This window comes from Notamacropus eugenii, chromosome 5 (genome assembly GCF_028372415.1).
Source record: "Notamacropus eugenii isolate mMacEug1 chromosome 5, mMacEug1.pri_v2, whole genome shotgun sequence".
In the NCBI taxonomy this organism is placed as follows: Eukaryota; Metazoa; Chordata; class Mammalia; order Diprotodontia; family Macropodidae; genus Notamacropus; species Notamacropus eugenii.
This window is the reverse complement of record NC_092876.1, coordinates 61,252,431-61,529,047: the sequence shown is the minus strand read 5'-3', so window position 1 is coordinate 61,529,047 and position 276,617 is coordinate 61,252,431. Positions and strand designations below refer to the sequence as shown.

The window sequence follows — 276,617 nt, the reverse complement described above, 5'->3', positions numbered from 1 at the left end:
CCGCTTTCAGAAGCCACTGGTGTGTGGGAATGAAGGTAGTTGAATCAAGTCGTGACTCGGCACTAGGCTATCTGTGAGATGAGGGAAAATCAGTTCACCTCGAAATTCTCTAGAATCTCTTGCAGCCCTAAATCACATGATTTGCCCCCCTCCTTACTCTCATCGCCTTTCTGCCCATTAACAACCTCCGATCTATCCTCTCCTCCCAATTCCAATGCCTCCCTCTCAACGATCCTGCTTCCTTCCTCCTTCCTCTCAGCCATTTCCTCCGTCTTTTCTCTTCCCCTTCATTTCATCGGACACAGCACCCTACTTTGGGGAAGTCAAGTTTTGGGGACCTGGAAATCAGGACAATCCCTCCCTCAAACTAAGGCTCTTTCCTCCCTCTGTGGAACCAAGAGAAGAAAATCACAGATTTAGAGCTGGTTAAAGGTCATTGAGTCTAGTTCTCTGATTTTACTGATAAGGTAACTGAGGCCCAGAAAGATCGAATGATTTACCCTGTCACACAGATAGACGGTGACCCAGGAAAAATTCAGACCCAAGTTTTCCTGATTCCAAATACAATACTCTAGTCGCCTACATCAGGTTACCTAGAGTAAGAGTGTGTAGAACGGTAGGGCTGAGTGAGATCTTAGAGCATAGAATGTGTGATGTAGGCACTTTGGAAACGACTCAATTTAATTTTTATTTTATAACCCCAGAAACTGTTCAGAGACACAGTGAATTATCCAAGGTCATGAAATTAGTAACTAATAGGGCATTATGGTATGATACACGTGGACACTGAAGTCAGTATGGGTTGATAATAATAACATTTTTGTATAGCTTTTATGGTTTGGAATTTTGTTGTTCAGTCAGTTCCTGGCTCCTCAAGACCCCATTTGGGGTTTTCTTGAGCAAAGATACTGAAGTGGTTTGCCATGTACTTCTTCAGCTCGTTTTTATAGATGTGGAAACTTAGGCAAACTGGCTTAAGGTTAAATAGCTTCTAAGTGTCTGAAGCTGGATTTGAATTTTGGTCTTTCCAGTCTGGAGTGGAGGGCTTGGCACCGGAGCAGGGGAGTGTGGGGGGTGCTCTATCCACTGCACCATATAGCTTCCCTTATGGTTTTGAAAGCACCTCACAGATACTGTATCCTCACAACAACCATGGAAGGTAGCTGTTCTTTTGTCCCCCATTTTACAGATAAAGAAAGTGAGGCGCTGATAGGTCAAGAGATTTGCTGATAGGTCAAGAGGGTTACACAGCCAGTAAATTCAGACGTAGAGAATTTGGTCCCAAATCCTGACTTGAAGTCCAAATTCTTCCGCGGCACCAAACTGCTTTGTACTATCCTAGGTACTAACCTAGTGCTTTCTTGCACACAATTGATGGTTAATAAATATTTCTCGATTGATTAGTGATAAATAGAAGTTCTCAAACAAAAGTTGAGGGTTCGCTGTTGAGTGATAGGAAGAAACAAAGTTGAATTGATAGTAGCCAGGATAAAGCATCCTATTTTAATGGAGAAAATCACTAAAAGGTCAAAAATCTAACTCCTTGTTCCTGATTTAATTCTCTTTCCATCACAGCAAAGATTTTTTTTTTTAAATCTTAAAATGTCAGAGCTGGGAGGGGCCTTAGAACAGAGAACACCAGCTGGGACAGACCTTAAACAGAACTTTGGAGCTGGAAGTCTTCCTAGACACCACTTAGCTCAATTGATGGTCCACCAGTCCTGGAGTCAAGACCTGAGTTCAAATCCAACCTTTGACACTTATTAGCTGTGTGATCCTAGGCAAGTCAAAACCTCAATTTCCTCATCTGTAAAAATTGAGGATGATAATAGCACCTGCCTCCCAGGGTTTTTAAGATCAAACAAGATAATAGCTATAAGGTCTGTAAATGTATGTAAGTGCCCACAGTAAACATTATATAAATGTTAGCTATTATTATTTGGTGAAGCCTGCTGTGATGTTTACAAAGTTAGAGAGACCTAGTTTCTGGATAATTCATCATTTTATTAATAAAAAGGAATGGTCCTTTCACTATGAACCACTTCTCAGAATGTTACTTTCCTGTAATTGAAATAAATTCTAAGTTTCAGTTTTAGGTTAACAAAAATATTTTCATTTGCATGTTCTCTCCTTATTAGAATATTAGCTCTTTGATGGAAGGGACTGTTTTTTTGCCTTTCTTTGTATCCCCATTGCTTAGCCCAGTACTTGGCACATGGTAAGGGCTTAATAAATGCTTGTTGATTATTTCCCATTTAACTTCATGGACTCCATGGAAATCATGCAAGAACCATTTTTTAAAAAGAAACTCTGATCCTGTCCAATCCAACCTTCTCATTTCAGGTCAAAGCTAGTAAGTCATACTAAGTCAAAGAATGACTAGAAAACCACCCCCTGTACCAATCCTTCGGGTGAGTTTGGTCGAAAGCCAGACAATTGAACTGGCAAAATGATTACATTAATCCCAGCACTTACCCTCAGTTATCCACCTCAGTCAATAAGCATTGATTAAGCACCTGTCAAAGTTCCAGGCACTGTGCTAAGTTCGAGGATGCAAAGAAAGGCAAAAACCAAGGAGATCTTAGTCCAAAGAGAAGGACAATTTGCAAATAATCACGTGCAAACAAGCTATGTACTAACTAGGTAGATAGGAAAAAATCAAGAAAGGGAAGGCACTAGAATTAAGGGGGTCCAGGAAAGGCTTCCTGTAGAAAGTAGGATTTTAACTGGGACTTGGAGGAAGCCAGAGAAAATGCCCAGAGTAGGGAGATAAACTGTTTTGTTCTTGGAACTGCAAAGAGACTTTTGTCACTGGATCATTGAGTATGTGTGGGTGAAAGTGTGGAGGGAGGGATGTAAAGGAACCACTGAAGTTCATTGAGTGGGGAGAGGCAGCAACATGAAGGAACCTGTGCTTTAGGAAAATCCCTTTGGTGGCTGAATGGAGGATGGATTTGTAGAGGCTAAAAAAAATGAATTAGTAGAGGAATGTATTAACCCTCTTGATTTGCTTGAGCCTTGTTACTATTCAGGAGAAAACTCAGAACCAGCCAATTATAACCTGCTCCTACTTGACATACCAGTGATCCTTTACAAGACTGTTGTTGAAATCACAAGACTGAACTTGTTACTAGGTGCCTATACCTAGAAACTGCAAGACTGCTTCTGGAAATCGTTATTTGGAATAAAGTAGCGTTTTAGTTTTTAGCTTTAAATACACTGATGGAAACCTCTTCCAGAGCACTCTGACTAGCTCTGTGCAGTTCCCATTGCAAGCTCTTCTGGAAATTAAACTCTCTATATATTTGGATCACCTTTGACTCTGGACTATTGGCTTTTGGTTCCACACGCAGCTTGAGGCTGGATCTAGTCAGTCACCAGTTGCCAGATAGGATTGGGGAGATACTTGAGGCAAGGAGACACCCTTCCCCAACCCCTCTTCCTGCCCAGCAGCTATTACAATAATCCAGGTGTGAGGTGATGAGAACCTGCATTAGAATAGAGGTAGTGTCAGAGGAGAGAAGGGGACAGAGTTGAGAAATGCTGCAAACGTGTACAGGTCTTGGCCACAGCTAAAAGATGGGGGATGGGAGATAGTGAGAAGTCCAGGATGACTCCTAGGTTGGGAGCCTGTTGTTGTTATGGTTTGTCCCTTGTTCTCAAAGAGAACTATAACACCAGGAAGACAACATCCTGAAGTGAAAGTGAATTGGATTGAAGTGAGGCAGGACTGTGCTCACTTTTTCCTCTGGAGCCATCTGGGTCCAGTGACCAGATATAGATTAGGAAGATTGGAGATGGCCCTGGGGAACAGCCTGAGTGACTGGGAGGATAATGGTGCCCTCTCCAGTAATAGGGAAAGTAAGAGGGGAGGGAGAGCTTAGGGGGAACTCACTACAGATCCTAGATGGGAAACTATGAAGGTGACAATGGGGGAAGGGGCATTCCAGACCATGTGGTTTTTATGTTTCTTAATTTCAGTCCTGCTTTATCACAAGAACCCCCAAGAGTCCTTGGGACCATTTTTGTTTTTGTTTAAATCTCTGCTGAGCCCCTGGTACAGTGGATTTGTAGAACGATGGCCCTGGAATCAGAGGGATTGGATGGATGGCTTTCCTGCTAACTGAAAAGCCAATGAAGGTCCACTTGAAAGATAATCCAACCTATCTCCTTCCTCATGGCAGAAAAATGCGGGCTACTGGGAAAAAAATACTGTATACACTGTCATTGTGGTGAGAATTTTTGCTTGATTGTTAATATCTAACAGAAAGAGAGCAAGCATTTATTAAGTGCCTCCTGTGTTCCAGGCACCTTTATACAGCTATCATCTCATTTGATCTTCACAACAACCCTATGTGGTAGGTACTATCATTATCCCCCCTTTACAGCTGGGGAAACTGAGGCAAACAGAGGGGTTTTTTTAAGTCACTTGCTTTTCATTCCCATAGTTCTGAGCATTTTCTTAAGGATAAAGGAGGTATTTTCTTGATCTACCCTCCAGGCTTCTGATAAAAGGAGAGAGTCAAGGAGGGAGTGGAGAAGGTATCAAGTATGAAAAACTGAGTCAATCACCTTGGTGATGGGAGAATAGAACATAGAATTTCAGTGCTTGGAAGAGACCTTAGAACACAGAATGGTAGAGCTGGATAGCCATTATCCTTCATCCTTGAAGAAAATGACATCAGTATGTCAGGGTCAAGTACAGTGTGTCTGACTGTGGCTGATCAGACCAATATGAGCTTAGAAGACTCTACCACAGGTCAGGCACAAGCAGTCCATATGAATATTTGGAGTAGGGACAGCTCTAAATGTGTGCATCTCACATTTCTTTTGAAGTACTACATTCTTCTTTGCTCATGGAGCACAGGGCTTTCTTTGATGTGGGCATGCCATTCCGGGTGGTCCTTTGCCAGCATCTCCCTTGTCACACAATTCCAAAGATCTTCTAAGAGACCTTGACCTTGAGAATGTCCTTCTATCACTTTTTCTGACCTCTGTGTGAGCATTTGCCTTGTATGAGTTCTCCATAACAGTCTTTTAGGCAAAGTAAGTTTGACACTTGAACAACTTGACTAAGGGCCCTAAGAAAATGTCATCAAGGGAGTGAAGCAGTTATTAAAAATCAAAAACTGAGTCAGTCAACATGGTAGTGAGATTTTAGGTGATCAGTTTATCCTGGAGGAGACTTGGTGTTTTGTGGAGACTAAACCAAGCACAGCTGCTGATGGAAAATGGAATTATCTAAGGTGAGAGATGCTGATCCTGAAGCAGTCATGACATTCAAGTCACAGAATTTCAGAGCTTCAAGAGACCTAAGAACCCAGAATGTCAGAGCTGGGAGGGCTCTTAGAACAAAGAATATTTCCTTGACTATTAGAACATGGGGGTAGAACTGCTGCGAACATCAGTACAGAGGTCTTGAACCTTGTCTATATCCTGGTGCCCTGATCAGTTTGGTGAAGTCAGGCTCCTTCTTCAAAGAATGTTTTTAAAGGCATAGAAGAAAATTCTTTTAATTACATTGAAATATAGCCATCAAACTATTTTTTTAAAGACACTAGTCCAACCCAATCATGTTATAAAGGAAGAAGCTAGTTCCTGGGGAGGAGACACTGGGAAATGACATTATGTCACATAACCAGTAACTAGCAGTGTTTGTTGAGTACACCCAGCACTTTCATAGTAAAGAAGATGACAGAGTCCCCCACCACCCTGGAGCTACTGGATTAGTAAGAGAGAAAATATGACTAGCAGGAAACACTTGGAACAAGACAAGACTGAATAACATGGGAGTGATCTCTTTAAATTACAGAGGAGCCAAAAAAGGCTTCATCATGGAGGAGAGGGGGTCCTGAGTGGTGTTTTGGACTAAGGTAGAAAGAACATTATCCTTGGGGACTGAGTCCTTGAATTTTAATCCCACCTCTCATACTTACTCTCTATGTAAACTTGGGTAAGTCATTGTTCCTTTCTGGGCCTCAGTTTCCTCATCTCCAAAATGGGAAGGTTTGACAAGACGGCCTCTGACAGGGATAGGGAAAAGTTGAGTAGGCAGAGAAAAAGGGGAAGGAATTCTAGGGCATTTCAGGAAAGTGGGGGATGAGGGTGTGGGGAGGGCAGTGAACAACTCCAGAAGAAATAGTTAACTGCTAACGTTTCACAGATGAGATCACCCAGCTGGGTAAGATTTGAACTCAGGTCATTTTGATGGCAAATCTGGCATGATATCAATTGTCTACCCAGATGCTACCCAATGCACACAATGGATTTGGGGGCAATCAATATTAGTCTTTGTCTCTCACCTTCACATGGACTTCTTCCTTGTTCCCTTTCTTTCTCCCTTTCCTCTAGGATCTGTCACAGGCGAGACTTGAACCCAAATCTTCCTGACTCCAAAAGTCAGCCTTTTTTTTGGAGGTCAACAGGGTTTAGTGACTTGCCCAGGGACATATAGCTAGTAAGTGTCTGAGGTCAAATTTGAGTTCAGGTCCTCTTGACTCTAGGACTTAACTCTATCCCCTGCACCACCTAACTGCCCCATCCAAGTTCTAATGACTACCCCTGCAATGTTTTTCTTCCTTGTCTGTTGACAATTCAGGACAGCCATCTTCCCTTCCCCATAACCACCCTCCCACTGCCCCCATAGGAACTCCTTATAGGAACTAGACCAGAAAGGGACCTTAGAGATTGATTATTAAGTCCAATGTGGTAATTTTATAGAGAAGTAAATGAAAGCACAGAGAAAGGAAAAGGCTTGCACAAGGTGATCCAAGAAGTGGCCGAGGCATGTCATAAACCCTAGTCATCTGATCTTTTATGTCCAAGCCCCCAGAATGGATGGGTAGCCTCTAATGTTACAGTAAGGTTACAGGAAGATTACAGGAAGGATTACTTTAGAAGGACATCAATCCTTCTCCTTGACCTCTCTGTAGCCTTTTACATAAAGCTTACTCTCTCCTCCTTGATACTCTCTGCTCTCTTAGGTTTTCAGGATCCCACTCTCATGATTCTGGGGCAGCAAATAGAGGCCAGGTCTGAAGTCAGGAGCAACTGAGTTCAAATTTGATCTCAGAAACATACTAGCTTTGTGACACTGGGCCAGTCACTTAACCCTATTTGCCTCAATTACTCCCTCTGTAAAATGAGCTGGAGAAAAAAATGGTAAATCACTCCATTATCTCTGCCAAGATGACCCAAAATAGGGTCCCAGAGAGTCAGACATGACAGAATGACAAATCCGACCACTCTTCTGCCTCCTTTACTGGATTCTCTTCCAGATCATGCCCTTAATTAATAGATGTCCCTCAGGATTCTATCGGGTTCTCTTCTTTCTCCCTCCATACTACTTCACTTGATGATCTCACTAGCTCCCATGGATTTAATTACCATCTCTATACTGATGAGTCTCAGATCGACCTTTCCTGCCCCAACCTCTTGACTGACCTCCAATCTCACATCTCTAATTACCTTTTAGACATCTTGAAATGGAAGTCCAGTAGACTTCTTAAACTCATTATGTCTAAAAGAACTCATTATCTTTCCCCCAAACACCACCATACCTGTGGGAAGTAAAGTTCTGTTGTCCACATTCCTGGGTGCTAGGGGGTTGTGACCTAGTATGGACAGGTTAGAAGTCAGAAACTAATGCGCAGGCCCAAGGAGCTGTGTGAGGAAGGGCCTATCAAAGAGGAGAATGTGGAGTCACATGGCCAGGGGATGGTGTTGTGGGAGACCTAAAGTTCAGAAAACAGTATAAGAAGTCCCACCTTCCTGCACATGTTACAGTCTTCCTGTAATCTTCCTGTAACCTTACTGTAACATTAGAGGCTACCCATCCATTCAGGGGGCTTGGACATAAAGATTAATAAAGGCCTTCCTGATTTCACAACAGGGATTATTCTTTATTTAAGGTGAGCATGTTTCTCTCTGTTGGGGGCCTGTTAGACTGGTTCACTTCTAACAATTTGGTGGCTCATCCGGGATCCTTAGCATCAGAAAAGTTAGGGTGGAATCTTGTTTGTGGGGAATGGGAGTGTGCCCATTGATTTTTCAGTGGCCCGGACAGCCACAGGCCCGATTCCCCTCTTCTGACTGCTAACTTCTCCAGGACTGTTTGGAATTGTTGTAAACTCATGAACACAGGTAAAACAATGGATTGAATGGCCTGGTGGCAGCATAAGTAAGGAACCTGAGCAACAGCAAGAAAATGGGTGGCTAAGTACTACCTTGTATGCCTCGGTTATCTTAGGCACTACCAGCCTTTTGGGGGGCTTTCAGAGAATTAAGTCCTAAAATGGGGTGTGAGCACTCAGTACTAGGGAGGGGATGAGTGAATATATCCCCTGAGTATTCCTTTGGAAGCTCATATGAAGGAATGCTGGGTATATTCCTTCCTCTGCTCTGGAGAGAGAGAAAGCAGACAGAAAGAGAGAAAAATCTAGATTATCTAGATTCTGGGAAGGATCCTTTTGAAATTGGCTTGAAATCAGTCAGAGTAGATTGACGTGAATAATTGGATTTTGTCCGGTCTAATCTAAAATTAGTTTATTTCCTAAAAAGAGAGGATCTCTATTGCTCTGTCTGTTCTGTGTTTGTGTGTTTGTGAAGTGTTTTGTTAAATTGTAAATGCAGCCTCGGAGAGGAGTGAGTGGGCTGGGGAGAGAGAAAAGGAAAAATTAATAAATCTTTCTTTCTGCATTCTAGAACCCTGGCCAGGTTGTGAATATGAAAAGAAAGATTTTGGGTTTTTTGCAGAGTATTCAACTTAAAAAATATGTGACTCCATTAGTTAAACTGTTCAATTAAATTAAATTGTTAGACTCTTAACCTCTAAGATTTCTTTTTAAGGAACAAAGAAGCTGGAAGAGGTGGTGAGTATTTGGTTCCTTTGAAATATAAAAGGAGGGGAGGAATATGGGTGGGATGGGTGGGATGGCTTGGACCTTCTACTCCCTCCTCCCCTATGCCACTTAAGAAAATGCTTAGCCTGATTGGGAAACCAATAGACAAAGTTATGGAAGGTTATTGGATTTTAAAATTGTTTACTGTGATTTGTAATTATTACTATTAGTTATTAAGCTTCATGTTTGAAAGTCACACTTTGTCAGTATTAAATTATTTAGGCCCTTTTGCCTGGGCAAGGAGGATCTCTTTTTGTAATGGAAATTAGCAGAGTAAAAGACAGACAGTCTGGAGCGAAAAGTTGAATTTGATTTAACGAGATCTCAAAGCTAGAATCTGTACTTTAGGTTTGAATTGGGTCAGTATATCTGATACCAAAAGACTATGTGTGTAAAATTGCTAATTCACTTTAGAATTTCAGTGATTTCTCTTAGAAGCATTAACTGTCCATATGCTCAGACCACGTGGACAAGGGGAAGGTTACCCCCCTCCATATGATTTAAAGGTTGGAATGAGATTGGGAGAGCTGGTCTGCTGGGCATGGGAGGGGGGAGGGGACCTGAAAGAGAGCTTTTCAACTCTTTAAGGAAGTAGGGTAAAAAAGAGATTATTATGGGAAGTTATAAATGAAGTTTTCTTTTAAGTAGCAAGAGTATTTGAAAAGAAAAAAAAAGAGGGCTAAAATGTTTGTCATTGATGATTATAAATCCAGGTTTGATATGATTTCAAGTTAAAATCTGTCCTGAAGGAATACAAAGCAGCATCTGAGAATTCTCGTCCTATCAGGATTAAGCAGAAAGATATTGTTATATGGCATTTATGATTGTAAAGTGCTTACCAGAAGGATGGGTATATGTTAGATGCAACATTAATCTAGTGCAATTGTTACACAATTTTTAAATTTGGAGTTTGTTATATATATAGATTGGGGTTTTAAAAGAATGTGATAGAAATTTGATCATTTGAAACTTATATTTGGTTATAAATAAACAGTGAAAATGCTGATATTTGCTATAAAATGGCAGAGCGGACTTCTTTGCTTTAAGCTGGAAGGGGATTCCAGTGCAGATAGTTATAATTAAAGATGTGAAGGAACTGGATAATCTGAGTAATGGGATTGAAAGACTTGGAAAGATGAACAAGGGTTTTGATTGCAAATATGAAAGGCAGATAAGAAGGTCTGAATAGTTCTCGATGGGTCAGTTTCAGATGGTTTCAGTAAGTAGTGAGGATGTGAGGAAGTATTTTAAGAAGGGAGAAAGAAAAATCATGTAACTTGATTTAACATAGTTAATAGCTCAATCAAATTTGAGATGACTCTGTCTGATCAGGGTAATAAGAGTGTGCCCACGTAGTAGTAAGGTTACTGTGCAAGGTGATGTAGAAATGCATGCAGCTGAATGGATAATGGCTTATTTAAAGTTTTAAGTAAACTTAAATAAGTTTAAATTTTTAAGTAAACCTAAACGTTGTTATATTAGGAATTGCTTTGTTAAATGAATGATGAATTGGTTTAAAAAAAGGCTGTTATGAATTCTGTGGAAGAGTTTCTGTGTGGAGAATTCCTACTGAAAAAATGAGAATCCTTGGGAAAAAATGTATATATATATTTTTATATATAGGTGTGATTTTTCAAGCCCATTCCATCTAAAGATATATTAAGTAATTTAAAAGTTCATTTCTGCTATTAAGAAGGAAGTTCTAACTAAAATTGGGTTTTGCTATGAATCAAGCATTTACAAAAGCATGTAAAAGGAAGCTTATGGCCAAATGTGAAAAGGCCTTGGGTTTTAGATCTTGTAATTTTTGCCAGTTAGGTTCATGAGGGTTTTTTGATAAATTGTAAATTGTTCTTAAAAGGAGAAAATACTTGTTGTATGAAGAAATGTTTTGTAAAATCTTTTGTATGATTTTTGAAAGGCCTACCTACCTACTTATTTGTAAGCTAATTTGCTATAATAACTTCAGGTTTTATGGGGGGGCGGGGGAGGTGGAAGATAAGGGACAAAAAAAGGGAGACCAGGAATTTTATGGCTCCTGGAAGCTTGTGTTAATTTTAAGACAAAATGCCTCGTGGCCCCACCCCCTTTCCCTTTGAAGTCCAGTTATTACTGAAGGACTTCTTAAGATCTAATCTGAACTGGAGATGCTCAGAGGAGAGATGTTAACTCTTCCTATTGGAGAAGGAGAGGAGTGGCCTCATCCCCACCCAGGGGCGGCTAAGATTTGGAGAGCTTAAAATGATCACCCAAGTGGTGTGGCCCTTCACTTTGTTAGTTATAATCTCTATGTAAAGTGTGAGCTGTATATGGAGTTCCTAAACCAGGAGTTCATGTGGGTTATAAACAATCTCTAGTGATTGGTTCTTAGGACAAATTTAAAATTTAAGATGTGAGTCCTGGTAAAATTTTGATTAGTGAAACCTACTATCTAATGTACAAGCTTCAGGGGACAATTGTATTCTCAGCCTGGGATGGAATCCTTCTGGCTTGGTTTCCCTATCATATTCCTTTGAAAAGGAATGTTTTCCCCTTTGGCTATTTATGAGTGGTTGAAAGGTGGAGATGAAACCAAAGTATAAATGTGATGTTGTCTGAAGATAACTGTAATTGTGTCTTACCTACAGAGGGACTGAGGAAGGAGACTGGGGTGGCCCCAGGTGGTCTAGGGGTTCCAGGCATGGTCTTGATGGGAGCAGCCAGTAACCTGGAGAATTGGGTTGATACGACATAGTGATATGCCTTTGTGGGCTTCTATAGAGCCAGTTCAAGTGGAACAAGGTGAGGTTTTCCAGGGCCCTTTTAGACAGATGGGACTAAAACTCTTTGGGGGTAACGGACAAAGGTCCCAACTTGGAATAAAGTCTTTACTTGTTGCAAAGATCAGTTGGGTAAATACTATTGACTGAATCAAGTTACTGAGACTAAATCAAAAACATCTTTAGTTGGGGGAAAAGAATTTGTATATTTTTTTAAAGGCAGGTAACCTCAGGTAATATTTGGCATTGATGGAGAAGTTAAATGTCTCTGTTTTGATATGAATTCATTTCATGAACCTAAGTTGAAGTTAGTGTTTGAACTTATCATATGCGTAACTCATTCTTTTAGATTGAGCATGGTTAGAAACGGACAGAGTAGTTTAAGAAACAGATGTAAATCTATTAGCCAATTTGTTAGGATTTTTATTTAATCAGGAATTAAAAAGAGTATAGAAAGGCATGCAAGCTACTTAAGACTTGCTTCAAAAGATGTTCCTTAGTCAATGTGAAGTTATAGTCATATCTGAAACCTGATTGTTGGAACTTGTTATTAAGATTTTATGGGACTATTAACTGACTGTTCTTCTGAGTCTAACTTCAGGTATGGATAGCAAGAAAGGCTTTCTGAGCCACTGATCCATGATGCCAGCAAGCCTGTGAGATGCTGGTATGAATTGCAAAAAGGTGATCTCATGGGAAGGTTGGGAGAGTGACTGTTCAGCCTGGGCTGAGGTAGGGTTCTCGTGACTCAATTCCCCACTGACACCTGGCAGACTTTAAGCCTGGCTGAATGCCAGTTGACAATCTACTTTTACCTGGAACTGACATGAAGTTGGGGAGATGCTGTTTCCCTGCAATGTCCTACTCTTAATGGCAATTTCGTATAGTCAAAAGTTTTGTAAGCATAACACCATATCTATTAAATTATAGATTGTTGTTAGGGGAACATCTGAGGTTAAGTCTAAAATGAAGCTATTAGACTTGGGATTTCAGACTTAACAGCAATAAGTTAGAGTCCTTTAATTCTTAGTAATAGTGTGGAGACAATCAGGTCAAGGGCTTGTGAGGTGAGCATACATAGTCATTATTATTTTTGTCTCGGTTGGTTAATGTTAAAAGAAAAATGGCTTGTGGTCTATATAGTAAATGCTTTAAAAGAAGCATCACATGACTGGAAGTTTGAATTGTTTTATGATATGATATGTACTGTGTTAAAGATGATTATTTATTGTATTTATGTAAGTACTGGAGCCTGGTATAAACTCAGTGAAATCTCATCTTCCTGATGGGGGAAATGAATAGTGAATTAATGGAAAATGTAAAAACTGGATTCTAATATGAATTTCTTAAACATGACAATTGGTCAAAGTTCTCATTTTGATTTTGTAAGAGTGATAAGTGTATAAGCCTTAGGAATGGTCATCTAAAATGATATTAAAGTCAGTTTTGTAGTAGAGTGGACATCTGGATTTCTGCAAGAACATAAAGGGAAGAAGATGCAGAGATGCTGTGCTGAAGATGGCCTGAAGGAGCATCCAGACCAGAAAACTGCATCAGATGATGTTCCTCCCCAGACTGCTGTATGAGATGGAACCTCTGAATGGACAGCTCATTGATCTACCTGTTCCTTTTGAATCTCTGTATATGTGCTTATAACAAGGGGACTGCCCCCTTGTAATTTGTCAATGCATTGGTCAACTTTGCTCCCTTCCCATAGTCATATAAAGGGAGATAGATGAAGGAAAGAATTCACAGGGGAAAGAATGTGAGGAGGTATTTGTTGATTGGATTTAGTTGTGGAAACAGAAATTTTAATTAAAAAAGAGGGAGGATTTTGTGGGAAGTAAAGTTCTGTTGTCCAAATTCCTGGGTGCTAGGGGGTTGTGACCTAGCATGGACAGGTTAGAGGTAAGAAACTAATCCGCAGGCCCAAGGAGCTGTGTGAGGAAGGGCCTATCAGAAAGGAGAACATGGAGTCACATGGCCAGGGGATGGTGTTGTGGGAGATCCAAAGTTTAGAAAACAGTATAAGAAGTCCCATCTTCCTGCGCATGTTAGTCTTCCTGTAATTTTCCTGTAACCTTATCGAGGAGGCTACCCATCCATTCAGGGGGAATGGACAAAAAGATTAATAAAAGCTTTCCTGATTTCACAACAGGTATCCTTCTTTATTTAAGGTGAGCATGTTTCTCACTGCTAGGGGGCCTGTTAGACTGGCTCACTTCTGACAATTCCCATCCTACCTTTCCTATTACCGAAAAAGACAACACCATCCTTCCTCTCACTGCCTCAGGCTCCCAACCTAGGAGTCATCTTGGATACCTCACTATGTCTCACTCCCCCTCATATCCAAGCTGTTGCCAAGACTTGTCTATCTTACCTTTTCAGGATCTCTCAAATATGCCCCCCTTCTCTCCTCTGACATTGCTACCATCCTAGTGCACACCCTTATCACCTCACACATGCATTATTGTAACAATTGCTGGTGGGTCTGCCTGCCTCCAGCCTCTCACCATTCCATCCATCCTCCATTTAGCCAGCAAGTGATTTTCCTAAGTCACAGCTCCAAACTTGTCACCCTCTACTCAACAAACTCCAGTGGTTTCCTATCACCTCCAAGGACCAAATAGAAAATACTCTTCCTAACCTAGCCTCTGCCCATACCTTGGTCCCCACCACTACTCTTCCATCCAGTGGCACTGATCACTAAGGTATTCTATGAACAAGACACTATCTCTCAGTTTCGGACATTTTCTCTGGCTCTCTCCCATGCTGGGAAGGTCTTCCTCATCCGTTCTGAACGCTGACTTCATTGGATTCCTTTAATTCTCAACTAAATCCTACCTCCCCCAATCTCTCTTAATCACAGTGTTTCCAGAACCGTATTTCCCATGTATCTTGTATATACCCCTGATCTGTGTGTTTGTTCTTTGACGTCAATTATTAAGAAACATTTATTAAATGACTGCTACAGTCCTGGCACTGTGCTAAGTTCTGAGAATGAAACAGTCGCTGCCTTTAGGGCTGCTAGGCATTGTGGATAAAGCCCTGGGTTTGGAGTCAGGAAGACCTGAGTTCAAATCTAGCCTCAGATGCTTACTGGTTGTGTGACCCTGGGCAAGTCACTTAATCTATGTTTGCCTCAGTTTCCTCATCTGTAAAGAATAGGGATACAAATAGCACTTACTTTTCAGGGATGTTGTAAGGATCAAATGAGATAATAATTTGCTGTTCAGTTGTTTCAGTCACGTCCAACTCTTCATGACCCCATTTGGAGTTTTCTTGGCAAGGATACTGGAGTGGTATGCGATTTCCTTCTCTATAATTTTACAGATGAGGAAACCGAGGCAGATTGGGTTAAGTGACTTGCCCAGAGTAACACAGCCAGTAAGTGGCAGACTGGATTTGAATTCAGCTCTTTCTGACTCTAGGCCCAGGGTTCTATCCACTTCACCACCTCATTGCCCAGAAAATAATTTTAAAGCTCGTAGCACAGTACATGGCATATACTAAGCACTATCTAAATGTTATCTATTATTATTATCTAGCCAAGTCATTTTTTTTATTGCTCCCCTGGATTTTCCTCTGGTCTACATCAGTTCATCTGTCTTCCTACATTTCTCAGAATTACTCATAGTCATCATTTCAGCATATGCCTCTATAAATTATATACAGAAAAATAGAGAATGGACACAAAGTGGTTTGAAAAGGGGGGGAACTAACAGTTGGTGGGGTTTGTGAGGGGAAGAGGGAGAAAACACACACTGAGGGTGACTGATTATTATAGCTCTGGGCTGTACCCTGCAGGACTTGAGTCTCTGGGGGAGCAGGAAACTGCTTATCTAAACAGCCTTACTCCAGGGAACTCCCAAACCTCAAAGACCGTGGCCTGAGAGAGAGGCAGCAATAGAATCTCCGGACCCAAGATAACAAGTCATCAAGAGGCCAGGCTAGCCCCAGATGGGTTCCTGGGTGAGAAACTTGAGTACTAGAGAAGGTCCTTCAGAGGAAAGGAGCATCTGGATGGCCCCGGAGCTGAAGGAACAGCATGGCACCTAACCTAATCTAAAGTCTTTATGAGAAGGCCTTTGGTTCAAACCAGGCCCAAGAATGACGTAATAAAAAATTCATTGCAAATTGAGATAATATACAATACAGATGTAAAAATCCTCTCAAAAGGGGTACAGACTGCAAAGCCTCCAAAACTGATTGCAGTCTCTTTCCTTAACAATCTCTAAAGAATACCTAGTAGGAGATTCCTATCCCAATGTCATCTGCTCCTGGTATCTAGGAAGCCTCCTCTGAAGGCAGACTTCATAGATGATGGGTATAGTCAGGAGTATCTAGGGTGTACTGGGGCTACCGTCCAGAGAAGGCCTAAGAACAGTATGACTTTAGGTGAAGGAAATACTGTCTAAGTTTACTGCTGTGTGTCCTTCCTTCTGGAAGAGGACCATGACATCAATGAGGTGATGCCATGATATGCAAGTGAATTGGATTTAAGTGAGGGAGGGCTCTGCAAAGTCACCAGCCTCACTTTTTCCTCCAGAACCATCTGGGTCCAGTGGTGAGATAAAGATCAAGGACAACTGGAGATGGTCCAGAATGCAGTGGGAGACCTTGGCCTTTTTCAGCTAAGGTCTTTAACAGCTCTCAGTCTGACTGAGGCAGCACTCATTCAGTGATTAAGGATAGGTAAAAAATGAGACAGAGAATGGTCTCTATCTAGATAAAAAAAAACCCTTAGGATTTCTGGCCAAAACAGAAACAATTGCTATTTACGTTTACTCTGAGCCAATCAGGATCCAAACAATGACTAGGCGGAGCTTAGCCAGGGACTTATATTTCCTAAGAAGGGTAAACTGGAACTGATTTGGTTTAAGAGTATTTTAAGTGTTTTATATGGCACGTCTACATCTCCCATGTGGCCTCTCCAGAAAAGATCTTTAAACCTGGAGTAAGCCTTCCGCCGCTCAAGGACCACAGCTCATGAATTATATTGACTTTCTCCTAGTCAGTGAAAGGACAAAAATGCATCTGTGAGTTCAAATCTCAGCTGGGTGACCCTGGGCAATTCACTTAACCCTATTTGCCTCAGTTTCCTCATCAGTAAAATGAGAAGGAAATGGCAAACCACTCCAGAACAAGAAAACTCCAGATGGGGTCATGAAGAGTCAGACATGACCGAATGGCAGCAGAGAAGACAATTAAAGATAAGACATTTAATAAAATGTCACAGTGAAAATAAAAAATTCCCTAATAAATCACAGACACACAGATTGTCAGTGAGAACTGAATACAGCTAAGGAACATGTGTAGAGGGACATACAGGTAGGGAATGACTGAACCCCAGCACGGGTCCGATGAAGTCCAATGGCCCCAGTCCTAAACCCAGCTGCCACCTTTAATCTCAGTCCATTTCTCCCAGACTCTCCTTTTAACCCTAGCTCCCGTTCCAATCCTATCTCTAAACCCCAGCCCCACCACCAGATTTAACTCATCCCCATCCCCAGTCCTAAACCCAGCCCCAGTCTCATTCCCATTCCTATCCCCAACACTAAATCCAATTCCATCCCGGGTCCTCACCACGACTATAATTCCCCAATAATAGCCCCATTCTTCACTGGCCCCCATCTCCAAGATCAGCCCAACCACCAGCTCCAATGCAACAACTCCTAGCTCTAGCAGACCCCCGGGGCTGAGGCTCCTCCTACCTCCCAGGCATTCCCTCCGGAGTTCACAAAGCTTGTCACAAAGCTTTAGCTGCCTATTAAAGGAAGTTATTTTTAAAATGCATTGGAGAGCCCTTCCTATAAAACTCCATTGTCCAGGAGAACAATATTCCCATTTTGTCCTGAGAGGAGCTCAGAGCATGGCCAAGACCCATTCTCCCTGCTTCAACCCGGGAGGGAAACATGTTTCTGCCTATCTCCCAGCTCTGGGGAGGGAGCCAGGCAACGGGGAGAAGGTCAAGGACTGTAGGAAGTGGAATCTGGCTGTTCCAAGAGTTATCAGTCTGATGCTGGTTTCCAGGGTTGGGGGAAAACACAAAACAAGAAGGGGGGGCAGGGGGTGGTCATGTGGAAGGAACCCCAGCCATAGCTTCACCAGCCAGAATCAGGTCTGGCTGCCAGTCCTGCTCACCCAGAGGCCTTGACCACCCAGGGAGTTGATTTGGGTTAGGTGCAAATGGCCTTCTTAACTATTTCTAGCTCTCTCCTGAAGAGATTAAGGGGTGATGGGGGACCCCAAAATACCGACAGTCCGGGTCCTGCTGGAATGAATTCGACTCAAGCCTTCTTAAAGCCAAAGAGAACAAAGTTTATTAAGGATTCGCCTAATCGGGTTGCCTCTTAAGGAGCCTGAGCATTTGTAACGCTTGCATCCACAAGCAGGCCAGACACAATCCAGCTAGACAGAGTCTGAGCTGGATTGCATCTGAGCACCTTCATGGAGGCAAGATGGACTTAAATACAGAAAAGAATATAGGAGGGACCTGGGGGGTGGTCTGGTAGTCCAGGGTGATGGGAGGAGGGTCTTGAGGAGAATCAACAAACATCAGACTAGGGGGTGCCTAGGTGGGAAGCAGGTAGGGCAATCAAGAGATAACAGACAATGGTCACAGATTTGAGTATGAAAGGCCAGATTCTGAGAGGAGATGCAAGGAGAGCTCAATCTGAGTATGAAAAGCCAGGTTGAGTGAGGAGATTCCAGGGGAGCTCAAGGAAGTTCCCAGAGTCTGAACCTCATCATTCCCCCCTCAAACAGATTGAACCCAAATTCTTTTGGGGCAAAGGGCGAAGGTCTCAGCTTCTGAAACTTCTTCCTGCTGGCAGGGGGCGTAGAGATGTCCCTGCCTGGATGGGTCCTGTTCAAGGGCTCAGACTTCAGAACCTGGGTGGTGCCAGGTCCAGTGGGCTGGAGACCTTGGATTCAGACGGTGGTTGGTATACAGCATGGGCTGTCATCTGGAAGTTGATGGCTTGCACTCTAGAAAAGACAAACCTGGCAAGGTTAGGCACACACACACCAAACAGGCACAAAAGGAAAATAAATAAAAGACAATTTCCCTGGCATAAAAGATAATTTTTCTGGACAGAATCAAAGAAGACTATGGCAAGGCCAAAACATAGAAGGGCATGATTGATAGGGGAGGTTTTTGCTGTCAGATATCCCCTTTCTTTCCAGATTGCTCCATGGGTAAGTAGAACAAGGAAAACATATTCTGAGTAAATAAAAACATCAGCTGGCCTGGGGTCAGGTCCTAAGGAATGGGCTAAGACTCCCAAAGCCTGTCCTCCCCTTTCATCAATGTACAGAGTGAAAGGTTTTCCCAGACTGGGTAGGTCTAGTGCTGGGGTGGTGATCAAATTAGTTTTCAGAGTCTCAAAAACTTTAGCCTGTTCTGAGTCAGTGCCCTGAGTAGGGCCATAAAGGAGTTTAATAATAAAACCAAAATTAGGAATCCAGAGTCTACAAAATCCAGTCATGCCTAAAAACACTCGAACTTCTTTCTTACTTTCTGGACCAAGGATAGACAGGATTGTCCTTTTTCTCTCAGAGGTTAAGTAGAGAGAGGTGGTAGTGAGTTCATGGCCCAGAGAATTTACGGACTGGTATGATATCTGGACTTGTTCAAAGAGACCCTATAGGCTCGAATGCCGAAGAAAAGAAGGGCTTCTGTGGCAGCAGCCAAAGAAGCCTCCTGGGTGGGGCTACAAATAAGAGTATCATGCACGTACTGAATTAAGCTACAGCCTGCTAGTTTCTGGTGCCTTAAATCCCTTCCCAAAGCCTGGCCAAATAGAAGAGGGTTATCTTGAAAGCTTTGGGGCAAGACTGTCCAAGTTAGCTGATAAGGACTTGATTCCCCAGGAAAAGTACATTCAAAAGCAAAACCAAATTGTGAGTATTCTCCATTAGGCTTTTCTGTGGGAAGGATTGCAGTGTTGCATGGACATAAACAAGGGACAAAGATTTTATACTTAAGGAATTTTTCAGTGAAAGGTTGTACCTTCCCAGGTCTCAAGCTTAATCAGATACTGGCTGAGATGGGGGAGCATTTTAGGGTCTGGGAAACTAACAATGGCCGGGGTGGCAGAAGTAGCCGTCTCTGGAATTCCAGGGTCCCAAATATTTGGCCTGTCTCCCACACTCTCAAGCAAACCCAGGAAGATATACTGAACAGCGGCAAAAGGGAGATGGGGAGGTTTAACTAGAGAAAATTGATTTCCCAATTTCACCATCAGGTCCCTTCCCAACAAGGGGGCAAGGTCAAAGGAGGGCATAAGGAAGGAGTGTTTAAACGACAGATCCTCAAACAGGCTGGGGAGGGGGTATGTTTGGAGATATTCCTTAGTTTCCCCTTCAGTGACCCCGAGGGGGTCAAGGGACAGGGAGGGCCAGAGTGACTGGTTAAAGAAGAGAATTTAGCCATGTTAAAGTGGGTAACCTTACCTTCAGCCTTCGTTTTTGCCCAGAGCTTGGAGGCGAGAGAGGCGGAGAAAGTGGGAGCACTGCCAGCACCCAGGTTTTCCCGATGTTCCAAGTCTTAAGAAGACTGGAGGACAGGGTACTGGGGGGCGGCTCCACCACTTTTCCAACCTGAGGGACAATCTTTCCTCCAATGTCCCTCCTGGTCACATGGGCACAGTTCCACAGGTGTTGGTTCCTGGGGCTCCCTCTGGGGGGGGGCACCCTGGAGGGGCACTCCTTGGACCAGTGAACCTCCTTGTGCCAACGAAAGCAGGTTTCCCCACTGCCCAAGTAGCCAGCCTTCCTCCAAGGGGGTGCCCTGGAGGGGTGCTCCCTGGGTCTTTTCCTGGCCAAGGCAGCAGCCAAGAATTGAGCATGCTCCCTGGCCCTGGCCCTTCTCCTTCGTTCTCTTTCCTCTGCTGCAATGAAGTCTCTGTTGTTAAAGACTCTGAAGGCCATCTCCAGTAACTGGGCCTGAGGTGTTTGGGGTCCCATTGCCAATTTCTGCAGTTTCCTAATATCTGGGGCAGACTGATTAATAAAATACATGCTAAGGATTACTGCCCCTTCTATGGAGTCAGGATCCAAATTTGTATGCTTTTTAATAGCTTCTACTAGCCGGTTTTGAAAAAGGGCTGGGTTTTCCTTTTCTCCCTGAGTAATTCCCCTAATTTTTTGAAAATTTACTTATTTTTGAAATGCAGTTTTTAGGCCTTCTAACAGGCAAATTACCATCAAGTCTCTCTTTTCCCTGTCCTCACTCTTTTGATAGCCCCATCTGGGGTCACTCGTGGGAACAGCAGCTGTTCCTGGGGGGTACTTTATGGGATTATTGCTAGCCATATGATCCCCAAACTTTTGGGCATGTTCCCAAATTCTCCCCTTCTCCTTAAAGGTACAACAGACAGAGAAAAGAATATGCAGATCCTTCCAAGAAAGTTCAAATTGTAGGGATATGTCCCTAAAACCCTCAGTAAACCTAGTGGGGTCTTCCGAGTATCTCCCCAGTTTCTCTTTAATCTGGGTGAGATCCGAAAGGGAGAACAGAACACGGGTCCTGGTTGTCCCACTGGGTGGGGCAGGTACTTCTCTCAAGGGAAACAGCCCAGACAGCCCAGTGGGGACAGGGGCTTGTGGAGGGAGATAGAAGTCCCACTTCTTGTGATGGAGGGCCTGGGGAATGCCTGCTGAACTGGATTAGGCTGCAGAGCCAGGGGATCTGGCTGGCAAGGGGAAAGATCTGCTGGTGCCTGATGAAGAGTAGGGATCAAAGGGGAAGATGCCCCAGAGAGTGCCATGGGAGCAGGGCCTAAGGCCTGAGTGAATGTTGCCCCAGCAAGAGGGGCTGCAGAGGGTGGCACCCCTGCAAGGCCTGTAGTTGGGGCCTGAGGTAATGTCCCCAAGGAGGGGTGGGTTATGGGCAGTGTTACTGCAGAGACTGCCGTGGGGGTGGGGCCTGAGATCTGAGTGAGTGTTGCCCCAGCAAGAGGGGCTGCAGAGGGGGGCACCCCAGCAAACCCAGTGGTTGGGAACTGATTGGGGGTTACCGAGGGGGGGAGGGGCACAGGAAGAGATACAGGATAGGCAAATGAGGCAGCAATTGAGGGGGGTTGGGGTAAAAGAAAGGTTGGGGTAGAAGTGGCTGAGGGGGAGATGGAAGGACTCAAGGGGGGTGGGGGAGAAGTAGGAGGTTGGGGAGCTGGAGGAGGGCTCAGGAGGGATTGGGGAGGGGGAGGAGAGGGGGTTGGGATGGCGGTAACGGAGGTAGAGAAGGAGGTGAGGTCGAGACCCTCGAAGCCGTAAACAGGGGGTCATCCAAAATATCCAATTCACCCCCATTTCCCTTTTGTGGGACGACTCTAGCTACAAGCATCTTACAGTCTGTTCTGAGAATTGGGTCCTGAGAGTTCGACAAAGGCCCTTACGTAAGATATTTCTATCCATTTTCCCTTTTGTAGGCAATATAATTGTAATTGTAAAAGGATGTTACTTTGTAAGGTCCCAAATGTGGGCCACACTTCGTTGTCCTCCAAGTGATACTGAGGTCAAAGTGTGTTGCAAAAGAATACCAAGTTTTTCTTTTTAAGGTCTTTAGAGAAGTTAAATTTTTTCCAATTTTGTAAAAGACAGCCCAAAGGCGAATTCCTTGGAATTGATGAATTTTGACCCCTATTTATTTTTTTTTTTTTTGCATGGGGCTGGAAGTCCCCCCCCTCCTTAAAGGAGGACGTGGAAGTAAGCCTTGAGAAAAAAGAAAAGAGGACAAAAACAACCGAATTTTCCCTGATTTCCTTGTGCCCAGGAAATCCAGAGAATTGGGCACCCACTTAACTGACGTTTCTCTAACCTTCTAGCGCCCAGAAAGTTCAGAGAATTGTGCTTTGGAGGGTATGCCCAGGTCCATGACCTCAAACACAGCCACTGGACCGACAACCTGAGTCTCTCACTCTCTAGCGCCCAGAAAGTTCAGAGACTTAGGCACACACTTAAAAAGTAACCGAGTTTTCCCCGATTTCCTTGCTCCCAAGAAATCCAGAGAATTCCCAGGTCCACTGCCTAACCAATGGACCAACAACCTGAGTCTCTCACTCTCTAGCGCCCAGAAAGTTCAGAGACTTTGCCTTATACTGGGACCTGAAGCCAGGTCCAAAAATCATTTCCAAGGTGCTTGGAGAGCAAGTAGGGGATAGAGAGGGGGATGCTTACATACCTTCCAGTTTGAGCAGAAGAACTTGAGATTAGCAGCTTTTCCCGGTCAGGTCACCATAAAGGAAGAGGTTGAGGGGTGATGGGGGACCCCAAAATATCGACGGTCCGGGTCGTGCTGGAATGAATTCGACTCAAGCCTTCTTAAAGCCAAAGAGAACAAAGTTTATTAAGGATTCGCCTAATCGGGTTGCCTCTTAAGGAGCCTGAGCATTTGTAACGCTTGCATCCACAAGCAGGCCAGACACAATCCAGCTAGACAGAGTCTGAGCTGGATTGCATCTGAGCACCTTCATGGAGGCAAGATGGACTTAAATACAGAAAAGAATATAGGAGGGACCTGGGGGGTGGTCTGGTAGTCCAGGGTGATGGGAGGAGGGTCTTGAGGAGAATCAACAAACATCAGACTAGGGGGTGCCTAGGTGGGAAGCAGGTAGGGCAATCAAGAGATAACAGACAATGGTCACAGATTTGAGTATGAAAGGCCAGATTCTGAGAGGAGATGCAAGGAGAGCTCAATCTGAGTATGAAAAGCCAGGTTTTGAGTGAGGAGATTCCAGGGGAGCTCAAGGAAGTTCCCAGAGTCTGAACCTCATCATCTCCTAGTGAAGAAATACTGAGCTGGAAGAAAGGAGGCAGTCAGGCAAGACACAAACCATAGCTAGGAGTATCTTCTTTTTCTATCCTACGGAAATGGATAAAGAATAATAAAAATAATTATAATTGTAGGGTAGGCTCCCCCTCCCCCCACCTCCCAATTAACAGGGGACTCCTGGGCTGCTTCTGGATAAAAGAGGGAAGAAAAGCCATGGTAGACTCAGACCTACAGAAAAAAGTCCCGTTGATAATAACACCTACTATTTACAAAGCAGGTTAAAGTTTGCAAAACACTTCAGAGATGTTGTATTTTAGACTCTTTTTGGAGTAACTAATCCACCTTCTGCACAAGACCTTTCCCGATCACTGCCAAAGGCAATGATGACTTCCTGCCATCACATCATCTGGCATTTATTTGGTTTATACTTCTATGTGTCTACTTTGTAGAAAGTAAAATCCTAGAGAGCAGGAAATAGGGTCTGTTTGTTTGAACCTTTGTGTCCTCAGTGCTTAGCTGGAGCATAGTAGGTGATTAATAAATACTTAGTGATTAATTAATTGAACTACTTAGCAAGGATAATTTGTTCAGATTGGAAGCTACCAGACGCTACTTCCTTCCCCAGGCAGTTGGATCCTTTTCAACCTTTTTCCTAGCATGGCTCCACCCTTGTCTCCAGTCTAGAACTCTGGGGTCCCTCAACATCCCCAATTCAATGAAATTTAAAAGTTGACTCCAGGGAACATCCTGTGAAACTTGCCCCTGGAACCAAAATTGCTAGCTATGGCCCTATCCTCTCTAGCACTTCAGGGATCAAGTCTGATTTGATGATAGTCAATTGTTGAACTCTTCCCCTTGGGAAGCAAGAGGGGCTTCTCACAGAAGCATCCAGATTCCCACTAACCTAGCTGCCCCAAGACTAGTGGGAATCTAGCCACAAGGGCAGCCAGCCAATACCCCTCCCCCATTCCTCTACACCCACTCAATTCACCAGGAAGTGAAAACAAAGGAAATGGGAGGGGTGGGAGGAGAGACCAGAATTGTGGAGGATACCGGCCCTATGGTTCCTGGTTCCTAGAGAATTCTGAATTTTTGGATCCCCTATGACACTTTGATTCCTCCATGAAGGCAGGGCCCAGAGTCTGACTGAGAAGAAGGAAGAAAAAAAAGTAACTGGCCAAGTATCAAACCACTATCAAATGAAAAGGTCAAGACTTAAAAAAGTGAATCCTTTTTTTCACTGTTAGCACTCAGGCCTAACAAAACTCCATTGAGATGAAGTGACTCTTAGGCGATTTGCTTAAAGCTCTGGCTTCAGTCGTGGAGAAAACCTTTCCCTGGCTACAGAGATGTTGATTCAAGGCCTTCCCTTTCACATCAAGCAATTTAGGATTGATTTGTGGAATTAGGCAAAAATTAAATTAATCTGGAGAAACAAAAGATCAAAAATGTCAAGGGAAATCAGGATAAAAAGTGGGAAGGAAGGGAGCTAGTAATACTAGATCTCCAACTATACCATGAAACAGTGATCTTCAAATGGATTTGGTGCTGGTTAAAAAAAAAAAAAGAGGCTAGACAGTGGAACAAATTAGGCCTAGAACATACAGAAAACAAATAAAGACAGTAGCCTAGTGTTTGATAAACCTAAACTCCGGCTACTGGGCTAAGGACTCACCATTCAACAAAAACTTCTGGGAAAACTAGAAAGCAGTCTGGCAGAAATTAGGTTTAGACCAACACTTTACACAACACACCCAACATGAGCCCCAAACGGATACAATAGATATAAAATGTGATAAACAAATTTGAGGTATAAGAAATAAATTACATTTTGGATTTGTTTGTAGAGAATTTATGACCAAACAGGCGATGGAGAGGAATAGACAATTTTTATTATATAAAATGTAAAGGTTTTTGCACAATCAGATCCAATGAAGTTAAAATTGGAAAAGAAGGTTAACTGAGAAAAAAAATCTTGGTATCAAGCTTCTTTTATAAGTGTCTTGTTTTCAAAATCAATGAACAGATGCAAATGTATAAGAATAAGAGCCATCCACCAGCCGACAAATTATCAAAGGATATCAACAGGCAGTCCTCAACGGGAAAAAAAATCCAACCTATTAAAATTTGTTGTGTTGTTCAATAATTTTGATGAGGTCTGTGAGTGTTGGGAATCCCAAAATTCAAGGGCAAATGATGAAGGTTCCCCCTGGAATGAATTCGATCCAAGCCTTTTTTCAGCCAGAGACAAAATTTTTTAGAATACCTGATGACGTGGGTGAGATTTTTAAGAATCTGAGCGTTTGTTTGTCTGGCTAAGGCAAGCAGACCAGATTCTTAAGGAATCTGAGCAATTTGGGGAGAGGGGCAAAATGAACCTTCTATACAGTAGTGGGTCTAGATGGGATCAAGGAGTAGCAGTCAAGGGTGAGGCCAGGTGCACACGCAAAGGGCAGTTAAAAGGATTATACTGAAATGAACTTCAGGTGAATACCAGGGCCATGTGGGAGAAGGGGAAGTTGTGGGGGAGGGTTTCCAGGTCCTATATCTTGTCATTTTCAGGAGTATCTTTTTGTGACCTCTTTTCAGGTTTTCTTGGCAAAGATACTGGAGAGGAGTGGAGTTCATTTTATAGATGAGGAAACTGAGATAAACAGAGTTAAGTGACTTGCCCAGGGTCATATAGCTAGAAAGGGTCTAAGGCTGGATTTGAGTATGGGTTTTCATAACTCCAGGCTTGGCACTGCATCCACTGCACCAGCTAGCTAGCTATAGTTATATGGGGTAAAAAAGCTTCAAATCTCTAGTATTTAGAGAAATGCAAATTAAAGCAACTCTGATGTTCTAAACTTCACATACTCATCAAATTGGCAGAATTCACACACACACACACACACACACACACACACACACACACACACGTATACCAAAGAAAATTCCAAATGACAAATGTTGGAGGTTCTGTGGGAAAACAGGTACATTACTGCCCAGTTGATGGAGATGTGAACTGGTCCAGCCGTCTTGAAAAGCAATTTGGAACTAAGCCCACTAAACTGAGGATACTCAGCAGTATCACTAGACCTATTCTCCCCAAGGAGTTCAAAGAAAGAGGAAAAGGGCCCTTTTGTACAAAAATGTTTAGGACAGCTCTTTTTGGGATGCCAAGGAATTGAAAACTGAAAGCCATCTGCTTTTCTGTCTTTCTGGAATAAAGGGTCTTTGAATGCAGATGGTCTTTCTTTTCCATTTGTGTCCCTGGCACTTAGTTAGCCTAGTCTCTGGCACACAGTAAGCACTTAAAAAATGTTTTTTAATTTCATTCAATTATTTGATTCTTTTACCTCTCCTTAGTCCAACCTCCACCCTCAGCCCCACTGCTGAAATCCTTCCCTCCTTTTAAGAACGTTCCCCTTCCTCCATTCAGCCTTTTCCTCACTCCCTTCTCATATCTTATCTTCTGTATAGACTCCCTCACCTTGTACACCTAGGTGTACATTCCAATCACCTAGTACATTCCAATTTGTATTAAGCTTATCTATCTATACATCTCATACCCCAACTAAATTGTAAAATTGTCAGGTAGGACTTATCTTATTTCTCTTTCTGTTTTCTCTCACAGCACTCAGGTTGTAGCATACACTTGGGTGTGAACTTCAACTGCAGCACTTTATGAGCCCCCATTAGTGTGGTGCTAGATACCATGATCTGATGAGGCCGCTAGGAAGAGGACAAAGAAAAAACACCCTCCTCCTCAAGGAATAATCTTTTTAAAGGATAGGCTTCTTTGATCTGACAGCAGAACTAGCAACTCAGCCTCTTAAGCACCCTGAAAGATATAACCAATGGGATGACTCAAACTGATTCAATCCCAGAGAGATGATCACACTTTATAAGGGGATCACAAGGTATTAAAACCTTGTTTACCCATTGATACCTAGTGAACTATAATTATATCAACTGAGCTGGGAGTAGGGGAGTAGTTTAGGTGGAACTAAATCTTCTCCCATTTATATTATGTGCTAACTCTCTAAAAATCCATTATTTCATTAGTGTGGGGACTCTTTCAATGAAGAAAAAAACCACAACTCATTTATAACTTAGTAGGTGGTCTTTGAGACGATCACTCTGCAACCAACCTGGTGATAAAGACGAGTTTCTCTGAATTTAGTGGAGTTAATCCTTGGATAAAAACAAAGTCCCTCACTGGGTCCTATCAAGACCTGCCACAGCTAGGAATCGTAGGTGGTAGAGCCACCTCAGTACCACAGGGAGGAATTAGAGAAAGTATGATGAAAAGACTCAGGATTTAGAGCTGAGACAGATGTTAGATTGTCTAGTCTAGGTATTCTTCACCTGAAGTCTGTGAATTTCTTCAAAAAACTTCTTAGAAAGTATTATGAAACTATATTTCAGTAATATTGGTAACCCTCTGTATTTATTTTGTGCATTTGTTGTTGTTCAGTCTTGTTGGACTCTTAATTTGGGGTTTTCTTGGCAGAGATACTGGAGTGATTTGTCATTTCCTTTTCCAGTTCACTTTACATATGAGGAAAATGAGGCAAATAGGGTTAGGTGACTTGCCCAGGGTCACACAGCTGAATAATTGGAGTAACAATGCGTTTTACAAAGAATATTTTACTCATATAGGGTGATTCATATAGGGTGAATCTTTGTAGTAGTCGTTTGTCATTTCAGTCATGTCTGACTCTTTGTAACGCCATTTGAGGTTTCCTTGGCAACAATACTGGAGAGGTTTGCCATTTCCTTTTCCAACTCATTTTACAGATGAGGAAACTAAGGCAAACAGGGTTAAGTGACTGCTCAAAGACATACATCTAGTAAGCATCTGAGGTCAGATTTGAATTCAGGTCTTCCTGACTCCAGGCCAGGGCTCTATATACTCTGCCATTTAGCTGTCTTGTGAATCTTAGTCCATACGCTGCCAAATATCTAATGGCTTTTGAATGGGATTTCTATTTCTAATTCTTCCTTCTGGCTTTTGATGGTTTTATATATAGGAATGTTGATGATCTATATGGATTTATTTTATATCTTGCAACTTTGTCTTTCATCTTGATCATTTCATTCTTGTTCAATTTGCTTGTACCTTCCTCCTTGGTACTTATCCCTCATTATTATTTTTGGATGTCACAACACATATTAAAAATTGTTTTATTGGTATCTTTTGTTTTTTTGCATCACCAGCATCCCTCAGTATACTTTCCTCCTCCAGTGCTTACTTAGCGCATGGCCTCACACATGGTAGGTGTTTAATAAATACTTATTGAATTGAATCTGAGTATCATTTCACATGAAAAATAATATTCTTAAAGAACAGAAAAATCAGTAAAACAACTCTATACAACAACAAAAAGTCTAACGCTACGTGCAATGTGCCACATCAGTAGACTGCCCACCTCAACAGTCATAGTTTGAGGAGCGTCATCTCAAATCCCATCTTTGGTGCCATACTTGTTCTTTGTAATTTTGCACCATTCATTTTGGATTGTCTTGTGGTGTCTGGTTGTCTCTATTGACATTGTTAAGAGTCATTGTGTATGTTATTTTCTTGGCTCTGCTTACTCTCCATTAGTTCCTGTAAGTACAAGGAAGGGGAAGAAGCGAGGGTGTAGTCAGTGCTAGCAGCCAAATGACTGCAAGGGAAAGGCCCTGTTACCCGAAACTAAATATAATCACAAATGGTGGGAGCTTTGTCTGGTTGACTAACCAACTTACTCAGTGAGATGCCAGGACAGAATTTTGTGGTTTACTTGACTGTCTTTGAAACTGATCAATTTATACCCTTTTCACTTCCTCTCGCTACTCTCTTTCATTATTGACTGGCAACCTGTTTTACCCTTAAATATAATTTATTTATTGTATATACTTTTATAATGATTTTTGTCACTAAGTAAAGGGGAGCGGATTTTCATTGTCTTTTTCTGTGTCCCTAGCATTTAGCACAGGGCCTGAAAAATAAAAAGTGCTCAAGAAATCTTTGTGGATTCGCTAACTTTGATCAAGTGTTTGCCATAGAAAAGTCAACCTCCACCAACAATTGGGGAAGGGATTGATTGTACAGGTAGAAGGGCTTGCCTTGGCAAGGAGTAGGGCCACCTCTTCTTGTCAAACAGGTGAAGGAGAAGCTAGTGGTAGAAGGCATCTGAGTGGTATGAGATGAAAAAGAGAAAGAGCGAACTCCTAGAAACTGGCCTCAATTTTTTTGAAAAAATGTGAGGCAAGGTTCTCACCTGAGAGGATGCAAGATGGGGAACCATGGAGGATTTGAGAGGGAATGCTAAACTCAGAGAAAGGAAGAGGAACATTCTGGAGGTACGTAGACAATAGCTATCAGGATTTTGATTGGATGGTAGCTATGAATTGCTTAAACCTCAAAGGAAGAGAGGTTACTGAGTGATGGAGTAGGGGAGAACCTAGTAGCAATGGGGAGCAAGGAGTATTCCTACTCTCCCACCTTGACCTTTGAACTGAGAAATATAAGTGAAAGTCTAGCCAGTACTGATATAGGGAAACTGTATCAAGGGGGCATGGGGTCAGGAGAGATCTTGCTGATTGCCAGAAGATGAAAGGAGTGGAAGAGGAAAAGATTGAACATGAAGACAGTTTTACTGTCTTTGGAGCAGGCATTCCAGAAACAACAGAGGAAGAGGTGGATAGCATTTAATTGAGGGTAGGAGAGCTGAGGAGGATGAGAATAAGGAAACAGATGGTAGGGGACAGAGAATGGGTTTTGAACGATGACCTACAGGGGTTCAGAATCACTGAGAAGTGTAGGTATGAACAAGTATTTCATCATTGAGTAGAAGGCACTGATGGGGTGCTTGGGTGCATGTGCTTGAACCCCAATTCTAAAATCACATTTCTCTTAAAAATCACATTTCTCTCTAACCTCAAAACACTATCTCAGGCAGTCTCTTTCCAGCTCAGGGACAGCCTGCCCCAGCAGGAACCATCATCTCCCTTCCTACCACAGTAGCCAGCTGCACCCATAGAATTTATCACTTAGAGCCAGCTGCATAGTGATTAAACTAGCTGTGCACTGGGTCATAATGACATTTACTAGTCACTGACCAAACATATGTATTCTAGACTTGGACATACCTATACTCCCTTACATTAATCTTGTCTGACAAGACATTGATTTTTTCTGGTCATCCCCGACTGTTGGTTGACTTAGTGATGTTTCAGGCCTAAAGCCACACCTCCAGGTAGCCCCGCCTTGGACTATTTCCTGATGAGTTTTGGGTAAAACTCCTGCGCAGTAGATATCAAAAGTGCATGTTCCTTTAAAAACTGACCACTCCTTAACCACTCCCTAATCACACCCCAAAACACCTAGTGAGCATTTTTGGCACACATCTTACTATAGAATAATCTATATAAACTTTATCTATCACTCTTTTAAATTGCAGATTTCCTAAGAACTCTTGCCCGCTAAAAAGTGTGATAACAATAAACTTTTTTGCCTACTTGACTTAAGATTGCTTGAATCCAGTGAATTCTTTCCAGACTAGGTTGACAGGGATCTCTAGCGGTTCCTGCGCCTTTCTTGACTCTCATCAGCACCACTTGCCTTCTCGAGGAGGCTGAAGAAGATACAAGGTAAAGGATCAGATGGGAGGCCTTTACATCCTATCTCCTTCAACAGATTTCCCTTCTATCATCCACACATTCCAATTATTCTCAGTCTCTCCCTATCTACTGGCTCCTTCCCTACTGGCTACAAACATGCCCCTGTCCCTCCCATCTTCCAGAAAACCTCACTTGATCCTTTCATCCCCACTGTCATCCAGCATCTCTCCTGATCATTGTGACAAATCCTTGGAGGAGAAAGTGAGGCTGGTTACTGCACAACCCTCCCTCACATAAATGCAACTCACTGGCATGTCATGGCATCACATCCCTGATGGCATGGATCTCTTTGAGAGTGAAGGACAAACAGCAACCTCTGTGAGTAGCAGTAGGAGCTGTCCCACTCGGGACACAACTGGAACTGGCCAGTTGGGCAAGATAGATCTATTTTCCTTCCTTCCTTCCCTTCCTTTGTCCACATAGGGCATCATACCTTTATTTGCAGGTGCTCTGCCCAAAGGAATGTAAATTTTGATTGCTAAAACCTAGCAAGATATCTTGGGGTTTACAGATTATATTTCTTTCTTAAGAACCAGGTCTTAAACACAAATCGCTCCAGCTCTCACTGATTGGCCAGCAATGGTTGGTTGGTTGTTGTCTTTCATATTCGAAGAGGACCAAAATTACATCACCATTGTAAACTGAAATTTCAGTGTGTCTGACTGTGGCTGATCAGACCAATATGAGCTCTGAATGCTCTACCACAGGTTGGGCAGATAGTCCATGTGAATATTTGAGGTGGATATCCCAAATTTGCGCATCCTGTGTTTACTTTGTGCTGTCTCAATTCTGCTTTGCTCAAAGAGCACAGCACATTTTCTGATGTGGGCATGCCATGCTGAGTGGTCCTGTGCCAGTGTCTCCCATGCTGCACAGTCAGATCCAAAGTTTTTGAGAGAGACCTTGAGAATATCCTTGAGAATATTGTTTCTTCTGGCCACCATGTGATCACCTGTCCCATGCAAGTTCTCCATAAAATAGTCTTTTTGGCAAGCATACATTTTGCATTTGAACAGTGTGCACTCTCTGAAGCATAGCTGGAATACTTGGCAGTTCAGCTCAAGCAAGGACTTCAGTGTCTGGTACCTTATCGTGTCAGGTGATCCTCAGAATCTTCCTAAGACAGTTCAAGTGGAAACAATTCAGTTTCCTGGCATGGTGCTAGTAGACTGTCCATGTTTCACAAGCATATAACAATGAGGTCAGCACAACGCCTCTGTAGACCTTCGGTTTAGTAGTCAGTCTAATACTTCTTCTCTCTCAAACCTTTCTTAGGAACCTTCCAGACACTGAGCTAGCTCTGACAATGCATGCCTCAACCTCATTGTCAATGTGTACATCCCTGGAAAATAGACTACCAAGGTTAGTGAACTTATTCATAGCATTCAAAACTTCTCCATTTGTTGTATCTGATGGTTCCACGTATGGATGGTGTGGTGGTGGCTGATGGAACACCTGTGTTTTCTTGTTAATTATTAGGCCAAAATTAGCACAGGCAGCAGAGAACTGATCCATACTTTGTTGCATCTCAGCTTCAGAGGCTGCATTGAGTGCACAATCATCTGCAAACAGAAAATTATGCACCAACACTCCTTCCACTTTGGTCTTGGCTTGTAGCCTTTTCAAACTGAAAAACTTATCATGAGTATGGTAGTTGACCTTGATGCCGTGTTCATCCTCATTGAAAGCATTTGTCAACATGACTGAAAACATCATGCTAAAAAGCATAGGAGCAAGCACACAGCCCTGTTTCACTCCACTGGTGACTGGGAAGGCATGAGAGCTTTGTCCATTACCCAGAACCCGGGCAAACATGCCATCATGAAACTGATGTACAATATTGATGAACTTCTCCAGGCAACCAAATTTTGACATAATTTTCCACAAGCCCTCACCACTAACAGTGTCAAAGGCCTTAGTCAGATCCACAGACGTTGTGTACAGGCCTCTGTTCTGCTCTTGGCATTTCTCCTGGAGTTGTTGGGCAGCAAACACCATATCGACTGTTACTTGGCCCTTTCTGAAACCCAGGCCAAGCTCCACTTGATCATTGTTTGGGCTCAGAGTAAATGTAAATAGCAATTGTTTCTGTTTTGGCCAAAAACCCTGAGGGTCTTCCCTTCCCAAATTGATTTTTTTTGACTAGATAAAAGAGGTCATTCTTTGCCTCATTTCTTACCTAGCCTTAATCACTGAATGTGCCTTGCCTCAGTCAAACTGAAACCTGTTAAAGACCTTAACTTAAAAAAGGCCAAGGTCTCCCACTGCTTCCAGGCCCATCTCCAGTTGCTCTGACCTATGTCTTGCCACTGGACTTGGATAGCTCTGAAGGAGAAAGTAAGGCTGGTGGCTTTGCACAGCCCTCCCTCACTTAAATAGGTCCCTCCTCTTCTCTCACTCTCTTCTTAACCACCTTCAGTCCAGCTTCTGACTTTATCTATTCCTCTGAAATTGCTTTCTCCAAAGTTAACAATCTCTTATTGCCAAATCCATGGACCTTTTCTCAATCCCTGTTTCTTCATGATCTCTCTGAAGCCTCTTTTCCTTCACATTTTCTTCTCTCTAGATTTTAAGGACATCACCTTCTCTTGGTTCTCCTATCTTACTGCTCAGTCTCCTTCCTTGGGTCCTCATCCAAGTCACAGGTGTCCTTCTAATCACAGGTGTCCTTCTAATCATAGGTGTCCTTCAGGGTTCTGTCCTGAGCCTCTTCTCCCTCTGTATTACTTCACTTTGTGATTTCATCAGCTCCCATGGATTTAATTATCATGTCTATAATGAGGATTCTAAAATCTACTTATCCTACTCTCTGCTGACCTCCAGTCTCTCCTCTCAACTGACTAGTAGATATCTTGAAACGGATGCTTCATAAGCATCTCAAAACTCAAGGGTGTCCAAAACTGAACTCATTATCCTTCTCCTCAAACCCTCCTCCCTTCCTAATTTCCCTATTAGTGTCAAAGGTACCCCCATCCTCCCAATCCTCCAGGCTCAAAACCAAGGTATCATCCTCAACTCCTCACCCTCTCCCACCCCACTCCCATCATCCTCAACAACTCACCCTCTCTCACCCCCCATATTGCATCATCCTCAACAACTCACTCTCTCCCACTCACTTCCCCCTTCTTGTGTCATCCTCAACTCCTCACCCTCTCTTGCCCCCCATATACAATCTGTTGCAAAGAACTGTCAGTTCCACTGTAGCAACATATCTCTTTCGTTAAAATTAATTTGTTCAAACTTAAACACAAAACTTAAATGCACAATAAGAAAAGAAATATATTATAAACTTAAAATATTAAAACACATACAAAATAAGAAAAGAAAAAAAAGCATTGCCATGTGCACAGCAGATGATTCAAAATATATATCAATAAAGTTCCATTTCAAGACAGCCTATATAATAAATACCATGCATCGTGTTCAGTTGTCCATCTTTTCCTTACTCCCTTGTAAGTTTTCTTTTGTGCTCTGCTGTGCACCTTTTATTTTGTTCTTTTTCGCCTCTTCCTCCCTCCCCTCCCCCAGAATGTACAATTAAGTGCAGCTGTATTTATATACATATATATACGCATATACCTACATATGTATCCATATATGCATACATACATATATACGCATACAAGCACATACACAAAGCTATATATACATACAAATATGTACTTATATACACATGCATATTCTTAGACATCTATAATCATAGTCATATATAGATATATACATTCATATGCATCTATGCAAGACCATACTATTCTTATTTGTTTTTTGTTTCTCTGAGGGTAGACGACCTCTTCCTTCACAAGTCCGAGTCTTTCCAGTTTTTCTAAATCTACCGACTCATCATTTCCTACACCATAGTAATTATTCCTTTCTTGTACTGTCTAGTTATTTTAAATAGTCTAAAACAGTATTGATTAATATGGCTGACATATAGTGTAGTTTCCCTATTTTTCTCTTATGATTAAATCCTTTTTAGCTTTAACTTTGTCTGAGATCATGATTATTGTCCCACTTTTTTTCCCTAATAAATTCTATTCTTGACTTTATTTTGTGTTTGTGCATTTCTCTTATTTGCTATGCGTCCTGAATCCTCTGCTTTATTTCTACCCACTACCTTGCTCTCCTATTACTTAACCTAGCCCCCATGACTCCCTTATCCTCCCATTTCTGTTAATCTAAACACCCTTTTATTACCACCACTCCCCTTATCCTAACCCCTTGTCCTCCCCACTAGAAATCCCTTCCTTATCCTCTCTCCCCTCCCTATCCCCTTAGCCTTTTGTTTCCAAATTTAGAAGACTTTTATACCCTTTCACCCGAAGAAAGTAGGATTCTAGAACTACCAGCCCTCCTCCCCCATCTAATTCCTCTGTGTCTGCTCTTGGATCTCATTTGCATAAAATAATTACTCTTTTTACCTGTTCCTATGTGGTATTACTTTTAAAAATCATACCATACAAGGGTCTATCCCACTCTTTCTTACCAGCTACTCAATTACTAACAAGAATCTTAGACATATGTTTTACATTTCCTCGTATAAAAGATAAACTACCTGTCCTTATTGAGTCTCTTTGTAGTTAATCTTTGATATGTACCTTATATTTCTCATGGATCTTACATGCCAAATCTATTAAGTTCAGGGGGATTTTCTTATTGCTGTTTTTTTTTTTTAACGAAAACCTGAAAGCCTAACAATTCATTAAATATCCCTTTTTTTCCTATTCAGGATTGCGTGTAACTTTTCTGGGTGTGACATTTTCAATCCCAGTTCTTTTGCACTTTGATGTATAGTGTTCAAAGACATTATACTTTTAATGTAGCCACTGCTAGGTCTTGTGTAATTCTAATTGTTGCACCAACATATTTAAATTGTTGTTTTTTCTTGTTGCTTGTAATATTTTATCCTTGATTTCAGAGTCTTGGAATTTGACTATTATATTCCTCCAGATTTTCCTTATAGAATCTCTTTCAAGTAATGATCGATGGATTTTTTCTTTCTCCTTTCCCCTATTGTTCTATTGCTTCAGGATAATTTTCTTTATTTCTTATATTAGTGGATCAAGATTCTATTTTGATCATAGTGAGTGAAATGAGGACATTGTGAAGACTTCTCATAATAAAAATATGGAGAACATTGTATTTTCTTTAGTATGGGATAAATAAAATTTCTTTTCCATAAGGCCTCTCTCTCTGGATCCCTGATTTCCAGGAATCCAGGGCCCCTCCCCTCCCTTCTCTATGTGAGAGTGCTACCTGAGCAGTGGTATTTTTACCAAATAATGACATAATGGATTGTAGCCAAAACTTGGAAGTTAATCAAATCTCTCTTTGTGTGATACTATGGCCACATCAGCTAAGCTCCCTCTCCTCTCCCCACTTTTTACGTTTGTTGTAGGATATCAGCAGTTAGTTAGGTATTAGATAAGGAAGTGTGTTGGGATAGGTGAATATTTCCTGGGGTTTGTCTAGTTTTTCCACACTTAGATTGTAAGCCTGCCTCCCAACCAATGGGGAGGTGGGATAGCGGGGTGGGTGGGTGGGATTCTCTGCGTTAGGATATATGATGGTGTTTTAGCCTCGGTAAGCTGCCTCCTTCCATTAGCTTCATCCTGGTAGAGGGACACCCCTTTGTCACAAGAATTGAATAAAACATTTTCTGTTCTTACCTCGAGAAGCCTCTTAATTTATTTAAAATTTTGGGTAATGGACTTGTAACCTACACAGTAACTTTCATGGAGTCTGGTTATTCTTATATTTTCTCTTCTTGATCTGTTCTCCAGATAAGTTTTTTTTTTTTTATGTTTCACATTCTCTTCTATTTTTTCATTCTTTATATTTTGTTTTATTATTTCTTGTTCTTCAAGAACTTTACTGACTTCCCCTTGCCCAATTCTAATTTTCAAGGAATTGTTTTCTCCCTTGAGATTCTGGATCTCCTTTTCTAGTTGGTTAACTTTTTTTCATAATCTCTTTTTTTTCTTGGATTGTTCTTATCTTTTAAAAAATTTCCTCAATCTCACTCATTTGATTTTTTAGTCTTTTTTAAGTTCTATGAATTCTTTTTTGGCAAATGATTATTTGACATTATTCTTTGGGGTAGGAGAGGTTTTGTTTTGTATTTCAGTATCCTCCTTAGATGATGAGCACCAGCCTTCTTTATTCCCATGTAACTTTCTGTTGTTAGACTCTTTCTCCTTTGCCTGCTCATTTATTTTTTGTTTATAACAGCTTATTTTTTGTAATCACCTCTAGTCCTAGAATATGGGGGATGGTGCTCCTAGCCTCAGATCCTCCTTCAGTTCTCTCCTCTAGCTTGGAACTGAAACCAAGAATTCTGCCCTCCTGTAAATGCTCACAGCCAGTGGTGTGTCTCCCCTCCCTCCCAACACAAACACACTGCTTCCATACTTACAGCAGGGGAGTGCTCATTCCTTCTCACCCAGGGCCACATCTCAGCAGCACAGCTGGGGTTGGCATTCCTTATCAGAAGAGATTCCCTCAATCCTCCCCTACTTAGACACCCCCTGACACCCAGTTCCTCACACTATTCAGAAAGTAAAAGTTCCTGTGGCTAGGGCTGAGGCTGCTGAGGTTCAGGGGTGCTAGGGACCCCAAAATGCCAACATCCTAGGTCCTGCTCCAATGAATTCAATGCAAGCCTTCTAAAAGCCAAATAAAAACAAAGTTTATTAAAGATTCGCCATATTGGGTTGACTCTTAAGGAGCCTAAGCATTTGTAATGCTTGTATTCACAAGCGGGCCAGATAGAATCTCAGCTAGACAGAGTCTGAAATGGATTGAATCTGAGCAACTTCATGGAGATGAGAGGTGGTCTAGTGGTCTGGGAGGAGGGTCGAAGGAGGATCTTGATGGGACTGGGGTAACTAGTGATGTAATCCAGGGTGGGAAACAGCTGGAAGCAATTGGGAGGTATCAGATAATGCAGGGCTTGGGTGGGAAGTAGGTGGGGCAATCAAGAGGTAACAGACAATGGAAGGCCAGGCTAGGCCAAGAGCAACAGATCTGAGTATGAATGGCCAGATTAAGTGGGAAGATTCTAGGGGAGTTCAAGGAAGCTCCCAGAGTCTGAACCCCATAGGCTGGACTTGTGCTTTAGGGAAATCTTTTTGGTGGTAGAATGGATTGGGAGAGATTTGAGGCAAATGGAGAGACCCACTAGCAGACTATTGAAATAGTCTAAGTAAGAGGTAATTAGAGCCTGCCTGAGAGGGTGTTAGGAGAAAAAGGAGTATATTTGAGATATATTACAGGAGAGGATTCTGGGAAAATGGTGGAATAAATCAGAAAATTCCAAGCTCTCCAGATATGAGCATGAGGGAAAACACAGAGGGCTAAAAATAAACAAGAGTTGGGGCAGAATAGTGGTCCTCCTGTTGATGAGGTACAAGCCCAAGCCAAGACCTTTTTCCCTTGGATTGGGAGGGCTTTTATCCCATTTATCCGAAGGGCTCCATGCCACTCCCTACTCAGTGAACTTTGGTGGCTCCCTTTCACCATCAGAATCAAATACAAATTTCTCTGTTTGTCTTTTAAAACCCATAATTACCTGGCATCCTCCTGCTTTTCCAGTCTTATTCATCATATTCCACCTCATTCTCTGTAGCCCAGTGACACTGGCCTCCTGGCTGTTCTATGAACAAGACACTCCCTCTTTTGGCTCCAGGCACCTTCTCTGGCTATTCCAGGTGCCTGGAATCTCCTTCCTCATTTCTGCCTCCTGACTTCCCCGACCTCTGTTAAGTCCCAGTTAAAATCCCATCTTCTACAGGAAGCCTTTCCCAACCTCTTTTAATTCTAGTGACTTCCCTTTGTTGGTTATTTACTATTTATCCTGTATATAGCTTATTTGCATATATTTCTCTTCCCAATTAGGTTGTGAGCTCCTAGAGGAAAGGAATTTGTTGTTCTTGTTGTTTTGCCTCTTTTTTGTGTCCCTAGTGCTTAGCACAGTGCCTTGTACATAGTAGGGGCTTAATAAATGTTTATTTTAGCATTATACTTATCCAGGAGACTTCTGAACAGTTCATTTTCATTATTTCTCTGTCTCTCTCTCCCTCTCTCTCTCTCTCTCGAAATACAAAAGGTTTTATGAAATGCAAATGAAATAATACTTGTAAAAACTGCACATTTGAAAGCACTATATGTATCAGGGACAGCTAGGTGGTTCAGTGGATAGAGCACTAGGCACAGAATCAGGAAGACCTGAGTTCAAATCAGTCTCAGACACTTACTCGCTGTGCAATCTTGGACCAGAGACTTAACAGTTACTTACCCCAGTTTCCTTATTTGTAAAAGAGGGATCATACTAGCACCTACCTCCAATGGTTGTTGTGAGGATCAAGTGAAACAATAATTGTAAAGCATTTAGTACAATAACTTCCACACAGTAATGAGCTAGATCTCTCCCTTCAGGTTGAGAGATACTCCTGAGAACATACATAAATGTTATCTATTATTATCAGATATAAATACCTGCTTGACTGAATTGATATAACTAGGAGGTGGGAACTAATCATGAACCATATTTTAAAAGCCTCCTTTTATAAGAGAAATGAAAATACTAAGAAATAATATTTTTCTCCAAAGTTCTTTCCAAAGTCCTTTTCTAAGGAAAAGGATGGTACCCAAGTTTTTCACAAAAAATAAGTTGCTTATATATTGCCTTCCTTATCCTTGGGAAATTTCTTCTTTGTTTACTCACCATGGCTATCACCTTTATGATAACACTCTTAGAGTGAGAGGAGTGGTTCAGGAGAAAATGGGATCCTTACTCAATAATTCTGCAATGTTTTTCTAAACCCTTCTCTGGACTCTTGGCATGGAAGAGAACCAGTGAAAATGCCTTTCTTCTAATTTCCACCTCCTAGCTTTCTTGTCTTGCTTCAAGTCATAGCTAAATCCAACCATCTGCAAAAAGCCTTTCCCAGTCCTCCTTAATGTGAGTGCCTTCCCTCTGTGTTGCCTTCAATTTATCCCGTCTATATCTTGCATGTACATAGCTGCTTGCCCAACCCTATGGTCTTCCACCATTAGAACAGGAACTCCTTGAAGGCAGGGACTGTTTTGCCTTTCGTTTTTATGCCCTGGGCTTGCTTAGCACAGTGTTGACTTGACTTGATTATATTTTTATATATCGTGATCTTTCCCTTGTTTAAGATTCTTATGAATGTTACCTAAAATTACCTTGGAGCAGAGAGAGACTATGGCAAATTGGACATCTCCAAGCTAGAAATGCTTGAATTTTAGATTAATGTTAAATTAAATAAAAATTGTTTCTGGCAGATCTTAGCCCACAAATGCAGATTACAATATTAATGTTTTCTTTGACATCAGCTATTTCACAAGTGGAGGTAGAACTTAACTATTTAAAAAAAAAATTGATGTCTCTTGTTTTAATATCATCTGAATTTTCCCCTACATCCTGCCCCTTCTCTGCTTTCAGAGATAAAAAATATTCATAATATTTTTTAAAAGAAAAAGAGAACAAAAATCAGGAGAAATAACCAATACTTTGAAAAAAGACTGAAAATACGTGTGATATTCCAAACCCCTAAGCCTTCCACCTCTTCGCACATGTGGGGAAAGATCTCTCGTCATCTTTGGGGCCATGCTTACTTATTATAATTTTGCAGCATTTACTTTATCTTGCTCTGTTTTGATGGCTGTCTTCATTTATACCGATGTAATTATGTATACTGTTTCCTTGTTTCGGTTTACTTCACTCTATCAGTTCATGTAGATATTCTCATACTTCTCTGTATTCATTATATTCTTATTTCAGCACAGTGATATTCCAATCCATTCATGGAATCTAACTTGTTTTGCCATTCTCCCAATCAATGGGCTTCTACTTTGTTTCTAGTTCTTTCTTACTATGAAAAAGACTGCTATAAATATTTAGTGAATATAGGTCCTTTCTTTCTTTTCTTTTTTTTTAATCAACGACCTCCTTGGGGTATAAGTCTCACAGTGGAATTTATGAATCAAAAGGTATGGATATTTTAGAAGCTTAGCTTTTATAATTACAGTGATTTTACTAATTCACAGCTCTACAAACAATGCACCAGTGTATCTATCTTCCCATAACCCTTCCATCACTTTCTATTCCCATATTTTGTCATCTTTGTCAGTTTCCAGGATGTAAGGGGAAGCCTCAGGATCATTTCCATTTGTATTTCTTTTATTATTAGTGATATGGAGCACTTTCCCCTGTGGTTGTTAATAGTTTGCAATTTTTTTTAACTTCATGTCCTTTGACTAATTATCTCTTGAGGAATGGATTTAGTCTTACATAGTCCTTAGCTGTTAAAAAATTATTGACAGTTTCCAATTTGACATTTATATGAAGATTATTTCTGAATCTAGTGAATTTCTCTCCTTTTCTCTCCAGATTTCACATTCAACTTCACTCTCTCATGGTCTAACCATGTTACCCTCTACTCTTTATTACTACTAGGATCAAATATAAGATCTTCTTTCCAGAATTTAGAGCTTTCACAACCTCACCTTCCTACCTTCATAGTACACATTGGAGTGCCTTCTATAGAGGCAACTAGGCGGTGCAGTGGATAGAGCACTGGGTCTGGAGTCAGGAAGACCTGAGTCCACATCTGACTTCAGACACTTACTAATTTCATGACCCTGGGCAAGTCACTTAACCTCAGTTTAGCCCTTCATCTGAAAATGGGGATTACAATAGCACTTTCTTCCCAGGGCTGTTATGAGGTTCAAATGAGATATTAATTGTAAAGCACTTGGCACATAGGAAACACCATATAAATGTTAGTTATCATTACTTGCTACTCCTTCCCCCTAATGCTGCACCACCGCAAGGCTGTCCTTTATGCCTGGGTTGCTCTGCCCTGACTTCTGCAGCTTAGTTCTCCCACTTTCCTTTGGCAACCATATAAGCTCTGAATTATCTTCATCCCTGACTCTATTCCCACTGCTGAGATGGGCTAGATTTTTCCCTTCAGGTTTAGAGATACTCCTGAGAACACTGTACACAGTAACAGCAATGTTGTAAGATGATCAACTGTGAGTTGTAGCTAGCCTCAGAAATACAATGATCCAAGGCATGAATCCTTGGCATAAATGAAGGATTTAAGATGAAAAATGATCTCCATTCCCAGAGAAAGAACTGATGGAGTCTGAATACAGATCAAGGCATACTTCTTTTTAAACTTTATTTTTCTTGGATTTTTATTTTGGTCTCTGTTTTCTTTTATAACACAATTAATAAGGAAATATATACACATGTATGACCTATATTAAATTGCTTTCCTTCTCAATGATGGAGAGAATTCAGTTTTTAAAATGAATGTTGAAAATTGTTTTTAAGTGTAATTAAGGAAAAATAAAATGCTAAATAAAAGTACAATAAAGATACTCTGAGGGACAGGGATTATTATCTCATATCATTGGTTTGACCTCCCAGCCAGTATGTTTCTTCCCAGTGCTATTAGTTAAGAATCAATTTAGTCATTCAATCTCAAATAGCTGTTTTTTGGGGGTTTTTAGCAATATTGTAATACAGAGAGACCTTGGAACAGAGAATGTTAGATCTAGAAGGGACTTTTGAGTTTATCTCATTCAATTCCCTCATTTTACAGATGAAATAATTGAGTAGGGGTAAGGGAGCATCATTCTACTTCCCTTCATTCTCCTTCCTTGTGGACTAGAACCCATCCCACTTCTTTTGCATGGTCTTATCTGCAAGGAATGTAAATAGAAAAGTAGACCACATCTTTGTGTCTGCCAATCAGGAGAATGAAGAACAAACAGCAACCTCTGTGAGTAATAGTAAGTGCTGCCTCACTGAAATCTAAACTGGAACTGGCCAGTTGGGCAACACAGCATTCTTCCTTCCTTCCTTCCTTCCTTCCTTCCTTCCTTCCTTCCTTCCTTCCTTCCTTCCTTCCTTCCTTCCTTCCTCCCTCCCTCCCTCCCTCTCTCCCTCCCTTCCTCCCTACCTACCTTCCTTCCTTCCTTCCTTCCTTCCTTCCTTCCTTCCTTCCTTCCTTCTTTCCTTCCTTCCTTCCTCCCTCAGCTCTGTCCAAAGGAATGTAAATTTAGATTAGGGAAACCTCACAAGATATCTTGGGGTTAACACATTAGATTTTTTTCTTAAGAACCTTGTCTTAAATACAAATCATTCCGGTTCTCTTAGTTTGGGTAACAACAGGTCCAAGGTCAAGGCCCTCTTGGTCATTGTTTGGGCCCAGATTGACTCAGAGGGAATGTAAATAGCAATTATTTGTGTTCTGCCCAGAAACCCTGAGGGACTTCCCCTCCCAGATTGATTTTTTTTTGAATAGGTAAGAGATCATTCTCTGTCACTTTTCTTACCTAGCTTTAATCATTGAAAGGGTGTTGCCTCAGTCAAACCGAAATCAGTTAAAGATCTTAGCTTAAAAAGATTGAGATCTCCCACTACATCCTGGGCCAACTCCAGTTATCCTGATTTGTATCTTGCCACTAGACTCACAAGGCTCCAGGGGAGAAAGTGAGCCTGGTGACTTCACAGCCCTCCTTCATTTAAATCCAATTCATTTGCCTGTCATGATATCACCTTCCTGATATCATGGTCCTCTTCGAAAATGAAGACAAGCAACTGTTATATAGTGGCATATTCACTAAAGTGGTACAATTGGAAGAGTTGGTACAAAAATGTCTATGAAACTAACCCGTAAATCTATACAGAGTCCAGGGGAAATGGGGCTCATGTGAATAGAGAACATTTGTGGCAAAGGGTACCTCACAGATCCTGATTGTTAGAAATCCCTGTTATCTCCTTATTGGGTTTCTCAAAACCTGCCTTCTAGGTGTGATGTAGTTCCTTTGCTGAGTAAATTGTAGAAACTGTTGACCTGAAAACTTTGTTATCCAAAGAAAAGGCAACAGGCTAAATGCATACATTTTATGATTTAATTAATTAATTGATCAATTCCCTATTAAAGAAAACGGTAACATAATGCATTATGGAGCCAGAAATGTTCTGGCTACCCAGTGCAGAAATCTTCTGGCTTATATACATTTTGCCGTGAGAAAGGAACTCTCCTAGTTGAACAAATCATAAATTTAGTAAGACAAGACAATTAACAAAGTAATGTTGGTCAGGCCTTGGGATTCCAGCTGGGTAAACATATGTCTCAGTGATAAAGAAGGAAATCCCACCACTAGTGAGTGGCAGGCTTCCTGCCCTAAACAGATAACTGACATAGGAAAGGGTAAACAAAGTTTAATAGAAATTATGACCTAAGATGTCTATATTTTCTTTACCATTAATATGCCATAACATAGTATATGTCTATAAATATTAAGATATGGAAAACGTCCCATTATTCAATATAGTGTCTTAGGTTAAAGGTCTCTTAAGGAATGTAGAGTCAGCCTTGGCTGGCTTTGTTGACATAGGAAGAGGCATTCTCTGAGTTTGCTTCAGAGAGAACAAAGAGATTATTCCAAAATTTTATATTAAACATTATCAAAACCCATGTCTAATCTGTTCTCACCTTCCAAAGCAGACACCAAAATCAGCAGCTGTCGTCCTAGGGTGGGAGGGATGATGCCAAAACACTGAAAGGAAAATGAAAAGTCCCTAATCTTTCAAACCTTTCAAAAATTGCAACATCTTCCTCCTTAAGGGGCTGGTGGGGAAAGGAAAGCCAAAGTGGAGGTCTTCCCTTCTCGCCACAAGTGAATCCTCCTCAGGGGTGTGCTGGAGGGGCATGTTTGTCCCATTTCTGGAAATCAATCCCATCTTAATTCAACTGATAACTTATATATGCTTTTTGGTCTGAGTACCATTCTTATGCAAAGTCATTCCAGCTAAAAGTGCCTTTGTAGTATTTAGTCTTAAATTGTTAACCTCGGGTCTATGAAAAAAATTTTGATGATTATAAACTATTTCAACATAATGGATTTTCTTCATAATCCTACATATTTTATTATATTCACTTAAAAACTTTATCCTGAGAAGGGGTCCATAGACTTCAGCTGACTGCTAGAGGGCCCTAAAACACACAAAAGATTAAGAATCCCTGGCCTAAGGCTTATCAGTGATTAATTGATGGCGATTTGTGCTCACCTATTTAAGGTATCTAGAGCAGCTAGATGGTGAAATAGAGCACCTGACCTGGAGTCAGGAAGACCTGAGTTCAAATTTGACCTCAGACACTTACTTAGCTATGTGACCCTGGGCAAGTCACTTTACCCTGTTTGCCTCAGTTTCCTCTCTGTACGTTGAGCTGGAGAAGGAAATGACAAACCACTCTAGGACCTTTGCCACAAAAATTCCAAATGGGGTCACTACTGAAAATAATAACAAGAAAATTAAGGGGTCTCGTCTAAAATGGAGTGGAGTGGTTTTGACTCCACCCTTGCACCTTTGAGATTCAGCTCCAATCTCTCTTTATGCAGGAGGTCTTCCCTCATCTCTCTAGCTGCTAGTACCTTCCCCTTTGAGATTAATTTCCATTCACAGTATATTATCCCATAGCTACAAAATTGTCTCCCCCAATAGAGTGTGAGCTCCTAGGGAGCAGGGTCTGTGTTTTTGTCTTTCTTTGCAACCACAGCAGTGGTAAGCATGGTGCTTGGCACATAGTATGTGCTAATAAATTCTTGCTAACTGATTGACAATGCAAGAAGGGTCTTCTTACACAAGGAGACTATAATTTTTCCTCTTCTTTCCCTCTCCTCCCACAACTGTTCTGGCCTTTAAAAAATATGTAAAGTTTCAATAAAGCTAAAAATAAAATAAAACCAGAACTCCCTCTAAGAGATAATAATGCTGGATTGAGGTCCCTTCTGCAAAACCAGGTGGTATATGTCCTTGAGGGCATGGGAAAAGAAATCAGAGAGCAGAAGAGGGAGCAAGGATCACTGGGAGACCCTAAGGAAAGTCAGGTTTGTAGGAGAAGGCAGTTGGTTCAGGAGCTAAAGGAATGTTGTAGCTTACCTGGAGAGTGGGAACCAGTGCTGTGAACCAGCCAAGTCCCACCTCCAGGTGCCTCATGATGCCAGTGGCTACATACACAACCTGAGAAAGGACTCTGGGCTTAATGTTTGATATTCCAAAGATCAGAAGGAAGGGAATGTCCATAATCTTTGATCTCTATTCTAAACTCCAGGGAGCATTGGAGAGACCATAGAAAGACCAAAACACTCCATTTCAGCCTCCTATTTCAGTTTATGCCCAGACGCCAAAAAATGTAGTATATGTGAATAGTGTGAGTACATGTGTATGTATACTTAGAATGAAGATGAATATTCCAGTAGCACATTAAAGTTATAAGGTACCTTGGAATAGAGAAGGTTGGAACTGGAAGTAGACTTAGAACATAGAACATTAGAACAAGGAAAGACTTCAGAACATAGAATGTTAGAATGGGTCTTTGAGTTTATCTAGTTCAATTATCTCATTTTACAGATGAAGAAACTGAATGGGGATCTTCCTTTCTTATGGACTCAAAATTATCACATTCCTTTGTATAGTCTTATCTACAAGGAAAGTAGAAAAATAGGTCACATCTTTTTGTCCACTAATAAGATGTTGTACAAACCATTGCGTACCTTTATCATCAGAAGTAGTACAGTGTAGTTGAAATGGTACTACACATGGAATCAGGAGACCTAAGTTCAAATTCCAGCTTTATCATTTACCAGCTCTAGGGCATCAGACAAGTTACTTAACATGAAAGTCAGTTAAATGATAAAGGGATAGAATAATACTTTTACTTTCCAGAGATAGCTTTCATAACTGTGGCTAGGAGGATAATTCTTTTTTTTTTAAATATATAATTTATTTTTTCAGTTTTCAACATTCACTTCCATAAGAATTTGAATTCAAAATTTTCTCCCCACTTTCTCCACCCCCCCACCCCAAGACAGCATGCATGCCATCCACCCCTTCCTCCAGTCTGTCCTCTTTTCTATTACCCCCTCTTTTTTCATCTTCCTCCTCTCTATTTTCTTGTAGGGCAAAATAGATTTCTATACCCCATTGCCTGTACATTTTCCAGTTGCATGGTAAAAACAATTTTTAACATTCATTATTAAAGTTTTGAGTTCCATATTCTCTCCCTTCCTTCCTCCTCACCCACCTTCATTGAGAAAACAAGCAATTCAATATAGGTCATACATTTGTAACAATGCAAAACATTTCCATAATAGTTATGTTGCAAAAGACTTTTCCCTCTGTCCTATCCTGCCCTTCATTTTTTCCATTCTCTCCCTTGACCTGTCCTCCCACAATAGTGTTTACTTCTGATTATCCCTTTCCACAATTTGCTGTCCCCTCTATTATCTTCCCTCTCCTACCCCCTTCCCCCTTGCCTTCCTGCAGGGTAAAATAGATTTCTACATCCAACTGAGTGTGTGTTATTCCCTCCTTAAGCCGAAGTCCATGAGAGTAAGGCTCAATTATTTCCTTTCATCTCCTCCTTTTCCCCTTCATTGTAAAAGCTCTTTCTTGCCTCTTTTATGTGAAATGATTTGCTACATTCTGCCTCTCCCTTTCTCTTACTCCTAATACATTCCACCCAACAGTAAATTATTAGTTTTTAGGTATTCTCCCTTCATATTCAGCTCACCCTGTGTCCTCTGTCTTTGTGTATATATATATATATGTATGTATATATACACACCCATGCATACATACGCATGTACGCCCATGTACATATACATATCTACACACATAATATACACATATGTACATACCCATATGCACCTACATATATGTATTCCCTCTAACTACCCTAATACTGAAAAAGATTTCATGTGTTACAAATATTATCTTTCCATGTTGGAATGTAAACAGTTCAGCTTTAATGACTTTCTTGGGGCTTCTCTTTTCTGTTTACCTTTTCATGTTTCTCTTTATTCTTGTATTTGAAAGTCAAATTTTCTATTCAGCTCTGGTATTTTCAACAAGAATACTTGGAAGTTCTCTATTTCATTGAAATTCCATTTTTTTCACTGAAGTATTATACTCAGTTTTACTGGGTAGGTGATTCTTGGTTTTAATCCTATGTCCTTTGACCTCTGGAATGTTATATTCCAAGCTCTTCAGTCCCTTAGTATGGATGCTGCTAAATCCTGTGTTATCCTGATTATATTTCCACAATACTTGAATTGCTTCTTTCTGGATGCTTATAATATTTTCTCCTTGACCTAGGAACTCTGGAATTTGACTACAATATTTCTATGAGTTTTCCTTTGGGGATCTCTTTAAGGAGGTGATCTAAATCAGCTAAATCTAAGTCAGCTAAATCTGCTGACTGGAAGTAAAAAACCTGAAGAGCCAAACTGAAAAGAAAAGGATGGATCAGATTATTAGGAAAACTGTTCTTTGGCAGCAGCTTCAGCTTCTTAGCGTCCAATGTAGCTTTCATAATTTTTCATACCACTGAGAGTACACAGCACATCGGTAGCAATCTATGGGAATTTGGAACTAAGTAGAACCTTTCACAGGAAAAGGAAGGATAAAAGAAGGGGGAATGAAACAGGAAGAAAAGGAAGTGTCTGGAGTGGGGGAGAGGGATATTTGTGATGTAACCTACAGAATTTTTTATCAGAACAAGAAAACAGTCTCTATTTCTAGGCAAAAAAAAAGGGGGGGGAGTGTTGCAGGGTGACCAAGTATTTTTATCATTGTTTTTTAAAGTCTATTCCATCTAAGACAGTTAAAGTAACGATTAAGAGACAGCTACAGATACCCTCTAACCAAGGACAAATATTTTTTATAATAATGGGTGAGATCCTCTACTGTATCTTTACATAGTTTATTATATTTGATTTTTCCTTCAAAGGCAGGGGATGTTTCAGCTTTGTCTTTGTATCACCAGAACTTCTACACAGTGCCAGGCACACAGTAAGAACCTATTAAATGCTTGTTGTTGACTTGTCTTGAATCCCTGGTGCTTGGCCTTGTGCTTGGCATGTAATGAAGCCTTGATAAATGCTTATTGATTAATTTCTTGATTGATTTCCCAATGGATAAGTGGGCAAAAGATATGAACAAATATTTCTTTTTTTTCTCAATCAACAAACCTTTACTTTCTCTCCCCATCTTGTCCACTGGGGGAAAAACAAATCCCTTGTAACAAATATGCATGGTCAAGATAAACAACAAATAAGTCTTTTTTAAAAAATATAATCTGGTAATACCTGTATGAAAGAATACTTAAGATCATTATTAACAAGATAAATTCAAATTTAAAAGATTCTCAGGTTTCCCCTCACATCTAGTCAATCAACAATCACCAAGCATTTATTAAATGCTTACTATGTTCAGATATCAGGAAAAAGGGCTTGATAAGATCATCTAAAAATTGGGAGTTAGAGATGATAATTGAATACATGAAAATTGATGAGAATACCTAGCAAGAAGCTGTAGATGGAGAAGAGGACCAAGGACTGACCATTGGGGGATATCCCCAGTTATGAGGTGTGATCTAAAGGAAAATCTAACAAAGGAATCTCAGAAGAAGTGGTCATGTATGTAGGAGAAAAAACAAGAGAAAGCAATGTAACAACAACCTAGAGAGGAGAAAGCATCCAGGAGAAGGTCATGGATACTGTCAAAGACTGCAGAGAAATTAAGAAGGATGAGGACTGAGAGAAGGTCACTAGCCACTAGCTTTGGCAATTGAGAGATCTTTGAAGAGAGCAGTTTCAGTTCAATGATGAAATCTGAAGGAGGACTACAGAGTGTTAAGAAGAGTGAGAAGGATACATTGGTAATCCAGAACATGGGGAATCGCTTCACCCAATTGCCAATCAAGTGAATGTTGCACCAGAAATTGTTGATAACTGGAGCCGGGATACCACTGAACCTGCCCTGTATCAACACCACGATGCTTATCTAAACAACCTCTCTGTGCAAAAGGTCCTACACGTACCTCAATCTGTCCCACACTAGGACATGTGCAACTATGTGGTGAACAGTAACTATCAGTTCTTCTATCAGACATGAATGAGCAATACCTCAAACTTCTCAGTGCCCAGAAATACCACATCCTGATCTACAACTGGGATGTAGACATGACTTGTAACTTCATGGGAGATGAGTAGTTTGTGAATTCCTTTAACCAAACAGTGGCGGTACAGCATTCACCAGGGCTAGCATCTGAGGATATCAGGGAGCAAGTTGCTGGCTTTGTGAAGGAGTTAGCCAACATCGCCTTCCTCACTGTCAAGGGGGCTGGCCACATGGTGCCCACCAACAAACCCTTGGAAGCTTTAACCATGTTCATAAAATTCTCTAACAAGGAGCCCTTCTAAGTCTCATCTTGCCCTCCAGTGTGGGACAGAGGAAAGCTAATCAACCAGTAGCCCCTGCTTCTTGCCTGGGATTGAGGCCTGGTCCTGCTTGGTTGAAGTCTCTCTGCCTGGCCAAAGGGAATCCCTTGGTTGGCAGTATCAGGCCTAGGCCTGCAAGGGTGGGGATTCAAATTACACCCAAAATTCCCATGTGGAATTAGCCAGGGTTTTGAATAGGTGGATTAATTTGAAGGGGTGAGTGGATTCTGGTTCATTCTTTTGAGTAGATCTTTCTGAGGGTGGGGTACTCAAATATCCCCTGCATGCTACCACTCACCATGCACTGTTCCCTATCCAATATTGAGCTCAGGCCTATGCACGTCACTTCCATAGGAACTGGAGTGAGGTGAGAGAGAAAAGAAGGACAGGGCTAACCTGTGATTATGGGAATAAATGGTCCACAGGCCCCCCTCCCTAAAAAAGAAGAGAATGAAGAGAATAGAAATGGAGGCACCCATTATAGACTGTTTTATCGATGAGTGTGGCCATGAAAAAAGAAGAGATATAGAATAGTCAGTGAAGACAGACTGACCAAATGAGGTTTAGGGCATGTTTGTAGGCAATAAAGAAGCTTCCAGTACATGATGAGAGACTGAAGAGTAATGAGAAAGTGGGGATGACAGAGGGTGTGCTGGAGAAGACAGGATGGAATGGGATCAAGAGTATATAGGAGGGTTTGCTTTGGCCAGGAGAAGGGCAACCTCCTCAAGTGAGACAAGATTAAAGAAGGAGATAGTGATCCACAATGAGCAAAAAAGATGGAAATAATCAATGCTACAAAATGAAGACTATTGGTTTGAACTACTATTAGACATCATAGATAGTTGGTTTATTTCACTAAATCTCTTTTTCTTTTAAATTTTTGTTACAAAAATTGCTGAGGGAGTGCATATTTGGAAATAAAGTTGATATAACAATGAAAGGTGTCACTAACAACAGTAATAGAGTTCTATGTTCTAAGCTGCTTTCCAGCCTTAAGCGATCACTTTAGCTCTGAAATTCTGTGTTCTAACATTCTATGTTCTAAGATTTCTCTCAACTCTGATAGGCTAGGTTCCAAGGTCCCGGTCACATCTGACATTCTGTTTTCCAGCATTCCTTCCAAATTCTGACACAAGTTTATTGAAGTATCCACAAATGTAAGATAATTTCACATACTTAATCCATAGAATGTGAAACACTATTGAAAAAAATTCCTTGTACTACGCACACTGGATTATTATGAAGAAAGTGGTTTAGAATTCTTAAAAAAGTACCATGGAGAGCCAGCCCAGTTGCATTTGCTCCCAGGTGTTCCTATCAGGGCTCTGCTCTCTCGCCCATGGCCTCACTTCATATTGGAGCAAGGGGTTAGGAACTGAGGAGGCATAAATTGACCCATATATACCTAGAACATACCCCATAGCTGAGGCAGGGAAGCAGGAAAACAGGGATGGATGAGTTAGAAATCCAGAAGTTCTATTTTAGAGAAGTTATGTCACCTGAGTTCATTCACTGTGGATATAGAGATAGGTACCTTCCTTTGGAGGGGAGAAGGAAGGGGAGGGAGAGGCAGACAGGAGAGGAGGAGGTGAGTTACCCAGCTAGCATTCAGCCAGCTGCATCTACTCACAGGATTGTGCTCATCCTTTGATGCCAAAGAAGACCATGCCATCAGAAAAATGATGACATGACTTGCACTTGACTTTGTTTTGAGTGAGGGAGGGCTGTGCAGGTCACCAGCCTTACTTCTCCTCCAGAGCCATCTGAATCCAGAGACCTGATATTCCTCAGGATGACTGGAGATGACCCAGGATGCACTGAGAGACCTTGGGCCCTTTAGGCCAAGGTCTTTGCAGGCACTCACTTAGGGTGAGGCAACACCCATTCATTAAATAGGCCTGTTTAAAAGTAGCCAGAGCATGGCCCCTTTAATGAGGTCAAGAAAAAGAAAGACATCAGGCTAGGTGGGAAACAGCAACAGTTACTACTGATGATCACTCTCAAGCTAGGAGGGTCCAGAGCAGCTCTCAGGCAGGGTCCCAGTGGAGTCCCAGTTTCAGAGTGCAGTAGGTTTAAGGTTTTGGGAGGGGACCAGATAGGAGAGAGGAGAGGAGAGGGTAGGGGAGGAGAGAAGGAAATAGGAAAGGAGCCAGTAAAACTCAAGTCAACTGGGCATCTTTTGGCCATCCAAGTTTACCTTCCTTTGGAGAGGAGAAGGAAGGGGAGGAGAAGGCAGACAGGAGAGGAGGAGGTGAGTTATCCAGCTAGCATTCAGCCAAAGAAGACCATGCTGTTTACTAAGTTGGAGAAATACTTCTCTGAGACTTGTTTCCTCATCTATTAAATTAAGAGGTCAGACTAGATAACCCATAGGGTCCCTTCCAATTATAAATCTTGGATGGCAAGATCCTTTGAACACAAAAAAATTAAATTAAGGAAAACACAGACTTGATATTTATAACAAATATGAATGGATCAAACTCCCCAATTAAAGGGAAGAGAATGATAAAATAAAGAGAACAAAAAACCAACAAACTGATAGGTGCAAGAAATATGATTAAAACACAAAGATCCATATTGAACGAAAATGAGAGACTGGAACAAAATTTCCTATGCCTTGGGCAGGCATTGCAACAATAAAAATTGACATGTCAAGAGAGAGAAACAGGGAAACTATATTTTGCTTAAAGGTACTATAGACAATGAGACAATATTATTATTAAATATTTCTGTCCCTTCAGGCCCTATGTGTGTGTGTATGTGTTGTGCAAGAGATAGTACATGAATCAAGGCTATGTCCATTTAAGGGTACCAGAGATTGCCAGTTGACACCACAACATGCCCCTTGTCACATTTAATAGCCCCTACCCTAGAGGGGCTCAAGAAACAACTTGCCGTACAAGGCAAGAATGGAATACCTTCTCAGTGCCAACCTCCTGGATTGTGCCCATTGGCCCTTCTGATCACCCCCAGGATGTCACTGAACTTTTCCTAGGCATGTTCCAGGTAGGGTCCCCAGCTGAGCAAAATAGGCTCTCTCAGTTGGGTTAGCAGGAGACCTATGGCCCCTTTTCCCCTCCTAAGACCCTTTGGGGACATGACTTTATTAGTCACTGTGGACCAGAAGATTACAGATTTAAGTACTTTAGAGAGAGTCTAGTCCTAATTTTCTTTGCAAATGTCCTCAACCAGGGCAAGGAAAAAGAAGTAACTTGCCCAAAGTGATACAGTCATGCAGCTGGGATTCAAACCTGATCCTATGATTCCAAGTCCAGGATGCTGTAGTCCATAACACAAGTCTTCTTCTTTCAGAACAAGACCAAGGTTCTGACCCTTGGAATCCTCTTTCAGGAAAGCCCCAAGTTGAGCTGCCAAAGGAAAACTTCAAGGCTTCAGACAGAAGCTGGACCTGTAAGATTTGACTGAACTGTTTAGGAAACAGGGGGAAAGTGAGCCAACAAAGCTTAAAAGGATAATCAAGAACTTTAAGGTTTGACGTAGCTAGGTCACAAAATGGATAAAGAGCTAAACCTGGGATCAGGAAGACCTGTTACAGATACTAGTTATGTGACCATGGGCATATATTATTTCACCTTCTTCAGTCTCAGTTTGCTTATTTATAAAATGACAGGGTTGGACTCTAAGATCCCTTCCACCCCTCCACCTATGATAAGCACATTTGTTCCCACCCCCAACCCTGTGAAGTAAGACATGCAAGTATTATTTAGAGACTGCTACCTAACTAACCGCTGGCCAGCACTAGTCACATCACTTAGGAGCTCTAGGCCTCCATTTCCTCATCTGTAAAATGGGGATGTTAAGTTCACCGATCTCTAAGTTCCCTTGTATCTCTAAATGCTATGATTCTCCGTTTCGGGAGAAAGCAGGCTCTTAAAGGAGAAGTGCCTACATTTACACAGCTCATAAGGTACAAAAATAGGATTTAAACTCAAGCCTGTTGACTGTAAATTCTGATCTCCTTCCACTATAGCAATAACTTTTGCTTCTATAGAGGGTGTAGCCTGTTAAGTTTAGCATGGTTAAAGAATGAAGCCTTTGTTCTGGCTCTGAAAATCTCTTCATACAAGCTGTGGACACCTGGATGACATTGACGTTGAGACTGGGATTATGTTTCCTTCACTGGGGTGTGACGAATGTCCTTTTCCTCTAGGTACTTGTTACCCTCCAGGTACCTTTACATCACACTGAGAATGGCTGATCCAGTCCTGGAAGATATGGATCTAAGCCATATCTTGAATTTACGTTTAGACCGGAGCTGACAGGTACAGATCTATAGAGAACAGAGGTGAAACCTGAGTTGGGAAATCTCCCTGGCACGGGCCAAGGGAGGTTGAGGTGATGATACTCAAGGGTAAGTTGAGGTTGCAGAGCAAAGGTGATTCTATACCAACTCCAAGTGGTTTTCCATCCTACCCCATCCCCAACAGGCATCAGGATTTGTGTAACTCACAGTAGAGAACAAGGTCCAATTTATTCAATTCAATAAACATCCATTAAATCCCTGCTGTATAAGAGGCACCAGAAGTGAAAAAAACCTAGGGAAAAAACAAAGACAAATATGTGACTATCTCTTAATGTTTGTTGAATTAAAGAATGAATCTAGATTGAATCAACTTGTTCTCACTTAACATTTATTCCTGTATATGTTATAGGATATATGTGTTCTATGTTATATATATCATATCTATCTATCTATATATAACACATATAGAAATGTGTTATAGACATATATATTGTTGGTGTTTTTGTACATGTCTATATACATTTTTATGGATATATACACACTTACTATATGTATTATATATGTGTAATGGTATTGCGACACTGGAAACATCATTTCTTCTTTCTGAACTTGTTTCCTTTTTTAAGAAATGTAAATAAAAACTCTTATACTACCTAGTTCACAAGGTCATTAGATGGAAAGTTCTATGAAAGTTATTCCAGAACTGGGAGTCGTGATGATTAAGTGAGTTGGAAGACACTAGCAGTGTCAGCCCTAAAGTGCCAGGCAGGCTACAGAGACGGAACATCCCTACAGGATTCCCTGAGAATGCTCTCAAAATAGCACAGGGGCAATAAATCACCACCACCTTGAATGAATTGAGATTTCAGGTCTCCCACCACAGAGATGGCCATGAGGATGGTAGGGGGCCTTGAGGGAATGCTCTCAAGGTGGGGGACCTCTAGCTGAAGAAACTGGGGATGGTAAACCTGGAAAAGAGACTACTTAGGAAGGCTGTCTTCAAGTATCTGAAAAGCTGTCCAACAGTTTGCTAAAACCAAGGTTAAACCATCAAATTGGCAACGATGATAACCAATAGAAGGAACTAACTTTGGTAGAGATGGAGAGAGTCGGGTACAGGAATAATTTTCTGTTAGTGAAGTTATGAGCTGGTATGATTGTTCTTGAAGTCATTTTGACATTTTGAGAATAATATTCATGCTCTTTGACCAAAAAAATTCCATTCCTGGTCATACACTCCAGAAAAGCAAATGACAGAGAGGAAGTTCAGTTCCCGCAAGCCCTCACCCTCATGTGGGAAGCCTCACTTTTTCCCATCTCCATTTCAATCCCTCTCAAGTGGGATTTTCATTCTAGTCAATCCATCAGCTCAACCCTTCAATGAATCATTGAATCAATCAATCAATCAATCGACAAGTGTTTATTAAATATCTACTGTGTACCAGGCACTGTCCTAGTTTCTGGGGATGTAAATACAAAAATGGTTCTCCTCTCAAACTCTATGGGTAGACAACAGGAAAAGTAAAATTTTTTTTTCTCTCCCTATTCTGGGAAGCTACATAAAATGAATCAATGAATTTATTCAACTCGAGCCCCCAGCCAGGAAAATTGCTCTAACATACACACACAAAATAGATGATAGATATCACATACAATTCTATGTTAATATATAATGTTGTTAACTCATATAGTTGTATCTGACTGATTTCTTGGCAAAGATACTGGAATGATTTGCCATTTCCTTCTCCAGGGTTCCCATTTTACGGTTGAGAAAACAGAGACAAACAAAGGTTACTTGACTTGCCCAGCCTCACATAGCTTGTAAATGTCTGAGGCTGGATTTGAACTCAGGTCCTCCTGACTTCAAGCCTAGCACTCTATCTACTGTACACCCTAACTACCCTAATATATAATGTACACTGACATTTATATACTACGTAATTATAACTATTATGTATAGGTTACATATAAGTTGTAACTATATAGTAGCTAATGATAAAAGAATATATCATTTATAATAATGATGTATAATATAATAAAATTTATTTATAATAATTATTTATAATAATGTGTTATATATAATACAATAATAAAATTACTTATTTTATCATTAATTATTATATAGCAACAATTAAAACATATGCGTATATTACATATAATTATATATGTTTATATACGTACATATATAATAGCTGTGAAATCTCAAGTATTCCTTCTCATGCCCTTTTCTCTGTTGCATTTCAGTAATGAAACCCAAAGATAAGTAGCACAGTGATTAGTCACATTTATCTTAGAGAAATCTGATTTAAAACAAAAGGTGGGGGTGGGGTGAGAAATCATACCACTCCTGGGAAAGGAGCATCAGGAAGAAAAGGGAGGAGTCACTAGTCTTAGCTCTGCCCCCTTGGATAAACTCAGCAAACCCCAGCTGACTCAACGTATCTCATGGCCCCAGAACCCAACACCATCGACTGCATGGCTCCATTTCTGTTCCTATTTTCATGTTTATATCAAGCTGCTGATCCCTGGTGTGACTTGTTTGGATCTAGCCTATAGAATTCATCTATGCTAAGGCTTAATCTACCTAGGACCTAGGATCCAGAGATCTAATGTCTTCCCAGTCTCAGCCACTTTTATGCTGCAGCACAGCAGAGTTAAGGTTCCCGACTCCCTATCCCTCATTCCCCATTCTTTAGTAAGCAATTCAGAGAATATACCCATTTCCACAATCCAAATCACCCCACTGCCTTAACTCACTAGTGACAAGGCAATCTCTTGTGAATGCCAGGTCAAAAATTTGGCTAAAAACTCTATATAGTTTAAGCCCTGAATGGCACTGTATACCTGTGCTATTCCCCACTGGCACCTGTAATCCTCCTGTAACTGCCATCTTTATGTGGTACTGCCACTCTTCCAAAACAGTTCCCTCCCCTTCTGCCCTGAACCAAAGCTTCTGCTCTCCCAGTCCTCCTCACTGCTACTTATCAGGGTTGCTCTTAGGGGTACCCTCCTGTTCTACTACTTTTCTCCTGTTTGATTCTGTGAGCCCACCATGAAGTTTTTAGTAGGGGATTGTGGCAGCCTACCTTCCTCTTGGACCATCAAGTTCCAGATCACCACACAGTCCTTCTAAGTGAAACTATCTAATCACTTCAAAGAATTTGCCCTAACTATCCACATAGGAAAAAACAAGTGGATAAAAAATGACCTTTGCCTAGATTATGATATACAATAGAGTGGAGAACTCATAGCATTAGTTAGCTAATCAGTACACATATCTTAAGCAAGTCTTGCAAATGGGCAATGAGCTGAATCTACAATTTAACAAGGGGAGGAAAAGAGAGGAGTGAGGGCTGGGTTGTATTTAGGAAATTGTGTAGGACCTTTAATGAGCCAAAGATTCTCCCTAAGACAAAGGCCCATCTTTATAACAATTATATTTTATTCCCAATGACTATGAGTAGAGGGCAGTTGGCTGCCTGAACAAGAGGTAGACCACCCAGAGGCCCCACACCTTCTCAGCAAAAACCTTTAACTCACAGTAGACAGAAAAATCATCAGAAATCCAATGAGAAGGGTTGTATATGCTCCTCCCATGGTCTGGCCTCAGTGCCAGTGAGTCAACCCGAGACTCCAGGATGTACTAGACAGACCCAAGCCACCATGAGGGACTGCATGTGGCAAGACTTCAAGTGGGTCCTCATGGACCAGCCACACGCACCCCACCACCAAGAGATCCTGGCCAAGTATTCAAAATTAAAATCTTTGATGAAACCAGATTACAACTTGATATAGATTGCAATTTTGTTGGTCCTTGCACAGTTGGTTGCATTTGATTAGTCAAATTAGTCAAATCTTTTTTTTTGACCTGGAAATGGGTTACATTCTGGACTTATGCCTTTGGAAGCTACATTAGTCATTCAATGACTTTAGCTGTTCAAGAGATCTTGGATAACCTTGCATTAGCAACCACAAGGCTCTATGGAACACATGGTTTGGAATATTTGCAAATCTTCCTTTCCATCTTTCACATTCCTTCAAGATACTAGAGGTGGAAGGGGTAGCTGGGTGACACGGTGGATAGAGCAACCCTTGTGCTTCAGTTTCCTCATCTGCAAAATGAGCCCAAGAAGGAAATGGCAAACTACTCCAATATGCTTGCCAAGAAAACCCCAAATGGGTTCATAACACATACTCAACAACAACGTTCTTCAGACGATCATTTATGCTTTTTGATCAATGTGTATCAGCTACAAGCCAATTTCTTTTTTGGAAGTTATCAATCTGTTCACTCAATTGAGTCTTGACATTTTGATTTATTATTCTTTTGAAATCAAATCTCTTGCCTATGTGTTTGCAGATTTAGTTATAAAAGATATATGCTTATCCCCATCACAATCACCACCACCACCACCACCACCCCTACCACCTCTGAATATCCTATATCGATATTCTCCCTTTTCCCCTTTTAGACAAGGCTCTTTCCTTCTACTCCGCACCCCCACCCCATCCTAATATCTCTCTCCTTAATTGCCTTTATAATATTCTTCTACTGCTTCTATCCTTGTTGAGAATGACATTATTACATTACTGATTTCTTCTGACTGAAGAATAATCACAGATTATTCATACCGATATTGTTTCACATAGCAAGTATTTTTCTCCAGATTGTTTGCAAAATTTGGTATTTGCTAATGAAACTGTGAAATAATCACTACATTCCTTGTCATTTCAAGTGTAGGGTTTTTCTCTGGCAGCAATCTCTGGATTCAGTCAGTTAGTGTTGTGTGTATTTCAAAGTTCTAGTCAATATTCTTCTATTATTTAATACAGTGTGAAATTCAGGTCTTTGGATGTGTCATATTTTTCTGAGTGACTTATAATCCTTGATTTATCTCTGTAAATTGATCAATGAATAAACATTTAACAACCTACCAGGCACCATGCTAAGTACTAGTGAAACAAAAGAAAGGTAAAAGACAGTTCCTGTTCTCAAGGTGCTGATAGTCTAATGAGAAGACAATATGCAAATAATGATGTTCAAACAAGCAATATACGTGATAAATAGTAAATGATCAACAAAGGGAAGGTACTAGAAATAAGTATTGGAAAAAGGTTTTGTTAGAAGATAAGATTTTTATCCAGGACTTGAAGAAAGCCAGGGAAATTGGGAGGTAAAAATGAGGAGGGAGAGCATTCCAGGCATGGGGGGCGGGGTAGGAGTGAGGAAGAGACAGATTGTCTGACTCAGGAAATAGCAGTGGACCTTACTTACTGGGATGGGGAGAGTATGGGGAAGTTTGTTAATCATTGAGGAAAGAGCTTAAATTTATTTCCGAGGTTCATAGGAGTTTGGCTTCAGGGTGGAGTCCTCTCTAGGCTTTAAACAGGAAAAAAGTAGCCTTATTCCCCTTCCTCCAAGGCAGAAGAACAGGTTGGAGACGTGACCCAATGGAATGTTTTTTTTGTTTTTTTGTTTTTGTTTTTTGCCTCCCTTTCTCTCAAAGCCCAGTTGCTTTGACTTATTCAGCACCTGGGCATCCACTTAAAATTTCTATTTCTCTTTTAAATCTCTGAGGAGTTGGCAGAATTCTATTTTTGATAGGGAAGTTTTGGTTCATTTTACTGTGAGATATAATACTTTTCACAATATTCTGTCTTCTCTTTAAGATTTACTCATTCTTTTTTCTGTCTTTTTCACTGGTTTTTGCTCAGGATTTCTCCTTTGACTTTTTGTGCTCCCTATTTCATGTCTCTGGTTCTACTACTCCTCTTTCTTTGGCTCTCACTGCTTTCCACTGCTACACATACTCCAAGACTGGATGTTATGATTATCTTCCCGTCAGGAAGGTTTGGGGCCCATCTAGTGTCTTTTCAGGGGCATTTGAGAACTGGCCTAAGGTAGGTTCCAAGTCCCCTCTCCCTTAGGCATGGAAACTCTTTCCCTCTCTGACTGGCTTTATCCTGATCTTGCCATTCACCTCCAACCTCCTCTACTTCATTCCCTTTTCTTCGAGGTGGTTAGACAGAATCAGTGCCTGCTACTTCTTATAAAGCACAAGGTGATTTAGGCTGAGGTGCTGCTGGGAAAAAAAACTGAGCAAGGATGCTCAGACCCCAGTGCTGAAGCGCAAGTAGACAGGGTGAGTTGGACTCACTGTATCTAACAAACAGAGAGAGTTAGGGGCAGGAAGTTGAAGTTCTGAATATCTAAACTCTGTTATTTAATGATAAAAAAAAAAAAAAAACTTCTGCAGCATTTCTGCCTGATTATCTTGTGTATTCAGCTTTAATTGCTCCTTAACTGGCACATATTTTCTTTCTCAGAGGTTTGGGGGTTGGAGAGGTCTGAAGAAAACAATTGCCATCTTGCCAACCATGTGATGCCACAAGTTTTATTACAGTGGGAAACTGTGGGAGAACAGTCTCCAGATCACCAAAAAGAAAGCTTGGCCTTTGGAGAGGAAGAATCCCCTGGCGATGTCTGCACGCTGGGACAAAACCCCAATGGTCCTACACTAGGTACAATTCTGGGTTTCATTACTCTCCATTTCTTGGATTTTTTCTTCTAGGAATTTTACCAGCACGAATGTGCTGTACTAGTGGCAAGTACTTCCTTTGGCTTTTGGAGCCTTTCCTAGAGGACTGAAGAAAAGGGCATTGCAATAAAAATGTATTTTTGTTGATTTGCTCACCCTGATTTTATTTCATTTTATTTTTCACAACTGTAAATCTAACTAACCTTCCCTCCCTGCTAGCCTTTGGCAGACAAATCGCCCCCTTTTCCCTTTCCATATCATTCTGGATTCCTGATTTTCCTCCTTTTCCCCTTCAAAAAACAATGTAAGCCCTCCATCTGGACTGACAAGGAGAGGCACTGAGAGTAGAGGGCTACTGAGCAGTTTGGTGCCAGGGAACCTCCTATTTTCCTATTCTGAGCCTCAGTGCCTGCCTATGTAAAACTGGGGGCAGGGGAGGAGTGATGGGAAGGGGAACATGAGGATAGAATAAGTCCTCGTTTTTCTTTTAAAAAATCTCTTTTTGTTGTTGATGTCTCTTGTTTCGTGCGTTGCTTTCACTTCCAAATATTTGCCTCCCTCATCCTAGGCAACTCCTTATCCTAGGCAACTATCCCTTGGAACACAATACGAAAGAAAGGAGAAAATAAAATAGTCAAACGAAGCTAGTCAGCACATCCAGTCTGGTAGCATATGCAATATCGGCCATTTTTAATGCCATGGATAAGTTCCATTACCTTGGCAGTATATTTTCCAGGAATGTTCACACTGATAATGAGATTGATGTACCCATTGCCAGGGTCTCCTCTAGTTCTCACGTTCTATACTTTAAAGGACTTGCCAGCACAAATAATCTGTTCTCTCATTTCTTTCCCAGGGATAACATAATGCTGTAAAGTCTTTTTTCTTTTAGCTGAGACCTATTATTCTAAGTCCCCATTCAGCTCTGACTGTCCCTCCCAGCTCTGACATCCTGTGTTCTAAGGGCCCTCCCAGCTCTGACCTCCTGTGTTCTAAGGGCCCTCCCAGTTCTGACGTTCTGTGTTCTAAGGGCCCTCCCAGTTCTAACATTCTATTTTCTAAAGGCCCTCCCAGCTTCGACATTCTCTGTTCCAAGGTGCTTACCAGCTCTAGGAAAAGTCTAAGTCCAGAGATCCCAGGGTAACTTTCTACAAGTTCCTTCCTTTTGTCCCACCCAGACATGCCTGGAAGCAGGCTGATTGCTTTCTTGTGAATATCAGCCTTTGAGTAAACCATCTGTCCTCCTTATTATAATTTCGTCTTTCAGCCATCCCTGCCCACTGGCCCACTCCCTCCCCCCACCTTCTTGTCACTCACTTCCTTGTTTCTGAAAAATGGCAAGCCCCTGTTGTATTTCTCAGGGACCAGGATCCAGCAGCTTTCCATCTGGGTCATTACAGCTGAAAGCCCTGGGGACAAATCCTTTATTCTCTCCTCAGAGAGACTGAGCTTAGTTCTGTCTAGCTATCTATCTGACTATCTTTGGGTCTGTCTAACTGTGTACAGTAATTCTGAACCAGTGTGTGTGTGTGTGTGTGTGTGTGTGTGTGTGTGTGTGTGTGTGTGTGTGTGTGTGTGTGTGTGTGTGCGCGCGTGCACTCATATACAATATATAAACACATATGTCAAGATCAAAATAACTATATAATTATGTCACATATTCATTCTCATCTTGAAAACACCATTAGCATTTCAATATTCAAAGAACAAATAAGCTTCATGGTCTGTGCAAACCAAATCTCTATTAAAGATAATTTGTTTTTAAGGCTATAATAAATTCATCACTCATTTCAAAGTTGCCATAATGGTCCTTACCTTCCTCTAAACTTCCTTCTGTTCTTGTTCATGGATTTAAAATATGCTTCAATGACTATCTCTCCCACCCTCCTTCTCTCTCTCTCTCTCTCTCTCTCTCTCTATCACACACACACACACTCCCTCTCTCTCCCTCCCTCTCCTCTCTCTTTTCCTCCCTCTCCCTCTCCATCTCCTTCCCCCTCCCCCTTTCTCTTTCCCCCCCTCTCCCCCCCTCTCCCCCCCTCTCTCTCCCCTCCATACACCACACACTCCCTCCCTCTCTCCCTCCCTCTCTCCCTCTCCCCCCCTCTCCCTCTCCTTCTCCCTCTCTCTCTCCCCTCCATACACACACACACTCCCTCCCTCTCCCTCTCTCTCTCCCCTCCATACACACACACACTCCCTCCCCCTCTCCCCCCCTCCCCCTCCCTCTCTCTCTCCCCTCCATACACACACACACTCCCTCCCTCTCCCTCTCTCTCTCCCCTCCATACACACACACACTCCCTCCCCTCTCCCCCCCTCTCTCCCCTCCATACACACACACTCCCTCCCCCTCTCCCCCCCTCTCCCCCCCTCTCTCTCCCCTCCATACACACACACACTCCCTCCCTCCTCTCTCCCTCCCTCTCTCCTCCCCCCCTCCCTCTCCCTCTCTCTCCCCTCCATACACACACACACTCACTCCTCTCTCCCTCTCCCCCCCTCTCCCTCTCCTTCTCCCTCTCTCTCTCCCCTCCATACACACACACACTCCCTCCCCCTCTCCCCCCTCTCCCCCCCCTCTCTCTCCCCTCCATACACACACACACTCCCTCCCCCTCCCCCCCCTCCCCCCTCCCTCTCTCTCTCCCCTCCATACACACACACACTCCCTCCCTCTCCCTCTCTCTCTCCCCTCCATACACACACACACTCCCTCCCCCTCTCCCCCCCTCTCTCCCCTCCATACACACACACACTCCCTCCCCCTCTCCCCCCTCTCCCCCCCCTCTCTCTCTCCCCTCCATACACACACACATTCCCTCTCTCTCCCTCCCTCTCCCCCTCTCCCCCCCTCTCCCTCTCCCTCTCTCTCTCCCCTCCATATACACACACATTCCCTCTCTCTCCCTCCCTCTCCCCCTCTCCCCCCCTCTCCCTCTCCCTGTCTCTCTCCCCTCCATACACACACACACTCCCTCCCTCTCTCCCTCCCTCTCTCCCTCCCTCTCTCCCTCTCCCCCCCTCTCCCTCTCCCTCCCTCTCCCCCCCCCCCCACCTTCTTCTTCTTCTCCTCGGTCTCTGTCTCTGTCTCTCTCTACATTACCTTATCCCCTAACCCTTAACCCCTCCCACAATTTTTTTTTAACCTTCCTTTGTAACAAACAAGCATTGTGAGGCAAAAGAAATCCCTACATTGGACGCAGTTCCCAAGAGTATGTCTCATTCTGCATGTCTAGGGGAATTTTGTTTCATTAACAGCTTTGGAGTCACCATTAGTCAATATGTTGATCAGAGCTCTTATTTATTTCAAAATTGCTTTTCTTTATAATGTTGTGGTATATAATTTCTCTTCTGGTTTTGTAACTTGCATCAGTTCATAGAAATATTCCCAGATTTCTCTGAATCCATGCCTTTATTTTTAATGGAGCAGATCATGATATAGGAATGTGATGGAATACTATTGTGCTCTAAGAAAGGAAGAAGGGGCCCTCCATATACTGGTCCCTACTACCACTGGCCCCAACTCTGATTGCTGCTATTATGCTGGCTGCAATGCCCTAGAGGGGGAAGTAGAGGCCACTGGACCCCAAAGAGAGTGGGAATGAGGAGATGGGGAGCCCTACTGGTCCACCTAGCCTCCTGGACCTTCCCCCTTAGCCCATGGGAAGTTTGGTGGCCCTGATGCAGGCTTCCACAGAGACCCTCAGGGCTTAAGGGGATCAGTAATTCCACCACTCCTGAGCTTCCCACGTCCTTTCTGGGGAGGATGCCCAATGAGAGGGGCCCCAGGACCTAGGCCTTGACCATATCTACATAGCCATTGGGCCTATGAGGATCCAGAACCTAGGTGGGGAACAAGCTATGGGGACAATGCCAGGAATGGTCCTTCCAATGGATAAAGAAATCTTGGAGGGGGTAGTAGTCACCATTCGTCTAAGAACATCTCATGGTGTAAGAATGCCCTTCAATCCAAGGATGGAATCCAGGAAGGTGATAAAACAGATAAATCCAACTACCCTGTCTGCAGACATTTCTCAAAGGACCACCGTTGCTATGAGGATCTTTGTGCCTTCTACTACCCAGGGGTGAACGGACTTCCTCTGTAAAACTGTGCCTTCCACCAGTCGGGCTCTGGTGGACCTTTTCTATCCTGGAAGCCCCTTACCCTGTTCTTTGTTGACTTCTCTGAGGTCTTCCACCCAACCCCTCTGGTCAAGGAAGGAGCCTGAGCCTGATCCTCTCCCTCCCCTACCTGGCTCTGGGAGGATGGGGGGGGAGGGGGAGGAGTGTCAGAGGAGGAGTGTTTTTTTAACTAATGTTTTATTGATACTTTTGGTTTTTACACCACTGTCACTTCCCAGTAACACCTTCCCCCAAACCTGTCTCATAACAAAAAAAATCACTTACACAAACTATCAAACAGACCACATCTCACAGTGTATGCAGCATTCTGTATCAGTAGTGGTCTGGGGAGTTGATTGATCTGCATCATCTAACTTTTTCTCTGTTAGAGGTGGGAGTTGGGGGGATTGTAATTTCAATGCTGTTTTCTTTCCCTTCCCTTCCCTTCCCTTCCCTTCCCTTCCCTTCCCTTCCCTTCCCTTCCCTTCCCTTCCCTTCCCTTCCTTTCCTTTTCCTTCCTTTTCCTTCCCTTCCTTTTCCTTTCTCAAAACCTTAAACCTACTGTACTCTGAAGCTCATACATTGGAGGACACTAGGCCCCTGCCTAAGGGCTCTCTTCTGGACCCTCCTGGCTTAAGAGTGATTGTCAACAGCAACTGTTGCTGCAACAGCAGCCTGATGTCCTCTTTTTTTTTTTCTCTATGCCTTATTAAAGGGGCCATCCCCTGGCTACTGCTTAAAGAGGCCTATTCACTGAATGGACATTACCTCACCCTAAGTGAGTTCCTGAATAGACTTTGTCCTAAAGGGGCCAAGGTCTCCCATTGCATCCTCGGTCATCTCCAGTCATCCTAATGAATATCTGGTCACTGGATTCAGATGGCCCTAGAGGAGAAGTGAGGCTGGTGGCCTGCACAGCCCTCCCTCACTCAAAACAAAGTCAAGTGCAAGTCATATCATCATTTCTCCGATGGCATGGTCTTCTTTGGCAATGAAGGACAAACACAACAACAGCTGTATGTCTTTACTTTTCTTTCCCAGTGAGTGACTTTCCCCTGATAAGTTGTAATGGAAACCTTATTGGTATTGTTCACCCACATTTTGCCCCCTTCAGGTATTACTTGTAGTTCTTGTGAGCCCCGGATAGTTTGGAAAAGGACACCATCTTGATTCCATTTTTATCTTAGTGGTGCCCTCCAACCCCTTCCTCACCTTCAGCAATAGGAGAGCTGAGAAATGCCCTATAGCAAGATACCCTGTGGTTCACCTGATCTTCCCTTCTACCCAAGTCATTCTGAGTGTGAAATACTGAGTGGTCTCTTATGTCCACCTTTTGCTTCCCTACCTCCCTTTTCCCTACCTCCTATCAGTTGGATTCTGTGAACCTCCACCCAGTATAGATGTCTGGGCCATGGAATTCCCCTTTCTCATTGGATGGACCTTAGATGATAATACTGCCTTCTACCCTTCTCCTTACCTTTACCTCAGTGTAGGTTTTCTGTGAAAACAGATTAAGTTTTATGAGTATCACAAAAAAAAAAAAAAAGAGAAAGGAGGAAAAAAGGAGAAAGATTAGGGAATATGGAGAAAGGGAGGGACTGGAGCCATGATGGGTTGAAGCGTCTTTGTTTTAGCTTTTTTTTTTTAAGTAATAAACTCAGAGGAAACATTTTATTTCATCCTGATACTCCTGTAGTTTTTGTGTAAGAGGATCATAGTGTATTCTAGAATTAGCTAAAATACAAACTCCTCCATCCCACACTTAAACCTCTGGCTCCAGCCTTTTTTTCTTCAGGCATATTTCCCATGACTTTTTATGTCCTCTTAGGTTTCATCCCCAATTTGCCTATTTTCTGGACTTTACATTTCCTGCTTCTGTACCTTATCCCCATGCCTGGAATGCTTATCCTTCTCACCTTTACCTCTTGGAATCCCTAACTGTTCAAGGCTCAGCTCATATGAAACACCTAAACCTTCTTTTCCTGATCTCCCCAGTTGTTGGATTCCATCCCAATTCCTTTGTATATACTTTATATTCTATATTTATATTGTTGTATTTTTCCTGTTCCCCTGTAATAGAATGTAAACTCAAGGGCAGAGACTTATTTTTGTCCCAGTGTGTCCCTGTTGCCAGGTACAATGCCTTGCACATAGCAGTCACTTAATAAATTCTTGATATGAACTAAAAAAAATAAAGAAATAATGAAGGGGATGGTTTCAGAGATACTTAGGAAGACTTGTATGGACTGAAGTGGAGTGAAGTAAGCAGAACTGAGAGAACAATATATCCTATAGTATCCACATTGCAAAAACAAATAATTCCAAAAGATTTAGGAATTCAGATCAATGCAATGATCAGACATGATTCCAGAGGACTGACAATGAGGAAGTCTACCCATCTCCTGACCATGGTGGCATGGTGGAGAGGTATTGGAGAATATGAAGCACAAGATACATGTTTTTGGTTTTGACCAACGTGGAAATTTGTTTTGCTTGACAAAGCTTATTTCCTACAAGGGTTTTGTATTTCCTTGCCCCCTCCCTACAATGGGGAGATAGTTGAAGTGGGATGCAGGAAAAAAAAGTTTGATAAATGAAAAAATTAAAAATATTTTTCATATAATATTCCATTATATTCCTATATCATAATTTGTTCAGCCATTACCTAATTGCTGGACACCTCCCCCCCAAAGTTTCCAGCTCTTTACTACCTCTCCACCATGCCATGTGTTGTTTTCTTCTGTTTTAATCTCTTTGAGGAATATGCCTAGTAGTGATATTATTGAGTGAAAGGGTATGCACAGTTTAGAGACTTTTTGGAGATAGCTCCAAGTTGCTTTCCAAAATGGATGAACCAATTTACAATTCTACCAATAGAGCATTAGTATTCCTGTCTTCCCATAGCCCTTTGAACAATGATCATTTCCCGTTTTTGTCATTTTTATGAATCAGATGATCGTGAGGTGGAACCGTGAAGTTATATGAACTTGCATTTATCTTGTTCTGAACCATTTGGAATTTGATATTCTTGACCTTATGGGCAGCTATGTGGCAAAATAGATAGAGTACTGAGCTTGAATCAGAAAGACTCATCTTCCTGAGTTCAAATGCAGCCTCAGAAACTTACTAGCTGTGTGACCCTGGGCTTTACCCTGTTTCCCTCTGTAAAAACAAACAAACAAACAAAAAAAACCCTATTTGCCATTGTAAAATGAGATAGAGTAAGAAATGGTAAAACACTCCAGTATCTTTGCCAAGAAAACCCCAAATGGGGTCATGAATTGTTGGAAACAACAGAACAACAACAAATTCTTGACCTTTTTTCCCTGCAAACAAATTTTGATATTATTTTGTCTAATTGTATAAAGTAACCCTTTGATAGTTTGATATGGCACTGAATGAATTAATTTAGCTAATGTTGTCTTTTTTTATTATATTGACACAGCCAAATCATGAGAAATTAATATCTCTACAATTATTTAGGTCTGTCTTTATTTTTTGTAAAAACTGTTTTGTAGTTGTAATCATATTGTTCCTGTGTGTATCTTGATAGGTGGACTCCCAAATATCTTATGCATTCTGTAATTATTTCACATTTAATTTCCTTTTCCATCTCTTCTTTCTGGGTTTTGCTCATAGTATAAAAGCAACCATAGTGTCTTGGTAGATAACTGGTCTCAGAGCCCTGAAGACCTATGTTCAAGGCTGGCTCATTACACATTTTAGTTGTGTGACTCTGCAAAAAAAAAAGTTTGATGAATGAAAAAATTAAAAATATATTTCTTACGGTACAATAATATTCCATCACTGACAAAAAGATCCCACTACTGATCAGTATGGCAACTTTGACCTGCTCCATTTCTGACCTGGCCCGCTGCTCCAAAGAATTCACTATATTGATGCCAGAATTAGTACAGACACCCAATCAACTTTAGCTCTACTATAGTTCAGAACTCTTGAGCTCAAGTGATCCACCAGTCTCAGACTTACCAGAAGTAGTAGTTATAGGTATGTGCTACCATGCACAGCTGTAGCTTCTTTTCTAATATTTATTCAATAACTTTGAGTTGATTTTTATTAGGAATATTAGTTTGTAGTATTCTTTCTCTGCTTTGCCTCTCCTCATTTTAAATACTAAGGTTATATTTATATCAAGGAAGGAACTTGGTAGGATCTCTTCTTATTTTTGCAAAAAATTTAAGTAATATTTGGTTTAATTGACCCTTGAATGTTTCATACAATCACACAACGTTTTATACTTTGTTTCATGTAATGTTTCATATAATGCTTCATATATTAATCCACTTGGACCTAGGGTTTGGTTTTGTTTTGTTTTTTTTCCTTTTGAGGAGTTCATCAATGACTTATTCAATTACTTTTTATGAGGATGGGTTATTTAAATTGTCTTTTTCTTGTTCTGTTCATAGTTCTGTGTTTTACATTTTATATCAGTATTAATCCACTTGATTTTTCAGTTTTTTTGGAATATAATTGACAAAATATTTTCTAATAATTTCCTTTATTTTTTTCCTTATTTGCTCTCAGTTTGCAGCTTTCATTTTTGATATTGGCGATTTGCTTTTCTCCTCTCTTTTAAAATCATATTAGCTGTTAATTTAATTAGTTTCTAAAAGCTGCAAATTCCATTCATCAACTCAGTAAGCTTTTTGCTTTTGTCTTGCTAATCTCTTCCTTGATTTTTCAGAATTTCTATTTTGGTGTTTATTACTCACCACAGAAGCCAATTGTGAAAGACATGAATGTGTTATTAGCTATGTAGGATACCACCATCACCATGGCCACCTCCATTTCAGTTCACACAGACCTGACATTTTCCCCCTCACGTGACATTTTCCTCACAACCTCCTTGAGAAAGAGGTAATATAGGTATTATTATTCCTATTTAACAGATGAAGAAATTGAAACTCAGACATGTGGAGTAATTTTGCCACTATCACACTGATAATAAAGGGTCAGATCCCAAAGCCTATTTTTTTTTTGTTTACATTATACTGCCTTTATGGCTGCTATCTTCTTTAAGCAAACATTAATTAAGTGCCTACAATGTGCAAGGCACTTTGCTGCTGGAAACTGGAGAATAGAACTGCAAAGAATGCAATAATCTCTACTTTCAGGAAACGAATATTCTAATCTCATCATTACCATCACCATCATCCTGCCATACTGCCCACATTACCATCACTGCTATCATGCTCACCACTAACATTATTATACCACCATCACCATCCCTGACTCCATCCCTATCATCTGCATCACAGTCATCATTATCATTACCACTAACAAGATTACGGCCATCAATATCACATGCCCATCCCTGTTACTATCATCATTATCACCATCACTACCATTACTTATCCCCATCGTTGACACCACCACCTCTGTCACTGCTGTCAGTATTAATTACCACCCTAGAACTGCCCTCAGCATTTGGGATTTTCTCCCACTACAACATCCCTTCAACATAACAGCCCCCTTTTCCCACTGGTGAGTACTTTTTGGAGCTTCCATTCTGGGAACAGGACCAGACAAGACCTACTTCATTCGTTTCAGAGCTGTGCCTCTATCACCATGGACTTCACCACTCCCAGTACCTCCTCCTTTTATATGGTTCTTCCCTCATTAGATTGTAAGCTCCTTGTGGATAGGGATTCTCTTTCTTTTTACTACCATTTGTATCCCCAGTGCTTAGCACATTGAAGGGCCTAATAAAAGCTTGTTACTTTACCTTACCATTATCAACAACTTTATTAATACTTTCAATGCCACTAACATCTCTGGGCAGATCACTACACCTCCCAGTGCCCCAACAGTCCTCAAGGTCTATAAATTACAAAGCATCTGCAGACCTACATCAGTGGAGGGAGTTTTCTTCTCAAGCTTTCACTATGGCAGTGAAATCACAAAAATTGGTCATCCCAGACACTATTTTTATTATCTTCATTACCCTCACCATGACCAACAGTATGAGCCTCCATCTATCTCACTGTCACCAACATTACATCCACCACTAAAACGATCCTCACTCTTGTCTCCCCTCCCCCGCATCTCCCCGCTCTCCCACATTATTTCTGTACACAGGCCTTCTATCCACATCTCTTACTAGTAATTTGCCCACTTATGCACATCACGAACCCATGCCAGCTTTCCATTCATATCTGTGGCCTATGGGTAATACAGCAAAGGACCCAAACCCACATTCCTGCAGAGTTAGCAATGTGTGAATTGGGAAATTTTGTGAATTCCAGATGCATGGGCTCCAGATTATGGTCTGAACATTCTGTAAACTTAATAACACAGTAAGCATTCTGTTTACTTTACTCAGGTTCTAAGAATTATCTCATTGTAACATGGGAATGTAAATAGATTCTACAATTATATCTTCTTTCCTCCTCTCCTTCCCATGTTTGTGTTTCCTGGGAGAATGAAAGGAGAATGAGAAAGGCATGTAAGAGACCAAGCACCAGAAACAAAGAAGACTGATAGATTCAAAGGGGCCTGGAACTGAAAAGGACCTTATAATGTAGAATATATGTGGAATATTAAAGTCTTAGGTGGTAGGCACTAAGACTTAGTAAAAGAACACAGAATATTCCAGGCTGAATCTCAGAGTGGAAGGGAATCTTAGAACACAGAATGCGAGAAATACAGAATTCTGTATTTAGAATATAGAACATCAGAGTTCCTTAGAACATCAAAAGGACCGTAGAATATAGAGCTGGAAGGGACCTCAGTATATAGATTGTCAGAACCGACAGGGGCATTAGAACACAGAATGTCAGAGTTGCAGTGCAGAGGGGGAGGGTACTAACACAGAATATCAGACTTTCTTCCCTCATCCCCCAGACTCAGTTAGTTGTCAATGGAATCTGTCACACCTGTTTTTTTGTCTCTACTCCAATGGCCATCATCCAAGTAGCCCTCTGTCTAATGGGTCTCAGAATCTTAATTACAGAACCTTTGAGTTGGATGGGAATCAAAAGCCATCTAGTCCAAACCAGATCCCAGTGAGAGAGAAGACAGCCCATTTCATTTTTGGGCTATTGTTAAGCAGGGTTTCCTGACATCAGTCTAAATCTGACCCTTTGCAGCTTCTATACATTACTCCTGATATTGCCTTGTGGGGCCAAGAGGAACAAATATAATGTGTCCCTCCCTCCCTCCCACGTGGGGCATCATACCCTTACCTGCAGGTGCTCTACCCAAAGGAATATACATTTTGATCCCTGAAACCTTGTAGAATATCTTGAGGTTTGGGGGCTAGATTTTTTTCCTCTTCCCTATTTATTTATGCGATCAATTTACAAAAACTGTGACAATTAACTATTTTGCCCTATGTATTTTCATTTTTGATTTCTTGAAATACAGCTTCAGAAAACCAGGCTTTGATCAAAACCCACTGGGATTAGAATGGAGTTATTTGACCATGCCTTAAACCCAAATCACTCTGGCTCTCACCAATTGGCCCATAATAGGTCCCAGCCCAAGCCTCACTAGGTTTTGATGGCTCAGAGTGAGTGTAAATAGCCATTGTTTCTGTTCTGGTCAGAAAACCTGAGGATCTTCCCCTTCCTAGTTTGATTATTATTTTTTTTTTTGAGTAGACAAACTAGGCCATCTTTTGCCTCATTTCTTACCTACCTGGGAAAGACCTTAGCTTAAAAAGACCAAGGTCTCGTACTTCATCTGAGGTCATCTTCAGCCATCCTGACCTATGGCTTGCCACTGAACTCAGATGACTGTGAAAGAGAGAGTGAGACTGAAGACTTTGTACAGCCCTGCCTCACCTAAATCCAATTCACTTGCAAGTCAAGACATCACCCTCCTGATGTCATTGATCTTTGAGAATGAAGGACAAACATCACTCCTGACACTGCCTTCTGGAACTAAGAGGAATAAATGTAACTTCTCTTTCAGGGGACAGCCCTTCAAATACTTGAATCAAGCCACTATCACGTTCTACACATTCCCTCCCCCTCACCCAAGCTTTGTCTTTTTCAGGCTAAATAATTTCCTTTCCCTTTCTTCAACCCATTCTCCAAACTGCTATAACAACTATCTTCTTGAGACAACAACTATCTTCTAATCATGTCATTCCCCTACTGGAAAATCTTCCATGACCTTTAACCCAGAGATGCTTCTACAAAGTATATCCCCCTAGGAGTTCAAAGACCAAAAGACGTAAATCATTACACTAGAGTATCAATTTAAAATACTCTTATTGTGGCATCGAAGAGCAGGAAACAAAGTAGAGTTCCATTCATTGGGGAATGGCTAAATAAATTGTATACATTAATTCAATGGAATATTGTTGTGCCGTAAGAAATGATTACTATGAGGAGTTTAGAGAGATTCTGGAAGACTTAGATGAACTGATTCAAAGTGAAGTCAGCAAAACCAGGAATATGTATCTATATATAACCTATTATACATGTATGTATATATACATATGTATTTGTATATGTGTGTGACATACAGATACACACATGTATGGAAGTGGAAAGAAAAAATAAAACTAAACTGCATCTGGTATCATCATGATGACCAAGCTTGACTCCAGAGAAGAGTTGAGAAAAATTACCACCCTCCCTTCAATGCAAAGGTGGAGGACGAAGGGTGAGAAATGTTACCTGTACTGTCAGATATAGTTGAGGTATTGACTGGCTTTTCTGAATTTTTTTCTATTTCTTTTCAAGTGTTTTATTATAATGGATATGTTGTTAGGAAAGGGAGCAGGATGAGATTAGGATGTATTTGTGAAATTGATAGGAAATACCTTAAAGATCTCTGGCTCTGTGCTGTTTCACATTACACCCAATGACTTTGGATAAAGGCATAAATGGTGTGTTCATTAAGCTTGCAGATGGCACAAAGCTAAAACACTATCTGTGTGACCCTGGGCAAGTCACTTAACCCTGTTTGCCTCAGATTCCTCATCTGTAAAATGAGCTAGAAAAGGAAATGGTAGATCACTCCAATATCTCTGCCAAGAAATCCCCAAGTGGGGTCATGAGGAGTCAGATACAACTAATTGATTAAACAACAACAAAATGTTACTCATAGGTGAATATAAATATTATACAGATGTATAAGAACAGCATAGATAGGACTGGATTTGTGATTTAACTGGTATAAGGAGTTCTGGGATGGTAAGCTCCCTCCACCAATGCAGGTCTTCACTTTCTCTGAAACTTACACCCTTAGAGAGGTGCCTAAAGCAGGAGTTCTCAAAGTATGGTCCTAGTACCTGGGTAGGTCCCAGAAACCTTTGGGGATGGAGACTATTTTTCATAATAATACTAAGACATTATTTTCCTTATTAAAATAATACTCCTCTATTTTCCACTACCTATCTGTGCCAGGTCAGTTTCTTCACATACTTCAACCAACACATCCTATCACAATAGATTGAATACAGAAGCAGATAGGAGAACCCAGCTGGTTTCTATTAAATTAGACATCAAAGAGATTTGCAAAAATGTATAAAACAGTGCCACTCTTTTTACAAATTTTTTTTGCTTTGGGAAATATTTTCATTTTCATTAAAAATGCTATTTATGTTAACCTGTAATGAGTTTATTATTTTTATTTTTAATTAGTGAATATTTAAAAATTTTGCCAGCTTTAATTTCTAATGTGGTATCTTTCTAATGGGTAATATAAATAGACATAGTTCACGTAGACAAAAGCTCTTGGGGTCCTCAATATTTAAATTTGTAAAGGGATCCTGAGATTAGAAAAAATGTTTGAGAACTTCTGGCCTAGACTATTAACTGGTTAAGTGATTTGCCCAAGATCTAAAAGTCGGTATGTGTTAGAGAAGGGATGTGAATGGTGTGGAATATTATTGTGCACAAATTAAAAATATGTACAAGGATTTCAAAGAAACTTGGAAAAGTTTATATAAACTGATGCACAGTGAAACTGGAAGAACTAAAGGTTATCATGATAAAAATGCAGATTTCTAAAAGAAAACCAGTACTCAGTAATTAGAAAAAAAAACAGTGACGACGGTCCTGGGCAATAGATAATGAAGTTTACCTCTCCCTTTCGATATTGACCTGGGGCTGGAGGTAGAGAGATAGCAGCAGGGAGAAGCAACTCCTCAGATGGAATGTTGGCTACATTACTATACAGGGTAACTGTATGAGTTATTTTTGCTTAATTGTTTTTCTTTGTTAAATTCAAGATGGGGCATATATCCAGAAACGACTGTGCAGTAAAGACCAAAGGCATCAATAAACTTATTAAAAGAAAAAAAATTAACTTTGACATATAATGCATATACATGTGTATGTGTGTATGCATGTATACATGTAGTTATTAGAAAGATAATTTTTAAATTTTGGGAGGAAAATTAATGTGTGTGTGTGTATGTGTGTGTGTGTGTGTGTGTGTGTGTGTGAGTGCACACAAAATGATCTGCCAGAAAACTGCAAACACCAGACTGGTAACAATTTGCTTTTTTTGGTCAAATGCATTAACTTGAACAAAATAATAACAAACCATTCTGTTTTCTCTTGCCTCCCATTGGGATCGCTTTGGCCTGTGTATGTTTTTCTGGATGTTGTTGTCACTATTATATTTTTAGGGGCTTATAAAACATAATTCCTGTTCCAGCAGCTTTGTTTCCTGCTCTGGTTCAGGCCCGGCTTGCCTTGGTAGGAAATCTAACCTGTAGGCTTGCAAAGGGACATTATTTTACAAAGGAAACTACAAGGCTCCTGGGAATGCTCTTGTATTGTCCGTGGCTTGTGTAAACCTACAATTATCTCAGTGGGCCTAAAATTTCATCCTTCTAGGCCTGATTTTTTTTTTCTCATTCTTTTCTCAATGGTCTTTCACCAAAGCTAAGAAACCCACAGTGTCTTGGAGCTGGAAAGGACTGTAGAGATTTTCCTACTCCAATTCCCTCATTTTACAGGTATGGAAACTGAGGCCCAGCAGTAACTTGTCTAAGGCCACCCAGGGAGAGAAAGGCAGACCCAGCACCAGAAATCCCTGAAGTTCCCAAGCTCTAGACCTTAGAGGGCACCTTGTTCATAACCTCTTCATTTTATGGATAAGGAAACTGAGGCCCAGACATATGACATGACTTCCCCAATGTCAATTCAATTCAACAAGCACTTATTGTTGCTCCATTATTTCAGTCCTTTCTGGCTCTCCATGACTTCATTGGGGGGTTTTCTTGGCAGAGATACTGGAATGGTTTGCTGTTTCCTTCTCCAGCTCATTTGACAGATGAGGAAACTGAGGCAAACAGGGTGAAGTGACTTGCCTGGGACCACATTGCTAGTGAGTGTCTGAGGTCAGATTTCAACTCAGGAGGTTGAATCTTCCTGCCTTCAGACCTGGAGCTCTATCAACTACACCAACTACTTGCACTCATTAAATGTGCGCCAGACATTAGATTGGAGATAAAAAGACAAAAATTAAACAGTTCACATTCTATTTGGGGGGCAAGGGGGTTGATGGTGATGGTGACCCTAAACATGTACACAGATAAGTAAATAAATATAAAATGCATATGTAAGGTAGCTTGATCAGGGAATCTTTAATCATAGAAAATAAATGTCAAATAGCTGTATTTCTAACAAATGGAGAAAATGGAGGAGATTTCTTAAAGGAGATGATACTTGAGTTGCACCTGGAAGGAAGCTAAGAACTCATCGGGGCCTAGTACCAGAACTTGAAGAAACCTCAGAGACCCTCTAGTCCTACCCTAGGATTTTGTAGGGCTCTATGGGATATACAGGAGGACCAGCACCTATGTTTTGAGGGCTGCTGAGACCCTTTCAAGGCTGCTCATCCACCTTTGATGTCCACATGATCCACTCAGCTCTCACCTGCAGCTCTTACCTGAAGCTCTAAGAAGCTGTACCATGCTCAGCAGACACACCTCGGTAAAATCGTCTCTGCAGATGGGTTAAACTAGATAGAGAGTAACTGACAGGCCTCAAATCTGTCGGTGAGTTAGGGGGGTGCCTAAGCATGTGAAGACTTCCCCAGTGGAACAGGCAGATGAGAACGATTTGTTCCAGTGGCCACGAAGGTGGCTGACGCCAGCACTGTGGAGCGCTCAGAGCTTGGCCAGACATCAAAGATGCCAGGGTTGTCCCCTGCAATCCCAGCCCATCGAAAGTCATCCTGACTCATCTTGTCACTGGACTTTGATGACTGTGAGAGATGATTCTGTGCCACTCTGTCTCCCTTAAATACAGTTCACACACAAGTCAGGACATCACACCACAAAGTCATCAGTCCTCTTGAGAATGATGAGTAAAATCAAAGCCATCTTATAGATAAAAAAAACTGAAGCCCAGGAGGTCAAATGACTATTCCAGGATCAAATTATGTATCAGAAAAAAGACTTAAACTCAGGCCTATCCCTAATGACAGATGACACTTATTTGGGAAATACTTTCCATAGATGAACATTTTTAATCCTCACAACATCTCTAAAGTGGAGGGTATGGGTATAATTGTCCCCATTTTAAAGATCACAAAACTGAGGAAGATGTGATATGTCCAGGTTCACACAATGAATTGGTGGTAGAGCTTAGACCAGATGCTCTTTAAGGTCTCTTACAAGCCCTAAAATATTCAATTTCTTTATCTCTGGGTCCCCTCCAGGGATGACATGCTGCTTCCCAGCCAAAGAAAGTGGAAGCAGGAGATGAAGGTAAGAAAGTGGAACCCTGTTCACATCCAGGGGTCCCACTAGTCACTCCTCAGGGCCTCTTTTGGACTCTGCCCCTGGTGTCAGGCTGGGGGTGCCAGTGGCAGGCTAAGCATGTAGGAGTCAGCCCTGAGAACTTTCTCTGGCTGCCTTTCAAGAACCTGACTGGGAGGCTGACTTCCGGATCCCTGCTGATCCCCTTCCTTGCCAGGGAAGGGCCACTCCTCTGCCTTCCTCCTTCCTTTCCCTGGTCCTCAGTGAGGCGTCCTGCCACAGTGGGAGGAAAAGCCCCTACTTTCTGGACCCAGAAGACTTGGGTCTCATCTCTGGCTCTGATACTCTATATGAGCATGGAACCCTGGGAAGTCCCTTTACTTCCATTTTCTCATGTGTGAAACAAGGCACTGGGTGGAGATGATCCCTAGGACTCCTGTAAACTAGCAGACTCACAATCCTATTTCCTAGGTCTTGGTCTCTGATGCCATCCTGGCTCCCTCCAAGCTCCAGACTGTAGGCCTTCTGTCTATTTGTCCACAGCAGAGGCTACTCTGAAAGATAGGGTGGGATAGTGGAAAGAAAGCTGGATTTGGATTCAGTGGACTGGAATTGACTCCTGGCTCTGTGACTTTGAACATTTGACTTCATCTCTGTGGGCCTCAGTTTCCTCATCTGTAACATAAAGGGGATTTAGACAAGATTGTGAGTTCTCAACCATTCCCTGTAATTCTTGAGTTTTTGTGTACTTTACCCTGCTCCCTATTCAGTAGAGCTTGTTTACTGCCTAGTCATGCCCACTTCTTCTACCTGGCAACCTTTCTTTCTTATATGACCCTTTATCTGGAACCTCCTATATCTGAAATTTTTTTTTTTGCAAGCCTAGAAGCATCTGGTTTCCTAAGTTAACTGCTGTCTCCCTAGCTGCGTCCTGAGAGGCTAGAAACCTCTGCCTTCTTGATGTTCCTAGGCAACCATGACCTCTAAGATTTACAAGGTACCCTAACCTGGAGCATGAAGTAAAGACCAGACTGGACACTTTCATCCTACCTTATCCCAGAAACCATCATATGCAGACAAATGGCGACATTCCTTGCCTGCTGATTCCATGATAAGGGGATTCATGGCATCAGAGACCTAGCACTAAAAGCTCTTACCTTAAAAGTCATTGGATCCAACTCTCTCATTTTATAGCCCAGCAGAGTTCAGGCCCACAGAGGGAGCAAGGAGAAAGGTCTGAATTTGAAACCAGGTCGTCTGACTTTAAATCACCCTGCCCTTTCCACCAACCCATGTTGTCTTTTATATGTTGGTGGGCTACCATGGTTTGGAGGTGTTGGTGATGGCCCCAGCACAAGGCAGCCCTTCTGTCCCATGGGTATATTACTTGAAGCCTGCCCTTTGGGACCTCCCCTTAAAGTGAACCAATTGAAAACCTGTTACTTTCAAATGAGATTACATCTATAAAATACTTTGGAAACTTAAAAGTACTATAAAAGTGGAGCTGCTGTTATTTCACTATTGTCCAGCTCACACAATTCTTTTTCATTTAAGCTCACAGCTGCTCTATGAAGCTGGTACTATAAACATTATCATCCTTTTTATAGATGGAGAAATTGAGACAAAGAGGGTTAAGCGACTTGTCCAGGGACACACAGCTAATAAGTGTCTGAAGTTAAATTTGAACTCAGGTCTTCCTGACTGCAGGAAGCACCACCTAGCTGCCCTGAAATCCCCTATACTATCCCCTATCCTCTATCAGCAAGTATTTATTTATTAAGTACTCAACAATATGCAGTGTACTGTGCTAGGATCTAAGAACACAAAATCAAAATGAAACAATTTCTGCTTTGTAGAAGTTTATCACCTCCTGGTAGATGTAGCATCTAAACTTCCTGGGTAAGTCACTTAACCTCCATCTAACCCAGTTTCCTCATCTGTAAAATGGGGACAGTATTTGCACCTATCTTCCAGGTTGTGGTGAAGATCCAATCAAACAACAGTTGTAAAGTGCTCAGTAAACCTTAGAGGACTATGTAAATACTGTTATTGTTATGCAAACTGATAAATAGATGCTGCTCTGGTTCATCCTTCATTTTCTGAAAGGACGGATGACATCAAGGATGACGTCTTGACTGGTTCACAATGAGACAGTCATCATACAAAGTCCTCAGCCTAACTGTATTCCTGAGTCACAAAGTCCAGTGGCAAGACAAAAGTGATGATGACTGGCCATGGCCACAGATGCACTGGGTGACCTTAGCATCTTTGAGGTCTGACCAAGCTTCAGCCACCATCATGGCTGTTGGAACAAATTGTTCTCATCCGCCCATTCCACCAGGAGAAGCCTTCACGTACTTGAGGCAGACATCCCCCTAACTCACTGATGGGTTTGAGGCCTTGCAGTTACTCTCAGTCGGGTTTATCCCATCTTCCATATACTTTACATACTACAGCTCCTTGGAGTCACAGGTGAGAGTTGGGTGACAGGTGGATACCAAAGGTGGATGACCAGCCTGCAAAAGGCTTGGTCGTTCTCATACCAGAGGTGCTAGACCTCCAGAACACTCCATACACCCCTGATAAATAGATATAAGATAACCAAAAGCCAGGGATGGCTTACAAAAGAAAATTTTCTTTTTCCCTCCTCTCACACAGCCACCACCTACCACAAGCCCTAATTACCTCATGTCTGGACAACTGAAATTGCCTCCTAATTTGCCTTGATGCTTCTCAAAATAATCTAATAATCTTCCTTAAGCACAGAGATGAGTATGTCACTCTCCTCTGCAAGAAACTTCAATGACTCCCTATTGCCTGCAGGAGAAAATAAAAACTTCTCAGCTTGGCATCACAACCCTCCACAATCTCAGCCCATGACAACGTTCTAGGCTAATTACACAAAATTCTCCCCCTCTTGCACCCTACATTCCAGCCTGACTGTACTAGATGATATTTCCTGAACTTGACATTCTATTTTCCAATTCTATGCCTTTTGTGCAGACTGTCCCCTATTCCTAGAATGTGTTCCTTCCTCCCCTCCACTTTTTAGAACTAGCTTCCTTTAGGAAAGAAGGAAATTAACATTTATTGAGCATCTACTACATGCCAGGCACTGTTAGGCACTTTCTATTTGATCCTTACAACAACCCTGGTCAGTAGGTGCTTTGATTATCCCCATTTTACTGGTGGAGAAACTGAGGCAAATGGAAGTTAAGTGACTTATCTTGAGTCACCCAGGTAGTAAGTGTCTGAGGCTAGATTTGAACTTAGGACTTCCAATTATGGGGTCACATCTTTAACTACAAGTTCAATTCGGGTTTAACTAAAAGACCAATTCAGTATCTTTGCCAAGAAAACTCCAAATGTGGTCATGAAGGGTTGAACATGACTCAAATGGCTAACCAAGTACTATCTCTTGTTTACGTCTTTGTCAGCGCATGTTTATGAATGTTTTATGTTTAGCACTTCTTTTGTCTATAGGAAATAAATACCTGTCCCATACCCGATTTGTAAGATCAGTGGGAGTACCTTTATACTAGCCCATACATTTTGGGGAGATCTTCCTGAGATGAGCCCAGACCTAAGCTTTAGGCAATTTTCCTCTGGGGCAACAGGATGAGAAAGCTTACAGAGCCAAAGAATGTGAGATCTTAATTCTAATTCCTCTCCTAGGGGGTCAGGCTCTCCCAAGGCTGAACCCAGTCCCAGCTATGGAGAAGGAAGGACAAACAGTCCTGACTCCTGGGCCCAGCTGTGGTCCCTTCTATTGTTAAGACCAGTAAGACGTATAGAGGACAGCCAGGTGGAAATCACAAGATCACTGGGGGCTAGAGCAGGAAGGTGCTTCAGAGGCCATCACGGTCAATGCCCTTCCTCCTAACCTTGTGGAAGGACGACCCACAGGTAACACAGGACTGAACCTCAGGAGGGAGGTTAAATACATTTAGGAGTCAGCTTTCAGGATTCCCCTTCCACTTCTTTCCCTCATTTTCAAACTAGTCTTCCTCTGGGCCCCTCTAGCCCTAGCCCTCCCTCCTCCCATTTCTATTGGGCCCAATGCTCCCACTCTCCTGGATGAGTCGCTGCTGCCCCCTGCCATCCAACGCCAATATTCACTACGAGTTTTCCAAACCCAGCTGCTCAGATGAGAAACATCTGTGGCTCATCAGGGTTTTTAATTCCCTTCCACTCAATCTTTTAGGTGAATAAATACTGAATGTGGTTCTTGGCTGTGCCCACAGTACATCAGTCTTTGGAAAGCCTGACAGGAGCCAGAAATGAAGGAGGCTCCTGCCAAGATCCAGTCCATAACACGCCACACACGCTCACTCCTTCCCTGCCTGACACAGTCTCCCAGCGTACAATATAAACATTCATGCACACGCTCCTGGAGTGGGCATACACATTCACACAAAGATGCACAGACGTTCTCACACCTGTCATCCTCACCCCAGCACTCTTAAGCTTTTCATCAAGGCATAATTTGACATAGTTAGAGATACTCAATCCTTCCACAGACACTGTGACACACAATTCACCCCAGATATTTCTCCAGGCATCCTTGCTCATAAGACGCAGAGGGACCAAATCTCCTATTCGCTGAAACCTGGCCCAATGGCATCTCTTCCAAGAAACCTTACCTGAACAAGTAGGCAAAAAGCTGAGAGACCCTGAGTGAGTCCCTGGAGCTGAGTCCTGGGAATAAAGAAAGACAATAATGTCACATTTGTAGGAATTGTTTCATTCTGTGGCACTTATCCCTAGTGCCTTAGAACGGTGCTTGGAATGGAGTAGGTGCTTAATAAATGCTTATTGATTGGTTCTTTAGTGTTTGGGAAGGGAAGAGAAGGAAGGAAGGAGGAAGGAAAGAAGGAAGATGTATTAAGTGCTTACTATGAGTCAGGTACCATTAAGTGCTGGGGATACAAATACTATTTAAAAAAACAACATAGGGATGTCCTTAGAGTCAGAAAGTCCTGGGTTCAAATCCATGTTTAGACCTTGAATGAGTCACTTAACCATTATTTGCCTCAGTTTTCTCAACCATGAAATGGGGATAATAATAGCATCTCCCTCCCAAAGTTGTTGGGGGAAATCGAACAAGAATATGAGATAGATAGTGTATTACTATCCCAATTTTACTCAGAGGGAAAAAGTGATTTACTCTTGCTCATACAGCTACTAAGTAGAAGAAGTAAAATTTGAACCCAGATCTGCTGACTCCAGGTGTGAGATGTCTCACTGAGCCTCTGTTTTCTCATCTATAAAGTGGAAATAATAACATCTGTGGGCCCTGACTCACAGAGCTATTGTGAGACTTAAGGGAGACAGTGTATGCATCTTTGCCAGAGTTACATGGCAGCTATTACTATGTTCTCATCCCATCCCATCTGCTGTAAAGTTCTACCCAGAGTCTATGAAAGCTTCCATCAGAGGGAGATTCATATGGTCAATCAGTCAATCAGTAATTATTTATTAAGTACCTACTATATGCTAGCCAGGGGTAGCTAGATGACACAGTGCATAGACTACTAGGCTTGGCATCAGAAAGACTCATCCTCAAGCATTTATAATGAATAATTATTAATCAGTATAAAATTATTATGAATATTTGTGCAATGATTGCCTAACATCAGTGCTGATCAGCTGATCCTTTTATGGTCTAGGACTCTGATGATGTGTTAGGGAGACACTAAGTCCTCTGCTTGCAGTCTTCTGACTTGGCCAGACCCTCCTCCTTCTGAATCAAAGTGTGAATCAGTATCATTCCTTCTTCTGATTCTCCCACTACCAAGTCATAACACATAAATCTGTATCATATGCAAACATGATGCTTATCCATATACATCCATACCATATATTAACACTCCCCTAAATCTTGACCCACCCCACCTCTGATACCTCATTCTGCCTGTCAATCCCCTTCTCCCATTATGGCAAATTCTACAAAGTACAATCCCAAGGAGATTCCTTTGACATTCCAGCCTGTCCATGTCCTTCCTAATCTCTGTTACCCAGACATGTTCCAGTTAGATCAGGACAGAGACTATAACAGGACCATCATCTCCTACATTCTAAACACTAGCCTATTAAAGCAGTTTGAATTCCAATCCCATCTCCCACCTCCAAGTCTTTGCACAGACTGTCCACCATGAAGGGAATGAGCTCTCTCTTTACCTGTGCTACTTTAAATATACACACACACACATATGTATATATATATGTATACACATACACATACACATATATGTGTATATATACATACATATATACATATGTGTGTGTCTATATATGTATATATACATATATGTATAGTCTTCAATATTCGCTTTTGTAAGATTTTGAGTTCTAAATTTTTGCCCCCTCCCTCCCCATGTCTCTCCCCAAGATGGCATGCAATTTGATATAGGCTATACATGTACAATCATATTAAACATATTTCCACATTAGTCATGTTGTAAAAAGAAGAATCAAAACAAAAAGGGAAAACCACGAGAAAGAAAAAACGACAAAAAGAGAGAAAATTGTATGCTTTGATCTGCATTCAGACTCCATAGCTCTTTCTCTGGATAGCTCTTTCCCTCATAAGTCTTTTGAAATTGACTTAGCTCATTGCATTGCTGAGAAGTTAAGTCTATCAAGGTTGGTCATCACATAATGTTGCTATGTATGATGTTCTCCAGGTTCTGCTCAATTCACTCAGCATCAGTTCATGTAAGGCTTTCTAGGTTTTTCCAAAAGTCTTTCCAGGTTTTTCCAAAATATGCCTGCTCATCATTTCTTATGAAACAATAGTATTCTACTATATTCATATACCACAACTTGTTCAGCTACTCTCCAATTGATGGACATCCCATCAATTTCCAATTCTTGACCACCACAAAAAGAGCTGCTATAAACATTTTTGGACATGAGGGACCTTTTCCTCTTTGTTTTTTTAAAATCTCTTTTAGGATATAGGCCTAGCAGTGGTATTGCTAGGTCAAAAGGTGTGCATGGTTTTAGAGCCCTTTGGGCATAGTTCCAAGTTGCTCTACAGAATGGTTGAATCAGTTCACAATTCTACCAATAGTGCATCAAAGTTTCATTTTCCCCACATCCCCTCCAACACCTGTCATTTACCTTTTCTGTCCTATTAACCAATCTAATAGATATGAGGTAGTACTTCAGAATTGCCTTAATTTGCATTTCTCCACTCAATAATGAGTTAGAGTTGTGTTGTGGTTGTCCTTCATTCTCGAAGAGGACCATGACATCAAGATGATTAAGAGTATTTTTTTCATTTGACTACAGATAGTTTTGATTACTCCATCTGAAAACTGATATTACCTTTGATCATTTATCAATTAGGGAATCGCTCTTATTTTTATAAATTTGACTCAGTTTTATATATATTTGAGAAATGAGGCCTTTATCAGAGAAACTTGTCTCAAAAACTTTTTTTCACAGTGACTATTGCTAACTGAATTTCCCTCCATCCTATTCCCCCCCCATTTATTTTATTCTCTTTGTCCTTTCACCCCATCCCTCCTCAAAAGAGTTTTGCTTCTTATTACCCCTCCCCCAGTCTGCCCTCCCTTCTATCACTCCTCCCCTCTTCTCTTATCCCCTTCTGATAAAAGTAAGATTCACTCATTCCCTCTCACCTCCCCCCTTCCAATGTAAAAGCTTTGTCTTGCCTCTTTTACATGAGATAATTTGCCCCATTCTATCTCTCCCATTCTCCCAGTATATTTCTCTCTCTCATCCCTTAATTTTATTTTTTAGATATTATCCCTTCACATTTAACTCACATTTGGTGGCACAAAATTATTCCAATAAACCTTCATACCAAATGCCTTCCCTAACCCATCTCTGTGAAATCATGCTTAAAAATTTTTACACTTGTATCAATATATTCCTGAATTCTTCATTCCTGAATCCATCTTTCCACTGTCCCTATCCAGACAGCCATCTCTTCAAACAAAAAATTTAAAAAGAGAAAGAGGTAAAAAAGCAATTCAGCAAAATTAACCAATATATCACTGGTGTTTATTGGTATATTCAGTATTATATGCCAACAGTCTTCCATCAGTGCACAGAAGGAGGGGAGGGTATTTTCTCATTTAATCTTAGGGCATAGGCAGCCAATATAATTATGATATATGTTGTATATAATGAAAATATGATCATGTTACATATTATGTAATTATTACATAGTTATTTCTGTGTGTGTGTCTAAGGTAGTCACTTTTTTTTTAATAATAAAAGTTCCTGACTTCTGAAAAGATCAGGTCTGCAGAGGAACCCTCTATGATACTTTTGTATTATTGTAACAATTGCCCCCAGTTTTATAGAATTCCATAGTTGATAGATGCGTGGTGCAGTGGACAGAGTACAGGGCTGGAATATGGAAGATCTGAGTTCAAATCCAGATAGAGTACTAGATGCATGGCCCCTTGAGTGAGTCACTTAACTGCTACCTGCCTCAGTTTCCTCATCTGTAAAATGGAGTTAGTTACATCTACCTTTCTGTGAAGCAATTTTCTATGAAGATCAAATGATAATATTTGTAAAGCAATTTATAGAAATGCTAACTATTATTATTCATAGTTTACAAAGAATATTCCTAATGATGACTCAAGGAAGTAGGAATGTCAATGTCTTCTTTTACAGAGAGAGGAAAAGACTAAATAAGGTGAAGCGATACATCCAAAGTCAAGCAACCAACAAGCATCAGGGTCTGGATTTGAACCAAGGTCTTTTGATTTTTCCCCAATTATTCTTCCCACTCTACCCTAACTCTGCCTCCTGTAAGGACCTAGTTATGACTTTTCTATACGTCTCAACAGGAAACATCGAACTACCTTCCCACATTCCCTCCCCTAAGCCACCCTCAGAAAAAGTCCCTCAACACCTCATCCGCCTGCCCTCACAGCCCTAGATCCTGCCCCTGGCCAAAGGCCTGTGCTCAGGCTTTCCCTTTCTGAAAGCCCTTCCCACTTTGCAGCCTTCTAATTCACTACAAGGGTGTACATCTGTTTCCTCTCCAGGTCCTGTAGCCTGGAAATGGGATTTGAAGCAATGTAGTTATTATGCTGTAACAAAGTTACCGGAGACAATTTAGAGGCTTCGCAGCTTGAATTATGGCTGGATTAGAGCTGTCTTGGACTTCGGAAGGTAGCTAGAGACACACAGACTCCTGTTTTTCGACATTTACATAACCCTTTCTTTATCTTCCTAGTCACTGCTGAGCAGATTAGTTGGGCTGGGGGAGGCCCGACTCCTGGCACAAAGTGCCTCATTTGTAGACAGATGACGATGGAGAGTCAGATGGATAACTGGTGGTTGTGGCTGAGAATGGGATATCGTCTCCCTAGGAGCTATACAGCCCTCTCAGCTCTGACTTTCTGTTTTCTAAGATCCCTCCCAGCTCTGACATCCTGTGTTCTAAGGCCCTCCCAGCTCTGACATCCTGGGTTCTAAGGCCCTCCCAGCTCTGACATCTTCTGTTCTAAGGTCCCTTACAATTGCACCCCTCTGTTGCTCTCTGCCTCTCCACTCCCATAAGTGCTTGTCGATAGAAGGGCAGCCAAGTGAACTGGATGCCTTCAGTTCTCACTACCTCCTTTGAACATTTGCCTAAAATTTAGGGTCAAAAGAATTGGCCGTTCTGGTTCCCCTCACTCAGGTTTCCCTCCCAACCCCTACCTTACTGGATGAGGTCTGTCAAAGCCCAAGGGCCCCAGGACTAAGCCTCCACTCCTCTCAGAATTTCCACAATCCCGCAGAGCACGAGGATTCCGGATCACCTACACAGCAAGTCTCAATGATTTGCCGGTTGTGGTTCTTTAATCATCTCCCTGAGAAGGTTGCTGGGTAGCCCATCACCGAGACAAATTCCAGCCAGTCACAAAAACCTCTGCCCACCAGGGGGCAGCCTTTCTCCATTCTGCTTTCCCCAGCTCCACTCTATTGAGGCTCTCCCTCCAAGGGCTCTGATTGCTGCAACTTGTATTTACTGGGTGTGAGAGCTGTCCAGGACCAATAACTCTCTGTGCTGGACCAAAGTGCCCAGAGCACCAGAGAGGCCAATAGGTGTGGAAGGGCACCTTAGGGCTGTGACCTGGCTGTTCTGGGCTGGGAATCAAGAAAGCTGATTTCAAATCCTGCCCCAAGCACGTGGTGGCTGTGAGACTGAAACAAGCCACTTAACCTTTCTCCACCCCAGTGTCCTCCCCTATGAAATGAGAATCAGACCAGTGTCTCCTTCCCAGGAGTACTGGGAAGAGAAAAGGAGACAGTATGTGTAAAGTGCCCTGTGACCCTTAAAGTGCCATGTAATGATGCCCTAGGAAGAAGAGGAGGAGGAGAATCTCCATAGATCCTTTGGGCAGGTACTTTCCAAGCTTCTCGAATCATAGAATCTTAGAACGTTATACCTGGAGGGGGCTTTAGGTCTTAGAGTATGAGAACTTGAAAGGATCCTAGAATCCAGAAGGTCAGAGCTGGGAGAAGCCTTAGAACACAAGATGTCATAACTGGGAGGGATCTTAGAAAATAGAAAGTCAGAGCTGGGAGTGGGGCCCTTAGAACAGGGAATGTCAGAGCTGGGAGGGCCCTTAGTCTCAGGCTTCAGATCTTTTCATGCTATTATTTTCAGAATTAGTTCTGGGGATCTGTAAGTATTCAGTGCTTTCACGGTGGTGTGATCAGAGGAACACATGGTCACTGCTCTCCTGGTCTGTGCCCTGATCTTTACCCAGGAAGGGCCCCTGTTCCTCTGTAGTGGCACACACAAATGCCCCTCTCTGCCTTGGATCAGGGCCCTTACTCCCTTGGGATGGACCACAAGCATTCCTCTCCACCCTGGAACTATGACCCAGAATTGCGTATGGGTGATAGAGTTGCCAGTCAGTGCCAGCTGTGCCCAGTGCCAGCAAAGAGTTCCCTGTAATCTCTTTCTAATCAGTTGTCCAACCCCTTTACTATTTCTAGACTGGGAGCTTCTGCTGCTGCTGCTCCTGCTACTGCTGCTCCTGCTACTGTCATTCATGTAGCCACCTCCAAGGCCCGCTGCTGGTGCTGAGGCTGGTGCTACCTGCCACCCATGCACTCTGAACTGGCCCTAACCCCAGTGTCACAGACCTCTCCTACCAGCCTCCTAAATTATCTTAGTCTAGAAAGATGTCTCACCCTGACCTTTTGTTGGTTCTGCTAGTCCACAATTTGATTTAAGGTATTATTTTAAAGTTGTGTAGAGGGGAATGTTGGGAGAGTTTGGCTGCATTGATGCCTCTAATCTGCCATCTTGCTCCTACCATCTTAGCTTATGCCAGGGCTCTTTTCACCAGGCCATCAAGTCCAAGGCAACTCTTCTTCCTCCTTTTTTTAATTTAAAAAAATTATGAATTTAACAAATACCAAATTAAACGAGTGTTTCCATGTACACTGTGGAAGAGGAGAGTACAAGCAACTAAGACTTCCACACGTGACTTTTTCTTTTCTGTCTGACACTTCATTTAACAGAGTTTTCAAAGCTGTCCAGCTTTTCGGCACTTCTTTCTCCTGTACAGTCTCTTCCTGCAGCAGACCTCACTTCCCCATTTCATATGCACAGACACCCTCATTTTTCTCTTTTTCCCAGGGGCCATGACGCACAGAGGGCACTGCTGCCTCAATAAGGGGCCTCAGCAGACAGGCTGTACTGTCAGTGATGTCATGTACTCAGGCCTCCCAGGCTTCAGCACCTGCCGTGCAAACAGTGTGAGTCACAGAGCAGGAATGATGGGGGGTGGGAGGGAAGTGGTATGAAATGCACCTGGAAAGGCTCCACCCATTCTGTCAGCCCTAGGAAACAGTCACAGCCAGGACTCACTTAAGGAAGGGCTGGCTATGGCTATCTGGAGAAGCTGGCAGCTGATGGGACACTGGTTGTTTGGACGCCTTCCTGCTGTCCTGCCGGCGCTATAGACTGACCAATGCCAGGGTCTAAAGCAAAAGCTCACTGCTTTATTCTTTATCTTTTACATATATGTGTGTGCTTTACATATACATACATGTACACATATGTATATATAAACTTAAAAATTAGCAAGTATTTATCTTTTCTCCCTCCCATTTCTCCTTCCCTCCCCTGGAAAAAAAATCAACCAATATGCACAGTCATGCAAAATAAGTTCCCACATTCATGTCAACCAATATGTCTCATTCTGCATTGTTAGATCATCATTTCTCTGTCAGGAGGTGGATGACATGCTTCCTCATTGGTTCTGTGCAATCAAGGTTAATCATTGCATTGATCAGGGTTTTTAAAGGTGGAGTATAAAGATGTAAACTGTTCTCTTGATTCTGCCCACTTCATTCTGCATCAGTTCATACAAGTCTTTGCAGGTTTCTCTGGAGACTGTCCATCATTTTTTATAGCACAATAGCTTCCTTGTGTGTGTGTGTGTGTGTGTGTGTGTGTGTGTGTAGTTTATTTTCCCCTGTTACATATAAAAACAATTTTTATCATTCATTTTTAAAACTTTGAGTTCCAAATTCTCTCCCTTCCTCCCTCCCCCCCTCCATTGAGAAAACAAGCAACCCAATATAGGTTATATATGTGCAGTCATGCAAAACATTTCCACAACAGTCATAAGAAGTTTCAAATCACTCCACTTCCTTAGTGCCAGCTGGCCTTAAAATATCATGCCTATGGTAAAGGCTACCTTGGTTCCGGGAACTCTACCCCCTACACACAACACACACAGACACAGACACACACATACACACACACACACAGACACACAGACACACAGACACACAGACACACACACACACACACACACACACACACACACACACACACCTCTCAAATGATACAGGCAATTCATCGTTTCATTATCAATCCCAAATGATTCATCATCTCTCTAGCCCAGCATAGTGAACAGTGGATTAGAAGCTCAAGTCAGGAGACTTGTATTCAAATTCCAGCTTTGTTCTCCAGGTCTCTGTTTACATATTTATCAAAGGGAGGAATTGGACTGCTGGGCTGGGATGATCCCACAGCTTCCTTTCAATTGTTCCAAAGCTGCTTTTAGTGCTAACATTGTATAATCTACAAGGTCCTTTCCAATTCTCATATTGTCTGTGGAAAGTTTCCTTGTAGCATTCATACCTTATATTCTATGACCCCTCTCAGCTCTAACATTGAATTCTAAGGCCTCATCCAACTCTAATATTCTGTTCTAAGGTTCCTTCTAGCTCTGACATTCTATTTTTTAAAGTCCCTTCCAGTACTAACATGCTTTCCTTCTGAGACTACCTCTAATTTACCTTAAATATATCTTATTCGCACAAAGTTATTTATTTATATGTTGTCTCCCATTTTAGAATGGGAGCTCCTTGAGGGCAAAAATTGTTTTTTCCTTTCTTTGTATCCCTAGTACCTAGTACTATGCCTGGCACATAGTAGGCCCTTAACCAATGCTTGGTGAATTGACTTGATGATGACTCAAGGCTCCTGACTCCCAGTTCAGAGCCTTTTCCAACATGCCATATTGACTTGCTTGACCCATCCTACCACCAATCAAAGAAAAACCTTAGGGGAGATTGAGCGACAAAGATCATGCCATCTTTGAGACGGTGGGGACCTCAGAGAGAAAAAAAGAAGATGAGGTGGGGTTGGCAAATGGCCTTAAAAGCATCTCCCCAAATCTGGGCTCAGTCAGGCTGGTTTTATTTGGAGGTGGGGATCCAGTTCCTCCAAATAGATCCAAAGGCCTTTTGTTCCTGTTTGTTGGCCCGTGTACTGGTTAATTGCTGGGTTCCGTTCTTTATTTTCCATTCTCTCATTATTTCCAGCAGTGACTCGCTCGCTCTGTGATGGCAGAAAAGAGAAAAGAGGCCGCACAGATCTGTCCGTTCCTTTGGGCTGTAGCCTCCACACAATTTCTTTTGATTTTATGGGTGCCACACGTTAACTCCCTTCCCATTTCTTCCTCAGTCTCCTGCCCTCCTCCCCCTTCCCTTTTCCAGCTGCAGTGATTGGGGTTGCAGAGAAAAGTCAAGATCATGCAGAAATCCTGGAGCAACACCCCAGACTCCTGCACCTGGCACCCCTAGCACTACTGGCAACTCAAGGAAACCTGACCTCTGGCCCTAGACTTCCTACAGATAGGGCAGAATGGAGCATCAGGAAATTATTTCTATGCCCATTTAGCTGGTTTATGTACCAAATGTGTGCACACAGATCTGAGTCAAAGCTAAATTCCCTTCCTTCTATTTGTGTCCCTGCTCCTATCCCCTCCCACCTCCTTGGAGTGCTTATCCATCCCTCTATCTCATCCTTACTCTTTCTTTCGCTACTAGTACTTCCATTTGTCTCCAAAGATGCAAAACTTTCTCTCCCCCACCTCTCTCTCTCTCTCTCTTCTCTCTCTCTCTCTGTCTCTTTGTTCCTGTGTCTCTGTCTCTACTTCTCTAGCTCTGTCTCCCTTTCTGTCTCTGCCTCTCTCTCACTCTGTTTCTTCCTCTATCTCTGTTTCCAACTGAAAATGCTCCACTAACCAAACCAATGGAGTTAGACAACTCTTTTGCCATTTCTAATCTTAGAGAACTGTCTGAATGACTGGGAGTTTGTGACTTTTCCAGGGTCACATGGCCAGTATATGTCAGAGGTGGGCCTTAAAGCCAGGTCTAACTGGTCTGAAGGTCACCTCTCTGTCCCCTATGTCATGCTGCCTTTTTTGACCCAGTAATTCTTCCCCTTAACTTCCAGACAAGCGTCTCTCTGGCCACTGCCTCTGCTTCCTCACCCTTCATATGCAATCTAGCCCTTCAAGATGTGGCTTTCTATAACAATTCAACTAAGACTGTAACTGATGATGAAAGATCCCTAAGGGCATCTCATGACCTCTCCTTATCCTCTTTGACCTGTCCCCCACAGTAGACGTTTTTTGGGTGCTCCAAACTCCCACCCATACTACAGATGAGGAAATTGGGGACTAGGGAGGTGAAATGACGAATGGTCACAAGATAGTAAGTACAAGACACAGTATTTGAATCCAGTTCCTTGGACTCCAGAAGCAGTCCTCCTTCCATAATACTCTGCTGCCTTCTCTTGGATGCTCTGCCTTCCTTGGGTTTCTATGACATTGTTCCTTCCTGCTTTTCCTCTTATTTCTCTTAATAGCTCAGTCTTCTCTCATAATTTCTCTTCTTTCCCCTACTCACAAGTGTGGATATACCCCACCCTCATCCTAGGCTCTATCTCGCCCTTCTCTTCTGTCTCTCACATTTGACAACTTCATCCACTCATGGCTTCATTGATGAGCATGGGGGAGGAGGGCTTAAGGGAAGATGATTTCTGAGCTGGGCCTTAACAGAAGAGAAGGATTTCAATAGGTGGTGGTGATGAGGAGGAAGTAGGACGCAAGTGAGAGAGATGACTGACCTACAGGAAGAAATGGAAACAGATGGGGTCAAGATGAGATATGCCAGGTGCTAATCTGGTTTGGTTGGAATGCAGAATGTGTGAAGAGAAAGAATGTGAAAGATGCTTGGAAAGGTAGGTTTGGAGATGGATAGTGGAAGGCCTTGAATGCCAAGAGAAGGACTTTTTTCTTTATTCTATAGACAATGGCTGTCTCTCCACAGAGGTGTAATGTGGTGTTGGGAAGATTCTCTTGGTAGCTGTGTTCAGGGTGGATTGGAAAGGGGAAAGAGACAAGAGAAAGACCATGTAGAATTATTGTGACAATTTCTTATTTTTGTCCATTTGAGAAGTAACAGGGATCTAAGCCCCGTGGGGCTATGTAGCTAAAGGGTGTGGACAGGAAAGAGAGCAAGAGAGCATGGAAAGATTTCTCTGTATCATAGCATTGCGACTAGAAATCTGAGAGGCTTTCTTTGCCTATCTATATTCTTGGGGAGAGTGTGTGAGTGTGTGTGTGTGTGTGTGTGTGTGTGTGTGTGTGTGTGTGACTGTGTGTGTGTGTGTGTGTGTATGTGTGTTCCTGAGGACCATCTTGTGCATCAGGCTCTACAGTGTGCTGCCTACAGGCATAAAGAATACCTAAGATTCACCTTCTCTGATCATGCCTTCCCTATTACCTGGGGTGGGCCTGTGTCACAGGTCAGAGGACCCTAGCAAAGAGGAGGAAGGGACAGAGTTAAGAAACATTGCCATGGTAGAGTCAACAGGACCCTGTGAGTGACTGGATATGGAAAATGAGGAAGAAGGAGGGGCCTAAGGTATTTTGAGCCTGGATTACATCAAGTGTAATAGGAAAGCTGGAAGGAAGGGCAAAGTTTTTGTAGAAGATTATTAATAAATTCTGTTTTGGACACCATGAGTTTGAAGTGCTGGTAGAGCTATCTAGTAGGAAATTGGACATGCAGGATTAGATGTTGGGGCAAAGACTGGACCTGGTTGTACAGATCTAGGAGTCACTGGCATAATAATCCAGTCTACTTTTCCATCCATCTTTCACATTCTTACTCTCCTCAAACTCTACATTCCAGCCAGATCAGATTAGCACCTAATCGAGAGGTAGGGAACTGGCAGCCTTGAGGCCACATATGGCCCTCTAGGTCCTCAAGTGCAGCCCTTGATCAAATTTGACCCCTGACCTAGTCTATCTAGTCCTGCCCTCATGTGCTTCTATGTTTTCCTGCAGGTCATCCCTCACACCTGCAACATACTGCCCCTTCCTCATCACTACTAGTGGAAAGATAGAAGTAATCTCTTGCTCCTCAAATTTTCTACGGAGTACTTAGTCTCAGTCTCTCCTAACCCTATCATCCTTGACTTTGTATCATGATTATTTATGTATTCCCCAATCACCAGATTGGAAACTCTTTGAGATATTTTGTTGATTCAGCATATCAACAGCATTTAGGGCTGGCCCGCAGAGAAGGCACAGAGATTTTTTCTTTTACTTGAATTGGATTTTAGAGGCATCTTCCAGAAAAGTTAAGTCATTTATCCAAAGTCACATAGCTATTTATTAACTGAGTTAGGTAATAATGCTATTATGGCACAGCCCTGCCATTTACAAATGGTGTGACCTGGGGCAAGTCTCTGAGTCTCAGTTTCTGAATATATGAAATGAATAGTTTGGACCAAACCATAAAAGGATTTGTTCTGTGAAGTTTGGATTCAGTCAAAGAACCTCATTTGAGAACCTAGATGGCCACAGGTGCCCTCAAGGCTTAGAGGTTGCCCACCCCTGAACTAAACATTTTCTAAATTTCCTTCCGGCTCTAAATCTCTCTGCTCCATGGTCTAGCTCAGACATTTCATGTTCAAAGACCTACTTTCTCTAATATTCTATTTTCCATGGCCTCTCCTAGGGCTGACATGTTTTAAGGTCCCTTCCAGCTCTGACAACCTCTACTCTAAGGTCTGTTTCCATTAATGTTCTATTTCTTATTGTCATTCCTTCCAGTTCTCATATTCCAAGTTTGAATATAGAATCTGCCCAGGTCCTCTGACTCCAAATCTGCTCTTTGCTACTAGACTGCTCTCTGCACTTCCCTCCCTTCTCAAAGATTCTATTTTCCATGGCTCCTTCCACCTCTGAAATTTTATAATCAGGGACTAGCGCAAGGAGTGGGGAAGCCAGGCCCCCAGGAAATCTCTAATGCTCAGCTTTGGGTATCCAGTGGCTCATGTGACTTGGTCATCTTTTGGCATTCAGCATGAAAAGACTTCTCTTTTTGATTATAATTAATGTGCATTCACTACTAGAAGAGGTTGATTATGAGGTGATCCTCTGAGGAGGTGGTCAGCCAATAAATAACCATGTATTAAGTGCCTGTTATATGCCAGGCATTGTGTTAAATGCTAGGGGTACAAAAAAAGGCAAAAGATAGGTCCTGCCCTCAAGGAGCTCACAATTTAATGGGGGAGACAGCATGCAAACAATGATGTACTAGCAAGCTATAGAAAGGATTCATTGGGGATAATCAATAGAGGGAAGGCACTGGAATTAGGAGGGATTGGGAAGGGCTTTTCAAAGCAGGTGGGATTTTAGCTATGGCTTTAAGGAAGCCAGGAGTCAGAGATGAGAAAGGAGAGAATTTCAGCCATGAGGGATAGCCAGGGAAAATGACCAAGGTTGAGAGATGGAGTGTCTTGCTTGAGGAACGGCAGGAGGTCAGCATCACTGGCTCACAGAGGTGGTGTGAATGAATGGTAGACGCATCCCAAAGTGCCAGCTAGATGGCATAGAATTCTGCACTTGTAGTCTGGAAGTTCTGAGTTCAAATCCTACCTCAGACATTTATTATGCCATCTTGGGTAAGTTGGTTAAGCCTTTTCACTTTCCTCATCTGGAAAATGAGTATTTGGCTCAATGGCCTCTAAGGTCCATTCCATTCTAAAGATACGATTCTCTGATTTTTTTTTTCTTCTTTCCCCTTTCCAGACTTGCTGCTTTAGAGGACAGGGCAGGAAGTCATCAGATTAAAAAATCTTTGATTTAAAGTAGGAAGGGACCTCAGGAGTGCTCTCTTTCTCTCCCTGCCAGGTTCTTCCCCCTTCAGTGGGTCTTTCAGGAAGACTGTGCTGCTGCTGGTCAGTCACTAGCCCTATCTGACCAGCCCCACCCCACCCATACAGGTGAACAAATCTATTTCTTCCGGTACATTTCTTATCCATCCTTCAAGGCCCAGATCAAGACCCACTTCCTCCAGGAAGCCACTCCTTACCACTCTAGGCCACTGTCCCATTTTGAACCACAATTTTGAACTGCAAGAAACCTTAGGATTCATTTTATACAACTTTTTTCTTTTACAGATGAGAATTCTTAAGTCCAGAGAGGGAAAATAACTTTTCTAAGCTCACATAACTTGTAAATTATCAGAGCCAGGATTCAACCCCCCTCCTCCCATAATGCTCTCATCCCTCCTCTGAGCTCCTGTAACACCATCCCTCTTATTTGGTACTCTAGACATGCTACTTGGATCCTAAGATCTTAGGATGCTAGAGGTTAGATTGCTGAGAACTTCAGAACATGGAATTTCAGAGCTGGAAAAGACCTTGGACTATGACATTTTAAAGCTGGAAGGGACTTTGTAATATAGAATGTTAGAGCTGAGAAAGGACCACTCAGATATTGTCTAGTCATCTATGAAATGGGGAAATTGGAGACCAGAGAAAGGGTAGGTGATTTACCCAAGGTCACTCACTAATGGGGACAGTTAGGTAAATTTTTACCTTAATGTTCTTTCTTTCCAACTAGATTAAGGAACATGAGAGCCTGGACTATGTATTTTTCCCCCACCATGGTGTCTAACATGGGACCATACCCTACGTGCTCAATTCCTCATTTATTTCTCGAGCATGCCCCCTCCCATACTAACACCTTCCCAAGGAGGGGTTGGAGGAGGGACAGGAAATCTGCCGCTGTAATTTCTGAGGGTAAAAGGCTTCTCCATCTTTGGCACAGGCTGTGCTTCCCTTCCTGCCCTCCCTTCCCCCTTCACTTCCCCATACCTGAGACTCACAGGTGAGCATGGAGGTACAGTAGACAGGTGCTCAGGAAACCACCTGAATTCTAGCTGAAAACTGGCTGATCTTGAAGCTAAGCCTTGCTCTGCCAGCTACTTTAAGGAAGTGATCTGGGTCAAACCACTACCTCTCTGAGCCTCAGTTTCCTAATCTAGTAAATGGGAATAATGATTCATATACTCCCTACCTCACTTGGCTGTTGTGGGGAAATGTTACCTCAGAGGGCTACAATGGTTGCAGATCCAGGCAGCTAGGCAGCGCAGTAGGTGGAGTGCTGGACCTGGAATCAGGAGCTGAATTCAAATTTGGCCTCAGATGCTAGTCATGATCTTGGGCAAGTCACATCATCCTCATCTCCCTCAGTTCTTCTCATCTGTGATAACAGCTCCAACCTCCCAGGGTAGTTGTAAGGATCAAGTGAAGTTAATATCTGAAAAAACCTTTGCAAACCTCAAAGTGCTATGTAAATGCCTCCTAGTGTTGCTGCCACCGCGTTGGCAGGCCACCTATGACACCTTTTGGAGCAGAGGAAAGAGGAGTGGGGCCTTGGCTCCAGTGCCAGCTCTATTACTAACTAGCTATGTGACATGGGAGTATTTTGATCTCTCTGGCCTCCGCTTCCTCCTTTGTAATAGGAGAAAATGAACCAGCTGGTCTCTGAGGCCCTTGCCAACTCAGTCTATACACAAGAGGAAAAGCACCAGTCCTTGGGGTATTTAAGCGGCGTTGGATCCCCTACTAACTTGCTGTGTGACCCTAGGCAAGTCACTTCCCATTTCCAGGTCTCAGTTTCCTTCGTCTGTAAAATGAGGGACTTGGATGAGATGATCCCTAAGGTGCCATTTGGCTCTACCGCTTAGGGCTCCATAAACTCACCCACGTGTGCATCCAGACACACCGCACAAAAGCACACACGGGCCTGGGGGAGCCCTAGACCGCACACTTTCAGCGAGCAGGCGCCAGCCCAGACAAAGGTCACCGAGCTCCCAGGGGCGCCCCTGCGGGACCCACAATCGAGCCCGGGGCTGGCCGGCGGGGCAGTGGGGACCCCCAGCTCCCGGGGCTGGGCCTGGCACACCGAGGTCCCCAGCCTTCGCCACCCCCTCCCTCTCCGACGTCCCCCTCCTCCACGCCTCCTCTCCCCAGAGGTCACCTCGAAAGGGTTAAGGGCTGGGGTGAGGAAGTCCGTCCCACTGACCCGATGATTGGCTGCTCGGCTCCGGCCCGTCCCCCCACCGCTTGGCCATAGGCCCGCTGGCCGGCTCCGCCCCGCTCGGGCTGGCTGCTCCGGGGGAAGCGCGCTGCGGTGCTAAAGGGGGAGGCACAGCGGAGCGCACGGCGCCCCTGCCCCTGCCCCTGCTGCTCCGGCGCCCGCTCCCGCTCCAGCTCAGCTCGCTGGGCTTGCGCTCCCCATCGCGCTCCGGCTCGGCTCCGGCTCCGGCTGCAGCCGGGACCCGGGCTCGCGCTCTTGATCGCCCTCCGACTTCGGTGCCAGCTCCGGCTCCAGCTGCCGCTCCGTGCCCGGCGAGCCATCCCTGAGCCCTCCGGCGGCGGGGAGGCGGAGTAGGGCCAGGGAGAGCTGTCAGGAGCCGAGCTATGGTAAGGGCAGAACTCCCGGGGCTGAGGGCGGGCCTGAGCCCAGCTGGGCAGGTCGGGGTCTGTCGGCTCCGCTCGGGGTGAGTGGCTCTGGTTGGAAAGAGCCGACTTCGAGGTGTTCTAGAGCGGAGATGGAGATCCTGAGCGCGGCGTTCCAGAGCAGCTGCTAAGGGGTTCCATTTCAGCCTTTCGCAGCTGCCGAGTTGGGTTCGATTTCTGCGATCCAGAGTTGTGAGATTAGGTTCGATTTACGCCTTCCAGATTTGCAGGGTTGGGTTCGTTTCTGCGTTCCAGCCGGGCTTGTTTGGGTTCGCTTCCAGACAGTCCGTTAAGGGTTCGATTTTATCATTCTAGAGCCAAAGTGGTTTTGTTCACAGTGGCCCATAACAGCTGCTTCGCACTCAGTTTGAGGGTTCCAGTTCGCAGAGTTGATTTTAGTGCCAAGGGTAGAGTGGTGCTATTGATCTCGGGTTTTTGAGACTTCCAATTGCGTTGGATTTCAGTGTTCTAGAACCTGGGTTGGATTCACTTCAGAGCAAAACACCAGGGTTTGATTCAGAGAATTTCAGAGTGGGTGGTTTGGAGTCGGTTCAAAGGGTTCTGGATCTGGGTTGTCAGAGCCAGTGGAAAAAACAGAGGTGGGTATGGGGGGCAGCCTGCAGTTCAATGGAAGTAGGGTCTCCTCCCACCCCACTTTGGTACTCTAAATTTTTTATTTTCACAGAGGGAGGCAGGTCTTAAGCTGCTGGGGAAAGGTGGTCTTAGAGTGCAACAAAGAAAGGCAAGACCCCTGGGCTGGGGGAAGAGAGGACTCATAATAAAGACAGAGGGGAGGAGGTCCGGTCAGAGAAATCAAAAAGATGGAGCTAGATGGGGAGAGGAGAGAAGAGAGACTTTAAGAGGGGAGGCAAGGAAGGGTTCAGAAGACAAAGGAGGAGGCAGCTGAGGAGGGTGCCCAATTGGGTATTGTGGGAAGGGGAGAGATACCAGAGAGAGGGAGGAAAGGAGTTGAGGACTCACATTCTTCGAGGGAGAGGGAGACAGAGGAGAATGAGACAGAAAGGGAAAAAGAGACAGAGAAAAAAAGTTGGGAGGAAGGGTGAGAACAGAAGGAACCATGTGGATATCCTCCAACAGAATCCTTGGGAGAAGGAGCTAGAGGAGGGGATTTTGAGGGTGCCTCTGCCCCAACCCCACAGTTTCTGGAGAAGGTTCCAGAGTGTCATATAGAGGGAAGGGAGCCAGAGTTGGAGGTTGGTTCTGGCCTCCATTCTTCTTGCCCACTCAGGTTCCTGGTATCTGCCACAATTTGCCCAGGCCTTGGACCTAGGGGAGAAAGGGGACAGACCAAGTTGGGCGTCTTAAGTGTCTGCTTCATAGCCCAAGATGGAGGTTCTGGCACAGCAGACCCCTCAAAGTCCGACACACCGTGGCATCACAGAATGTCCAAGCTGGGAATCCTGCAACATAGAACCATGGAGATGGAAAATGACCTTTGGGGTGATTTTGCCAGTCTTTCATGTTAAAAGATGAACTAATAGTAATAATTGCCATATGTCTATTTAACATTTACAAAGCTCTTGATACCATTATCTCATTGGATCCTCTCAGTCATCTGGTAATGTGGGTACTGCGGCGTTATTATCTCTGTTTGAAAGATAAGGAAACCAAGATTCAGAGAGATTATGTCCACGTAGCTCGCAAGTATCTGAGGTGAGATTTGAAACCCAACCTTCTTGTGTCTAAGACCAGCATTTTATCTATCCTGCTATGCTACCTGGTGGAAAGATGGTCAGAGAAGTTAAATGACTTATCTAATTTCCCTAGGCGAGTAAATTGGGCTGGGACCCCCTGTCTCCAGGCCTTTGTATTACCTCATCCTATTTCTTAGCTATAACCAATCTGAAGCCTCTTGTGCACTGGTGACTGGGTGCCTGGATTGTAGGTTAGGTACTACCATTGTTCTGCTGACCCTAGATTTCTGACCCTCAGTTTTTCTACTCTGTGAAATGGGTACAAGTTCTCAGATTTGTGTGAAAGACAGAGCTCTAACAGAGACATGTTGTGGGTGCTAGATGGTTGAGAGGAATAGGGTCATCAGGCTATGCTGATAATCCAGGACCCAGCCAGCTCGTACTAGTTAGCACTTTGTAGCTGGTCATGAGAAATCTTGATCCATTTACTTGTCTTTGGGCCTCCAGTTTCCTCATCTATGAAATGAAGGGGATAGGACTAGAAGGTTTCTAAGGCCTCTCCCAGTTCTGACATCCTGTGTTCTAAGGTCCCTCCTACCTCTGATGTTCCGTATTCTAAGGGCCCTCATATTTTGATATTCTGGATTTTTTTATTTCTTCCAGGGAAGAGGATCCCTGTATGACTCTGAGATTAAGTGCTGATCCTATAATAGGGGTATTCCCCCAATAGGCTATTTTTTCTTTCCCACCCTCCTTGCCAGCTGATTCCTCCTCATTCCTATAGCATTTGGCGACATATGTGTGTGTGTCTCCCACTCAATTTTCCATTTACAGTGTCTCCCCAGACGTGATATTTTTAGCTGTATTGACTCTCAAAGCTAGAAGGGACCTCCAAGGTCATCTGAGCCAGCCACTCACCCAGTGCAGGCATCCCCTCTGCAGTATCTCTGACAGGTTGTCTCCCAGCCTTAGCTTGAATACCTCCAGGGACAGGGAGCTCCCTCTACATTTTAGCTCACGTTAAGGTACATTGAGGGAAGTGGGGTTTGAAGATGTTATTCCATCTGTGGGATGACCCCTTGCCTCTTTTCAGGTCTAGCTTTAAATTATTCCAGAAAGATAGCCATCTTCTCTTAAAAACAAGAGAGAGAGACTCTCATCTGGTTTCTGATCCCAGCTGTGATGTACCATTATTAGCTGCATGACCATGGACAAGGGGTTTCTTCTACAAGATTCTGGTTGTTGACTTTTTCCTCCCCAGATCTATAAATGGGGTTGCTCTTTGTACTCTCTTCCTCACCATTTTTGTAAAGAAAGACCCCAGTGGAGTTTACAGATAGACAGTTGCCTTTCCTCACCAACAGGATTCTCTTTTACTCATAGCTTACATGGAAAGTCACCGCTAATCCTAGAATTGAGCTTTCTGAATGAGTGAGTGAGTGGATTATCTAGTCCAGACCCCATATTCTACAGATGAGGAAGCTGAGGTCCATGCAGGGAAGCTACTGGCCCAGCCTGACACAGCTGCTAAGGAACAGAGACTAGATTCACACCCGGATCCTCTTCAGGTCTTGTCAGGGAAGGAAATACGGTGACCACAGTGGAAAGAGTGACAGGTTTGGATTCCTGTGTCTTAAATTCAAGTCTAGCTATGTCTTGTGTTACCTTGTGACCTCTGTAAGCCTCATCGGGAAAACAAAGGTGTTTTCTTGGATGACTCCAGGATCCCTTCCAGCTCAGGAGCTGCCGTCTTGGGGCAGCCAGTGGTCCCCAAATCCAGGGGTTGTCCAGGACAAGATGTTGCTGCTGTTATTACGAACATTCATCATTACACGATCCTATTTGTTCTGCTTGGGTCGAAAGATGAGAATGAACAATGGAGGGAGGTGGCCAGAGGCAGATTTAGATTCCACTGAGGAGAAAGCTTCCTTTTGAATTCACAAGTTCACATTCTAATTGAGGGAACGGATTGATTATAGGAGGGTTTAGCAGCAGGGCTGATGGTGAGGCCTGGTGGTGTGGAGGGTTCAGTTTCAGGGCAGATGGTGAGGCCTGGTGGTGTGGAGGGTTCAGCTTCAGGGCAGATGGTGAGGCCTGGTGGTGTGGAGGGTTCAGCAGCAGGGCAGATGGTGAGGCCTGGTGGTGTGGAGGGTTCAGCAGCAGGGCAGATGGTGAGGCCTGGTGTCTGGAGGGTTCAGCAGCAGGGCTGATGGTGAGGCCTGGTGGTGTGGAGGGTTCAGCGGCAGGGCAGATGGTAAGACCTGGTGGTGTGGAGAGTTCAGCGGCAGGGCAGATGGTAAGGCCTGGTGTCTGGAGGGTTCAGCAGCAGGGCTGATGGTGAGGCCTGGTGGTGTGGAGGGTTCAGCGGCAGGGCAGATGGTAAGACCTGGTGGTGTGGAGAGTTCAGCGGCAGGGCAGATGGTAAGGCCTGGTGTCTGGAGGGTTCAGCAAATGGTAAGGCCTGGTAACAATTGGAGATGACCAAAAGTCATATGGGCTACTTCAAGGGAGGTGAGGAGTTTGCCTTCTTTGGAAGTTTCAAACAAGGGTTATTTGACCACTTACTGAGGGTATTCTAGAGGGAATTCTTTTTCAATTACAGGTTGGACTAGCTGGCCTTTGAGGTTGCTTCCCTGAGATTTTGTTAACTTTGAATTCTAACTGGGAAATTCTATTTAACATCAAGCCTTGCTCCTTGATCATTGAATGAAGTTTGAATATCATGAAAAGGGGAAAGATAAAACTTTAAGAACCATTTAACAACCAATCATCTAAGTGCTTTGTATGTATATCTTGAACAAGACACTGAAGAAGGTATAAGCTAGAGGGAAGATAGAAAAGAATGAAACAGTCCTTGCCCCATGGAGCTTACAAGTCTAATAAGAGAGGTTAGATTTTATGTTTTAAAAAAAAAACCCTATTACATAGAGTTAAGTGGTTTAAGGGAATATTATTATCCCACATCACAGAGAAAACTGAGCCTCAGAAAAGGTAAGTGACTTACCCAAGTCCTTACAGCTACTAGTAGATACTTACAGCTAGCAAGTATCCAAGCAGAGACTAGAATCCATTTTTTTCTATCAGTGTTTCCCATCAGTGCTGTGAGTATTAGGAGAGGAAGAAGCTTACTTCTAGGGGGCATATAAGGGCTTCATGGAAAAAGTAGCATTTGAGCTAGGCATTCTGGGATGGGCAAGATTGTGGGACAAAGTAGGTGATCTTCTAGAGGGAATTTTTTTTCAAGTACAGGTTAGATCAGTTAGCCTTTGAGGTCCCTTTCCTGAGATTTTGGGAAGAGATTGGGCTGGCCAGACCTGTTAGAGCTCTTGGAATGCCAGGATGAGGAAGCATGGAAATGAGATTCAGAGAAAAGTGGGTCAGCTAATGGTGTGAATTGTTGACACCCACAAGTGCATAGGGTTCCTGAGCCAGTCCCTGCTCTAGCCCCAGATAAAGAAGTAATCTACCCAAGATCAGGTAACTCTAGGCTGCAGAGAAGCCTGTGTTTTGCCAGACTCTCCTTCTGTGGGAAGGAAGGGAATGGGGGGGCATGTTTGGAGATTTCAACACCATCCAAACAAAGCCATGTTCTTCCCTGCCTGCTCAGCCAAGTTTGCTCTGTCCCCCAGGGTTCTTCTCCATGACTTGTTCCCAAAGAGTTCACATTCAGTTTCCCAGCTACCCTCTGGATAGAGCTAATGATCCCCAGTTCCCCAGACCAGGCCATTAACCCTTCTTAGGGAGATGGAGTTGCCATGAAAGGCCTATAAGATTCTAGGAACCTTTGAGGCCATACAGACCAACATCTTCAATTTCCAGTTGAGGACTGGCTCTAGGGTACATTCCCAGCTCTTTCCTCCATGCCACATGGCCAACTCAGATAGGATGAAATCCCCAATGGAGGATGGCTGGTCTTAACATTCACATGTTCCCTTTTTTGGTGTGATTATGCATCAGCTGTCTTATAAAGCAGCACAGAATGGCTAAGGGACTTGCCTGAGGTCACACATTTTTAAAAATAGACCTAGGTCTAGCATAAGCTTATTAGTAACTCACATTTCTTTAGAGCTTTCAAGTTGAATACTAGCTAAGATTTATACAGCACCTACTGTGTGCCAGCACTGCCCTAAGTGCTTTACAGATTGGATTTGAATTTTCATTTGATCCTCACAGCAACTCGGGGAGGTAGTTGGTATTATTATCTCTATTTTACAGATGAGAAAACAGAGGCACTTGAGGATTTCTTGGCAAAGATCCTGGAGTGGTTTGCCATTTCCTTCTTCATCTCATTTTGCAGATGAGGAGACTGAGGCAGACAGAAGTTAAATGACACAGGGTCACACAGCTAGTACATGCCAGAGGATTTGAACTCAGGTCTTTCTGATCTAAGGCCCAGGACTCTATCCATTGGTCCAACTGGTGTTTCATAGCAAGGTGGCCATGTGCTACAGTGGATAGAGTCTTGGTTCAGGAGTCAAAAGACCTGGTCCTTTGATCTCCTTCTTACTATCTGTGGTACAAGTTACCTCACTTTCCTAGGCCTCAGTTTTCTCAATGATAAAATGAGGTGGATGGGTTAAGGGCTGGTTAATGGTCTCTAGAACTTGGATCCTATAACCCTGCAAGGTTAGGTCTCCACATCGTGCAGAGAGGCTGTGAGCCATCCAGACTCATACAGCTGGGACGGGAGTTTAAAAGTAGGAATTTGAACCCAATAGTATCTGGACTCAAAGTCTGGTGCTCTTCCCATGCTGCCTTCCCTGTACTTATAAACACCTAAAGGTTTACACAGCTAGTCTGTGAGATGCATAGTGGAAGAATTGTTATCCCCATCTCTAAGAGAGCCAGGAGGTCTTGGGTTCAAGTTCTCCACTGGACAAGGCACTTAACTCTCAGTACCTGTGGGCAATTCTTTATAAGTTGCACCTGCTTTGGGAGAGGGAGTTCCTCATTGGCATCTTTCATTACCAATGAAATTGCAAATGCATCCTTATCCCCATTTTACAGATGACAAAACTGAACCTCAGCAAGGTTTAAATGATTTCTCTCCCCACCCACATATACATTAGCAGATCTGGGAAGTGTTGGATCTAGACCCTAAATCCAGGTCCAGTGCTGTTTCTGGTATACTGTCCCACCTCACAGCCAAGCTGTTGCATGCCACAGTCCTCAAAGCAAAGGCCCTGAGGTGAGAGAGTACAGAGTGTATTCAGGAAGGATAGGGCAGAGGAGATGAATTCTACAGTTGACCAGATTATAGAGCGCATGATACAAAATAGTATGATGTAGCTGGAGGCTCATCCTTAATGGCCCCAGCAAATGACCAGTGGGAGACTCAAAACCACAGAGCACAGACGGAAACATAGGTCTGAGCTAGATTATGAATGTCCTCCAATGCCAGGCTTTGGACCTTGCTGCAGAGGCAGTAGGGAGCCATTGAAGGTTCTGCCAGAGCCAGATGTTGTGTAATCTGGCAGCTCTCCCTAGCTTCCCAGGAGTCTCTTCCCACACAGCTTAGCCAAGAGCTAAACTCAGGGCCACCCTGGTAGTGAGATCATCCTAGGGAGCTGGGGTAGGAGGTCTAGAACAGTGAATAAATACAGGGGAGGGACAGAACAGTCTCTAGTGGGGTACATATAAGGCTCCTGGTGCCTGGTGGAAAGCCCCAGGTGGGTGGAAGGGGTAGGAAGGGGAAGGGAGGGACCTGGACCCATAGGCAGGGGGAATCTTGTGCTTGGAGCCTCAACTGTCATCTTAGGCAGGGTCTGCCAAAGGCCAGTTGTTGGCTGTGTGATTTACTCATGTTTCCCTTGCAGAACTGGAGATGGACAAATTGTTCTGTTTGGAAGCTTTATAAATAACATTGATACCTTGTTTCACCAGCAGAATCAGGGCAGCTGCAAAAGGCTGGGGAAGGAGGGACTTCTGACTTGGCTCTGGCTCTCCCTCAGAAACTTCCAATAGCAGAGATCAAGCTCCCCCTCCACTTTCTCTTTCCCCTAGTTCTCATTGTTCATGTTGAACCTTTCCTTGGGAAAGAATATTGACTCAAAGGGCTTGATCCCCAGAAGGCTCTAGGATCAAATCCCTGCACTGCCATTCACTACCTGGGTGATCTTGGACAACCTACTTGCCCTCTGAGGTAAAATAATCGTATAGAGTAGATGGCCTCTGAAGCCCCTTGCAGCACTAAGTCAATGATCCTATGACTCCCCTCCCAAATCTTATTGTTCAAGATCCAGCACACAGAACACATCCTCTGAGCAGCCCTAGGTGATCTGACCCACCCTGATGAAAGAACCACCTCAGATTTCTCCTACCTCCAGTGTCTGGCTATCCCTGGATTTGTATGATATCAACCCCACTAGATGGGAAAAAAAATTACTGATGGATATTCTGCCCATTTTCCAGATAAGGAAATTGAGACTCAGAGACATGTCTCAGGTCACAGTCTGGGATGTAACTTTATGTCCTATGCTTTTTTTTGTTTGTTTGTTTTGTGTTTTGGCTGTAAGTCTCTGCTGCCTGACAAGGTCCCAAGGGAGAAGAAAGAAAGATCTAAGTAAGACATAGTCTCTTTGAAAAAAAAAAAAGAGCTTGAAGTCTGTAGAGAGCAGTGTGGTATAGTGGATAGAGACAGCCTATGAATCAAAGTTCAGGGCAGGAGCCTATGGTACATCTTGTAGCCATGTAACCCTGGACAAGTCACTTAACCTCTCAGGGCTCCAAGCAGCTCTTAAAACTGTCACTTGCAGGGTAGGTACCATCTGACTTTGGTAGAGGGCGTTTCCTCAACTCCTTGGACATTCCTTAGGACAATCTAGCCCCATGCTTGTCTTACAGTCTAATGGGGAATAAGGTATATAAAGATGATGATAACCCAGATACTAGGAAGGGACTGGGCACAGAGGGGTCCTTGCCTGCTGGGAGGCCCCAGCAAAACCTGAGCTGAGGAAGGGGAGGGATTTCTGCAGGGGAAAAGGGGGAGTGGGGGGAGCCGAGGCAGGAAAAGGATGCCTTGGAACCCTTAAGGTTTAATCGATGGGAGGTGCTTTTATCATCCCAGGTCTAGCTGACACAATCAGATGACCAGTGGAAACCTCAAAGCCACAGGATTCTATAGAAACCAAGTCCGGGGGTGGGGAGAGCAGTGTGACCCAGCACCACAGGTTCCTGCAGTCACCCTTGCCTACTTCTCATTTTTCCTTTCATTATTTCCTCTGATCTCATGTTTTCACACAGTGAACAGAAATGGGATGAAAAACTCTACGAATGACCGCTTTCCTGGCAAGACTGGCATAGAGTGTGGAAGGGGGGCGCAGTAGGAACATGGTCACTTTCTTTTTTTTAATAGTATTTTATTTTTTCCAGCTGCATGTAAAGACAAATTTTCACATTAATTTTTTTTAAATTTCAAGTTCTGAATTTCCTCTCCCTCCCTCCCTTCTCCCTAAGACAGTAAGCAATTTGATACAGGTTATATATGTGCACTCATGTAAAACATATTTCCATATTAGTCATGTTGTGAAAGAAGAAAGCAGATCCAAAAAATAAGGTGAAAATAATAGGCTTCAATCTGCATTCAGACTCCATAGGTTTTTCCTCTGGATTTGAATAGCATTTTTCCTCGTGAGTCTTTTGGAATTGTCTTGGATCACTTGTATTGCTGGGGAGAGCTAAGTCGTTCAGCGTTGACCTTTGCGTAATAAATAGTGCTGCTACTGTGTGAATGTTCTGCTCCTGATCATTTGCTTTGCATCAGTTCACATAAGGGCTTCCAGGTTTTTCTGAAATCTACCAGCTTGTCATTTCTTATATCATGAGAGTACTCCATTACGTTCATATACCACAACTTGTTCAGCCATTCACAAATTGATGGGCATCCCCTTAATTTCCACTTGTTTGACACCACAAAAAGAGCTGCTATCAATATTTTTGTAGGAGTATAGGTCCTTTTCTCTCTCTTTTTAAAAACTCTTTGAGTTATAGACCCAGTAATGGTATTGCTGGTTCAAAGGTTATACATAGTTTTATAACCCTTTGGGCATAGTTCCAAATAGCTCTCCAGAATGGTTGGATCAGTTCATAACTCCACCAACCATTCACTAGTGTCCCAATTTTCCCAATTCCCTCTTCCAACATTTATCATTTTCTTTTCCGTCATTTTAGCCAGTTTAGTGGGTGTGAGGTGGTACCTCAGAGTTGTTTTAATTTGCATTTCTCTAATCAATAGTGATTTTAAAATATTTGTTCATATGACTATAGATAGCCTTGATTTTTTCATCTGGAAACTGCCCATTCCTATCCTGGTCACTTTTAAAGAAAGTGCTATTTGCTTGCCCAGAGGGGCCTGTTAGTTGCCACTTGCTTCTCACCACTCATGTTTTAAATCTGGAGTGATGGGGAAGACATGGGGTTTCCTGTGGGACTTTGAGCAAGTCACTGAATTTCCTCACACTCCAATTCCTTCATCTGTAAAATGAGAAAGTTGGGCTGGATGCCCTCAAAGGTTCCTTCCAGTGATCTCAAGCCCTCTTCCATTGTATCCATGGCCCTGAAATACCTCCTCTTCTTTGACACCTTCCTCAACTGGACATAGCAGCTTTCCCCTGTCCTGCTAGGGCAGACTTCAGTCTCTCCTAGATCCCCCATTTGCTATTTATCTTAATTCCTGTTCCCTGCTACCGCATGAGCATTCACTCGCCCACCCCAGCCGGGCCATTCCTGCCTGCCACGTCTGCTGAGCTGGGCCTGCATTTGGCCACATATGTATGTATCTCATCTCAGATGGTTCAGTGGCATGGAGGGTGTCCTGGATGACAGGTGGGAGGGCTCCCTTTGAATCACTGCTCTTGCACGGATGGAGTGACTGACGGGAAATCAATTCTCTTTTTGGAGCTGCAGTTTCCTCATCTGTATAATAGGGACAAGGAGACTTCCAGTCTTGTGAAACAATGATTTTGAAAGGGGTTTGTGAACTTGCAAGTTGCTATGACAATGTGAGCTAATGTCATCATTCTTTAGATCCGGTACGTCAGGGACTCTACCTTTCTGTAAAACTCAAGATTGCAAATTGGCATTTTATAAAGACTGGGTGTTGGTCATGCTAACCTATCTCTTCTTACATAATCTCTGCTCATTGGTGTCAGTTGTGATTGATTCTGAGACCAGGTGAGCTGTGAGCTGGATAGGAAACATTCCACAAAGAAGGAGGTGATTGAAACAGCAGGTACCCCTCCCCCAAATCTCTGAAATGTTGGTAGCTTTTATTACCTCCTAGATTCACAGAATGTCAGAGTTAGGAGAGCCCTTAGAACAGAGAATGTCAGAACTGGAGGGACCTTAGAATACAGAATGTCAGAGCTGGGAGGGGCCTTAGAACAGAGAATGTCAGAGCTGGGGGGGTCCTTAGAACACAGGATGTCAGAGCTGGAAGGGCCTGAGAACACAGAATGTCAGAGCTGGGAGGGCCCTTAGAACACAGAATGTCAGAGCTGGGAGGAACCTTAGAACAGAGAATGTCAGAGCTGGAGGGATCTTAGAATACAGAATGTCAGAGCTGGGAGGGGCCTTAGAACAGAGAATGTCAGAGCTGGGGGGGTCCTTAGAACACAGGATGTCAGAGCTGGAAGGGCCTGAGAACACAGAATGTCAGAGCTGGGAGGGCCCTTAGAACACAGAATGTCAGCTGGGAGGGCCCTTAGAACACAGGATGTCAGAGCTGGGAGGACCCTTAGAACCCAGGATGTCAGAGCTGGGAGTTTACAACAGAGAAAAGCAAATTGAGAAGAAAACCTAGAATAGAGGGTGCCCAAGCTGGGAGGAGGGAGGGGTTCCTTAGAACACAGAATGTTAGAGTTGGAAGGGAACTTACAATATAGAATGTTATTCTTTTTTGTGTGTGTATATATATTAGCACATGGAATGTCAGAGATAGAAGAGATGTCAGTACACAATGTTAGAGCTGGGAGGGAGCTTTAGAAACCATATAGTCTAAGGTTCTTATTTTACAGATGAGGAAACTGAGGCACAGGACTAGGAAATAATTTACCTGTAGTGATGTAATTAGTGGTATAGCCATGACTAGAACCTGGGTCCTAGCTTCAGAAACAGAAGCATTGTGGCAACTACTTCCATGAGAAAACACATGCGTGCAAGCGTGCGCACACGCACGTGCACACACACACACACACACCCTTCTTGGTGGAACATAGGGTCTTCTCCCCTGAGTGAGTCTTCTGGCTTCAGGCCAGTATTGACACTGAAGGTAAACATTGACACTCCAGTGTTTACAGTATAACCTCACTCCTTCTGGCTGCCTCCCTAATACTTGGCAGAGGTGAGGTAGGAGGGAGGGGGTCTGAGGGAGGGATGCTCCCCTGCCTGTTGGGACTAGTTCCCATGCTCACACACACCACAGAAAGATCCTTCCCTAGTCACCCACTCCAAGGCCTGGTGTTTGAGCCCCAGGGCAGGAGGGAATTGAGGGGAGAATGCCCCACAAATCTTGGGCCCCCTCAGGAATGATTGGGGGAGGGGGACTGCCATTGCCTCAGCCAAGCCAAAGCATTGATCCTCCAGTTCCAAATTGGCCACCACCATTTCTGCTCCCCAAGATCCCTCCCAGCTCTGACAGTCATAGTTCCTTAGGTCCCTTTCAGTCCAGTGATACTAGCCTTAGAAGTGGGAGGATTTAGAACTTGGAGATCTTCTCTCCCAACCTCTTTTTTTCCATAGATATTGAGGCTAGAGAGGCTCAATGGCTTGTACTTGGCAGGGCCTGGATATGACCTATGACCCAAATTCACCAGGGGTTCCGGTATTTCCCACTGCCTCTTTGGGATCTCCCACCTTTAAAATTCCATGCTGACATTCTCATGTTCTAAAGGCCCTCCCAACTCCAAAACCTTTGGCTTCTACAACTTTGGCATGTGTTGGTGCTGACAGGAAGTACTTCAGTAGTTCAAAAAAGGGATCAGAGAGGAAGGCATCCAATTTGAGGGTGGTGGTAGAATTAGGATCAGGTAGGTCCATTGTGGGAGGCAGCTAGGTGGCTCAGTGCTGGGCCTGTAGTCAGAAAGCCTGAGTTCAAATCTGGCCTCAGACACTTACTAGCTGTACCACCTTGGGCAAGTTGCTTAATCTGTTTAGGAGGCAGTTAAATGGCTCAGTGGATAGAGCACTAAGCCTGTGGTCAGGAAGACCTGAGTTCATATCTTGCCTCAGATACTAGCTGTATGACCTTGGGCAAGTCACTTAACCTCTGTTTGCTTTAATCCACTGGAGAAGGAAAGAGCAAACCACTCCAGTCTCTTTGGCAAGAAAATCTCATGGACTATGGTCTATGGGGTCATGAAGAGTCGGACATGACCAAACCATAACAAAAACAACAAAGTCCATCTTGGCCTCTGCCCAAGGAAGTTTCTTTTTGAGGTTACCTGAAAGGCTTCTAACATTGTCCACCTCAGGCCCCCTGCTCCCACATCTCTAAGGGGGAGAGCTTGGGCCTTTGTGAAAAAACCTACCCCCCTACCTCCTTTCCCCTTCCAGGAGGTCCTTCCTTAGACAGAGCCACCCAGGGTCTGGCCTTGTGGGAATATCAAGTCCCAGGCTCCCAGGCAAACTCTGCAGAGCTCTGGAGTGGCCAGGCCCCGGGCCGCTGTCCAGCATCCCTGCCTGCATTTCCGTTCTGACTCCAAACACAAATATCCGATTGCACTCATTGCTCCTGGGAGGCCGGCTTCTTGAAGGGAGGGAGAGCTACCCGATATCGAAACAGTAGTGGCCTTGGCACCCTGGTCCTGGCTCTGGAGGGATGGGGAGCTAGGGGAGAGACAGACAACTCAGTGTAGTAGAAATAACAACCACAGCTTTTCCATAGTGCTTTAATGTGTGAGTGGCACTTTATGTTTAATAGGAATGTATATGTAATATCTCATTCAATCTTCACAACCACCCTGATAGGTACGTGTGGTTATTATCCCCATGTTACAGAGGAGGCACATAGTGGGTAAGCCAGTTGTTCAGGGTCATATAGGTAGCAAGTGTATGAGGCTGGATTTGAATTCTGGACTTCAAATCTAGTGCTCTAACCACTGTACCATCTAGTGCATATTATAATCATGGCTCTACCACTGGAGACTTCTTTTGAAAAGTCAAGTTAAACAAAGAGTGTATTAAGCATTTCCTATGCCCCAGACACTATGCTAAATGCTGGGAAGGGGCAGGAGAGGACGTAGGAGTGATGAGCTTTCTAGGGGAAGGAATATGGCCAGAGTGACTTTATTACTGGTCTTACATCTCCTTCCAATTCTCAGTGAAGAAGACAGTTGTGAGGCACAGGGCAGGATGATGCCCTGGGAGCAACTCCTAGCTCCTGGTAGCAGAATATGAGTCCTATGTGGAAGTAGTTCCTAGAATTCAGGCTGTGTCTCTTTCCACTAAATGGCTTCTATATATGTTAAAATAGCCTCACTGGGGGCTTTAGAAATGGTGAGGAAGGCAACCTGTCAGAGTTCATAAAGGCCGTATGGAAAGTGGAGAGAACTGAGGGGCAACAGATCTGGGATCTTGTCTTGGATGGTACAGTGAAGTCAGGACCTGGGTTCAGATTTTCCTGCTGATGACCTTGGGTAAATCATTTACTCTCTCTGACCCTTAGTTTCTTCATCAAGAACACAAAGGGGTTAGACAAGATGGTTTTGAAGTTACCTTCCTGATTCTGGATCCAGGTGAAATAAAGGAATTGGCTGGGCATGGTGGCACATGCCACCAGGAATAACTGATCTGGGGTCTGCACTGAGATCATCATTGGCCTGTGGAGCCCCTGGGATCAATGAGCCACCTGGGGGCCCAAGGAAGAGCAAGTCTGAGCTCTTGGACTCAGCACTAGTGGAATCAGGCCCATGAGGAGCCCCTGATAGGGAGATCTGGTCAAAAGAAAGAAAAAGGGGGAGGAGGGAAGAAGAAAGGAAAGGAAAAGAAAGGGAGGAAGGGATGGAAGGAAGGAGGAAGGAAGGAAGAAAGGAGGGAAGGAAGGAAGAAACGAGAGAGGAAGGAAGGAAGAAAGGAATGACTGGTTGATGAGGGCTTGTGTAATTATAATGACCAAGCTTGGCTAAAAGGAATTGAAAAATTGTTGCCAAGATGGGGGACTCTGGGTGTGAAATACTGTATTTATTCCCAGATGTGGTTAATGTGTTAAGTGAGCTCTTACTCAGCTCTTTTTCTCTTTTTAAATCTTTGGCTCACCAAGTGTGAGAGATGGGGGGAAGGATTAATTCAGTAATGAATGTGAAGCAGAAACAAAAACTTTTGAAAACTTTTTAAATGAGGGGTTAGACTAGGACAATGGTTTATTTTTTTAAAATTTAATTTATTTGTTTTCAGTTTTCAACAATCGCTTCTATAGGTCTTAAATTTTCTCCCCCTTCCTCTCCCCTCCTTCCCTGAGAAGGCATGCAGTCTTGTATGGGCTCTACACATACTTTCTTATTGAACATATTTTCACATTAGTCATGTTGCAAAGAAGAATTAAAATGAATGGGAGAAACCATGATAAAAAAACCAAAACATTGCACAAGAGAAAAGAGTCTGCTTCATTCAACCTTTTGATGCGTTCTATAGTTCTTTCTCTGGATGTGGATGGCATTTTGCCTCAAGAGTCCTTTGGGGATGTTTTAGGTAGGACAGTGATTTCTGAGTTACTAATTGAGTCCTCAGATTGTCTCGGGAAGCACATTATATAACTTCAGAGCTGGGAGAGATTTTAGAAATCATGTATTCAAACACACCCTTTCCCCCCACCCCTTATATTACAGTGTAGGAATCTGAGGCTCAGAGAAGTGACTTTGCCAAGGCCACAAGGATTTGAGCCCAGGTGGTTTCATGCCTAGTCCTGTGCCTTCTTATCTGCCATATTGCCCAGTCTTGAGAACCTGAAGTCACAGAACTGGGAAAAAGACAGAAAGAGGGCACTAGCCCATATTTGCCAGAATCCAGTAAGTTTGTGTGACGGAGTTTCTCCTTCCCCACTGGTCTCCCACCTTTCAAACACCAGGCTCCCAAGCTGACCCTTTTAGATGCCATGACGCTCATGTTCAGCCATGACAGTCCTGTCACAGCTGTACAGAGGCCGTGTGGGTGATGTGGGGGTTGGGAGGGAGAACAGAGCCCTCTGACCTCCAGCTTCTTTCCCCCTAACCTCTCAGCAGGGTCCTGGGGCCCTGTGAGGCCACAGAGCAGTCAGTCCTGCCCTTCTCTCACTTTGAGATATTTCAAAGGAAATATGGAGGAGGAAACAAAGCTGTGTCCCACAATCCTCTGCCCAGACTTGGTTCTTGGTAATAGATCAGTAGTCAGGACTGTTTGTGTTTGTGTTTGTATCTGTGTATGATTGTATGTGTGCGATTGTGTGTGTGTGTACACGTTTGGGAATTTTTTTTTTTGTTATGAACTGTAACATTTGCAAAATTGGGCATTTCCGCACATACAGAACAAAATACAAAAAGATGCTTGATTGTGCATCCATGAATCCCCATCTCATCCATGTCACATGCTGGGTTTTACAAGCCACTGTTCTCTTCAGAGCCCAGTGAGGTAGGTAGCATTGTGAACATTTTTATTCCCATTGTGTAGATGGAGAAATCAAGGCTGAGATGAGGGGAAATGACTTTCCCAGGGTGACCAAACCACTGGGAGTCCTTTGGAAGGCTGCAGTTTGAACCAAGGAATCTCCCACCTCCAGGGCCACTGTGCCCCACAAACTGGAAGGAGGGCAGTGAAGCCGGGAAGACAATACCTCCGGTTTAGACGGTGCTCCAGAGTTTCCAAGGCTCTGGTAGCCAAGCTGCAGGTGATCTCCCAAGATGAAACGTGAGCTCCTTGAGGATAAAGATTGTTGGTTTGTTTGTTGGGGTTTTTTTTTTTGGTAGCATACACGTGCCTGGCACATAATAAACATTTAATTGGTTGATGATGAAAAAGAATGGTAGGAGCCGGACTTGTGATTTCATGATTTTATTGATATAGGGAACTTCTGGGCAAGGAAATTATAATCATGATAGTCAACATTTTGTGTATCTCTAAGGTTTACATTGATTTATATTACATATTGACATATGTTGTCTTAATCCTCATATTACTGTCTCCATTTTATAGATGAGGAAACTGAGACTCAGAAAAGTGACTTACCAGGAGACACATACCTAACTGGGGTCAGAAATAAGATTGAACTTGGGCCTTCCTGGTTCCAGGTCCAAGGCTCTGTCACCATCGTGTCTGGGGGCCACTAACTCCCCTGCTTCTGATAGTCTCAGAGAATTGCCTTCAACATGGACAAGTGAGCTGCCCAGGATCAAGTCAAATATACAAATATATATATACATGTGTATACACACACACACACACACGCACACACACACATATATATGTAGCTATGTGGAGTTAGAATAGGTATCAGGAGGTAAGACCTGGGGTCAAGTCTGCCCTGATAAATATTTTTGTTGTTATCCAGTTGTTTCAGTCTTGTCTGACCTCATTTAAGGTTTTCTTGGCAAAGGTACTGGAGTGGTTTGCCATTTCCTTCTCTAGCTCATTTTACAGATGGGGAAACTGAGGCAAAAGGGTTCAGTGACTTGCTGAGTATCACATAGTATCTATGATGGAATTTGAATTCAGTCTTCCTGAGAACACCGGGAGATAGATCAACGAAGGTCTTATGTAGGAGGTGGCCCCTGAGTCATGCTTTGAAGGAACCAAGAACCACGATAGGCTGTAGAACTAAGAGAGGCATTATAGGCCTTGATGTCCAACTTTTTATAGATAAGGAAACTGAGACCCAGAGAGGTTAAATGACTTACTCAGGATCATATAGCTAATAAGTGTCTGAGGCAGGATTTGAACCCAGGTCTTCCTGATTCCCAGTTCAGTTTCCTCAGTGGGGAGACTATACCACACTTGGGAGAACGAGCTATGCTAAGGGATAGAGCTAGGGGCTAGGGGCTAGGCCATATTAACTGGAATGGGGAGACAGTGAAAGGGAGTGTTATGAGTACTAGAAATGCAGGTAGATGCCTCATTCAATCAAGCAACAAACGTTCATGAAGCATCTTTTGTGGTTCAGGCACTGCACTAAGGGCTGGAAATACAAAATAAAAATGAGATCATCTCTGTTATCAGTGTATCAGAGGGCGATGATGTGGAGGCTTTTAAACGCCACATTGAGGAGTTTGTGTTCCATCCTTGAGGCAGCAGGAGACCACTACAGGGTTTTAAGTGCACGCGCGCGCGCGCGCGCGTGTGTGTGTGTGTGTGTGTGTGTGTGTGTGTGTGTGTGTATAGGGAGGAGTGACATGGTCACATCTGGGTCTTAGGAATGTGAAGTTTGGCAGCTGAATGACAGGAGGATGGAAGAGTGAACAGTATTCAAGGGAAGAGGTGATATGGGCCAAGTAGGGTAGAGGTTTTATGTATGGCGATGCTAGAGAATTTTTGAAGGTGGTAGTCCTTAGATTTTACAGCTGATTGGAGGGAGAGGGTAAAGGAAGGATGGATTGAAGGATGACTCTGATGCTGTGAACTTGGGGTCATTTAGGTAGTGAGTGTCTGCAACAGGATTTAAACCCAGGTTGTCCTGACTTCAAGTTCACTTCCATCAGGGAGGAAACTGTGCCATACTTGGGGGAACCAGCTATGCTAAGGGATTGAGCTGAGATCTCATGGACCATGGATGGTGGTGCTCTCAGACAGAAATGGGGAAGTTTGGAGGAAGGATGGGTTTTGGGGAGAAGTAGGAGGTTCGTTTTAGACAGGTAGAGTTCCTGAGAGGAAGGCAGTACAAGTGTATTATCCTTCCTATATTCCAGATGAATTAGTCTCACTCAGAATCGCAAAGCAAATCATTGGTAGAGCTGGACCTCTAATCCAGCTCTTAACTCCAAGTACCATGTCTTTTGTCTTTTAAAAAATTGTTTATTGATTTATTTTTGTTTTCATATGAATTTTACTTCCAAATTTGCCCCCTTTTCCCTTCCCTAAAGAGCCCTCCCTTGAAACAAAACTATAGGGGGAGAAAGTCAAATTTCATTGTATTTTAGCCCTTTTTATTTCCATTTGCTCTGTTGTACTCATTGAGTGTATTGTTTTCGTGGTTCTGCTGAATTCACTTTGCATCAGTTCTTAACAGTGACGATTCTCTATAGTCTTCAATCATTGTTTCTTACAGCACAGTGTTATTTCCATTATGTTCATAGAACCAAAATTTGTTGAGCTGTTCCCCAGAAGCACAAGACCTGGAGTCAGGAAGACCACAGTTCAAATCCAGGTTCATTAACGTACTAGCTGGGTGACCCTGGCCTGTCACTTAATCTCTCTTTGCCTCAGTTTCCTCAGCTGTAAAATGGGGGTGATAATAGTAGCACCTACCGTGCAGGGTTATTGTGAAGACCAAATAAGAGAATATTTATAAAAAGTGCTTAGCACAGCTCCTGCACATGGTAAGTGCTATATCTTTGCATATTTTCTCCTCCCCCCATGAACATCTATTTCATTTCCAGTTCTTTTCTACTGGGTCCAGTGCCTTTTCTGTTGTATTGTATAGTATGTTACAAGTGTTTCCTTCATGCTGTGTGTTCTTATTTCAAACTCGGCACTTTCCACAGTGCCTGGTATATAGCAGGTGCTTAATAAATGTTGATTGATTGAGTGACTCACCTCATTTCCATCATCTGCCAGAATTGTACTGTGGTTCTTCAAGACAGTCTTCAAGACAGTGACTCAGGGCTTTAATTTCCCTGCTTGGCATTTCAGTCTAACAAAACAGTTTCTGTTGGCTTACAATATTTCAAAAACTTTCAGATCATTTATTTTTATGCAGCCCCCTCTGTCATTTTAGAGATGGGGAATCTGAGGTCCAGAGAGAGAGAGAGGAAGCCTGGAAAGATAATGCCAGTCTGTGCTTGGGAAGTACATTATTAAGTGTCTCCTGTATACAGAGAGCACTCACTGTGCTGGGTGCTGGGGAAGACACATTAGATCCTTAGGAAAGCTCTGTGAAGTAGATGTAAATATGATCCCCATTTTATAGATCAGGAAACTGAGGCTAGAGAGGTTATATGTATTGCTAGTAAGTTTTGAGGAAAAATTCAAACCAAGGTCTTTCTGATCCCAAGTCCAGCTACTTTACTCACTACAAAAACTAAAATTAGAGAAGGAAAGAGACTTTCCCAAGGTCACTCAGTCAGTAGTTGGCAATTTCATGAGTGTGAATCCAGGGGTCCTGATGCCGAATCCAGCTTCTTACCCACTGACCTTTCTGACTGTAGAATGAAGACCTCCCTTTAAACTTGAGCCACATAAATTCAAGACAAAATGAGGGATTGCTTTTTGATGTTCGTATACTGGAGTGGGACAGGATGGTAATAGAAATAGATCAACTCAGGATTTGGACCAGCTTCTGAACCAAACATGGCTGTTGGGTGACATCTCAGATTCTCTTTCCTTTCAGGGTTGAGGCAGATAGTAAAAAGCACACTGAATCTGAACATAGAAGACCTTGGTTCCAGTCTGGTTTCTGCCACTAAATTAGCATTGTCACCTTGGGTCAGTTACCTCCTAGATCTCTTCCTTGGTTTCTACACTGGCAAAATGCACAGGTTGGTCTAGAAATCGGGAGTTCATAATTTTTTTAATGGACCCCGTTGACAGTCTGGTGAACCCTGTAGACCCCTTCTTAGAATAATGTGTTTTTTTTAATTCATAAAATAATATGCATAGACTTGCAAAAGAAATCAATTTTTTAAAAAATGCAGTCATTAATATATTTTAAAAAACAAGCTCATGGGACCCCAGCCTCAGAACTTCAGGAGCAGATGATCTTCAGAGCCCCTCCCACCTCTGCCATTCTCTCAGCTCTTGTCATTCCAAGGTCTAAGGACCCTCTCAGCTCTGTCATTCCTGGTTCTAAGGGCCCTCCCAGATCTGACTTTGCTTAACACAATGCCCAGCATTCAGTAGATGCTTTATAAATGCTTTTCCTCTTCGCTTTCCCTTACGTTCTAAGGGCCCTCCTAGCTTTGGCACTCGAGTTCTGTGACAAGTGAACATTCACATGTTAAACCCCTCCCTCCCCTCCACTGAAGGCATGTTATCCAGGCCCTATTCTCTGTCTCTTTCTCTTTCTCTTTGACTCATCCTTTCTGTCTGAGCTTTGTTTCTTGTCCCTGGGCGGTGGTGAGTCATTGACCGAACTCTTGAGGAGAAGGGGAATTTTTCTCCTTGGGCAGGCATGTTTTGAGTAAGACTATGATGCACTTTAGATGTCCATTATTCAAGAGAAGGGCTCCTCTCTCCCCCAGATTTGTGTAAGCCTATGGGCATCCAGCATTGCAGCCCCTCAGAGACTGGCCAGCCTGAGTAGGAGGTGATGATTTATGAATGAGCCGGTTTCTGGGGTCTGTAGCAGACTAGCCTGTTCTTCCCTTTGGAAGATGAATTATTGTCCTGGAGCTGGGCTGTTTCTCCTTTGTCTTCCCATCTAGGGAGTGAGCGGTCAGGCGAGTGCAGGGCAGCAGCCTCCTCTTCTGCACCCCCCTCCCCAACTCATTCCCTGTGTTTAGAGAAAACTCTGACCACAGGATAAAGTGGGATCATGGAGAAGTGATGAAATAGAAGCAGCTAGTTTCAGGCCTTACTTGATAAACCGCAAATATGAGAGTTATCTGAGAAGGTCTTAATGTACAGACTTAGCTCACATCCATCTACAATTACTGGAGAGAGCTGGGTGGGCTCCCTGGGGTGTTTGGGCTCTCTCCTTCAAGTGTAAGTTACCTTGCCTGTGGGTTTTGTGTAGTAAATTTTAATCTCAGGTTGGCAACCTGGAGCCCACCTAGAGGGCTCAGGGGCTGCAAAGCCATTTTAACGTGTTCCTGAGTGAGGTTGTGCAGTAGGTAGAGCCTTGGGCCTGGAGCCAAGAAGATTCCTCTTCCTGAGTTCAAATCTAGCCTCAGATACTTATTAATTGTGTGACCCTGGGCAAGTTACTTCACCCTATTTGTTTCAGTTTTCTCATTTGTAAAATGAACTGGAGAAGGAAATGGCAAACCACTCCAGTGTCTTTGCCAAGAAAACCCCACATGGGGTCATGAACAGTCAGACATGACTGAAAGGACTCAACAAAAGGAATTCTAAGAGGTGGAAGTAAGGAAGGACAACATTTCGAATGCAGAATTAACGGCCCCTCCATGCTTAAGTAGGTCCCATGGGTTGCATTAGCCAAAAAGGTCCATTCTTTAGTGGCCAGCCCTCTGTGATAAGATTCTTTCCTTTTGGCTTGACTGAGCTTAGACATCAACATGAACATTTTCATGTGCAAAAAGGATTTGGAAAACAAGGATTGTATATGAAACCAGAAATCTATCACACAAAGCTTGGTTTTGCGGACATGCTATGTCCGACTTCTCATAACCCCATGGACCATACTGTCCATGGGGTTTTCTTGGTAAGCAGGTTGGAACGGTTTGCCATTTCTTTCTCCAGTGGATTAAGGCGAACGGAGGTTAAGTGACTTACCTAAAGTCACACAGCTAGTAAGTGTCTGAGGCTGGAATTGAATTCACATCCTTCTCAACTTCAGACCCAGTGCTTTATCCACTGAACCACCTAGCATGCCTCCTTTGGGATATGACTTCCTCTTAATGGCCTCCTGCTGTTCTATGTACTGTATAATGTTTCATGGATGCTCATTTCCCTTTATTTTTTCTTCACTACCCATCCAATCGCTATCTTCTCCCCAAAGAAACAAATAAATACAGTCAAAGAAAACATGCCTGAAAATGTATGTTTTTTGCACCTTTAGTGCATCACTTTTTAGTTAGGAAGTGGGCAGCTTGCCTCATTACCATCCATCTTCTAGGATTGTGATTAATCATTTCTTTGATCAGAGTTCCTAAGGCTTTCAAAATCACTTTCCTTTAAATTACTGGATCACAGGAGATCTTATATGCAAAACCTTAAAACCCCACATGCACAAAGCTATTATTGAGGTAGACACAAAGTTTAAATAAGCCATGGCTTCTGCCCTCATTGACTTGGCACCACAAGAATTCAGAATGTAAGCTCTTTAGGGAATGGACTGGTTTTCATTTTGTCTTTGTATTCCCCAAGGCTTGCACGTAGGAAATGCTTTTGTTTTGGAGGGAGCCTTCAGTGGGGAACGGCAAATCCACAGGGATGGAGAAAAGTATCTGTAATCTGGTGAAAACAGTAACTTGAATCATGCCTCAGTTTACAGTATATGGAATGCTTTTCTCACAGTAGGTGGTGAAAGGATTTCCTTTTCCCTTTTGTATTAAGAAAGCTAAGACTCTGAGAAGTGACTTGCTCAAGGTCACTAAGCTAATGCAGAGTAGGGGAAAATTCTAATCCAGCTCCTCTGACTCAGAGAGCAGAGCTTTTTCTACAGTGTCACTCATGTTACCAAGTTGTCCATTGTGGTTTCTTTCCAGAATGTTACTCCAAGCAATGGAGTAATGAACAGCTGGGCAGAAGGAGCCTTGGGGAGATAGGGTGGGAAGAAGGTATTAGGACCAATGGCAGAGAAGTCTTCTTGCCCCAGCCTGGACCAGTGATTCACAAAATATACACAATGGCTCTCAGATCTAGTTATCCAGCCCTCCATCTCTCTCCTGAGCTGCATCCTCCTATTGGTATTGCCTACCAAGTTAATTCTTCATTTTCCATGAGCAACTCTGGTAGTTTTAGATCCCACAGGAACATCATGCCTCTCCTGAGGGTAAACTGATCATCTGAAATCTCATCGCTATGCTGCCAGAATCTGTTTTTGATTCTCAATACCTTCTCAACTTCCTCCGTTGCTTCTCCCCTTTGATTGGAAGGTTGGACGATGAAGCATTAAACTCCTCCCAAAACCTTCCTTTATAGAGCGTTCAGAATTTTCAGAACTTTCCAGGTAACTCTTTCCATTTGCCATCAGCAGCTCTGCTTGCTTTCGACTCCAGGGAACATCATTCTTCTGGGTACTCCTGCATGTGCCCTCTTCCGCTTTTCAGCTGCATGTTGACTTCCCCCATTAGCTTATAAGCTCCTTGAGAGCCGGAATTATCTTTTTCTTATTTCTATCTTCAGCGCTTAGTACAGGGCTTCAATGAATGTGTATTGAATTGAATCCATTTGCTCTACATCTCCATCTTAACATCCTGTAAGCATTTCTCTTCCTGCCCAGACATAATGGAGAGTTCACCACCGTTCTTCTAGTCATTCCATTTTGTCATAGTTCAGCATCACTCTTGACTCTTCCACTCCAGTCAGATCTTGTCAGTTCTACCTAAGCAATCCCTCTCCCCTTCATCCCTTTTTCTCTACTCACATAGCCAGGGTTCTAACTCTCACCAATTCTTACTTGGCCTGTTGTAGCAGCTTCCTGATTGGACTCCTGCTTTTTGTGCTCCCCTCTTCAATCCTGCCACCTCACAAGACTGCTAAAGCAATCTTCCTAAAGCACAGATCTGACCAGGTCACACCATCACTGAAGAATTTTCGGTGTCTCCCCATTACCTCAAGGATCAAATATAAACTCCATTATTTAGCATTTAAGGTCCCTCACACAGTCTGGCTCCCTTCTACCTTTCTAGAATGATTTCATATTATTCCCTCTTCATGCCCAGACTCTGAATTCCATTTCCCACCTCGATGATTTTGTATAGACTCTTTCCCATGCCTGGAATGTACTTTTTTCCAGTCTGTCTCTTAGAATCCCCAGCCTTATTCAGTATTCAACCCAGATACCATGTCCTTTAGGGGATATTTCCTGATCTTCTAATTTTTAATGCTGTCTTCTTCCTCATATTAGACACACACACACGCACACACACACACCTGTATGTTTGTATTTATTCACCTCCTCCTCCCCACCCTGCAGCAGGGCAAGGACTGTTTTGTTTACTCTTCACATCCCTAGCAGTACCTTATACTTAGATTGTGAGGCAAAGAATAAAGACTTTCTATGTGCTCTCGCATCAGATTAAATATTTCTTTTGGACTGTCTATTCCCCTGCCCACTATCTCCTGCTCACCCCAGGCTGCCCTTCAAATGGTCATTTGGCCACAGGGTAGGTGTTTTCTTTGGCACTGGATCATAAAGAAGGGTCCTTCCCCATCTTCTGATGAGGAATGATTGCATTCAAACTAAGCCCATCAGAGAGCCCATTTTTTCCCCCTTAAATATTTTCAAAACAGAAACTTCACTGTCTTACAGGAGATAACCAGGGTAAATGGGATTCAGGAGTGATTCGGGGTGGGGGAAGTAGAGGCTTTCTGGCAAGTCTGTAAGAGATAAGGAGCTACCTCTGTTCTGATAAAGTCCCACTCTTGGACAAGTCACTTCCTGTCTTGGGTCTCTGTTCCTCATGTATAAAGAGAGGGTTAGACTAGATAATCTCTAAGGGCTGTCCCAGCTCTTACATTCTTTGTTCTAAGGTCCTGTATAGCTTGGGCATTCTGTATCCTCAGGCCCCTTCCCTCTCTGCTATTTTGTATTTTAAGTTCCTTCCAACTCTGACCTTTTATGTTCTAAGGGCCCTCCCAGCACTGACATTCTGTGTTCTAAGGGTCCTCTCAGCTCTGAAATTCTGGATTCTAAGGTCCTTTATAGCTTGGACATTCTGTATCCTTAAGGCCCCTTTCCACTCTAATGTTTCGTATTCTAAGGTCCTTTGTGATTCTGACATTACGTGTTCTCAGGCCCCTTCCAGCTCTGATATTCTGTTTTAAGGGCCCTCCTAATCTTAACACTGTATGTTCTAAGGCCTCTTCCAACTCTGATGTTTTGTGTTCTAAGATCTCGTTCAGCTCTCATGTTCTGTGTTCTAAAGCTCCTGCTAAGTCTGATACAGATCTCTTGACCACTTAATGTAAGCTATATCTGAACTGGAATCCTTCTACCACATTTGCCACCAACTCTTTACCTCTCCGAGCCACTTCTCCCAGTTCTGGACAGCTCTTAGGAGGGTTGGGTTCTCTTTTTCTTGTCTCTGGGGATCTGCCCCTTAGCAGCTTCCAATGACTAGTCCCTGTTTAACCCTCAAGGGCCAAGCAAAACTGAACTAATCCATCTCCCTGTCCTTAAAAACTGCCTGTCATTCTCACAATTCCTCTGTGAGTCTTTTCCAGGCTAAAAAGCCTGTTCCTCCAGCCTCGCATGGGCACAGTTTCCAGTCTCTTCATGGTCATGGTCACCTTCCTATCGACAGGTTCCAGCTTGTCAGTGTTTGTCCTTGGTACTCCTATATAAACATAATGTAACAGGTGTGTTCTGATACAGAGCAGCGTGGGGTCATCACTTCCTTTATTCTGCACCTTATCTTTTTATTATGGTCAGCTAGGTGGCTCAGTGGATAGAGCACTGGACCCGGTGTCAGGAAGACCTGAGTTTAAATTCAGCCCTCAGACACTAACTGTGTGGCTCTGGGCAAGTCACTTCATCCTGTTTGCCTCAGTTTCCTTATCTGTAAAATGAACTGGAGAAGGAAATGACAAACCACTCAACTATCTTTGCCAAGAAAACCTCAAAGAGTTAATTAATGTACCCTGAGATTTCATTCACTAAGTTGATTACTGCGTCATAATGTTCTTGTGCATTGAGCATGGAGCCCACTGAACGCCCAGGTCTCTATCACATGAACCATTGATTACCCACCGTCCTCTAGCCTGTACAGTTGATTTGTTTATACTAAGCACAAAACTTTACACTATCCCTTCCATATCTCAACTTTCCCTATTGCAGTTTTGATATATCTTGAGTTGGTATAATAAATTAAATGGGAATTTGGGGGGGGGGAGTTTTTCAGAAGCCACAAAGGACAAAGGCCAGCAGATGACAAAGAAAAAGTTTAGAAATTCAGAAATGCATAAAATGTAGTATAGTATTGTATAATATCAACATATCTTTTAATACCATAATAATTCAGACTTCTTCTCTTGTATTTTCATACAGGGGAGGGTCAAAAAATTTTACACGGATTTTCCAGATTTCAGGGATGCTGTGCCCCTACCCCTTGTGATGTGGAAGGGATACCTGTATTCCTGTTGGATTTCTCTTATCCCTTAAATACAAGTCACAGATTTTGAGAGTTGGAAACGACCACCATGGCCATCTAATCTAACCCACATCCAAAAGGAACCCCTACTATGTCATACAAGTAATATGAATAACTAATACTTCTGTAGCTCTTTGAAGCTTACAAAACACTTTACATATATTCTCCCACTTGATCCTCACAGTAGGCCTGGGAGGGAGTTGCTGTTATCATCCCCATTTTACAGATGGGGAGACTGGGGCAGATAAAGATTAAATGACTTGCTTAGGATCACACAGCTAGAAAGTGTCTAAGGCTGGATTTGAACTCATATCCTCCTATCTCCAGATCCAGGGTTCTATCTGCAGTGCCACCTTGTGGCCTGGTGGTTGTCTAGACTGAGCCAGGGAGGAGGAGGTCTCTTCTTGTATTTTATATTCTGTAAAGCTGGTGCGATGTAGTTATCACTCAATTGAACTGAGGTTCAAATTCCAACCCCGATACTCATTTACTTGTGTGTCTTTAGATAGATCGCCCTTGGGGCTTGAATTTCCTCAACTGTAAAATTAGGGGGTTGGGCTAGAAGACTTCTAAGCTTCCTTCTGGCTCTAACTCTGCGCCTTTCTGCTTGGATCTTCAGTCCCAAGGTTCCTCTGTGTTCTGAGGGCCCAGCCAATTTTGATAGCCTGTGCTTTTTCTTGTAATATTTGTTCCCTGCAGTTCTTGGTTTGGGGGCTTAAAGTGAGGTGGAGCCTGGAGAGGCAGACTTCAAAATCACAGGATTGAATTTGGGGCCCTCCCTGTCCCCTAAGGAGCATTGCCATTGAACATCTAATTCCTCCCTGAGGCCTTGGATTAAAGAAATTGGCTTGGGCTCCCTCATTTGACCCCCAGAATAGCTGTTTTCCATTCCTGAAGACTTTTCCACTGAAAAAAATGTAGCAGTATTTTCCTCTGACTCTCCTAAGAACAAAGAGGCTGCAGGGGGAGAGGGGGGGCATGGGGGAGGGGACAGGGGACCCCCCCAGCCCTACTTTGGGGTTTGTAATGAGGGGGTTTACGTGGCTTGGAGTGTCATCACTAGGCCAGGAATGGGCCATCAGCTTTGCAGTTTCACAAACTCCCTTGGAACGATTTACTCCCAGATCACTGAGAGACCTTATGGATTTTGTACAAGGCCTCCAGTCCAGCTCTCATTTTGCAAATGAGAAAACGAGAGGGGAAGTCATTTGCCCTGGGTTAGATAGGAGTTCAGAGGCAGAGCTGGGAATTGAACCTCGTCTCCTAAATCCTTAATCCGGGGTTCATTGCACTTTCGTGTCAGTCTGGTGACTCATCCTTCACCCCTCTCAGGATAAGGCTGTTAAACTGACCAGTACATTCCTGGTGGCTTGTCTAGTTGTTGTTCAGTCATTTCGGTCCTGTCTGACTCTCTGTGACCCCATTTGGGGTTTTCTTGGCAAAGATACTGGACTAGTTTGCCATTTCCTTCTCCAGCTCGTTTTACAGATGAGGAAACTGAGGTAAACAGGGTGACGTGACTTGCCCAGGGTCACACTGCTAGTAGATTTCTGGGGCTAGATTACAACTCAGGTCTTCCTGACTCTAGGCCCATCACCCTATCCACTGCACTATCTGCCTTGTATGCCGACTGCTCAGGGCTCTCCTTTAGATCCAATGGATAGAGCTCTGGGACTGAAGTCAGGAAGACTTAAATTCAGATTCCACCCAAGACATCGGCTGTGTGATCATGGTCAAAAAATCCCTGTCAGCCTCAGTTTCCTCGTCTGTAAAAATAGGGATAACAATAGCACCTACTTCCTAGGGTCATTGAAAGGATCAAATGAGAGAATATTTGCTGTGTTTAGCATAGTGCTTGGTACACAGTAGACACTTAATAAATGTACGTTTCCTCCCCTCTCCCTGTGGATAGTGCTGAACATGCTTAGGCAAGTTTTACTTTTCTAAGTATTCTAAAAATGATAGGTTCTTAAAATGTGATGATGATGATGACAACTTTAAGATTTGCCAAGCATTCTAGGCAATAGCCAAGGCAACAAACATTTATTAAGCACTTACTGTGTGCTAGGCACTAGGCTAAACTCTGGGGTACAAATATAAGCCAAAAGAAAGGTGGCCCCGGCCCCTTCCTCCTTATGGGAAAGACACCAGGAAAAGGGAGTTGAGAAGAGTATGGTGTCCATGTCCAGAAAGCCAGAAGGAAAGGGAGGAGGGGATTATATTATCTATCACACTCTACATGTATTATCAGATCGTTCCTTACCATAATTCTTTGAGATCAAGGCTGTTGTTTTCTTCATTTTATAGATAAGGAACTCAAGGCTCAGAGAAGTTTAAGTGACTTACCCAGACTCCCAAAGTTAATTAGGTTCTGAGGCAGGATTTGAACTCCAAGTCTGCTGTTCTAACCAGCATGCCATACTCCCCTTTCTTGGCAACTGGAAAGAATCATAGAACTTCTCTGGTCACAGAATCTCAGGCTTGGAAGAGACCTCATAGACCTCTAGTCTCACCCACACCTAAACGCAGATTTCCTCTACCAACACCATCAGGAACACGTTTGTTTCTGAGGTCCATCCTTTAACTATCTGAAACTTCCATATAATGCCATCCCTTTGTTTTGTGCATGCGGGAGCAGCTTCAGAATGGTGAACTCACCCTAAGTCACATAGGCAAACCCTTCTTGTGTTCCCTTTCTGAAAGGCAGGTTAGTGGAAAAGAGTAGACATAGAATTCACAGCAGCCAATGGCTATAGTAACCTTGTGTTTGACAAGTATAAAGACTTAAGTTGTGGGGAAAGAATTCACTATTTGGCAAAAAACTGTTGGGAAAGCTGGAAAGCAGTCTGGCAGAAATTGGGCATAAACTGTTATCTTGCACCACTTACCAAGATAAGAACACAGTGTATACATGCCCCATTCCAGAATCTGAGCAGAGGTGTCCTTAACTCTTAATTCTCGTGTCTTCCTCTATTCACCATTTCCTATTTATCCTGTATATTGCTTGCTTCGTGTGTATTCGTTTTCATGGTATCTCCCCCTTCAGATTATAAACTCCTTGAGGGCAGGGGCTATCTTTTGCCTCTTTGTATCTCCAGAGTTTAGCAGAGTGCCTGGCACATAGTAGTAAGTGCTTAATAAAAAATTGATTGGTCTGTGTGTGGGTGTTCTGGATGAGGAAAGAGGGAGGACCTCACTTGCGCCCGCCTCTCCCAGTTTCTGGCTGACTGGGTCAAATAGAGGTCCATTTATCTTTGTCGTTTATCTTTGATTGGATGATTCTAAATGGGCATTCATCAATTGTTTGGTACTTCCAGCCATGACTAGGCTTTCTTGGCCTTAGCTAAATAGTATCCATGAGGCAAGAGAAATGGAGAATGAATCTTAGCTAATTAGCACAGTTATTAGCATCTGATCATCAGGGCAAGAGCACGGTTCCATCCTTCCTCTGATCCCTAGACAGCTTTCAGCAGCGGTGAGCTCAATTTCCCATAATCCCTTTGGATCCTGACATTTTTTTCCACTGTTTGATTTTTGGGCAGAACATTATCTGTACCTTGGGAGGAAGGGGAGGGGGAATAGGCACAGGTAGAGGGCAGTACCTGCATGGATTTCTAAGCCCGGTTCTCTAACTTTACCTGCTTCCATGAGTTCTCATTGTTTTGACCCATGATGTTACTGCTGAGTGGGCAGCCTGCCTTTCCCTGGGTCATACCAGGATCAGGGTGTTGCTGAAACTGTCGTCAGAGTTTAATTGGCCTTCTTGCTTTATGCCGTTATCCTAATGACTCATAACTCAGGCTGCCTTCTTCTCGGCAGATTCCCAGCAGCCTCTTGGGTCTCTCTGAAAGTGACTTTTGGGCAGATCCTCAAATCTTGTAAATACCCAGAACTGTGTGGCATGTTGGAGCTGGACGGACCCTTAGAGAGTGTCCAGGCCCATCCCTTTGTTTTCCTGGGGAGGAAGTTAAAGTTCAGATAAGTGATAAAACTAGGGGCAAGTTATTGGCAGAGACCAGAAAAGAATGTGACTCTGGTTTCACTCGCCAGACACTCGATGTTCCAGTTATTCCATTGCGACAGATGTGTTATGACTGAGTTCAAAAGCCTGTTGAGGGAAAGGACCATATGTTGCATTTTAAATCAAAAAACATTTATTAAAGACAGGTTGTGTGTGGAGAGTACTATGCTAGGTTCTCAGAGAGGCTAGAAAAGGTGATCCTTCCCTCATGGAGCTTATAATCTAACAGAGAGATAATACACAAACACATTTAACTGGAGGGGTAAGTTCATTGGGACAGAGAACTCCCAGGTGAGGAAAATCCCTTTACTGCTGCAGATTGACAACTTCTTATGGTCTTAGAGACTTTTCTGGAACATTGAGAGGTCAAGTAACTTGCCCAGAGTCCCAGAACCAGGACATATCTAATAATACATGATAAGTGCTTTAGAAAGGTGCAAAGAAAGTTCTGTGAGGTCTGAAATTATCACTGATAAGGATTAGGGAAGCTTCACGAAGGTTGAAGAGAAGGACATTCAGGCCACAGGAAGCAGAGTTAGCAAAGGCACAGACTCAGGAAGACCCAGACCGTGTTTATTGGCAGAGTCTCAGATCTGGTTAGGAGGATAGTGGCAAGGGGTGGGAAGATGGTAGCTGTTTGAAGGCCATGTCAGTAATTCTTCCTGACCTTTAACGCCCTTCATGTTTGGGGCCAGTGGGGCTGGAAAATAATATGTATGCAAGGGAAGGGACATGAGATTCAATTCTAGTGTCTCTCTCTCTCTCTCTCTCTCTCTCTCTGTTTCTGTCTCTCTGTCTCTCTCTGTCTCTCTCTCTGTCTCTGTCTCTCTGTCTCTCTGTCTCTCTCTCTCTCTCTCTCTCTCTCTCTCTCTCTCTCTCTCTCTCTCTCTCTCTCTGTCTCTCTCTCTCTCTGTCTCTCTCTCTCTCGCTGTCCCCCATGCCTAGAATGCTTTCCCTCCTCAACTCCACCAACTGGCTGCTTTGGTTTCCTGTAAGCCCCAGCTAACACTCCATCATATACAGGGAGCTTTCCCTAGCCCTTCTTGATTTCAGTGCTTTCCCACTGTTAATTATTTACTATCTATCCTGTGTATAACTTTTTTTGTATATATTTGTTTGCATGTTTTCTCCTCTGTTACATTATAAGTTCCTCAAGGACAAGGACTGTCTCATTTTGTATCCCCAGGGCTTGGCACATGCCTGGCACATAGTGGGCACTTAATACATGTAAATTGATTAGAATGTTAATTGTAAATTGATAAATGTAAGCATTCATTAAGTGTCTCCTGTGGGCCAGGCACTGTTCTAGGTGCTGAAGGTACAAAAACAAAAAAGAAAACGCTTGCCTGCCTGCAAGGAGCTTACATTCCAACGATGAGACAGCACATACACATATAAGTAGATAGGAAATAGATACAAAGTAACTTCAGGAGGGAGAGAGAGCTAGCCAGTGGGAGGATCAGGAAAGGCCTGGTGTAGGAAGGAGCACCTGAGCTGGGCTTTGAAGGACACCAGTCACTTTATAAGGTAGAGGAGAGAAAGGAGTAAGTACATTGTGGATATGGGGAACAGCTTGGGCAAAGGTTTGGAGGCCAGAAGTGGACAGGGAAAGGCTAGCAGGTTAGTTTGCCTTGATTATAGAGTAAACAAAGGGATTAATAAGAAATAAACCTGGAATGTCTTGGCAGAGAAGTGATGGAGAGGGGTACCATGCATTTTTAGACATGGCTAATATATGCATTGGGGTTTTTTTAATCAACCAATCAATCAGTCAATATTTATTAAGCACCTGCTGTTTTGTTTTTGGTTTTGCTCAGCCATTCCTATTTGTGCCTCCCCTCTGTTGGTTATCCCTAATTTATCTTCTAGGTAGTTTGTGCAGAGTGGTCTCCCCTTTTAGACTGGGAATTTCATGAGGGGAGGATCTGTCTTTTACCTTTCTTTGTATCCCCAGTGCTTAGCACAGGGCCTGGCAGACAGTATGGGCTTAATAAATGCTTAACAAGGGAGGATTTTCTTGGAGTGAAGGGTCAGGGGTAGGGGGAGTAGTGATCATGAGGCAAAAAAAAAAAAAAAAAAAAGCTAGAAAAGACCGTTAAAGAGAAAAAATTTTAAATACCCAGAAAAGAACAGGAGGTAGTTTAGAAGGGAACATGGATATGCAAGGCAGTATTGGGACTATCATGTTACATTTACTATTTAGGGAGTCCCAAAAGTCTTAGTGCAGTTATAAGCTTTCTCTCAATATACTTAAAAAAAAACTTATTGTATGTAATCAGAATTCATGGCTTCATTTGTATATACAAATTCTCATGTTTGAAGTTTGTTGATTCAATAATAATAATAAAAAAAGAAATAAAACTGGAAAGGTAGCAGGAGGGAGCTGAAATGCGAACTCTCTCACCCTCCCAAAATTCCTGCCTGTTATCTCTGGAGCCTCACCACAGCCTTGTTAAGGTAGGCACCTTCAGGATTATGGCCCTTTTACAGATGAGTGAACTGAGGCTCAGAGAGGCAAATTAACTCATCACAGGATCATAGATTTAGAGCAGGAAGGGACTTTAGAAACCTTCTAAACCAATTCTCTCCTATTTAAAGATAAACCAAGGCAGGCAAAGTGATTTTTACAAGTCACACAGATAATTAGTGACATACCCCATATAAAACCTGAGAGGGATGTTTATTCTTTGGAGTGTTTTCTTTCTAATCTATTTCATATGTTACCACAGCCAAAGGATTCCTCGCTCCATGGCCAGCTATCTGGGCAAGACCATCTCCAGCCTTCGCTAAGCTGGTTCTTGGATAAGATGTGCATGGTACGTGGTCTCTCTTTGAAGCCTTTCAAGCTACATGAAAGCTACCTATGGCAGGCTGTGTGCTTTCCTCTCCCAACCTTGGAGGGCCTTGAGTCCCTATTCCCTAAGAAAACATCAAAGCAGGAATTTGGTAGGTAGGTAGATATATAGATAGATATAGATAGATAAACAGATAGATAGACAGACAGCAGGAATTTGATAGATAGATAGGTAGATAGATAGATAGATAGATAGATAGACAGACAGACAGACAGCAGGAATTTGGTAGTAGGTAGGGTAGGTAGGCAGATAGATAGATATAGATAGAAAAAAAGCAGGAATTTGGTAGAAAGAAAAAAGAAAGAAATATTTTGGTAGATAGATAGATCACCATAGATTTTCCTTTCATGGAAATCTCATTTTAGGGGTGCAGTGTGATACTTTTAAAGATTGCTTCATCAGCATATCCACTGGGCCCGTGAGAAAACAGATCATATTGAGGCCTGATGAAAGGGCAAAGCCCATTCAGGATGGCCAGCCATAAGATAACTGACCATACTGAGGTCTGACAAAAGGGCCTGTAGCTTCTTCCCTACTCAGGATTGTCAGAGTGGAAGGATGAACGTGGGGAAGGGTCTCTACCTTTGCTTTCCTTATGGAGAGTGAAGCCAACGTCTGTACTCCCCCCCGTTCTTTATTGCAGTATTTGTAACCCTTGATGATAGCTGTACACGTGAAAAGGTAGACTTGTGATGCCATAGAAAAGAACAGTAGATTTAGAGTCAGAGAACCTGAAGTTTAAAGCCTGACTCTGCCACTTGTGTGACTTGCAAAAAATCTCTTTTTCTGCCTTGGTTTCCTTATCTTTAACTATGAGGGAGTTGCTCTACAAGACCTCCAAAATCCCTTCCAGTTCTAAATCTATGATCCTGTGATGAGTAAATTTGCTTCTCTGACCCTCAGTTCACTTATCTGTAAAATGGGCATAATCCTGGTGGTATCTACCTCAACAAGGCTGTTGTAAGGATCCAAGGAGATAACAGGCCGGGAAGTGTTTTGCAAACTACTTGGTGCTGTATAAATGTCAACTCCTACTGTTATTTTTAAAAATTTATAACTGAGTTTTGATTCATGTGAGGGAAGACCCAATGTGGAGAGACTATCCGCCCACGCAGATCTGTAACTTTGAAACTTAGAGAGTTGCCTGGGAAACTGAAGTGAATGACTTGCCTAGGTTCACATAGCACTCAGCTCTTCCTGACTCCAAGAGCAGCCCTCTTTCCTTTAGACTGTGATCTCTTTCTCCTATGACTATAATGGTTACTATTGTTGTTGACTTTAGAGCACTTTCTGGTAGGGAGACATGGTACAGTAGAGAGAACTGCAGCCTTTGGAGCCAAAGAACTTGAGTGCAAATTCCTTTTTTTTTTTTGGAGGCAGTTGGGGTTCAGTGTCTTGCTCAGGATCATACAGCTAGTATCTGAGGCTGGATTTGAACTTGGATCCTCCTGATTCCAGGGTCTGTACCCTTATCCACTGTGCTACCTCAGAGTAGAATATGTTACAGGCAAAGGAGAACTATCCAAAATGCTCCAGAGAAACTTAAGGATGGCAAGGTTACTTTCAACTGATAGTGGGGAATTGAGAAAAGGGTAGCCTTTGTGGAGGAAACAGCACTTGGAGCTGGACCTTAAAGAAAGTATCTCTGAAGGTTGAGATGAGACAGGAGTGTATTCCAGTCTTTGGGGGTGGAGTTGGGGGCTGGGGAAGATACCTTGTGCAAATATATAGTTAGGGAAAGGCATGTTGAGATCGAGTAGCTGGTTTGGAATGGAGAATTATGTGAGACAAGGCTGGAAAGCTTAGTTGGTGCTAAGTTGGTGGTAGCCATGAAGGACAGGCAGAAGAGTTTGTAGCTTATCCAAGAGGCAAGGGGGAGCCGCTGAAAGCTTTTGGAACACAGGGAGTGACATATAAGAGCTGCAGCATGGGAAGATTGTTTTGGCAGCTGTGTGAAGGAGAGATTAGAGAGGAGAGAACCTGGAGGCAGAAGGACAGGAGGCTGTGACAGTGGTCCAGGAAGCAGCTTGGTACAGTGGGGAAAGTGTTGGCTTTGGATTCAGAAGCACCAGACTCAAATCCTGGCTCTTAGCAGTTTCACCCTTCTCGCCTCACTTATCCTCAGTTTCCCTTGTCTGTAAAACAAGGAAGTTATGGTAGATGATCTCTTTATTCTATCCAGTTATAAACATAAGATTTTAAGAGTTGATGAAGCTAGGCTGAGCTAGGCTCCTTCCCTTTTATTCCCCCAACTCCTAACCCTTTTCTGTCTGTCCTGCCTGGGCTTATGCCTGCTCATTGTACTTGCTACTAGGGAGGTGAGGGATTGCAGTTAAAAACAAACAGCAAACAAACAAACAAAAAAACCCTCCAGAAGTTCTGTGACTCCAGGGGTTCCAGGTGGCAATAGATGGCGGGATGAGGTCCTCCTACCCCTAGCTCTCTGTTCCCATGGCAACGGAGCCCTTTCTGAGGCCCAGAGGAGATGGTTAGGGAATTCCTCTTTCAGTATTCCTGGACTTGGTATAGGGAAGGGCAGGGGGGTCAGAAGCTGCCCTGAGGTCAGTTCTAGGAAATGAAACCATTTTACAGGTTGGGTGGAGACAAGGGATGGAAAAAACAACTCATTCTTTTCAGTCAGGGCACATCAGTAAAAACAGGGCCTGAGACTGTCCGGTGGGACTTGGGGGTGGAGCTGAGATCAGGTACAGAGCCTCCCCTGCCCTTTTCCATTGGGTTGGGACCCCTGTCAAAGGAAGTCCTGATCTCAACCTCCAGCTCATGGGAAGGTTTCCAGAGCTGACTTTGACAGCTTGTTTTAGCCAGAAAGAAGAGTCACCTCTGAACCTTGGAGGAAGAAATCATTGTGGGAACTGGGTGGAATGACCTCCCTGCCCTTCATCTCCTGTTGAAATTCTGCCCATCCTTAAAACCCAACTAAAATGCCACCTTCTCCAGGAAGCCCACCCAATCCCTCCACTACCTTGCTAATAATGATTTTTCTTCTTGGATCTCACATAACACTTTTCCTTACCAGATTCCTTCCTGCCATGATATTTAACTGCCTCCACATTCTGTTCTATCTCTATGTGTTTGTGTTTCTATCTGTCTCTGTCTTTCTCTGTTTCTTCCTCCCTGTCTCTGTACCTCTGTCTCTCTGTGTCTCTGTATGTCTCTCTGTGTGTCTCTCTATCTCTGTCTCTGTGTGTTTCTATCTCCCTGTGTCTGTCTTTCTCTGTGTCTTTGTCTCTGTCTGTCTCCCTGTCTCTATCTGTATCTGTCTCTCGCTGTCTCTCTGTATCTGTCTGTCACTTTCTCAAAGGTACAATAACTATAGCCAGTCTCTGTGAGAGGGAAGGATTAAGCTGGGATTGCCCAGTTATCTAAGTGTGTGTTATATCTCTCTTCCAGTGGCAAGGAACATATGCTAGGTGAACTTTGAATCTGCATGGATGTGCCTAACACAGTGCTCTGCATGCTGTAAGCACTTAAATGTTTATTGAATTAGAATTTGTGTTAAGTTTGAAGAGATAAGCGATGGAAGTGTTCATATGGAAGGATTTTAAGAGTTGAAATGGATAAGAGAAAAATCTGATTTCTCTCCATTATGCACAGACTCCTCACAATCTTGCCCCAAGATAGCTCTGTCTTTATTTTACATTAGTCCCGTTGGCTCACTTTGCATTCTAACCACCTCATCTTCCACCTTGGTACGTTGCTATAAGCTGTCTCCCATGCCCGAGCTGCAGTCTTTGCATCGCTGCTGCCTCTCCAAATCCTCGTCTTCCTTCAGTGATAACAAAATTATCTGTGATATTTATATAACACTTACAAAGTATGTCAGTTCATTTGAGCCTCGGGCTAACTCTGCAAATTAGGTGCCATTACTGTCCCCATTTTAGAGATGAGGAAACAGATTTTGAGAGTCATGACTTGCCCAGACCCACACAGCTAGTGAGTGGTAGGGTTCAAATCTCAGTCTTCTGACTCTCAGTCCCACATTATGTACACTGTTCCAAGTGATGCCTCCTGCTTGAAGCTTTCCCTGATTGTGCTGCTGCCCCCATCCCCCAAGCTGATTGTGTTTTCTTCTTTCTCAGATTATTCTTCCCTTACTTATCTGGCTACCTGTTAACTCTCCCCCCAAAATGTTGAATTGTCTTTTAGTGACAGTATATTGTATATAGTAGGTGCTTAATAAATGTTGAATTGAATTAGAAGTCATCTAGTCCAGGCCCTTCATTTTATAAATGAGGAAGTTGAGACCCAGACAAGGGCAGTCATTTGCCCAAGGTTTCAAAAGGACAAAATGACAGGGACAGGATTTGAACCCAGATCCTAAAATTCCAAAGCTAGTTCTCTTTACATTTTGCCATGCTTACTAAGAAGAAAATCCCAGAAAGATGAACACAGGTGGATTTTGTTGTTTTACTCCCAGAGCAACACCTCTACTCCCAGACAGATGACCTAAACATATTAGATTATAAGCTTCTCAAGGCCAGGAACCGTTTCTTATTTCCCCACAGAGCCTTATACTTAGAGCTTAGTAAATGTTTCTTGAATGAGTAAGGAAGTGGACCTCTCTCTCCTGGGCACAAAGGAGCCCAGGGACCCAACCCACCCAACTTGGGCCCTCCCTCCTCAGGGCATCTCCTTAAAGGGCAAGTGTTTGAGCAGATTAGAATAAATGCGTCCATATCAGGCACCAACAGTTGGGGAGTCATCAGTGACCCTTTTCCTGATGGAGAATTCCTCTGGGGATTACTCATGAAGATTTCCTGAAAGAGAAGTAGGATCTTTGTTGTTGAAAAGACCCCAAACCGATAGGAATTCCCACATCAACTGGTTAGGCATCCTTTTCCCCTTAGAGACCTTATCTGGAAGGCCGTAGTAAAAACAGAAGCTGAGATTTCCAAAGTACATAACCATGAATCTGTGAGGTATTATTATCCCCATCTCAGTTTCCCCAGGTGACTCACCCTGGATCACCAGCTAGTATCAGAGGAGAAAGTCTATGCAGGCTGGGTGTTCTTGTGGGCCAGTAACGCCTCCTCTTTCCTGGGCAGTGCTGAGGCCAAACTGACACATCTGTACTCCCACCCTCAGGACAGAGACTGAATACAGGCATCCTTCTGTCCTCCTTCATTCCAAAAGATTTGTATAACCGATTTCCCAAAGACCCAAAAACCAGCCCTAAAAGTGAGAGCAGGAGATCACTGCTGACGTCAGGACCTGGGGCACTTGATTCAGTCTCTCAACTTAGGGCTTGTTGGCTGGTCAACTGGTCCCTGATGAACTACTTGTGACTGGGATGATCTGTTTTTCATTCATAAAATGTCAGACCTGGGAGGGCCCCTATAAGAGAGAATGTCAGAGTTGGGAGGCCCTTAGAACACAAGATGTCAGAGCTGGTAGGCCCTTAGAACACAGGATATCAGAACTGGGAGGGTCTTAGAACTCAGAATGTCAGAGATGGGCCTTAGAAATCTTACAACCCAGCCCTTACCTAACACATATGAGGGTAAATGAGTTGGATAAGGTCATAGAGTAAATGACCAGGACAGATCCTGGCTTAGGGCCTAGGGACAGAGATAAAAAGCAAATGAGCCCTGCCCTCAAGGACCTTCCATTCTATCAGGAAGTTATAACATGTACACAGAAAAGCAGATGTATAGTAAGTAATTTCAAGAGGTCTCAGGAGACTCTCTTAATTTAACTCAATATTTCATTAGCCCCTACTGTGTACGTTAAGATGCAATGCATTTCTGTATAGGTAAGAAATAAACTCTAGTCTGTAAAAGTGCTTATTATAGAAAGAAGTACATCAGTGGCTGTGATAAAAATAATAATAGTTAGCACTTCTATTGTACTTAAAAGTTTGCAAAGTACCTTAAATATATTGTCTCAGTTTATCCTCTGAGATTGATATTATTATCCCCATTTTACAAATGAAAAAACTGAGGTTGAAAGAGGTTAAGTGACTTGCAAAGGGTCACATAGTATACATCTGAAGCAAGATTTGAACTCAGATCTTTCCAACATCAGATAAAACATTTTATCTCCTGTATCCACATCGGGGTCATAAAGGAGAGAACTAAAATCCTGCCTTCTAAAATCCCAATCCTTCTTAATTTCTAGTGATTTCTGATTTATCTTGTCTCCAGCTTGCTTTGCATATATTTGTTTGCATGCTTTCTCTTCCATTAACCTGGAAACTCCTTGAGGGCAGGGCCTATCTTTTGCCTCTTTTTGTCTCCCCAGAGGTTAGCCCAGTGCCTGGGACATAGTAGGTGATTAATAATTGCTTATTGACTGACAGTTGGGCAGCTCTGTGGAAAGTGGATTAGACTGAAGTTGGATTTGAGCCTCACTGCGAGACTTCTTAGCTATGTGACACTGGACAAGTCATATCCCATGTGAGAACCTCAACTTCCTTCTCTTTAAAATGGGAATAATATTTATGATAACATCTTGAATTTATTAGGAGCAATGGACTTTATGAATGTTACAATGCTATTTAAATGTGAGTTTTATTATTAGATATGTCTGGAGGGATAGGCTCAAATCAGTTGTACAGACATAGGATGGAGCAGGTCAGAGGACCTGAGTTTTTGCAGTCACAGAACCTCAGTTTCCTTATCTGTAAAATGAGAAGGTTGAGTTAATGACCTCAGAGGGTCCTTTCTAGCTCTCAAGAGGGCCTTGAATACCATAGTTGTGATCCTGTGTTCTGCAGTACTATGGCACAAAGCGTACTTTCCCCTGATGTCCAAACTTTTCATCGGAACTAGACCCAGTTCATGTTCATGATGAATCAGGTCCTTTCTTGCATAGACCCAGGAACTCCTGGGTGAGTTGGAGAGTTAACTTGTTGTTCAGCTATTATATGTTGGGGTTTCTTGGCTCAGAGGCTGCTATGGAGTTTTTGGATTTTTCTTCTTTAATAAATGTATTATTTATTCATTTTTAACATTCATTTTTCATTTAAGTTCCACATTCTCTGTCTCCCTCCAGCCAGCCCCTCCTGTATCCACCGAGAAGGCAGGCAATATAATATCAGTTGTATGTGTGAAATCATGCAGAACAAATTTCCATATTAGCCATGTCACAGAAAAAAGCAAGAAAAGTCAAGAAAGTGAGAAAATTCCATTTCACTTTGCACTGCGAATTCATCCGTTCTCCCTCTGGAGGTAAACAACAGTTTTGGTCATGAGTCCTTAGGAATTGCCTTGGATCATTGTATGGGTCATCATAGCAGAGTCGTTCACATTTGATCTTGCACGGCCCTGCTGTTACTATGTACAGTGATCTCCTGGTTCCCTGGCTGTGGATTTTTCCTAAAAGGGAGAAAAAAAAGACTGCATTCCAGTAATTTACACCAAGTGTTCAGGAGGGCCCAGGGCAGGGGAAGCGGGGGTTGGGGGGGGGGGGTTGTGAGTGGAAGAGGCAGGTGGAGTCCAGGCTGAAGAATTTCATTTTGCTTACAATGAGACTTCCTGCCAGCAGAGCCATGTGGGATTTGGTGATTAGAGCCAGCCTGTCTCTTGATGAGAAACTGTTCCCCTCACTCTGATCTCTGTGACCTTTCCTCAGTCAGATTCCTCTAACCTTAAACAAAATTTTGTGTTGATGGAGTGTCAGAGCTGGGAGCGCCCTTAGAACACAGAATGTCAGGGCTGGAAGGGGTCTTAGAATACAGAAAGTCAGAGCTGGGAGGGCCTTTGGAGCACAGGATGACAGAATCCATTGAATTCACCATTCTTAGTTTACAGGTAGGAACCCTAAGACCCAGGTGGGAGATGTGATTTGCTCCAGTTCCCCTATTTTACTGTTACAGAAATTTAGACTAAGAGAAATAAAGTGGCCAAGGAAGGACAAGAGCCAGGGTCTTCTGCCCCCAGCCCAGGCCCCTTTCTCTTGCTCAGCGGGGCTTCATTGGCCCTCTCATGTCTCAGCCCGTGGAGCATGTTTTTCTTCCAGAAGGTCAGCAACCCCATTGGTGTGCCTGCCCATTGGGTCCTTCCCCTCTGTCCTGCGTCACTCTAGGACATTATCCCGAGGTTCACTGCCTCCCCTGAAAGATCTCGCTTTGGAGCCCAGGAAGCTATTCCAGACGTCTGAGACAGAAAGAAAACAGAGCTGCTGCTCATGCCTTTTAGGCCTCATAGGCCTCTGGGTGGGGGGAAAATAAGGAGCTGACTGTGCATTTAGGCAAAACATCGGTTTGTAGCAGTGCCCTCCCAGAGGTCAGGTGGCACCTCTGACCCAGCCTTAGCCGTCCTGGAGCAGCTGTGTCTGATGCCAGGCAGAACTGGAGGCAGAGTGGTTAGCTGTAAGAGAGGAGGACTGGCTGTGACTCAGTGCCCCAAGGCCACTTACTGACCACCCCTGGAATAGTCTCTGGCCTTTTATAAGCTTTACCTTCCTCCTCTGTAAAATGGGCACGTTAACCTTTGCACTACTCACCTCATGGAATGGTAGTCAGTGCTTAGAAGCTGCTTTGTCAACCTTGAAGTGACAAAGATGGGAGACATTATTATGGAAGCAGACATTTTCTTCTTTCTGAAGTTCCTGGTTTATTTTTGATCATTCAGTCAACTAACAAGTATCTTGTCAGAGCTGGGAGGGTCCTTGGAACACAGAATTTCAGAACTGAGAGGTCCCTTAGAACACAAAATATCAGAGCTGGGAGGGCCCTTAGAACAGGGGATGGCAGAGATGGAAAGGCCCTTAGAACACAGATTAGCAGAGCGGAGAGAATCCTTGGAATACAGAATGGCAAAGCTATGAGAGGCCTTCAAGATCATCTAGTCTGTTGTTTCATTTTATAGATGAAAAAAATGAGGCCCTGACAAGATATATGACTAGCTCAAGGTCATACAGAACATTAGGAGCACAGCAAAGTATGATTTTCCTCCCACTCCATTATCTTGTCCTCCAAGGATCCAACAGGGCTTCGCTGCTGGAGGTGGGACTCAGGCTTTGGGGCAGAATTCAATCCTTGGGGATCAGGATCAGTCTGGTTTAGTATTCAGCACCTTTTCTGTCTCTTTCTACTTCCACAAACAAGTGTTATTGAGAATGAAAACCCACAGCTCTACCAATTCCTAAGTCATCAAACAAAGGTTCAGTGATGCTCAGTGTGGTCTGTGTCTACTGATAGGTTCCAAAGGACTTGCATCAGGAATCAGCGTAAGTTATTTTTAATTTAAAATGGTCAATAAACCATTGCATCTAATTCTTTCAACATTCTAGTTATAATTAAGGTTATAACGATTTGAGGTTATAAAGATATTTGTATTTGTGGCCCTTGGATTTGAATCTGTGTGGTTGGAGACTTATCTGGAGCCATGATCTTAGCTGTGAGGTGAGCAAGTCAGCCATCCTGGGCCTCATTTTCCTCATCTGTAGAATGAAGATGTTGGGTATGCATCAGCTAGGGAAAGGCTGAACCAATTATGCTGTATGGAAGTGATGGAATGTTACTGGAGTGAAGAAAGGCGGTTTTGGAAAAATCTGGGAAGTTGTGTATGAATTAACATCAACATTGTTAAAACGTTAGGTTTTAAAACGTCAGCTAGGTGACTCAGTGGATAGAACTTTGGGCTTGTAGTCAGGAAGACCTGAATTCAAATCCAGGTTCAGACGCTTACTTGTTACATGAGTCTGGGAAAGTTACTTAACCTCTTTCTGCCTCAGTTTCCTCATCTGTAAAATGGGGATAATAAAATCATCTACCTCCCAGGATTGTTGTGAGGATCAAATGAGATGGTATGTGTAAAGTTCTTCCCAAACCTTAAAATGCTTTCTAAAAGCTAGGGGTTATTATTAATGAGCGATTTTGAAAGACCAGAGTTGTGATCAACGCAGTGATGAGTCATGATTCTAGAAGACCAGCGTGAAGCATGCTCCCCATCGCCTGGAAGAGAGATGATGAACTGACATGCAGAATAAGATGCACATTTTTGGACATGACCAATGTAGGAATCTGACTTGATTATGTATATTTGTTACAAGTTTTTGGTTTTTGGTTGTTTTTTTTTTGTAAGATGGGAAGGAGAAAAAAATTGATGTCTGAAAATTGAAAAATAAACTTATAAATAAGTAAGTATAAGTATAAACTTATAAGTATAAACTTATAAATAAGTAAAATAAGAGGCTTGGATTAGATGGCCTCTGATGTCCTTTCGAGCTCTAAATCTGTGAGTTGGAAATGGCATAGTGAATAGCTCATTGGACCATGGAGTCAGGAAGACCAGACTTAGACCCACCAGCTCTGTGACCTTGGGAAAACCACTTTAACTTCACTCAGTCTCAGTTTCCTCTTCTGTAAAATGAGGATTATCATAACACTAAGTTAGAGGGTCGTTGAGAGGATCAAATGGGATAACGTACGAACAAGACTTTTCGAACATGTTTAAAATTTAGCTGCTAGCATGATTGTTATCCTGTGACCTTAAGACGTTGCTCCTACCCTCAGCAGGCCTGTTATCTAAGCACCACACTTTAGTATGCATGGCATCCCAAAAGTCTTTGGGCCACATCTCCTGTCCACTATCCCCAACAAGTGATCAATCAACCAGGCTCCTTGAAAGCCTCTAGGAATGTGTAGCCCCTTATCTCCTGTTCTCCTCCCCAGTCACATAGGCCATTTCTCTTTGGGAGAGCTTTCAGCGCTTACTAAAAAGCTAGGCACTGTGCTAAGCAATGGGGATACCAACAAATGAATGAATGAGTGAGTGGATGAATAAAAGGTGAAAGAAGAGTCCCTGCCCTCACAATCTAATGGAAGAGAAAACATGCCAACAAATGTGTACAAACAAGCCATAGACAGGAGAAATGGGAGATAATTAACAGAGGAAAAGATCTAGAATTAAATTAAATTAAATTAAAAGAAGCTAGCAAAGGCTTAGGAGAATAGGATGGGTTCACTTGGATCCAACAGAAATCAGTCTCTTTATATCTTATATCCATTTCTTCTTATTGTGTCCTCTGGGGCCAAGCAGAAAAAGTCTCTAATTCATCTAAACCATAGGAATCATGGCAGCCCTTCCACATCTCTTTTGTTTTGTCTTGGGGAGGGAGTTGTGGTTAAGTGACTTGCCCAGGGTCACACAGCAAGTAAATGTCTGAGGTCAGATTTGAACTCCGGTCTTCCTTACTTCAGGGCTAGTGCTCTATGCCTTGTGCCACCTAGTTGCCCCCAGCCTTTCCAAATCTTGAGGGCAGCTAAATCAGTCTGTTTAGGTCTGAGGCTCAGCTTTTTTCCCTAACTTACTAAGTGACCTTGGCCTAGTCATTTCCCTCCGAGTCTCAGGTCCTTCCTCAGTAAAATGTGCATTAATAACCCTGGAACCCCTTACCTTGCCTGGTGTTGTGAGGAAAACATTATATAAACTGCAAAAGTCTTACAGTATCAGGAATCCAATAGTGGAAGCCTAGGGAGAGGTGAATAGTATACCCAACCTGAGGTCGTTGAGAGGGGGGCGCTCATTTCTTCCATCCTGGCATCCTAGCTGTCTCTTTGGCCTTACCTCAGTGTTGCCTTACCTCAGTGAGGAGAAAGAGCTTCCTAATGGCTAATTGTGCAATTGGAAATCTTCTCCCAAAGAGAAGGCAAGTTAGCCAGAGAAAGAATTGCAGAGGGATGAAGAAGAAAAGGATGGAAGAGGGGGAGAAGAGAAGGGAAAGAGCAAAGAGGAGGCAGAGAAAAGCCACTAAATACATGTGGCCAGATTCCAGAGCTGAGGTTTTGGGAGTTTGGGGCGGGGGCCGGCGGGACAGGACACAATTGCATTACTCACCATATCACAGAATGTCAGAAACATGCAGGGCTTTTAGGACATAAAATGCCAGAACTGGAAGAGACCCTATTCTTTTGAATAAAAATTGTTTTCAATTAACAAAAATATTTTCTCCCTCCCACCTCTTCTATTGAAATAGAACTAAAATAATTAAATACAATTTTAGTTAATTAGAATTAATTTTTTAAGTGAAAATTTTTATATTTTTTCCCAGTTACATGTAACAACAATTTTTAATATTCATTTTTTTTAAAAATTTGAGTTCCAAATCCTGCCCCTCCCCCTCATTGAGAAGACAAGCAGTTTGATATGGATTCTGTATGTGCAGTCATGCAAAATATATTTCCATAGTAGCCATGTTGCGAAAGAAAACACAGACTGAGAAAAATAAAGTTAAAAAAAGTATCCTTTGATCTGCATTCAGACTCCATTAGTTCTTTTTCTGGAGGGAGATAGCATTTTTCATCCTGAATCTTTTGGAATTGTATTGCTGAGAAGAGCTAAATCGTTCGCAGTTGATCATTGCTCAATATGTATTACTGTATACAAGGGTCTCCTGGTTCTGTTCACTTCACTTTGCATCAGTTTATGTAAGTCTTCTCAGGTTTTTCTGTAGTCTACCTGTTCAGCATTTCTTATGGCACAGTAGTGTTCCATTATAATCACATGCCACAACTTGTTCAGCCATTCCCCAATTGATGGGCATTCCCTTAATTTCCAGGACTTTGCCACCACTAAAAGAGTTGCTGTAAATATTTTTGTATGTATAGGTCCTTTCCCTTTTTCTCTGATGTCTTTGGGATACAAATCTAGCAGTGGTATTGCTGGGTCAAAGGGTATGCACAGTTTTATAGCCTTTTGGGCATAATTCCAAATTGTTGGATAGTTCCAGAATCGTTGAATCACTTCACAACTGTGTATTCATGTCCCAATTTTCTTATTGTGTAAATTGCTTTCCAGATTCTACTCACTTCACTCTCCAGCACTTCATTCAAATCTTTCCAGTTTTCTCTGAAACCATCCCTTTCATTATTTCTTATGGTACAATAGTATTCCATTGCATTCATACATCATAATTTGTTCAGCCCCTCCAAAGCTGAATAGCACTCACTTTGCCTTCTAGTTCTTTACCACAAAAAGAGTTAGAATAAATATTTTTGTACATTTGAGTCCTTTTCTATCTCTTTATACTAGGTGTAGGTCTAGTAGTGGTAAACACGTAGAATGTCAGAGGTAAGAAGGGCCTTAGAACCTAATAGGTCAGTACTGAGCGGGATCTTGGAACCCAGACTGTCAGAGCTAGAAGAGATTCACAGCATAGAATATTAGAGCTGGAGGGACCTCAGAACATACAGTGTTAGAATACAGAACATTAGAGCTAGACAGGATCTTAGATATTCCTCTAGCCTACCCCTATTTTACATATGAAGAAACATTCAGAGAAAGGAAGCCCAAGTTCATATAGCCAGCAAATATGTTCCAGAGCCAGGATTAGAACCTGGACCTTCTAATTCCACATCCAGGATTCTTTATTCTGGACCATTCTGCCTCTCTATGTCCCAGGGGCAAGAATTAGTGGCAGGGAACGCTGCTGCAATCAAGCTAGAATTTTTTCCTCTAGAAAAATCTTCCTCACTAGTCTTATCCCCATCTTCCCTGGTTGTGAGGGGTCTCGGAAAGGCCATTCCATTCTGTCTGAAGAAAGGAGTCCTCTGGTCTCATGACCAGGGTATTGGTAGAAATTCAGTTTGCCATCCAAACCCCACATTCTCCCACAGCTCCTGAAAATAAGTTTGAATAGTACAAAGCTGTTGACCCTCAAAAAATCCTTTCCTTGGGGAGTCAGATCAGTATTCTAGTCCTGGTTCTGGCTGAAGCTTTATGTAACCCTGGACAAGTCATTTCCCTTTTGGGGGACGTTTTCCTTGTGTTTCCTTGTCTACATTTCTTTGTAAAATGAAGAGATTGACTTAAATGACCTCTAAGGTCTCTCCTGGCTCTAATATTCTCTTTCCAAGGTCAGAGTCTTTCAGCTGTGACATTCTTTGTTCTCAGGGTTCTCCCAGCTCTGACACCCTGTGTTCTAAGAGCCCTCCCAGCTCTGACACTCTGTTCTAAGGGCCCTCCCAGCTCTGATATCCTATGTTCTAAGGCCCCTACCAGCTTTGACATCCTGTGTTTTAAGGGTGCCCCCAGCTCCGAGTCTGTGTTCTATGAGCCCTCCCAGCTCTTATACTCTGTGTTCTAAGGCCCCTCCCAGCTCTGACATCCTGTGTTCTAAGGACCCTCCCAGCTCTGACATCCTATGTTCTAAGGGCCCTCCCAGCTCTGACAGTCTCTGTTCTCAGGACCCTCCCAGCTCTGACATCCTATATTCTAAGGACCCTCCCAGCTCTGACATTCCATGTTCTAAGGGCCCTCTGAGCTCTAAAGTTCTGTGATTCTCTATGGATATATCTGGTCTCCTTAGGTCAAGTCAGTCACTATGTAATATCTCCACCACTGTACCCCAAGTTCAGGGACTTCTCTGGGCGTTGGCTCTTGGTGACACGAAATAAGCTTGGCATCCTCTGTTGCAGTCACAGCATTGGTCTCCAGCTGTCAGCCAAGGACCCTGGCCCCATCCTCTTCCAACTAGGCGTTTCCTCACCATGAAACTGCCTGCTGAGCCAAGACACCAGACCCATGGTGACACATGTATTTTTTAAGGAGAAATCATGGAGCAGAAATTCACATGTGGTGTAGAAAGGAGAAAAAACTGAGTATAGCATGGGAGTCATTAACGCTGACATTCCTTGTCATGGCGGCAGCTCCCACTTCATTTCCAGTCCATCCTCTAGCCTGGGCACTTGTCCACTGTGGATGGTGTGGGATGGGAAAGAAATGTTAAAGAGTGGCCCTGTTGGAGAGGCGATGGGGGAGGGAGCTGTTCAACAGCCCCCAAGCAGGGGGAGGAGACCAAGTGAAGCAGGTTGTCTGTGCTGGGGAGGAACACTTTGTACCCAAATGGAATTTCACAGTTCAAGAAGAAGATTACCAAACAAATTCCACCGACCATCTCTAGCCAAGTTGAATGAGAATGAACCTGGGGTGTGTATGGATGGATTCATTCATTTTTTTTTTTTTGGCCAAATACTTATTAAGCACCTTCTGTGTGCAAATATCTGTGCTCATTGATGGGACAGATACAACTTTTTGACCTCAGGAAGCTCCTAGTCCAGTAAAGGATATTAATGCATACATATACAGATAGATATGATGCAGGGTGGGTTATGTGTGACCCTGGGCAAGTCTTGTGGTAGGTTTAAGGGTGAAGAGTCCTTACTGACTGAGCATTCAGGAAAGTGGCTTATAGAGGAGGTATGTTCTGAGTTGGGTTTTAAAGGCTGGGCAGAGAGGAGAAGGAAGGATATGTCAGGCACAGGGAACAAACTGAGCAAAGACAAGGAGATGGGAAAGTACAGGCCATGCTGTGGTAGCAGAATAGTAGTCTGGCTGCTAGGGTGGCTGGATTTTGGAAGGGAAAAGAAAATGTATTCAGTAGAATTATAGAATGTCAGAGCTGGGCGGGCCCTTAGAACACAGGATATCAGAGTTGGGAGGAGCTTTAGAACATATGGTGTCAGGGATGGGAGGGCCCTTAGAACACAGAATGTCAGGGCTGGAAGGGCCCTTAGAACATATGATGTCAGAGCCAGGAGGGCCCTTAGAAAATAGAATATCAGAACAGGAAGGATGATCAGGGTCTCAGTTTCCTCTGACATCTACATACAAGGTGTTTCAACTGCTTTTGCTGGCTTCCTCTGGCTCCACTTTGATGAGGCAACATGGTATCAAATATATTGACATGATCTCAGTAGTCCACAGCACTACTCAGTGCTGACTCCATGAGAGCAGTAAAAGACAACTTTACTAACCACAGGAAGACTTGTGGGCATAGACAAGTCACTGTTTTGCTTCAGTTCAATTTCAGAATCTCTGAAATGAGCATAATAATCTTTCCCAGTTCATCTCCCAGGCAAAGTTTAACCGGCTGGAGAGTCTTGAGGAGGAACTTTGGACTGTGACGATGATAGATAGGTGCTGGTAGGGAGGCAGAGTTGCCATCTGGAGCCTCCTGAATCACATCCATCTCCTTTTCATTATACTCAGCAGGCAGGCAGCCAGGGCATCCTAGTGTGTGGTCCCTTAGAGTGGGATCTTCCTGCCACACTGTGAGCTCCCAGAGGGGTCAGAAGAGTTTTAGAACCGGAAGGGGCCTCACACACCATCGGTTTCAACCCTCTCATGTTTACACAGGGAGAACCTGCTACCTGAAGACAGTGACTTGCCCAGAGCCACGCGACCCGAGAATTGTTATTGCTGGGATTCATGTCTCACTTTCTGACTCCAAAACCAATATTCTTTTCTCTACTCTTAGCTGTCTCCCCACGACCATGTCCTATCTACACTGTACATGTCCCCTGGGAGGTTCCATGTTATAGTAGAAAGAGTGCTGGCTTTGAATTCAAAAAGACTGGGATTCAAGTTCTGCCCTTGATGCTTACATCTTGTGTACAACCTCGGGCAACTTACAGAGCCCCTCCAAGCCTCAGTTTCCTCATCTATAAAAGAAAGGATTGTACAATATGGCTTCTGAGGGCCTTCTCAAGACCTATGCACACTCTGATCATAAGACATTTGACCTTTCTAGGCATTGACTTCCTCCTCTATAATTGGATGGATTGGATGATCGACAAGGGTGTGTGTGTGTGTGTGTCTGTGTGTGAGTGTGTGTGTGTCTGTGTGTGTACACATACATACATACATACATATGCAGCTAAGTGGCACAATGGATAGGATCCTGGGCCTACCTTCAGATAGACCTGACTTCAGATCCAGCCACAGATATTTACTAGCTCTGTGTTCCTAGATAAGTCACTTAACCTCTGTTCACCACAGTCTCCTCAGCTATAAAAGGGGTACAACAAGTAAAGAGTTATGAGGATCAGATGGGATAATACTGGTAAAGGGATTAACACGGTTCCTGGCACATCGTTGTATAGTCATTTCACTTATGTCTGAGTCTTAACCATTTGGGGTTTTCTTGGCAAAGATACTGGAGTGGTCTGCCATTTCCTTCTCTAACTCATTTTACAGATGAGGAAATTGAGGCAAACAGGGTGAAGTGACTTGCCCAGGGTCACACAGCTAGTAAGCATCTGAGGCTGGATTTGAAGTCAGGTCTGCCTGACTCCAGGCCCAGCATTCTATCCACTGCGTTACTTGACTGCCCCAGCACATAGTCGGTGCTATGTAAATACTTATTCCTTCCCCTTGTACACTACATACACAGCAGGTGGTTGGTGATGATAATTATGACAACAACAGTGAAGATAATATTTACATGGTCTTTAAATATTTGTCTAGTGGCTCTTACAGACCATGAGTTCAGTCTTGCTCCAGGCTTGGCTGGGAGTGAGGAGGGCTCTGGGCCCTCTCAGGGGGGTTCCCTGGGTTTGGGGAGGCAAAGCAGATGAGAACTCGTCCAGATTCTGCTCCAGGAGGTAAGAGTGCGCCCTAGCTAAGCTTCCTTCAGAGGATCCTCTGTGATTCTGGCATGGTGACTTAGTGAAAAGAGCCTTGGATTTGGAGACGGGGGATCTGGATTTGAATCTCACCTCCGTCACTTAACTGTATTTGTGACAGTAGAAAAATTCTAACTTCTCGGAACCTGCTTTCTCAGTTTGAAGTAAATAATCTCCATGTTTCCTTCCAGCTTTAAATCTCTTGATCGTATTAATGTCTAGAGGGTTTTTGGAAGGGGAGGGAGAGGGGACTTTTGCCGGGCCAGATCATAAGCCACAAGCAGGGGGGTCTGCAGCTTTAAGAGGCTTTGGCCAGGGTCCCGGGAGCTGGGAGTTCCCAGCCTTCTCCCAGGAGGGAAAGGCCAAGCCAGAGCTGAGTTTGGCTAGGATGGGGATGAGGTGACCTTTGAGGGATCATTGCGGGGTTTTTGTTATTGCCACATCGGGCCCAACGCTCAAACCCAGATCCTCCCCCCAGTGCCTCCTATTCCCAAATTCTAGCCCTCACTCATATGTAAGCCTGAAGCGTTAGAGGAGAGCCAACCACTCATCCCATGGGCTTGTGGGCCAGGCATCAGGAGCCTCTCCAGACCTAAACCCAGAGGGTTTCAAAAGGGGGAGGAATCCGGTCATTTGTCAGGATTATGACAAGCCCTATAGTTGCAGAATTACAGCTGAGGAGCTAATTACTGTCTACTTCAAAGCCCATATTTTCCAAAGGAAACTGAGGCCCAGAGACATTACGTAATGTGCTCAGGGTCTCATAAATAGTCAGAAGCAGAGTGCAGATGCTAATCCAGATCCTTTAACTGCAAATCTAATCTGCTTCTTTGCCATGTGGTATAGTGAAGAGTGATGACTTTGGGTTCAGAGGACCTGAGTTCAGATCTCAGCTCTGCCATTTATGACCTGTGATGGCCTGGAGCAAACTCACTTGACCTCTTTCAGCCACAATTTCTTCATCTGTAAAATGAAGGGATTGAACTAGGTGACCTCTATAAGGCTCTTCCAACCTTCTATCTGTGATGAGATCTCTTCTGAAGACAGAATCCTGCTCAAATTTAAGGCAACCCATTTGAAGGGAGTTTATGGGATCACATACATTTGTAGCTGAAAGGAAGGTAGAGACCATTTGGTTCAGTCTATTTTGCAGATGAGAAAATAGGTCTAGAAAGAGGAAATGGTTGCTCCGTGATCACATAGCAAGTGTCAATGCAAACCCGGGCCAACTAACACTTTGTCCATTGCTTTTTACCAATCCATCTATCTTGGAGTCCAACCAGAGGTTCCTGGGCTGGGAAACATGGGTTACTTACCTGAGCTTTAAGAAATTTTCCTTGGAGATGGGGGTGGTGAGTGGGATGTGAAGTTGTCCAGACTTGTTTCAGTGTCTTGGCTCTCCATCCTGGGAGAAGTTTGCCCTCTTATTGGCTCTTTCCCTTGGGCTCAATGGCATATGCCTGGCAACTCACAGCATTCTTTCCCATCTCTAAATTCATAGCACTAAGTGCCCCTGCCTGTGATTCCTAATCCCAACTGTATCTTGTGGGCTGGCAAGAGAGCTCAACCCTCCAGCTGGTTTTGCTCAAAGGAAAGACTGTCCCATCATGTGACCTCTCTCAAAGATGTGTGTTGTTGGTCACAAAGGAGATGATATGAGTGTGACATGCCCAGAAGTGAGGTATTTGGGTTGAGCACAGGCCAAAGACATTACTTCTGGGAAAGTCATATCTCCTCCCTGGCCTCAGTTTCTTCATCTGTAAAATGAGGGAGTTAGACTGGATGGTCTTTATTCTCCTCTCCAGCTCTGACATTCCTGGATGACGTTAAATGTTCTTATTTCCTCCCGGCTCAGGTGTGCTATATTGAGGGTTCTCCCAGCTCTGACATTCGCTATGCTAAGGTCTCTCCTAGCTCTGACAATCTGTTATTATTAAGATTCTTCTCTCCTTCAATAATCTGTGACCCTGTGACTAACAAGAGGTCCCAGGCCAAGCCCCACTGGGTCATTGTTTGGACCCTCAGAAAGGCCAAGGATCCCTACTACTTCTAGGGCCATCTCCAGTTGTTCTGATTTATATCTGGCCATTGGACCCCGATGGCTCTGGAGGAGAATGTGAGGCTGGTGACTGCACAGCTCTCCCTCACTTAAATCTAGTCCACTTGCGTATCATGGCATTACCTTTCTGATGTCATGGTCCTCTTCCAGAATGAAGGACAAACAATGACACCCTAACCTGTTCTTTGCTGAGTCTTCTGCTGTCTCGATATGTTGATTCTCAGTTACTTGGAAGGAGGAACCAGGAGGCTAAGAGAAAAGAGGGAGCCAGGGCTGGGAGAAACAAAACTCCAAAAGGAAAAGGGGATTAGGAAGAAAGAGAGGAAAGGGAAGAGTCAACTGATTTTCTTTTTCTGTATGTAGACTTTTAGAAGTAAGAATATTTGATAGTCAAAGTTCCGTGAACTGGTAACTTTGGCACGGTCTAATGTCAATTTATGAATGAACAGCAGAACGCTGGCCGATGCTACTCATTTGACCCTTTTCCAACACTGGGCCTACATATACACACACACATACATACATATACATGTATACATGTGTGTATATATATATGTGTGTGTGTATATATATATATGTATATATGCCTTGTTTTCCTAACTGTGTTATAAAGAACCAGAAGGTTAAGTCCCTGAGTTTTCTATTAATGTTCACTTATTTTTCCTCCTATTCAGCAAACATATATTTTGTACCAACTGAATCCAGTGTTAGGCTCTGGAAGAGGTACAGAGATAAATGAGACCCAGACCCCACCTTCAAAAAGATGATCCCAGCATGGGAGACAAGCCATTCTTCCAGAATCTGAAGGGACTTCAGAGGGTCATCAAATTTAAGACCCTTATTTTACCAATGAGGAAATTGAGGCTCAGACATCTTAAGTGTCTGGTTTAGGGTCACACAATTAGTAAGTGACTGAACCACTTGGCCAGATTAGATCACATATGAAATGAATTACTTCCAAGGGTGATAATTAAGGGAAAGAGGAGGTGGTACCGAAAATAAGTCTTGAAAGTTGGGTTAGAATGTCAAGAGGTGAAGATGGGGACACCAGGGTGGGGGTACTCCAGGTTTCAGGACTGGTGTGATTAAAGATGTGGGAGAGCACAGACTGTCCATGGGGCGTTGAATTGCATGGTGCTGTTGGATGGTAGTAGTAAAAGTAGGTAATGCGGTTACTTTCACTCTCCTTCTTACAGATGAGGAAATAACCTCAGAGAGGTCAGGCATTTTGCTTAGAAAGCTTACAAAGTCGGTAAGTGTTGGAGCCAGGATTTCCACCCAGATCTTATTAATATCATTAACATTACAATATATAACAATATCACATACATTATAATGTATTATACTGATATAAGATATACAGTGTAGGATGGAAGGAAAATTGCTTACCGTGTGTGGGGAACTCTTCACAATTATTAATTCTGTGACCCTCATAACCACCGTGGGATGTAGGTGCTGTCCTTATTCCCATTTTATAGTTGAAGAAACTGAGACAGAACTTAAGAGACTTGTCCAGGATCACACAGCTTGTAAATATCTAAGGGCAAATTTGAACTCAAGTCTTTTTGACTCTATCCACTGGGCCACCTAGCCTCATTATGAATTACAAAGCAAAAATTATTGTAAGAAGCTTAGCAGAGTGCCTGGCACATTGGTAAGCACTATATAAATGTTAGCTATTATTGTTATCATATTATATATCATAATATATTACATATATTGAGATAACTGTGATGAATAGTAACCACTTCTGTCTGGATTCTCTCAAAAAGATAATAAGATATTAGTGATTATTATTGTTATTTACATAGGATTTTAAGATTGACGAAGTCCTTTCCTGACAGTACTCATGTGTGATAGATAGTGCAGTGATGATGATGATTTCTCATTTTGCAAACAGAGAAACTGAGAACTAGGAGAAGTGACTTAACCAACCGTAGTTATATAACTAATCAGTATCTGAGGCAAGATTCTACTCCAGCTCTCTGGACTCTAAAGTTGGCATTTTTCCTACTCGTTCCCAGGGTCAAAGTTAGCTTTGTATCTCATGGAACACTGAGTGCTAGACCAGGAACGCAGTCCATCAGCAATGTTTGTTGAGTGAACCAGTGGCTTGTTCAGCTGTCGCAAAGACACTCTGAGCTAGAATCAGAATGTCAGAATCTCAGCCTGGAAGGGAGTTCGGAGGCATTGTAGCCCTGTTTAGGAATCCCCCTACAATGTATGCCAGGCAAGTGGTCTCTGCTTAATGACCTGCAGCAAGGGGAAGTTCGCTACCTCCAGGGTAGCTCATTCTACATGTGGACAGCTCAATCATCCTTTCCAGACACCAAACCTAAATCTGTGTCATTCTTCAACATCTACCCATTGTTCTTAGATAATCTCCAAGGTCACTTCTGGTTTTCAATCTGTGATGGTTTGTATGTATTGGATAGAACACTGGACCTGGAGTCAGGAAGACCTGAGTTCAAATGCAGCCTGAGAAATTTTCTAGAAGCATGGCCCTGGACAAGTCACTTAACCTCTTTCAAGTGACTCTTTTTCCTTATCTGTGAAATGGGTATAATAATAGGATCTACCTCTCAGGACTGTTGTGAGGATCAATGAAATCATATTTGTAAAGCACTGAGCACAGTGCTTTTCACACGCTAGGTGCTATGTAAATACTAACTATTAATGTTGTTACTGTTATTTTTATTTTGTTCTTCAAGGCCAGGAAGGACAAGTCTAATCTCTTCATTGCAAGGCCCTTCAAACATCTGACAAGGGCAATCATAACTTTCCTCTGTCTTCTCTCATTAGTCAGTTAATCACATTTAGCCAAGTGTTCCAGGCACTGTCCAAGGTGCTGAGGATGTAAAGACAGAACTAAAATGACCTTTGCCCTCAAGGTGCTTACCTTCTATCTACACATATAAGTATGTACCAAATAAATATAAGACAATTGGAGGGAGAGGAAGTGCTAGCAGCAGGTGGGAGAGGGACCAGGAAATGCCTCCTGCCCAAGAGAACCTTTGTTATCACATTCTAGATCATAATATATTACACAGATTGAGATAAGATTCGAAGAGGCAGTTTATGAGAAAACATTTCAGATGTGGCTCCCCATGTCTGTCAGTTAGTCAGTAGACATTTATTGTGCCTACTGTGTGCCAGGCATTGCGCTAAGTGCTGAGTATACAAAGGAAGGCAAAAAAACCCAGTCTCATGAGGGAGAGACTATGAAAATAATAATGTGCAGACAAGTTAGAGACAAGATAAATAAAAGATAATCAACAGGAGGAAGGCACTGGCATTAAGGGAGATCAGGAGAGACTCCTTTTGGAAACTAGAGAAACCAGGAGGTGGAAATGAGGAGGAAGAGCCTTTCAGACATGGGACAGCCTTTCTGGCTGTCCTCCACTAGACACTGTCCAGCTTATCATAGGTTCAGAGCTCTAAAGCAGGAAGGGAACCTTCTAGATCATTAGTCCAAGGGTTCTTCACTTTTTCTGTGTCTTTGCCTCCTTCAGGCATCTAGGAAGACCTAGTCCTGAACCCTAAGCCTCTCTTAATGTACCCTAAATCAGCCCTCCCAGATCTTGGGTCCCTGCTGGAATGACAATGAGGTTTGTTGTTTGGAGGCAGTTTCCAGGCACTGGGGTAGCATTGGGTCCACTGGCATGATCATTTAATTAGGTAATTATCATCCCTCCTCACTGCCTTTCCTGCAGATGCTTGGGAGAAGTTAATGTGCCGGTTAGCCTGCTTTCCGCCCCCTCCTGAGGCAGTCACAGAACTGGGTCCATTATTTTTGTTTGCTTTTATTGTGATTAACTAAAAGTGACTTTGATGTTGTGCTTTATAGTCCACAGTTTACTGGGGGGGAGTGCAGCAAGGGGGGAAGGGGAGGAACAGACCTCTGACTTCACTGGGGAAGTCTCAGTAGGGAAACTCCCTCCATCCTCGGGCAGGTTCCTTCCGTACATGAAATCACTGGATCCTCATGGCAGCCCTATGATGTAGATAGTAGGAGTAAGGATACAGCCTGGGCCTGTGATGTCATTAATATAAGGAGCTCCCAGGGGAGAAAATTCCTCTTAGCAAAGCACTGTTATGGATCACTTTAGAGAGCTGCCCAGGTTCAGTGATTCAGAGAGGTTCAGTGACTTGAGCGGGATAACACAGTAGGCGTCAGGGGGGATCTGAATCCAGGTCTTCATGACTCTGAAGTCATTTCCCTATCCATGAGGCCACTGTAAGCCCCTTACCATCTCCATTTGGTTGGTAAGCCATCTGAGACCCAGAGAGGGGAGATGTCTGGTCCAAAGTCACACAACTAGTAAGGGGGTGAGGCAACAAACTAAATCCTAAGTTGTCCCCGTCTTTCTCTATATAATGGAAAGAATAGCAGTAATTCATATTTCTAGATCACTTTGAAAGTTATAAAGCCCATTCTTTGCAGTGACTCTGTGAGGCAGGAAGTAATTATTGGGATGGGGATTAGATCTCTGATTTTACTCATACAGGGAACACCCAAGTGAGGAAACTGGTGTCTATCCTTGGTGTCAGAGAGGTATCCGGTGACCTGTGGTTTTCCTTCCCTGAGCCTTTGTTCCCTGGCTGCCTACAGAGAAGGTGCCATGCAAATAAGGCATAGGGGGAACTGGCTTTAGCATCCACATTAAAATATCCTCAATACCCACGCTCAAGTTTCAAAACCTGAAAGAGGGATAGCTTCCTTTCCAGAGAGGGGAAGTCCTGCCCAAGAAAGGCCATCTGCATGGGGAGGTAGAGGAGGCTTAGGGTTTCTTCTGAGGGCAGCTGCCCTTCCTCTCACCTACCTCCCAAAACATCCGTCATCAATGATACGTGGGTCATTGCTGGTTTCTCCAATAATGGAGGTATGAACTGTCCACATTCCTTTGTTGGGTCAGTTTATATAAGTCATATGGTGGTCAGGGGTTTGGCAGAACAGTCTGCGACCAGGGATCCAAGTGTAGCTAACGGACACATAGAAGGCTCAGCCCTGTAATTTGGACCTCCTCAATTAAATTTTGGAAGCTAGATGTCACATGAGCAAATACAGACCAAAGTATTTTTTTTGAAAGAGCAAAACCCACATTCTCTCTGCACCGCAAATTTGACCAATTTAGTTTGTCTTACATTCCTTAGAGACTCAGCTCAGACTCCAGGAGACCTGCCCTGGGCCCATCAAGCAGCTAGTACAGGGATTCATTGATGAAACCTATGGACCTCTTCTCAGAATGATGTTTTTAAATGCATAAAGTAAAACACATAAGATTACAAAGGAAGCTGACTATCGAAATACAGTTATCAAACTATTAAAAAAAAGTACAAGGTCCCCAGGTTAAGAACCCTTGTGCTCAAGCCTTCCCTGTTAAGGTTACTTTACTTGGTGTATATCTTGCGTATATCGATGTGTGTGCATGACCTACCCTCTTCCTCATTAGGTGAGCTTCCTGAGAGCACGGTGTCTTGTGTTTGTCTTTGTTTCTACAGTGCCTAGTATATAATAGGTACTTAATAAAATCTTTGCTGGTCAGTTGATTGATATCTGTCCTTGGTGCTAGGGATAAAGAAATGAAATATAGAGAATTTTAGAGCTATGAGAGATGCCTCTTCTGGTTGAACCTCCTTATCTTAAAAATGAACTAGCTGAGAAGCTCTCAGAAGGCAGGGACTGGCTCATTGCTTTGTCTCCGTGTCCCCAGCACCAAGGACAGTACCTGGTACCATGTAGGCATGAAGTAAATGTAAATTCAATTGAACTGCTCACAGTCACCTAAGAGAAAGTAATTGTCAGAGACACCCAATTCCTTCTCTCAAAGAGCCTGAAAAAAGAAAAATGTGCAATAGAACATAACACATGATATAACATAACATGATTTGATACATGAGGAATTTACCTCAGGACTAGGTTCCCTCATCTGGAAGAGGGTCACATAGATAGGCTCTATAGTCTTTTCTAGCTCTTTGTTCTTAATTCTTTGAGAGTCAACATGGCTTAGTGAACTGAGCACTAGACTTGGAGTTAAGAAGACCTGAGTTCAAATCCTGCCTTGGAGACTTACTAGCTGTGTGATCTTGAGCAAGTCATTTAACCTCTGTTTGCTTCCGTTTCCTCATCTATAAAATGAGGAGAGTGGATTCATTGGCTTCTAGAGGCCCTTTTAGTTCTAGAGCTGTTATCCTATGATCTTAGGGCAATCTGTGACCTTAACCTTCTGTGTTCTAAGGCATCTTGCGGCTATTCTATTCTGTGAATGTGAGAAAACTCTCCCAGCTCTGACATTCTGTGTTCTGAGGGCCCTCCCTGCTCTGACATCCTGTGTTCTAAGATCCCTCCCAGCTCTGACATTCTGTCCTCTAAGATCCGTTCCACCTCTGACATTTTTACGTTCTAAGGCCTCTTTCAGCTCTGACATCCTGTGTTCTAAGATCCCTCCCTGCTCTGACATCCTGTGTTCTAAGATCCCTCCCAGCTCTGACATCCTGTGTTCTAAGGGCCCTCCCTGCTCTGACATCCTGTGTTCTAAGATGCCTCCCTGCTCTGACATTCTGCCCTCTCTGACATTTTTACGTTCTAAGGCCTCTTTCAGCTCTGACAAGCCATGTTCTGTGACATCTTTCTGCTTGGATGCCAGAAGTTTCAAGGAGGGAGAGAACAATGAGACAACATGAACAAATAGCCAAATACCCCAAGAACAGAGGGTGCTGGGAAGGATGTCTTAGACATAATAAAAGGGAAGTCCCCCGGGGGAGGAGTGGGTTTATCTTAACCACTGCTGGCTACTAGCCAGGGTGACTTATCTGTTCCTTACCATTTCCTTCCCTTGTAAAAGCGACACCCCCGCTCTGGGCATGGGCTTGGTGGCATTGAGCAAGCCTGGTCTTTTCAGGACTCAAAGACTCGTGCTGATTTTTCCAAGTTTTATGTCTGGTAGAGGGTAAGGGTTGTGGTCCATGGTGAAATAAGACCTTCACCTTTCTGCTCCGCTGGGATGTGTCAGATCACTCTGTGTTGTACTCAGCACTGTTCTCAGGGACCTCACAGTCTAGTTTGGGAGACAACACTGGGAGAGGGGGTGGAGATCTGACCTAGGATTTCAGTCAGTGTGTAAGTCCTTTCACCAAAGCAGACCAGCAGCTCTTTTGTAACTTATAACCTTGGAAGGGAGCTTGCGTTGGAGAGGCAGCATATGTAAGACAGAATGTTGGAATCAGAACTGGATAGAATCTTAGGGACCAGCTAGCCCAACCCCTTAGTTTTACAGAAGAGGAAACTGAGGACCAAGGAAGTTGTTTATTACCCAAGGTCCTACAGGTAGAAGGGATGGATATGGGGACTGGGCCTGTGATTTTACTGGGATAGTGAACTCGCAGGGGAGGAAATAGCAAGAAGTTCATGTTTCTAAAGCACTTTAAAGGACTTCAAAGGGCATTTACTCTCTATCTCTCTGTCTCTGTCTCTCTGTGTGTCTTTCCATCTCTCTATGTGTGTGTGTATGTGTGTGTATATATATATACACACACACACATACACATATATATGTATGTATATATTTATGTATGTATGTATATAGAGCAGCTAGGTAGTGTAGTGGATAGAATGCCAAACCTGGAGTCAGGAAGACTCCTCTTCCTGATTTCAAATCCAGCCTTAGACACTAAGTGTGTGACTGGGCAATTCAGCCCTTTTTGCCTCAGTTTCTTAATCTGTAAAGTGGACTGGAGAAGGAAATGGCAAACTACTCCAGTATCTTTGCCAAGAAAGCTCCAAATGGATTCATGAAGAGTTAGGTATAACTGAAAACAACAAATGTACGTATACACAAAACTGGCATTTGTAAAGCACCTACTGTGTGCTAAGTACTTTATAAATATTATCTCATTTGATCTTCACAATAACCTTGGGAGGTAGGAGCTATTATTATACCACTTTACAGATGAGGAAATTGAGGCAGAGGTAAAATGACTTGCTCAAGATCACACAGTAAGTATCTGTGGTTGGATTTGAACTCTTGTCATCTGGACAATAAATCCAGTGCTATATCTACTATGCCATACTTCCTCTCATGATGCTAGGTGGAAGAGTTGAGATTTACATGTACAAAAAGATAGCTAACACTACATACAATGAATGGCAAGGAGCGAGAAGATTTGTGGTCAGAAAACCAGGTTCAAGTCTCAGTTTTACTGCTTGCTACTTCTATGATCTTAGACAAATGGATCTCAGTTATTCCATCTCTAAAATGGGTTGGGTTAGATTGCCTTTTCAATCCCTTCTAATTTTAGTTCTAGAATCATCTAATTCTAAGTTATTTCTCTTATCTAAGCTTTAGTTTTTTATCTGTAAAATAAAGGAGTTAGACTCAATTAACTTTAAAGTCCCTTCTAACTTCAAATCTATGATCCTAATATGATCCCAAGTAGGTGGTATAGAGAGTAAGAGTGATAGGAAATCAAAAGACAGAAACCCATAGGGCAGATGAAACCCGGACTTGTGTGCAAGAATAGGGGTGATTTAGACAGACAGAGGGAAGGGAAAGCTACATCTGTCTGACAGCTTTAAAGTTTCCCAAAGTACATCTCATCAACGAATATTCTGGTTTGGGGTGGGAGCAGTGCCCGTCCACTGTGAGTCAGAAAACCTGTGTTCTACTACCTGCTTTGCCACTAATCAGCTGGGTGACCTTAGACAAATTATATTACCTCTTGAGACCCATTTCCTCAAATGTAAAAGGAGGAAATTGGACTTGATGAGACCTATAGTTCCTCTTGTCTCTGAAATTTTGTGTTCTAAAGGCCCTTCCAGCCCTGATGTTCTTTGTTCTAAGGGCCTCCCAGTTCTGACATTCTGTGTTCTGAGGACCCTCCCAGCTCTGTTATTCTGTGTTCTAAACTTCTTTATGGCACTAATCTATATTCTCAGACCCATCCCAGTTCTGATATTTTATGTACTAACATTTCCTTCCAACTCTGATAGTCTGTGTTCCAAGATCTCTCTCACCTCTCACATTCTCTGTTCTAAGGTTCCTTTCAGTTCAGACATTCTGTGTTCTAAGATCCCTCTACTTCCTGACATTTTTTTTGGAAGGCCCTTTTCCATGCTGGCATCCTATAATGTCTTCATTAATGGACATAGCCCTTGGACCTACTCTCACCTTGTCCTCACACCCTGGAGGCCCAATCACACATCCCCACTGTAATGCCTTCCTGTGACCTGGCTGACTCAGTGTTTATCAGCCTTTAGAACTCTTGGGCGTGCTCCTCATGTGGGCTGAGGCCAGGTGTTGGAAGTACCGATAGAAAGCCTGATTCGAGAGGAAAGAGTGATGATTCAGCAATCTTATGCTGAAATGTTTAAAAGAGGAGGGAGGAGAAATAGGAGGGGCCCGGGGCAGAGAGATGTCTGTTTTGGAAGTTCCTGACTGTGATTGACCTTTGAGAAAAAATAGGGGTGTCAAGAGAAGGAGGATGGATTGAGATCAAAAGCTGATCCTGCCCAGCACTGTGGACTCTAGAGGGAGGGGTTGCTGACCACAGGAAAAAACCCAACATTTGCATCCATAGGCAGCAGCTCTGAATCTGCCTCAGGAAAATCAAAGCAGGTAAACAAATGCTACCTCTGCTGGGGAAGTAAGCCAGCTAACCCAGGGCAGAGGAGCTCTTACTTTGGCTGTGTGTGGAGTCTGACTGCCAGGTCCCCTGCAAGCAGCAGATCCCAAGTTCCCTGTAGAAACAGAGATCCGAGGAAGGCTGGTTCTGAGTCCTAGGAGCCAGTCTAGGCATTCTCTATTCTGGCATTTGGCTGTCCATCCATGCCAGCACACAAAACCATCTCCTCTCTTTAAACTCCTAGAACAGAATGTCAGAACACAGAATATTAGAGCCTACAGTATTGGGGGTGAGGGGGCAGAACATGCAAGGGGGCTGGGGTGGAGAAGGGAATAAATATTTATTAAATGCCTACTATGTGCCAGGTACTGTGCTAAGTGCTTTCATTTGATCCTCACAATAACCATGTAATTTGGGTACTATTACTATCCCCACTTTACAATTGAGGAAACTGAGGCAGATAGAGGTTAACTGACTTGCCCAAGGTCACACAGCTAGGAAGTATCTAAGGTCTTCCTGACTCTCTAGGCCCTGCACACCATCTGCTGAGCTACCTAGTTGCTCCAGAAGATCCTTAGCACATAGAATATCACATCTAGAAGGATCCTTAAAGTATAGTCAATCAACAAACATTTTTAAGTACTCAGTCAAAGAACATTTGATAAGTGCCTATTGAGTTTCAGGAACTGTGCTAAACACTAGAGATATCCAGGCAAAAGCCAAATAGTCTCTTCCCTCAAAGAACTTACCTTGAAATGGCAGAGAGAACATGTATCTCCACAGGTATACAGAAAACCCATACAAAAATCATACAAAGTCCAAGATAGTGGATAAACAGGGACTTGTCTGAGCTCTCCCAAATTCTCCAAATGGAGTAGTAGTACCAACAAAAGGACAAGGTGAAACAGTTTTCCAGCAGAAGACAGTTAGAACAGCTGCAGGAAAGGTCTATCTTACAGAAATGGTTGGAGAGTGGAACATAATCCAGTGTAGACCAAGTCAGCGCAGGCCTTTGGGGTGACTGAACCAGTGGCAATGGCAGCAGGTGCAGTAGCAGCTTCCTGAGCTCTCAGCCTACAGATGGTAAGGGGGTCGGACAGGTGGTTAGAAGGAGATTACAGGAGACCCTTTGCTGGCACTGGGAGCAGGACTCTATTAGGTTGCCCATACACAGTTCCTGGTCTCACAGTCCCAGAATGAAGAGGAGTAGGTGCCCTGGTCACAGTTCAGGGCAGACAAGAGTGCTTGTGGTCAGTCACTGACCAGAGCACAGGCCAGGAGAGCAGTGACCATGCCTCTCCTTAGATCATCCCACCTTGGAAGAAGAAGACCCCCAAAAGTAACTCCAAAAACAGTAGCATGAAAAACCTGAAGTTTGAGACAGTACCCCCTCTACCCAGGGAGCAGAACCCAATTTTAACATGAAGTTAAAAGTCAAGAAATAGACTGAAAAAATGAACAACAAAAAAAAGAACCTGACCATAGAGAGTGACAGGGAAGATCAAAACATAAACTCAAAAGGAGACAACGAAGTCAAAATAGCTACATCCAGATCCTCAAAGGAAAATGTGAATTGATCTCAGGCCCAAAAAAATAACTCCTGGAAGAGCTCAAATAGGATTTTTAAAATCAATTAAGAGAGGTAGAGTAAAAATTAGGAAAAGAAATGACGGTGATGCAAGAAAATCATAGAAAAGAGTCAACAGATCAGAGCCAAATAGAAAATTTGACTTACAAAATGTAAGAGAAGCACCAAAAGGTGAACAGGAAAGAGAAATCGTAAGGGATTCAATAAAGTTAAACTGTTTACATTCCTAGATAGGAAGATGATACTTGTAACTCCTAAGAATTTCTCATTTTTAGGGCAGTTAGGAATATACATAGACAGATGGCATGAGTGCGAGTTGACTATGATAGGATGATACCTAAAAAAAATAAAATTAAAGGATGAAAAAAAGGATTGTACTACGAGTAGAGAGAAGGGTGGCAGAATGTGATAGAAGGGAGGGTGGAATGAGAGAGGCAGTGGTCAGAAGCAAAATACTTTTGAGGAGGGATGAAAGAGAAAGATAAAGAGTGTGTGTGTGTGAAGGATAACCAAAGGAAAAATGGAATGAAAGGAAATACACAGTAATAATAACTGAAAAAATTTTACAGCAGATTTCTCTGATAAAGTCCTTATTTCTCAGATTTAGAGAGAACTGAGTTAAATTTATAAGAATGCAAGTCATTCTCCAATTGATAAATGGTCAAAGGACAGGATCAGGCAATTTTCAGATGAAGAAATCAAAGCTATCTCTAGTCATATTAAAAAATGTTCTAAATCACTGTTGATTAGAAAAATGCAAATTAAAACAACACTAAGGTACCACCTCATACCTATCAGATTGGCTAATATGACAGAAAAGGAAAATGATAAATGTTGGTAGGGATGTGAAAAAATTGGAGCAGTAATGCACTGTTGGTGGAATTGTGAACTGATCCAACCATTCTGAAGAGCAATTTGGATCTATGCCCAAAGGGCTATAAAACTGCACACCATTTAACCCATCAAAACCACTGCTAGGTTTGTATCCCAAAGAGATCAAAGAAAAAGGGAAAGGAGATATATGTACAAAAATATTTATAGGCACTCTTTTTGTAGTAGCAAAGAATTGGAAACTGAGGGGAGAGGCCTTAGGATGCACAATATTACAGCTGGAAGGGCCCTTAGAACATAGAATGTTAGGTCTGAGAGGGGCCTCAGAGGCCATCTAGAACAACTCTTTAATTTTCTTTTTTTCCCCATTGGTATTATCTTGTTTAAAATTTTGTTTTGTTTTTAACCAATTAACAAAAATTTATTTTCTTTCTTTCCTACCTTCCCACATTTTAAAAAGCGGGGAAAGACCCTTGTAACATGTATAGTCAAGTCAATTTTCAAGTTGGCCATAACCCCAAAATATGTTTCAGTCTGCAACGTAAGTTCATCATCTCTCAGTCTGGAGGTGAGAAGCATTCTTTCATTCTAGGTCCTCTGGAATCATCAACCGCATAATTCTACAAATGAGTAAACTTTGATCCAAGTGACGTGTCCAAGGTCACATAGACAAGTGTTTACTGAGTTTAATTGAATGTATGTATATGTGCATATATGTTTATGTGTGTCTGTGTATACACACACATATGCACATATACACACACATATATAGGGAAGGGAATTAGCACTGACATATCCCTATTATTTGTGCTAAACTCTTTACAAATATTATAGCAGTTGATCCTCACAGTAATCCTGAGAGGTAGGTGTATTTATTGTTCCCATTTTACAGTTGAGGAAACTGATAGATAGTAAATGACTCTGTCAAGGTCACATAGCTAGTAAGTGTCTAAGGACAAATTTAGACTCAGGCCTTCCTAACACCAGACCCAGTACACTATTAGCTGCCTCCATCCATATCTATTTCTATTTGTCTGTATCTATATGTGTATCCATATGTACTTCATATGTCTCTGTGCCAGAAATCTATAAGCCTCTGCGAATTCCTTTCTATACAGTTCTTTGACAATATGTAATACTGAGTATAAGATTAATGTACCAAACAAACTCGACATGGGTAAGGACATGTGGCAGCCAGTGTGAGATTGGGATGGGGGAATTCAGAGGAGGCCAAGGGGAGAGTTCCCCACAGGAATGATGACAGTTCTACTCAACATGGCCTTCCTGAGACCTCTTTTGGAAAAATAGACATTCAAGTCTGGGCACATCATCTGGTGACAGAAAGATAGAGACGTGCTTACAGATGTAAAGGGGAACAGCCAACTTCATGAGAGATTGATGGAATGAAAACAGATCTAAGAGCTTGGCAAGTGGGGACAGAAATCTGCTCTTTCCCAAATAGAGGAAACTCTGAGGATCAAGAAGGAGGGTTGTTGAGGCTGATTGAGAATAGGGTGGGGAAAACCCCAAACAAACTAGGAGGAGAGTTTGGGGAAAGTGTAGGATGGGCTAGGTCATGACATCACCCCCTCTTAAGTGCAGAGTCTTAGCAACTCCAGGGGTTGGTAGGTTTGGAAAGAGTACTGGATTTTGGTGACTAATGTTCTGGATTCTGAAAGCCCTCGATTGGCCACTGACTCTGGCGTTAGACAAATCAATTCCTCTAACCGGTTGTCAGCATCCTTATCTAAAATGAAGGAATTGGACTGACTGTTTGTTAAGGGTGCCTCTAACTGACATACTGTGTTCTAAAGTTCTTTCTAGCTCTAGCATTCCATGTTCTAATATCCCTTCCAGCTCTGATGCTGTCTGTTCAAATTCCCTTCCAGCTCTAACATTCTATGTTCTAATTCCATCTATGACATTCTCAGTTCTAATTCCATCCTAGCTCTGACATTCTGTAAAGTCTGTTTCTAGCTATGACTTCTTATGTCGTTATGTTCCACATCCAAAAGCCCCAACTAGCTCTGGTATTAAACTCTGTGCTGCTAAGTGATGGTCAACAGCAGGGGGAGTATTTTGGTCTAATACAGAACAGCAGAGACTAAAGTACAAGTGTCTTGGGTGCTGTGAGGCCCAGGAGAAAGAGGCAGGAACAAAGTCAGGTGAGACAGTTGTTAGCAGCTTCCGAGAGGAAGTGAGCTTTGAAAGAGAAGAAGGGCCTGAGTCGTCCTTGTCAGGGGCTCAGCTTGGAAACATGTCATTTTGTTTGTAGCTTCAGTAACTGCTGAGCCTGGTAGGATCCTTATCAAGAAATGCTTGTTGAGTGTACTTACTTACAGGTCCTATCATTCATTGGAAGTACTGGTAAACCACACTTAACCTCAGGGAAGGGATGTCGATGGTTTGGCTCATACGTCACAGTCATAGAATGTCAGAACTGGGGGTGGGGCTTACTTAGAACAGAAAATGTCAGAGTTTAAAAAGGACTCAGAGCATGGGGTATCAGAGCTGAGAGAGATCTTAGAACATAGGATTTCAGAGCTATGGGGGGACCCTTAATTAGAATATAAAATGTCAGAGGTTAGAAAGGACTTAGAGCATGGGGTGTGAGAAGTGAGAAGGCCCTTAGAAAATACAATGTCAGAGCTTGAAGGAGTCAGAGCTGGGAAGGTCCTTAGAACATAGAATGTCGAGCTGAGAGAGATCTTAGAACACAGGGTTTCAGAGCTGGAAATGCCCTTAGAACATAAAATGTTAAGAGTTGGAAGGGGCCTTAGAATGTAGAATGTTGGAACTGAGAAGACCCTTAGAACATAGGATGTCAGAGCTGGAAGGAGGCTTAGAACACAGAATATGAGACTTGAGAAAATCTTTAGAATATAGCATGTCATGACTACACATGTGTAAACCTACATCAAATTGCTTGCCTTCTCAGTGAGAGGGATGGAAAAGAAGAGAGAGAATTTGGAACTCAAAACTTTAAATGCGAACGTTGAAAATTATTTTTATATGTAATTGCGGGAAAATAAAAACGAAATAAATTTTTTTAAAAAAGAACATAGGATATCAAAGCTAGAAGGGGGCTTAGATCATACATAGGATGTCAGAATAGAAAGGCCCTTAAAACATAGAATATTAGCCCTAGGGAGATCATAGAATATAGAATGTTAGAATTAGAATAGACAACTTACACATGCCCTTAGTCTCACCTTCCTCATTTTACAGAAGAAGAAATTGAGGTCTAGAGAGGCCTTCTGTAGCTTGTTCTAGGCCACACCACTAATAAGTGGCCCAGCTAGGGCTAGAATCCAAGTGTTTTGATAATATGCCACAATGATGACATCGCCCTAACCCCAAGCCAGAAATCAATACTGTGGGCACTGACATCATGGCTGAATTCTGCCCTCTTGCCTCATGTGGATTTCTTCCCAGGATGCCCTTTCCCCACCTCTTATCTCAGCACTTTCCCACCATTGCACATCTTCCCTGCCAAATTTTAGCCAGCTTTAAGGTACCTCAGCCCCTTTTCTTCTTTGGAGAGCCTGAGTGGTCCAAGGGGGGTGCCATGTCATTGACTTCTCCTTGCTTCAGCCTTGCCCTGCAACAATAAAGGTATCCAAGGGGAGTCTTTCCCACCTCGCAAAGATGAAGCCCCTTACACGAAGGGAAAAATGATGGATTTGGAGTCAAGAGAGCTGAGTTTAAATGGCATTTACTTTCAGTTTCCTCATCTGCAGAATGAATATAATTGCCCTTTGTACTACCTAGATCAAAGAGGTGTTGTGAGGCTTAAAGAAATGTATATAGAAGACTTTACAAAGTGAAGGTACTCTGAAGTGCCCCGTGTGTGGGTACCCTCTCCTGGAAAAGGAAGAGTCTTTGGGGGTGATAGCTCCCAGGGCCTTCAGATGGGCCTCAGAGCAACTTCCTGTCCTACCCACTGCCTTCCCCATTGGAGCTAGCCCCAGAAGTGCTGGTTTGTTTTCTAGAAGGGGACCTCTGTGGTAGTTACAGCTAATTACCATGCAAGTATAATAGTGATCATGCTTATCACTAAGTATAGTAATAATTATAATAATAAGTTAAGAGGCAGTATGGCCTAATGGGTAGAGGGCCAGCCTTGGAGTCAAGAATATCTGAGTTCAAGTCTCACCTGTCATGAATACCAGCTGTGTGATTATGGGCATGACAGAATCACAGAATTTGAGAGATGCAAGGGACTTGGTGGCCATCTGACCAACTCAAACCTCATTATAGCATGCCTGACCAGTGTTTATCCAACTTTGCTTGAAAACCTCCAAAGAAAAGGATTCCCTCACTGCTCGAGACAGCTTCTTCCATTTTTGATAACTTTCATTGTTAGGAAGCTTTTCCTGATGTCAGGCCAAGATTTGCCCCTGGTTCTATCCTCTGGTGCCAAGGGAAAGGAATGAGCATTTATATAGTATCTGCTATGTGCCAGGTTCTTCATATATATTAACTTATTTGCTCCTCACAACAACCCTGTGGGAAACTGAGGCAAGCAGAGGTTGAAGGATTTGCCAGGGTCACACAGCTGGTCATTGTCTGTCTGAATTTGAACTTAGGTCTTCTTGACTCCAGATGCAGTATTCTGTCTACTGTTCCACCTAGTTGCCTTCATTCTGCCCAGCAGAATGGATCTAATCCCTCCTCCAAGTGCTTGAATACAGCTAACGTATCCCCCACTCTGCTGTATTCTCTCAGATACATACACCCTCCTTTAACGGCTCCTTACGTAACATGGACTCAAAGCCTTCCTCATCCTGGTTGTCCCCTTCTGGACACCCTCTAGCTATAAACATCCTGTTCAAACCATCATCCCCAGAACTGAATCTGATACTTCAGATGAGGGTTTAAGAAAGGCAGAGCACAGTGGGATTATGATTTCTCAATTTCTGGATGCTAACCCCAAAACGTTTTCAGCTATCACATTACACTGCTGAGCTCACAGGCCACTAAAACCTCGGATCTTTTCCAGAATTACTGCTGTCCACCCATGCCTCCTTCCCTCATCCTTTCTGATGATATTGATTTTTTGTACCTCAGTGTGACTTTTCATTGACCCCCACTGAATTTCATCTTGTTAAATTCATTCTAATGCTCTATACTGACCACATCCCTTTGGATTCCATGGTAGTTCTTCTCAGCTTTGTTATTTACACATTGGATGGCCTGCCATCTATTCCTTCATCCATCATTGATAAAGATGTTGAATACCACTTCAAAGTCAAGCACAGACCTCTGGTGGAGACCTCACGCCACTTTGATACCAACTCATTAACAAAACTCTTCTCTGAGTCTGACTATCCAAGCAGTTCAGAATCATCCAGTTCTACCATCATATCCCTCCATCTCTACCATAAGAATTAATGTGAGATATTTTACCCAAGACTTTGCTCAATTCTAAGTAAACCACAGCTACAGCATTCTGCTCGGCTTTTAATCTTGTAATACTGAGAGAAAAGGAAATGTCTTTGATCTGGCATGACCTATTTTTGACAAGTCCCTGTTGACTCTGCAACAGCTTTTTCATTTTACAGATGTTTGTCAACCATCTCTTTCATGATCTGTTATCCAAGTTTTCTAGGAAGCAAAGTCCTTCTTTAAAAAAAACCAAAAACTGGGGCATTTGTCCTTCTCCAGTAAATGGCCACTTACCATGTGTGCCAGGCACTTAACTAAGTGCTGAAAATACAAACACAAGCAGAAAAATAGTTCTAATTAGGGAAGATAATAGATAAAAGGAAGCTGAAAGGGGGTAGGAGGAAGAGTTAAGGTACACAACTCTGGGATGTGGTAGAGAAAGCTAGAAATATAGCCTGGAGAGGAATGAAGACTGAGTGTCCTCTTTAAAGTGGAGTTTTGAAACCAAGGGGGCTGAGGACACTTTCAATGTGAGAAGTCTCCTCTGAGTGTAGAGAGCTTTCAGGGTGGAAAATTTTCTTTGGCATATTAGAGAAAGTCCAAAGAGTCCAGGGTACAGACTAGGGAGGAGTAACTATATTTCAGTATAACAGGTTTCCTTTGTAATCCTACAGATTTCATTTTAAGCAATTATTCTGAGAAAGTATCCATAATCTTCACCAGACTTTCCAAGGAGCCCATTACATATCTACTAAGTGGCCAAAGTAGAATTTGAACTCAGATCCCCAAAGCCCAAGCCCAGTATTCTTCTTGTTTCTTCTCTATATGTCAGATTAACTTTATTGTACTTTTTATTTTATTAGAACACCAGATTTTGTGGAGAATTCATTGTTTGCTGCCTATTTGATCATCTGTTCACTTCATTTTTTAAAATATATTTTATTTCATTAAATATTTCCCAATTTATATGTAAAAATATTTTTAGCATTCATTTTTGACAGTTCCAAGTCCCAAATCTCTTTCTCTCTTACTCCTCCCCCCTCCTTGAAAAGGCAAGCAATTTGATCTTGATTATAGATGTGAAGTCATGCAATACATTTCCATATTAGCCATGTTGCAAAAGAAAACATAGAGCCAAAAAAAACCAACCCAAGAAAAACAGAGTTGAAAATAAGTACGCTTCAATCTGCATTCAGAGTCCATCATTTTTCTCTGGAGATAAATAGCATTTTTCATCATGGCTGCTTTGGAATTGTTTTGAATCATCATCGTGATCAGAGTAGCTAAATCTTTCGCATTTGATCGTAATTAAAATATTACTATTTCCCTGTGCAATGTTTCTGGTTCTGTTCACTTTACTTTGCATGAATTCATATAAATCTTCCCAGGTGTTACTGAAAGCATCCTGCTCAGCATTTCTTATGTGCTCAAAATTAAAAAAAAAAAAGTTAGGAAGACTATTAGTGGCTAAAGCACAAGCTATATCAAACTCAAATAGAAACCGATCCCAAAATATCTTCCCCTGGTTGATGTGAAAACAAAAGCAATCAGTCAGATGTTTAAAAAAGAAATGAGAATACTGTTACATTTTTCTTTGACTGCATCTCTCTGTTCGACTATTTACCAGTTTGTCATGGAAAGAGCATTCTATTTAAAGTCAGGAGGCCCACCACCTATGTGGGTGGAGTGAGGATCAAATAAAATATTATAAGTAAACAGCTTTTTGGGGCAGCTGGGTGGCACAGTGAATGGTGTGCTGAGCCTGGAGTCAGGAAGACCTGAGTTCAAATGTGACCCCAGAAACTCACTAGCTGTGTGACCCTGGGCAAGTCACTTAACCCTGTTAAGTGGAAAAAGAAATGGGAAACCACTCCAGTATCTTTGCCAAGAAAATCCCAAGTGGGGTCACAGAGAGTGGGGCATGACTGAAAAATGACTCAATGGCAAACAACAAAAAAGTGCTTTGTAGACCTTAGTGTCGCATAAACACTGGCTGTTTTCTAATTGTTGTTGTGATTGTCTAGACTCTGCTGGTTTTGTGACTTTAGACAAGTTATTTCCCTTTTCTGAGCCTCAGTTTCTTTATCTGCAAAATGAGGGGTTGGGTCCGTGAGCCCCCTTCTTGGTTCTGATCCCCACAGGCCTACAAAGTCAGCTAGAGGGGGGCACTGTGAATCCTGGCACAGAGATCATAGCTAGCTACCTTTGCTAAGGATGGGACCAGAGAGAGGCAAGAGGAGGAAGAATAGGCAGGAGAAAGCAGGCAAGTCTCCCCTTCTCACTCAGTCTTTCACAAGTGGTGTTTTGAGTACAGTACGTGCCTTCACACGGTTTGTGTTTCTCATGGTTTGCGTATATAAGAGCTGTTTTTGGTGAAGTCACGGGAATGATCTCACCAGCATTCTTCATGTGCATATGGCTTTCCTCCAGCCCCACGTTGCTTGCCCCTGGCCATCTGGTTAAGTTTACCACCTGGGTAGCCTGCCACATTTAGCTTACTTACTCATTTTGAGTCAAGCATACTTGATAGAGAGCTGGTCTTTAGAGTCAGAAAGACCTGGGTTCAAGTTTCATTTTTGACATACTCTGCCTGTGTGACCTTGGCCAAGTAACTTAACTTCTCCATGCTCTAGGCTACTCTCTAAGACTTAAGATGCAGAGATGCTTTGGAAGAAGGAGTGTAGTACTGAGGAAATCAGGCCCAGTTCCTATCGTTATCCGCTTGTAATAGCTCCCCCTAGTCTTTCAAAGGTCAGTCTGCCCACTTTTGATCTGCAGTATGGAGGGAGAAAGCCACCACGATATGGATGCTGGGTTCCTGTAAACCAAGTCCTCAGACTCTTTGATCCAATGGGAACCATTAACTTAGAGGGGCCTCAGGACCTCTACCTCCATTACCTTGGGCCAGCCATTTAACATCTCAGCTCCCCCTCCCACCTTTCCAGCTTTCTCACACATGACATCCCCCTTCATCCCTGCCCCACACACTGTTCAGTCCATCAACACTGGCCTCTTTGCCCTTCCTCCAGTGAGACATTCCATCATTTTCTCATCTGTCCCCCTAGGCCTGGAATACTCTGCCTCCCGACATCCCTGGCTTTCTTTATTATTGTTGCTGTTGAGTTACTTCAGTTGTGTTTGACTCTTTAGATCTTCTTGGCAAAGATACTGGGGTGGTTTGCCATCTCCTTCCACAGCTCACCTGACAGATAAGGAAACTGGAACAAACAGGGTTCAGTGACTTACCCAGGGTCACGTAGCTAGTAAGTGTGTGAGGCCGGATTTGAACTCAGGAAGATGAATTTCCTTGACTCTAGGCCTAGATTAAGTGACTGGCCCAAGGTCACGCAAGTCAGTTTCTAGCAGAGGCTAATTGCCTACTATGTTGCACCTTGCTGCTTCCCCCAGGTGCTACCGGGGATGCTAGTGAGACCATTGTTGTTATTTTGGTTCTCTGGAAGGGACTGGTATAATGGGCTGTTAGTCATTAGGGTCTGTGAAGACTAGTGAGTGCAAAAGATCATAATGCAAAATAAATGCCAAATTTCCCGAAGGCAAGCACAGTAAGAGAGTAATCAAAGTGGGGCTCATCTGGGAAGGCTTCTAGGAGGAAGTGAGCTTGGAGACAGATCTTTGAGTCTCTGAGTTGTCATATATCTCAGAGGCTCTCCATTCCAACTGGTACTTAAACAGAAATACCCTCTACAACAATCCTAACCAGTGGGTATCCAGTATCCTTTTGAAGACCTACAGTGATGGACGGTTCACTACATACCAAGTCAGTCCCTTCCACTGTTGGACAGCTCCACAGAGTAGGGAGATCAGGAACAAAGGCGCATTTGTTCAGGTGTTCTAGAAGCATAGTGGAGCACCATTAACCCTGAATTTGATGTGGGAGCTGCCTCTGTTAAGGATGACTCTTATTAACTAATATAGTATTTCCCACTCTTTTCAGTTCAACAGATTTTTATCATGAGAGGGGCAGGGTGGTAGAGTGGAAAGTGTTTTGGACTGAGAGTCAAAAGACTGAAGATGGGACCTTAGCTCTGCTACTCCAAACCCCAAGCTCTCTCCACCACTCCATGTTTGTCCTTGTTCTTTGCCCTGCCTACCTCAAAAGATTCTTGTAAAGATCAACACAAGAATGTACACCACACCAGCCCCACCCCTGAATTATAATTTTGGTGAAGGTCTGGACTTGGGTTTGCATCCCCATGTTGACTCCCTCCATCCAGAGAGGTTGTTTGGAAACCCCTTTGTAACTTATGGCCTTAGAATGCTGCCCAAGGCACAGAGAGGTTAAGTGACCCATGTTCACCCAGCCAGTTTCTAGCAGAGGCTAGCTAGCCTTCTAACCAGTTAGCCACACTGCCTTTCATTATTATTTGTGTTTACTTATCTGTTAATATGAGATACCTGCCCCCCAAGTAGAATGTAAGCTTCTTAAGGGACTTTTTTGTTACCTGTTTATCTCCAACACCTGGTACAGTACCTGGCATATGAGTTCAGGGGTGGGGAACCTGCAGCCTGGAGGCCGCATGTGGCCTTCTAGGTCCTCAGGTGTGGCCTTTTGACAAAGTCCAAGTTTCACATAATAAATCCTTTTATTAAGGGGATTTGTTCTATGAAGTTTGTATTCAGTCAAAAGGCTGCATTTGAGGTCCTAGAAGGCCTCATGTGGCCTCAAGCCCACAGGTTCCCCACCCATGCATAAGTGGGTAATAGGGTTAAAAGGATATTAGAGGCAATTGAGGTCAACCCCCTGATTTTACAGATGTGGAAACCCGAGACTTAGGAATGTTCAAAGACTTGCCCAAGGTCACAAAACTATCAAACGTCCAAGTAGGAACTCCTATCAGTCAATCCACAATAATTTATAAAGCTCCAGTGATGTGCAACATTATTTGGTCCTGGGAATTCAAAGACAAGAACTCCTCTTGTCTTTGAGGAGGTTACAGTCTAGCCAGGGCAGAAAATACATACATATACACAAAGAGAGTATATGTACAATATAGATACAAAGTAGCACAGTGGAGATAGAGTGCCTGGCCTGGAGTCAGGAAGACTCATCTTCATGAGTTCAAATCCGGCCTCAGAGACTTAGGTATGTGTTCCCAGGCAAGTAACTTAACCCTGTTTGCCTCAGTTTCCTCATTTATAAAATAAGCTGGAGAAGGAAATGGCAAATCTTTACCAAGAAAACCTCAAATGAGGTCACGAAGAATCAGGCACAACTGAAAAGCAACCAAACAACAATGATAAAGATACAAGATAATTTTTAATGGAAGCAGGCTTTGTATAGAGACTGAAATAAGGAGGGAGTGCATTCCAGGCATAGGGGACGACCAGTGCAAAGATATTATATGAGGAGTCATTTATGACAAAGAAGGTCAGTTTGACCAGACCGTAGCGTGCATAGACAAAAGTTCAATAATTCTGGAGAAGTAGGTTGGGGCCAGACTGCAAAGGGCTTTCAGTACCAAATGGAGGAATTTATGTTTGATCCTAGAGGTTACTAGGGAGCCACCAGAGCTTCTGGAGCAGAGGAGTGACATGGGGCAGGCTGCATTTTAGGAAATCCCTTTGCCATCTGGACAGACTGGATTGGGGAGATACTTGAGACAGGGAGACCACCTCGGAGGCTATTGCAATTTTGATTGTCCAGGCAAGAGTTGGTGAGGGCCCAAACTAGGGTGGGTAGCTATTTGAGTATCTACAATGGAGTGGATGGAAGAGATGCCCTGGAGACAGAAACAAGACTTGACAATTGATTGAATATGTGAGGACTGACTGACTATATTGGACTTGCTAAACCTGGGTGGCTGGTGGAATGGTGGTGTCCTTTATAGTGATGAGGAAGGGGAAAGGCACTGTGTTCTCTTTTGGATGTATTGAGTTTGAGGTACACCTTAAACATGTAGTCAGAGATGTATAAAAGAGAGTCAGTGGTGTGGGACTGGAGCTCAGGAGAGGATGGCTTGATTGTAGATCTGAAATTTATTTGCAGAGAGATGATCATTGAAACTCATGGGAGGTATTAGGAGAAGAGAGAGAGAGAGAGAACAGAAGGCTCAGAGCAAAGCCTTGGAGATAACCACAGTTAAGGAGCATGATTCACATGCAGAGGCAGCAAAGACAGACAAGGAGAGGTCAGATAGATAGTCTTCCCTCTCTGAGTCTCACCCTATTTTCACAATACTATTCAAAGAGGTCTCAGAAGAGTACGGATGATGGTATTTGTATATAAGTGTGCCCAAGATTGGGTAATCCCCAGCTAGTCATGGAAGGGGTGGGGGTGGGAATGGAGGGTTGGGGTGTGTATAAACTGTCTCTGTTCAGGGGCAGGTGAGAACTGAGGTGGGTGAGATTGGCTGGGAGAACAGAGGGCAGGCAAGTGAGTCAGCGAAGAAGGCCTCAGTGAGAGGTGGAGACCTACCTGAACATGCTGAGTCCAGAACTCGTAGCTCCTCTTCCTCCTGGCTGCCCCTGGGCAGTTGAGTCAGAGGGAGGCTAAGTAGATAAACTTTCTCCAACTACCTGCCTGGGTGGGTTGATTCTGAGCAAACGAGTAGTAGGCTTTGGGGCCTGCAGACTCCTATGACAACCCCAAGATTTCTGGCCTAGGTAGCCAGCTGCCTGCTTCGGTCATTCAACAAGTATTTATTAATTACATGTGACCCTGAGCTGGCGCCCTGAGCTTCTGGCTGCTTATTCAGATCTCTTGTGTTTGTTTGTTTTTGTCTTTCATTAATAACCACCTTCTATCCAGGGGCAGCCTGAATTGCCAAGTTTGGTTTCTGGTTTTGAAACACAAATCACTTGTTCTCTGGGGTCTTCTCTTTCCTCTTCTGTGAAATGAGGCAGTTGAGCTAACCAATCTCAGATGCCCCTCAGAGGTCCGAACCCATAAAACTGCATTTTAGGCAGGAAAATGATAAGAATTTGCTGCCCCCACCCCCATCCTCCCTGATTCAGGGATCTCACCCCCACCGCATGCCAGAGGGACAGAAATGGATTACATTCCTCCCCCCAGAAGGGAACAGTGCCTTAAAAATATCCAGCAGGTGCTTTCACGGTTAAACAAAGCCAGGGTTGGCTGGCATGGGGACGGAGAAGGAACATTTTCTGAAATGTGTGGAATATGAAAACAGAAGGCAACAATGAGGCAGAGGGCATTCTTTTAAAAAGAAAAGAAACTTTAGTCCAAGGGCCTTTTTTTTGACATCCTGCATTCATCCCTTTGGCAGTCTAGTGAGGCCTAAGGACTCTCTTCTCAGAATTTTGTTTTAAAATTCGTAGAATTTTAAAACACGTAGGATTACAAAGGAAAACAATTATATTGAAATAGTTTGGGTTGCTTTTTTTTAAAATTCATGGATCCCAGATTAAGAACCTTTATTAAAAATCATATCACCAATTCTCAGTGTCAGAAAGGGCTTTAGCAGCCACCCCCTCCACTGTCTACTGGAACAGTTATCCCTCTCTCAGCCTCTGCTTGAAAACCTCCAGTGAGAGAGAGTCTGCTCCCTTCCTGAGAGCACATTCCTCTTTAGGATGGTGCCAATGGTTATGGAGGTTTTTCCTGACATTAATGGATCTCTTTGTAACTTGCTCCCATGTTGCCTCGTTCTTTCTGCCTATTGGGGCAATGTTAATCCTTCTTTCCTATGACAGCCCTTCAGATACCTGAAGACACATGTCGGTGCTCTAGGCTGAACATTCCTACTTCATTCAGGTGGTTCCCATGGAGTCTGATCACCGTCCTAGTAGACTTCTCCTGGATGTCACCCAGCTCATGATTGTCCTTCTTAAACCATGCCTTCTAGAATCAAATGCCATTCTTCAGGTGTGCTCTAGGCATACCTCTAGGATAAAGGACAGTGACACTTCACCTCCCTAGTCCTGCTCTGATACCTTTAGCTCTCTGTTTTATTAATGTTTTCTTCATTAATTTCTCAGTTTAATTAATTTATAACTCCACTTTTACTTCCTAATAACCTTTTTGACCCAGTTTCTTTCATATCAAAGAAAACAGCTAACCAAAACAAATGAACACAGTGACTGAGTCTTGGCAGCAGATGCAACATTTTGAGTTTGTAGGTCACCATCTTTACAGGAAGGAGGGAATCCTGTGTTTCATCATTAGTTCTCTGGAATCAAGACTGGTCATCAGTCAGGTCTACTCTGAATTCTGCTCTTTTGGGGGGCTGTTTTCACCTACATTATGGTGGCAATTCACAATGGAGCCTAAGATCACAAAGCGTTATAGCACTGCTGACCCGTATTGAGCTTGGGTCCACTAAGACCTTCTGATCCCCTTTGTATGGAGTCAGCCTTTATTGTTTTTAACACCCCTGAAGATTTTTAAATCTTCTCACCCCTCCCTCAGTAAGTTCCCTTGGGTAACCACAAGGGTATTTTCAGATTGGGAGGGGGTGGAGTTGAGGGCACAAAACAGCCCGATTCTTCAGTGACATTTGGGGTCCATTAGAAGTGCACCCTGTTATTATGAATAACAGCCCTTTAAAATATTTAAAAGCTCTCTTCCCCCCTTGGCCTTTGATGTTGGTGATTCCTTTCAGCACCCTTGGTTTCAACACTAGACAGTTCCACGGATGGGCACAGCATTCTGCACACATGGTCTGGATTTAATCAGTTTTCTGGGTAACCAAGGGCCAAAATAGTCTGGAGGAGGAGGGAGCTATTTCTGCTGTGATTTTCCTTGGTCTCCTTTGAGCCTTTTCTTTTCCTTTGAGCACCTACCTCAAATTCAAGGCAGATTTCTCCCTTAGGCATCGGGCCACTTTCACTTCAGAAACAAAGGGGTGGGGGGAGGAGAAGGGAAGAGGGTATAATGTTCTGTCCCAAGGCAGATGGAGCAGCAGAAGCCCTGAACTCAGTCCTGACTGACACTTCTTAGCCATGTGTGACCTTGGGCAAGTCATTCATTCATTCATTCCTGCATCAGATGTTTATCTATGGCTTTCTGCGTGCTAAGGGTGAGGGTGGGGGTGGAGAAGGGAGACAAAGTTTAGATAAAACCCAGGCCTTGCAGCCTTGGGATTTCAGCCCGGTAGAGGGATAGGACACAGACAGTTCACTGTGATATTTGCCAAGACCCATCTGAGAGGTGTAAAACCAAACAGTGAGTATTGAAATAGAATAGTATTCCTGCTTTGAAGAAATCCAGGAGGGCTTCTTGGAGGAGGTGACATTGGAGTAGGTCTTTAAAAGATGGGTAGAAATTCATAGTGCAAAGGAACCAAGGCCATGGGGCACATGGGGGAGACAGAGCAGGCATTTGGGTTTTGCTCACGTAAAGTTCCAGAAGGGAAGTTAGAAAGGTATAGAAGGGTCAGACGATAGAGATTTCTTAAAGAAGAATTTGTCATTTCCCTGCTCAAGGAATTACTGTGGCTCCCTATCACCTCCAGGATCAAGTCAAGTCCAAAAGCAAACCAGCACTTCTTATGTGCCAAATACTGTGCTAAGTGCTGGGATACAAGGAAGGGAGAAAACAGTCCCTGCTCTCAACATCTGTTGAGGAGACAACATGAATAAAACAAGCACATACAAGTGATATACACAATAAATTGGAGGTAATCTGTAAAGGAAGACCCCAGCATTAGGGGAGCTGGCTGGGGAAGGCTTCTTGCAGAAGGTTGGATTTTGGCCAAGACTTGAAGGAAGCCAGAAGGCTGAGGACAAACTTCAGCAATTCTATTTAGCATTAAAAGTCTTCCTTCTGAGAATACCTTTCATTTATACTGTGTAGGTGTCTAGCTATATCTAACTATAGATATTTTATAGGGCTATAGTCATTTTTATGTCCTCTTCCCATTATAGTCTGAGCTTCCTGAGGGCAAGGACTGACTTTTGCTTGTCTTTGTAGCTCTAGCATTTAGCACAGTGCCTGGTATACAGTGGGTGCTTAATAAATACTCTTGACCTGACTGAAATTAACTGGGGAGGTAAGAGGAAGGTTTTCTGAGCAGAGAAGCAATGTGCCCTGAGAATTACTGACAGAGGGAGGATTTGAAACGGGGTCCTCTGAATCCAAACCTGGTATTTTTTCCATTGCAATACTCTCAGTTGCTAAGCTGAGCAGCCCCAGAGTATAGTACAGAACCCCAGAGGAAGAGACAGGTGGGCCAGGGTGGCCCATGGGCCTCCACTTCTAATTATTCTCTGGTCTTGGACAAACCACTTCCTTGGATCTCAGTTTGCTGTAAGAGAAGGGATCAGATTTGAATTTTCCTTTTTTTAATATTTCTAATGCCCCTTCTGGCACTAACATTGTGGGTTGGGTTTTTTTTTAAATTGTAAACAACCAACAGCCAGAACAAATAATCAAATAAATATGCAAAATATGAAATAAAATAATAGTAAACCCACATGTTGCTCTGTGCATTTATAATGAGGTAGAAACAAACAAATTAGCAAACCCGGACATGGCAAGGAAGGGCGTGCTCTCTGGCCCTATCCAAGCCTACCTGACGTTCCTTGGCCTCTCATGTTTTGAGGAGACCAGCTCAGACTTTGTAGGACTTAGAACTGACTGGGACCTCAGAAGAGACCTTTGGAACCCAACCACACATTTTACAGATGAGGAAACTGAGACCCAGAAAAGCAAAGTGGCTTGTGTGAGATATCACAGGCAGTGAGTCATGGAGCAAGGGTTTAAACAATAGGAATGTGACTTTGAGACTGGGCCTCAGTCACAAGTGTCCGGGTAATGTGAAGGCTTTTGTTGTGAGGGTGAGAGAGAACAATGCCTGGGAAGCAAAGCTGACTCGGAAGCGCAGAATTTCTTTTTTTAAAATTTTATTGATAAATATCTTTGATTTTTATTTTTTATTTCTTTTATTTTTTTATTTATTTTTTTTTATTTTGTAATGTTTAACAATCACTGCCATACAATTGTGATTTTATCCCCCCCACCTACCCCCCGCTCCCCCCCTCCCTCCCCAAGACTGCATACAATTCTGTATAGATTCTACATATACTTTCCTATTGAGTATATTTTCACTATAGTCATGCTATGTAGTCAGACTAAAATAAATGAAAGAAATCGTATAACAAATCAGAACATGATACACAAACACATACTTATTTTTTATTTCTAAATATATCCTTCCCCTTCTTCCTACCTAGTGCTTTATAGCAGCAATAGCCAGCATTTATGTATCACTTTAAAAGTGGCAAAACACTTTACAAATATCATCCCATTTCATTTGATCTTGGGAGGTAGGTACTATTATTAATCCCATTTTACAGATGAGGAAATTGAGGCAAACCAAAGTTAAGTGACTTGTCCAGGGTCACACTGCTAGCGTCTGAGGCAGGATTTGAATTCAGGTCTTCCTGACCCCAGGCCCAGGATGAGGCAATTGGGGTTAAGTGACTTGCCCATATACACACCTACAGAATACATTATCATCCCCAGTTAGACTATAAGCTCCTTAAGGGCAGGAGCTGTTTTTGCTTTTGTATCCTGTCTCTGTACCCTTGCACTCAGTGTCCCCATATACTTGTTTTACTCTCCTCCTTACCTCTGCCTTCAAGCTTCCCTGGCTGCCTTCGAGGCTCAGCTCAAATCCTACGCTCTGTAGAAGCATTTCTCGTCATCAACACCCCCAGCTGTCTTCCCTTTCCAGATTATATTCCATCTACTTTCCAGATATCTTTTATGTACTTCATCATTTCCATGTCATTTCCCTCAGACTGAGTACCTTGAGGGCAAGGACTATTTGACCTTCTCTCTCTCCCTCAACTCTTCTCTCCCCCTCTCTCTCCCTCCTCTCTCTCCGTCCTTTCTCACTCTTCTGTCTTTCTCTCTCTTTCTCTGTCTCTCTCCCCTTCTCTTCCTCTCTCTTTCTCTCCCTCCCTCTCTCCTTTTCTCTCTCTCTCTCTCTCTCTCTCTCTCTCTCTCTCTCTCTCTCTTTACCTCTCCTTTCCCCACCCCAGGGGTTTCCACTTTGGTAGTTTCTGTTCCCCGATGACTCCCGCTGGAGCCCTAGCCTTGGTTTCAGTTCACTTGAACCTGTCTGAAGCTGGAGAGCCCCCACCACCACCTACACACACCCACACACACCCACACACACCCACACACACACACCCTCCCCCACTCACCCCCAGCCCTGTATGGTAGAAGGGTAGGGCTACAAAGCCAGACCGGTTGTGGTCTCTACCTCCAGGGAGCTTTCATACTCCTGGGAGGGCCTGACATCTCCACGGGTGAGTGTGAACAAGGCAGGAAGGGAGGGCAGAGGAGAGCTCTGGCTGGGAGAATCACCAGAGGCTTCACAGCAACATCTGAGCTCAGGGTAGAGGGGCACAGAGGAGGGGAGGCAGGAGATGTCGACTGAGTGTGGGGGCGGGGAGGGGGAGTCCACTGTGTCCTGAAACAGAGCTCTTGAAGGGGAATACAGAGAAATAGTGCTGCCACGAGATAGGCTGGAGCTAGATTGTGGAGACTCATAGGATTAGAGATTTGGAGCTGGAAGGGCCCTTTGAGATGCTCTTTGGAAACTAGGGGTCAAAGAAAATGAAGTCTTGAATTCCAGGTTGCTTGTATTTTTTTCCTTAGAAGCATTAGGGTACTATTGAAAATGTGGGGGAGGGTTTGGGGGTGGAAAGCAAGTGATAAGTGGGTTCCTGAAGGCAGTGATTGCTTGACTTTTGTCTTGGAATCCCACTACCTAGCACACAGTAGGCACTTAAATGCTTCTTGATTGATGCTGTGGTCAGACCTGTGCTTTAGGAAAATGCTTTTGGGTTGCCTGTGGAAGATGGATAGGAAAGCAGAGAGAAGAGTGTGGATGCCATTGGGATGGCACTGTGATGACCCTGCCACCTCTATCGGGAAGCAGAGGGGAAGAAGAGAAGGGAGAAAGGGAGAGAGAAAGAAGGAAGGAAAGGGAGGAAGACAGGAGGAAAGAAACAGAAGAAAGGAAGGAGAAAGGGAAAGGGAGGGAGGAAGAGAAGGGAGGAAGGGAGAGAGAATGAGGGAAAGGGAGGAAGAGAGGTGGAAATGAGGGAGAAAGACCCGAGAAAGGGAGAGAGAAAGACAGGGGAGAATGAGGGAAAGCGAGGAGGAAAGGGGGGAGAAAGAGGGAGAAAGTGATGGAAAGACAGGGGGAAGAAAGAGGGAGAGAGAGCAGAAAGGCAGAAGAAGGAGAAAGGGAGGGAGGCACGTACTTCGGGAGTTTTCTGGGACAGTTCGCTAATCCAGAAGCCCACCCCCGGCCTTCCTGCGCCATAGCAAGAGAAAGCTGTGGATTCTGGGCACCTGGAGAGAGGAGCCCCCTAGGCTGTACCTCGTGCCCCTGCCCGGTCCTGCCCGGTCCGGGGGGCCAGCCACGCTCGGGCCCTGTCCGGGCCTCTGGCTGAGCAGGGACGAGGGAGCGCAGCGGGGCAGAGCCAGGCGTGCCAGGCCGGCCTCGTTGGGCTTTCTCTGGGCTGGGGGGGAGGGGGGGGCGGGGTCTCAGCGGGGGGTGGGGGTGGGCAGCGCGGCACCGCCCCTTTCCTGCCCCTGCCCCACCCCCGACCCGCTCTGGCTGGGCTGCCGTGCCCTGCCCTTCCCGGCCCCAGCGGGGCGGGTGGCCTGAGCCCGGGCAGCGACATGCGGAGCCCCTGCCCGGCTGCCGACCCGGTGGCCGCTGCGCTCGCTGCTGCGCTTTCTGCGCTGGGGGTGAGTGAGCCCCGGGCCAGGCAGGCGCTGGGGCTGGGCCGGGCCGTGCGAGTTTGGGGTTTGGGCCCCTACCCCCCGCCTTCGGAGAAGCCATGGAAGTGCTGAGGGATTCGATTCTGCATTTGTTGTTTCAGATGTCGTCCTACAAGCGGGCCACGCTGGATGAGGAAGACCTGGTGGACTCCCTCGGGGAGGGCGAGGTGTACCCCAATGGCATTCAGGTAGGCAGCTCGCCAGTCCCTTTGCCCCTTACCATGCAGCTGCCCCCCACCCCCAACCCCAAGGACTGATCAGTGGATCATAGGAGCATAGATTTCCAGCTGGGGGGCCAGCCCTCTCGTTTGACAACTGAAGAAACTGAGACCCAGAGAAGTTGTAACTTCTCAGTTGTCACACAAGTGTATGAAGCCACCTAGAGAGAAAAACAGAATATGAGGATTAAACGCTGCCCTCCATTCCCTGCACAGATCAACTTCCCTGGACTTGCCTACTGAACCACCCCACCCTTCCCCTTGTGCAGACTCCCTCATTCCTAGGAGTAGTCTATGAAGGGAAAGAGCCCAGACACTTCCCCCCAAAGCCACAACACACATACTCACCAGAGTGTATCTTGAATTTTTTTGCCTCTCTTCTCCCTACTCCATATCCCCTAAACAAGATGCTGGGGATCAGACTAGTGTAGGCAATGACCTGCTGCCCTTTCTCCTATCTGCTATTTCCCTTTGCCTTTGAACTCCCCCACCTCTCCCCTGTCTGTTTTAGGAATGTCTCAGGGACTACACTGTGTCCTGGGTGAGTGGGATGGGACCAGCTACCTCCCTCTCTCTCTCTCTTCCTTATGTCATTAGAGGATTCAGGGATCTGGGATGAGACAGGAGCCTCCTGACCCTCTCTCCTGGCTGTGCCAGTGTGGGTCTCCCTCATCTCCCCTCCTCCTTACTTTACATACTCCCCACCTAGCCTTATTCTGCCTGCTCCACTAGTGGGCGCAGGATCAACCTTGGTGTTTAGGGTGGAATAGTACCAGGGGCCACCCCGGTCTCTCAGATACCTAGCTCAGTACCTGGAATATAGGACATACTTAACAAATACTTGTTATTTATTAGAAACCTGTGCCATGGTCTCTCTCCCTTCCCTTTTTATATCTTCCCATCCCCCACTAGTGCTTCCTTTCTATTCTACTACACTATCCTTTCCACAGAGGTTCAGGGACCAGCCTTGGTGGCTAGGATGAGGTTGGCCCACTGACCTCCCCAATTCTTTTTCTGAGAAATTTTGTCATGGCTTGTCTCTCCCTGCTTTCTGTGCTTCCCACTTATGCTCTGTTTCCCCAAAGATTCAAGGACCAGCCTTGGTGTCTAGAAGGACAGAGGCCATCCGTGCCTGGAGCCACCCTTCCCCCCACCAGGCAGATTGATGCCAACCTGGGTCCCTCTGAGAATGAAGCTGTGTGCCAATTAGGACAGCCTGCAGGAAGTTTCTGTCCCTTGGCTCTTAGGGCAGAATTCCTCCTCAGGGCAAAGATGTGCCTTAGAAATAGAGTAGTTTTTCTTTTTGCTGCTTCTGACTAGCTACATGTGGAGCTGGCTTCTGACAAAACATCTCTGACATCCCACAGGACTGACTTTGGGGACACAGTTTTGTCTCAGGATGTTATAGAATCATAGACTGTTAGAGCTTAGAGTAGTCCTAGGGACTGACTCATTTTACACATAAGGAAACTGAGGCCCCATGAGGGGGAATAACCTACTGAAAGTGACCTAGCAAAAGTGTAACAGGACTCAGAGCCCAGGCCTCCTGACTTCCTATCTAGGGCTCTTTCAGCCTCATCATCACCGTGGAGAAGGCCCAGCCCTTTCCCCCCATTCATTCCATCCTGAAAAGCTGGTCCCTGGGGCTTGTATTTCCTGTGTTGAATGGGGAAAGCCCTTTCTGTATAAAGCCTAAAGTGTGAGAAGCAAGAGCAAGGGACTTGGACTGGACCCAGCTGATCTGATCTTTCCCTTGAATTGACATTCATTAAGTTCTTGCTGTATGCCAGACACAGAGCTAAGCGCTGGGGATACCCCGATGGAGATGAGACACAGAAACTATGGGCAAGTCACTTAATGTCTCTGAGCCTTATTTTTCTTACCTTTAAAATGGGGACAATAAGACCTTGGAACATTGAATGTGAGACCCGGAAGGGACCTTTGAGTTCAACCCCTTCTTTTTACAGTTGAGGAAATTGAGGCTTGTATGGGGAAATGGCTTCCCAAGGTGAAACAGGTAATAAAGGTGGGAGGGGGAAGGGCAGGTCATGAAGGGCTTTGGACAACAAACAGAGGAGGTAATAGGGAGCTCCTAGAGCTTTTGGAGGGGGACAGGTGACATGGTCAACAGCTCACATATGTATATAGCGCTTTAAGGTTTGCAAAACGTATGTGAGTCTCCTAACAAACCTGTGATATGGGTACTGTAGATAGCTGTTATGCCCATTTTACTGATGGGAAGACAGACTGAGAAAATCTAAGTGCTTCAGCTATGAAAGCACAGCCCTTTCTGTCTGCAGACTGTACCAGTGCCAGACCTTGTAGCTGAGAGATGAATTTCATTCCTACTTTGGTTCAGGTGCTTTGTTGGAATTGTCTTTGACCTAGGCTGTCCCAGCCTTCCTCCGTCCTGACCCCACTGATCCCAGAATCCAAGATTTGGAGCTGAAAGAAATCTGAGGAATCTTCTAACCCAATCCCCCCATTTTACAGTGTGGCAAACTAAAACCTGAAAGCTAATGTGACTTGCCTGGATCCAGCACCAGGGTGAGTTGAAGTAGGAAAGAGTTGGTATTTGAGATGTGTCATGACCCTTCAAAGGACCTTTGGACAATATGCATCCTTAGGTCCCCTCTTTGAGCCTCTTTATCTATGTCTATAAAATGAGGGTGAGGATACTTGAATTACTACCCTCCAGGAGAGTTGTGAGGAAATTATTTTGTAAGCTAGAATCTGAGCTGGGCCTCAGATGTCATGTCTGACCGTTTCCTTTAATCTTGAAATATCTTAATTAATCTATTTTATTTACTTACATTACCTTTATTTCCGAAAGAATCCTTGCTCTCTCTCCTAGTCAGTCCATCCTTTGTGTGAACATAAGAATGAAAAGAGGAAAAAACAATCCAGCAAAATTAATCCACACATCCACTGAGTTGGCCAGTGTATTTGAGGTATCACACCCATAGTCCCCTACCTCTGCAGTGAAAGGAGGGAAGTTCATTTTTCCCATCTCTTTTTTGGGTCAAAGCATCGTCATTATAATTACAAAATATTTGGGAGTTTTCGTTGGATTTTCCATTGTTTGATTTGCCCAAACTTCTCATCTGGAAGGTGAGGCCCAACGTACAGTAGGACCAAGTGTTAGAACTCGGGCTATAACCAAGATCTCCTGACTCTATGTCGAGAGTTCTTTCCACCACCCTACGTAGATCCCTAAAGGCCTGTAGGAAATGTCAGTTGTTCTGAACAGCTCAACAGACTAGTAAAATGGGAAGCAAAGTTGCCTTCTAGACTTAAGGAGCTGAAAGAGAATGAATGTATTGAAGTGGGGAGAAGTGTTGAATTCAGAATCAGAGGACCTAGATTGTTATCCTGGCTTTGGATTTTGTGCCAATGTGACCTTGGACAAGTCACCTAACTTGTCTGTACCTCTGCTCCATCCTCTGGAGATTGTGCTCTACCTCAGACCAATCCATAAGCAATCAACCAATATACTTAAATTAAGTGCCTACAATGTACTGGCTCTATGCTAGGCTTGCGGATATAAAGACCATAGTGTGTGCAGTCCCTGCCCTTACATTCTTCTGAAGGAATTGATAGGATCATATGAAAGGACTGCCGTGTAGACCCTTCTAGGCTGCTAAAGGTGGTGAGAATGTTGTTTCCACCCACTTCCCCCTTGCTTTGAAAGCCTTCCCCCCAAGGTCCCCAGAGACGTAGCCTCAACACCATGAGTAGCAGGCCAGGCAAGGAGTCTCTCTCTCTGCATCAGGGGCAGTTCATTGACTAAGGAAGTCTGGTCTGAAAGTCTAGCTTTCTGGCAGGGAACCTGACATGTGCTCAGGATTCCCAGCTGGGAGCCCTCCAGGTAGAAGCTTGAAGCTTTAGCTTTGAAACAGGACTTTAAAAGCTTGGGTAGAAAAGTATCCCGCTGATATTCCACAAAAGGCAGTAGGGAAACACTGATTGCCAAGTCTAACTTGTTGTTGAGTATTTCAGTCATGTCCAACTCTTCCTGACCCCATTTGGACTTTTCTTGGCAAGGAGATCCAAAATGGTTTGCCATTTCCTTCTCTAACTCATTTTACAGATGAGGAAATTGAGGCAAACAGGGTGAAGTGACATACCCAGGGTCACACAGCTAGTAAATGTCTGAGGCAGGATTTGAACTCAGGTCTTCCTGACTCCAGGCCTGTGCACTATGGTGCCTTCTAACTGTCCTGTCTAAGGTGTATTAGACCCATATTACTTGCGATCCATTAGGTTTGTCAGTTGCCAGGCATGTTTGTAACACAGTCAGAGGAGCTGAAGCATGTTGGCATCATGTAAAGAGAAATGGAACTGCTCTGGGAGCCCTGGGTTCAGGCTCCATCTTTGCTATTTACTAACCATGTGACTTAAATTAAGTCACAGAGGTTCCATTTCCTCATCTATAAAATAGAAGGAACAGTGTGGCGGATGGGGAGAAGCCCAACCCACAAGTGAGGAAGTCCTGGATTCAAATTCTGCCTCCAACACTGTCCCTGGCCAAGACATTTAACCTCTCAATATACCAGAAACCTCTCTAAAATTAAAAGTTACAGAGGAGTTGCCCATCTGTATTAGTGGAAGGAATTTCCACACTAGGATTTTTCAATACCAGTGTAACCACAGGTCCAGACTTGAAAGAAAATACTTTAATCACCTCATGAGATTGTTGTGAGAGTCAGTGAGGTGACAATGTGCTTACTAAGCCCCAAGGCTTAAACTAGATAAGAACAGCAGTGATTTCCTTTTAAGTAATAACTCAGTTTTCTAAGGAACTTACAGGTTTACAGGGCACATTCCTCACGTGAACTTCGTAAGATGCGTAACCCAATATAGTGACTTGGCATAGGCTTCTCATCCGTCAAATGGATACAGTGTGAACACGTTGGACTGGACGGCATAGTACTGAGCTGTGAGTCAAGAAGACCTTAGTTCAAATCCAGCCTCAGACCCTTACTAGCTTTGTCCCTTAACTTCTCACAGCCTCAGTTTTCTCTTCTCAAAATGGAGATAATAATAATGTGCCTCACATGGTTGTTGAGAGGAGCCAATGAGATATTTGTAAAGTGCTTTGCAGGCCTAAGGTGCTGTATGAATGTTAGTTATTGTTATCAATTATCATTCTGCCTCTTAGAAGGAACATGAGATCAAAGCCATACCTGAACAATTTCTGTACACCATGCAGACAAGTAGACCTCTGCCCTTCTTTAAAAGCAATAGGCCAAGGATGGGATATCAGACACCGTTCAGGGTTGTTGGGACTTCCTTCCACTTGTGGTACATTTGTCTTTTTTGACTGTAGCTATACTATCATCAGAATAGGGAAGTCCTGGTGAGGAGCTTCCTCTCCCAAAGCAGGTTGGTACTTGCTGTTTCCTTTCTCTTCCTATAGCTTATTGGCCCAGGTGATTGCCCAGAGCACTGAGAGATTAAGTGATTTGACCAGGGGCACCCAACCTCCGTGGATCTGTGGCTGGATTTGAATCCAGATCTTCTTGACTCCAAGACTAGTTCTCTCTTCCACAGAGACATCGAGGTGTTGCCATGGATACGGCACTGGAGTGAGGAATCGAATTTGGCTCAGCTACTTACTGGTTCTGTGACCCTAGACAAGTCACTTAACTTCTCTTTGCCTCAGTTTCCTCATCTGTAAAATGGAGACACTGATGGCCTCCACCTCCCCGGGCTGAAAGCACTCTATAAATGCTGGCTTTATTATTATTAGTCCAGGCGGCCTCCTGATCCGTTTTATCATGGGAAAGCCGAAGTCTAGAGTGGGAGAGGCTCAGTGGAACTCCAGCCTGGTCTCTCAGGCACCCCAGCCAGTGCTTTTCCAGCATCAGTTGTTGTTTCAAAGGCTCATTGGGATGCCTCTCATTTTATCTAAGGTTTATTTTTTAAAAAATAGAGAAAGGAGGAAAAAACTGCTGGGAGAATTTACTTAATATGCAAAGCAGGGCATTTGTCACGAGTGCCCTCAGAGTGCTGCTTCATGTTTATATGATCACTGCCTTTTGCTAACATAGAAGAGATTAGAATTGGTTTGCTTTACCCAGAGGGCAGAACTGGATGGAAGCTGGGAGGAGGGAGAGTTTGGATCCATATAAGGAAATACTAGCAGGACCTGCTCAAAAGCCAACGTCCAAATGGGCAGACTCTTGGAAAGGTAATGAGCTCCCTGCACTGGTAATCTTCAAAGGGGAGCAGGAAATACTTATTAATAATAAGAGCTGTCCTAACCTGGAGTGGAATGGACTACTTTGGAAGGTAGTGAGCTCCCCACCCTGGCGGTCTTTGAAGGGCAGCAGGGAGAATGAAGAAGGAAAGGATTTGCCTCTTCAGCTCTATCACAGCCTAGACTTTTAAGATCTACAATTCAAGAGGCTGTGACTGAGTTGTTTAATAAAGGTTTCTGAAGGCCTTTTCCTTCAGAGGCACCGTATGGTGTAGGGAGTTGCATTACTATGTCATTTCTAAGACCCTTTGACTAATAAGTAGCAGAGCCAGGACTCTGAACCCCAAACTATCAACAGGCTACAAGTGTCAGGGCCCTTTACCTGATTTAAATAAGGAAGGGAGCTCAGAGGTCACTAAAGCCAACTCCCTCATTTTATAGATTGGAAATCGGAGGCCCCCGAAATATCCCTTGCTCAAGGTCACACAGGTAATAAGATCCAAGGGTAGGATTTGAACCCAGAGCCTCTGACTCCAAAGACAGGAATTATTCTTCCGTACCCCTACTGTACAACAGGTTATCCTCATAAATTATTTACATTTCATGGGCAGAGAAAAGAAGGATGGAGAGAGAGTTGTGATCCCATCATCATAGGTTTTAGCCTGTGTCTCAGATAAGTCTCTGGGAGTTGAATGAGAGACAGAGAGGTTAGGTGATTTGATTAGCCTCATACAACACCTCCCAAGTGTCAGAGACAGAATCTGAACCCCGGTCTTGACTGAGCCCGCACCCTCTTACTTGTGTCATGCTGTCTCTATCTACCATGAGTTCTCTTTTTAAAACATTTTATGGTCATTTTTTTGTTTTTATATCTTGTTCATTTTTGAATGGATCCCTCTCTTGTCCTCCTCCCAGAGAGTCCTCCTCCCTTATAGCAAATAAAAGAGAAAAAGAGAAGCAAAACGAATTTAGCAAAAACTAACTCACATATCAACCAAGTCTGATATCATCAGCAACCATAGTCCCCCACCTCTGCAAAGAAGGGAGGGCGCTGTGTGATTATCGTGAAGTTTTTTCTGTGACTCATTTTGAAGTCTGAAAATCAAGGTTTGAATATTAATTCTGCCACTTTCTAGTTGCATTCTTTTGGACCAATCGCTTTCCACCTCTTAGCCTCAACTTTCCTCATATGGAAAACAGGGGGATTCGTGCTTAGATGATTCTTTTCACAGTTGTTGTGGGGAGAGCCCATTGCAAACCTGAAAGTGCTACAGAATTATAAGTTCCTGCTATTGACTATAAGTGGTTGTGTGCATCATGGAAACTTGGGGAGGAGATACTTCCTCACACTTTGAGGGTGGAGACACATTGAGGTAAATGGTCAGGGGCTGCTTCCTCTGAAAGGTAGTCTGTGGCTGGGAGCCAGGCTTATTTGCCCACCTCCATTTGGGGCTGTTGGATGGTGTAGACATATTCTTCGTTACCTTCTGTTCCAATGAGAAAACCAAAGCCCAGAGAGATTGTAACCTTCCCAGGGTCATGTCAATGGTTAATAGCAGAGCTTAGATTCAAACTCAGGATACCAGCTCGAGAACATGGTTTTTGTTCTCCCAATCTTTGGATGCAGTACCCAGAAAGAATCCTTTCCCATTCCTTCACTAACGATCAGAGGTGAATGCAGAGGTGTATTCTAAGGCCTTTCCCAGCTCTGACATTCTATGTTTTAAGGCCCCTCGCAGCCCTGACACCTGTGTTCTAAGGGTCTCCCCAGCCCTACATTCTCTGTTCTAAGACCCACCCCAGCTCTGACATTCTCTGTTCTAAGGGCCCCCCTAGCTGTGACTTTCTCTGTTCTAAAACCCTTCCCAGCTCTGATATCCACTGTTCTAAGATCCCTCCCAGCTCTGACATCCTGTGTTCTCAGCACCCTCCCCCTCTAACTTTCCATGTTCCAACATCCCTTCCAGCACAAGTATTTTGTGCTCTAAAGCCCCTTCCATCTAAGAACTTGTCCAGCCAGATCCTACCTCTGTATAAGGACAGAGTGTATCACTGTGGGCAACATGGTCACATTTCTTGACAAGGTTGTATTTAGCTGATTGATTCCCTAATATGATTTTTAAATATCTATATCAATTTCCCTTCCATTAGCTATCATTTTTTGGTGTCCCAGAAAAATCAGTATTCATCTGACTCTACTGTTTGTAGCATACACACACACACATACACTCTCTCTTTCTCTCTCTCTCTCTCTTCCTCCCTCTCTCCCTCACACCTCTCCCCCTCCCCCCTCTCTCCCCCATATATATGTGTGTGTATATATATATACGTACAAACACAAGCACATATTACTTTATATAAATATACATATACATTATATATAACATTACATGTTTATATATACACATATCTATATAAGGATATATGTAGCTATATATATATATATATATATACACTTTACAGTTAGAGAGTACTTTCTTCCCTTTGACTGTAGGCTCTCTGAGGGAGCTCGGACCTTCCCCAGTGGCTAGCCCAGTGCTCTGCAATCTGTGGGTGCTACATAAGCATCAGTAAGTTAACAAGCATTGATTAATCACTTGTTATGTGTCAGTCACTGTAGTAAGCACTGAGAATACAAAGGAAAGTCCAAAACACGGTCTATGCCCTTAAGGAGGTCACATCCTAGCGGGGCAATCGGCATATACCCAACTAGGTCCCTAGAAGCCATGTGCACAATTGATGGCAGGTAATCTCAGAGGAGAATGAGTTATCAGCTGGGGAGCCTGGGAACGGCTTCCCACAGAATGTGGAACTTGAGCTGAATCCTGAAAAAAGATCTCCTTCTTAGGCGTCTTAGGAAAAAGAAGAGCTAGGATGATGAGGCAGAGGATTCCAGGCAGGGGGAAAAGCCAGTGTACAGACTAAGAGATGAGAGATGGACTATATATGTGAGACCCTCCAGTGCAGCCGGGTATTAGAGTATGCAGAGAGGCCCAAGGCATAATTAAAAGAAGACTGGAACAGTGGGAAGGCACTAGGTTTTGAAGAATGTTCAGTGTTAAACTGAGGACTTTATAGTTGATTCCAAGGGTCATTGGAGCTCATTGAGCAGGGGGTGATGAAGCCAGAACTATGCTTCAGAGAAAAGCTACCTTGGCAGCTGAGTAGAAAATGATTGAGTGGCGTGGTGTTTTTAAAAATATTAATTAACTAGAATCAGAGCTAGATAGGAATTATAACCCCCTTTTTACAGATGAAGAAACTGAGTCACTGGAAAGTTCAATGACTTAGCAGAAGAGGTTAGTTCAGAGACAAGCTGTCTGATTCCAAATCCAGGTCTCTTGCCAGTCTCTTGACCATTGAAACTCAACTTTGATATGGTAGAGTAATCTGAGCCCATGTCGGACCCCAGCATTCACATCTGAGCTACTTAATGCCCAGACAAGCCCTGTCTCTTCCCTGAAACTCAGTTTCCTTATCTCTAAGGATGATTCTTGACTTATCTGCCTCCTGGATCATAATGAGGAAAGTGCTGAGCCCTACGTGCTCTAGAAAGGAAAGGGAGCCCCTGCTATGGTTACTCCCTTGGGGTATCTTACCAGTTCCTCAGCTCCCTCCACATGTCCCTACCTGCAAAACATGTTTGCGCTCCCAGGCCGGCTTAGTCAGGCAGTCACTTCTGTAACTCAATATTTATCCTCTCATTAGGACATTGTTCCAGTGGTCTCTGAAAACCCTGGGAAACCAAAGGTTTGGGGACAGGTTCCCACCCAGGGCCAGGCTGGAAATGAGACTTGCCCAAGGGAGAGTCAGGGAGCAGTTCTTATTCACTGTCTCTGCCCCTTGGTATGGAGTGCTAGCTCACCATTCCCAAAGCGAATCTGGGCAGCCTGCCACTGATCTACCCACTAGATTCCTGAACAGCCACAGAGCGTGTGTCCTGGGATCAAGGCTCCCTTGTTTCTAAAACCTTCTCCTCACAAGGCTCGACTCAGAGTACTTGGATGCTAGAAGTAACCTTGGAATATTGAATAGCAGAGCTTGAAGGGGCCTCAGAACACAGAATGTCAGAACTGGAAGGGACCTTGGAACAGAATATCCGAGCTGGGAGGATCTTTAGAACATAGAGTATAACAGCTTGGTGAGCCCTTAGAACATAGAATGCCAGAACTGGGAGGGACCTATGAACTATTAAGTTCATAAACTATTAAGTTTGTAAGGGACCTCAGAACACAGAATATCAGAACAGGGAGATACCTTAGAACAGAATATCAGAGCTGGAAGGATCCGTAGAACACAGAATGTAAAAACTTAGTGAGAACTTAGAACATAGAATGTCAAAACTGGGAGGGACCTTAGAACATAGACTGTTAGGGCTGAGCCTTTGAACATAGAATGTCAGACCTGGAAGGAACCTTAGAACACAGACTATTAGGGTTAGAAGGAACCCAGAACACAGAATATCAGAACTGGGAGAAGCCTTGGAACAGAATATCAGACCTGAGAGGAACCTTAGAACATGGAGTGTAAGAGCTTGGCTAGATCTTAGAACATAGACTGTTAGGGATAGGAGGGATCACCATGGAACACAACATTATCAGAGCTATAAGAGACTTTTGCACATAGAATGTCAGACCTAGAAGGGACCTTAGAAAGAATGATGGCAGAACTAAGGAACCTCAGAGACCATCAATTCTAAACCCCTTGATTTAGAAAGAAGTGAACACGATCTAAGACCAGTCAATCAACAAGTGTTTATTCAGCACCCACTCTGGGCCAGTCACTCCACTAGGCACTGGGGGATACCAGTACAAAGAGTGAAACAAGCCCTACTCACACAGAGATTACTTTCTAATGAATGTCAAGCAGTCTGCCCCAGGTCACACACTGAGTCACTGGAAGAGCCAGGATGGAGTCTCCTGATTCCCAGGCCAGAGATCTTACCATAATCCCATTCTTTGCTATAGCATCTCCTCCTCCCCTCGTAAAGACTTTGAAATTGGTCCTTCTTAAGGCAGTGGTGAGTTAGAGGAGGTGGGGGCCCAGTTTTTCCCTTGGTATGATCAAGCACAGCCCGCTTCAGCAGCCTTCTTTCTCCATCCCCATGAGGAAAGCCTATATGTCCATCTTAGCACGTGTTCCCTTACTGTAGGGGACCAGCCCAGAAGCCAGCTGGCTCTTAGCCAGGCTGCGTGTGCCAGGAGATGGAGGGATGTTGCCGAGGTTAAAAATTCTATTTTCAAATCCCCTAAGTAACTCTTTTCCTGGAACTCAGAATTTTTAATTTAATTCTGCCTTTTCCTAATTTAATTTCCCTGGGTGTGCCATCTGTTCAGGTTTAAATTTATCCCAGCTCAGTTTAGACAGAGAAGCTCAGCTCCCAGTTAATGCACCCCTAGTGGTAGCACCGTGTAGTTGACCCTGATCGCTCAATGTTGGGGAAAAATAAGATCACCTTGCTCTCAGAAGGTACTTAATAATTTTTTAATAAAAAAAACCTGTTTGTTGAATTTTAATTGAATTTCTGTAGCATCTGAAAGTGTGAAAAGTGCTTTCCTCACAACAAGCCTTGAGGGGATGTAGTTGCAAGTGTTATTTTCTGCATTTTACAGATGAAGAGACTGATGTTGAGAACAGAAATACCGTGCTCAGGGTCACATGGTGTCAGAAGCAGGATTAGAATACAAGTCTCCAAGAACAGTATTAGATCCACTGTACCACAGGACACTAATAGCAATGCCTTGGCTCCCTCACAAAATCTTGGTGGGCAGAGAGAAGGACAGGGGTTGATACCTGGTAGCCTCTAGTGGGGCTGAGCAATACCTACAGGGAGGTCACTGACATCGAGGCTAAGAAGTAGGTGTGGTTGGAGGGAAAAAAAAGGCAATAATTATTTACCTTTCCATGTCACTTGATGATTTATAAAATGTCACCTTCCCGTGAGGTGCTAAGAATGCGTTATAGACCCATTTTACAGACACTGAAACTGAGGCCCAGAGAAGGGAAATGGTCTTACAAGGTATTTAGCCCATGTGCTATGTCTGGTGCTTTTTCCAGTTTGTTTCTGAGACAGTAGGGGAGGGGAAGGGAGAAAAATCAGAGAATGAGCAAAGAGCAAATGGTTGGGATTGGAAGGATGCTAGCTATCCATGACCTCCCTAGAGGTACTGCTCAACGCCACTGGAGTGGCTTGCCATTTCCTTCTCCAGCTTATTTTACAGATGAAGAAACTGAGGCAAACAGGTTTAAGTGACTTTCCCAGGGTCACCCAGCTAGTAAGTGTCTGAGGCTGGATTTGAACTCAGGAAGGTGAGTCTTCTTGACTCCAGGCCCAGAGCTTTGTGTACTGTGGCACCCCTAGCTGTCCCAAGAGGAATAATGATAACTGATATTTAAATACTAGTCTAAACTTTGCAGAGTTCTTTACCTTGACTTACCTTGACCTCAGAACAACCCTGTGAGGGATATATTATCACCTCCCTTTTACAGAAAAGGAAACTGAGGCTCAGAGATCCTCATGGTCCTGTAGACAATAAGCTGAAGAGATAGATTCAATCCCAGATATTTCTGCTCCAGCTCAGAATTCTTTTGCTGTCTCTCACACTAAACTGTTGAATGCACAGATGAGTTTCAGTAGGGAAGAACACAGCACTTAGCACCGTGCATGGCACACAGTAGGTGTTTAATGAATGTCTGTTACGTTGAATTGAAGAACGCACTGTTCCTGGAACCAAGGGCTAAACCTGTTGGAGATTTGCTTGTTTCGAAACAAACCAGTGTCTTTGCTTACTTCTGCTTCTTGACTTAGGTTTTATCAATTCTTCTTTTGGGGTTTTTAGACCTGAGTTTCAATTTGAAGAGAAATTAGTACCTTTCCCTACATTGGGTGAGGTTCTTCATAGCCATTACCAAGAAAAAGCTGGAGGAAAAGGAGAGGCCGTGTGGTATGACAATAAGGAATGGCTGCACTGGGAGCCACGAAGATCTGGATACAAGTTCTGCTCTGAACACCTGACGCTGGCTGTGTGATCCTTTGTTCCATCGTGTCCCAATCTTCAGTTCAGTCCTGTCCCATCCTTCATGACCCCATCTGGGGTTTTCTTGGCCAGGATACTGGAAAGGTTCACCATTTCCTTCTCGAGCCTATTTTACAGATGAGGAAACTGAGGCAAACAAGGTTAAGGGCCTTGCCCAGAGTCACACAGCTAGTAAGTGTCTGAGGTCAGATTTGATGAGTCTTCCAGGAAGTTAACTATGCACTATGGCACCACCTAGCTGCCCTGGTGTGATCCTGGGCAAATCATTTAACTTCCCAGTGCCCCCAAGCTACTCTCTTAAGATGAAAGGCAAGTCAAGTCAAACTAATGAACATTTATTAAGCATCTACGCTATGTCAGGCACCGCACTAAACGCTGGGGATACAAAGAAAGGCAAAAACCCAGTCCCTGTTCTCAGGGAATTCACAATCTAATGGGAGAAACAGCATACAAGATATGGACTGAGAAAATTGGACATAAAAATTGGAAGGGAGCAGCATTAAGGAGAATTGGGCAAGGTGGGATTTTAGTTGGAACTTGAAAGAAGCCAGGAGGTGGAGATGAGGAGGGAAAGGATTCTGGGCATGGGGACAGCTAGAGAAAATGGCTGGATCTGTGAAAGGGAGCTTCTGGCATCTTATCCGAGAAGACATGTTACTGGATAACAGGTGGTGCAAAAAGACAGAAAAGGGAGGCTGGGGGCAGGTTATGATTAGTGTCAAGCATCAAATAGAGGACTTTTTCTTTTATCCTGGAGGTAATGGGGCAGGAGGGCCATTACTTTAGGAAGATCAACCCGATACCTGAGTGGAGGAGGGACTGCAGTCAGGGGGACCTGAGGCAAGGAAGTATCCAGGACATCAGTTATTTCTAGCCTTTGTCTAGGTAGCACCCGCTGGCATCCCCGGTTAGAGAATTCAGAAGACATTTATTGATTGTGGATAAAAGTCTGTGCTAGGCACAAGGAGCTGTTGCTAGGCTTAAATGAGATGTAGTCCCGGTTTTTCAGGAGTTTCCATTCTAGGAGGGTTTGAGAGGAGATCAGACATAAGGGCAGGTAATCATAATATACATTCTGGTTAAGTATGTTTGAAAAGGGCAAGAAAAATTTGTAAGTGAGGTCCCAGACAACAGCTGTCTTATTGAATTGGGGGATTTGGGAAAAGAGTGTAAATTTCCAGTTGAAAGAGACCTCATTTCACAGATGAGGAAGCTGAAGCCTACGGTCATATTGATACGGAGGGGCAGAGAACGGATTTACAACCCTCTATCCCAGTGGTCTTTCCACTACTCCATATGATGGATCCCTTTGATTTACTGGATAAAGAAGGAGGAGGAAGGCATTCTCAGCATATGGGATAGCAGGAGCAAAGGCAGGGAGGCTAGGAGATGCTGGGCATATTCAAGGAATAGGGAGCTGACCAGTTTGGCTTTGGTTGTAGAGTGTGTGAGAAGGAGAAACAGGAGGGAAAGCTTGGAGTGCTACTGGTGCCCAACAGAGGAAGTTGAACTTTTCTCAGTAGTAGTAGGAAGCCAGTGAAGATGGTTGAGCTAAGGAGTTGCCCTCTTGAAATATATGCACAAGAGATTAGTCTGGGCACGTTGGAAGATGGATCGGAAGAGGGGGAGAGTAGAGACAGTTGGACCTGTTAGAGAGTAGCCATTTGGGGTATTCTGGCGACCTCCAGCACAATCACACCTAATCAGGACCCTGTCCAGACTGCCAAGACAAACAGCCATGTTTTATGTGGCTTATGGTCATAACTGGTGACTCTTAAACCATCAGTCATTTTAACAGCCTTGCTCAGGTCTCATAGTGCTGTATACACAGATGTTTCCATATGGTGCTGTGGCCTTATGGTTTTCAGAGAGACTCTGATTCCAGAGGCCCCAGTCTTTACAGGAAACAATGCAGCCACATTAGAAGAGGCCAGAACTCCTTGGGCCTTCCTTCATCCCCAGCCTGGTCCCAGGCTATCTGAAAAGACAGCCCTGAAGTGAACTGGGCTGTTGATCTGTAGTGAGGTTGCCATCATTGGAGATATTCAAGTGGAGAATTGTTGATAACTTTACAAATGCTGCCTTTTACATGGGGCTTCTTATCCTTCCACCTCCCCCACCATACACATTCCACTGTTAGGGCCCTCCCCTAGATTTACTTGGTAATTTTATTTGGACCAGACCTCCTCATTTTACTGTTAAGAAGCTTAAGTGAATTGTCCAAGGTCACCAGAGATGCCCCCATCCGATGGCCTGGTTAGATTGGATGGTGCCTGGGTGTCTCTGGGACGGGGTCCACATATGCATGCGCTGGGGACTCAGCCTTCCAGCCGACTGCCGGCTCTACTTCCCTTAATTGTGAAGCCCTTCCTGTTTAGTTCAGAATCAGTTTGACTGCAAATTCTTGGTGATTTGATTAAAATAGGCTGTTTCCCCCACTCCCCTCCTCTCCTCTCCCTTTTCTGGTTCCTCCCAAGAATCCCGATCAGTGACTCACTGATGGATGAGTTCAGGATTATCTGAAGGCACTGGGGATGGTTAGCCTAGAGAAAAGAAGACACGGAGGGAAGCAAGAGAGCCATCTTCAGGTATCTGAAGGGCAGCCTTGGGGAAGGAGGGGAAGGAGGGGCAGAGCTACTTAATTTTGCTCCAAACAACAGGCCTGGGGTGGGAGGAAGGGGAGTTGCAATGAAGAGGAGCTCAGACTGAGGTAGCTCATAAACAATAATTGACATACCAATAACAGCTGTCCCCAGCGTGGAAGGTGCTACTTGGGAACCCAGCAGCTTCTACTTTCCGTGCCTGCTTATTGGGGGCATTATAAAGGGGAAAAGAACACAGTGGGAGCAGGGTTAAGGGGAGGAAGGTTAGAGGAAAATATATCGCATAGTTGGGTATGCAAGGAGGTGTCTCTACAAATAAGAAAGAAGGCAGAAGAGAGTTTTTGACACTTGAATCAAACTCTCCTCTGAAGAATACACACACACACACACACACACACACACACACTCACAGTTGGATACAGAAGTATATTTCACTCAACAGGGAAATAAAGAAGGGGGAGTTGAGAAAGAGTATTAAGAGGGGGGCAGCTAAGTGGTACAGTGGATAGGCCACTAGGCCTGGAGTCAGGCAGACTCATCTTGCTGAGTTAAAATCTGTCCTCAGACCCTTACTAGCTTTGTGACCCTGGGCAAGTCATTTAATCGCGTTTGCCTCAGTTCCTTATCTGTAAAACTACCTGGAGAAGGAAATGGCAAACCACTCTAATATTTCTGCCAAGAAAACCCTAAATGGGGTCACAAAGAGTTGGACAGTACTGAACAACAACTAAAGATTAAGGGAGGGATTAGCCCTAAGCAAAACAAACTCTAACTAGGATATACAAAAGCATTTATAGCTCTGTTTTCCATGGCAAAGAATTGGAAACTGATAGGTTGTCCATCATTTGAGGAATGGCTGAACTAGTTATGGTATATGAATGGATTGAATGCGATTGTGCAAATGAAGGGGATAGTTCCAGAGAAATCTGGGAAAACTTATATGAACTGATGCAAAGCGAAGTGAGCAAAATTTAGGAGAATTTAGACTGTGACAACAACATCGTAAAGACAGACGATTTCAAAAAACTGATCAATGTCCTAATCAGCCCTGATTCCAGAGGACTAGGGATGAGACGTGCAACCTGCCCACCTTCCTTACAGAGAGGTAAAAGCCTCAGACCGTGGAATCAAACTTTTTTAGGGAGTAGGGAATGTGGCCAGTACAGAAATTTGTTTTGCGTGATTATACATGTTTGTAGCAAGTGTTTTGTTTTTCTTTCTTTTTCAGTGGGGGATAAGGTGGGGTGAAGGTTGGGAGTGGGAATGGGAGATGGGGATCTTTGCTCATGGAAAAAAAAATTTAATTAGAAAAAATCAGTCCAGTCGCCAAAGAACTGGCTACATTCTGATTGATGGGGAAGGCAACATGTACATAAATCAGAATGTGTACAAGTTCCATGGAAGGCAGCCTAGTGGAGTGAGAGCTGGTCTTCAAACCAGAAAGACCTGAGCTTTGTGCTTTCCTGACCCATACTGTCCTCAAGTCCTCAGTGACTCTTTCAACGCTGCAGCTAGCTCACCGAGACTTTCACTTACAGAAAAAGTACATTAGCAGAGGGGTGTGTCTTCCCTCTAGAGTTCCCTGTATTAGTGAAATCACAGGGCCCTGTTTCTATCCCTCTCTCGTCCATTATTGTCATTGTTGTTTAATTATATCCAGCTCTTTGTGACCCCATGGACCACAACATGCCAGACCCTTCTACCCCCCAAGTCTGTCCAAGCTCTTGTTTGTTTTTTCCGTAACACTATCTCCATCTCATCCTCTGCCATCCCCTTTTTCTTTTGCCGTCAGTCTTTCCCAATATCAAGGTCTTTTCCAATGAGTCCCATCCTCTCATTACATAGTCACAATATTTAAGCTTCACCTTCAGTTTTTGACTTTCTAGTGAACAGCCTGAATTAATTTCTTTAAGAATTGACCGATTTGCTGTCCTTATTATCCAAGGGACTCTCAAAACTCTTCTCCCGCAGCACAATTTGAAAGGGTTAATTCATATAGAGTAGATGGAAGATATTCAGTTCCCACTTTGTCTATGTTTTTGTGCTTTAAATTCAGCGCATATTGAGTGCCTACTGTTTGCCCAGCATTGTACTGGACACTGGGAGAAGGACTGAGTTTATTTAAATGATGACCCCTGCCTTCATGGAAATCACAGATAGGCTGGGGTAGGGGGACTGGGGGGAGAGGCACGTCAAGCACAAGTGACTCTAATACAAAACTTACTTGTTTAGTGAGTTAGTTTTGGACCTGTGATTTCAACAGTGTGGAGGAAATCCCTAATGTGGAAACTCCCTCCACTGTGCTGATTGGACAAGTAGTTTGTGACTGAAGTCTTAGGGAGTTTTGTGGGTTATTAAGTTATGTTGAGTTGTTAAGTGACTTTCCCAAGATCCCAAGCTTCTATATCTGGTGTCAGATTTGAACTCATATCTCCCTGGCTTTGACCCATTCTGCCATGGTGTTTCTCATATGAAATAATACACTGAAAATACATAAAGTAGTAAGAAAGCACTTGGCACAGTCAAGAGGGAACATATTCGTTCTAAGAGGTGTCAGGAACAGTAGCACTTTCTGGGATGATGTGGGTAGGGAATAATAGCTGACATTAACTTAATACTTCCCTTACAACCTTTCAGTGTAGGGAGTGCATGTATGATTATTCCCATTTCACGAATGAGAAAACATCATAAGAGGCTGCACAGTATATTGGAAGAGAGTGCTGGATTTGGAATTCAAATCCCACCCCTGGCATTGGCTATCCATCTGACCTTGGGCAAGTCATTATTTAACCTCTCTGGACCTCAGCTTCCTCATCTATAAGATGGAAGAAGAACCAGATTTAAAATCAGAGGTTTTGGGTTCAAATCCTGCCCCTGTTCCCAGTGTGACCCCAGTTGAATCACATAGCCTCCTCAGCCTCAGTTTCCTCATCTGTCAAATGAGAAGGTTGGCTTTGATTGCCCCTAAGGTCCCTTCCAGTTCTCCAACTACAGTCCTCCAAAGATGGATTGTGAAATGAAAGGCCCACAGCCACAGAAGTCTTTGTGGCCCCCTCTAGGACATCGCCCCAGCTCCTCAGACTCCAGTTCTTGGCCTCCACCTCCAGGTTGGGGTGGCGGAGGTCCTACTGGAATGTTCACTCAAGGCCTTCAAAGGTCCAGTGTCCTGCCCTTTCCTGGATGTGGTAATGGAAGAATTAGAGAAAGTTGTCTTTCTCCCCACTCCCTAACCTCCCCCCCATATCAAGTGACACTTTAAAAACACACAGACCCTCCTCATGCTCAGCCCTTGGCATCCCTGATGTTTGAGCAGCAAATCTGAGCTGCCCATCAAGGGCGGGGATTTCTTTACCGGATTAGGGCTAATTCCCTGGGAACCAGACCCACCTGAAGGTGGGAGAGCAGCCCAGATGTCTCCCTGGCATTGTTCCCACTAGGCTGACCGTGTCCTCCAGGGGGATGTTTGGGTGGGGATGCTTTTATTGGTACAGAAGAATCTGGAGTTAATTCTTCTACCTCCTGCAGGTGAATTTCCGAGGCTCCAGGAATGGCCGGAGTTGCTGGGCTGAGAGAACTCATGTCGAGAAACGCCTCTCGGTGGTGATTGTCTTTTTGACACTGGGGCTGTTGGCATCCCTGGCAGTCTTGGCCTTCCAGTACAAAACTAGTAAGTGCCATCTGGGCCAGCCCTTTCACTGCGCTTGCTCCTTTCCTGCTCTTGGCTGAAACAGGCCTTGGGTACAGAGGGTTCAAACCCTGCTTCTGATGCTTACTCTCCATGTGACCTTGGCAAATCCTTTAAGCCCTCTGGAACTTACTTTCCTCTTCTGTAAAATGGAAGCCTTATGTCCTGAACTCCCTATTAACTCTAAGTCTGTGACCCTGCAATGCAAAAGGGATAAAGACTAGACCTTTGATTTTTTTTTGGTATAGGGAACTTCCAGATAAGGAGAATCCCTCTTCAGGTACAGGCTGGCAACTTCTCTGGGAGAGTTACCTACAGTACTGAAAGTTGAAGTGATTTGCTAAGGGTCACTCAATAACAAGCAGGTTTTAAATGTCAAAGGCCTGTGCTGAGTGCTGGGGAGGCAGAGATTAATAAAACATAGGCCTTGCTCTAAGGCCTTGCATCTAGAAGGGGCAGAGAGACCTATCTATGGTAAAGGGTGGCAGAATGGGCGGGTCACTAGATGGGGCATAAGAGATTATGATCCTAGGACTCGAGGGGACCTAACTCGTCTACCTTCCTCATTTTATGGCTGAGGAGACTGAGAAAAGGAAACCAATTTGCCCAAGGTCAATTAAGTGGCAATGGTCAGAGGGAAGATTTGAACTCAGGTCTTCCTGACTCCAGAGTCAGGAAGTCTTTTAAAAATCTGTCTCCTGGATTTAAACCCCAGCTCTACCACTGACTGATGACCAGGATGACTTTGGGCAAATGAATTAATTCTTCTGAGCCTGAATTCTTGGTGAGGGAACTATCTGCCAATCTAGATCATTGTTAACCAGCCCTGCATTTATCTTGAGATTTGCCTGGGACAGAGAGGGTTAAGTGACTTGTCCAGGGTCATTCTGCCAGAGTAAGTCAGTCAGTAAGCATTTATTAAGCACCTACTATGTGCCAGGCATTATGCTAAGCCATAGGGATACAAAAAAAAAAAACAAACCAGACAGTCCCTGCCCTCATGGAGCTTATAGGCTAATGGGGAGATAACCATCAAACAGATATGTACAAACATGCTCTATACAGGATAAATAGAAAATAAATTAACAGGAGGAAGATACTAGACCTAAGAGGGATCAGGAAAGTGGAAAGAAGGTGGGATTTTAGTTGGGACTTGAAGGAAGCTGGGAGGCACAGATGAGGAGGGAGAGCATTCCAGGCATGGGGGACAGTCAGAGACAATGCCCAGAGGCAGGAGGTGGGGTGGCAGAGTTTGCCTCAGAAGCAGAGTGAGTCAGAGGCCAGACCTGACCTTACATCTCCTTGATTTGAGGCCAGCTCCTTCCACCACACCACCTTCTCCTCCTCAGTGTTATTTATCAAGACTCCACTGAGCACAGCACAGCCAGGGGCCGGGCATGGCCCGAGGCAGGCCCATGCTTTCTCGTCAGCTAAGGTGGTAAGAAAGGTAGCCTGGCTCTCCTGGCCAACCAAACTGGTTACCCAGTGAGTGCTGGCACTGGTCATGTCTGAGCAAACATCAAGCCTGTCAGAGCAAATCCCCTGATTAGCCTTGAGATTCATCCCCACCTATGAGCTATGTCTGGGTGCCTCCGTACATATTTGTTCACATTTCAGAAGAATCCTCCCTGGCGTGGACTGCAGGTGCCTTTGCAAACATGAGAAGCAAAATAAAGAGCAGGTTGTTTCCAAAGATTATCTCAAGCTCTCCAGAAAGTGACTGACCAGGTCAGTCTTTGGGAAGGGAGGGAGAGAAAGGGGGGCTGAGGATGAGGATGTCTGGGTCCTCCTGGCTGCGTGCTCCAAGGCCATCTGTGTGTGTCAGCAGGCAAACAAGTGCTTTCTCTGGTAGGAGAACGAATGGATGCCAAGGAGAACAAACAGAGAGAGAGAGAATGAAAGAGGAGGGGGGGAAGGGAGAGAAAGAGGAGACACAGGCATACAAAGAAGATAGGAGAGAAAGGTGAGAATGAGACAGAGAAAGGAGAGAGATTAAAAAAAAGGGAGGGGGGGAAGGGAGAGAAAGAGGAGACACAGGCATACAAAGAAGAGAAGAGAGAGAGATGAAAATGAGACAGAGAGGAGAGAGATTAAAAAAAAGGGAGAGAGAGAGGAGAGAGAGAGCGCATGCACTACAGTGCAGTGAAGACTTGGCTCTGCATTGCACTAATTGTGTGACCTTGGGCAAGTCATTTCCCTTCTGACCCTCATCCCTAAAATGGGTATAAGAAAACCTACACTACCCCCCCCCCCCCCAAGGAATGTTTTGAGGAAAGCACTTTGTAAATTAAAAAGTACTCTAGTAATGGGAGCCATTAGTATTTTTCCCCAGGCTAAGCCTGGTCCTTCAAATCCAAAGCGAGATTCCTGAAATATGGATCTCTTCTGCTGTTACTGTGTTTCTGTCTGGAAATGCCTCCTGTTTGTCATCAGATGTTAATAAGCTCACAGGTCGCTTTCTGGAGCCCTGGGCGGCACTGTGGTTACAAAGGGAGAAGAGGCCAACACCTGCCAGCCCACACCCTCTTTTTCACTCTCAAAGGCCACTTCTAGGGTCAATAGTCCTTATTACTCAAAGAGTTGTTGTCTCCACCCTTCCACTGCCATGCACAAGCAGCCAGCATCTGATGTAGTTAACAAGATATGAGAGCTGCAAGAGATCTCATCAAGTCCAATCTGTACCTTTCATACCCTCTCTAATAAGTAGTCATCCATCCTCTGCTTGAATACATCTAGTGATGGGGAACTCACCACATATCACAGCACTCACCATTCTAACATAGGACACATATCTCTAATTATTAGGAAGCTGTTCCCAGTTTTGAGTTTAAATCAACCTCTCCACCTTTTAGGATTATTATAGGAGCAAAGATTTAGAGCCAAAAGTGATTTTAGAGGTCATCCAACCTCCTCATTTTTGAGATGAAATTAAGTCACTTGTCTAAAGGTTGCTCAAGAAGTAAGTTTAAAAAAGCAGGATTTGAATTCGGTTCTTTGGCCTCACAAATCAACACTTCTTCAGGAGTACCACAGTGCCTTGATCCCTGTTTTACAGGCAGAGAAACTGAGATTTGGAGAAGTTATGTTATTTTCCCCTGGTCACATACCCAAAGAAAAATACATCAAAGTCCCAGTGCTCTTGGAGCGTATAGTCTTCGAGGAACCAGATATGTGAACAGTTAACAACATGGTGGAAGTGTTTGAATCCAGTCTTTTCTGACTCCAAGTCCAGTACCCTATCTGTTATATACCCAGTGCCTCTCAAGAAATCTCTCCACCTCTTCCCTCATAAGTGGTCATCCAGTCTTGAGGACCTCTGTTGGTTGAGGGTGGAGGCATTCTAATCTACTTTTGGGCATCTCCAATTGTTAGGATTTTTTCCTGACATCAAACCTAAATCTTTTCGTCTCCCACTTACTGCTCCCTGATCTGCCCTCCTGGGCAAAGGGACAAGGCTAATTCCTTTTCTTTGTGATAACCCATGAAATAATTGAAGCTAGCTCTCCTATCTATCCTGAGTCCTCTCTCTAGTTCCTTTATTAGATCCTCAAGATTAATGTTATGTCAACATCAGTGACTCACTGCTCTGAATTCTTAAGTGGAAAAACTAAGGAAAGAAAAAAGGATAATAGATAGGAGTGAATGGGAAGCCACGTATGTGCCTCAAAAAAATTGAGAAACAGAGGTTCAGTGATAGTCAGAAGTGGGATTTGAATCCTGATCCCAAGCCTCCAAACAGCCAATTTGAGTTCAGGCACCACTATGGTTGTCCTGTATATTGTACATGGTATGGTGTAAGTCATACTCAGGGCCAAGGCAGGGAGAAAGACAGACAGACCTGTTGGGTTCCAAGCCTCCAGCTTTGAGCAGGCTGTCTCTCCTTTCTAAGTTGTTGTCTGCAACACACTATACAGCTTCTCCCAAGTAATAAACTTAGATTTACCCATGAGACCATATAAGACCTTGGCCCAGTATGCCATAGAACTGAAGTATTATAGCAACAGTGACCTGAATAAGCAGGAGATAAAGGTTTACTGCCTATGTCCATCAACTTTCCTAGATAAGGCCAGCTGATCAGACTCTGTGAGGGTGGGGAAGGGAGAGGGCTGAAATTTCACTGGATTTAGAGCTGGCTAGGACTTTAGCCACTGTTTAATCCAGTCCCCCTTATTTCTACGGACCCGAAAACAGAGACTCAGAAAAGGAAAGTGACTTGTCTGTTTATCAAAAAAAAAAAGAAAAGAAAAGAAAGCCAATATACAGACCCAAGTCTACTGGCTCTCAATTTCAGTAACATGTTCAACTTTACATATACCCTATTAGGTAAGAGTGCTGGGCATGTAGCAGATTTCCAACAGATATTGACATAGATCAATTTAATTCAATAAACTTTGATTATTCTTACTATTTGGCCATAGTATTCCCTTTTCCCAACAATTCTTTTACGTAAGGGGTTATTTTTCCCATTTTACAAATGAGGAAACTGTCTTTTGCCTTTCTTTGTATCTGTAGCACTTACCAGAGTTCCTGGAATAGAATAGCTGTGCAATAAATGCTTGTTGACTGACAGGCAAGATTTGAACTCAGATCTTTCCTATTCCAAGTCCATCACTTTAACTACTCTGCCACCTAGCTGCCTACCATATGATCTGGTGCCTCCATATCTTTGTTCCTTCTATCCACTATGCTAAAAATGCCCCAACTCCTTTTCTCTTCCTTTTTATCTATTATGTTCCTAATCATTCTTTAAAACCCAAGTTTTTATTCATTCCTGCAGTCAATAAGAGAATTCTCATCAGCCTTCAAAGTAGTTTTGTGCCTTTCTAATGTACTTTTTCATAATAGCTCATTATAATAGTATTTAGAAGGCACTTTAATAACACTTTAAGGTTTGTAGAGTGCTTTACAGAAGTGATCTCCTTGGATCCTCACAGCAACTCCGGGATGTAGGTGTAGGTTCTATTATCATCTTTATTTTATAGATGAAGAAACTGAGACAAAGGGGGCAGGGCAACAGCTAGTAGATGTCAAAGGCGGGACTTGAACTCACATCTTCCTTACTCCAAGTCCAGAACTCCAACTGCTGTATCACCTAGCTGTCTATGTAATACCGTGCCCTATTGAGAAGCAGCATGGTTTAATGGACGGAGTACTGGACTCAGCAGCAGTAGCAGTAATAGTAGTAAGTAGCAGCAGCAGAAGCAGCAGCAGCAGTAGTAGTACCAACAGCTGTAGTAGCACGAATAGTAGTAAGTAGTAGTAGCAACAGCAGTACTAGTACTAGTAGTAGTAGCAGCAGCGGCAACAGTAGCAGCAGTAGTATCCTACCGTCCCAGAAAAATAAAGTTTCTGGAGGGCAAGTTCCCCATCTCCTCCATCACCCAGAACAGTTCTCTGCTTACAATCAGTTAATCAATTTGTTAATAAGTGTTGAGGAGTCTTCACTATGTGGCAACAAGAGAGGCCCTGCCTTTGCTGAGCTTACATTGTATCCATATAGTAGATTAGTATCCACATTAATCATCATTTGTCAAATGAAACTGTACCCCGTGCTAGGATGGTGCCTAGGACATAATAGGTACTTAATAGATGTTCATTTATTGGTCAGCATCCTCCACAGCCTCTCACTGACCCCTTGTTGCCTTTCCTACGAGGACCCCCTGCTCTGTGCCTGAGTGAAGCTTGCATCTCGGTGACCAGCTCCATCCTGAACTCCTTGGACCAAACAGTGGACCCCTGCCAAGATTTCTTCAGCTATGCCTGTGGGGGCTGGATAAAGGCCAATCCTGTGCCTGATGGCCACTCCCGATGGGGGACCTTCAACAACCTCTGGGAACATAACCAAGCTATCATGAAGCATCTCTTGGGTGAGTCCCTCCTAGCATTGGGGGAGGGGGAAAGTTAGGATGAAGGGGAAGGGTCAGACTATTGAAAAGGCATAAGAATCTGGGCACTACTGATCTTGAGTCAACTAGTATTTATAAGGCACCTATTCAAGGAAACTAAGTGGGACAGTGGATAGAGCACAGGGCCTGGAGTCTGGAGGACCTGAGTTCAAATCTTCCCTGAGATTAGTTGTATAACCCTAAGTAAGTCCCTTAACCTCTGTCTGCCTCAGTTCTGTAAAATGGGGATAATAATAGCACCTACCTCCCAGGGTTGTTGTAAGGGTAAAATGAGATAGTAATAGTAAAATGCTTAGCCCAGTGCCTGGCACGTAGTAAGTAATGAGAAGGGCTTCCCTTTAGCTTAAGTTCACATAAAAAATAAGGGAAGTGGGTCTTCACTCCTGGTAAAAAAGGGGACATCGGGAAGTCCTGGGAAAACTGGTCTTTACTTCTGAGTTTGGGAGTCCTGATCAATTGTTCCTTCTAATCTTTAAAAAGAAAAAAGTTTTGCACATAGTCTAACCTTTAAATATCTCTAGCAAGGGGGAATCGACCACCTCTTGAGATGGCCCCTTCCACTTTTGAACCACTTTAATTGTTAGGCAGTTATTCCTGACCTGAATCTGCCTCATAGAAAAGTAGAGTGTAATGGGACAGCCCCTGAAACAACAGGCAGCAGACCTGGGTTTGAGCAACTTTTCCACTAACTTGTTGTGTGGCCAACCATGGACAAATCAGCCTCTCTGAGCCCCAGTGTTATCATATATAAATAGGGAGGTGAGACTTTGTCATCCCTTCCCAGTCTCAGATTCAGTGATTCTCTTTTTTATAAGTAGATGACTGTACTATGGGGTCTACATGGTATAAAGACCCAGGGGTATAATTAAATCAAAATCTCCATCTCCTTACCACCCTTCCCTTCTCCGATTGGTTGGGCTGTGACGTCCAAACCTCCATTTGAGAAGAAAGCCCAACCCAGGCATGATTTCTCCCCTGGCCGGACTCCTTTGGTACTTCTCTGCCCAACTTCTCCCTCCACCCTCTGCTCCTCATCTTCCTCTTATAGAAAGCTCCTGGAGGGCAGGGACTCTCTTTGCCTTTTTATATTTGTATCCCCAGAACTTAGCCCGGTACGTGGTGCATAGTAGGTGCTTACTCTGTGTTTATTGCCTATTGCCGAGGAGAACTTGCAGCAGAGTTAACAGGTTGCCCATTGAATGTTTTGCCCAATTTGTTGCTGTGCTGTGTGGGGATGACTCATGGGAGGGAGTTCACATAAAAATACTGTGCCTTGCATTCCTTTTATACAACAAAAAAAGTTTTCCTTCTCTGACTTTGCTCTTCAGTGTCTGGAATCATCATCACTGAGGCATTTTTTCTGATAGAATGGTATACTATTTATTCTCTCTCCTCCTCTCTCCCTCCCTCTTTCTTTTCTCTTTCTCTTTTCCTCTCTCCTCCCCCTCTTCTCTGTCTTGTCTTTCTTTCTCTTTTCCCTCCCTCCCTCCTCTCCTCCTCTCTCCCTCTCCTGTCTCTCCTCTTTCTTTTTTGCTCTTTCCTTCCCTCTTTCTCTCTTCTCTCTTCCTTTCTCTCTTTCCCTCTCTCATTCTCTCACTATTTCTGTCTCCCCTCCATCTCTCCTTCTCTCCCTTCCCATTCCTTCTCAGGTACATTTGTACACATGTACTCTAATTTACATTAAAAGACCAAGATCCTAGATTTCATGCTTCCTCTACCATCAGTTCCCCACCCCACCCCTTTTAGCCCTCCTGGTTTCCCTATGCTACCTCCATCCCCAACCTCTGACCTAAGGCTAGGGCTCACTTGTCCTTTCCACTTTGACATTTCTTTCGGCAGATCCTTCCTCTGTCCCTCCTTTCACATACACCTGAAGGGGCCCTTCAGACCCACGTACAGCAGGTCCCAGCTTCCGCATACCCAAGTGTTCTGGGCTCCAAAGGACTTAATGCAGTAAGCACTGAGCCATGAGCCCACAGATGGTCAACTCAGGGCCAGCTACACAGTTGCCAAGCTGTGAAATGGGATGGAAGAAACCCAAACCAGGGGTATTAGTTCATGGGAAGGGAATTGGATCCAGGATCAACAATGAAGACTGAAGAAGGAAGGAAATAAACCGACTGTGCCCCTGTGCCAAGCACTTTACATTATCTCATTTGGTCCTCACAACAACCCTGGGATGTAGGGGCTTTCATTATCCCCTCTTATAGTTGAGGAAACTGAGGAAGACACAGCTTAAGTGACTTGACCAGGGTCTGAGGCAAGATTTGAATTTAAGTCTTCCTCCAGAGTCCGTCACTATCCATCATGTTGTCTAGCTGCCTCTGAGCAATTTGGTGTTCTAGAAAGACCACTGGATGAAGAGTTAGAGGACCAGGGTTCAAGTCCTGGCTGTACAACTTAATTATCTGGCTGACCTTTACTAGACATTCAGCCTCTCCTGGGCCTCAAGCTTTCTCATCTGTAAAGTCAGGGAGTTGTCCTAGGCGTTCTCTAAGGTCACTTCCAACTCTAACTTCAGGACTTCTCTGACATCTGGATGGGGGTCTAGGGACGGAGAGGAGAGGCTGGTAAATAGGCTTGGTCTGTGCCCAGGAAAGAAAAGTAAACGATTTGGAGCCCAGAGGGTAGTCTGACAGGATGGAGCTGGTTTGGTGGGCTCTGATTCCCAGGCCTGCTGCTCAAAAAACTTTTGTGGCTCCATTTCTCTGAATAAAATACAGACTTCTCAGCCTGGTGTTCAGAGCCCTTCACAATCAGGCTCCCACCTACCTTTGCAACTAGCTGGTCCTCAGAATTGATACTCGATCTCATACCTCCTTACTCACAGAAGGGGGTCCCCATGAAGGAGGAAACTTAAGCTCAGGGAAATTGAGGGACTGGCCCTTGACCCCAGAGTCTCATAGATAGAATCAGAACCAAGCTATAAACTCAGTCTTTGTTCCCTTTCTCAGCACAACAGCTGGCTCATAATGATCACTTAATGAATGATCGTTGATTGAGTACTATGTAACCCAGACAAGTCTCTTTTCCTCCTTCTGGATCTCAGTTTCCTTCTCTCTGAAGAGGAAGCAGTTGGATCAGATGGACCCTGTGATCCCTTCTAACTCGAAATGAGGGTTTCTGAATCTGAAACCTGCAGATGCTGTTTTGGCCTTTTAAAATCTTTTCATCTTCCTCTTGTGTATAGTTTTCCTTCATTAGATTCTAAGTTCCTTGAGGGCAGGAATTGGCTTTCAATATAATTATTTTCTTTTGCAGTTTAATTCTGTGCATTTAAAAGCATTCTTCTGAAGGGGTCCATAGACTTCATCTGTCCCCAGATGGGTCCACAACATAAAAAAGTTTAAGATCCCTTGGGCTAAATTCTAGAATGCTTGAGTCCATGTTCACACCCATTGGCCAGTGAGGTATGTTCATTATGTACCAGTCAAGGGAGAGTGGATATTGAAGTAGAATGGCTTTGTATCACTATTCCTTGAGCCACCCTCCCAGCTTAGGTTTGGCCGAGCAGTGAGAAAGGAGGAGAGCTAAACTGTGAAGAGATGGACAGATGAGTCTTGCGGTTATCCTCAGTTGTACCAGTCACATCCACATACCACCTTCACCCTCTGCTGTCTGTTCTTTCAACCCCACTTGAAAACATTCCCACAGTTCCTTGGGAACTTCTGACCTGGCTGTTCCCTCAGTGGGGGCAAGGAGTGAGCGGGGGTGGAGGGATGAAAGGCAGTCTCCCATCACCTAAAGAGAGGAACCATGTAGGCTTTTGCTAGAGTGGAGCTTGGATATGGGCTCACACAGCCTGGCACCCCTTCCTCCTGTGTGTTTTGGTAAGGATGGATCCTAGGATTTAGAGTTAAAAGGGACTTTCAAAATAATCTCCTCCAATCCTCTCATTTGGCAACAGAGGAAACTAAGACCAGAATGAGGAAGTGACTTGCCCAGGATCACACAAGTCAAAAAGAGAAAGCCAGGATTTAAAAGAAAGGCCCTGTGACCCTAAATGTGATTTTACTCCACCTTGCTTGGGCTGCTTACAATATTGTAGATATAAGGTCTAGGTCCACAAGCCATGTTCTCCAGGGCACCATGCCCTTTATTAACAGTGAAATAAGTAAAACCAGCTATGAAACTTTGTATATCAAGTCAGCTACTTTTAATATATTCATTGGTTTTGTTGAATTTTTTCTTTTTTCGGTTTTGTTGAATTTTTTTCTTTTCTGTTAAAAACTGTTTTTTGTTGCAAGGGGTGGCTGGGGAGAGAATGGGGATAGAAGATAATAGGTGAGATAGAAATGCCTGGAGCCTCTTGGGAGGAATTAGTTCTCTGGGTATGTGAACCGTGTCCATCATGCTGAAAGCAAACATTCCAGACTGCCCTCATGTGAGATGTAGGGCACAAACAAAGCTCCAGTGTTGCTTCTGTTGGCACTAGGGCCTGGCCCCACTAGATAACACTGAGTGGAATTAATAACAGACCCATTCAGGACAGGCCTAGCATGGCAGCTCCTGACCTGGGTGCTTCCCCATGCCCCAGAGACTATTTTATTCCCTTTGAAAGGTCATGGTAAGAGAGAGATTTTGTATTTTTAAAAATTACATTGGGAAAAAAAAGGAAAGTATTTCTCCCTGGACCATAAACTTACTGGAAAGAAAAAGTACTCACTTCAGACTCAGAATTTTATTTAGAGGGAGCCTTAAAATACAGAATGCCAGAGTAGAGAGGACCTTTAGAACCCAAAATGTCAGAGCAGTGTGGACCTTAGGATCTAGGAAGTTAGAACGAAAAACATGAAATCAGGAAAGAGTTTTAGACCATAGGATGTCACAACACAAAATATCCGAGTTAGAAGGGAAGGAACCTTAGAATGTAGAATGTCAGAAATGAAAAGAGCAGAGCTGAAAAAAACCTAGAACGTAAGATGCTGGAGCTGAAAAGAACCTTAGAATATAAGATGCCATAGTGGAAAGAACTTTGAAACTTGGGATATTAGCTCATAGAATGCCATAGCTTTAGAGGGTCACAGAATATAGAATATTAGATGGAACATGAAATATTTAGAGGTAGAAGGAAACCTAAGAAAATAAACTATCAGAATTGGACTGGCCCTTAGAATATAGAATGTCAGAGGGAGGGTCCTTAGAACATAGAATGTCAGGGGTGGGAGGGACCTTAAAACACAGAATGTCAGAGCTGAGAGGGCCCTTAGAACATAGAACATCAGAACATCTGAACAGAGAATGTTGGAGTTCAAAGGAGCCTTGGGGATCATCTCGTCCAGCCTCTACATTCTCTAGTTGAGGAACCTGGAGTGTAGAGAAAGAAAGTAACTTAGCAAAGATCTCAGAGCTGATGGTCGCAGAACCAGGACTAATACCCAGGATTTCTGACTCACCAGTCTGGTGTTCTTTCTGCCTTCCCACTTCCGTTAGACTTTGGAATGTAATCCATGAGCCCTGTTTGGTCAGAAACATGTGGTTGCATGTGAGCACACATGCTCACATATGCCCGCATGCACACACACACACACACACTCACACATACCCGTTTGTGCAGATACCATCTGCAGTTGTCTGAACTCTCCCATCAGGAGCCTGGGACTTGGTTGAGAGAGAACTTGGGAAAGCAGGTTCTCCATGCCACAGACCGATCCTCAGAGGAAATCCCCCATCCCTTGCTAAGCAGGACTCTGACTGAAGCTGTACCCTCTGCTTCCTGTCAGACATAATGTAAATGGCTAAGGAGCCTTCTGAATTGCCCAGAGAGCTGTGCGCATTCGACTGTGAGGACAGCTGCTTTTTGTCACAGCAGTCACACCAGGGTTGCTGGCCAGGTAGTTAGCTACAAGACAGCCCAGATTTGGCAGAAAAACTCCTTCCTGAAGCTGCTTCCTCCCAGAAAGCTTTGGCTCTGCCTTAGTGTAAGAGCCATGGACTTGGGGATCAGGAAATCTCCATTCAAGTCCACCCAAATTGCTGTGTGCCTATAGAGAAACCACTTTCCTGTGTCTGATTCTCAGTCATCTTATCTGCTAAATAAAGAATAATTGTCTGTACCCTATCTAGCTTACAGGGTCATGGTAGGGAAAAAGTGACGATAGCATGGCCTCGTTGTATGGTGATGAGTATTGTGTGTTGGCTGCTGTAACAATCTCAGTTTAAAGCCAGAGTCAGGGTATTTCTCTTCCTTAGCAAATAGGTCATAGAGCACTGGGCTTAGGATTGGAAAGATCTGAGTTCAAATCCTGTCTCAGACATTTACTAACTGTGTGAACCCAGTGCAAGTCACCAAACCTCTGCCTCAGTTTCCTCAATTGTAAAATGGGAGGGCTGAACTCCTTGACCTCTAAAATCACTTCCAACTTGAATCTATGATCCTCTGATTCCCAAGTACTTTTATAAACTGTGAAGCACTTTAAAAGTGGGAGTTTGCTGTTTTTCTCTTAACCTCTGCCTCCATTAGAATCTATCATCCATTGGGAGGCTATCCCAGGGTCCTTCCCATGGGTGTCTCTCTTGCCAGAAAAACAACAAATATATTTGAATGTGATTTATTCCACTTTTGAAGCTGGGGCCAAAGTGGAGTGGTTAGGATGACCTGTCCATGTGGTCTCTGTATTCGGGTGAAAAAGGTGGAATTTTAAGGGAGAAAAAACGCAGCTGTGGATGGAATGGAGTCAGAAAATCTGAGTTTTCCCTACCCTGAGCCTTACTAGCAATTCAGTCCCCCCCATGTGGAGCCTCAGTTTTCTCATACATAAAATGGATATCATCTCTCAAACATGAACTGTTACATGGTTGTTGTAAGGAAGACACTTCAATGATAGTTCATGGGAGAATGATAATCCCTAATTTACAGATAAGGAAATAAGTGCCATTTGACTGTGAGTTCGTTTTTACCAATATTGTCCCCTTCTGAGTAAAATCAGCCCATATTTTGAATGAAAATAGACTTGGAAGACCCTGATACTATCACCAATAGGGGAAGGAAGGGAGAATCTGGAAGTGGAGCCTCTGCTACTTCCTGTCTGTGTGCTGCTAGACAACTAGCCTCCCTTCTCCGGGCCTCAGTTTCCTCATCTGTAAAATGAAGGGATTGGAGGAGAGGCAACTTGGTGTGATGGATAGACTGTTGGACTTGAAGTCAGGAAGACCTGAGTTTGAGTCCTTCCTCAGGTATTCACTAGCTATATGACTTTAGACAGAGCATTTAACTACTTTGAGACCCATTTTTCTTTTCTCTGAAATGAGAATTAGACATGAAAATCTCTTAAGTCCATTTCAGTTCTAAATCTATAATCCTGTGATGAGATAATCCTTAAGGTCTCTTTGAGCTCTGACATTCTGTGTTCCAGGTTCCCCCCTATTTCTGACTTTCTGTGTTCTAAGGTCCCCCTCCTCTTTCTGACTTTCGGTATTATAAGCCCCCTCCTAGGAAAACTTAACAGCAATAATCATATTTTTTTAAAAAAAATTGATCTAGACCTGTGGTTTCATTGGAGTAGGAAACATGAGGTGAGCCCTCGAGCCTCCCGGCTCCAAGCCTACTTCTCTTTCCTCCATCCCTATCTTGAACCCAGGGCTTCTTGACTCAGAGAGCATGTTGCTCATCAGGTTAGCAGCAGGCATAGAGTGCTTCCCTTTATACTGATTCTCTAGTTTGAATCTTACATCAGCTCTTGGGAAGTAAGCATTGCCTTTATCGCCCTTCAACAAGATAAGCAAGCTGAGGTGGAGAGAAGTGACATGATTTTCCAGTGGTTGGTCTCCCTGCCCCTACGTGGCAGTGGCTGGATTAGAACCTCGTGGTCCTTGGCAGTCAAACCCAGATCTGCCTCTGCCTTCCCGGGGCCTCCTGGTGCATCAGGCTCCTCCCCCACCTTTGTTGTGTTGGATACATTTCTGGCTAGCCTGTTGTGGGGAGGAGAGGGAATGGGGGACGGGGGGGGGTCAGTCTCCCAAGCTTGATAATTTACTGGAATTTCAGGAGGCCCAGCCTGGGAGCCGAGCTCACCATTCTTTCTGATGCCTTTGTTTGGATCCCTTATCTCTAGTGACCTTCCTCTGGCCACTGAGGGAGAGGGAGGGCGGACACAACCTGGCTCAGGGCAAGCCCTCCCCTTGCCCCCCACGCAGCGTTGGCATTTCATGGTCTAAACTGGAGCCAGATGTTTGAACTGGGGAAGCTACTGCTTTTTGGGGGCCCTGGTATTTGACCCCAGCCTCTGGATCAGCCCTTCAGCCCTCCTCTCTTGGCAGGAGGGAGGGAAGAGCAGATTCTGGGCTGATGCTGAGGAGGGGTTCCCATAGAAACGCAGGTTTCTCTGTGTGACTCGCCTCTGACATCTCTTTTCCTCCCCCTCCCTTCTCCTAGCTGCTTTCTCACGCAAACAAGAGTGTTGTGTTGGAAAGCCGGCTGCTCTGAGATGAGATGTTCTCTCTGGCAAGGAGCCCTGGGAAGTTCCCCTGTGCCTGTCCCTCCCCAGTCCCCTTGCCAACCCCTCCCCAGTCCCCTTCCCAGCCCTTCCCCAGACCCCTCCCCAGACCCCCTCCCAGCCCCCCTCCCAGATCCCCCTCCCAGATCCTCCTCCCCAGCCCCCTTCCCAGCCCCCCTCCCCAGCCCCCTCCCCAACCCCCTCTGTAGCCCCCTCCCCAGTCCTCTCCCCTTCTGTATCCCACTGCAGCTTCTCTGCTTATTTCTTATACCTCGTCTTCCCTTGTTCTTGCCCCCTTTTCTTTCCTCCATCCTCTCTCTAGTTCATTCTCTCCCTCTCTCTTTTCTACTCCTAACCTTCCCTTTTTCTCCCTTTCCCTTCTCCTTGCCCCTCCCTCATTTCTCATTTTTCTCAGGCATCTCAGGCCTCTTTCCCCTCTCTCCTTCTCTTTCTCCCCTCTGCTGCATTCCTGCTCCTCCATTTTGTACTTTCTCCTTTCTCCTCTCCCTCTGTTCTTTTCCCCCTCCTATATTTCCTGTCTTCTTCTCCTCTTTCCCTTACTTTATGCCCACCCTCCTATTCATCTTCTTTATCTTCTTTCTCTTCTTTTCCCTCTTTCCTCTTTTCTGACCTTTCCTCCTCCCCCTCTCCTCTCCCTCCCTCCCTCCCTCCCTCCTTCTTCTCTCTCTCCTCTCTCCCCTCCTCTCTCTTTATTTCTCTTTCCCTCTCTTCCCCCTCTCCCTCCCTCTCTCTCCCTCCCTCTCCCTCTCCTCTCTCTCAGCCCCTCTCCTTCCTCTTTCTCTCATCTCTGTTTTATCTTTCTTTTTTTCTCATCTTATGGCACAGAAGACCACTGCTTTTCCCAGAAGGCTTCCTGCTCTCCCTTCCTAGATGAAAGCTTTTAAAACATTCTATAAACCTTAAATTAGTTTAGATTTGTAAGTTGCTATTATTTCTACTACACTATACAGCCTCCATTCTTAACTATTCTTCATGGTCAGTTATGGCATGTCTCAGTACCACCGTATGAAATTTATTATTTACAAATACAATTTCAGATGACTAAATAAAGTCAGCATCAATGTAATAGAAGTTGACACATGGCATAGCCTTATTTAATACAAATTAAATATGAATTGTTGAGCTGCTGTGTTCACCATAGCATGCAGGAGCTGGGAGGGCCCTTAGAACACAGGATGTCAAAGCTAGGAATGACTTCAATAAACAGAACCTTTCTAGCATTGACAATCTGTGTTCTAACATTGTGTATTCTAAGGTCCTTTCAAGCTCTGACATCCTATGGTCTAAGTTCTCTGCTAGTTTTAACATTGTGTTGTAAGATGCCTCCTATTCTGACATTCCATATTCTAAAATTCTATGCTCCATGTTCCCTCTGAGCCTAGACATTTCATACCCTAACAGTCCATGGTCTACTCTCTCTTCTAGTTCTCTCTGTGTTCTGAAATTCTAGGTCCTCAGTTCCCTCCCTGCTTGGAAACTCTGTGTTCTAAGGATTCTTGCAGGCCTGACAGTTGGTGTTTTAGCATTCTGTGTTCTAAGAGGTCCCTTACAGCTTAAACATTGATCGTACAACTCTGACCACAGGACAACAACAGGTGCTGTCAGGAAGTCTGCCCTTATCAGAAGATTCCATGTCTCTGATAATTTAGCTGAAAAAAGAGAGTAAAATATAAAGAAATCACCCGGATGTTCAAGGGTAACTAAAAACCTGGAGCAAGGAATGAAATGAGATGCAGTTTATGAGGGAAGGGAAAGAGAAATGAAAAAACAAGTCTTTAAATAGGCTGTGTACCTGGAGGGGAAATTAATAATGAATGAGGCTTTGAGTAGTTTATATGAGCCTTAAGTAGAAAAAAAGATGAGCTGTGATCAGAAAATCAGAACAGATCTACCTATCCTTCCATCCCTTCTCCCTCCCTTCCATCTTCCCCACTCCAAATGGGAGAGTTTTATGGCAGAATGGAAAGCAAAAGGCCTCCTGTGGCTCAAACTTCCCAAGCCTAAAGTTTGGGGAATGAGAGGATAAGCATTTATAGAGCCCCTACTGTGTGTCAGGCACTTGTGCAGGCTTTTATCAATATTATCTCAATTAATCCTCACAATAGGTGAGATAGGTGCTATTCTTATCCCCATTTTACAGTTGAGGGAACTGAGGCAACCAGAGATTGACTTGTCCAGGATCACACACAACTGGTAAATGTCTTGACAGCTGGATTTGAACTCAGGCTTTCCTGATTTGAGGCCCAGGGTTCTATCCTTGGTGCTACCGTCTCTCTTCTTTGGCAGAAGAAGTCCAAAGTACGGAAGAAATTATGGTGGCAACTAAAAAGGCTTGATTCAGCTGTAGTTTGGGGAGAGCGGCCCCCCTTTTCCACCTGAGAGAGCTGCAGGATGATGTTCTGGATTACCAGGGAGTCTGCCTTTTTCAGAGCATTCCAGGTCTCTGAAAATGCAATTGGTAAAATGAGGTGGCGGTCCACCCAGGTTACTAAGGAGGAATACAAAAAGGAAAAAGCATGGATAAAAGCTAAAAAATGAGACAAAAACTAAAAACGAATTATGAATGAGGACACCTGGATCTTCAAATCCTGCCTCTGCCTCTTAAGCACCTATGACCTTGGGAGGTCATTTCCCTCTGCTGGGCAGCACTCTCCTCATCTCTAAAAATCAAGGGGCTGGATTAGGCTTTAATAAATACAAAAAGACTTCGCTTTAAAATTTAGAAACCAGTCTTAGCTCATGGGCTATACAAAAATAGCTAGTGGGCCAGGAGGCCAAATCAGGTGATCTTTTAAGTCCTCATTCTGTTCTGACATTCTATATTCTAAGCTCTGTTTTAGCTCTGAAAGGCTTTATTTTAAGGGACCTCCCAGCTCTGACCTTATGGTCTAAGGTCCACTCTGGACCTGACATTCTGTCAAAGCCCTCTTCCACTCCAACAGCCCAAGTTTGAAGGCAACTTTCAGCCCTGAAAGCCCAAAGCTTTCTGAGAGAGTTTGGTCTAAGAAGGGTAAAATCTCCCTCACTAGCGATCCCACCTTCAACTGCCTCTTGTTTTTTCAGAAAATGCCAGCGCCAGCACCAATGAGGCCGAGCGAAAGGCTCAGCAGTATTACCAGGCCTGCATGAACGAGTCCAAGATTGAGGAGCTGAAGGCCAAGCCCCTGATGCAGCTGATCGAGAAGGTAGGGCTCCCTGCCCTCTGGGCTGGCTTTGCTGCCCCCCTGCTGTCCCCCCATCTCTCACCCCCTGCACTTCCAGTCGGGGGCCTCTCATTAACAGTTATCAACAGACACAAACTTCTCACGTTAAAGTGTATGTGCCTTTTAATAAGGTAGTAACAGAGTAGTCTTGTGTTTACGGAGGATCACCTTCCCAGGCAGGGAGCTCACACTTCTGGGATCCTAGTCTAGAGAGGAGCACAATGACTGGTACACAGTAGGTGTATAATCAGTGCTAGGTGATCTCTAAGGTTGTTTAGCCCAATCTCTTGTTGACAGTTGAGGAAACTAGGCTCAGGGAGGTGAAATCAGTAGTGATTCACACTGTAGCGATCCACACACTGCTTCCACTTCCGACTGCTCTGATGGATGGTAGCATGTTTTCAACAGGAAATTCTCCATGTCACTACTTCCTTTTCCTTGAAGGGTATATGTATGAAAGACAGATGGTCTTGGCCCAAGATGAGAGAGATACCTTCTCTGTGTAGAGGGAGCTCCCAGTAGCCTTTCCCCTCCCCCTCAGGAAATGGGTAGGGGGCCTTTCAGCATTCTTTCTCATCTTCTTCTCTGTGACATCACAGTGAGCAAGCTGAGCTAGGGACCTGTGGGCTGCTAACCAAGGCTCCAGGCATAGGATGAATGACTTTGGACACAGTCCCTCCTAAGTCTGACATCCTGGGTTCTAAGGGCCCTCCCAGCTCTGACTTTCTGCATTCTAAAGACTTCCCAGCCCTAACATTCTGTGTTCTCAGGTCCCTTCAAGCTATGACATTCTGTATTCCAAGGGTCCCTCCCAGCTAAGACATTCTGTGTTCTAAGGACTCTCTCATCTCTGACATCCTGTGTTCTAAGGCCCCTCCCAACCCTGACATTTTGTGTTCCAAGGCCTCTCCCAGCTCTGACATTCTGTGCTCTAAGACCCCTCCTAGCTCTGACATTCAGTGTTCTAAGAGCCCTCCCAGCTCTGACATCCTGTGTTCTAAGAGCCCTCCCAGCTCTGACATCCTGTGTTCTAAGGGCCCTCCCAGCTCTGACATTCTGTGTTCTAAGGGCCCTCCCAGCTCTGACATTCTGTGTGTAACAGTCATTTTTTATTTCTCTAAATCATGACTTGTGACCACTGCACAAAGGTGACCATCACACAAGTCTATCCTAGTGCCTACTCCTGATCTCATTGTCTCTTATTCCCATCTAACTTGAGGGAGACTTTAGTCTTGCAATAAGGAGACAGTTGAATATGAATTCTGGCTTTGACACTTATTAGTTTTGTAGCCCTGGGCAAGTTTCTTTCCCTCTCTGAGCCTCAGTTTCCATATCTGTAAAATGAGAATCCTAATACCCTAACTCCCAGGGTTATGGCATGATGAATCATTATTGTGTCCTCAAGATTCTCACCTCTGTTCTCACTTTTCTCCTGTAGCTTGGTGGCTGGAATATCACCGGCCCATGGGACAAGGATAACTTCCAGGAGACCCTTCAGGTGGTCACCGCTCACTATCGTACTTCTCCTTTCTTCTCTGTCTACGTCAGTGCCGACTCAAAGAACTCCAACAGCAATGTGATTCAGGTGAGTCCCACTCAACGAGCCATTTGGGGCCCCAACCTCTGAAATGTGCGAAGACATGCAGCCCTTGAGCAGCCCTGCCTGGCTGAAAACACCTGGGCAGTTTGCCTGTTATCCGCCCAGCACATTTGTGCCCCTCCCCAGGTCCCAACCTGGGCTAGTCTTCCCTTCCCTAGAAAGAAAATTAAAATGCAAAGAGAAGAGTCTCACTTGAAATCCATATACAATGTTCACCCACCAACATCTTGATTCAGTTGGGCAATGACTTTGATCTATGATTGTTAAAAACATTCTATTATTTATTTTAACATTCATTTACAATTTTGAGTTCCCAGTTCTCTCCCTCCCTCCAGCCCCTACTTCACCCATTGAGAAGCCAAATAATATGATATCAGTTCTACATAAGAAATCATTAAAATATTTTCATGTTAGCCGTTTTGTAAACAACCACATCGAAGAAAAGCAAGAAAAATAAAGTAAACGAAAAGGGTATGCTTCAATCTGTACTCAGAGTTCATCAGTTCTCTCCCTGGAGGTTTCTCATCACAAATCCTTTGGAATTATCTTAAATTATTGTATTGATTAGAGTAGCTAAGTCTTTAAGAATTGATCATCATACAGTATTGCTGTTGCTGGATATACTTTTCTCCTGGTTCTGTTCACTTCACTTTGCATCAGTTAACATGTTTTCTCAGGTTTTTCTGAGACCATCCCCCTTGTCATTTCTTATAGTACATTCCAATAGTATTCTATCACAATCATATACTACAGTTTGTTCAGCCATTCCCCAGTTGATGAACATCCTTTCAATTTCTAATTCTTTACCAGCAATAAAAAGAGCTGTGATAAATATTTTTCTACATGTGGTTCCTTTTCCCTTGTCTTTGATATTCTCGAGATACCAACTAGTAGTGGTAATGCTGGGTCAAAGGATATGCACAGTTTGGTTGACCTTTGGGCATAGTTACAGATTGTTCCCCAGAATGGTTGGACCAGTTCACAACTCCACCAACGGTACATTAGTGTCCCTGTTTTTTCACATCCCAACCAGCATTTGTCGTTTTCCTTTTCTGTCATGTTAGCCCGTCTGAGAGGCAGTAACACAGAGTTGTCTTAATTTTCATTTCTCTAATCAGTGGTGATTTAGAGCATTTTTTTCATGTGACAATTGAGAGTTTTGATTTCTTCTTCTGAAAACTGCCTGTTCATATCCTTTTCCATTTATCAATTGAGGAATGGCTCTTATTTTTATAAATATGGCTCAGTTCCCTATATATTTGAGAAATGAGATACATATGGGGTCTTTTCTTGATAATCACCAGTACTGCTTTTGTTTTCTTCTAGGTGGACCAGTCTGGCTTAGGCTTACCTTCAAGAGATTATTACCTGAATAAGACAGAAAATGAGAAAGTGAGTATCACTGATCAGAAACCCCAGCTTCTCATCATCCCAAGTCACTTTCTCCAGGTGCAAGGACCTCATCTTTGCTCTTCCTTCCCCTCCTACTCCTCTTAATTTTCCTCCTCTCTTCTTGTCTCCCCTCCCTTCTAATAGGCCCATTTTCTGAACTCATTCCCACCAGAGAGTGTTGAAAGCTAGCAAAGAGCAAAGATGCCATTTGGCTGGTGAGAAATCAGCAGTAAACCCCCTGGGCCAAGAAGGACTCTTCCTTGAATAAGTCATATGAGATCCAAAGTAGGAGACAAATGAGTTTCCTTTCTATTTCAATGGGAAATGCCCCTGGGCAGAGCTGTGCTAAGCTTGCCTGCCTAGTATGGGAAAGAAAAATAAATGATTATTTAATGAATAAATGCCTGAGTGTTGAAATTCCTTCTATAAATGTAAGTAGGCTTAAAGCAAGTATAACTTATCTCATCAAAACTTAATGTAAAATGATTAAATTTATAATAAAAAAAAGGCCTGTGGGATTTTAGGAGATTTGTAAGGTCAGCAATGTGAGGTGGTCACCGAAAAAGCCATCTTATGCTGCATTTAGAGAGTCGTAGCTAGAGCTGATCAGGGAGGTGAATGTCTCATTGCCCTTCCCCTTGGTGAGACTAAGATAATGATGTCTGGAGCTCCTCCCTAGGCACCCCACATTTTGGGAAGGACTTGGATAGTTTTGAGAGTATCCAGAGGAGGACAGTATCCAGAATCATGAAGGGCCTAGAGTCCAGGCCATACAAGGATCATTAAAAGCAGAGGTTTTTCATTTAAATATATGTATGTGTGTGTGTGTGTGTGTGTGTGTGTATACACATATATATGTATGTATATACGCACATATGTATATATATATTTGATTACCAAGTTTTAATATAATTGATTTCCTTTGTCATTTTATGCATTTTATGTTATGTATCTAAAAACATTATTCTGAATAGGAACTCTTAGAGGCTTCCCCAGATAGCCCAAGGTGTCCATGACACAAAAAAGGTTAAGGTTATCATTCAGTAGTGTCTGACTCTCTGTGACCTCATTTGGGGTTTTCTTGGCAAAGAAAACTGGAGTGATTTGCCATTTCCTTCTCCAGCTCATTTTACACCTGAGAAAACTGAGGCAAATAGCATTAAGTGACTTGCCCAGGGTCATGCAGTTAGTAAGTGTATGAGACTAGATTTGAGCTCAAGTCTTCCTGATTGTAGGCCTGGCATTCTATCCACTGTGCTACCTATTGCCCCCAAAAAGGTTAAGGACCCAAAAGAGGTTAAAGACCCCTGGATGTTAGACTGGATATTTGCCCTGGAGAGGAAGAGGTGGGGGGGTAGAAGGGTGAGGGGGCGTCTGTCAGCTCTGTTGGACTGTCATGGGACAAGCCCTTAGCTTTTGTTCCACTTGTCCCTAGAAGGCAGAACCAAGGGGACTGTCTGCCAGATGCAGAGAGGCAGATTTAGACTCAAGGCCAGGAGAAACATTCCCAGCAGTCTTCATTTTGAGCAAAGGCAGAGGTGGGCGTGATCCCCTGTCCAATGTGTTGTCCTCTGACTCCCTTTCCAGCTCTGAGGTTCTGGGATTCTGGAAGGAGCAAAGAGTCAAGTGAGGTTCCCTTCCCCAGCCCTGAAGGACATCATTCTTTCCTTCCATGTTCAGCAAACATTAATTGAGTGCCTACTGTGTGTACTTCACTGTTCATGACACTGGGGTGAAAGTAGTTACCAAGACAGGTGAAATACAGTCTAGCAGGAGAAATAAGCCATGTGTACAAATAAATAAAATGTGAAATAGACTAGAATATGATAAATTCATAACAAGAGTACAAAACAACATGCAGTTGGAAAAATGAGCAATCATTTCCAGGTGTGGGGACCAGGGAAGACTTCATAGGCAAGCTGTGGAAAGGGATTCCAGTACTTGGGGTCAAACGAGACATGTATTTTGGGACATGAGCCATTCGAAAATTTGCTTTTTTTTTTAACCATAAATATTTTCTGTAAGGGTTTTGTTTTTCTTTTTCCAGTGGCATGGGAAGTGGGAGGGAGAAGAAAGAGATTTTTATTCATTAGAAAAAGAAAATTTAATTTAAAAAAAAATGGAAATCTTGATTTAGAACTGGAGGCCATCTGGCCTGAGGCCCTTATTTTACAGATGAGGAAATGGGCCCAGACAGGGGAAGTGATTTACTTGCCCAGTCTCCTACAGAGAGTTAGTGGCCAAGGTAGGACTAGAACTCAGGTCCTGGCACTTCCCATCCATTGCCCCTTCACTGTGTCATCTTGGCTCTTCCAGGTCCTGACAGGCTACCTGAACTACATGGTGCAGCTGGGCAAGCTCCTAGGAGGAGGAGATGAGGAGTCTGTTCGTTACCAGATGCAGCAGATCTTGAACTTCGAGACAGCACTGGCCAACATCACCATTCCCCAGGAGAAGCGCCGAGATGAGGAGGTCATTTACCACAAAGTGTCTGCCGGAGATCTGCAGGTAACCAGATCGCCTCTCCTAGCAGAGGGAGGCAGCCGCCTGTTTGGGTTTCTTTTGGACCCACACTCAAATGGGGTTTTTTCCTCTTCTCTCCTCCAAGCTTTCTTTCCTTAAAAAATTGCCTTTCACTAATGTGTTTTTGCTTCACTGCCATTTGAGGATTGATTGAAGGAAACAGGAATGTTTAGCCTAAAGAAGAAAAAGCTCAGAGGGAACATGGTAGGTGACTTCAGAAGTTTGATGAACTGTCCTATGGAAAAGTGATTAGTCTTGTTCTTAGCCCCCAAGGACAAAACGAGGAGCAACAGGGACAAGTTAGAGAGAGGATGATTTAGGTTGTCTAATAATGACTCCATGTTCGGAGCTTCTGTGATTCAGGTTCTAAGATTTTGTAATTCTAGTGATGAGACTCTGATTTTAGTTCTGAGATGACATAATTCCAGTGATTTTGTGATTTTAATTCTGAGATTCTGTGATTCTAATTCTGAACTTAAGTGATTCCAGTTCTGGGCTTATGTGATGTCCGCTCTGAAATTCTTTAATTCCAATTCTAAGATTTTGGGATTCCAGTTAGGATTCCAGTTCTAAGAGTCCGTGGTTAGTTTCACAGTGACTCAAGGCTGCCCCCTAGTGTTTTCTCATTGGTCTTTGTGAAGGCAATTGGACAGCATGAATATTCTCAGATATCTTATTTCGTGCATTGTAGTTTACCAACTGTAAATTTGCAACAGCTTTCTGAGTTCTGTCTAGGTGCATGATCATAAGTAAACCCCTTCCCTTGTTTCAGTTTCCTCCTTTGCAAGATAGGAATAGTAATCTTTGTACAACCATTCCCCACTTTGGGGAAGCAAATATTAAAACACTGTGTAACTTCAAGCTGTTATTATTATTATCATCACTGTTACATGTGAGAATTTGGAAGTATATTCCCTTTCTGGGTCTCAGTTTTCTTATCTGTCAAAAGAGGGAATTGGACGAGATCAGAAGTTCTTAACCTTTTTGTGTGTCATGGACACCTTGAGCAACATCTTGTAAAATCTTTGGGCCTCTTCTCAGAATAAGGTTTTCAAATGAATAAAATTAAATATATGGGATTATAAATGAAATAAATTGTATTGAAATATAGTTAGGGGGCGGAGCCAAGATGGCAGAGTAACAGTACAGTCTTTCTAGAGCACTTCCCCCCAGCCCAGCCAAATACCTATAAAAATAGCTCTAAACAAATTCTGGAGCTTCAGAACCCACAGAATGATAGAGTGATGCAAATCTCCAGCCCAAGACATCCTGGAAGGTTGCCGGGAAGTGTCTATTGCACCACACAAGGGGCAGGGCACAATCCAGCATGGGAACAGACAGGACCTGAGCAGGCCTTGGGGAGACTGAATCTCTCACACCTGTGGCAGTTTCCAGACTTCAGGACCCCAAAACACCGAGGACAAATTGGAAGATCAGTGGAAAAAACCGGTGGGACCAGTGCAGGAGAGTGGAGTGGTCCAGCCCCAGGGTGACAAAGTGGGAAGGGGACCAAGGAACCTCCAGCAGCCACAACAGCAGCAGGGACAGAAGCATGGACTGTTTCTGGAGCTTTAGGCCCACAGATTATGGGGAAATCAAGTGGCTGACAGTACACTTCCCCACCCCTGCTGGAAGCAGAGATCTACTTTAACAAAAAGCTCAGAAGTCAAGTAAATGGCTGGGGAAATGAGCAAAAACCAAAAAAAGAATCAGATTGTAGAATCTTCCTTTGGTGACAAGGAAGACCAAAACATGCAAACAGAAGATGACAAAGCTTCTCCATCTAAAGCCTCCAAGAAAAATATGAGTTGGTCTCAGACCATGGGAGAGCTCAAAAAGGGTTTTGAAAATCAAGTAAGAGAAATAGAATAAAAATCGAGAAATGAGAGTGATGCAAGAAAATTATGAAAAACAAGTCAGCTGCTTGCTAAAGGAGACTCAAAAAATGCTGAAGAAAATAACACTGTAAGAAATAGACTAACCCAAATGACAAAAGAGACCCAAAAAGCCAATGAAGAGAACAATGCCCTTAAAAGCAGAATTGACCGTATGGAAAAGGAGGTCCAAAAGCATGCTGAAGAAACGAATTCCTTAAGGATTAGAATGGAGCAGTTGGAAGCTAAAGACTTTATAAAAAATCAAGAAATTATAAAACAAAACCAAAGGAATGAAAAAAATAGCAGACAATGTGAAATATCTCGTGAGAAAAACAACTGACCTGGAAAATAGATCCAGGAGAGATAATTTAAAAATTATGGGACTACCTGAAAGCCATGATGAGAAAAAGGAGCCTAGACATCATCTTTCAAGAAATTATCGAGAAAAACTGCCCTGATATTCTAGAACCAGAGGGTAAAATAAATATTGAAAGAATCCACTGATCACCTCCTGAAAGAGATCCAAAAAGAGAAACCCCTAGGAAAATTGTAGCCAGATTCCAGAGTTCCCAGGTCAAGGAGAAAATGTTACAAGCAGCCAGAAAGAAACAATTCAAGTATTGTGGAAATACAATCAGGATAACACAAGATCTAGCAGCTTCTACATTAAGACATCGAAGGGCTTGGAATATGATATTCCAAAAGTCCAAAGAACTAGGATTAAAACCAAGAATCACCTACCCAGCAAAACTGAGCATAATACTTCAGGGGGGAAAATGATCATTCAATGAAATAGAGGACTTTCAAGCATTCTTGATGAAAAGACCAGAGCTGAATAGAAAATTTGATTTTCAAACACAAGAATCAAGAGAAGCATGAAAAGGTAAACAGGAAAGAGAAATTATAAGGAACTTACTGAAAGATAATATTTGTAACTCTTGAGACTTTTCTCAGTACTAAGGTAGTTGAAGAGATTATATACATATAGACAGAAGGTACAGGGTGAGTTGAATAGGAAGGGATGATATCTAAAAAATAAAATTAAGGGATAAGAGAGGAATATATTGGGAGGAGAAAGGGAAAAATAGAATGGGGCAAATTATCTTTCATGTAAAAGTGGCAAGAAAAAGCTTTTTCAATGGAAGGGAAGAGAGGGGAAGTGAGAGGGAAAAAGTGAACTTTGCTCTCATCACATTTGGCTTAAGGAGGGAATAACATGCATATTCAATTTGCTATGAAACTCTGTCTTACACTACAGGAAAGCAGGGGAGAAGGGGAGAAGCAGGGGGTGGGGGGATGATAGAAGGGAGGGCTAATGGGAGGAGGGCATAATTAGAAGTAAGTGCTTTTGAGAAGGGATAGGGTCAAAAGAGAGAATAGAATAAATGGGGGGCAGGATAGGATGGAGGGAAATATAGTTAGTCTTCTACAACATGACTTTTAGGGAAGTCTTTTGCATAATTACACATGTATAACATATATCAAATTGCTTGCCTTCTCAGTGGGGATGGGTGGGGAAGGAGGAAGGGAGAAAAGTTGAACTCAGAGTTTTAAAAACAAATGTTAAAAATTGTTTTTATATGCAACTGGGAAATAAAATATACAAACATTGGGGTATGGAAAACTATCTTGTCCTCCAAGAAAATAGAGGGGATGGGGAAAAGAGAAGGGAGGGGTGTGATAGAAAGGAGGGCAGATTGGGCCAAGGGGTAATCAGAATGCATGTTGTCTTGGGGTGGGCAGAGGGGAGAGATGGAGAGAAAATTTGAAACTCAAAATCCTGTGGAAATGAATGTTGAAAACTAAAAATAAATAAATAACTTAGAATTTTTTAAAAAAGAAACATAGTTAGGAAATTAAAAAAAAAAATACTCCAGTTCGCAGACCTCCTAGCATCTGAGTCTGTTGACCTTAAGTGAAGAACCTCTGGCCTAGAGGATCTCTAAGATTCCTTCTAATCTGTGACTACCAGGATTCGATATCAAACAGCATTCAAGGGATACCCAGTCTGTTCATTGCCACATGTGAAGCACTAAGGCCTTATCCAGTTCTAAATTCTCTAGTCCTAGATGGCTTGTACAGGACATCACCCCCGTTTTGTAGTGAAAACTGAGGCTCAGAGAAATTATTGGTACTTCTCATCCATATGGCACTTTAAGGTCATTATGTCAGAAAACTTATTTACTTACATTCCTATAAGGCATGAAGACTTTTAAGAGGCTTTGCAGATATTCGCATTCAGTCCTCACAACTGCCTTCTCTCAGGTAGCTCACATATGCCCATTTTACAGATGAAGATCCATATTGAGATTCTGGGATCCAGTCGAATCTAGGAATGAATGAATGAATGAATGAATGAATGAATGAATGAATGAATGACACGTGGTTAGCCCAGCTGTCCAGACTTCCAGTGATGGGGAACTCTTTGTCTCCCATTCCACTTTGGGAGGCAACTCCGATGGTTAGGAGTTTACATTGCACTAAATCTGCCTTTCTATTACATTCTCTATTCTCTGGGGCCAAGCAGAATAGGAATGACTTACCATTAGATAACCCTTCAGACATATGTTTGTATATCTCACCTTGCCACCAGACCTAGAGGATCCCTTGGTGTCAGGGACCATGTCTTTTACAGACTGTCCCAGAAGTCTTATTGAGGCTTTAACCCTTAAATGCTTTGTTTAGACCATGATAGACAGATCACCCAGGCCCTCTGACTCTAAATCCAGGCCTTTTCCTACTTCCTCACCTCTCCTTTGTAGGGTCAGTAGCCTCCTACATGGAATCACAGAGGTGTTTAGCAGCTCTTATCCTGGGAACCAAAATGTCCAAGAACATACTCTGAATCTGTAAACATTGAGAGGTGGCAGGTGATGCCAGGCAGCAGAGTGGAAACTGTTGACAGAGGGTGGTGGGAGGGAGATCCATGGCCTCTGTTGCCGGGGGAGACATCTGGTACTGTTTTTCTTCTGCAGCCTTAGAAGGTCAAGCTGTTTGTGTCCCCTTCATTAGGCTAGTTCCAGCTGTGAGGCTCCCAGCACACAGACTGAGCCCTCCCACCTTCACAGCACCCCAAGGTTTCTGTCCAGGCAGCTCCTCCCAAGAGCAAGGGAAGGTGCCAGCTCTCCCTGCAAGCCTGCCTCCATCACCACCGTACCTAGTGCCCCATGGCTCCAGGGTTTGCTACAGCTTTTGTTTCACTCTTCCTAAGTGCAGGAGCAGGTAGTTCAATGCAAAACACTCTCTGTTCTAGGTACTGGGAGTGGGGGGGGGGGTGACCTCAGATTTAAATAAGCTTTCTGGGGCCTCAAGAAACTTACTATCTAGTAAGGAGATAAGAGACTATGGTTAGTGGGGAACAAAGCATTAAACTGGAGTCAGCAGACCTGGGATCGAATCCAGCTTTGCTTCTTACTAACTGTGTGACTTTGAACTAGTCTATCAAATGAACAGTTTGGACTCGGTGAGCTGTGAAGTCCTTTCTGGCTCTAGAGCCTGAGATTCTGGGATCCTCCAGATGTGGGTGGGTAGAGAACCTCCTGACACTAGACAGTGGCAGAGGGCTGGCCATGAAGTCATCCAGCGTGGTCCTCAGTAGGGGCAGCTGGGAAGGAAGGGAAAGGAATGAGAGAAGAAGGGGAGGGAAGAGGAGGTGAGGGAAAGGGAAAGGACCTGAGGTTGAATCTTACTTCAGCCCCTTACCCCTTGACTTTTCTAGGTCTCAGTTTCTTTATCTGTAAAATGTGGGTAAAAATTCCTTCCTTTACTATCACCCCAGGGTGGGACTCTCTGTCTTGTCCTTTGGTATTTGAACTGGTGTCCAGATTTCTGAGGAAGTAGGATTTCAGAATCATTGAGGTCATGCCATTTAAGGGAACTTGAAAACCCCTTTTTGGAGCCTGTGAATTTTAGCATCCACAAGGACTGGTACATAGTGAGTGCTTAAAAAATGCTGGTCGATTGATCACTCCACCTTTGTCAATTTCCCCTCCAGTGTCCTGACTTTGCTCACTAAAATGGTTCCCAGACATTCTGATAGTTCACATTTCTCTGGTCCTTTGAGGCATTTACCCAGTGCTTGCCCCCCAGTAACATCAAAGAGCAGGCAAGATAAGGATTACTGGCCCCACTTTACAGATAGGAAAACTGAGGCTCAAAGAGCTAGAATGACTGGGCCAAGGCCAAACAGCTAGTGAGTGTCAGGGAAGATTTGAACCCAGATCTGCCTGTTCCAAATCCTGTGCCCTTTCTGCCTTACCACCCTTTTAGACTTTCTTATTTCCCCAAGTAAAACTATTCCTTCCCTATTTTTCTGACACCATCTCACTCCCTTGTTTCCCAAACTGAAACCAAATGCCAAACATCACACTGATTTTTTCACAGTCACTTCAAGTGATTTTTAACTTTTACTTGTGATGACTTTGGAATCCAATACTGGGATTTTTTTTCCTTCTTTAAAAAATAAAAGTTGCATTAACACCTCCCTTTACCCTATATATGTCTTTTATGTACACAGTTGCTTACATTTTGTCTCCACCACTCAAAAGGGGGCTCCTTGAAACAGGGGCCATGTCCATGCCTTTCTTTGCATCCTTACTTTGCAACGCAGTGCCGGCACACAGAAGGGGCTTTAATAATTGCTTATCAACTGACTGACTATTTACTGAGGTTACACAGCTATTGTCTAAGGGGGGATCTGAACTCAGATCTTTCTGACTCCCAAGTTCAATACTCTATCCATTACACCTCATGCCCATTGTTTTCTTCTCCTTTTGCTCTGCATTTGTCCATATTAAGTTTTCCTGTATTTCTTTAGATTCTTCAAGTATGTTTGCTAGGGTTCAGTAATAATCCGGCACACATTCACATGCCACAATGAGTTCAGCTCTTTCCTAGTTGATGGGTGCCCAGTTTAGGACACCACCAATGTTTACCCGCTATACCAAGGGTGAAGTCTGCCTAACCAAATACACTCTGTCTGGAAGGTTCATACCTAATAGTAGTTGATATTTCTATAAAAGCACTTTATAAAGCTGTAAAGGGCTTTATCCATGTGCTCATATTTCATCCTCACAACCATATTGGGTAGGTAGGTTTTTATTGTCCCCATCTTACAGGAAGTGAAACTGAATCTTGGAGTGATGAAGTCATTCGTCCCTGGGCAATTACAGGAATTCATGATTGGCAGAACCAAGGGATCGCCTCTTCCAGGTCCATGGTGTTCTTGCTTCCAGCCCAGGGTTCTTCCATAGTCCACATGATACCTCTCCTAAGAGATCTCAAAGTGGTTTTTTTTAAATACTCGCCTAATAGGACCCTTTTCCCCAGGAATGGGCAAGAGCCTTAGAGTCCATGTCTTATGGGAAATGGCTGAAAGAACTCATAAAATAGACCACTTAGAGGATATGTGAGAGCTTCAGACATTTGAAGGCCTGTCCTGTGGAGGGGACATTGGCCTTGCTGTGTTCAACCCCAGAAGGCAGAACCTCTGCCATGGGGTATTGCAGAAAGGCCAGTTTTGGCTAGAGGTCAGGAAATCCTTCATATTAATTAGAATTGTCCCAAAATGGGGGCATGACACAGTGGATAGAATGTTGAGCCTGGAGTCTTCCTGAGTTCAAATCTGTCCTCAGACACTTATTGCTGAACAGATCACTTAATCCCTTTGTCTCAGTTTTCTTATCTGTAAAATAAACTGGAGAAGGAAATGGCAAACTGTTTCAATATCTTTGCCCCCAAAAAACCCAAATGGAGTCTTGAAGAGTTGGACACAAGTGAAATGACTGAACTGCAACCTCAAGTGGGATGGATAGCCTATGAGAAAACTAGTGGGTTTTGCCTTCTTGGAGGTCTTGTCAGGTATGTCGTAGTGGGGAAATTCTTTTTTGTGTATATAACAACAGGCCTCAAACCCAGTGGTGAGTTGAGGGGGGTAGTATCTACCCCAAGCATGTGAAGACTTTCCCCCAATGGAATTGGAGGATGAGAATCAATTGTTCCAACAACCATACAAGTGGCTGAAGCGGGCTCTGTGGAGCCGTCAGAGCTTGGTCAGACATGGAAGATGCCAAAGTCATCTATTATATCCCAGCCATCATTCATCTTGACTTTTGTCCTGCCACTGAACTCTGATGACTCTGGAAGAGAGAGTGAGCAACTCTGCCTCACTTAAATCCACCCACAGATCAAGACATCACCTGTGATGTCACTGGTTCTGACAAAAAACAGCATTGGACTAGATGACTGCTTCTTACCAGAATCCCCTTTTTCCAGGTGATGAAACTGAGGCCCACAAAGTTAAAGCAACTACTTCTTAGCATCATCATCATCATTGAGTTAGAGCTTCAGGATTATCTAGTCCAATCCTTCACTTGTAGACACTAAAATTCAGAGTGTAGTTACCTTGCCAAAGTCATATAGATAGTAGGTGACCAGTTAGGATTTGAACCCAATACCTCTCACTCCAAATCTAGCATTCTTCCCACTGTACCATTGGCTGATGGTCACACAGCTAATGAGGGACAAAGAGGATTCCAACTCGGGTCTCTCCTGACGACAGCTTTAGAACCCTCTCTCCTCCACCACACTGCCTCCTGTCTCCCATAATTTTAAGGAGGAACAAATTGACACCAAGAGAAGACTTGTCCAGGTCACTCAGCCAGGCAGAGGCAGAGCCAGAAGTGAAGATTTTTAAAATAGTATAATGGCAACATGGCAGACACAAAACTTGGAAAGACGGAAGAGATTGATGCAATGACCAACTATGGTTCCATAGAACTAATGAGGAGGGGTGCAGCTAGCTCCCTCCTGACAGAATACAGAATGAGATACACATTTTCAGACATGACCAATGTGGGAATTTGTCTTGCAAGGCCATGCATCTCTGTTCCAAGGGTTTTGTTTTTCTTTTCTAGTGGGGTGGGGGAAGTGGGAAGGAGAAAATGGATTTTTTTTAGTTGAAAGACAGTTAAATTTTTAAAAAAGATTTTAAAATAGAGAAATAATTTTCCCAGAGCTTTTTATATTCTACTCTCCTTCCACTTTCTGGCCTCATAGATCCATTGTGAGAATTTCCCTCTCTAAAACATTTGCTTTCCCTAGAGGAGGAGGGCAGCAAAAGATGATGGAGAGATAGAAACATAGCATCTAGTACCTTAGACCAGAGAGTTCTCATCACTTTAGTTTGCTTAACATTTCCTAACCCTGTGTGGGAAGGGAGCATGAGGTGAGTAAACAATGACTTTCTGCAGACTTACTCATTTTTCCAAAGTGGTTAGCAGCTCAGACTGTCTGGCTGCTGTAACCCTACTGGTCCTTATTTTAAGAGATCCAGTGAGCAAAGCATTTGGGTATTGCAGTCATGGGAATACAAAGCATCAGCCACTTGGGTACAGCTCCCACAGATGGGTCTGAAGGTGCCCAAGAATTAGGTCTTTACCCTTCTGAACAGCAGCTTCTGGCTGAGGAGAGAGAACAAGTGGCAGGATAGTAGCTCTCCTTGGGAAAACCTGGTCTTCTGAATGCTCCTGAAGCCTTAATCCCTTCCTTCTCATCATGAATAAGACGGAAGGAGACCTGGGTTGTAGCCTTGGTTCTTCTACTAACTACATCAGGCTAGTCAGGAAGGAGAGAGAGAGAGAGAGACAAGGAGAGAAGGAAGAAGGAAAAGAGAGGGAGGGAGAGAAAAGGGAGGGATGGAAAGAAGGAAGAAAATAGGGAGAGAAGGAAGGAAAAATTATTTTTTAATTTAATAATTTTAAATTTAAAATTATTTAAAATTTACGTTAAAATTTTAAATTTCAGAATTATATTTTAAAATGCTAACTAAAGAAAATACTGGAGATGTAGATATAAGCAAAAAGAAAGACAAGCCCTGTCCTCAAGGAGCTACGTTCTGATGGGTCTTTTGACTTCTGTGGATCCTTTTCCTCCACTAAAATGGTGGAGTTGGACTACGTGCCTCCTAAAGTCCCGTCTGTTTCTTCTCACATTCTGTGTCCTAAGGCCCTTTCAGTCAATCAGCAGGGATGTATTAAGGGCCTACTGTGTCCTGGGCATTGGAGACCCAAAGACAAAGATGACAAAAGACAAAAAAAGGCCCTGCCCCCAAGGAGGGGTTTTGCCCTGGTGTTTGCCCTGCCTCCAGAATTAGTGGTTACGGCTCTGGGAAGTGATGCTCTCAGGAATGAAATTGTGGGTTGATGGAAGCATTCATACATGTATTATCTTTGGCACAGAACAATTAAGATAGTCATTAATTGCATTTAACAAATAGTAAGTACCAGTAGTGTTAAGAAAATTGTGCTTTACTATGAATGAATGAACATTTATTAAGTGCTTCATATGTGCCAGACACTGTATTTACTCCTAAAAAAAACAAGCAAATAAGACAGTCTCTGCCCTTAAGGAGTCTACATTCTATTAGGGGAAGACAGTGCATGAAGGGGAAGTAGATTTGGAAAGTGATGGGTGACAAGGGCCTCTCAGAGTGGTGGCAACATGGTCTGGAAATGGCCAAGAAGTGTCATTGTTATGTAGTGATGTGGTCTCCTATGGGAATAGCGAGGATGTATCACAGTGGCCTGGTGTTAGGCACAATCTCACTTAGGGGCAGACTGTGTCCCAGGGGAAAGAGGAGGAGAATCAGAGTCTAGATGGCATGGCTCTGACCTATGTTCTCCATTTTAACTCCAAAAAAATCTTCATTCTCTTTTACTACAGAAATTGTACCTCAGTTTTCTCATGTATAAAAAGGGAGAGTTGGACTTGATGGCCTTGATGGTTTGGGATCTCTTCCCATGGAGAGCTCTTTGAAGGTGGGAAGGGTTAGAGGGCAATGCCCTTGATACTGGACAGATGGGGCAAACTGTTTCATTCCCTCCCTCCAGGATCTTTGTCCTGCCTGTCCTTCCCATAATTCCCCATCCTCCTCCTTCCACCTGGATTCATCTCTACCAGAATTCACATTTTGATGGGGGTTCATACTAAAGCCAGGGGCATACTGGAAGTGTTTTGAGAATTCCTTGGAGTTTGAGACAGTGCCAATGATCTGGAAGTGAGAAGGGCTGTGGGGATCTGTGATGAGGCCTTCATGGGAGCTTTCGGGGGTATGGACTGACCACCAGACCTTCAGTACAGGGAACAAATGAGAAAGGTCAGGGTTATTGGAGATGTGGAGAGATGCAGCACAGTGTTTTTTCTTTCCTGCTCTTTTCTTTCCTTTCCAGTTTCAGGTGGAGGAGAGGCAGTATGACATAGTGGCAAGATTGGAGCATTTAGAATTATTTACTAAAGGTCCTAGGTTCAAATCCCTAGGTGCACACTTAACTATGTGCCATGAAATAGGATTGACTAAAGGAACTGAGGATGTTTAGCCTGGAGAAGAGAAGACTGAAAGGGGACATGAGAGTGGTCTTCAAGAATCTCAAATACAAGAGGGATGAGACTTGTCCTGCTTGGTCCCCAGAAGCAGAATTGAGGACCAATAAGATAGAAGCCACAGGGAGGCAGGTTTCCACTCAAAGTCAGGGTAAGCTTCCTGCTGGTAAGAGATGGCCCAGCACAGGATGGGCTGGCAGGAGGCGCCCTCCCTTGAGGTGTGATGAGAGTCTAAGAGGCCTCTCATTGGAAGGGCCTTAGATGGGACTTCTTTAGGGATGTTCAAGACTCTGTGATCCTGAAGGGGACGGGAGGAGTCTGCTGCCAGAGTTGAGGTAGACAGTGATGGGGAAATGGAACGTGGTGAATAGAGCATGAAGTGGGCACGGGGTGAATGGAGGAGATGCCAGGTGCCAGACATGTCGCTGAGTTACAACTGATGGATCTTGGCAACTTAAAGACAGAAGAGTCAAAGATCACCCCTAAGGTTTTGCTGCTAGGGGATATTATCTCATCATGGGTAGAGGGGAAAGAGCTCTGGGTTTGGAATAAAGACCCAGGTTCTAATCTTGCCTCGGACACTTAGCCTTGTTGTTCAGTTGTGTCCAATTCACCTGAAAATTCACAGATTAAGAAACTGAGATTTCTTAAAAGAAAGATGAGATGCCTTGACCATGATTCTTCAGGTAATAAGTAGCAGAGTGGAAACCTCTGAGTACAAACTCAGCATTCTTTCCCCTGCCACCACTCCTAAGGACTGTGGTCACATGACCCCCATACTGAATTGCCTTCTGCCCTCCAGAACCACAAAACTAGTCCAGCAATACTAGAATGGGAATTCTGAACCTGGGGTCCTTCAGTTTGGTTTTGGTTTTTAATATTCAGATAACCATCAATATAATTGGTTTCCTTTGTAATCCAATGGATTTTCTTTTATGTATTTAAAAACATTATTCTGAAAAGGGGTCCATGAGGCTTTGCCAGTCTGCCAAAGGGGTCTGTGACACAGAAAGGTTAAGGTTAGAAATATTTGGAGCATAGAATGTCAGAACTAGGAGAGGTCTTAGAACAGAGTGTCAGAGCTGGAAGGGGCCTTAGGACACAGAATATCAGAGCTGGAAGAGGACTTAGAACACAGAATGTCAGAACTGGGAGGGACCTTAGAACACATAACGTCAAAGGTGGAGGGAGGCCTTAAAATAGGTAATGTCAACATAACTATTATGGAAGTGTTTTGCATGACTACACATGTATAACCTATATCAAATTGCTTGCCTTCTCAATGGCAGGTAGTGTGGGGAAGAGAAAGAATTTGGAACTCAAAGTTTTAAAAAGTGAATGTTAAAAATTGTTTTTAAATGTAACTGAAGAAAAATAAAACAGAAAATAAAAATTAAAAAAGAATAGATTATGTCAGGTCTAAGGGAGACCTTAAGAAAAGGGAAAGTTAGACCTGGGAGGACTCTGGAAGCACAGAATGTTAAGGCTGGGAAGGTCCTTAGAACACAGAATGTCAGAGCTGGAAGTGACCTTAGAAAATAGAATCTGAGAGAGCCCTGAGAATACAATGTCCGGGATGGAAGAGATCTCGGGAAGGGTGTCTTAACCTGGGGTCCATGAGCTTTTAAAAAATGTTTTGATAACTATATTTCATTTTCCTTTGTAACTCGGTATATTTTCTTGTATGCATTTAAAAACAGGATTCTGAGAAGAGATCTGTGGGCTTCCCCAAAAGGCCAAGAACTTATGGACTAGACAGATCCTCGGGGTTAAGGCATAGGTCCCAGGGCTCAGGCAGTAAGATGGATGATTTCACTACGTAGTCCTAGAATTGGGGTCTGGAATACTCTGACACTTTTCCTCGCTTTAGGGCAGGACAGGTAACTGATGATGAAAATATACCATCAACATTATCAATCACAAAGAGCCCTGGAATGAAACAATTTTCCAGCAGAGCCATTGAAGTGTGGGGCTGGACAAATTATCCCCAGTCCCGCCTGCCTCCTGTCTCCTCTGCCGCTTGGCTCCAGCTCCAATTAGGTGAGCCTGCCAAGTCCTGATGGTGCCAGGTGTTATTAAAACTACAGAAAGGTCTGCCAACCAGAAATCTCATTGGCAAGGCTTGGGAGGCCACAGTCAAGACTATAGGTCAGGAAAATTTCCTGTAAGCATTCATTCAGTGACAGTTTGCCCCCATGTGTGGTATGACAGGTGATTGGCCTACCAGTTTCACACCCTTGACTTTTCTTCCAGATTTTGGCACCTGCCATCAACTGGATGCCCTTTCTTTCGACCGTGTTCTACCCTGTGGAGATCAATGAATCAGAGCCTGTGGTGGTCTATGCCAAGGAATACTTGGAACAAGTCTCCAACCTTATCAACAACACAGACAAATGGTAAGGTGACTCCTGCCTGGGGATGCCAGGAAGGGGCTCACCCAGACAGCAGGTGACTCCTATCTGGCTGTCTTGTGCCTCTCAGTCTTGGCTAGGTAGGAATGAATCTAGTCTTTTGTAAATTTCACAGCACCATGACTGAATTGTTGTTACTGTAGCAAAGTGTAAGAGAAAGAAGTCTTACTTAGACACAAGAACTGGGTGCAAGTCCCATGTCTGTCAGCTGGGAGATCTTGGGCAAGTTCCTTTCCCTCTTGGTGATTGATCTTCCTTTGTACAGTGAAGGGTTAAGTTAGAGAATCTCTAAGGTCACCGAATCTCATAGGATCATAAAATTAGGGCCATACAGGTCAGCCCCCTCAGTGTACAGATGGCGAAACAGAGGTCTAGAGAGTAGACTTGTCCAGGGCCAGAGAGCCAGGGGATAAAAGAGCAGTAACTACATACTCAGTACTTCTACCGCAGGCCCCTGGAAGGACTTCAGAGCCCATCCAGTCAGTATCCAAATAGAAATCTCCTTCATGATTCCCTGTGAAATAGTTATTTGGCCTTATTTGAAGTGGAGCCTAACACCTCCCAAGGAATCCGATTTCACTCTAATTGTTAGAAAGTTTTTCGTGACATCAGGCTAAGATGTGCCTCTTGTAACTTCCACACGTTTCTTCTTCCATCTTTGACGTTCTGCAATTCTCTGCCATCAGACGGATGTGTGAGTGGCCCTCTAAATGAGGGCTTAGATTATCTTTAGCCAAAATGGTAATGGCTGCAGACAGAGGACCTATGGTCTGGGTGACTGAAGGAAGATCATGGAGTAGCTGGATGGTCAGAATTTCATCCTGATACCCTTCCTTGTGACTGTCTTCCCACTGCTAACCCCCTCATCCTCTACCCCTACTCATCCACTTTGATGTTGTAGAATAGCCATCATCTTCCCTTCCCCTGCCCCTCTGCTCAGGAGTAAGACTGAGCCAAGGATCCAGGATAATATATTGCAGTTATCAGACTATTTGTATCAATCCCACCTTTCCAGTCTTCTCAGACTTCACACCTTTCTGCCCATTCTACTACCTGGCCATACTGGCATTTTTGCTGCCCTCACACACTGTGTACTCCATTTCCCTGTTCAGTGTCTCTGCATGGAACACTCTTCCTTTTTCCTCTAGTTTCCTTGACTTCCTTCCAGACTCTGCTCAAATTAGGGGCAGCTAGGGGCCACAGTAGATAGAGCACTGAGCCTGCAGTCAAGAGAACCTGAGTTCAAATCCCGCCTCAGACACTTGCTAGCTGTGTGATCCTGGACAAGTCACTTAACCCGGATTGCCTCAAAAAAAAAAAGACTGCCCAAATTCCACCTAATGCAGGTACCCTATATCTCTCCCCACTGCTACCAGTGTCTGCCCTCCAAGGTTACCTTCTGTTTACTCTGTGTCTTATGTTTGCCTAGTTACTTGCATACATGCTATGTTCCCCATTAGACAGTGAGCTCCTTGAGGACAGGGACTGTGTTTTTGCTTTTCTTTGTATGCTCAATGATTAGCATAGTGCATGAAGACACATAGTGAAAATGATTAATAAATCGATTGACTGGGTGAGATCTACAGGGACATGGGGGATGAACAGGAGGTTCAAGTACATTAGATCTATAGGGCAACTAGATGGTGCCATATTACATAGAATGCTGGGCCTGGAGTCAGGAAGACTCATCTTCCTGAGTTTGAATCTGGCCTTAGACACTTACTTAACTGTGTGACCCTTGGCAAGTCACTTAACCCTGTCTGCCTCAGTTTTCTCATCTGTCAAATGAATTGGAGAAAGACATGACAAACCACTCCAGTATCTTTGCCAAGAAAACTCCAAATGGGGTCACAAAGAGTCAGACATAACTGAAAAACAACTGAGCAATTACTGTCAAGTATTAAGTGCCTACTATGTGCCAGGCTAGGTATACAAAGACAAAAATGAAATCATCCCAGCCCTCAAGGAGCTAGTTATAATCCTCTCTCTGGGAAGAGGGTTATAACCTAGACACAGATACATAACTACAAAGCAATTGGGGAACGGCAGGACACCTAAAACATTCTGGAAGAACCCTTGAGGAGATAGCATCTGAGCTGAGCCTCCAAGGCAGCTAGGAGTTCCATATAAACCAGTCAGTTGGTAGACATTTATTAAGCACCTAATGTGTGCCAGGCAATGGAGACACAAGGACAAAAAGTGAGACAGCCTCTTCTCTCAAGCATCTTACATTCTAACATACCCCTCACATTCAGAATGAATAAGATTTCATAGAGGCAGGAGCATCTGAAGGCCCTTCTGACTCCCCACATTCTCTCCTCTTTCCAACAGCCTCCTGAACAACTACATGATCTGGAACCTGGTGAAAAAAACTAGTTCTTTCCTGGATCAGCGCTTCCAGGATGCCGAGGAGAAATTCATGGAAGTGATGTATGGGACCAAGAAGGTGAGTGGTGGAGACATCTTCTCTTACGAGGGAGGGAAGTCCTTCAGGCTCAGCTCAGGCTCCAACTGATCCTGCCTCAGTCATCCTGAGGCTGATGATGGAGAAAGCACCCAGGGCTTCCAGCCAGTGGATTTGGGGTCAGATCTTAGCTCTACTGGTTACTATATGAGCCTCATTTTCCTCTTTCAGTCCAATCCAGGAAGCTAAGTACCCTTCATGTGTAAAACAAGGATCAGCCTTCTGTAGAGCATAGAGTCAAGAATGCCTCAGGTCAAGTGCTATCTCTGACACATATTGGTTGCCCAGAAGACTAAGACTAAATCTTAATCATCTAGATTACTCAGTGGATAGGGCACAGGACCTGGAGTGAGGAAGACCTAAGTTCACCGGCCCCAGACAATCAGTAGTTGTGTGACTCTGGACAAGACACGTAATTTCTATCTGCCTCAGTTTCCTCTTCTATAAAATAGGAATAATAATAGTACCTCCTTTTCCAGGATTGTTATGAAGGTAAAATGAGATAATATTTGTAAAGGGCTCTGTAAACTTTATAGCAATTTGTAAGTGCTGGCCATTATTTTTACAATTTATGCTAGCTATTATTTTTTACAAGCATTTATTATCTCTCCCTCCCTTTCTCCTCCTATCCCCCTTCCCAGTTGAACAATAATAAAATAAAATCTTCATAACAAACATTCCTAATCCAGGGAAAAACTAGTCTCCATATTGGCCATGTCCAAAAATAGATACCTCATTCTGTATTTTAAGTTTATCACTTTCTCTGGCAGGAGGTAGGTAGCATGTTTCATCTTCAATCCTCAGGATACAGGGCTTCAATTTGCATTACTCAGAGTTCTAATATCTTTCCAAGTTGTCTTTCTCTGTACGGGCATTGTCATTTTACCAATGGTGCTCCTTTCCCTCTGCATCAGTTCATAGACCTCTTCTCAGTTTTCTCTGTAACTCTCCCTATGGTCATTTGTTGTGATGCAACAATATTCCTTTACATTCGTATACCACAGTTTGTTTAGCTCTTGGTCAGTAAGTGAAAATCCCCATTGTTTCTGGTTTGGGGCTGCTACAAAAAGGGCTGCTATGAGTTTTTTGTGCATGTAGGTCCCTTCTTTCTTGTATCTCTTTGGGAAATAGGCCTAGGAGTGGGTGTTTGACCCTTGATGGGTCAAAGAGTATGCAGACTTTAGAGTGGGGTGTAGTTAGTCCTAAATTCCAAGCACTGAATTTTACATGGAACCTTTCCTATTCTTCCCATCTGCCAGAGCCCTCCCTTCCAGACTATCTTGTACTTAATTATTTTGTCTATATTTTCTGTATATTCTGTATATATTTGTCTATATATTCATTTTCTTCATATTTATTCTGACTGCACTGATACATGTATGTGCTGTCTCACCATCAGAATGTAGTCTCCTTGAGATTAGGGATCAAGTCATTCCTTGGAACCCCAGCCCGCAACAAAGTGCCTGCGACAAAATAGGTGCCTGATAAGTGTTTGTGGAATGATTACATTGCTGGAGAGTCACTGTGGTATGCTGAATAGAGCAAAGGACTTGGAGTCAGGAGACCCCAGTTCAAATCCCACTTCAGACACTATCTCTGTGTGATCATGGACAAGTCTTAATTTCTCAGAGACTCAGTCTTCTTATCTATAAAATGGGCATAACACTTGGAGTTAGGGGTCTGTCGAGGGTCTTGTTCTGCGGAAAGCATTTTCTTTCCACCACCGCTCAATGAGTGTGACTTTCTGTCATTATTTTTTCCTACTCAGGACATAACTCTGCTTCTCTTGTCTCTGTCTGAGTTTTCCTCCTCCAGATTGAGGCTGAGCCTCTCTCTTGAGACAATACAGGCCTGGATAAGAGCAGGCACTGAATGACCGGAAGGGGGTCTCTCAGAGCCAGGCCCTCAAGGGCGGGAAAACTTTCCTCCTCTTCCTCTGATCTCATTGTCTAGCCATTTCTCGACAGGAAAAGGATAATCAAAATAAATAAAATGGCTTCCAAGGTTTCCTGGCGCACTTCTAACAGTCCTGTTCTGTAGCATTTGGGGCTATAAGGAGTGATGAATTAACAATAGGAGCCCACAGAGGCCACAGAGGGTAGAGCAGGCCTGGGAGTCCAGAAGAAAGACTTGGGTTAGAACATACCTCTGATGTGCACTGACTGTGCGACTGTGGGCAGGTGCTTCACCTATGCCTGCCTTGGTTTCCTCATCAGTAAAATGGGGATAACCTCCCAGGGAAGGCTTGAGTGAAATAAGATTTATAAAGTGCTTTGCAAACCTTAAAGCACTGTATTCATGTGAGCTATTATTGTCATTGCTGTTAGTATTTCTGTAGCTTCTTAGAAAGTTTACAAAGTGCTTTCCATTCTCATAGACTGTCTCACTGGGACTTCTCTGTATGCCTGTGACTTCGGCAGTGCAAGTGTTGAGATCCCCATTTTACAAAAGAGCATCTTTGCTCTCCCCCAGCTGGTCCCCTGGCTAGTCTCTGGGTACATCATTCCATCTCCTACTTCTGCCCTGAATGCCTGGAATGCTCTCACTCTCTCCTCATCACCACCCCCGGGACCATTTCCTATGGGTGTGATCCAATCTTGTCTGACTCTCCATGACTGCATTTGGGATTTTTTTGACAAAGATGCTGGAATGGTTCATTATTTCCTTCTGCAACTTGTTTTACATTTGAGAAAACTGAGGCAAACAGGGTTTTTCCCAGAGTCACACAGCTAGTAAGTGTCTGAGGCTGGATTTCAACTCAGGTCTTCCTGACTCGAGATCCAGTGCACCACCTAGCTGCTACCTCCTTAAAGAAGACTTCACCGGTTCCCCAAATGTTCCCCCTGGCTCCCCCTCCCAGCAAAAAATGATCACTGTGCATTTATTTTGCATGTATTCTGTATGTAGTTATCTGTTGAATTGTAGTTATGTAGTTATCCCTGAAGTAAAATATAAGCTCATTGAGGGCATATACTGTCTCACTTTTCCTTTGTATTCCCAGTGCCTAGCACATAGTAGATGCTTAATAAATGCTTATCAGATGGTTACCAGAAGGAATTTATAGTTTAAGAAATGTATTTCCCAACAAGGGCACAAGCAACTGCATTTTTTTTCGAAACTTTTCCCAAACCCAATAAAAACTGATTGTAGGCAGAGGCAACAAATGGCACAAATTCAAGTTAGGAAAAATCTGTCCATGTGAGTTCTTTCGAAGAAGATCTGGACGTCATAGTGGATATGAAACTTACCATGACACTGCCACATATCTCTCCAACTGTAGCCACAGGCATGTGTAGAACAGAATGAAAGAGTCTGGGATGATGCAACCTAGGGAACAGAGAGTAGAAGCAGCCTTCAAGTATAAAAGGAAGTCATCCCAAAAATGGCTTTTCAAGACTAAAAATTTAAAGATGAGTTTAAGAACGTAAAGATGAGAAATGTGAGTTAGCTTAAAAGAAGAATCTCTTGACTGAAATTTGGGGACCATCAACATGGTCACTAAAAAAGACAACGGAGGTCTCTTCAAAAGTACTTTTTTTCCTTTCTTTTCTTTCTCTCTTTCCATTCCTTCCTTCCTTCCTTTCTTTTTGGAAGCAATAGGGATCCACATTTGAATTCAGGGCCTCCTGTGTTCTGTGCTCTATGGTGTCACCCATCTGCCCCCTAAAATACCTTTAATGATATCAGTTCTCATCTATGTGGATTGCTGTCTGTAACCCTGAATGAAATGACCTTGAAGTTTATAATTTAGAATAGATAGAAATCTTAGGGACCAACTAGTTCATTCACCTTATTTCATAAACTGAGCCCCAGAGAAGGGATGCAGTTTGCCCAGTGTCACACAGTTTGTAAATACCAGAGCTCTTTCTACTGTATCCCATTGGTTCAAGGCCCTTTTCCTCTCAAGGATTCTGTGACCATGTATTTCAGATGTCTAAAATGCCCCTTATTGATTCCAAAAGTGTTTTGTTTTGTTTTTTTAATGTTGCCTAAAGAACACATGGTGCGCTAGGGGGACCATAGTGTGCAGAGTACCAGGCCTGATCTCAGGGAGACTCATGTTCCTGAGTTCAAATCCTATCTCAGACACTTCCTAGCTGTGTGTCCCTGGGTAAGTCACTTCACCCTGTTTGCCTTAGTTTCCTCATCTATAAAATGAGCTGGAGAAGGAAATGCAAAAGCTCCTCCAAGTGTCTTCTCCAAATGGAGTCGCAGAGAGTCAGGCAAAACTGAAAATGACCAAACCACAACAAAAAGTGCATAAGAAATGCATGTCCTGTCTGGAGCAGTTTACATTGGGAAGGAGAAATAGAATGAAGAGAAGACCAGAATGACACCGCTGTGTTAGAGTCAAGTCCAGAGAAGATGATTAAACTCAGATCAGACAAGCCCAGGTTCATGGATTGAGAACTTTCAGGGATCCTAGAGGTTATCTTGTCTGATCTCCTCATTTTACAGATGAGGAAACTTGAGGTCATTCAGGTAAGTGGATATCGGCGGTGGGATTTGAACCCAGCTTCTCTGACTCTGTCCAACACTCTTTCCACATCACCACACTTCCTCTAGACTGGAGTTATTTACTGCCTCATTTTGCATTCACAGACATGCCTTCCACGATGGAAGTTTTGTGTGAGCGACACAGACAACAACTTGGGCTTTGCTTTGGGTGCCATGTTTGTGAAAGCCACCTTTGCCGAGGACAGCAAGAATATAGTAAGTCCTGCGCCTGGGGGACAGCTCTCCGCTGTCACTCGTGCAAAGTTCCTCCCCATAGGCTTGAAGCTTCTTCCTCATCCAGTGTGCCCTCATTCTCCTCCTCTCCAGGTTTTTTGACACCTTTTCTGTGCATTCACCAAAATGCTATTTTCCTAAACGTCAAATCAGTTGTGTTGTTTTTCTCTGGAGTCCTTGGCCTTGCATTCCTGCCTCCATGTTCAGCTTTTCCATTGGTACTGCTGAACTTTACAAACTGGGCACTAGTCAGGGATAATCATTGGGTGCCCTGTGGCTCAGCTTAAGCCCAAAATGTGTCTCCTGGACTTTTCATGGAATAGAAAGTATCAGAACTAGAAGATATCTTCAAATAGAGAAGTCCAGACCTGAGAGGTTCCTTAGGACCTAGAAGTTCAGAACTGGGAAGTACCTTGGGACAAGGATGTTAGAAATAGAAGAAACCTGAGAAGATGGAATGTTAGAGAATTCAGAGCAGGTAAAATGTAAGCACCTTGAAGGCAGGCATAGCTTCTTTTTCTGTCCTTGTGTCCTTAGCATCTAGTACAGAACATGCCAAATAAAAGGCACTTGATAAATACATATTGGATTGAATTAAATGAATTTAATTGAATTTTACTGAGTTTTTAATTGAAGCCAAATTAGAAAAGAGGAGGTCAAAGCTGAAAGGGATTTGGCATCATCAATTGCCAGGGATGGGAGTTTTCACAGATAGGAAGGATTTCAGAACACAGAGTCAGAGCTGGAAGGAGCCTGAGAACAGAAAACGTTAGAGTTGAAAGGAACCTTAAAGGTCCTCATTACAGAGGGTCATCACTGTTTTTGTGCCCTGGATCTCTTGGTACTCAGGCTGGTGTAGCCTACATACCCTTTCTCAATAATGCTTTTAAACGCATAAATTAAAAGATAATATATAGGATTCCTTTGTCACATAGGATGACAAAGAAAACCAATTACATTGATATACAATTATCAAAATACTTTTTAAAAGCAAGTTCACAGACCCTGGGTTAAGAACCCCTGATATAATCAAAGTATATGGCTTTCTCATTTTACAAAAGAGGAAACTGTCTCGAGAAATGACTTGCCCAAGGTCCTACCTCTCCGGAGGCAGAGTCTCTCTGCAAAGGTTGAGACTATGCCCAGATGTTAACCTCCCTGCTCATAGAATGTCTTTCCTCCCATTGTGCTGGCTCTGCCGGCCTCCACTAATATCTGTCTGTATTCCCCAGGCCAGTGAAATGATCTTGGAGATCAAGAGAGCGTTTGAAGAAAGCCTGACCACCCTGCAGTGGATGGACGAGGACACACGGAAATCAGCCAAGGAAAAGGTAATTCGTGCCTCAGAAGCCATATCTAACCCATAGGCATCTAGCTGGTAAAGTGGATTAAGCACTGAATGAGTCATGAAGATGAGAATTCAAATCCTACCTCAGACACTTGGCTCTGGACAAGTCATTTAGCATTTGTTTGCCTCAGTTTCCTCATCTATAAAAAGGGAGTAATGATAGCACTTATTTCCCAGAGTTGTTGTAAGGATAAAATGATACAACTTTTGTAAAGCACTTTCGTACATCTTAAAGCCCTGTATAAATGCTAATAATAGTAGTAGCAGTAGTAGAAAGAAGGAATCTTTGTTGCTGCTCAGTCATGTCTGACTCTTCACGTCGCCATTTGACGTTTTCTTGGCAAAGATACTGCAGTGGTTTGCCATGTCCTTCTCCAGGAAGGATTTTGCGTATGGGGAAACTGAGGCAAGTAGTTAAATGACTTGCCCAGGGTCACACAACTAGTAAGTATCTGAGGCTGTATTTGAACTCAAGATGAGTCTTCCCGACTCCAGGCCTAGAGCTCTGTGCGTTATAGTGTATATGAAATTCTAAAGTCTCTATTAGATAAATTCAGCTTTTAAAAATTACATATTAAATTAAACATGGTTTAAAAGGTGGCTCTGTTTGTGGGCCCTTCTGAACACCCTTCTGCTTTCTCCCATGTATATTTAAGTATTTCACAGACATTTTTCTTTCTTCCCTTTTTCAGTCTCTATCACCACCCTTTCTACCTCTCCAACAACCATCTCCTCCATCAAATAATAAGGTTCTCCCTTATTAAAAAAAATATGCAACATTGAGGAAAACAAATTTCCAAATTGGACGTGTCTGAAAACATATCTGCATCTTCATGCTGTCTCTGTCAGGAGGCAGGCTAGCTTATATCATCATGGGTCCTCTGGAGCTATCATCACATTGATCAGAATTCTCAAGTCTGGGTTGTTTTCCTTTATGACATTCTAGTCGTTGTATAAATGGTTGTTCTGGTGCTGCTTGCTTCTCTTTGCACCAGTTCATGAGTCTTCCTGAATTTCTCTGAATCTGTTCCTTTTGACATTTCTTGTGGCACAATAATATTCCACTACATTCACATACATTAATTTGTTTTGTACTTCAGCGTCAAGGCCACAATTTGAACCTGCTTTCTCTGATCCCAGCCCCATTGTTCTGTATGCTAAAACAACAATTTTTCAACTTTTTGGTCCCAAGATGCTTTACGTTCTTAAAAATGATTGAGGACCATCCCCCAAAGAGTTTTTGTTTATGTGGGTTGTATTTATCAACATTTACCATGTCTTAGAATTATTATGAAAAAAGTTTTGACTTCGAAGACCTCTTAATGAGTTCCCTGGACCACATTTTGAGAACAGCTGCCCTCCGCCAAGGTGTCTACAGCTGAGCACTGTTAACACTGAACATGTCCCATTGTTTGCCTCCCAAACCAGGCAGATGCAATCTACAATATGATCGGTTACCCCAACTTCATCATGGATCCCAAGGAGTTGGACAAGGTCTTCAATGATGTGAGTTGGCTTCATGATTCTTCACTGTGTTGGAAACTTTCTTTTGCACTATCCTGTCTGGGGCTGCCTCTCCCAGGGTAGACTAAGGAGGTAGAGATAGGATTGTACCCAAAGGCTGTACATTCAGTAGCTATTCAAAATTGGGGCCATACAATTCAACTTTCCTTTATTCAGAACCTACTGCGTGTAGAATATTATGCCAGGCACTAGAAGAGACAATTTATAACAGTCATTGTCCCTGCTTTCATGGAACTCACATTACGGTAGCAGAGGCAGCTCTAATATACAGCATTACCTGTGTGCATCAGAGACGTGCAAACCTCACCGAGCACAATCCTCTACAAGGTGCAGGGTGGAAGGTCATTACCAGTGGGGTCTCAAGAAAGGATTCCTGGGTGAGGTGACATTTGAGTTGTTCTCCAAAGGATGAGGAAGAACTTGATAAGTGAAGAGGCCACTGGGGAGGGGCAGGAAGGGGCGGACTCTGCATTCCAAGCTTTGGCGCAGCCATTTCTAGACAAATCAACCCGCTTTGGTATTTGAAGACTGAGCAGGCACACAGACCATTCAGAGAGGTGGTGGCCTGTTACTAGAAGTCTCTATGTGGAGTCTGGATGATTTGATGAGGATGTTGCAGAGGAAATTTCTGTTCAGGTACCCAGTGGATGAAATGACCTCTGAGGCTGCTTCTGATTCAGCATCTCAATCCTCACCTCCTCCAATCCACTTGAATAACTCCCTAGAACCATAAGCCTCCTTTAGAGGGGTTGAGCAGGATGAATGAATTCCCATGACTTTATTGTAAGTGATCAGAATTTCCTGAAGGTTTGGGGTGTTTGAAAAAATAGGAACCAGGTCCCCAAAGGGCATTATTGGGATGGCAAGAGTTTGGCTCCAAAGATGCCCAGGACAGAACCATCCCTTTAGTTCCTAGAAACATCTCCCCTCCCAGCCTCTCAGAACTTGAAGTTGGGACTTGAACTTGAAATTTTAAAGGGCCAGAGCAAATCAGGTCCAACTTCTAAAGCACAGTGTCCTTTGAATTTGAGGAACCAGGAGCTATCTGATATATATTTTGTGTTGATCACAAACCACAGTCAGAATATCTGGTAAATCTTCCTTTTAAACTGAACCTTAAGCTGAAATATTTCCCTAGAAGAAATATTTGTATTTCACCTATGCCTTAAATTCTGTGATGACTTACAGTAACCAATTATTGGTTTGATTTTGTAATCATGCTTCCTAAAAATATTATGCAATTTTTAATTTAAATCAAATGTCAAATGCTTTACCAGCACCTGGGTTTATTATGTTGTCCACAGTATCAACTTACTTTTCCTGTCTCACAATCCAACCGAAAATGGAAAATGAACTTTGTCTGGCATGACTTGTTCTTAGTCAACCTAAACTTTTTCCTAGTGATCATCTCATTCTTTTTTAAATGCTCACAAACTATTTACTTACTATAATTCATTCTATCATTTGAGCATAATTTGGAAACTTTTTCCTTTAGAATATTTCAAGGTAGCCTGGGATGTGGCATACAAGACCTGGGAATGCCTGCTTTAGGCTGTCTCCAACTCCTGATATGTTCTCCTTCCTTATTTCCACTTCCTGGCTTTCTTTAATACTCAGCTCAAATCCCATCCTCCACAAGAGACCCTTCCTGGTCTCTGGCACTGTTAGCACCTTCCCTCTTATTTATTTATTTGCTTGTTTGTTTGTTTACCTTCCGTTTATCCTGTGAAGATCTTGTACATGTTGTCTCTCCTGTAAGAATGTGAGTTCCTTGAGGGAAGGAGCTATTTTTGCCTTTCTTTGTAACCCCTGCTTAGCACAGTGCCAAACACATGTGCTTAAGAAATGCTTGGTGACTGACTGAAAGGGAGTGTGCAGTCAGTGAAATGGGAGACTGTACTCTTATTTGCTGAATGTGTCCCAGAAATCTTCTCTCTCTTTTCCAGTACAATGCCATACCAGATCTTTACTTTGAGAATGCCATGCGATTTTTCAACTTCTCATCCAGAGTCACTGCAGACCAGCTCAGGAAAGCTCCCAACAGGGATCAGTAAGTTCTTTGGACCTCCCCCCGCCCCATCCCCACCATCCTCGTGGGCTCATAGGTGAGGAATAGAAGCTGTGACCACAAAACCCCACTGGGAAAGGAAAGTGCTTGAAGCATAATCATTGATCTGCCACTTAGCTCCTGTGCTACCATGGGCAAATCTCGTAACCTCCCCAGGCCTCAGTTTCCCCAACTGTAAAATGACAGGTTTGGACTAGATGCCCTCCACAGTCTCTCCAGCTCTGAAGCCTATAATCATATGAAACCTGAGTGTTTTCTCCCTACTCTGTTTTCCATCTGACTACATGTTGTGTTACCCAGTAGAATATAACCTCACTGAGGACAGGTAGTTTTGTTTTTCCCTTTGTATCTCCAGTCTTTAGTATAGAGTCGATGCTTAATAAATGCTCATTGAACACGGCAGTGCATCTGATAAACATGACATGGATATCATAGGTAGTATGTGAAGCTATAAGATATAAAGGAATGAACACTGAACCTGGAGACAGAAAACCAGGGTTTAACCCTGCTTTACCACTGTAAAAGCTGTGTGAGACCCTAGGCAAGTCATTTGCACAAACCTCAGTTTCTTCATCTGTAAAATGGAAAGAGGCAAGGCAGTATAATGAGAAGAGCACTAGATTTGGAGGCTGAAGGCCTGAGTTCAAATTCTGGCTCTGAAGCTTACTCCCTGTGTCGCCTTGGACAAGCACATTTCTTTCTCTTGATCTCATTTTCCTGTAAAATAAGGAAAACACCCTGGTGATTTCTAAGGGCCGTGGCAGCTGTAAATCCTGTGATCCTACACAGATGGGGCTATTCACTCTATCTACATTGCAGGGCTAGTGTCCAAAAAAGTAGTACTGAATAATAAACAATGAGGATAAGAGCATTTCCATGGTATTTTAAGGTTTGTCATGCACTTTATCAATCAATAAATATCTATTAAATGCCTACTGTGTGTCAGGCTCTGTGCTAGGCACTGGGGATACAAAAAAAAAGGTAGAAGACAGTTCCTGCCCTCAAGGAGCTTACAATATAATGGGGGAGAGCAAACAAAAAGATAAACAAATCCTAAAAATATACAGAGAAGCTGTATTTGGGATAAGTGGGAAATAGTTAACAGAGGAGGGATACTAGAATTAAGAGGGGGTGAAAAGGACTTCCTGCAGAAGTTGGGATTTTTATTGAACCTTAAAGGAAGTCAGAAAGGTCAGTGGTGAGAGCTAAGAGAGACAGAACATTCTAGACAAAGAAAATGACAAGAGATGAGAGATGGAGGGACTTGTTCATGGACCAGCCAGGAGGCCAGTGTCACTGGATCAAAGAGTACCTGGTGGGAGATAAGGTGTAAGGAGACTGGAAAGGTGGGAGGGGGATAGGTTAGGAAGGGCTTTGAAGGCTCAACAGAACATTCTATATTTGCTCCTGGAGGTGATGGGGAACACTAAATTTTATTGAATAGAGTGCAGGGGCAGTTGACATGAAATAAGCTTTTGGAAAAAATCACTTTATTGGCCAAATGGGGGATGGATTGGAGTGGAGGGAGATTTGAGGCAAGCAGACTCGCCAGCAGGTTATTAGGCATGAGGTGATGAGGGTCTGCATTGGAGTGATAGCAGGGTCAGAGGAGAGAAGGGGGCAAGATGTTGCAAGGTGAGATTGACAGGCCTTAGTAACATATTGAGGGTGAGAGATAGGGAGAAACCTAGAATGCCATTTAAGTTGTGAGTCTGAGGGACTGGGAGGATGGTGGCCCACTACAGTAAAAGGGAGATAGGAGGAGGGGAGGGTTTGGGGGAAGGATTATGAGAGGGTGAGTCATGGAGACTCAAAACAATGGGGTGATTCTTGGCTTCCCCCTCTTCCCCATCAACAACCCCTACCACTTTCATTCTTGTTTTTAATTCCACAGATGGAGTATGACTCCTCCCACAGTGAATGCCTACTACTCACCCACCAAGAATGAGATCGTGTTTCCAGCTGGAATCCTGCAGGCGCCATTCTACACCCGCACATCACCCAAGTATGGGGCTTGATTATCTCATTTGCCTATTTTAGCTTTTCACGTCGCCTCCTTCCCTTCAGTTAATCAGTCAAAAAGCCTTTCTTTAATTTAGGCACTGGGCTAAACTAAATAATGCAGATATAAAGGGGAGGGGGGAAGCAAAAACAGGTCCTGCCCACAAGGAGCTTACATTCTGATGAGAGTGAAATTGAGTAGAGATAACATGTATCTAAATAGGGACCTGTAAGTTACTTGCAGCATAGATACAAAGTAACATTAGCAGGATGGGAACTAGCAATTTAAGGGACTGGGGAAGGCTTCCAGCAGGAGGAGACATTGGATCTCTTGAAGGAAACCAGGGAAACTGAGAGTCAGGGGTGATGATGGAGAGCCTTCCTTGATGGAGTTGTAGACTCATCGTCAGAGGGAAGGACTCTAGGTAAAAACAGTTTCTTGGCCCAGTCTTCATACCATGACTGGAAGTTCTACAAAGATGAATCCACTCCGGCAGAAATAGCTCTGAGCATGCAACAGAACACAGAGGGCATAGATAATTAGCATTTCGTTTAGTGGAAAGAGTTGGGTTGGAATCCCAAGTGCTATTTAATCATTGTCTCTCTCTGAGCCTCAGTTTCCTTATTTTTAAAATGGAGACAGTGCCTCACAGGGCTATTGTGAAGAACTGGTTTTGTAAACTCTAGAGAAATGGGAGCTGTTATTATCAGGTGTGGTCACTGGGATTTCTCCTCTTAGAGTCCTGGATTCAGAGCTGAAAGGGTCCTGAATGGCCCACAACAACCCCCTCATTATACAGATGAAAAAATGAAACCGCAGAGAAGTTAAAGTTGACTTGCCCAAGGTCACACAGCTAGTAAAGAGTCTGAGGCAGGATTTGAACTCAGGTTTTCCTAACTTTAAATCTAGCTATCTTTCAGGTGCTTACAATATTTCTCAATCCCTACCCTTCCCCCAGATTTTGATGAAAAGTGAAATATAGGACATTCCTAGAGGGATATGGGGGATCTGATGAGTTTCCCATCTGGAGGAGTTGGGCCAGTGCAAGATCAGTGGCCTCATATATGAAAAATGCCTCAGAAAATGACATATTTGCATGTAAAGTGCTGTGCAAACCTAAAAGTGCTATATAAATGCTAGCTATTGATAATAATCTTAATAATAATGACAATTTCTCTCAGAGAGATCAGGGGAGGGGACATTGTCCAAGGAATTAAATCTGCTCTTTGCAGCAGGAAGGACGAGAGAGGTATGATAGAGGCTTGACTCACTGCCTCCTTCCTCTTCTGAGCTATGTTCACATCAGGTAAAATTATGGATAGGAAGTTCTTGGTCCCACCTGGGCCCCAGGAGTCTGACTTTGTCCACAAGTAGTGGCTCATGCTAGAGTCCTCTGTGGCACACGTAAATGGATGGTGATTCTTCTGCCTTGTTCTCAGATTCACTTACCATCCTTGAATGCATAAGCGAGCTGCAGGGCATTTGAAAGAATCCTAAAACTAGAGGGAGATGACTCGAGTTTCCTTATTATCTGTGTGACCTTGGGCAAGGCTCTCCCCATCTCTGGGCTTCAGCTTCCTCCCCTAAATTGAAGGGGTTCAACTGAATGACCTCTAGGATCATAGAATAAGCAGAGAGGCAGAGAGCTGTTTCTGTAGGTACCAGAGAGGGATGGAATTGTGGACTTGGTGTAAGGAAAGCCTGAATTAGAATCCTGCCTCAGACACTTATGAGTTGTGTGACCCTGGGCAGGACCTTTCACCTCTGTTTCCTTCTATGCAAAGTGGATATAGTAGCATCTAACTCATAGGATTGTTGCAAATATCAAATGAGATAATATTTTTAAAAGTGCTTTGCAAACCTTTAATCACAATATAAATACTAGCTACTATCAGCTCACTGCCCAGCACACAGTTAGTGCTTAATAAATGCTTGTTGACTTACCAGAGGAACTTAAATTCAGAATGAAAAGGAAACTGAGAGACCACATAGTTTTCTTCCCATGTTTAAATCCCATGTCTTATGACTTGAGAGTCATAAGATTAGGAAATTCATGAATGAAGAAGTATTTATTATGCACCTACTGTGTGCTGGAAATTTTTACTTGACTTGCCTATTGACTAATTTGGTGCTGGACATACAGCTACAAAAGAGAAACATTCCCCCTCCTCAACATCTAATATAAGGAGATAACACATGTAGGGTAATGGTGGCCAGGGAAGGGGGTTTTGAGCTAAGCAATCAGAGATTGTGAATATGACCATAGAAAGCAACGGATTGCATTTGGAGCAAGTACTGATTTAATTAACAAAGCAAATATTGATCCAATTATTGTGCACATGCTAGGATGGCAGGGGTGAGTGACTGGATAGGATGTGGTGGTCTGGGACTGGCTTAAAACAGTGGGTGGGCCAGCTAAGTTTTTATTTTTTCAGGAATAAGCTAACACCTCTTCATGTCCTAACCTACCCTTCATATCCACAATGTAACACCTCTTTCCTTACTCTTCAGGTCACTGAATTTTGGTGGAATCGGGGTTGTTGTGGGCCATGAGCTGACTCATGCCTTTGATGATCAAGGTGAGTTAGTCCCAGGAGCCTTCTACTGCCTGAGTCCCCTCATCTTCCTTGCCTATTTCTATTCTGAAGTTTCCAAGACCCAGCATGCCTGACCTTAGATGCAAGGAAGGGATGAGGTTTTGCTTTCAAGTAAACAGACCACCAATTCTTGGTGTCTGAGTTCGCTGTTGCCCAGACATAGGGGGCCCAGAATCAGAGAGACCTTAACCAAGCCTTGAAAATAAGCCCCCAAACTTCCTAGCCCACCATATACTTTCACCAGCTTATGTAAAGTGGCACTCAGGTAGTAAAACACATTGTGCTGCTGATATACTACAAAGAAATCAGGAAAATTGAGTTCAAATTCTACCTCTAATATTAATTAGGTGACCCTAAGACAAGTGGCATTCCTTCCCTGGGAATCAGTTTCCTCACCTTTAAAGGCACTCACTAGTAATAACCACACTCAGGCATAGTAGGGCTTGCCTGTAGGAATCTCTTAAGCTCAAGAGTTCTGAGGTAACAGCCACTAAGCCCAGGACCAGTATGGTGACCCCCAGGGAGCAAGAGCCACCATATCAGCCAATGAGGGCTGAGGTCACAGCACTCAAGCTCATCAGCGGTAGAATCAAGCCAATGATTGGCCCCTGCATGTCTAGCCTGGGCAAGGTAAGGATATACACTATTTAAAAAAAGATCAAAATGATTAGGATTGTTTAGTTGATAATAACCAGTATCTGATGTCTATAATAATTGTACCAAGTCCAATATAGTTACTGTAATAAGTAACTGTTATAAATTATAATTTATGATAATTCTATAGTGAATTATACCCATTATGAGTTATAATAAGCATATTAAACTATTAAATACAAAATAAAATTAACTATAATAATAATTATTATTAATAATAATATTCAACAAATACTTACTAAGCACCTTCTATGTGCAAAGCCCTCTGGTAGGCATTAAGACAGTTCAGATTTACAGAATGTAGACTCTCAGTGAGTACTTTGATAATGCAGAATTAGAGACCTTCAGAGTCCAAAGGGAACTCAGAGGATATCTAGTCCAACCCATACACGAATATGAATCCGTTATAGACAGTGCTTGGCTCTTGGTCATCCAGCCTTTGCCTAAAGACTGAGGGGAATGTGGGGAAACCAGAGGCCTCCAGAGGCAGCCTCTCCTGCTTTGAGATAGTTTGTATTGCCTGCATCAGGCCTAAATCTGCAATTCCCAACCGTTGTTCCTGGTTCAATGCTCTGGAGCCTAGCCGAGTCTCCTCCTTGTTCCATTTTTTAGCCCTTCAAATAGCCCTTGAGGCCAGCAGTCATGCTCCTACTAAATCGTCTGTTCTCCAGGCTAAGCACAACCAGTTCCTTCATTTGTCTCCATGCCTCATTCCCTCAGTTTAGTCAAGGCCCATCATCATCTTAGTTATCCTCTTGTAGACCTTCTCTAGCCTATCGTATCATTTCTAAATTATGGTGCCCAGAACTGGTTGCAGCACTCCAGATATGATCTGACCAGGATGGAGTACAGGGGGATTATCACCTCCAAGGTCCTGGATACTCTGCCTCTCAAAGTGGCAGGAGATCATAATTAGCCTTCTTATCTCCTGTATTCCACAGCTGATTCAAATTCAAAATAAGCCTGCAAATCTTCACAGCCCCTCCCCCATTTTCATTTTTATCATGAACTTGACAAACATTAGTATTTCTGTATTTGTATTTAAGCTATGAAAGCTTAAAATTGCACTAAAATTTTTGGCACCCTCTGTACAAAGAAGACTAGAAATGAGAATTGTGTATCAAAATCCAAACTTTTGTTATTTACAGAGGAGTTTTTTTAACTATATATTGAATTTAGCACAGTAGTAACAAAACTGCCCACCAGATCATTTCTTAAAACAGCTCCTCAGTCACATCTCTTCCATCTTTTTTTGTGAAGTTGATTTTTTGAACTTAAGTATAAAACTTGACATTTATCCATATTAAGTTCCCCACCATTCAGGTCTCTCTTTTAACGTGTCACAAATTCATTTTGAATTCTGACCCCACTATCCCACGGCTATCTCTCCCAGCTTTGTGTTGTCTGTAGATTGGATAAGCCTGCCATCTTTCCCTTTATCCAGATAAAAATCTTAAACAGCTACGATGGGGCCAAACACAAATTCCTCAGTCACTGCTCTGGAGGTCTCTTCCCAAGTAGGTACTGAAGTATTGGCCATTCAGCCAGACAGAATCCACCCAACTGCCTTATTGTCTAGCAAATCAAGCTTTCTGACTGGTCTGCACAGTCAGACTGAGAAGCTTTGCCAGAGGCTTCACTAAAATCTAGCTAAACTAGACTAACAGCATTCCCTGAATCCGCCAGTCTAATAACCCTGTCAAAGAAAGGAAAGAAAGTTAGTCTGGCATGACCTGTTCTTTACGAAGCCATGCTGGGTCTTTGCAGCCACATCTTCCCTTTTCACCATCCCTTAAATAGACATTCCAGAACTTTGCCAGAAATCAAAGCCACTCACTGGCCTACAGTTGGCAGAGGCTTCCCTCCTCCCTTTCTGAAAATTCAAACATCTGCCTTTTTCCAATTCTCTGGTCCCTTTCTTGTTCTCCACAATCTTTCAGCATTGGCTGACAGAGGTTAAGCCATCACATCTGCAAGTTCTTTTTCTTTTCCTAAAGAATGTTTTTATTTTTTCTTCAATTGCATGTAAAAACAATTTTTAACATTCTTTTTTTATAATCTTGAGTTTCAAATTCCCTCCTCATCTCTCCTCTGCTCCCTCCTTGAGAAAGCAAGCACTTTGAACAGATTTTATGTGTGCAGTCAGGCAAAACATATTTCTGTGTTAGCCATGTTGCAGAAGAGAACACAGACAAAAAGAGGGAGAGAAAACAAGAAAAAAGTTTTTAAAAAGCATGCTTCCATTTACATTCAGACTCCATCAGTTCTTTCTCTGAATATGGATAGCGTTTTTCATCCTAAGTCCTTCAGAGGGGTCTTGTATCTTGAGAATAGCTAAGTCATTCACAGTTGATCATCATGTAATAATATCTTCAAGCACTTACCATGTGCCTGAAGATGGAGGCATCCATTATTTTGCCTGGTCCTGGTGACTTGAATCCATCAAGGGCAGCCAGGTGCTTATTATCTCCCTACTTATCTTGAGTTTCAACTCTCACTTAGTCATTTTTGTTCCTCAACTCCCTTTCCAAAGCTTTCTGTCGTCTGCATATCATCATCATCCCATGTCCTCCTAAGAGGAAGCGAGGTTGTTCTTTGATCCTGCTCCTTTCACGGATCTAGCTTGTTTGTAGTGATAGTAACAGAATTGCTGACATTTGCATAGGGCTTCAGGGTTTGAGATACACCTTATAAATATTAACTTAAAAAAACCCAACCTTTTTTATTGTTCATAGCATTACTTGCTTAATGGAGTATAGGGTATGTTCATGGAGGACTAGCACCTCCAGTGTGAGGGCTGATCATCCACCTTTGATGTCCAGCTCATTCACCCAACTCTCGTCTGTGGCTCCAAGAAGATGTGCAGAGGCTACACCGTGGTAAATAATTTCAGCAGATGGGTTAAACCAGGTTGAGGATAACCAAGAGCTCTCAGGCCCATTGGTGCGTTGGAGAAGAGTGAAGACTTTCCCCAGTGGGATGGGCAGATGAGAACAATTTGTACCAATGTCCACAAAGGGAGCCGAAGCAGGCAGTATGGAGCACTTAGAACTTGGTTAGATATCAAAGATGCCAAGCTCATTCACTGCATCCCAAGCCATCACCAGTCTTCTCAACTTTTGTCTTGCCACTGGACTCTTGAAGAGACAGTAAGGCCAACAACTTTAGGCAACTCTACCTCACTTCAATCCAATTTATATGTAACTCAAAAAACATCACCCATATCATTTTACCGTTTTTGCCTACCTCAAAGGTACAAAGGTGGCTCCAGGCAAGTGACAAAGCAGCAGGTGTGAATATGCTGGGAGCTGTAGTCACAATCCTGCACACAGGCAGCTCAGGCCGTAATGTTGTCTTCTCACTGGACTGAAGCAGCAGTGGGATTTGGTAACCTCTGGGTGTCAGAGCTGTCTTTTTGAAGGACTACACAGCTTACCTACTGGAGAGTTTGTGTGGCTTCAGAAAGGGCCAGGAAATGGTCAGTATGGTATTTGCTGCATGAGAACTCCAGGAGAAATGCCAGGAGCTGAACAGAGATCTGTACACAAGGTTCATTGATCTGGCCAAGGCCTTTGATACTCTGTCATGAGAGCATATGGAAAATTATGGCAAATTTGGTTGCCTGGAGAAGTTCATCAGTATTTGTACTCCACTTCCATGATGGCACACTTACATGAGTTCTGGATAACAGAGGATGCACTCACACTTTCCCAGTCACCAGTGGAGTGAAGCAAAGATGGGTGCTTACTCCCATGCATTTTAGCATGGTGTTTTTAGCAGTGTTGTCAGATGCCTTCAGTGAGGACAGACACCATCAAGGTCAGAAATGATGATAAATTCTTCAACTTGAAAAGGCTACAAGCCAAGACTAAAGTTGAGGGAGAGTTGGTGCATGACTTTTTGTTTACAGATGATTCTACACTCAACATAGCCTCTGAAGCTGAAATGCAACAAAGTATGGATCAATGTATTCTCCATTGCTTTACCTAGGGTAGAGCCTTCTGAACTTATATTGGTCTGATCAGCCAGAGTAAGGCATCCTGTACCTTGAATCCAACATAATGATGTCATTTTGGTCCACTTTAAAAAAAAAAAAAGGACAGTAGAGTTTGAGTATTCCTGGCATTCTGTCCTTAAAGTCCTATGCCAGGAATTTGTATCTACTCTCAGTTTCCTGCCCTTGCTCTCATCTTCTCTACTTGATTTTTAGAAATCTAATGTGGTCTAAGTTTCCTGTGCTCCCTCACCAGTCTTTTTATGTAACTCCCCTTTTCTTCCTCATTGGAGTCATTTCTCCTTGCATCCTTAGGATTTGGTTCCTAGGAGCTTTCCAACCCTCCTGGGCTTTTACTTTTTCTCTGCCATTTGTGGTCCATAAGATGCCACCTATATTTTTTCTCTAAACTTTTCAAAAGCTGTTACGGCAAAACTTAGGGTCCATATTAGATGATGCCCAGATTTTCTTTCCTCAGTCAAAAATTTTGAAGCGGAGTGGTCACTTCCCCCCACAAGTTTCCACCCCAGCAACTAGTTCCTCTTTGAAGCCCCCTACCCTCTTGGACCTTACAGTCTGTTCAGGTTGTCATGAGGTAATCACTTTTTAAGTCTGAAAACACTTATATGAATATTAGTGATTATTTCTATTAATGAAAGGCATGATGGATAGAAGATTGCCTTTGGAGTCAGAGTATAGCTGGGTTCAGACCTCACCTCCGACACACACTGGCTGTGTGAACATAATTTGTTTGACCATTCCCCAACAAATGGGCATCCCCTTTGTCTCCACAAAAGGAGCTACTATTAAGATTACTGTGCCTATGGCATCTCTTTTTCTTTCTTTGATTTCGTTGGAGCATGGGCCTAGTAGGTATGTTACTGGATCATAGAGTATGCATAGTTTAGTGATTTGAGGGGAATAGTTCCAAATTGCTTTTCAGAATGGCTGGACCAGTTCACAGCTTCTCCAACAGTGCATTATGTGCCTGCTTTTCTGAAGTCCCTCCAACATCTGTCCCTTTCCCTCTTTGTCATCTTTGCCAAGCTGATGGATATAAAATGAAACCATTGAGATATTTTAATGTCCATTTCTCTAATTATTCGTGATCTGGAACATTTTTTTCCACACTGTTGTTGATAGCTACTGTTATTTCCTTTGAGAAATCACATCCATTGATTATTTATCAATATCCTTTATTTTACATTTGAGGCAGCTGAGTGGCATAGGGGATAGAGCACCAATGGAGTCAGGAAGACATGAGTTTAAATCTCACCTCAGACACTTGCTGTGTGATCCTGGGCAAGTTACTTAATTTCTCTCAGCCTCTGTTTTCTCAACTGTAAAATAGCTAATAGCACTTATTTCCCCAGGGTTGTTGTGAGGGTCAAATGAGATCATATTTGTAAAGCTCTTAACACATAGTAAGTGCTTAGTAAATGCTTATTTCCTTCTTGTACATATAAGAAGACTGAGGCCAAGGAAAATTAAGTGACTTGATCACAGGAAGGACCAAAGTTTGCCTCCTTCCTAGGAAGTTTTTGGCAACCCCACTCCACCCCCAAATTCCCAGTCAATGCAAAGTCAGATTGGGTATAAAGTAAAGGATATAGGTGTGGGTCTTTGGAGGACGGGGGTCTGTGTGAACATGAGGAAGTCATTTTACTTTAGGCTTTCAGAATGGTTATTATAGATATATTCATGACCTCTGTTCTTCAGGAAACATCCCAGCTGCCCTAGGGAAGCCAATGATTGAGTTAACTTTATCAGCCACTTTCTGTGTGCAGAACTTATTAGCAGTGTGACCCTTGGAAACCCTTTAATCTTTCTGTCTCATTTTCCTCATTTGTAAAATGGGGATAACAACATCCACACCACAGGATTGTTGTGAGGATCAAATAGTAGATATAATGTGCTTTTCAGATCTTAAGGACTATATACATGTTAGCTACTATGAATAATTTTTTTAGAAAGGAGACTCAGAGCTTAGATAAGACAAAGCCCCTATCTTCATGGGACGTAGAGTCCAGACCATTGTCCTATGGGATCCTGTGGTACCACAGGTACTGTGATATAGTACCATAGATACCTTATGGTAAGTTGCTTCAAGAACACTTAGGTTCTTTCTGCTGACAGGAGGGGAGAGGAAGATGCAAGGTCCCTGGCCCGGTGGCTTCCCCCTCTCAAGCTTCTTCTCTCCGACCCTAGGTCGGGAGTATGACAAAGATGGCAATCTCCGGCCCTGGTGGAAGAACTCCTCTGTGGAGGCATTCAAGCAGCAGACTGAGTGCATGGTGGAGCAGTACAGCAACTATACAGTCAATGGGGAGGCAGTGAATGGCCGCCATACCCTGGGGGAGAACATCGCTGACAACGGGGGTCTCAAAGCAGCCTATAGGGTAAGAGCTGAGAGGAAGCCTAACAGCCTCAGTGGTTTGGTTTCTTTCTTTGAAATAAGGACAGACCAGACATATTTTGCTGGGATATTGTCTGTTACTGAACAGACGTTCATTAAACATCTATTGTAGGCTATACCTGGTACTGAAGTAGGTACAAATTTAAATTGGGGTTGGGGGCTATTTTTAATTTAATTGTTTTTAATGAATAAAAATCCATTTTCTTTCCCTTCCATTTCTCCCCATCATTAGAACAAAATAAAAAACACACAAAAAAGGAAAAAGCCCTCATAATAATTGGGCATAGTCAAGGAAACAAATACCCACATCGTACATGTCCCAAAAATTTGTCTCTCATTCTGCATAATGAATCTGTCACCTCTCTGTCAGAAGGTGGGTAACATTCTTCATGACTGGTCCTCTAGAATTTCAGTTGATCATTTCGTGGAGCAGAGTTCCTGTGTCTTTCACAGTTAATTATCTTTGCAATATTGTTCCCATATAAACTGTTCTTCCACTTCTGCTCACTTCACCTTGCATCAGTTAATGTAACTCTTCGCAGGTTCTGAAACTATCCCCTTCGTCATTTCTTACAATCCAATAGAATTCCATCACATTCATATATCACAGCTTATTTAGCCATTCCCCACTTAATGGGCACTCAGTCAGTTTCTGATTCTTTGCCATCGCCCAAAAAGCTGTTGTAAATATTTTTGTGGATCCTTTTTTCTTTGATTTCTTTGGGATGTGGCAGCTTCTGCTTTTTTGCAAATTTTCCCGGGAGGGATAAGATAGTCATACCACAGACATCTGCTAGGTTCCTTCATTGTGCTAGGCCCTAAGGAAAATCATTCAGTTAATTTAATTGGAGGTGGAGGCTTTAACTTAATTTTTTTTCAATTTCCAAAAATATTTGCCACCTTCATCCACTCCCGTTCCAGGGGGAAAAGAAACAAATTTCTAGTAACAAATATGCAGAATCAAGCAAAACAAATTCTCACATTGGCCATCTCCAAAATTATATGTCTCGTGCCACATCCTGAGCCCATCAACTCAGGGTGCTTCATTGTGGATCCTCTCTAATCTTGACTGGTCATGGCTTAATCAGAGGCCTTAAATATTTCAAATCAACAGGTGTTTATTAACTGCCTACTATGGGACAGGTTAGACATTAGGGATATAAATACAGGTATGGTTCGTGGCCTCTACTCTTCAGTGAAGGAATGGACAACATACCATTGCAGACAAATATAATACACAGTATTAGACGAGTGCTACATTCAAGAGTTACTGAACCATTTTCTAGGTCAGCCTTGATGAGGAAGTTTATGAGAGGCAGCTTTGTGCAGTGATAAGAGCACTTGGAGCCAGGGAATCCTGGCTTCAGATCCTGCTGCTGACACCTCCTAGCTGTGTGAACATGAGTGACTCACTCTGCCTTTCAAAAAAAGTCTGTCAGCAAGCTCTGATTAAGCTTCTAACACATTATCAGTCACCATACCATGTGCTAAAATTTCAGTGACAAAAATGGAACTGTCCCTGCCTGCCCTCAGAGACCTTCCTTTCTGTCAGAAGCAGCATGTTATATAATCTGTATGATGAGGGCTGGACAGATAGAGGTACAGGTACTCCAAGACTAGAGCTTCCTACGTGGGCCATCTGGAAAAGAAGTCACGGACTCAAGCATTGTTGAGGTCAAGGTAGTAAAGATTTATTATGCTTTTCAGCAGGCAAGAGTTCTTAGGGAACCTGCAACATTAGAAGGGTACAGGTAAAGTATATATAGGATATCTGTAGTAAAGCATGTGCCAAATATGCTAATTAGGTGATTCAGGGCAGGATTAAGGAGTGGTTAAGGAGTGGCTAGTTCTTAAAGGAACATGCATTTTTGGTATCTAATGTGCAGGTATTTTACCCAGAATTCATTGGGAAATAGCCCAAGAGGGGGCTACATAGAGGTGTGGTTTTAGACCTGAAATGGCACTAAGTCAGCTAGTGGTCAGGACTGACTAAGGAATTCTAGGCTGCTGTCATCAATGTCTTGTTAGACAAGATTAGGGAGTATGTGTACGTCCAAGTCTTGGATACAAATGATTGACCAGTGAGTAGTAAACGTTGTTATGACCCAGTACACAGCCCGTTCAGCCAGTACACAGCTGGTTCAGACTAATAAATTCTATAGCTGGTTGCTGTATAAGGAAAAGAGATAAAAGTTTTGCTAGGGCAAGCTGTGTCCTTGGGCTGGGGAGAAACTGCCTGGGATAGTGTTTTGAGGCTAGGGAGAACTGTGATTTTTAGAGAGAAATGTGATTTTAGAATTGGGGTCCAAGCACATGCACTCAAGCACTCTGTCATGTACACTGTAGTGGTTAAGGTTCTTGACTGGTATTTGTCCGTTCTCGAAGAGGACCATGACCTCAGGAAGGTGATGCCATGATGTGCAAATGAATTGGATTTAAGTGAAAGAGGGCTGTGCAAAGTCACCAGCCTCACTTTCTCATCCAGAGCCAACTGGAGGAAATCTGAAGGAGATGATATAGATCAGGACGACTGGAGATGGTCCCCAGGTACTAGATTTGGAGTCATGATGAAAGACCTAGATTCAAATCTCATTTCCAACACCTGCTAGCTGTTGTGACCCCACACAAGTCATTTAACCTCTCTGTGCCTCAGTTTCCTCTTCTAGAGAATGGACTCAGTGGCTTTTAAGATCTCATCCTGCTCTAAAGCCATAATCCTACATACACATATAAGCAATAGGTACATTTTAATTCTCCTAAGGGAAGACCTATTTTGAGGGGCTGGAGCAGATGGGAGCATGGGAAAGGGAAGCAATTTCCACAGTAGAAGTTTTTAGTGTGGAAAAATGAGGGTTCCAGAGAAAGGACAGGGTGAGTAGCATGTCCTTATGAGCCCCAGAAAGGCACAAATAAATAGGTCTGGGGGAATTAAGGTAGGTTAAAAAGTGTAGCATCCATCAGCCCCTTCCTCTGATAGCTGCCCACCTCAGGGAGCAGGATTCTCATTTTCTTTGAACTGCCTTTGGATTGTCTGAGAAAGGCAGGAAAGCTGTGGAGCAGAAGACAGGGGTCCCAATGGGAGTCTCCTCCCTCACTCTCTCCTCAGTTCCTAGGGAACCGAGATTTCCCTGAGGATTTCAGGCAGGTCTAATGAATCACCTGGAGAAGAGGCAGCAAAAGAGTGACAAAGTAGGAAGAAAAGGAGGAGAGAAAAGAAAGTGGAGGAAAGAAAGAGGAAGGAAAAAAACCTTCCTAAGTTACAGGTCTAACAGGGTTTCTCCTCTGCTTGGAACCTTGGATATTTCCTCTAATATCCAATACAATGAAACATACATTTTTAGATGGATTTATTTTGGTTGATTGAGCTCATTTATTATACGAGAAAATTGATTTTTTTTTAATTGGAGGTGGGTGCCCAAAGGCTAGTGGTAATGGTGCCCAAAAAAGAGCATAGGAAAAAAAGGATCATTCAGACAAGGTACAGAAGAGAACAGAAGTGGGGCAGTGAGAGGGAAACACAGATAATCAGGACAGCTTTGAAATGAACATGTTGGATTTATATATTGTTCAAAGGAGACAAGCTAGACGTAGAAATTCATGGTTTCATATACAGTCCTCTCACTATTCTTCTTTGTATACACAAGCATTCACATTTATTGGTGTTCTTCAAACTCAGAATAACAAAGACTAATTTTTTTTTAAGTCTAGAGCAACAGTATCAAACTCAAATTAAAACAGGGGCAGCTAATCCATATATAAGGATCCCCATACATGAGGTGCAGAATAAATTAGTTTTAAAATGTATTCTTATCTGTGTTTTATTGTACTTTATTTATTTTGTAAAATATTTTCCAATTAAATTCTAACCCAGCTCAGGCTGCATGTGGGAGTGTTGGGGGCCACATGTAGAGCCACCAGAGGTGTTGACACCTCTGGTCTACAAGCCCTGAAGTAAGGTATGAGTAGAGAGAAGGGAATATGTGTGAGGGATGATGTAGAAATAACCTTGAGAGAAAGAGAGGAGTCCAGGATGACATTTTTGGATGATTCCCCGGTGCCTATCACATAGTAGGTACTTGGTGCTTGTTGAATAACTAATTAATAGTAGCATGGAAGTACCTTGTGGGCAGAGATTGTTGGTTTTCAACTTTGCATGTCCAGCCCTTGGCACGTAGTAGGAGCTTACTAAATGTCTGATGAGTGAATGAGTGAGCCCTCTTCTTCACAAGCTGGACTGAAATCCCCCAAAGTCTCTGGGCCCACTATCAACCTCTGAGTGCTGTATCCCAGCACTTGGCACATAGTAAGAGCTTACCAAATGTTTGATGAATGAGTGAGTGAGTGAGCCCTCTTCTTCACAGGCTGGGCTGAAGTCCCCCAAAGTCTTTGGGCCCTTGCAGGCCCAGTCCCCACCATCAGCCTCTGAGTGCTGTGTCCTCAGCTCCCTCTTCTCCAGGACCACTAAGATTTCTTCTCTGTCCCCCACAGGCCTATCAGAACTGGGTGCAGAAGAATGGGGAGGAGGAGACGCTGCCCACCTTGGGCCTCACCAACAACCAACTCTTCTTCCTTGGATTTGCCCAGGTGTGTTCTCTGGTCTGTCTTCTACAACTCTGTCTTGAGCAAGCATCTACCAAGCACAACCCAGGCAACCCCTGAGACCCAGTGTAGGGAGAGTAAGCAAAGCAGAGGCCACAGGAAACCGTGGATGGCATTTACGGGGTTGAACTTGGAGTCAGAAAGACCCGAGTTCAGATTCTTCCTCAGACACTCATGAGCTACGTGACGGGAGATAAGTCACTCGACTTCCATCAGCCCCAGTGTCCTCATCTATAAAATGGGAATAACGGAATAAAATGGGACCCACTCCTAAGGTGGGCGTGAGGATCTGATGAGATAATGTTTGCAAAATTCCTTGCAAACCTTAATTAAAGTGCTACATAGATGTAGCTCCAGATTACCAGGTCTGCTGTCCCAGTCTGCTTATATGACCTTGGCCAAGCTTTTCATGTTCCTATGAATCACCTTCCTCATCTGTCATCATAGGTAGCATTTGTATAGTTAAGGTTTGCAAAGTGCTTTGGACTTATCTCATTTGATCCTTGTTATTATCCCCATTTTACAGATGAAGAAACTGAGGCAGGCAGAGGGAGTTGCATCACATAACTTCTGAGGTCCCTTTTATTTCTAAAACTATGAGAATATGAGAGTTTATTCTCCTAGACCACAGTGCCTAGTGGAGACCTGAGAATGCACTAGGGAGTCTGAGTGGGTTGTATTCCCCCTACTGTCCCAAAGAGGAAAGAGGCATAGATAGGAAGGGGTGACAGACCTCATCCTCCCCCTCTTTTCCTCCTCCCATACATCAGATACTTCTCCTGTGCTCTCTTCTTTCCAGGCCTAGAATGACCATCCTTGAAAAAGGCAGTATGGCATAATGGATATAGCATTAAATGGGAAGTCAAAAACACCTGGATTCAGATCCTGCTTCAGACATAACCATTAGCTGCATGACCCTAGGCAAGTCATTTAAATTCTGCCAGCCTCAGTTTCCTTATCTGTAAAATAAAGATAGTAAAGCACCCACCACACTGGATTTTTGTAAGGATAAAATGAGATTTTTTTTTAAAAAGTGCTTTGTAAAACCTTTAAGAGCTATATAAATTATTATGATTGAATCTTAGAGCTAAAAAAGACCACATTCATTTAACTACCTCCTTTTTACAGTTGAGGAAACTGAGGCCCCAAGAAGTTAAGCAGCTCATCCAAGGTCACTTGCCTGAGCTGGGATTTGAACCCAGGACCCACAATTCTAAATACTCCAATCTTGCCACTATGCCATACTGCCTCTTCTCCTCCTGAAACTCCAGAATAGGAAAGAAGGCACACTGTGCTGCATCTCTCCACATCTCTAGTCACCCCAACCTCTCTCACTTGTTTTCTCTACTGCAGGTCTGGTGCTCAGTCCGTACCCCTGAGAGCTCCCACGAAGGCCTCATCACAGATCCCCACAGTCCCTCTCGCTTTCGGGTCATCGGCACCGTCTCCAACTCCAAGGAGTTCTCAGAACACTTCCAGTGTGCCCCTGGTTCCCCTATGAACCCCCATCGAAAGTGTGAAGTCTGGTAGAGGTGAATCCAGGTGGAAGGAGGAGGATGGGGAGTTATGGGAAGGACAGGCAGGACAAAGACCCTGGGAGGAGGGAAGGGGAGGACTGGAGGGAGGGAATGAAACACTTGCCCGATCTGTCAAGGGCATTGCCCTGGCCCTCCTCCTTACCCAAGCACCCTCCCTCCCCACCTTTGAAGAGCTCTCCATGGGAAGGGGTCCCAAACCATGGGCTTTTGGTGCCAACCAGAGATTGGATCCACTGTGAAAACCCCTATAATCACAAATCACTTGTGAGTCAGCTCTTGCAATGGCCGTCACAGGTGTTTGTGTGTCTGTCCGGCTGCTTGGGGACAAGGGCAGGGAACTGGCGCCATTGTCTGTTACTTGTCCCACCTGTGCTGGGTTACAACGGATACACCCACAAACACCACAGTGTTAAGTGCTTTAAACAAATCTCTATTTCGGGGAAATTCATTTTGGAACATTGTGGAATACACTGGAGATCTTCAGGGAAAAATGCATTTAAAACACTTTTTTTTTTTTTAAAGAAAGGATTGGTATATTTATTATGTTTTTTTTAATAACCTGTGGACTGGGGAAGCCCCACAGTGACAGCCCTTTTCCAGCCCTCTCCACTGGCTGCTGGGCCAAGAGCATGACTCCCCGGCTCAAACTTCGGGGGGCCAGAGGGACATCCTGAAGCATTCACAGTAACTGTAGGACTTCCTTCTTGGTTCTCCTCAGGAGTCCCATTAAGGAGCCATGAGGGTAGGAAATCAGGAGAGATTCAGGATGGCACAATCGGTCTCTGGCTCCGTCCCTCTTCCCTTTCCTTGGCACCTAAATTCTGAAGCCCCCACCCTCTGCTCAGTCAGTGAGAGCCCTCAGCCACTGAGCAAGGGTTCTGCCTTCCCAGAAGGGGATGGGAATAGGGAAGACAGTCCCATCCACCTTGGTCCATTTTTAAAGGGAATTTATAGTAGCAGTTGGAGCTGGGAGTGAGATTACTTAGGTTGGCTGCGTCTTGTCAGCAGCAACCATAAACCTCCCTGCCCCATAAAAAGGGATGGCTGTAGCTTCAAACCCTGAGCCCCCTGAGGGGTGAGTGCCCTCATTTTCTTCTTTTTGTCACTTGGCCAACATGTACCCATTGCCAACTCCCGCCCTCAGCGCCACCAAGTTCCAGCCATTTCAGTGACCACCCCTCTGGTCAGCTCAGGGCTACGTCCAGCTACCGTCTGGCCCCCTGGCTGTGCTGACAATCTGCCTGAGGATCCTGTTAGAGAAAGTCATGGGTCAGAAAACCCCTCTTGGCCACTATGTCTCACCTCTTCACCCTTGGCTAACCCTGAGATATCCCTGGGGTCCAAGTGACCTCTTGGACTCAGTAGGGTTATGGGCTCGTCTTGCACATGCCATAGGGACCTGTGGGGTTGGTGGTTCATGCCTGTAAGGAAGGCTGGATTGGTTCCCCACCCTCACCCCCTATCCGCCATGACCTTAGTACCATCTCAGCCCAGGCCTTCGGTCTTCTAGTGCCTTATCTAGGGTTCGGCCCTAAGGAGAACCTCTTTTTTCCACAAAGAATTCCCACCAAGTGTCTGACTGGCTTTCAAGGCCACCCAGCCCTACACACACATACACACACACACACACACACACACACACACACACACACACACACACACACTCTCTCTCTCTCTCTCTCTCTCTCTCTCTCTCTCGCTCTCTCACACTCACACACCTCACACACTCACACACTCACACACACACACTTCTGCCCAGAGCTGAATGGGTTCCTGCCCCTCCCCCTAATGGTGGTCAGTCTCCTGGTCACCTTGCCAAATTGGGCAAAAGTCTGTGGTCTCGGGGGTAGGAACTCTGCAGGGACCTAGTCTCTGTACAAAGTCCCCAGTACTTTGGGGTCTGTTAAGGAGGGAGAAAGGAGGCAGGAAGGATTTTTAAGGTAGAGGCCCAAGCTAGCTGACCCAGACCCAGTTCCAATAAAGTCTTCTCCCCTTCTCCAACCCCCATCCATCAAAGAAAATCCCCAGCAAGCCAATGTGACCAGCCCAGGGTAGGCCTGGGACCCAACCACTGGAGCATCTGTCCGTCTGTCTTGAATGATCATAGTTGATGTATGTCCTTTGGAGGTTGTTGCGTCGCTCTTTTCTTGTCCTTGCCTTCCCACCCCTTCTCCTCCCTGTCTTCCTCTTTTCCCCTCTCTCCACGGATTTTCCCCTTCCCCTTTTTCCTCCCCTCCTCCCCTTTGCTCTTTCCCTTCTTTCCTTTCCCCTTCGTCCCCTCCCCCTCCTCCTTTCTTCTCGTTTTCTTCCCCTCCCCCCTTCTCCCCTCATCCATTTGTCTCTGTTCTCTGGAGTTTCAGGGTTAAGGGCAAACCAGTATCCCCGTTGGAAGTGATGGGGGCTGGGTAATCCTTCAGAGGAATGTGGAAGGTCCTGATGGTTTCCACATGTTGTGTGGGACTGAGGGAGGTGGTGAGGCAAAGAAAGAGAAAACTGGACAGGAAAGACCAGGAGCAGGGAGGCTGAGCCCTCCCCAGGAACCCCTCAGGGCATGTAGCCAGGGGTCAGGGGCCTGGCCCAGGGGCTCAGGCTGGCTTGTCAGCTGCTCACCAGGTGTGTGGATGGACATGGGAACTGAGGGGATGGGGATTTCATTTTTATTTTTATTTTTTGTGCTACTGTAGTTTTCATTGTGGCACTTTTGTAATTGAAATAAAGGACTTCTACCTGAGGGCTGCCTGCTTCTGTATCTGAGGGCAGCCAAGTGCTGAGGGCCTGGGAGTCAGGGGGAGCGGAACAGGGGGAGAACCTTTTGCCTGGGGAGGCCCCCATTTCTACACTCATTTGAGTGTTGGATTAGATGGTCTGTAAGACTCCTTTCAACTCTTGACATTCCATGTTCTGAGGGCCCTCTTAACGCTCATGTCTTGGGTTCTAATGACTCTCCTACTTCTGACATTCCATGTTCTAAGACCCCCCACCCAAATCTGATATTCCATGTTCTAAGCCCTGCCCACCCCCAGCTGGGACATTTCATGTTCTAAGGGCCCTCCCAGCTCTGACATTCTGTGTTCTAAGGGCCCTCCCAGCTCTGACACCCTTGGTTCTAAGGGCCCTCTCAGCTCTGACACCCTGGGTTCTAAGGGCCCTCCCAGCTCTGACAGTCTGGGTTCTAAGGGCCCTCCCAGCTCTGACATTCTGTGTTCTAAGGTCTCTTCTAGAGCTACTCTTTTGTGATTCACTGAGACTCTGGATTATGTGCCAGCTGGGTCCAGAACTGCCCTTTCAGACAGGCTACATATGGACACCCGAAGCAGAAGCCGAGGATGGGGGGCAGGGTGGGATGGTGTCAGGTCCACATTGGTTATCTGGATATCTGGCTTTCCTCTCTTTCCCTTCCCCCACCAACTCATCCACAAAAATGACACTGTGTGAGCTCCCCCTGCTGGTTACATTGCAGTATTTCCCTGCTATCAGCAAAGAGAGATAACGATGAATGATTTCTTCATTATTAGGAGGTGGCTGACTTAGGTGCCCTGGCAGGACCTGTCAGCTTGGAAAAGCTTTGGGTTCAGGCTCAGTGAGGAGTCAAGAGTCTGCTGAGGCAGCTAGGTGATGCAGTGGACAGAATGCTGGGCCTGGAAGTCAGAAAGATCCGAGTTCAAATTTATTAGCTGTGTGACCTTGGGCAAGTCACTTAACCTTTTTTCTGCCTCATTTTCCTCAACTGTAAAATGGGAATAATCATAGGACTTACCTCACAAGATTGTTGTCGGGATCAAATGAGATTATAAAACATTTAGCACAGTACCTGCACATAATAAGTGCTCAACAAATATTTGTTCCCTCCTTCCCTCCCTGTTATTCAAGGACCAACCTGAGTAGGTGCAAGGATTCATCACTAGGCCAGTATAAGTCATGAAGTTTCTCCGTAAGGTACAGGGGGGATCACCCCTTCTTTGGTAAGGGGAGTACCACACAGATGAAGTCACAGGATTATAGCTTCTCAGCAGCACAGGGGACCTCAGAGGACATGCAGTCCAGCCTTCCCCTGAAGGTAGACTCTTCTCTATCAAGCCTGACAAATCTAGCCTTGCCTGGAATATATCCTAGGACCTCCAGAGACAGCATCCCTTGAGGAGAGAAAGCCTCAGAAACAAGTGGTCTCAGGGTTCAAATCCCACCTTTTCCACTTATTAACTGTGTGACCATGGCAAGTCACTGAGTTTCCTTGGGGCCTGGAACATAAAATGGTTAGGTGAAATGGCCCCTGACATGCCTTCAGCTCTGGCTCTGTTTCTGAGATACTTCTCCTTCCATCAATCCTTTGCCTCCTCTTAGCCTCAGGGTTTGAGGCATTTTCGTTCAATGGATCTGCACTTGGATTTGAACTCAGAAGGCCTGGATTCAAATCCTAGCTCCAACACCTCCTGACACGTATGTGGCTAGGAAGGGGCTAGTCACCTCCCCTTTCTGCCTCATAAAGTGTAAAAACAAAACCCTATCTGTAATGGTGACAAAGACTTTGAACTTTTTACCTGGATGGCCTACAAAATATTGGAGAAATGGAAGCTCATCTTACAGTTACTACATAAAATTCCCCAATGGGAATTGGGAAGAATGATCCTAGGATTTTAGACTGTCCCTTAAAAGGGATCAATGTAGCAGGATAGAAACTGGGCCTTGGAGAGTTGTCTTCACAGGAGCAGAAATTCCAAGCCCCCAGCAGGGAAGTGACTCCCCCATGGTCACGCAGCCACTGAGTGTTGTCTCTGGGATTCAAACCCTTGGGTTTCTTAACTTCAGGTCTTCTTTACCTCATAGCTGTCCTCTTTTGCCCTCAATCCTTTAGGATATCTCAAATGCCTATCAAATAAAGTCTCAACCCATTAGCCTGAAGTTCCAAAAAGATTCCCCTCCATGAAATTTTGCTATCCAACCTTTCCCATTTCATTTCTTCTTCCCCACCAAATAATCTATGCTCCAGTCAAACTGAATAGTCTATTTCAACAAACTACCAGCAGTGAAAGAGATATGCAGTTTGGGTAATATAGTCACTCTCACAGAGCTTACCATCTAGCAGGTATATAAGACATGCAAACATTAATATATAGTATTTCATGATAAGATAATAAAGGGGAAGACCTGGGGACACCAGGGCATGCTAAGAGGCAGAGAGTTTGGCCCACTTAACATTACTCAGTCCTGGCCTCTGTATCTTTACTCAGCCTGTATCCCACCCCTGTAGGGCTCCCTTTCCTCCAAGTCCTAGGGTGAATTCCTATCCATCCTTGGAAGCAATGAGGAACAGTGGGAAGAGTCCTGGAATGGAGTCAGAGGATTTGGGTTCAAATCATTCCTGGGCAACTGCTGTGATAAAAGGTCAGGATTTGGCCAATTATTTCACTGACAAAGGGAACTCCCAGAAACCAGTGTGGGTCAGCACCTTTTCTGCCATGGGTAGTTTTAGAGAACTGCATAGAATGCTGAGTTGTTAAAGACTTAACCAGGGTCACCTGGAAAATATGAGTGCGAGTCAGGACTAGAACTCAGGTCTTCTTGGCCCTCAGGCCAACTCTGTGACAAAATCATGTAGGGACTCAGTTAATTCTATGTAAAGCAAGGCTAGATGACCTCTGAGGTCCCTTATCAATGACTCAAAATCAGTGTGTCTTTTTCTGCTTGTATTTATATGCCCAGCACTTAGCACAGTGCCTGGCACATAGTAGGTACTTAATAAATTAATGCTTGTTGACTCCAAAGCCTAACGCAGATGTCACCTGCAAGAAGCCTTCTTTGATTTTCCCAGCAAAGAAATATTTCTTTCCTTGAATCCTGCGTGGACCTTTGAGGGCATCTTTGCTATGCCCTTTTTTTACCTTTAAGACAAAAAAAAAGACCTGTGGACCTGTGGTTCCATCAACTTCAAGAGTGGCCAACATGACACCAGCTGGCTTTCAAGCATCTGTTGATGAGCCTTAGGATTTTTTTCTGCTTTGGTGCCTCAGCCCCAGCTGGACTATAAGCTTCTCAAGGGCAGGGTCTGGGCTTTCTCTAAATTTCCTATTTCCCCCAATATCTAGTATGTCAGCCTTTCACTCTGCACAGCTTAACAAATGTTTGTGGAAATGAGTTGAATTGTAGAACTATATTCCCATTGGCTACTGGCCTCCTGCCCCCCCCTCATGATGAAGTAGGGACCCCACAGGATGTCAGGAGAAGAGAGAATTCTCCCATGTGGTCTTCAATCCCTACCATTCCCTTCTGTTTTCTAAGAAATGTTGAAACAGACTGGGAAGTGGGGTCAAATCCTAGCTTTGCCACTCACCCCATATGACCTGGGATAAGTCATTACCCTTTTCTGGGTCTTGGTTTTTACGTGTCTCAAAGGAGGGAGTTGAGCTGACTGACTTCTGAGGCCCTTTCTGCTCTAGACCCTGGCCTCTTATGATCTGGTCTCTTTTGCCCACCCCATCCCCTTCCCCTCCTGCCAAGCTTTCCTTAGTCCTGCCCCGAGTCAAGGCACAATGTGGAACAAATTAGTAAATTGGGAAAATGGAATCCTCCCCCCGGGAGCCAGACCTGAGCGCTCTCTGAAGTTACAGGGTCTGTTTTCTCCCCAGCAGGGGCAGCTAGGAGTACCCCCTCTCCTGAGCCAAACTCCCACCAAGCAGGCCAAGCCCAAGTCATTAGCCCTCCCCCCCACCAAGTCCCCAGAAATTAAGTGACACAACTAAGATCACCCAGGGGCTTTCTCTGCAAGACCTTGCCTAGAAGTGGTCTAGTGCGCTATGTGAACAACCATCTCCA

At 43.5% G+C, this 276,617-nt stretch overlaps 1 protein-coding gene, 2 long non-coding RNA genes and 2 pseudogenes across 6 annotated transcripts; 3 read left to right on the top strand and 2 right to left on the bottom strand.

The window, feature by feature from the left end:
• Positions 1-17,956: 17,956 nt before the first annotated feature.
• LOC140504365 (uncharacterized) lies at positions 17,957-23,374 on the bottom strand. The gene is made up of 2 exons (XR_011967078.1): positions 22,845-23,374; positions 17,957-18,649 (listed from the first exon to the last, which is right to left on the bottom strand). It is a non-coding gene; the product is annotated as an uncharacterized lncRNA (long non-coding RNA).
• A 34,970-nt stretch (positions 23,375-58,344) lies between these two features.
• LOC140507480 (sphingolipid delta(4)-desaturase DES1 pseudogene) lies at positions 58,345-61,284 on the top strand (annotated as a pseudogene).
• Positions 61,285-64,715: 3,431 nt separating this feature from the next.
• Positions 64,716-65,329, top strand: LOC140508586 (proline-rich protein 3 pseudogene; annotated as a pseudogene).
• A 33,507-nt stretch (positions 65,330-98,836) lies between these two features.
• ECE1 (endothelin converting enzyme 1) lies at positions 98,837-272,538 on the top strand. 4 transcript variants are annotated; one of them, XM_072609194.1, is made up of 19 exons: positions 98,837-99,118; positions 183,483-183,569; positions 202,967-203,108; positions 208,781-208,993; positions 220,552-220,673; positions 222,130-222,276; positions 223,618-223,683; positions 226,000-226,191; positions 239,715-239,857; positions 242,204-242,318; positions 246,939-247,049; positions 248,300-248,398; positions 249,844-249,921; positions 251,886-251,989; positions 253,902-254,012; positions 256,521-256,588; positions 263,463-263,653; positions 268,159-268,254; positions 269,623-272,538. In XM_072609194.1, the coding sequence occupies exons 1-19, from the start codon at positions 99,116-99,118 to the stop codon at positions 269,797-269,799; spliced, it is 2,265 nt and encodes a 754-aa protein (XP_072465295.1). In that variant the 5' UTR covers positions 98,837-99,115; the 3' UTR covers positions 269,800-272,538. The 4 variants fall into 4 exon arrangements, with proteins under 4 accessions (XP_072465295.1, XP_072465293.1, XP_072465297.1 ...); XM_072609192.1 differs by lacking the exon at positions 98,837-99,118 and adding an exon at positions 183,213-183,348; XM_072609196.1 differs by lacking the exons at positions 98,837-99,118; positions 208,781-208,993 and adding an exon at positions 183,213-183,348.
• On the bottom strand, positions 213,699-215,096 carry LOC140504364 (uncharacterized). Its single transcript, XR_011967077.1, has 3 exons — positions 214,578-215,096; positions 214,429-214,489; positions 213,699-214,339 (listed from the first exon to the last, which is right to left on the bottom strand). It is a non-coding gene; the product is annotated as an uncharacterized lncRNA (long non-coding RNA).
• Positions 272,539-276,617: the final 4,079 nt, after the last annotated feature.

What these genes read in the sequence shown, in the direction of transcription:
- ECE1 (XM_072609192.1), top strand. Translation starts at nt 183,280, where the DNA reads ATGCGGAGCCCCTGCCCGGCTGCCGACCCGGTGGCCGCTGCGCTCGCT. An exon ending in CTGCGCTTTCTGCGCTGGGG is followed by an intron (nt 183,349 to 183,482) that starts GTGAGTGAGCCC and finishes TTGTTGTTTCAG; the next exon opens with ATGTCGTCCTACAAGCGGGC. An exon ending in TACACCCGCACATCACCCAA is followed by an intron (nt 254,013 to 256,520) that starts GTATGGGGCTTG and finishes CTTACTCTTCAG; the next exon opens with GTCACTGAATTTTGGTGGAA.